Source organism: Engystomops pustulosus, chromosome 4 (genome assembly GCF_040894005.1).
Source record: "Engystomops pustulosus chromosome 4, aEngPut4.maternal, whole genome shotgun sequence".
Taxonomy (NCBI): Eukaryota; Metazoa; Chordata; class Amphibia; order Anura; family Leptodactylidae; genus Engystomops; species Engystomops pustulosus.
Genome location: NC_092414.1, coordinates 216,048,367 through 216,294,362, shown reverse-complemented (window position 1 = coordinate 216,294,362; position 245,996 = coordinate 216,048,367). Strand labels below are relative to the sequence as shown.

General features: G+C 47.0%; 9 protein-coding genes across 14 annotated transcripts in view; 4 read left to right on the top strand and 5 right to left on the bottom strand.

Annotated features, from left to right (window-relative positions):
- KDM6B (lysine demethylase 6B) overlaps nucleotides 1–63,464 on the top strand; it is a 79,519-nt gene extending 16,055 nt beyond the window's left edge. For 2 of the 4 annotated variants that reach the window (XM_072149930.1, XM_072149929.1), the window contains 22 exons: nucleotides 40,898–42,270; nucleotides 52,433–52,502; nucleotides 52,585–52,702; nucleotides 52,815–52,913; nucleotides 53,120–53,333; nucleotides 53,419–53,511; nucleotides 53,603–53,755; nucleotides 53,866–54,003; nucleotides 54,089–54,313; nucleotides 54,407–56,973; nucleotides 57,647–57,773; nucleotides 58,333–58,438; nucleotides 59,223–59,428; nucleotides 59,535–59,599; nucleotides 59,686–59,757; nucleotides 59,847–59,995; nucleotides 60,860–60,974; nucleotides 61,067–61,254; nucleotides 61,337–61,478; nucleotides 61,559–61,685; nucleotides 61,767–61,937; nucleotides 62,142–63,464. In XM_072149930.1, the coding sequence (XP_072006031.1) occupies nucleotides 52,590–52,702; nucleotides 52,815–52,913; nucleotides 53,120–53,333; nucleotides 53,419–53,511; nucleotides 53,603–53,755; nucleotides 53,866–54,003; nucleotides 54,089–54,313; nucleotides 54,407–56,973; nucleotides 57,647–57,773; nucleotides 58,333–58,438; nucleotides 59,223–59,428; nucleotides 59,535–59,599; nucleotides 59,686–59,757; nucleotides 59,847–59,995; nucleotides 60,860–60,974; nucleotides 61,067–61,254; nucleotides 61,337–61,478; nucleotides 61,559–61,685; nucleotides 61,767–61,937; nucleotides 62,142–62,165 (5,094 nt within the window). In that variant the 5' untranslated portion in view covers nucleotides 40,898–42,270; nucleotides 52,433–52,502; nucleotides 52,585–52,589 and the 3' untranslated portion in view covers nucleotides 62,166–63,464. Of the gene's footprint in view, nucleotides 1–27,745; nucleotides 27,898–40,897; nucleotides 42,271–52,432; nucleotides 52,503–52,584; nucleotides 52,703–52,814; nucleotides 52,914–53,119; nucleotides 53,334–53,418; nucleotides 53,512–53,602; nucleotides 53,756–53,865; nucleotides 54,004–54,088; nucleotides 54,314–54,406; nucleotides 56,974–57,646; nucleotides 57,774–58,332; nucleotides 58,439–59,222; nucleotides 59,429–59,534; nucleotides 59,600–59,685; nucleotides 59,758–59,846; nucleotides 59,996–60,859; nucleotides 60,975–61,066; nucleotides 61,255–61,336; nucleotides 61,479–61,558; nucleotides 61,686–61,766; nucleotides 61,938–62,141 lie in introns of those variants that run through there. The other 2 variants (XM_072149931.1, XM_072149932.1) reach the window with 2 other exon arrangements.
- A 13,025-nt stretch (nucleotides 63,465–76,489) lies between these two features.
- TMEM88 (transmembrane protein 88) lies at nucleotides 76,490–84,865 on the top strand. Its single transcript, XM_072149928.1, has 2 exons — nucleotides 76,490–76,713; nucleotides 83,306–84,865. The coding sequence occupies exons 1-2, from the start codon at nucleotides 76,501–76,503 to the stop codon at nucleotides 83,555–83,557; spliced, it is 465 nt and encodes a 154-aa protein (XP_072006029.1). The 5' UTR covers nucleotides 76,490–76,500; the 3' UTR covers nucleotides 83,558–84,865.
- Nucleotides 84,866–86,570: 1,705 nt separating this feature from the next.
- NAA38 (N-alpha-acetyltransferase 38, NatC auxiliary subunit) lies at nucleotides 86,571–89,192 on the bottom strand. The gene is made up of 3 exons (XM_072149927.1): nucleotides 89,033–89,192; nucleotides 86,844–87,015; nucleotides 86,571–86,760 (listed from the first exon to the last, which is right to left on the bottom strand). The coding sequence occupies exons 1-3, from the start codon at nucleotides 89,075–89,077 to the stop codon at nucleotides 86,648–86,650; spliced, it is 330 nt and encodes a 109-aa protein (XP_072006028.1). The 5' UTR covers nucleotides 89,078–89,192; the 3' UTR covers nucleotides 86,571–86,647.
- Nucleotides 89,193–89,202: 10 nt separating this feature from the next.
- CYB5D1 (cytochrome b5 domain containing 1) lies at nucleotides 89,203–97,418 on the top strand. The gene is made up of 4 exons (XM_072149925.1): nucleotides 89,203–89,436; nucleotides 94,685–94,761; nucleotides 95,201–95,419; nucleotides 97,048–97,418. Exons 1-4 carry the CDS (start codon nucleotides 89,310–89,312, stop codon nucleotides 97,276–97,278), a joined length of 654 nt encoding a protein of 217 aa, XP_072006026.1. The 5' UTR covers nucleotides 89,203–89,309; the 3' UTR covers nucleotides 97,279–97,418.
- Nucleotides 97,419–107,209: 9,791 nt separating this feature from the next.
- CHD3 (chromodomain helicase DNA binding protein 3) lies at nucleotides 107,210–172,126 on the top strand. 3 transcript variants are annotated; one of them, XM_072149923.1, is made up of 40 exons: nucleotides 107,210–108,004; nucleotides 118,189–118,334; nucleotides 120,356–120,520; nucleotides 120,629–120,750; nucleotides 120,979–121,217; nucleotides 121,352–121,476; nucleotides 123,748–123,886; nucleotides 123,981–124,165; nucleotides 125,246–125,476; nucleotides 125,587–125,790; nucleotides 128,064–128,269; nucleotides 128,357–128,488; nucleotides 128,610–128,709; nucleotides 128,794–128,985; nucleotides 129,084–129,284; nucleotides 129,403–129,540; nucleotides 129,632–129,753; nucleotides 130,129–130,302; nucleotides 132,502–132,643; nucleotides 132,757–132,888; nucleotides 133,007–133,124; nucleotides 133,289–133,413; nucleotides 133,612–133,843; nucleotides 139,344–139,510; nucleotides 139,592–139,769; nucleotides 141,149–141,214; nucleotides 141,293–141,378; nucleotides 141,515–141,648; nucleotides 161,901–162,045; nucleotides 162,117–162,282; nucleotides 162,373–162,521; nucleotides 163,429–163,561; nucleotides 163,827–163,916; nucleotides 164,034–164,186; nucleotides 165,747–165,855; nucleotides 166,136–166,268; nucleotides 169,322–169,517; nucleotides 169,983–170,146; nucleotides 171,346–171,469; nucleotides 171,767–172,126. In XM_072149923.1, exons 1-40 carry the CDS (start codon nucleotides 107,734–107,736, stop codon nucleotides 171,865–171,867), a joined length of 6,135 nt encoding a protein of 2,044 aa, XP_072006024.1. In that variant the 5' UTR covers nucleotides 107,210–107,733; the 3' UTR covers nucleotides 171,868–172,126. The 3 variants fall into 3 exon arrangements, with proteins under 3 accessions (XP_072006024.1, XP_072006023.1, XP_072006025.1); XM_072149922.1 differs by having other exon boundaries at nucleotides 123,748–123,901; XM_072149924.1 differs by lacking the exons at nucleotides 169,983–170,146; nucleotides 171,346–171,469 and having other exon boundaries at nucleotides 123,748–123,901.
- A 3,248-nt stretch (nucleotides 172,127–175,374) lies between these two features.
- LOC140125794 (1-phosphatidylinositol phosphodiesterase-like) lies at nucleotides 175,375–187,432 on the bottom strand. Its single transcript, XM_072144662.1, has 3 exons — nucleotides 187,387–187,432; nucleotides 177,305–177,342; nucleotides 175,375–176,275 (listed from the first exon to the last, which is right to left on the bottom strand). The coding sequence occupies exons 2-3, from the start codon at nucleotides 177,338–177,340 to the stop codon at nucleotides 175,415–175,417; spliced, it is 897 nt and encodes a 298-aa protein (XP_072000763.1). The 5' UTR covers nucleotides 177,341–177,342; nucleotides 187,387–187,432; the 3' UTR covers nucleotides 175,375–175,414.
- A 1,798-nt stretch (nucleotides 187,433–189,230) lies between these two features.
- LOC140128610 (extracellular calcium-sensing receptor-like) lies at nucleotides 189,231–195,051 on the bottom strand. The gene is made up of 6 exons (XM_072150308.1): nucleotides 194,849–195,051; nucleotides 192,382–192,676; nucleotides 190,971–191,822; nucleotides 190,654–190,881; nucleotides 190,442–190,541; nucleotides 189,231–190,361 (listed from the first exon to the last, which is right to left on the bottom strand). The coding sequence occupies exons 1-6, from the start codon at nucleotides 195,049–195,051 to the stop codon at nucleotides 189,403–189,405; spliced, it is 2,637 nt and encodes an 878-aa protein (XP_072006409.1). The 3' UTR covers nucleotides 189,231–189,402.
- Nucleotides 195,052–210,180: 15,129 nt separating this feature from the next.
- On the bottom strand, nucleotides 210,181–216,403 carry LOC140128609 (extracellular calcium-sensing receptor-like). The gene is made up of 7 exons (XM_072150307.1): nucleotides 216,378–216,403; nucleotides 215,810–216,133; nucleotides 214,901–215,198; nucleotides 212,831–213,643; nucleotides 211,891–212,118; nucleotides 211,630–211,753; nucleotides 210,181–211,097 (listed from the first exon to the last, which is right to left on the bottom strand). Exons 1-7 carry the CDS (start codon nucleotides 216,401–216,403, stop codon nucleotides 210,181–210,183), a joined length of 2,730 nt encoding a protein of 909 aa, XP_072006408.1.
- Nucleotides 216,404–231,996: 15,593 nt separating this feature from the next.
- LOC140128608 (vomeronasal type-2 receptor 1-like) lies at nucleotides 231,997–242,622 on the bottom strand. The gene is made up of 11 exons (XM_072150306.1): nucleotides 242,500–242,622; nucleotides 241,720–242,180; nucleotides 237,458–237,501; nucleotides 236,982–237,118; nucleotides 236,464–236,636; nucleotides 235,783–235,899; nucleotides 235,399–235,690; nucleotides 234,218–235,039; nucleotides 233,667–233,885; nucleotides 232,977–233,100; nucleotides 231,997–232,904 (listed from the first exon to the last, which is right to left on the bottom strand). Exons 1-11 carry the CDS (start codon nucleotides 242,620–242,622, stop codon nucleotides 232,009–232,011), a joined length of 3,408 nt encoding a protein of 1,135 aa, XP_072006407.1. The 3' UTR covers nucleotides 231,997–232,008.
- Nucleotides 242,623–245,996: the final 3,374 nt, after the last annotated feature.

Sequence of the window (245,996 nt, the reverse complement as noted above, 5' to 3'; positions counted from 1 at the left end):
ATGATGCCAAGCACCAGCCTCCTTGTAAAGTGTCCAGGGGTGTGATTGTTACTTAATCCTGACACATTGTCCCCCAGCCCTGTCCTCATCAGCACCCACACCTGTGTTACTGGAGACGCCTGCCATGAAGTTGAAATGTGTTTTGGGGGAAAAAGTTAATTTTCTAGGCAAATACCATTTACTGTTACCACTTTACCCTTTTCTTGTAAGTTTTCTGTGCCACCCATCCCCCATACACATACGCTTTGTGTTGTTTTCTGCCCCAACTCCCAACCTGTGCGCCGTTGCCTTCTCTCCATCGCGTTGTGGTCGCCCACTCGACAAGAGGCAAACCACACGAAGGGAAATGCTCTATAACGCCGTATCGCCTGGCCTCATTCTACGTCTTATCTTCTCAGTAACTGCACCATGACCTTACCCTGCTCCATCCAACTATGCCCTCTGTCCATACCAACTCACCCAATGTGGTGGTCCCCGAGAGGAATACTACATATCTAGATGCAAGTGATTTTCTTCATTCGACCAGCAGTCAACTTCGATATTGGTGCCAATTGGCTCATACCTGTCCAAAAGATAAAGTCCCAATGTACAGCTCTAATACATAACTCAAAAGCAGTGTGAATGGAGCCACATAATGAAACTCTCGAACCTCCTCTTCTGCTTTTAGCCGCCATCGACTAGCCACAAAGACGAGAACGGTATTTGGATCAGGTGTCTGTGAAACACAACGGGGGTCATTTACTAAGGGCCCGATTCGCGTTTTCCCGGCGTGTTACCCGAATATTTCCGATTTGCGCCAATTCTCCCTGGTGCACGCGATCGGATTGTGGCGCATCGGCGCTGGCATGCACGCAATGGAAATCGAGGGGCGTGGCCGAACGAAAACCCGACGGATTCGGAAAAACCGCCGCATTTAAAATAAAAAATCTGCCGGTGAACTCCAGCGCGTTCCAATGCTTTTCAGCGCAGCAGCACCACCTGGTGGACGGCGGAGGAACTACCTTAATGAATCCCGTCCGGACCCGAATCCAGCGCAGAGAACGCACCGCTGGATCGCGAATGGACCGGGTAAGTAAATCTGCCCCAACGTGTTCAGTTATAGCTAACGATCCACTTCAGAACAACGTCTTAACTCCATCTCAGTCTCCAGATCCCCAATTTTAACAAATGGTGGGGATCCTGGTGGTGAATATGCCCAGGCTATGTTCACATGTTCACAGATTTGAAATGCTGTCTGTATGGTGTAGTTACACATGGGTTAATTTTGTGCCTCATTCTGGGCACATTATAATATTTTGTTTGTGCTTTGTTGTCGGTTGCTGAATTTTTTTTTTTTTGTCATGTTTTTGCATATAGTCAAATGTCTATAATGTCGATCATGGCCCTCTGAGATTTTTTTTGCTTGTCGACACAGTAATATATTTGCTCCTCGGCTATAGGAACCCTCTCACTCTTTCCTTGAAGCCTTCCACCGCAACGTCCTCTTAAAATCTAAGATACAGTAGTCTTGTTGAGGACTGATTCTGGTCCCTCATTGGCTTTTTAGGATCTATTTCTTTCACAGATGCTATTGTAAAAGATCCAAACAGATTTGGACTGGGGTGGTGAACCGTAATGTACACATGGGGGGGGGGGGGGGGGGGCATTTATAAAGCCTTCTCCGCCAGTTTTCTATGAAATATGCAAATATGTTTTCCAGGAGGGGATAAGGAAAATATTGACGCTTAGCTACATTGTATGGCAGCTCTTATTAACATCAAGCATGACTGTCAGGAAGCCTAATGAGGTGGGATTAAAGACAAACCAGTATATCTATTCAAGAAGCAACATATTCCCAACGGTAGACAGCGCCGTTTCAATGGGGAACATTTACTTACCCATCCTGCGCCATCCCCGAAAGTGCATTGTCTGACCGGAATGCCCTGTCCCGTGATTCACTAAGCTTGTGTGCCCGATATCCTGCATGTGTCGCTTCCCCGCTCAGGTCCGCCGGAGTTCACCATCTTCTTCCTGGTGCTTGGTCTTGCAACACAATTCGAATCTTAAATCCCGCTCTCAGTCCGAATCAGTCGGATTGTCCGACGGCCCGCCCCCCGATTTCTCCCCCAAGTCGCGTCCCGACTTTCCCACACGAGTAGATTTCAGGAGAAATATTTTATGGTGCTCGTTTCAGAGGCCTAGTAATTCCTCTGTTACGGTTGATAAGACAAGAAAGATTGAACTATATATGGAAGGGGAGGGGGGGGATGATTAAATTGTCCTGGTTATTGGTTTCTTCATTGGTTGGATTTTGGAAACTTTCCTAAATTACAGTATATACTCGAGTATAAGCCGACCCGAGTATAAGCCGAAACCCCTAATTTCAACACAAAAAACTGAGAAAACCTATTGACTCGAGTATAAGCCGAGGGTGGGAAATGCATTGGTTACAGCCTCCCAGTATATAGTCTGCCAGCCCCTGTAGCATACAGCCTGCCCAGCCCCTGTAGCATACAGCCTGCCCAGCCCCTGTAGTAGGAAAAAAAATAACACTGTACTCATCTTTCCGACATCCCCCATAGGTCCTCTTCTGTCTCAGACTGTCCCAGACAGAAGAGGACCTACAGGTGATGTCAGAGAGGTGAGTTTTGACTTTATTTTTTTTAGTTGACTCGAGTATAAGCCGAGTTAGGGTTTTTGAGCACAAATTTTGTATTGAAAAACTAGGCTTATACTCGAGTATATAAGGTATATTGTATTTTTGTAGGAGTCTTCCGACATCTCGATGCCCCTTCGATGACCTTCAGTAAAGTTTTCCATCCATCTTCTTTCCTATCCAATCTCCAGAATACAATTGAACAGAATTTCCTTAAATATTTCAATTGGACGATCAAAGTTCCGAGGCCTCGATACTCTTTTTTTTACTTCTTTACTATCTAGTTTTCACATATTCGGTTTGATAGTCTTATCTTTAAACATGAAGCCCTTATTTTATCCAAGATGTACGTCTTTTGAGAATGAACATATAGGGAGAACAATAATAGCGTACCGTGTTTCTAGGATGAAACTTTTCAATGCCGCCTTTGTGTGTCCCGGCAAACTAAATATGTTAACAAGCTTCTTTTTGCTGATTTGACGTCAATGCAGCTAAGCCTTAGAAATGTAAAATCAAACTATTGTGTAAAGGGTGACTGATGTATAGTGAGTGGGGAACTCATGGGGGTGATAATTCGGTGTGTCCGGCAGTTCAAGAAGCCATTATTTCTGTAACTGAAGGAAGCCCCTCGGCAGCCGGGAGGGACACTGCAATGATCTATATTCTCAATAAAAGGTAACCAAAGGGCTTGTCTTGATACACACTATAATTTTCTTAATAGGGTTACCAATGATCTTAGAGTGTTGTACCGCAATAGTTCTGAACTCTCGTTAGATACGTTCTCTTATCTAAATGGGGCATCAATGATTTTGTAACTTAGGCGTCGCCATCACTCAGTAATTATATTGAATGTTTTCCTTTTCTTTTAAGTTTTATATTAATACACACAGTGACAAAATAGCTTAGCACTAATAGAGGTGGCATCTGGAAGTGGAAAGGTATGGTTGGTACCGGTTCGATAGGGGAGGCCTGTTCAGTAAAAGCACTATTGTACTATAGAGTGATTGACTATGCCTGAACTACAGTATATAGATGCAATACACCATGACCGAATCCTTTGAAGGCCATTGATTGAATGCTCAGCCTTGTATGACGAAGATGGCTGCCGGAGCTGGAGCCATGGACTAAGTTCTTTTACTATCAAGCTTAGTTCTGACACATGGTTGGCTCTGATTGGCCTTGTTCTTGGATATTTCCTCCAACTTGACCTTGAGAATGTTCAACTGGTATCATCTTCTGCTCCAAACACTGTTTTCATGTTTAAGATCTCTATTTCACCACACCGGTCTTCTTCTTCTTCCTCAATTACCTCCTTGATTTGGTATATATGGATGTACTGTGTATTTTTATACTGTGTCCCCAGAAATGCGAATGATTGAATGTGGCCTACATGATTTCTCCTCTCACAAGAGAGGTCCCAACTTGCACAACACCTCAAAAGATTGAAGCAAATCTATCAAATTATTTTGTCTAATATTCTTCCTATCAACATTTTATAGAGTCTTTGAGGAACCACCTCTGTGCTTCTGAGGGTAAAATAAGGGTAATGCATGGTGGTCATCAGATTCCGCACCCTGGCCCGTGAATTGCCATGAAACAATGAGGCCTTAGTAGTGTTATTTTTTAAAAGGATTGTCAAGCCACATCAAGAATGAAACGGAAGGTTGTGATGCTTCCTCATGACCAGCTAAACTTTCTTTGTCCATGTCTTGTTGATCATGCAATTCCTAGGTCGTATTCTTAGAGTAAAACCACTTGCTCTTCCAAAGAACGAGGACTTCATGCTTCTTTTCGGTCAAAAACCGATGACATGAAAAGACTTTGTACTGATCACCAAACATTATTCACTCTCAGTTATTCCATTACACTAGAGGGAAAGATTACTTGTGTCCATTAAATCTTCATCAAATGGATCAAAAGTATGAGGCGAACAGAAGACTACATCCTATACGCGACACAAGCTTTTTGAAGAACCAGTTGGCAGGGCTCCGGAGTTGTGATAAAATAGACCGAATCCAACTCCACAAACCTATAATAAATTATAAAATTTTTGAAATTTTCTTTAAATGTTTGTTCTATTTCTGATCTAAGGATTTAAGCCAGGGGTGAGCAACATTTATTGGTCCAAGGGCCATACTGTCCTACTTCTCAACTTTACCGGGCCGCATAAGTAACCAGCACCCTAAATTCACCAACAACCACAGTGCAGCACAAAATGCCAAATCAGAAATCATAAATAACACCCCGAAAAACCAAATACTACATTCAGAGCAGACAATAAAAGTGCAGATCCCAGAGTAGATAATAATAGTACTGAAGACCCCAGACCAGACAAATAATACTGGAGACCCCATAGCAGATTAAAATTCTGAAATACTTACCACGAAACATACAACCAGTGTCAGGAGTCAGGACACAGAATAGAGCTGCAGAAGAGGAACCGGGAGCAGCGAGGACACCAACATGTCCACTTGGTTTTATGCAGTTCAGAGCAGTATTTTCTGAGGAACTTTATATGGCTTCAACCCATGGCTTTCAAGACCATTCTAAGTTTTTATGACTTTCCAACCGTTGTCAGTTTATCTGGGAAACCCCTTTGTTGCTCTGATTCTCCATCCTCTGGATCCTAATGATGTCTTTGTTCCTGTAGGTCAATGTATTTTGGACCAATTGTTATGGTCAAAGTTGATGAGGACTTGAGTTGACACGAGATAGAAGTTCTTGCGAGATTTATATAAAGCTGAGAATTGGCTTGCACCTCTCTTCTAGGTTCTGTTCAGCAGATAAAGTCATTTCGAAGTATCTTCATACATATGTCCACATCCATCACTTTAACTAAACTAACCTGTTACGATGGACAGAGTTTGCCCACAATCGTGTCTCAGTTTCTATTGCTAAATCAACATTTGAGGCAGATAAAGCCCAAATCTTACACGTTGGAATAAAGTTGATGACTTTCTTTAGGGTGTGTCTGGATTCGGAATCAGTGGATCCTCTGGACCACCATGGGAGGTGGTATTAGCCGACACCTGGGACCAGAGTCTAAGTGGCATCTGGTCTTCACCAGAGCCTGCCGCAAAGCAGGATGGTCTTGCTGCGGGGGGGGGGGGGGGGTACCACAGGTGGTTCCACAGGCGCGACTAGCCCCCAGTGGCAGCCAAGGTCAAGGTACCTTTGCAGTCTCGTGGTCACGTTTCGGCACAGGGTCAGGGCAGACGGCAGAGATGCAATTCGGGGTCAGAAACGGGAGGTCCAGGCAGATGGGAAATGGGAACACAGGAACGGACTGGAACACACAGAAGCACGGGAACAGGAACACACGGGAGCACGGGAACAGGAACGCAGGAACACACGGGAGCACGGGAACAGGAACGCAGGAACACACGGGAGCACGGGAACAGGAACGCAGGAACACACGGGAGCACGGGAACAGGAACGCAGGAACACACGGGAGCACGGGAACAGGAACGCAGGAACACACGGGAGCACGGGAACAGGAACGCAGGAACACACGGGAGCACGGGAACAGGAACGCAGGAACACACGGGAGCACGGGAACAGGAACGCAGGAACACACGGGAGCACGGGAACAGGAACGCAGGAACACACGGGAGCACGGGAACAGGAACGCAGGAACACACGGGAGCACGGGAACAGGAACGCAGGACCACACAGGAGCACGGGAACAGGAACACACAGGAGCACGGGAACAGGAACGCAGGAACACACGGGAGCACGGGAACAGGAACGCAGGAACACACAGGAGCACGGGAACAGGAACGCAGGAACACACGGGAGCACGGGAACAGGAATGAGGAACACACAGGAGCACGGGAACAGGAACGCAGGAACACACGGGAGCACGGGAACAGGAATGAGGAACACACGGGAGCACGGGAACAGGAATGAGGAACACACAGGAGCACGGGAACAGGAACGCAGGAACACACGGGAGCACGGGAACAGGAACGCAGGAACACACGGGAGCACGGGAACAGGAACGCAGGAACACACGGGAGCACGGGAACAGGAACGCAGGAACACACGGGAGCACGGGAACAGGAACGCAGGAACACACGGGAGCACGGGAACAGGAACGCAGGAACACACGGGAGCACGGGAACAGGAACGCAGGAACACACGGGAGCACGGGAACAGGAACGCAGGAACACACAGGAGCACGGGAACAGGAATGCAGGAACACACAGGAGCACGGGAACAGGAATGCAGGAACACACAGGAGCAGGAACGCAGGAACACACGGGAGCACGGGAACAGGAACGCAGGAACACACAGGAGCACGGGAACAGGAACGCAGGAACACACGGGAGCACGGGAACAGGAACGCAGGAACACACGGGAACAGGAACACACGGGAGCACGGGAACAGGAACACGGGAACTCAGGAGCAGGAACACACAGGAACAGCAACACCTAGGAATGCAGGAATACTCAGGAATAACGCAGAGGAGCTTTCTATATGGCATAGGCTTAAAGATCTGTCAGGGAGTGTAGGAAGTGGCTTAAATAATTCTCTGAAAATGGCCAGCGCCAATTAGCAGCACGCTGGCCCTTTAAATTTAAAGAAGCTGTTGCCACCCTAGCAGTCGGGAACGGGCGCGGAAGGCCCGAGACAGGTAAGAAGCGCGGGTGACGCGCCAGCGGAGGGAGAGAGGCATGGGTGAGCCCACGATATGGGTTGCGGGAGCACCCGTGACAGGGTGACATTTGATGATGAACAATTGTTTTACCTGAATTGTTTAGCTAATTGTTGTAGATGAAATTTCCTGTTGCTTATGATAGGTCACATCAAGTCACCTTCTTGGGATTGTGATAACTTTTAATGAAATATAAGATGTTTCAAGCGAGCTTTCAGGACAACTTAGGTTGATGAGAAAGAACTTTACTGTATCATCTGGTGTCATTGTAGAAAGGGTTAATATGGGCTACGACTCCATCCACAAGATGACCATTCACCACATGACTGTTTATTCAACCTACATTAACATATTTTCTTCCCTTATTTTGATATTCACTTTCTATTTCTGTGGTTCAGTCCTCAGAAGATTTCGAGTTTGAGAAACTTCTAGATTGAAGAAACTCTTTTATTTTATTGATTTGAACGTGGTCTTGAGATGTTGATGTCCTAAGGACATTCCTGATCCTCAGCTCATTTAGAAATTCCACTTGAAGTATCCCCACAAGATACCCTTTTAGTAAGGGGTGTACGGTTACTTGCCTCATCTGTCCCATTGCTATATCTAGTTACTAGGCAACCAGGCGTTTTTTCTTTTTCTGCTCCTGCTTACTTGTATGATCCCTGCTCAAGGGTCTTCTCCTGGCTCTGACCATTGGCTCCATTCCTGACTAGTCTCCTGTCTTGTCTTTTAGGTGCTTTTCTAATGACAGATCTTGGCTCCATTCTTGACTATGCTATTGCTTTAACACAACTATCACCAAAAAAAAATCAATATAATGGGTATAACAACATGGAAATTTTCCTGAAGAAAAATGTATATTGTACTACATGGATTTTGGTTAAAGACCAGATGATTTCTGTGTCATAGATAAATTTAAGATTAACATGACTGTGACAGTCATGTATTATACTCCATAAACACTAAATACCACAACCCCCACCAAACCGATTATCACATCCTAAACCAAACCAATAAACAAAGACAAGCCACACCCACAAATAAACATAAATGACCATAAATAAACATAAACACACCCACACCCTCCAATAACAAACCACCTCACACAGATCACATCCCAAACCCATTTTTTTAAATAAATATATACTAACAGACACAAAAAAAACAACAAACAATACACTAAATACTACACTAAACTAACTGACTTCCTCTTACCTAATCATTTCCGTCAAAACAGCAAGAGAGGGGTCTACTCCTGGCTCAGCCGACATCACATCCCGATCTCGATCCTTCCTGCCCAAGAGGTGTGAGTAGAAGGATCTGATGACCTCCAGGATCCCTGATCTGGACCTTTCCAGGGATCCCGTACTGTCTACCAGTCCTGTGACAACTTTACCATTCACTGACATCTTGCAGTTTCTGTAAGGGTCGGGCGAGCGGTATTTCCCGTAATCCCTCTCAAAAACCAAAGATGCGTGTCTATCGTACTGACACCTCTTCAGCAAGGATTTCACTCTGGAGATGTCCTCACGACTACCTCCAGACGAGACGAGATGCTCGAGTTTCCTCCTCAGGCCCTGATACAGGCGGTACCTGTCCAGGCTCCTGAGGCTCGAGAGCTGGCGGAAGAATCTCGCCACCCTTTTCTTGAGCATCTCCCACCACTCTGACTTACTGCTACAAAGGCCCAGCAATGGTACCTGGCTCTGAAGAAAGTCCTCAAAGGATTGTCTGATCTCTGCTTCTTCCAGGAGAGATGAATTGAGCTTCCAGTAGCCTCTTCCCATCCGGGGGGTCTCTGTAACATTCAGAGAAAACAAAATTAGACAGTGGTCGGAGAACTCCACCTCAACAACGGACACTGCTGAAGAAATGGCTTCCTCCTTTAAATAAAACCTGTCTATTCTAGACCTACAGCTACCCCTATAATAGGTGAACCCCGTGTGGCCTGGGGTGTGCCGGATGTGGACATCCACCAGGCGAGCCTCACTGGCTATGCTATTAAGAGCGACGCTATCATAAGTCAGCTTGTCTCTGGAACCTCCCCTATCCTGGGACCTCGTGACAGCATTGAAGTCCCCTCCAAAGACCACCTGCCGACTTGTAAAAAGGTAGGGCTTGATCCTCATAAAGAGACACTTCCTGTCCCACTTGGACTGGGGACCATAGATGTTAATTAGACAAAGTTCTTGTCCCTTCATGAGGACATCCAGGATTAGGAACCTCCCCATTTCTAAATCCATAACCCGTTGGAATTCTACCGGTGCAGTAAAAAGGACCGCCACTCCGCTATACGGCTCGGCCAATAGGAAGGCTAGCTTATTGCTAGCTTTTGTGATTATTTGCCCCGATCCGCCCCCTTCACACCATAGTACAGACTACGCTTGTATTGATAAATGTGGGCCATTGTGTAGAAACATGACATTTATTATCATATACGGATCCTGACTTACATCCTAAGCTGCATTCATAATTCTCTTTTCAATGTTACTCATAGTTTCACTTTTTGTTGACCACAGAGACACTAGACCACACTTTGTGGTGGAGTTGATGAAATACACATAATGAGAAGCATGAATGAGTAGAAATCTGATCTCGGAGGTGAGATTCACTGATGAGAATTGGTTAAGCTGTTAAACTGCGCCTTAAAGAAAAACTCTCGTGTAAATATTCATGTTCTATTCGGTCTACGGAGAAAGCCTGGAGCACCGGAGGTGAACACTATTCTTCGCCAGGCAGTAATCTTTCTAAAAATATTTCCTACCTAGAAGTACCTTTATGAGTGCAACGCTCAGCGGCCATGTTAAAACTCATTTTTAAGACATTTTTTCCAAACACAGTTGAATAACGCCTCCTGTTTGTAGAAGGGCTTCGTACCGATTTTCCCCGATTCTCTATGGAGGGTGGCGAGGTCGGAGATGTCGTTACTACACACCCTAATGCTAGAGTCGGTTAGGAAGGAGTTGAATCCACTGACATACACCACTAGATATTTTTGGACCTTAAAGGGGTATTCTCGTCTGGGCACTCACATTCAGTTTCACTAATCTTCCATGTATAAACATTTCTTCAATTAGATGTTATTAAAAAAAATGTTCCTGTGTGAAGATAATTTCTCATAAATGTAGTCATGTTGTCCCTCAGAAACCAGATAACTTCCTAGGATACGACCACGTCACACTCTAGCAGTGGTGGCCAGACTTGCGCTGTTGAGCCCTGCCTGGCCTCCTGGATTCAACGATCATTACCACAGGACGGCTGTGGGATATGCAGTAACTCCCAGACATTTCATATACAAAACCTTTTTGTTTATTTCTGCAATCCCTCTAGCAGACGTGGCCGTATCCGAGGAAGCTATCTCGTTTCTAAGGGACAACATGACTACATTTATGAGAAATTATCTTCCCACAGTAACATTATTTTTAATAACATCTAATTGAAGAAATGTTTATATATGGAAGATTTATCAAACTGAATGTGAATGCCCAGACGAGAATACCGCTTTAATGATTCCCAAACTAGACGGTCTATGACTGGACTGTCACTCTTCAGATCCAGTCACTAAATGTGAGAAGCACTAGATGTCCCGTCGTGGATCTTGAGCGCTCAACACCAACAGATTACAGTCCCTAATTGCTGTCCGTTTTTTCCGTGACATGAAAGACTGTAAATCATTGACCGAAGACGTCGTTGCTTCCAAGTTGTTGGTCCTCATTTAGCTGCCGTCTTATGCTGTCCTCTTATGGTGCCCATTAGATTCTTAAACAAATGCCCCAATTTTGTCCGATTTATGTGACTTTTAACACTCTTATGATTGACGATGTCGGTGTAGATACAGATGCATTACAACTGCCCTATTCTTTCATTCTTGGCACTACATGTGTTTGTGGGAGCTATAAATTTGGAAAATTTTCTGTCGATGGGGGATGTGGCTGACTTTATGGCCAGTTCTGGTACCCAAATTCCATCCTCCTTCTACTATGCAATAATATGTAGAATAGGGAAACTTACGACGGTAAAGTGCTTTCTCTCTCTGTACCATGGTCCATGCTGGCACAGTCTTCTCTTCTTCTACCCTACTGATTGGCTACTCTGAGCCTCTACTATTATATTCTCCTCCCAGGAAGAAACATAGAATGGAAAATACCACAAGTAATGGTGGCAACATAGGTAGAAAATAAAGGCAACAGTGGTGGCATCAAACCAAAATCAGACTCCAAAATTAATTCAGTTCTCAGACCGGAGACAGAAATGTATATAGATCCCCTGACCACAAACCTGAACAGACCATGTATAGACTAATACAGATCCCACACCAAACCTCAATATCAATTTAGCCCCCAGACCAAAAAACTGGAACTCCGAAGATGTTCTCGAAGGGCGGTATCCAACCTTCATACTGAGTATCGGTGGTGTATCAGTTATAACAGCTCCTCAAAAGACCCTTTATCTTTTTTTAAGAAATTCTTGCCCATAAGTTTGGTTGTTTAAGGATTGGCGGCTTGACCATGTTTCGCACTAAACCTTGAAACCTACACAAAAATGTTGAAGTTTAATTCCACTGGACCTTACCACATATTCAGCATGGTATTCTCAGTCTACGAAAAGGAGTATCCACTATTATGATATACATTGACTGATCTTACACCACTTCTCCTGACCACCACTTTTTGGTGTATCTGGACTCGAAAAGGGCAATCCTGGAGATGAGGACCATGCCTTCTTCAGTCTGAGCAGATATCAGCCCTTGTCATCTCCGCCACCCTCGGAGAACATAATTCTCGTTGAAAACTGCAGAAAAAGTACGAGATCTGCAAGGTGGAAAAACATCTGCCTCGCACATGACGAATAAAAACTGCATCATGGCCCGACCTGACACAACTCCTGGTTGATGAATTTTAGTTTTCGGAGAGTTGACTTGAGGTACAGTAGAGGTACGAATGTCAGGAATAGAGTTTGTGTAGTCTTCTAGATACTCATCTTCTCACTGGATGCTTTGTCTCTGATAAACCACAGCTGCCCGGAGATTTAGAATATTTCTCTGACAGCCCCCAGAGGGGGAATGTGCTGACAACAACCTCATGTCTACTGCCGCTTGTCTGTGTTTGATGACTACTTTTTAAATACCCTCTCAGGGGATGTTTAATACGACGATTCAACCAGTTGGGGCTGAGTTTTTTTTTTTTTTTCAAGCAAGGGATCCTACGACGAGTCATGATGAATTGGTGTAACCGAGCTCTCGTTGACGATCAAGCAAGTCTTTAAAGGGAATGTGTCAGCAGATATAACCATGCAGGCAGTAAGTTGTTCTAGGTTGTTAGTAGCAGCAGGACTGTGAAAAAAAGGATTCTTATTCCAGAATTGTAGCTTCTCGAGGTGAACTGAGGGAATGACCTCACACCAAGGTGATCTTAACGCTCTGCATTTGACGTTTCCACGACCCCTCCCCTTATCTCAGGTTGTATGTTGAGGTCCAGGAATTTAGACTTTGCCATTGAAGGTCGCCTCTGCAGGCTTGTGGAGACTTACAACCATTGTTCATTGAGGCATTCACCCAGAGGCAGACTACAGCTTTACAAAATAACTTACCTTACCTCTGCCTTCCAGTCCAGAGCATCCCATCAACGTTGGCCTTTGTTCGTTTATGTTGGGTCGATAGTGAATACACACTGTAGCCTGCGGTATGTTGCCGTTTATGCACGTTTTTCATGTAATGTTGCCGCTAAACCTCTGTATATAGCCAGTAGCCGGTGGTTGTTACGCTCATCCAGAGGTGAGGAAAGTATAAGTTCTTTCATTTGGAACCACTTGGTTCCACCATCCCGGACAACCCTTGTAACACGTGTAAGAGATGTACAGGAGGACTATGTCGTTGCGACGTGATAATTTTTAGGCCTTCAACAAAACTTTCAACAACAAAAAAGCCAGAAGTTTTTCCCTAGATTGTGTTTCTACCAATGGACGATTTCTTGATATTACGATATTTTTGAAACAACTTATCGTATGAGTAAGAACAATTGAGCTGGTCCAGTGATGAGATCTAAAAACCCTCTGACTTCCCACCATAAACAGCTGACCAAAGGGTCCTGACTGAGTTTCTGGGAGGAGGACCTGACAAATAAGATGGGTTGTCCACACATTTTATGGGTCTCCTATAGCCGCTCGCTGCTTTGATCTCTGCAGTTGGCCGTTACTTATTCTTTTCATCTCATGGCCTTGCCTCTGGATGTCTAGAAATATCTGAATGTAACCCTCAATAGCTGTCAGCTATTCCGTTGGGCCCCCAGCTTAACACATGCACACTTGGATTTGCCAACAGCAATTCCTCCCCATCATATCTATGCATACTCAAGCTGACAGACCACCTCAAATACACGTTTGACTCCCCAATGATTATTTTGCCTGAAACTGACCCCCTCTGTGCACGCATGCTTAGGTCTGCTGACAGCCGTTCCTTCTTATACCACACCATGTACATGCACATTCAGACCTGCTAACAATTATAACTCCTGACACGTTGTACACGTGCACGCTCAAAGTAACTGACACTGTTATTTCTAAATCCACAACATACACATGCACGCTCATTGTAACTGACACTGTTACTTCTAAAACCACAACATACACATGCACGCTCATTGTAACTGACACTGTTACTTCTAAAACCACAACATACACATGCACGCTCATTGTAACTGACACTATTACTTCTAAAACCACAACATACACATGCACGCTCATTGTAACTGACACTGTTACTTCTAAAACAACCACATACACATGCACGCTCATTGTAACTGACACTGTTACTTCTAAAACAACCACATACACATGCACACTCATTGTAACTGACACTGTTACTTCTAAAACCACAACATACACATGCACGCTCATTGTAACTGACACTGTTACTTCTAAAACAACCACATACACATGCACGCTCATTGTAACTGACACTGTTACTTCTAAAACCACAACATACACATGCACGCTCATTGTAACTGACACTGTTACTTCTAAAACCACAACATACACATGCACGCTCAATGTAACCGACACTGTTACTTCTAAAACCACAACATACACATGCACGCTCCAACTATTTGTCCATAACCCCAACCCCGATACACATGTATGTGCACCTCTGCTGACAGCTACTCCTCAATACCCTTTAAACACATGCACTCTGAGACGTTTACAATGGTTTTCGAAACACAATACAACGACTAAGAAGAGAAGATTTGCATAATGACATTGCTGCTAACAACTGGGTTTACAAAAGTGAATGTCAATGCATTGTAAACACAAATGTTAACACAACGGAATTTGGAAAATCTCCCTTCCTCAGCTGTTGTATTGCGCTTCGAAACACAATGTAAACACAATGTAAACGCAGATTTAGGGCCAGTTCCCATCTGCGTTCAGGTTTCTGTTTAAAAATGGATGAATAACGGATCGTGTTTTTCCCCCTACGGATTTCTATGGACTTGTAATGGTGTCCGTTAGTTACATCTTCTGTTAGATGTTCCGTTATCTGAACAGATCGGGGGAATGAAAAACTGTTGACTATAAAGTAATGGAAAACGGAAAGTAACTGACACCGACAGAAAGCAAAGAAAATCCGTTTTTTAAAAAAAATGGATTAGTTACAGTATCTGTTTAAAAAACAGATACTTTTCTTTTAATGTATTCGTCCAGACATCTGTTTATGGGTGCGCTCATAAGTTACAATAGCGCTGCGTTTCCTAACGCAACCCTAGCGCACGGGGAATGGGACTCGGCCCCATCATGTATGCGTTTCCAGTGATTTGCAAGCGATTGGTAACCAGACCCCGGTGTCTTGCATTACTTCTTCTAACCAATGCACACAAGCGCACCCTCAGATACAAGTGCACCCTCACATACACGCGCACCCTCAGACACAAGCGCACCCTCAGGTACACGCGCACTCTCGGGTACACGCGCACCTAGTGTTGTGTATCCGGGAGTGTACACCTCAGTGTTGTGTATCCGGGAGTGTACACCTCAGTGCTGTGTATCTGGGAGTGTACACCTCAGTGCTGTGTATATAGGAGTGTACACCTCAGTGCTGTGTATCTGGGAGTGTACACCTCAGTGTTGTGTATATAGGAGTGTACACCTCAGTGTTGTGTATATAGGAGTGTACACCTCAGTGTTGTGTATATAGGAGTGTACACCTCAGTGTTGTGTATATAGGAGTGTACACCTCAGTGTTGTGTATATAGGAGTGTACACCTCAGTGCTGTGTATATAGGAGTGTACACCTCAGTGTTGTGTATATAGGAGTGTACACCTCAGTGCTGTGTATCTGGGAGTGTACACCTCAGTGCTGTGTATATAGGAGTGTACACCTCAGTGCTGTGTATCTGGGAGTGTACACCTCAGTGCTGTGTATATAGGAGTGTACACCTCAGTGTTGTGTATATAGGAGTGTACACCTCAGTGTTGTGTATATAGGAGTGTACACCTCAGTGTTGTGTATATAGGAGTGCACACCTCAGTGCTGTGTATCCGGGAGTGTACACCTCCGTGCTGTGTATATAGGAGTGTACACCTCAGTGTTGTGTATATAGGAGTGTACACCTCAGTGTTGTGTATATAGGAGTGTACACCTCAGTGCTGTGTATATAGGAGTGTACACCTCAGTGTTGTGTATATGGGAGTGTACACCTCAGTGTTGTGTATATAGGAGTGTACACCTCAGTGCTGTGTATATAGGAGTGTACACCTCAGTGCTGTGTATATAGGAGTGTACACCTCAGTGCTGTGTATATAGGAGTGTACACCTCAGTGCTGTGTATATAGGAGTGTACACCTCAGTGCTGTGTATATAGGAGTGTACACCTCAGTGTTGTGTATATAGGAGTGTACACCTCAGTGTTGTGTATATAGAAGTGTGTACACCTCAGTGTTGTGTATATAGGAGTGTACACCTCAGTGTTGTGTATCTGGGAGTGTACACCTCAGTGCTGTGTATATAGGAGTGTACACCTCAGTGTTGTGTATATAGGAGTGTACACCTCAGTGTTGTGTATATAGGAGTGTACACCTCAGTGCTGTGTATATAGGAGTGTACACCTCAGTGTTGTGTATATAGGAGTGTACACCTCAGTGTTGTGTATATAGGAGTGTACACCTCAGTGCTGTGTATATAGGAGTGTACACCTCAGTGTTGTGTATATAGGAGTGTACACCTCAGTGTTGTGTATATAGGAGTGCACACCTCAGTGCTGTGTATATAGGAGTGTACACCTCAGTGTTGTGTATCTGGGAGTGCACACCTCAGTGCTGTGTATATAGGAGTGTACACCTCAGTGTTGTGTATATAGGAGTGCACACCTCAGTGCTGTGTATATAGGAGTGTACACCTCAGTGTTGTGTATCTGGGAGTGTACACCTCAGTGCTGTGTATATAGGAGTGTACACCTCAGTGCTGTGTATATAGGAGTGTACACCTCAGTGCTGTGTATATAGGAGTGTACACCTCAGTGCTGTGTATATAGGAGTGTACACCTCAGTGTTGTGTATATAGGAGTGTACACCTCAGTGCTGTGTATATAGGAGTGTACACCTCAGTATTGTGTATCTGGGAGTGTACACCTCAGTGCTGTGTATCTGGGAGTGTACACCTCAGTGCTGTGTATATAGGAGTGTACATCTCAGTGCTGTGTATATAGGAGTGCACACCTCAGTGCTGTGTATATAGGAGTGTACACCTCAGTGTTGTGTATATAGGAGTGTACACCTCAGTATTGTGTATCTGGGAGTGTACACCTCAGTGCTGTGTATCTGGGAGTGTACACCTCAGTGCTGTGTATATAGGAGTGTACACCTCAGTGTTGTGTATCTGGGAGTGTACACCTCAGTGCTGTGTATATAGGAGTGTACACCTCAGTGTTGTGTATATAGGAGTGTACACCTCAGTGCTGTGTATCTGGGAGTGTACACCTCAGTGTTGTGTATATAGGAGTGTACACCTCAGTGTTGTGTATCTGGGAGTGTACACCTCAGTGCTGTGTATATAGGAGTGTACACCTCAGTGTTGTGTATATAGGAGTGTACACCTCAGTGTTGTGTATCCGGGAGTGTACACCTCAGTGATGTGTATATAGGAGTGTACACCTCAGTGCTGTGTATATAGGAGTGTACACCTCAGTGCTGTGTATATAGGAGTGTACACCTCAGTGTTGTGTATATAGGAGTGTACACCTCAGTGCTGTGTATATAGGAGTGTACACCTCAGTGTTGTGTATCTGGGAGTGTACACCTCAGTGTTGTGTATATAGGAGTGTACACCTCAGTGTTGTGTATCTGGGAGTGTACACCTCAGTGTTGTGTATATAGGAGTGTACACCTCAGTGTTGTGTATCTGGGAGTGTACACCTCAGTGTTGTGTATCTGGGAGTGTACACCTCAGTGTTGTGTATATAGGAGTGTACACCTCAGTGCTGTGTATATAGGAGTGTACACCTCAGTGCTGTGTATATAGGAGTGTACACCTCAGTGTTGTGTATATAGGAGTGTACACCTCAGTGTTGTGTATATAGGAGTGCACACCTCAGTGTTGTGTATATGGGAGTGTACACCTCAGTGTTGTGTATATAGGAGTGTACACCTCAGTGCTGTGTATATAGGAGTGTACACCTCAGTGCTGTGTATATAGGAGTGTACACCTCAGTGCTGTGTATATAGGAGTGTACACCTCAGTGCTGTGTATATAGGAGTGTACACCTCAGTGCTGTGTATATAGGAGTGTACACCTCAGTGTTGTGTATATAGGAGTGTACACCTCAGTGTTGTGTATATAGGAGTGTACACCTCAGTGTTGTGTATATAGGAGTGTACACCTCAGTGTTGTGTATATAGAAGTGTGTACACCTCAGTGTTGTGTATATAGGAGTGCACACCTCAGTGTTGTGTATATAGGAGTGTACACCTCAGTGTTGTGTATATAGGAGTGTACACCTCAGTGCTGTGTATATAGGAGTGTACACCTCAGTGCTGTGTATATAGGAGTGTACACCTCAGTGTTGTGTATATAGGAGTGTACACCTCAGTGTTGTGTATATAGGAGTGTACACCTCAGTGCTGTGTATATAGGAGTGTACACCTCAGTGTTGTGTATATAGGAGTGTACACCTCAGTGTTGTGTATATAGGAGTGTACACCTCAGTGTTGTGTATCTGGGAGTGTACACCTCAGTGCTGTGTATATAGGAGTGTACACCTCAGTGTTGTGTATATAGGAGTGTACACCTCAGTGTTGTGTATATAGGAGTGTACACCTCAGTATTGTGTATCTGGGAGTGTACACCTCAGTGCTGTGTATCTGGGAGTGTACACCTCAGTGTTGTGTATATAGGAGTGTACACCTCAGTGTTGTGTATCTGGGAGTGTACACCTCAGTGTTGTGTATCTGGGAGTGTACACCTCAGTGTTGTGTATATAGGAGTGTACACCTCAGTGTTGTGTATATAGGAGTGCACACCTCAGTGCTGTGTATATAGGAGTGTACACCTCAGTGTTGTGTATCTGGGAGTGTACACCTCAGTGCTGTGTATATAGGAGTGTACACCTCAGTGTTGTGTATATAGGAGTGCACACCTCAGTGCTGTGTATATGGGAGTGTACACCTCAGTGTTGTGTATATAGGAGTGTACACCTCAGTGTTGTGTATATAGGAGTGTACACCTCAGTGCTGTGTATATAGGAGTGTACACCTCAGTGTTGTGTATATAGGAGTGTACACCTCAGTGTTGTGTATATAGGAGTGTACACCTCAGTGCTGTGTATATAGGAGTGTACACCTCAGTGTTGTGTATATAGGAGTGTACACCTCAGTGTTGTGTATATAGGAGTGTACACCTCAGTGTTGTGTATATAGGAGTGCACACCTCAGTGCTGTGTATATAGGAGTGTACACCTCAGTGTTGTGTATCTGGGAGTGTACACCTCAGTGCTGTGTATATAGGAGTGTACACCTCAGTGTTGTGTATATAGGAGTGTACACCTCAGTGTTGTGTATATAGGAGTGTACACCTCAGTGCTGTGTATATAGGAGTGTACACCTCAGTGCTGTGTATATGGGAGTGTACACCTCAGTGTTGTGTATATAGGAGTGTACACCTCAGTGCTGTGTATATAGGAGTGTACACCTCAGTGTTGTGTATATAGGAGTGTACACCTCAGTGCTGTGTATATAGGAGTGTACACCTCAGTGCTGTGTATATAGGAGTGTACACCTCAGTGTTGTGTATCTGGGAGTGTACACCTCAGTGTTGTGTATCTGGGAGTGTACACCTCAGTGTTGTGTATCTGGGAGTGTACACCTCAGTGTTGTGTATATAGGAGTGTACACCTCAGTGCTGTGTATATAGGAGTGTACACCTCAGTGTTGTGTATATAGGAGTGTACACCTCAGTGTTGTGTATATAAAAGTGTACACCTCAGTGTTGTGTATCTGGGAGTGTACACCTCAGTGTTGTGTATATAGGAGTGTACACCTCAGTGTTGTGTATATAGGAGTGTACACCTCAGTGTTGTGTATCTGGGAGTGTACACCTCAGTGTTGTGTATATAGGAGTGTACACCTCAGTGTTGTGTATATAGGAGTGTACACCTCAGTGTTGTGTATATAGGAGTGTACACCTCAGTGTTGTGTATATAGGAGTGTACACCTCAGTGCTGTGTATACAGGAGTGTACACCTCAGTGTTGTGTATCTGGGAGTGTACACCTCAGTGTTGTGTATATAGGAGTGTACACCTCAGTGTTGTGTATATAGGAGTGTACACCTCAGTGCTGTGTATATAGGAGTGTACACCTCAGTGTTGTGTATATAGGAGTGTACACCTCAGTGCTGTGTATATAGGAGTGTACACCTCAGTGCTGTGTATATAGGAGTGTACACCTCAGTGTTGTGTATATAGGAGTGTACACCTCAGTGTTGTGTATATAGGAGTGTACACCTCAGTGTTGTGTATATAGGAGTGTACACCTCAGTGTTGTGTATATAGGAGTGTACACCTCAGTGTTGTGTATCTGGGAGTGTACACCTCAGTGTTGTGTATATAGGAGTGTACACCTCAGTGTTGTGTATATAGGAGTGTACACCTCAGTGTTGTGTATCTGGGAGTGTACACCTCAGTGCTGTGTATATAGGAGTGTACACCTCAGTGTTGTGTATATAGGAGTGTACACCTCAGTGTTGTGTATATAAAAGTGTACACCTCAGTGTTGTGTATCTGGGAGTGTACACCTCAGTGTTGTGTATATAGGAGTGTACACCTCAGTGTTGTGTATATAAAAGTGTACACCTCAGTGTTGTGTATATAGGAGTGTACACCTCAGTGCTGTGTATATAGGAGTGTACACCTCAGTGTTGTGTATATAGGAGTGTACACCTCAGTGCTGTGTATATAGGAGTGTACACCTCAGTGTTGTGTATATAGGAGTGTACACCTCAGTGTTGTGTATATAGGAGTGTACACCTCAGTGCTGTGTATATAGGAGTGTACACCTCAGTGCTGTGTATATAGGAGTGTACACCTCAGTGCTGTGTATATAGGAGTGCACACCTCAGTGTTGTGTATATAGGAGTGTACACCTCAGTGTTGTGTATATAGGAGTGTACACCTCAGTGTTGTGTATCTGGGAGTGTACACCTCAGTGTTGTGTATCTGGGAGTGTACACCTCAGTGTTGTGTATCTGGGAGTGTACACCTCAGTGTTGTGTATATAGGAGTGTACACCTCAGTGTTGTGTATCTGGGAGTGTACACCTCAGTGTTGTGTATATAGGAGTGTACACCTCAGTGTTGTGTATATGGGAGTGTACACCTCAGTGCTGTGTATATAGGAGTGTACACCTCAGTGCTGTGTATATAGGAGTGTACACCTCAGTGTTGTGTATATGGGAGTGTACACCTCAGTGCTGTGTATATAGGAGTGTACACCTCAGTGCTGTGTATATAGGAGTGTACACCTCAGTGTTGTGTATCTGGGAGTGTACACCTCAGTGTTGTGTATATAGGAGTGCACACCTCAGTGTTGTGTATCTGGGAGTGTACACCTCAGTGTTGTGTATATAGGAGTGTACACCTCAGTGCTGTGTATATAGGAGTGTACACCTCAGTGTTGCGTATATAGGAGTGTACACCTCAGTGCTGTGTATATAGGAGTGTACACCTCAGTGCTGTGTATAGGAGTGTACACCTCAGTGTTGTGTATATAGGAGTGTACACCTCAGTGTTGTGTATCTGGGAGTGTACACCTCAGTGTTGTGTATATAGGAGTGTACACCTCAGTGTTGTATATATAGGAGTGTACACCTCAGTGTTGTGTATATAGGAGTGTACACCTCAGTGTTGTGTATCTGGGAGTGTACACCTCAGTGCTGTGTATATAGGAGTGTACACCTCAGTGTTGTGTATCTGGGAGTGTACACCTCAGTGCTGTGTATATAGGAGTGTACACCTCAGTGCTGTGTATATAGGAGTGCACACCTCAGTGTTGTGTATATAGGAGTGTACACCTCAGTGCTGTGTATATAGGAGTGTACACCTCAGTGCTGTGTATATAGGAGTGTACACCTCAGTGTTGTGTATCTGGGAGTGTACACCTCAGTGTTGTGTATCTGGGAGTGTACACCTCAGTGCTGTGTATATGGGAGTGTACACCTCAGTGTTGTGTATATAGGAGTGTACACCTCAGTGCTGTGTATATAGGAGTGTACACCTCAGTGCTGTGTATATAGGAGTGTACACCTCAGTGCTGTGTATATAGGAGTGTACACCTCAGTGCTGTGTATATAGGAGTGTACACCTCAGTGTTGTGTATATAGGAGTGTACACCTCAGTGTTGTGTATATAGGAGTGTACACCTCAGTGTTGTGTATATAGGAGTGTACACCTCAGTGTTGTGTATCTGGGAGTGTACACCTCAGTGTTGTGTATATAGGAGTGTACACCTCAGTGTTGTGTATCTGGGAGTGTACACCTCAGTGTTGTGTATCTGGGAGTGTACACCTCAGTGTTGTGTATCTGGGAGTGTACACCTCAGTGTTGTGTATATAGGAGTGTACACCTCAGTGCTGTGTATATAGGAGTGTACACCTCAGTGCTGTGTATATAGGAGTGTACACCTCAGTGTTGTGTATATAGGAGTGTACACCTCAGTGTTGTGTATCTGGGAGTGTACACCTCAGTGTTGTGTATATAGGAGTGTACACCTCAGTGCTGTGTATATAGGAGTGTACACCTCAGTGTTGTGTATATAGGAGTGTACACCTCAGTGTTGTGTATATAGGAGTGTACACCTCAGTGTTGTGTATATAGGAGTGTACACCTCAGTGCTGTGTATATAGGAGTGCACACCTCAGTGTTGTGTATATAGGAGTGCACACCTCAGTGTTGTGTATATGGGAGTGTACACCTCAGTGTTGTGTATATAGGAGTGTACACCTCAGTGTTGTGTATCTGGGAGTGTACACCTCAGTGTTGTGTATATAGGAGTGTACACCTCAGTGTTGTGTATCTGGGAGTGTACACCTCAGTGTTGTGTATATAGGAGTGTACACCTCAGTGTTGTGTATATGGGAGTGTACACCTCAGTGCTGTGTATATAGGAGTGTACACCTCAGTGCTGTGTATATAGGAGTGTACACCTCAGTGTTGTGTATATGGGAGTGTACACCTCAGTGCTGTGTATATAGGAGTGTACACCTCAGTGCTGTGTATATAGGAGTGTACACCTCAGTGTTGTGTATCTGGGAGTGTACACCTCAGTGTTGTGTATCTGGGAGTGTACACCTCAGTGCTGTGTATATAGGAGTGTACACCTCAGTGCTGTGTATATAGGAGTGTACACCTCAGTGCTGTGTATATAGGAGTGCACACCTCAGTGTTGTGTATATGGGAGTGCACACCTCAGTGTTGTGTATCTGGGAGTGTACACCTCAGTGTTGTGTATATAGGAGTGTACACCTCAGTGTTGTGTATCTGGGAGTGTACACCTCAGTGTTGTGTATCTGGGAGTGTACACCTCAGTGTTGTGTATATGGGAGTGTACACCTCAGTGTTGTGTATCTGGGAGTGTACACCTCAGTGTTGTGTATCTGGGAGTGTACACCTCAGTGTTGTGTATCTGGGAGTGTACACCTCAGTGCTGTGTATATAGGAGTGCACACCTCAGTGTTGTGTATATAGGAGTGCACACCTCAGTGCTGTGTATATAGGAGTGTACACCTCAGTGTTGTGTATATGGGAGTGTACACCTCAGTGTTGTGTATATAGGAGTGTACACCTCAGTGTTGTGTATATAGGAGTGCACACCTCAGTGTTGTGTATATAGGAGTGCACACCTCAGTGTTGTGTATCTGGGAGTGTACACCTCAGTGTTGTGTATCTGGGAGTGTACACCTCAGTGTTGTGTATCTGGGAGTGTACACCTCAGTGTTGTGTATATAGGAGTGTACACCTCAGTGTTGTGTATATAGGAGTGTACACCTCAGTGTTGTGTATCTGGGAGTGTACACCTCAGTGTTGTGTATCTGGGAGTGTACACCTCAGTGTTGTGTATATAGGAGTGTACACCTCAGTGTTGTGTATATAGGAGTGTACACCTCAGTGTTGTGTATCTGGGAGTGTACACCTCAGTGTTGTGTATATAGGAGTGTACACATCTGCCCCCCCCTCGCACACCTCTGGCGCCCCCCCCCCCTCGCACACCTCTGGCGCCCCCCCCTCGCACACCTCTGGCGCCCCCCCCTCGCACACCTCTGGCGCCCCCCCCCCCCTCGCACACCTCTGGCGCCCCCCCCCTCGCACACCTCTGGCGCCCCCCCCTCGCACACCTCTGGCGCCCCCCCCCCTCGCACACCTCTGGCGCCCCCCCCCCCTCGCACACCTCTGGCGCCCCCCCCTCGCACACCTCTGGCGCCCCCCCCTCGCACACCTCTGGCGCCCCCCCCCTCGCACACCTCTGGCGCCCCTCCCCCCCCCCTCGCACACCTCTGGCGCCCCCCCTCGCACACCTCTGGCGCCCCCCCTCGCACACCTCTGGCGCCCCCCCTCGCACACCTCTGGCGCCCCCTCGCACCTCTGGCGGCTCAGGAGGGGAGGTCAGGGCGGGAGGTGCGAGGGGTGAGGTGAGGACACATTCCAGATGTTATGTAATAAGCAGGAGAGAGGGGACTGGGCCCAGCGCCAGAACCTGCACACAGCTGAACACAGGGTATACGCCCCGGGGCGAGCACGCCCATGTGTACTCCCCCTACCTGCCGCTGCTACATTGTCACAGAAAACTCTGTAATCAGCTGCGAGGTGTCACCTCCCACCCATACAGGCGTGTAACACATCACACAGGAGTCACCCTGCAGGAGGAGGGGCCACACCTTCTCTATATCAATGTCACCCTGCAGGAGGAGGGGCCACACCTTCTCTATATCAATGTCACCCTACAGGAGGAGGGGCCACACCTTCTCTATATCAATGTCACCCTGCAGGAGGAGGGGCTAGCTTCTCTCTCTCTCTGCAGGAGGAGGGGCCACACCTCCCCTTTATCAATGTCACCCTGCAGGAGGAGGGGCCACACCTTCTCTATATCAATGTCACCCTGCAGGAGGAGGGGCCACACCTTCCCTAGGTTTGTGTCACCCTGCAGGGAGCGGAGCCTATCCTTCTCTATATCAATGTCACCCTGCAGGAGGAGGGGCGGGCTCCTTGCTCTCTCTCACCCTGCAGGAGGAGGGGCGGGCTCCTCGCTCTCTCTCTCTCACCCTGCAGGAGGAGGGGCGGGCTCCTTGCTCTCTCTCTCTCACCTCTGGCGCCCCCCCCTCGCACACCTCTGGCGCCCCCCCCCCTCGCACCTCTGGCGCCCCCCCTCACACCTCTGGCGGCTCAGGAGGGGAGGTCAGGGCGGGAGGTGCGAGGGGTGAGGTGAGGACACATTCCAGATGTTATGTAATAAGCAGGAGAGAGGGGACTGGGCCCAGCGCCAGAACCTGCACACAGCTGAACACAGGGTATACGCCCCGGGGCGAGCACGCCCATGTGTACACCCCCTACCTGCCGCTGCTACATTGTCACAGAAAACTCTGTAATCAGCTGCGAGGTGTCACCTCCCACCCATACAGGCGTGTAACACATCACACAGGAGTCACCCTGCAGGAGGAGGGGCCACACCTTCTCTATATCAATGTCACCCTGCAGGAGGAGGGGCCACACCTTCTCTATATCAATGTCACCCTGCAGGAGGAGGGGCCACACCTTCTCTATATCAATGTCACCCTGCAGGAGGAGGGGCCACACCTTCTCTATATCAATGTCACCCTACAGGAGGAGGGGCCACACCTTCTCTATATCAATGTCACCCTGCAGGAGGAGGGGCCACACCTTCTCTATATCAATGTCACCCTGCAGGAGGAGGGGCTAGCTTCTCTCTCTCTCTGCAGGAGGAGGGGCCACACCTCCCCTTTATCAATGTCACCCTGCAGGAGGAGGGGCCACACCTTCTCTATATCAATGTCACCCTGCAGGAGGAGGGGCCACACCTTCCCTAGGTTTGTGTCACCCTGCAGGGAGCGGAGCCTATCCTTCTCTATATCAATGTCACCCTGCAGGAGGAGGGGCGGGCTCCTTGCTCTCTCTCTCTCACCCTGCAGGAGGAGGGGCGGGCTCCTCGCTCTCTCTCTCACCCTGCAGGAGGAGGGGCGGGCTCCTCGCTCTCTCTCTCTCACCCTGCAGGAGGAGGGGCGGGCTCCTTGCTCTCTCTCTCTCACCCTGCAGGAGGAGGGGCGGGCTCCTTGCTCTCTCTCACCCTGCAGGAGGAGGGGCCGGTCCCCTGCTCTCCCTCTCACCCTGCAGGAGGAGGGGCGGGCTCCTCGCTCTCTCTCTCACCCTGCAAGAGGAGGGACGGGCTCCTTGTTCTCTCTCTCTCACCCTGCAGGAGGAGGGGCCGGTCCCCTGCTCTCTCTCTCACCCTGCAGGAGGAGGGGCGGGCTCCTCTCTCTCTCTCACCCTGCAGGAAGAGGGGCGGGCTCCTCTCTCTCTCTCACCCTGCAGGAGGAGGGGCGGGCTCCTCTCTCTCTCTCACCCTGCAGGAGGAGGAGCGGGCTCCTCTCTCTCTCTCACCCTGCAGGAGGGGCGGGCTCCTCTCTCTCTCTCACCCTGCAGGAGGAGGGGCGGGCTCCTTGCTCTCTCTCTCTCACCCTGCAGGAGGAGGGGCGGGCTCCTCGCTCTCTCTCTCACCCTGCAGGAGGAGGGGCGGGCTCCTTGCTCTCTCTCTCTCACCCTGCAGGAGGAGGGGCGGGCTCCTTGCTCTCTCTCACCCTGCAGGAGGAGGGGCCGGTCCCCTGCTCTCCCTCTCACCCTGCAGGAGGAGGGGCGGGCTCCTCGCTCTCTCTCTCACCCTGCAAGAGGAGGGACGGGCTCCTTGTTCTCTCTCTCTCTCACCCTGCAGGAGGAGGGGCCGGTCCCCTGCTCTCTCTCTCACCCTGCAGGAGGAGGGGCGGGCTCCTCTCTCTCTCTCACCCTGCAGGAAGAGGGGCGGGCTCCTCTCTCTCTCTCACCCTGCAGGAGGAGGGGCGGGCTCCTCTCTCTCTCTCACCCTGCAGGAGGAGGGGCGGGCTCCTCTCTCTCTCTCACCCTGCAGGAGGGGCGGGCTCCTCTCTCTCTCTCACCCTGCAGGAGGAGGGGCGGGCTCCTCTCTCTCTCTCACCCTGCAGGAGGAGGGGCGGGCTCCTCTCTCTCTCTCACCCTGCAGGAGGAGGGGCGGGCTCCTCTCTCTCTCTCACCCTGCAGGAGGGGCGGGCTCCTCTCTCTCTCTCACCCTGCAGGAGGAGGGGCGGGCTCCTCTCTCTCTCTCACCCTGCAGGAGGGGCGGGCTCCTCTCTCTCTCTCACCCTGCAGGAGGAGGGGCGGGCTCCTCTCTCTTTCTCACCCTGCAGGAGGAGGGTCTGGCTCCTCGCTCTCTTTTTCTCACCCTGCAGTTGGAGGGGCGGCTCCTCGCGCTCTCTCACCCTGCAGGAGGAGGGGCTGTCACCTTGCTCTCTCTCTCTCACCCTGCGGGAGGAGGGGCGGGCTCCTCTCTCTCTCACCCTGCAGGAGGAGGGGCTGTCACCTTGCTCTTTCTCTCACCCTGCGGGAGGAGGGGCGGGCTCCTCGCTCTCTTTTTCTCACCCTGCAGTTGGAGGGTCTGGCTCCTCGCTCTCTCTCTCTCACCCTGCAGGAGGAGGGGCGGGCTTCTCGCTCTATCTCACCCTGCGGGAGGAGGGGCCGGCTCCTCGCTCTCACCCTGTGACACCCGCTGCGGGCGGTGCAGGCTCCGGGTGTCGGGCTGGGGAGGAGGGGGCTGTGCCGGCAGGAGGGGGCGGTCCGGGGCGGTGAGAGCGAGGCTGGTGTTCCGGAGGGGGAGGGGTAGGCTCAGGCTCGGGGAGGGGGAGGGTAGATTTCTTTGTTTGAATACAGACTGGAAAAAAGAGAGAAAGAGACAGAGAGTAAAGAGAGGAGAGGAGGAGACAGTCCGGCTCCGTACACCCGGGCTGATGGCAGGAGACATGGAGGCTCGGCTCTAGGAGGACACATGCAGGTACGAGCAGACAGGCGGGGACCGGCTGCAACTTTAAAGGGACAGAGGGGATTTAAATGCCGGCGTTTAAAGGGACCGGGAGGGAGCATGGGCTGGGGAGGAGGGACGAAGGGGTTAATGTCTGGCACTACAGATCCCAGCCCGGCGTGTGGTGTACGTGCACATGGGGGGAGGGGTGACATGGAGGGTGCTGGGGCAGGGTGACATGGAGGGTGCTGGGGCAGGGTGACATGCATTGGCTTGGTGCAGTGTGGGGAGGGGGCATGTAGTAAGTGGATGCAGGTGACCCCCTGCAGTGTGCAAGGGCAGAGGAACAGGGCACCTACTATTCATGGCTATGATCAGGTTGCTGGCACATACCTGGGTGCAGGTGGCAAGCATAGCTGTGAGCAGGGTGCCGGGCACATACCTGGGTGCAGGTGGCAAGCATAGCTATGAGCAGGGTGCCGGGCACATACCTGCATGCAGGTGGCATGCTTGGCTATGAGCAAGTTGCCTGGCATATACTGGCACATACCTGGGTGCAGGTGGCATGCATGTCGATGATCGATTTTCCGGGCACATGCCTGGGTGCAGGTGGCATGCATGGCTATGAGCAAAGGTGCCGGGCACCTACGTGGGTGCAGGTGGCATGCATGGCTATGCACAGGATGTCAGGCGCCTACCTGGGTGCAGGTGGCATGCATGGCTATGCACAGGATGTCAGGCGCCTACCTGGGTGCAGGTGGCATGCATGGCTATGAGCAGGGCACCGGGCGCATACCTGGGTGCAGGTGGCATGCATGGCTATGAGCAGGGCACCGGGCGCATACCTGGGTGCAGGTGGCATGCATGGCTATGAGCAGGGCACCGGGCGCATACCTGGGTGCAGGTGGCATGCATGGCTATGAGCAGGGCACCGGGCGCATACCTGGGTGCAGGTGGCATGCATGGCTATGAGCAGGGCATCGGGCGCATTCCTGGGTGCAGGCGGCATGCGTGGCTATGAACAGGGTGCCGGGAACATACCTGGATGCAGGCGGCATGCATGGCTATGAGCAGGGTGCTGGGTACATGCAGTGTATGTGTGGACGTGCAGATTTCGGCATACTCTGGGATTGGTGGGGAGGGGGGTGAGCTGCACAGCTGTGGCTTGTATACAGTCGGGCACATGCGGTGGGCACTGGGTTACCCCTGGCTGTCATTTCTTCGTCCTCTAGGTCACTCACCTATAACGACGGCTGCACTCGTAGTGTCGGGATAGGGTTAATATGTAGTCTGACAGGTCGGGTGACTTTGCTCTTTGCGAAGCTTGTGCTGAAACTATAATAAGAGATGCCGGCTTGTATGTTTACATGCTGTGGCAAGGTGTACATACCTGGGTGCAGGCGGCATGTACACTGCCTGGCGGAAAAGTTCCCATCGCTGACTCTTTGGTGAATAAAAGTTTGCTATAGGAATGATCCGCTTTGTGTGCGCCATTATATACTGTGGCAGGTGTAGCTGGTATACCGGTAACTGCATGAAGGGTTAATGTGCAGTGTAAATTGCTCCTCTTGTCCTATTAACTGTCAATTATCAATGTAATAAGTGTAATGGCGCATAAACGGTTAATGTTGTAATGGGTGTCTTGCACCTCATCTTGGCACATGAATGGTTAATACACGGTGTAATGGGTGCTGAGCACCTCGTCTTGGTGCATGAAGGGTTACTACAGTGTAATGGGTGCTGAGCACCTCGTCTTGGTGCATGAAGGGTTACTACAGTGTAATGGGTGCTGAGCACCTCGTCTTGGTGCATGAAGGGCTACTACAGTGTAATGGGTGCTGAGCACCTCGTCTTGGTGCATGAAGGGTTACTACAGTGTAATGGGTGCTGAGCACCTCGTCTTGGTGCATGAAGGGTTACTACAGTGTAATGGGTGCTGAGCACCTCGTCTTGGTGCATGAAGGGTTACTACAGTGTAATGGGTGCTGAGCACCTCGTCTTGGTGCATGAAGGGTTACTACAGTGTAATGGGTGCTGAGCACCTCGTCTTGGTGCATGAAGGGTTACCACAGTGTAATGGGTGCTGAGCACCTCGTCTTGGTGCATGAAGGGTTACTACAGTGTAATGGGTGCTGAGCACCTCGTCTTGGTGCATGAAGGGTTACTACAGTGTAATGGGTGCTGAGCACCTCGTCTTGGTGCATGAAGGGTTACTACAGTGTAATGGGTGCTGAGCACCTTGTCTTGGTGCATGAAGGGTTACTACAGTGTAATGGGTGCTGAGCACCTTGTCTTGGTGCATGAAGGGTTACTACAGTGTAACGGGTGCTGAGCACCTTGTCTTGGTGCATGAAGGGTTACTACAGTGTAATGGGTGCTGAGCACCTTGTCTTGGTGCATGAAGGGTTACTACAGTGTAATGGGTGCTGAGCACCTTGTCTTGGTGCATGAAGGGTTACTACAGTGTAATGGGTGCTGAGCACCTTGTCTTGGTGCATGAAGGGTTACTACAGTGTAACGGGTGCTGAGCACCTTGTCTTGGTGCATGAAGGGTTACTACAGTGTAACGGGTGCTGAGCACCTCGTCTTGGTGCATGAAGGGTTACTACAGTGTAACGGGTGCTGAGCACCTCGTCTTGGTGCATGAAGGGTTACTACAGTGTAGCGGGTGCTGAGCACCTCGTCTTGGTGCATGAAGGGTTACTACAGTGTAACGGGTGCTGAGCACCTCGTCTTGGTGCATGAAGGGTTACTACAGTGTAATGGGTGCTGAGCACCTTGTCTTGGTGCATGAAGGGTTACTACAGTGTAATGGGTGCTGAGCACCTTGTCTTGGTGCATGAAGGGTTACTACAGTGTAACGGGTGCTGAGCACCTCGTCTTGGTGCATGAAGGGTTACTACAGTGTAATGGGTGCTGAGCACCTCGTCTTGGTGCATGAAGGGTTACTACAGTGTAATGGGTGCTGAGCACCTCGTCTTGGTGCATGAAGAGTTACTACAGTGTAATGGGTGCCGTGCACCTTGTCTCGTTGTGGCACCTGAAGGGTTAATACTCCGGCTAGTGACTCTCCTTGTGCTACTATAAAAGATTAATATGCAGCGTTACGGTGACAGTCAGGATCCCCGGCTCTTCTGAACAGCTGGGATACACAATTGCTGGATCTGTCACATGATGATGTCCTGTGAAGGGTTAATCCTCGGAGCAGCTCCAGATTGGATACGTCATGTGGTAGGAAGGGTTAAACAATGATATTCGGCTCAGTATTTGGGGGGGGGGGGGGTTGTACTGAGGTTATTTTTAGGGCCGGGTTGCACAGGGTATTTAAAGGGGAAGGTGCGCTGTAGTATTAAAGGATTAGCGCACTAATCAGATTTGGGTATTTTTCGTGGTAACGTGTCATTGTCTCTTGGAGGAACCTGTTATCCGTTCTGTGGGACGCCGGGACGCGTGTTGGTAGCTTTGCGTGTTTCACGTATGATGTAGCTGTGCATTCACGGGGTTAAGTGAGTGCACACAATCCCCGGGGTGAGGTTGTGTAACTTTTAGGGTTAATGATTAGCGCACACATTTATAACGAGATTAGTGCTGGTTATTCCTACACTCCAGCACTGACAGGGTTAATATTTGGTGTTGCCCCCTCCGTCAGGGGTTAATATATTAGTATTTCACCAGTTGCGTTGCCGCCGACTATGTAATAAGTAGTAAAACTCTGGCGGCGGCCATTGGCGGAGCTGATGTTTGGGATGATTTCCGGTTCATGGGTCGCCTCATTAGCATATACTATCAGCGCTCCAGGATCGGGCTTGGAAGGGTTAAGATGATACCTGGAAACAGTGCGCCAAGTCTGTAGCTGAGACTATGACAACCACCTGCTGCGCCATCAGAGACATTGGGAGATGAGAGCAAAGGAGCCCGATCCGTCCCGTCCCAACTGGGTCGGCCACAGTCCAACATGTACCAAGCCGGTGCCTGCTGTATTATACCTCGCACATCTGTTTATTCCTCCTCTTCCATGTCCTGCAGTCTCTTCCTTCCTGCACTCTTCTTTAACCCCTGACCATTACTTCCCCTGCTCTGTCCTTCATGATCCTCCATGTATTGGTCTGTGATCCGGCTCCCTGCTCCATCATGGCTTCCTCCTCCTCCTCCTTCTGCTCTCCAGGCTTCCTGTGCTCTGCACTCTCTCTCTCATTACATTTCCCATGACATTCATTTACAGCTTCCTGCGCTCCTCGTTTTCTGGCCCTCTGTGCGCTTCATTCTCTTGCTCTTTTGGCCTCTATTTTCATTAATTGCTATTTTTTTTAATCTTTGGGCTTTTTATGTTTTGGCCTTGCACCCTCTTCTCTGCCACTGTTGCCTTTCTCTGCACCCTTTTGCACTTGTCTGCTGGACTCCCCTGCTGCCTCTCTTCCCGCTTGGCTCCTCTGCTCCCTCTTCCCGCTTGGCTCCTCTGCTCCCTCTTCCCGCTTGGCTCCTCTGCTCCCTCTTCCCGCTTGGCTCCTCTGCTCCCTCTTCCCGCTTGGCTCCTCTGCTCCCTCTTCCCGCTTGGCTCCTCTGCTCCCTCTTCCCGCTTGGCTCCTCTGCTCCCTCTTCCCGCTTGGCTCCTCTGCTCCCTCTTCCCGCTTGGCTCCTCTGCTCCCTCTTCCCGCATCCCTATCTATACAGTTTCCTCTCCGTGCCGGCCTCCTTCAGCTCTATCTTGCCTTTCAGCTGCCCGGCTAGCCTTATCCAGCACCTTTCTTTATTTATACAGTTTCCTCTCCATGGTGGCTGTTCTCTTCCGGCGCCCTCTTTCCTTTTGGCCGCCCTGCTGGTCTCTTCTTACAGATTCCTTACTTTTCCTCTTCTTGCAGCCTCTGGCATGAAGCTTTTCTTTATCTCTTCTTCCCTCCAACTTTCTATAGTGATCTTTGTACTTTCTTCTTGTGTCCTATTCTCCTCCTGGCTTCTTTTTTTCATTGTGCTTCCCTTTTTTCTGACTTCCCACACTCTTCCTCTCTTGGTTTCCTTTGCTCTTTCTTCCTGTCAGGCCTCACATGCCCCTCTCTTCTTCCTGTTTGGCTTCCTGCTTTTTTTCTTTTTTTTTTTAAAGCCTAACCCAATATTTTTTCTTCTCGGCTCTGACGCTCATTTATTTCACTATCCTCAAAAAGGTGCATACAGGAACGAGTGTATAGGGATGATTTAGTATATCTGGAGCTCTGGTTCTATGTACAGGGATAATACAGTACATCTGACGCTTTGTTTCTGTGTACATGGGTGATTTAGTATATCTGGAGCTTTGTTTCTGTGTACAGGAATGATAGTGTGACCAGACCGCAGTTTCTTGTGCACCGGTTATACTTTCTCGTAGATACTTTTGCTATGTACCGGTCTTCTCCTTGTTTGTTGGCGTTGCACCATGCCGCTGCACCGGTCTTCACCTTGTTTGTTGGCGTTGAACCGAGCCGCTGTACCGGTCTTCTCCTTGTTTGTTGGCGTTGCAATGAGCCGCTGCACCGGTCTTCTCCTTGTTTGTTGGCGTTGCACCGAGCCGCTGCACCGGTCTTCTCCTTGTTTGTTGGCGTTGCACCGAGCCGCTGCACCGGTCTTCTCCTTGTTTGTTGGCGTTGCAATGAGCCGCTGCACCGGTCTTCTCCTTGTTTGTTGGCGTCGCACCGAGCCGCTGCACCGGTCTTCTCCTTGTTTGTTGGCGTCGCACCGAGCCGCTGTACCGGTCTTCTCCTTGTTTGTTGGCGTCGCACCGAGCCGCTGTACCGGTCTTCTCCTTGTTTGTTGGCGTTGCAATGAGCCGCTGCACCGGTCTTCTCCTTGTTTGTTGGCGTCGCACCGAGCCGCTGCACCGGTCTTCTCCTTGTTTGTTGGCGTCGCACCGAGCCGCTGCACCGGTCTTCTCCTTGTTTGTTGGCGTTGCACCGAGCCGCTGTACCGGTCTTCTCCTTGTTTGTGGGCATTGCACCGAACCGCTGTAGCGGTCTTCTCCTTGTTTGTGGGCATTGCACCGAACCGCTGTAGCGGTCTTCTCCTTGTTTGTTGGCGTTGCACCGAGCCGCTGTTCTTGGTTATACATCGGTGGTGATGTCACTGCTTATAACCTTTTGAATGGCACTGATGGATTTCGAGGAGAGGTTTTTGGTACACAGATGGGAATATAAGCGGTGCTGGAGTAAGGATATTCCATGGTAGGGGCGAGGACGAGAGAGTCGGTGGGGTGAGGTAGGGCAAATTGCCAGCAGATGGGGGACTGTCGGTGTGGTGTTGGGTCTGCTCTTCATGAATTGCTAAGGAGAGCGTGTGTAATGTGAACATCTGCATCCTCTGCCTACAGATTGGAGCTAGACTTTCTCAACGCTCCCTAAGAGGTTTTCTTTGTCTCCTCGCCCTTACCCCAGCTGACACGGAGTCCTCGCCTCCCCCCTCTGTCTCCGCCCCTCCAGCCCCTTTCCCAGCCTCCACCCCCCCCCTCTCTTCTATCAGCTGTTCATAAATCATTCATACATCCTGGCCACCATCCAGCCTCCTCTGGCCCTTTAAACGGCACGCGGCTGTCACTATTGCATCTGGTGAATATTTAACTTGCTGCTTTCGTGTCAGGCGCAGAAAATAGAGGGATTAATTCCAGAGCTGAATGTTACCTTCTACATTTATATAGCGGAGGACAAAGGAGAAGCCGCTCTCTCCACCAGCTATTGTACAGAGAATCAACCACAGCTCTCTGTCCTGCAGAATGAGTCTGCCCCGCCTCCTGCAGGGTGATACAGACAGAAGTAACAGCTGTGTAACACCCTGCAGGAGGAGGAGGGTGGTGGACTCATAGCCCCTGCTTCTGTCTGTATCCCCCTGCAGGAGGAGGAGGGTGGAGTATTGCTCCTCCTGTCTGTGTTGTCCTGCAGAAGGAGGGGCAGTCATGGCTCCTCCACCTTTCTCATTCACCCTGCAGAAGGAGGGGCAGTCATGGCTCCTCCTCCTTTCTCATTCACCCTGCAGAAGGAGGGGCAGAGTCATGGCTCCTCCTTCTGTCTGTATCACCCTGCATCAGGAGGAGGATGGACCATAGATCCTTCTGTCTGTGTCGCCCTGTAGGAGGAGGAGCAATCATTGCACATCCTCCTCCTTTCTCAATCGCCCTGCAGAAGGAGGGGCACAGTCATGGCTCCTCCTCTTTTCTTCATCACCCTGCAGGTGGGGAGGGGGGGTGCAGAATCATGGCTCCTCCTTCTTTCTGTATAACCCTGCAGGGGGAGTGGCAGACTCATAGCTCCTCCTTCTGTCTATATTACCCTGCAGGAGGAGGAGGAGAAACGGGCTCATAGCTCCTTCTGTCTGTATCACGCTGTAAGAGGGGGGGGGGGCAACTCCTACCTATAAATCTTCTCCTCTGCGACCCATAAGCTTACATCTTCTTTCTCTGCCCACTTTATGATCATAACATGTTGCTTGTCCCTTGGGAGGGGACACATTAGTAATAAACATCCCCTCACACCTGTCTAGTGCCCGGTGGGATCTGGTTACATCATGGCAGTGGGCAGGTTGCGGTGTGTTGCATCACGAGCAGTCTGTGTGTGTATTGTTGTGTAGTGGCAAGGTTAGGCGGTGTTGAGTCATGTGTATGTTGCAGGTGTGTCTCGCCCGCCGGTAATTGTAGTAAATGCTGTTCTGCTCTGGGGCAGACGTTGTGACCGTTGACGTCGGGCCGCGGACTACTCCCTTGATAGGCAATGCCTGGGGGTGTTGCACACGTTGTCTGGAGATGAGGCTGCACAGTTATATACACAGGTTTTATACAGTTATTTGTGTGTGTTGCATATTTGTGAGGTATTATCATTTTGAGGTCGTTTGTGGACACGTCCGGTGTGATAAGGACGGTCATCAGTCAGATTGTGAATACGCATGCAACGTCGGGAGGTAGAAAATGAGATTTATAGCACAAGTAATAGACATGTCTTTGAGCCGTATCCGGTATACAGCTCCAATAAATCATCTCCCAGTCCAATAAGGCAGAGTATGCGGATCGGTAGGATGGTACGATCGGAGCGGGGAAGGATCAAGGTCCAGAACTCGAGAGAAGATAAATAGTCGGAGAGAGAAATGAGACTAGACAAAGATGAACGTGAAAATGGGAGTTTTTGGTGAATTAAAAACCATTAAAATATTTCCTAATAAAAGTTTTTAGTCCTGTAGAATCAAAAGTTTAGGTAATGGTGCACAGAGTCGTGAGCGTTTACACCCGACAAAGCATGTTTGTGCGTTTCTGACGAAAAACTTGTCTGTCATGAGGTAAAATTGTCTAGAACTAGAGAACCGAAGGGGTCCATTTTAGGGGCCAACTTTTTTTTTGTCTATTTTGGGGGTCTATTTGCTTTTTGGGTGTGGTCAAGTGAGTGGTTAGAATCTTGTATAATTATTTTTTTTCTCACTTGTAATAATACAGACGACACAATTTAAGGCTACATTCACACTAACGTGTGGTTGTCGTCCCGTAGCACGGAGCGCAAACGTCAGTGCATGGGAAAGGAGGAGGGGTGAGCGCTGCTTGTCTCCTCCCCTTTCCATAGAGATACATGGCGCACTGCACAGTGATACAGGGAAAGATAGGACACGTCCTATATTTTCCCAGTGTACGGAACAGTACGGTGCCAAGCGTGTTCTGCACTGTATCGCTCCGTGCACGCATTGGTGGCCGTATGTGCGTCCCTTAACGGTCGTGTGAATGTAGCCTAAAGCTTCTTGCACACAAACGTATTCTCACCCGCTGCTCACCCCTCCCGTTCCCATAGAGAAGCGTGTACCCATCTCGTAGTATTGCAAAGGTCACAGGTCACAGTGCAGTGAGACAGCAAGTGCTCAACTCGCTGTGCCCGGGTGTCAATGGCGACTGATATCCATTGGGGGCCGGTTATCAGCCTCCCACACATTTTGCATGAGGCAAGGATGTACATTTTTATTATCTTTTCACTCAAAATGTTTACATTGCTAACCCGACTGCATGAATGCTGTGGTGGATCTGCGGCAGAATTTCAGTACCCATGTGTTCCCCAGCTGAAAAGGGGCATATACATGAATGGAGGATTGGGAAATATGCACTTATATATTTTCCAGGATGGGATAAGGAAAACATTGCCTCTTAGCTACCTTGTAAGGCAACCCCCTTAAAATCAAGCATGACTTTCAGGAAGTCTAATAACAACATGATGTAGGATTAAAGCCAAAGCAGTTTATCTATTCCCATAGGAACAGATTCACAACTGTAGACAGCGGTGTTTCGATGTACAGGCAGTCCCCCAGTTACGTACAAGTTAGGGTCCGGAGGTTTGTTCTAAAGTTTAATTTGTATGTAAGTCGAAACTGTACATTTAATCTTTGTAGATCCAGACAAAAAAATTTTTGGCCCCAGTGACAATTGGAGTTAAAACATTTTTTTGCTGTAATGGGACCAAGGATTATCAATAAAGCTTCATTACAGACACCTTACAGCTGATCATTGCTATAGCGAAGCATTCAGAAAGCTTCACCAGAGGTCAGAGGGGTCTGTCTGTAACTATGGGTTGTCTGTAAGTTGGGTGTCCTTCAGTAGCCACCTGCATTTGCAACTCTTAAGTACAGTGTAGGAAACATTAAGATGAGGACTTACCGTCTGCCGTTTCGTGATGTGGTTGGTAAATGGCAGGTAGCTGTGGAGTTGTGTCTCCGGAGCACCAAGGGATTTTATCGATGGTTATTTTATTTTAAAGCCGGCCGTGTTATGAAGGACAATGTTATACATCTGTGTCACATTCATGGCGGATCCCACAAACCCCCTATCCAAACCAGAACCATAGCAAACTGGACTCTGGCGGCGCCTAATGGACCATGGTGACTTATAAAGGAGTCAGTCCATCTTTTGGGATGTCCATTTTGTTGAAGAAAATATTGTTACTGCCTGTGAAGATATTTTTCCAGTCAAATCTGCCTTTCAGGTGTGAACAGAGCCTCAAAGAGAGAGAACTCTTCTGGTTTATATTTACACACTGATTATTTGTCTTTCCTAATGCAACATAATATTAATGGGACCGTGTGCTCACCTTTGTCATGTTTCACAAAGATGGAGGCTTCTTAATTCTGTGAGGTAAAAATCCTTTAATACCCAAAGGAAGGATTGGATATGGCAACCAATCACCTTGCAGGATTCATCTTTACTTCAGTACATGGCAAGATGAGAGCTGTAATCTGATTGGTCTGTTTTGGGTAATATTTTTCTTTGTGACCATTGGCTTTATTAAATCATCTCCTCCCCTGTAAATTATGTTGGAACGTTCCGGTAACATAAAGATCATTGGTTCATACAACAAAATGGCTTCTTCACTGTTTTATTCTACTCCTACATAAGTGTATAACACAGTAGAGTACAACTTTTGGGATGCTGGTTGCATTTTCTACTTAGCTTTAATAGTATAGCAGATGGATTATGGTTGTGAAAGGGGTGAAAGCACCATTTTTACATGAACTGAATTAATGAATTCTCCCCCACTGTGCACCAACTTGGAACAGTCCAGTCATATACTAGTGTTGGGAGCAATTAACAAAATGGCGGACCAAATTCTATTTAGTGAATAAAAATTGGGGAAAAAAAATTCGGAATAAAAGTATAAACTGGTCCTGTAAAATATAAATGTAGGAACAAGCTTTAACATAGTTGTGCAGTGACATTTCCCTCCCTCCCCTCCACAATTGTAATGGTAACCTGTGTTTCTGAGGTAAAATTTACGTGTGCGGATTTAAAATAGTGCCCGGTTATAAAACATGATAATTGGAGGATATAGATGTATAATTAAAAGTTGTAATACCTAAATATAATCTTCACCATACACCATTTAACAAAAAAAAACAAAAACACACAATCGGGATTAAAATCTAGGATGTCCAAGTGTCCTTTGCCAACTTGTCATATGCAAACGTTGGGCCTGTTTCCCATGGTAGACAGATGACACCCACAGGTGTCTTGTATTCTTGCAGTCGGTCGCATTTGCTTCTATGTCCCCACCTCCCTCAGTCTACCAGCTGCCTCCGATTTGGCTGGTAAACAAAAAAACGTTGGCGTGTTGCTGCCACAGGTGTCCGTGACCGGACCCTTGTGGACAGGATAAAGGGTATCCCACCAGGGTGTTCTTGATGAATGCGTCTTGCGGCATACGGTGACATCCTTGTAAAACGGATGACTATCTATGTCCACCACTAATGGGGAATATTGTATTTTTATAATGTATTTCCCCCTCCCCATTTTGTATTGTATCGCTCTCATAAATTTTTATGTTTTCCTTCCGAACGTAAATGTTAACACGCCGAACGGCATCGTATGCATTTTTTTTTAAAGAGATGGCGGTTTAGCGCCTAATGCGTAAATTGTCGCTCGTATGTTATTGCCGAATTTCACAAGCTCCAACTGACAAGGTGAAATGTAAAATCTATTTATCCAGATGACATGCTCCTTTTGGTATATCAGTGTATGTGTATATATGGTATATATGTACATACGGTAATAATTTATTGTGCATTTACAATATTCTTACAGTGGTCGGATGATACAAAAACCAGAATAAAGGAAATTTTAAGGTCTTGTCTTAGCACTTGACGGCATCATCAGTCAATGTCCCGACGGTGGCATCATCTGGAGGTGCCATTGTTTGGGGCAATAAAAAAAAAAACCCTGTGACAACAGGTAGATTTTTCTTTTTTCCGTCACCCACAAATCTTGGCCTGTCTGGTAAAATGTCTTGCAATTCGTAACAACCATCTGGGTCATACGACCAACCTAAAGGCCTTTTTACAAAGCCCGACGAGGGGGCAGTGATTGGAACACAAGAGCCTTGGAATATTCGTTCCTCAGGCAGTGTATTGCGCCATTTACATGGGCTGATTTGATGCTAACTTGGGACAATGTGGATCCTCTTGCAAATCCTTGTGAAAAAATTCTGAAATCCAAACCAACTTGTGTGGTTTTCATCCCAAATTTTATATTTCACTTACTTTTATGGCCCAAGTAAGAGCGCCACAACTGTGAGAATTCATCTGTGTACTTACCAGACCTGAATTGGACTACTGAATGCAGCTTGGTTCAGATGACCAGGATTCTGCTCTGTGAATTTGGACAAGACATTTTGGTCCAAATACTGGGCAAACTTGTCGGTGCAAAAGCCAGCCTAACCATAAAGGGAAAGAAAAAAAAAAATTTCCCTTCAACGCAAAAAGTGTCATTCATAGTTCCAAGTTATTGGGGGATATTTTATCAAATTTACAAGCCCTGAAATAATAGCCATTGCCAGGGGTTGAAATTATTTCCCCCTTTACGCAGCCTCCACGGTGCAGGACAAGAAGGGGGCGCAGTCGGCGGAGTGGAACGCACCGCGCAATTGTACCTGCTGTGGTTTGTGGCTGTTCAAGCCTGAACGGTCGCTGCTTATGGCTGGAGCCTCCTGATGCATTGTGGGTGGGGGCTTCCATCATATGGCGGCGTGCTGTGCGCTGACATGTGATATATGGTCCCCATTACTTTCGAGTGGATATCGAATTTTTTCTTCTTCGCACGATGGTCAGTTTCATGCAAAACATCCACATAAAAGTCCACGTTGAATTTACGCATTTTCTTCCCCATTTGTGTAGAAAAGTTTTGCAAAATCTTATTGACATGGCAGGCGATGTATATTAAAAAACACAATTTTTTTTTTTGTGCAAATCTGAGTAAAATGGGCCGACTGTGTCCATTCTCAATTGTCTACTTAGCAGAATGCTGCGTAATGTGCTGGTGTGTCTTGCCCAATTTTTGGTGCAAGTTACCGTCTACTTGCAGCCTAATTTCCCACTATATAAATTCCCCATGAGAAAAGTGATATCATCTTTGTGTTGGCCAAAGTCTCAAAGTGAGATTTAAAAAAAAAAAAAAATTCTGATCCCAACAAGGAGCAAAAAAAATAATTAAATACTCTTCTTGACAGTTGGAGCTTTGGGAATTTTCACATGCGGTATTCCCTCTTAACGTAGTATCGCTCAACAGGTTCCTTATGGAAAAGGGGCAACGAATGCCATATACAGCATCTCAACCCAGCCCTGAGGAAAAGACCCGATCATCTGCAGGTCTCTTCCTGGGACCTGGCAGCACCTGCCACCAACATCTGAGCTGAGAACTTTATATTACTACTCCCTGCGCATGCCCCTGCTTTACCCTCTCCTGCCATCTTGTGCAGCAAACGTACCCAAGGGCACGAGTATTCGACGTGATAACGTAAAACTAAATTGGTTGTAGGCTAATAATTGCTCCTCAATAGGTAATATGTCTAGAATTTAAGGTTTTCAGGAGATTCATGGGAGGGTGGATAGGGAGGCTAGGGGTCGGTTTAACTTTGATGGGTAATGGGTTTCGCTGGAGGGACCGGGTGGCCATATTTATGAGTTGTTAAGCTGCCTGTAGACATTAGAACATTTTGCTGTTCCATCTGCAACTTTTTTGTTTTTTAGCTGAAACTTCCTAGAAAAAGCCAGGTTGTGGTTTTTGTGGTAATTGGCTAAATCTACAAAATGGCTGAAGTCGCTGATCTACGGTCAAAAACATTCCTGAAGGTTGATGTAGACTGTGATAAATGAAATGGGCTATATTGGCTGCGGGCAGCTTTGCAAACTCTTTGGTACAATTTTTTTCCTTTTTTTAATGGCGGAAATATTAACGACTGTTCATGTGAATAAAGTTTATTGAAAAGGACAATGTGGACCTTGCACCGCCAAGCTGTCTCGTGTTTCCCTCTGGCATCCAATCAGAGTTCAGTTGGCCTCTGGTCGCTATGTGTGTCCTGATGTCTGCTAAAGTCTTTTGAACTAACTTTATTTACACCCAAAGAAATCATGGGAACTGGGATTATTTATTTTTGGGTGGGGGTGTACAGGATATTTATTTTTTGTCGCTTTTTTTCAACAAAGTGGACAAATACTGCGATAGTCTTTGTCGTTTTAGAACCTTAAGGCCCAAGATTTTAGTTTTAGCCAGTTTTTTGTTTTCTGTTAGGTTCAAATCGTCGGTGGCCGTATTTGTCCACCTTGTTGAAACTGATAAAATGTTCTGCTTTTGTCTCATTTTTCTAGCAGGAGAAAGTCTGGAAGCATCTTGTTGACACTGGCCCTTGTGGCTTTCCGTTGTCGTAGAACTACTAGTCAAAACACGTTCTATATATTGTGTTTTTTTTTCTATGTCCAGTTTTTTATCCTGTCTTCTACTGCTGACCCTCACGCACAGTATTGATCAGTCAGGACTGTTGTTCAGACACTCACTCACTTCGCTTGCATTTTTTCCCCCACTAATCCTGTTTGTGTTGTCCACAGGGTCCATCGTACACTCCACTTTGACATCAAATCTGGCCCACTGCCTACGACGACACGGTAAGGTTGATGGATTTACCTTGGCTCTTGATTGATGTGATGAAATATATTAAAGGGGTTGGCTACTTTACCTCATGTTTTTGTAATGTGTGTGTGTGGGGGGGGGGGTAACATATTGGCTATCTTCTATTAGAAGATCTACTCCACTTTCTTGTCCTTTATCTCATTAGTCTGAGATTCATGTCCATAAAATGGCCACATAAGGAGGGATATGTGATCTCCATCTGTCCATGAGCAATTACCCTGCCAGGACCTTGATCTTATATTCATGAATACTTTCATAAGTTCCTGTCAGGGCAATTGTTCATAGGTGTATAGAGATTACCCTCCTTACCTCATCGCCCAGACATTCTTGACCATAAAATGGCCACAGATGACCCTTCATTTTATGGTCCAGAATGTCTGGGTGATGAGGTAAAAGACAGACGTCAATGTACCTATCTAAAAAGTGGGGCAGAACTTGTGATAGATGTATATATCCTATCCCCCACGCTTACTCACACATTACAATAAACATGAGGTAAAAGCGAATTGTCCTAATCAAAAAAATGCCCACAGGACATGGTGATAGAAGTCTGAGACCACACTTCTCACCATTGGTGAGAAACTTCAATTTCCCCCAATTTAAGTAAAGTGGTGATCGAACATGTATACGGCCTCTCCATTCAGTCTCTATAGGACTGCCTGAAACGGCCACATATCCAAGTTCGACGGCCTGTATGCAAATTGGTAGCCCTCCCTTAATTTCTGTGCTAAGTAGGGTCTCTATGAATATCTGATTTTGTTGCGATCATGGGAAAGTCCATATAAAGTGTTAAACAATTACTCCCCCGCCTTCCTTTATTTCTGGCTGCCATCTTAGTATCTGTGGGAACCCGGCAGCGTAAGCGCTCCTGGCTGTGTGTATGGTTACTCTACTATGAGCTGTGGTGAACGCTTGCCAACTTTTTTAGAAAGGAACGTAAGGAAGACTCGGGAACAAAGAGAATGGGAACAAAGCGTGCATCAGGAACAGAGCAGAATATTTTGCCATAGGCACGGGACAGGCCCATGTCCTGCGTCGTTTGTATGCAATATTGACAGATGGTGCTCCCACCGCTCTATATGGGTCTTAAAGTGAACCGCCACTCCATTATTAGATGGATCACCCTCAGCCCTCACCACTTTCATCCCAACTAGCAGTAAAATCCAGATTGTTCTTCACCATTTTGTTTGCCTGCAGGAGAGAATGTTGCATAGAGTTGGTTTCTGTAGAACATCACCACCATTGATGGTCTGGGAAAGGGATCGGAGTCTTGTAGACTTGTCTCGTTCATAGATAAGCAAATTTATACAGACCTTGTTCAAGATCCTCACACCAAGCCACTTATTTATATGAACTCCTGACTAGATCCTCCTGTGTATGTAGACATGACTCCAGGCACAAAATTCCTTAAGTCCACGTAAGATCCTCCCATCTACATAGACCTCAGTTTAGACCCTCGACCAGATCAGTCTGTCCAGACCTTCTCCCACCATATAGATCTCCATCCTTTTTCACCGTACCCCAGATCTTTTTCCTACAGACCCCCAGACCAGATCCTCCTATCTATGTAGACCTTGGCCCAGACCATAGACTTGCACCTTCCGTTTAGCAATGTGTTGAAGGGGGCATAGTTAAAAATTCCTGGCCCTTCTAATTCTGAGACTCCTGAAGTCCTCCCCTTTTCTCCGTCGTCTCGCTAGGCATTGGGGATAGTTGGCAAGTATTGTGTGGAGTTGTCATTCATCTCTTAAAGGAAATCTGCCACTAGCATCGGTGATTGTTAACCAAGTACACTTACATGCTGGTGTGTGCCCCCTCTGGTAGTATCTGCTCTTCTTTTAGCTTCTTAAACCCTTGTTTCACATTAAATAGGCTTTAAAAATTATGTAAATGAACAAGAGAGTTCAATGAACAGCAATTTGCATAATTTTTAAAGCCTTTTTTTGTAAAAAGGGCTAAAATTAGAGCAGACCCTAGCGGTCGGGGCACACACCAGCATGTAAGTGTGCTTGGTTTACAATCCTTGACCCTGATGGTAATGTCATTTAACAATAATCTGGTGACCCTGTCATCGTTGCTGCACATATGGATAGGTAGAAATTAAAAACCTGGAAATCCGAGAAGGTGAGGAGCTCTTTTGATCAATGGTTTCCTTGTATTTTAATGTGGGTATTTGTATATAGACAGTGGTTATGACATTGAATCGGGAGAGTATAAATTGTAAGAAATGTAGGTTTGGCTCAAGGTATAAAGTTCATTAATTGAGGTGCTTGAAATTATGTATTTTAAGCGGATAAAGGAGTTGTCGAAAAGAGAAACTGCGCCACCCCTGCCTAATGGTTTAGTCGTGTATTACAGCTCCAGTGTAGGAAATGGGGCTGCACTACTACACTGGGTACAAAGCTCGCTACTTGGATGGTTTCCCAGATATTGTATCTATAAGACAGTATTGATCATGTCTGTTTTTGGGTCCATTTTCCTCAATTTAAACCTGTGATTATGTGCTTCATGTCTGTGGTACATTTCCACTTGTGTAACGCCAGCATTGCCGCCATGTCCTGGCGGATTCCCATTTACCTGTGTGGTTCCAGGCTCTCCTCCAGCATGTTGTTTGGTTTTCTTTCCAGGGCTTATGTCATAGGGATATGGACCCTTAAAGGGAACAATTTATTAATGTAATCCGTACAGAAATAAGCAACTTAAAGTCGGTGAGAGGAGAGCTGAACACTTAAGTCAAGCTCTCCCTGCTGCAGCACACCCCTAACCACTTTGATTGACGTCTGCGATGTAACTGCCTGGCTCTCCTAAACGTTCATACGTGTGCCTACCCGGTACAGGCTTCCTTTTTGGACCGCGCAGGCGCTGGGTATACAAAACTGCATCACGTGCCAAAGAAAGAGGTCACAATGCCTCCCAAAACAAGCATGTGCCGATAGCAACTTTCACGACGCATGAGCAAGTCTTCAGGAAAAAACCATCGATCACCTTAGAAGGGGCTTTCCAAGGTGGGGAGAAACCTTTTTTTTTAGGTCCATGTTGGAACCAGGTTGGGCAATAATTACAAGATAGATGGAAAGCTGATTATGTGCTATACAAGATACCGGTGATGGTCTACTGAGGTAGTCCCTTCTGACTGGCTTTCGTTAAATGTTGTCATCTACAGCTTCAGCTGGAAGTGTTGAACTCCTGGGAAAGTGGTGGTTGGGTTGTGTGTCCGAACGTGTTACTTGGACACTGTTAGACTCTGTCACCTGTTCTGCAGGATCCTCTTTACCTCAAGTTTTTCCTCCGGACCACAAACACCCTTTAGTCCATCTTAAACTGGTCTCTAAAACCATGCACAATGGTCTTGCACCAATGAGTGCGCCTTGTTTGAAGTTGCTCTGACCTCTCCAATCTTCCATCTAATTTTGAAGCTTTTCCACAGAAAACTTGCTCACTAGATGTTAAAGCTATGCTCTGGAGGTCATGGACTGAACTTAAAGCCATGAAAGGGAGTTTTTGGTGAGATGTTCGTTCGGTGCGACTTTTTAGGAGGCCTCTTTAGGAGCTTTGATTATATTCAACCACCATTGACCACTATCTCCTCCAAATCGGCACCAACCTTTTGGGTGAGGTTGTCTATGGCTTAACGTAAGGGAGAATGGTCCACGAGTGTGGCTATGCCGAAAGAGAGAGATCCTTTGTTCTCGGCTACTCTTGATGTTGGTACCAATTTGACAGGCCGCCTCCTGTTTATGAGGATAACAATACTTGTTATGGTTAGAATAGAGGTAAGTGATGGACAAATTTGCCAAAAAATTAGTTGTATTTAACTTTTAAGCTCCACCCACCCTAAATGCTTCGGATATGTTTAGAAACGGGCAAATCAACGCAGATCTTGGCAAAAATAATTATAAAAATAAGCTTTGTGTTTACATCTATTTGATCATTGCAGAAGAAAAAACAACCAGAGAGCGGTTGAGCAGGACTGGCATATACTGTCCTATAGTAATATCTGCCATGTGAACATGCCCTTAAGAGACAGAACTTTTTCGAGGAAATGTGTCATGTGACCTTCCCTAGCTGTGCTAAATGGCTGATATAGAGGGGAGGAGGGGCAAGCTGATATCCAGCCCTCTCATTGGTGGTTTGAGGATGTTTACAAATAGAACAATGGGCAGTCCTCAAGGTTTAGGTACCACTAATGACCCCTAAAAGTTTAGAAACTCCTTTTGTTGGGGTCCTACAAATGAATGTTTCTGTCGTTTGTGATGAGTTGATGTGTCCTCTATATAAAGGGTCTACCCTTTAGCTTCTACCTCCACCAGCCTTTAGAAACGACAGTTGTCACCTACGCGTCTGAGTTATGTCACACATCCGCGCGACACTTCCCGGACACTTGTGAAATTTTTGATGTAAAGGAGAAGTGTTTCGTAACGTCGGTTTCTAAGAAGAGACGAGCGCAAAGCTCTTATGGGAAAAGGGTCAACGCTCTGCGGCAAAGCCACGAATGTTCTGCCGGTTTTATGGAAAATTAGATGTAAAAAACTGTAAATGATGATGTGAAACTATTGTATTAAAGGCTGTTCCCCTGATCTCTTAACCCAATCACATGGGGGCTACAAAAACTCCCCATTTAGTCACAGTTTTCCCTCTGATATTTATAGGTCCTACGAGTTCCTTGGACTATTTATAGTTGTAGATATTTCGACCCGTGCCAAAAGCGTTTTATTTTGGGAATGGTGATCGTTGGTAATGGGTTAAAGACGTGACGACTTGTAGCGTCTGGATGACGGTTTAGCCCTCGAACGCCCCCATCTTCGTGGGGGAACAGAATGTCTCGCCCCTCATGGTGCGTGCAGTACTCCGTGACTTCATCCGTCTCCGTCTGTACTCCGGGTGTCATAAATAGATAATCCCGTCCTGGGGTTTATCTCCACGTAACACGTGTTTGTGAAATACACCCCAGAGCCCCCACTTTCAAAACTTAAACCACTCGGCTGCCGAGTCTTTGTCTGGCCCCACAAAGTCCTGTTCTCCCCCTTAACTCTGCATCTATCATCCCCTGCCTCTCGTCTTACTCTTTTTCACCGTGTTTCGAGGCTCCATTGCTGCCGTCTTGTTTTTATTTTATAAACTTCTTTCTGCTGCTCTTTCACTTCCCACACGTCTCTTTCCACGCTCTCCTCCTCCTCCATTCTTTCTTCTCTCTTTTTTTCTTCCCCGTACTCCTTTGTGTCTCTCTCTCCCCCCTCTCGTCCCTTCCTCTGTGTTTCTCTGATGTCACTTCCTTCCCCCTCTCCTGACTCCCGAGTCTTCTGTTGTCACACTGTATTTATGGAGGCGACATCCTTCCCATATCACAAGCCCCAACGTCGTCATCCAGACACCTGCCCACACTGGTGCTGGGGTTGCTATACGCCCTCTGTCTTATTTGTTCCTTAGAAACCAACTCACATTGTCCGTGTCATCCAACTTCCGACCCCAGTCCTTCGATCCCTCACGATTGTTAAATGCATAACGTCTTTACCCCTTCGTGTCCTGCATGGCATCTACTGGCAACCATTCACGGGACTTCATAGATTGTAACAATATACATTCCAGCTCCGCCATTCCGTCGGTTGACTATCGCCTTCAATTGTCAATGTAATTCACGAGCCAGGTGAACGGTCTTGCCGAACAAGAAAAAGTTAATCAAATCGTACACGTTGTAATCTTACCGTCATATCATTTTTGAAGCTGCCAATATTTTTTCGGAATAACGTGAGCATTTCTTCAAGCTTGAAGACAGATCTTCTGCGTTGGTGCATTTGTTGGCACGCTGTTGTATCGTGTTCAGTCGGATTAGGTCTGCACTGCCGGCTTTGTCTGAGTCAGTCCACCTTAAGTTTGAAGGCACACTCTGTTCCACCTTACGTGAAGAGTGGGCTGGGTGTAGGAGTGGTTGTGTGGTCAGGGAATCCCAAGGTGGGTGTGTTCAGGGGCTGCAGTGACATCATCAATGTCCCTTTAAACTTGGCTCGGGGAGAGATGGCGGAGGTGAGGGAGGGCGGAGCTTGGTGGGGGAAGAAGAGGAGCGTGAGAGAACATCCGATAAACTCATACAAGAGCGAGCTCATAGTCTGGAACGGAGAGGACCGTGCTGGAACACGTCCATGCTGCTGTGAAGTCTATCGACCCGTCTTTCCGGGAGCTGTCTGTCACGTAGAACTTGACTGGGGTTGGATTGTGGGGAAGGGGGTACAAAGTGCTTTGAAGACCCTCCCATGGCAGCTGTCTCTTTGTCCTGGAGGTGAGTGACAGCTGGGACTCTGTTTATGTTCACAGAGTTCTCGACTCTTGGTTTATGCGGTCACTCTGTTGGAGTGGTGACTTGAGGTCTTGCGTCTATGACCTGCACAACGCTGTCAGGTCTGATATTTTCATTCTGTCTCTATCTTACTCTGCCGTCTCGCACTTTTTCTTTTCGAGTCTCTAGCACCTGCTTTCTATCGTTTTCATGTGTTGTGGTGAGGTCTCTATCGTCTTGTAGCTCCTTGATGAGCCTTGTGCTGTCTAACTCTTTGTCTCGAGTCTTCTGATCGCTGTCTCTTTGTCTCTCTCAGCCGGTCATGTGGCTGTCTCGCGAGTTCATCCGGTTTTGTCCCTGTAGTTGGGCTGTCTGTGTTGGTCTCTGTGTCTCGCTCCCCCCCTTTGCCGTTGTCTTGAGCACGCTCTCGCACACAATGTCGCTCTTCTGTGTCGTTGCTCGGTCATGTGACATTCTCTCTGTTTTTCCTAACCCCTTGTCCGCCGGGCCCCATTCATTCCATTGTCTGGACTTCTGCCTGATTTTAACCATTTCCCCGTAAAAGTTACTGAGGGCACATCTGAGAAATATACCAGGGTGACGCATTGGGGAAGCCCCGGGTGAACGTTATCTGTGGGCGGAGGGAACTGTACAGGGGAAATTAAGGGGAAGGTAGATATTTACTAGGCTGTGTGTGTATATACAGGTCACGGTGTAGTAGTGTATGTACTGGATCTGGGCTGTGTGTGTATATACAGGTCACGGTGTAGTAGTGGATCTGGGCTGTGTGTGTATACAGGTCACGGTGTAGTAGTGTATGTAGTGGATCTGGGCTGTGTGTGTATATACAGGTCACGGTGTAGTAGTGTATGTAGTGGATCTGGGCTGTGTGTGTATATACAGGTCACCGTGTAGTAGTGTATGTAGTGGATCTGGGCTGTGTGTGTATATACAGATCACGGTGTAGTAGTGTATGTACTGGATCTGGGCTGTGTGTATATACAGGTCACGGTGTAGTAGTGTATGTAGTAGATCTGGGCTGTGTGTGTATATACAGGTCACGGTGTAGTAGTGTATGTACTGGATCTGGGCTGTGTGTGTATATACAGGTCACGGTGTAGTAGTGTATGTACTGGATCTGGGCTGTGTGTATATACAGGTCACGGTGTAGTAGTGTATGTAGTGGATCTGGGCTGTGTGTGTATATACACGTCACGGTGTAGTAGTGTATGTACTGGATCTGGGCTGTGTGTATATATACAGGTCATGGTGTAGTAGTGTATGTACTGGATCTGGGCTGCGTGTGTATATACAGGTCACGGTGTAGTAGTGTATGTACTGGATCTGGGCTGTGTGTGTATATACACGTCACGGTGTAGTAGTGTATGTACTGGATCTGGGCTGTGTGTATATATACAGGTCATGGTGTAGTAGTGTATGTACTGGATCTGGGCTGCGTGTGTATATACAGGTCACGGTGTAGTAGTGTATGTACTGGATCTGGGCTGTGTGTGTATATACAGGTCACGGTGTAGTAGTGTATGTACTGGATCTGGGCTGTGTGTATATACAGGTCACGGTGTAGTAGTGTATGTACTGGATCTGGGCTGTGTGTATATACAGGTCACGGTGTAGTAGTGTATGTACTGGATCTGGGCTGTGTGTGTATATACAGGTCACGGTGTAGTAGTGTATGTACTGGAGCTGGGCTGTGTATATACAGGTTGTAAGGTGCAGTATATTACTCTCCAGTAGTCGCGGTGTTGTAGTGGGCGTTGGTAACATCAAAGCTTTTCTGTGATTGGGTGCCAGGAGTTACACCTTTTCGGTGTGTATCGTCCTCTCTTTCGGGGTTGTGGTTATGAAGAGCATCTGGCTGGAAGACCTGTCCCTCTGATCACAGCTGGGGTCACTAGTGGTGGATCTGTTTGTGTTGGTAGTACCAGCACAAGGGTTGGAGCAGGACCCCTTTAAGAGGCGTCACCTAGAAGCCCCCGGGGTCTGGGAGTCACACGTTCGTTCCTCGGTTTGTCTTGGTGTGTAGTCATCGTGTTGTCTAGTCTGTACCTGTCAGAGACTAGTCATCTTCCCCCCTTGTCTCCAGTGTCGGCTCCTTCCAGTCACCACTGTTGTCCTCCTCTCTTCTTTGACACAGGGAAGGGTTAATGTTGTGACACGGGTGTATGTGTAGTGGGTGAGTGGTGGGTGACACATGGGAGGTGTGTCTGTACGTGGTCTGCTGAGTAACACCACTGTGTGAGGGGCGCTGACTCAGCCGAGTGTAGGCCGGGAGGAATGTCATCATCACATACCCCCAACACCCGCTCTGTCACCATCTAGCCCCATATCTATCACCCTGCAAGGGGAGGGGCCACCACCTGCAGAGGGTGGGACTGACTTATAGCTCTTCCTTCCATCAACCCTGCAAGGGGAAGGTCAGACTCCTAGCTCCTCCTTCTATCGCCCTGTGGAGGTAGGGGCATAATTGTCTCCTCCGACTGCATCGCCTGACAGGGGGAGGGACAGACTCTCTCCGCCTCCTATCTGTATTACTCTGCGGTGGGAGAGGTAATCTCTCATCCCCCTTCTTCTGTCACCCTACTTGGGGAGGAGCAGACTCTCATCCCCTCCTTCTATTACCCTACTGGGGGAGGAGCAGACTCTCATCCCCCTCCTTCTATTACCCTACTGGGGGAGGAGCAGACTCTCATCCCCCTCCTACTATTACCCTACTGGGGGAGGAGCAGACTCACATCCCCTCCTTGTGTTACCCTACTGGGGGAGGAGCAGACTCACATCCCCTCCTTGTGTTACCCTACTGGGGGAGGAGCAGACTCACATCCCCTCCTTGTGTTACCCTACTGGGGGAGGGGCAGACTCGCATCCCCTCCTTCTATGACCCTGCTGGGGGAGGGGCAGACTCTCATCCCCTCCTTCTATTACCCTACTGTGGGAGGAGCAGACTCTCATCCCCCTCCTTCTATTACCCTACTGGGGGAGGAGCAGACTCTCATCCCCCTCCTACTATTACCCTACTGGGGGAGGAGCAGACTCACATCCCCTCCTTGTGTTACCCTACTGGGGGAGGAGCAGACTCACATCCCCTCCTTGTGTTACCCTACTGGGGGAGGAGCAGACTATCATCCCCTCCTTGTGTTACCCTACTGGGGGAGGAGCAGACTCTCATCCCCCTCCTTCTATGACCCTGCTGGGGGAGGGGCAGACTCGCATCCCCTCCTTCTATGACCCTGCTGGGGGAGGGGCAGACTCTCATCCCCTCCTTCTATTACCCTACTGGGGGGAGCAGATTCTCATCCCCCTCCTACTATTACCCTACTGGGGGAGGAGCAGACTCTCATCCCCCTCCTTGTGTTACCCTACTGGGGGAGGAGCAGACTCTCATCCCCCTCCTTGTATTACCCTACTGGGGGAGGAGCAGACTCGCATCCCCTCCTTCTATGACCCTGCTGGGGGAGGGGCAGACTCTCATCCCCTCCTTCTGTCAGGGGGGAGGGGTAGGGTTATGTTTAACAATATAATATTGTTTTTGGTGTCCTTTTTATAGTTTTCTATCACCTTGTTCTGACGCGCCGTGGACCCGATGTATTTAATCTGTTCTCCCCCAAGTTGACCTATAAAGGGTGTATTGTCGGGTGTGTCGGCGCCCACTCTTTCTGTCTCGGTAGACGTCTATGAAGCGGCGCATTGTCCTCGTAGTTCGCATTGTAGTAATAAGCTGCTGACATAGGAGGACAATGTGCTTTACCGCCCCCTAGTGTCTATGCTGGGAATCTACACACTGCCCCCTGGTGTCTGGTTATGGGATCACACGTCACTCATCTGCTCTTTTTATCTGTCTCTTCCAGATTTTATTGGTGATCAAGTAAATCATGCTGCCCCTGCTCCTTGGCCTGTGAAACCCCACGGATTGAATCGGTAGGAGTCTATTACCCATGTGAATGTCTGAGCTGCGGCGCCTCCTCTGGTTGTAACCTGCTGCTTCTCCCTCTTCCTGCAGTCTGGATGTATCGCTCACAGGAACAGTTCGGATCCCGCTTTCCCCGTGACCCCTTCATCAGTGGAATCAACTCCTCGTGGAACCCTGCTCACCCCCGAGCATGGCTCCCCTCCGGAAGGTAAGGGCACGTTCCTCGATGGTATGATAAATTAGCAATGTTATACTCGGTGACTTGTACCTCATGCTCTGCCATTGCTTTCCCACTCTCTCTCCATCTGTCTCGCTCTTAGATGCTCTACCAACCTTAACCAACCTCCACTGCCCCCCCACTTAGCGTCCAGTCATGTGACAAACATTGGCCACCCCAGCAAACCTTATTACCCACTTGGGTAAGTGCCTGGGTGCAAGTTCTTTTGTAATATTGCATTTTGGGATTGGTCCATAGGATCTTCAGGGGCGGTTCCCTAGAATCTTCAGGGGTGGTTCCTTTGTATCAACTTGGACCACCCCCTAGGATTGGGTGGGTCCTGTACACTAGGTTTACTTTGTGAATGTGGAAGTAGTGCCGTTGTTGATCTCCGTTTCTGTCTTTCAGCTCTCCTCCGGGCCATCGCTATGGGAAGTTAGAACGGGTCCACTCCTGCGTTCAGCTCCTCTTGCGCGATGAGCAGCAGCCGCAGATCTGGGAACAGCTGGGTCAGATCTATGAGTCTGAGCAGGAGCTGGAGGACGCAGTGCGCTGCTACCAGGCTGCCGCCCGCTACCATGGAGGCTACGAGCTCAACGCTCACATCTCCCGGCTGCAGCAGGTATGGATCTCCCTGACCTCCTCTTATCCCCCTATCCCGTGCCCCCCACCACTAACTCCTCTTTATCCTTTACTATGATTGTTAGACTCATCTATGGAACCTGCACTCGGCGCCTCCACACCACCGACCCAAATCTCTGCCTCGCTTACAGCAGGTGTGGGACCTGATGCAACATGAGGTGAGCACCAGAGGATCGGCTAGGTTTGTTCACGTTGCTTTTACTTGTTTTTTTTCTTGTATTTATCTCTCTGGTTCCTTTTTTTTATTAGCAAAAGAGGCATTTTGGTGGCAAAAGAGGCCCCCCGCCATTGAAGCGCCCCGTACCCAGTGCCGACCCATCGGGGCTCCAGTCACCACCACACAACCAGCTCGGAGGAGATGAGCAACCAATGAAACGGCGACGGAGTGGAAGTCCTGAACAGGTGAGAGCGGCGGCAGAGCCTGATGGATCTTGTCTATCAGGAAGCAGAATGTTCTGCTCTGGATGTGACTTCTGCATTAAGGTTGACAGTCATATTCTTCTTCCATCCAGCAAAGAAGGGGTAACCCTGGTCTTCATTCACCTCCCGTCCCAGTGGGTCCTGGAAATGCTTACCATCAAGCTCCCGCAAAACCGAATGTCTGGAACCCACTCAATCACGAGCCCTGGGGGGAGCGGCGGGATAGGCAGGTGAGATGAGGTGGAGGGTGGTCATGATGAAGAGGAAGGCCTTCGACAGAGAACCAGTCTCTCACTTTTCACTGTTTTCCTGCAGGATTCCCGCATCCCAAACCACGTTCCCTCTTATTCTTCATACTGCCCCCCACGCCCACCACCACCACTACACCAGCAGCCCCGCCCTCCAAGTGACCTTAGTGAGGCTCGGTGTCAGAGGTCACCTGCGGAGGTCATTCCAGCACCACCTCCTCTCCACGTGCCTTACGACCAGAGAAGACCCCGCATCCCAACACAAAAGACCTCGAGGACTGATGTGCCCCCTGTAAGTGTTTTCTCCACAAGGCCACAATATCTTCTCCCGGTCTTTTCTTTATTCAAATAAAGTTATTTTGGTCTTTTTTTTTCCTATTTCCAGCCTCCTGATCGCTATCCGACCCCAGTGGACACCACGGTCAGTATCTGCCCACCACCACAAGAACCAGAACCCCCCAAAACAATATGCCCACCACTCCAAGCCCAGCCACCTTCCACTCCATCGCTCCAGCAGAGTTGGGTGCCAGCCCCGGTCAAGGAGGAGGCGAAGAGTGAAGATGAACTGGAGGAGATACTATATGGGGAGAGTCGCAGCACCATTGTCAAACAAGAGAGTTTCTATCCAACTTGCGATACCGCAGTGGGGGGCAACGTCTTTGATCATCAAACTCAGGGCATCACCACCAGCAAAGTCAGGCCAAGGTCTGAGGCCTTCCAGGATGCCAACCTGGATCAAGTACTCAAGAGCCTGCAAAAAATGGATGAATCTGGGTTATTTGCCCCAAAGAAAGAGGAGGTAATAGAACAAGAAATTCAGAAGAGCCCTCCGACTCCAGAGCTGGACGTGAAAGGCAAACACTTAAGCCATGGACTTTCTGTGTCCGAGGGCAGCTATTCAGGAGGAAAGAGGTCACCAGCTCAAGAGGACAATGCCTCATTCTGTTCCTCTTCTACAACCTACCACAAAGATACCTCAGGAAACCTTCAGGTGCTGACTTTAGCTGCTCCGCCATCCGCACCTGCTTCAGTCTTGACTCGGAAGAGTCCAAGTCCAGCCTTGTCCGATAGCAAAGAGCAGGAGCAAGTGAAAGAACAGCCCTCCGGATGCAATCAACTCTTTGACTTTCCTGCCGGACAGCTGGCCGAACCCTTTGAGGAAGCCACAGAGTTTGCAAAGATTTTACCTGACGGGCTGGACGACATTATGAAGATGCTGGACGAGTCGATAGAAAAGGAGGAAAGAAGCAGCAGCTCTAGTGATGAGGACTTTAATTCCCAAGCTCCTACCACCTGCCCACCAGCAGAGACCATAGCAGCGCCCCACCTCAAAGGTCCATCCCAACCCACTTCTGGTGTTAAGCCACCGGAGCCAAAAACTGGGGAGGTGTATACATACTATGGACCGAAGAAAGCAATACTGGGGCAAGAAGTTGTTAGTGAAGCCAAGCCTGCCCAGCATGGAGCCAATAGCGTGCTTAAATCCCTAGCAAGTGTCCTGGAGGGGCAGAAGTATTCTTACCGCGGAGGACACAGCCTCAAACCTGGTGGGGGCTCGTCCTATTTTTCTGGTGCTACTATGGTGAGCAAGCGTATTGTTGACCCATACACTGCTCAATCTACCTCACACCGGGCCTGGGACTCGAAGATTGGAGCCGTGTCTACCTCAGATGTGACAAGACACGAAGGTGTGGTGGCAGCTAGGCCTGAAGTCCGTACTGAGACTGATATTTTGGAAGATATAGCACGTGCTTGTGAGACATTGGTGGAAGGCACAATAGGGTCAAGGAGCGGTCGTTCCAGGGAGGAAGATGAAGATGAGGTGAAAGGAGCACAAAGACCCGATAACACAGTTGAAAAAAAACTTGACCATGTTTGGAGAGCTGAAAAAGAAAAAGACTCCACTACTAAAGCTAAACCAGAGACTGTCTGGGGTGCCGAGAAGGCAGATTGTGCAACTGGGAGAAAACTTGAATCCTTCAGCTTGAAGGAGAAATCAAAGAACGTGGTCGAGGAGAGTCGGGAACCTCAATGGGAAGTAGAGGTGAAGAAAGTAAAAGAGAAACCCAAGCGCGAAACGACGCCCGAACCAGCACCAAGACATGGCAAGACTGTGGAGGGGGAGTTGAAGAAAATATTTAAGGTCAAGTCTTCGCCTGAGAAGACTGAAGGAACTCTGGCTGCATCAGTTGGAGAATGTATCTTGAAGGTGCAGATGTCATCGGTCAAGGATGTTGTAAAGACTGACACCTCTCCTGAGAAACACCACAGAGGCGCAGAACGGGAATCGCCCAAAAAATGTACAGAAACTCAGAAAACCTATGAAAGTACCTCTTCTGAAATGCCAAGGGTAGAGAGTGATGTCAAACAGCCCCCGAGTGACCAACCCACTGCTCCAGCAGAGCCGCAAGGGGAGAGCGTAAAAGTCGTGGAAGCCGAGAGACCTCAGGAACGGATAACCCTCTCTCTGCCTGCCCCGACCCGAAGCAAAGACGAGAGCAGAAGGAAAGACAGGAGGCATCGTAAGACGAAGAGGGACAGAAGCAGGCGCTCGAAGGAACGACGCTCACAGAAGGACAAGGAGAGACAAATCCTTGGCAACCTGGACCTTCAAAGTCAGTGTAGAGATGCCCCTAAATCTTCAAAGCAAGCAGGAGACCGAAGAAAGGCCGACGGTGCGAGAAGGTGTGAGGACGGCCACCACAACCAGTCCTCCGCGCCCTCCGCTCCGGTCTCTACACCGACTCCTGCTTCCCATGGAACGCCAAGTTCTGATCTTCTCAAGATGAGACCCTTCACTGAGGGCCCACCTAAGGAGCTGAAGATACGGCTGATAAAAGTGGAAAGCGGGGACCGTGAGACCTTCATTGCTTCAGAGGTGGAGGAGAAGAGGTTGCAGGCTAGTGAGCTGACTATAAACCATACGGCTGCTGAAATCATCAAAGCCACCAAGTGAGTGCACTATAGAGAGGCTACTAGGTGCTATCAGGGCTGTGACTGGAGTGTAGGACAAGTCATGTCTGATGTCTGCAGACCTCTACACTGGTTGCCAGGCAGATAGGATCTCCAGCTTTGACGCAGGCAGCCCCCTCCTCGAGAACTTTATTGGGGGAGGGAGTTGGGTGACCCTGAATTTGCAGTTAAGAATTGACACAAAGTATCGGAGAGAACATTCTGTCCTCCGGATTGTGAGACTTCAGGATCCATCACAGCAACAGGTCCTAAGCTCGGAGAGGGAGAGGAAGCTGTCATGTAGATGTGTGACGGCTGGAGCGGCCATAGCTTCAGAAATCTAAGCAATTGCCATCATTCCAACCATTTACAGGCAGTAGTGGTTACTTAAAGGCAAATCAGTTTGTTGTACCTATAATTAGTATAGGTGATGAGTATTAGATTGGCAGAGTACGGTGCTCGGCTGTTTGAAGAGACCACAGTTATAGGAAGACAGCATCAGCTTCTTCAGTGTGTGAACAGCGCCACATGCTGTATAGTGGTTGTGCCTGGTATTGCAGCTCAGACACCTACACATGAATTATATTGAGCAGGACAGGTATTTACTAGAAAGAAGGTAATTAAGAAATATATTCCTGGGCTCCTTCCTCATTAATCCTCTCTTTACTTATAGGAACATGGTGCTAAAGGGGAAATATAAGGAGTCTTACGTCTTGCCCTCAATGTCTGTGAAGCCTCCCTTGGGAACTGAGAGGAACCTTCCCAGAGAGAAGCTGAACCCCCCAACGCCCAGCATTTATGTAAGTTGTGTCATGTGTCTTCCCTTCCCCCTGCAGGGTAATACATAGAGCAAACCTTTTAGACACTGAGTGCCCAAACTACATCCAAATCTCACATATTTTTTCGCAAAGTGCCGACACGACAATTTAAGCAGTTACTTATTACTCCCTGCTCTGTCACATGTTTAGATTGTATAGGCACCTGAGGTCACCAATACAGTAAAATAAGGAGAAAAAGCTTTGGTTATCATTGAAGCTCCCTTCTAGGGTCGTGGGCTGCCTGGGACTGCAAGAGGCCTTGATCTGAGTGCCACCTCTGGCACCCGTGCCAAAGGTTCGCCACCACTGACATAGAGGAAAAGCTATGGGTCTACACCTCCTCCTGCACGGTGATAGACAGAAGGAGGAGGAGCTATGAGTCTGTCCCTCCTCCTGCAGGGTGATAGAATCAGTAGGAGGAGCTATGAGTCTTCCCCTCCTCCTGCAGGGTGATAGAATCAGTAGGAGGAGCTATGAGTCTTCCCCTCCTCCTGCAGGGTGATATGTCTTGTATTTAATAACTATTCTTTTACATTTCCAGCTGGAGAGTAAGCGAGACGCCTTTTCCCCAGTTCTGCTTCAGTTCTGCACTGACCCCAAGAATCCGATCACCGTGATTCGTGGGTTGGCTGGATCCCTGAGACTAAGTGAGTTCCATAGATGACACATTAGCTGTTGTTTTTAAGACCTATATAAACGAGAAGAAAATGTTTGAACATGAATCTTATTCTTATGGAAACCCCTTTTTAAAAAAAAAAAAATATATATATTTAGTATCTTACCTCTTACATGGTTTTCTTCCCCCAGCAAGCCCGCACTGCCCCTGAGATGCCACCAAACTGTTAAGACTGTATAAAATGTCTCCTGGTACCAAAGGCACGGAATAATTAGTACACACATTAGAGCGAGCAATGCTGGCTACGGACCCCGGGCCGAGCAAAAAAAAACTTCAAAAGAATAAAACTCGACCAGTCTTTACCAGCCGGGTTCAGATTGATGGACTTCCAATGCTCGAGACCTGGATTGCAAATGTGAAAACTTGTATGAGGACAACCGTTCCAGCACCGAAAAATAATGACTTCTTTAATGGTTATACCTTAAAAGGTGTGATTAAGGGCATATAATGTGTGAGCCGCTTGGTGTGGCAGGACCCTTTGTCTGTCATTTAAGCTTTAACCAATATTTTGCGGTTCTGGAATCATTTTTTCCTATCCTCAACCAAACAATAATACAGATCCTACAGCAAACACAGACCCCAGACTAAACAATAAATACAGATCATAGACCGGTCACATAATAATAATGATGCAGACCCCAGACCGGACCCTTAATGCTTTTTTCAGGAGCAGTGTGAGAGCAGCGAGGTCTCCTGACATGGTGATGCTGAGGAATACTACTCCCATTATCTTACATTTTTCTATCTATCCCCAGATCTCGGGCTCTTCTCTACAAAGACCCTGGTGGAGGCGAATGGAGAGCACACAGTGGAGGTCCGCACACAGGTGCAGCAGCCATCCGACGAGAACTGGGACCCCTCCGGGACCCGGCAAATCTGGCACTGTGAGAGCAGCCGTTCCCATACAACCATCTCCAAATATGCCCAGTACCAGGCCTCCTCCTTCCAGGAGTCTCTGCAGGTAATGTAGCGCAGCTGAGGTGTCGTTACTACAGCAGCCTTCACAATGAAGATCAAAATCTACAGAATGGTCTTGATTTTTTTGTCACTTCATTCTCACCCTACAGGAAGAGAAGGACAGCGATGAGGAGAGTAACGAGCCGGACAGTACCACAGAAAACCCTCCCCCGAGGTAAGTGGTCCTAAAGGAAGACGCCTAAAAAAATCATCTGATCATGTAAATCCTTGTCCGTAATGGCAATTATCTCTTTCCTCCAGCACAAACCCAGAGCACAAGACCCCCCATATTATTAAATTTGGAACCAACATCGACCTCTCTGATCCTAAAAGGTGAGACGGGAAGAGTAACCCCGGCGCGGGCTGCTTTGTATTGTCCCCGGGTCCTGCAGCCCTTACATCTCTTGTGTCTTGTTCTGCAGGTGGAAGCCTCAGTTGCAGGAGTTGCTGAAGTTACCGTCCTTCATGCGTGTCACCTCTAACGCCAACATGTTAAGCCACGTCGGTCATAAAATCCTTGGAATGAACACTGTGCAGCTCTACATGAAAGTGCCAGGGAGTCGTACGCCAGGTACTAGAGAGACACTGGCCACATGTCCAAGCTCTCTCCGGCCCGGCCCTCCCCTGCCTTGCCTTCCCACTTCTGGCCTGGCCCTCCCCTGCCTTGCCTTCCCACTTCTGGCCCTCCCCTGCCTTGCCTTCCCACTTCTGGCCCTCCCCTGCCTTGCCTTCCCACTTCTGGCCCTCCCCTGCCTTGCCTTCCCACTTCTGGCCCTCCCCTGCCTTGCCTTCCCACTTCTGGCCCTCCCCTGCCTTGCCTTTCCACTTCTGGCCCTCCCCTGCCCTGCCTTGCCTTCCCACCTCCGGTCCTCCCCTGCCCTGCCTTGCCTTCCCACCTCCGGTCCTCCCCTGCCCTGCCTTGCCTTCCCACCTCCGGTCCTCCCCTGCCCTGCCTTGCCTTCCCACCTCCGGTCCTCCCCTGCCCTGCCTTGCCTTCCCACCTCCGGTCCTCCCCTGCCCTGCCTTGCCTTCCCACCTCCGGTCCTCCCCTGCCCTGCCTTGCCTTCCCACCTCCGGTCCTCCCCTGCCCTGCCTTGCCTTCCCACCTCCGGTCCTCCCCTGCCCTGCCTTGCCTTCCCACCTCCGGCCCTCCCCTGCCCTGCCTTGCCTTCCCACCTCCGGCCCTCCCCTGCCCTGCCTTGCCTTCCCACCTCCGGCCCTCCCCTGCCCTGCCTTGCCTTCCCACCTCCGGCCCTCCCCTGCCCTGCCTTGCCTTCCCACCTCCGGCCCTCCCCTGCCCTGCCTTGCCTTCCCACCTCCGGCCCTCCCTTGCCCTGCCTTGCCTTCCCACCTCCGGCCCTCCCCTGCCCTGCCTTGGCTTCCCACCTCCGGCCGTCTCGCTCCCAGTTACAAATTTCTCTCTTTTCATATCCAGGGCATCAGGAGAACAATAACTTCTGCTCTGTGAATATAAACATTGGTCCCGGGGACTGTGAGTGGTTCGCTGTACATGAGAATTACTGGGAGATGATCAGCGCCTTCTGTGACAGGTAAGAATCCTGCCCTACCAGACACTCCTTATGAGGGCGCCCTCTAGTGGTAATGTTATTTTATTGCCTCTAAACATGGCTTCCCTTCCCAGGCATAACTTGGATTACCTGACGGGCTCCTGGTGGCCGGTCCTAGAGGATCTTTACAGAGCTGATATCCCGGTCTACCGGTTTGTGCAGCGGCCCGGAGATCTGGTCTGGATAAACGCAGGGACTGTGCACTGGGTGCAGGCCACGGGATGGTGTAACAACATTGCCTGGAACGTCGGGCCCTTGACACGTAAGTCATCTTTTGTCAGGTTTGATGGTATTATATGGATTATGTCCAGTCCTCCTCACGTGACTTGTCCTGCACCCCTCAGCTTACCAGTACCAGCTGGCTCTGGAGCGCTTCGAGTGGAACGAGGTCAAGAACGTGAAATCCATCGTGCCCATGATCCACGTGTCGTGGAACGTGGCCAAAACAGTGAAGATCACAGACCAGGACCTGTACGGCATGATAAAGTGAGGGGCTGACCTTTCTACTTCCTGTTCCTGACCCCTGCTCCTCCCCCAATACTCATTATACTCTCCTCCTCCTGCAGATATTGTCTCCTGCAGTCAATGAAGCGGTGTCAGGTCCAGCGGGACAGCCTCATCCGCAGCGGGAAGAAGATTGCCTACCAAGCTAGAGTCAAAGATGAACCGGCCTACTACTGCAACGAGTGTGACGTAAGTCCTGGCTCCTCGGGGGTTGGGCCTAGAGAGGGGAGATGTCAAGCTCCTCCCCCTGATCGTTTTTTTTCTTTTCAGGTGGAGGTTTTTAACATCCTGTTTGTCACCAGTGAGAGCGGGGGTAAGAACACTTACCTGGTGCACTGTGAGTCGTGTGCTCGGACAGCCAGCATCTCCTCGAGCAGCGTGGTCATTCTGGAGCAGTACAGAATGGAGGAACTTATGCAGATGTATGACAGCTTTCACCTGGTAAGAAGGGCGGGCCCTAACGAAGGTGACCGGGATGACTATTGGGGTGTTCTTCAAATTTTGTGCATATTCATGACCGGTAGGGGGTGCCAGTAGTTGGCTTTCCACTAATTAAATTATGGAAAATCCTTTAAAGTTCTCCTTTTGACAGTTAATCGATTTGTAGGTAATTTAGTAATTTTAATTTTTTTTTCCATTCTTTAGTCCCCGCCTCCAAGCACACGGTGAGCCTTCACTCCCGCTATGTCTTCTGCTCCTGCAACAGTCTCCTCCCACATCCTCCTTCTCCTCTGCCGAGCCAGCCAATCAAAACTCTTCCCCTCTTCCCAACACCAGGGACCAGAGGGGGCGGTGCTAATTAACCAGCCAATCGCAATTTGAGAGAGCCACGAAAATGCAAGAGGGAGGGTAGGAGGGAAGAGAGAAGCCAGTTATGGATCGGCAGCTCATATTTCACTCTCTCTCCAGCCAATCACAGGCCTCGTTTACACAGATTCCGTTCTCCTTTTGCGGGAACAGCCAATCAGGATGCAGGATTCTATACATGTCTTTGTTGATAATTTTATTTCTTTTTTTTGTAATTTTATCAGGAATATTTATTCTGAAATCTTGAATTTGTGACTGAAGGGGAGGGTGGGGGGCGTTCGTATTACTTTGGGATTTTTTTATTTTTTTTTTGCAGGTGGGGCACTGAGTGCATTTTTAATTTTTTTAATTGAATAAGTTGAGAGAGTTTCTCTGCTTTTGGACATAGTGTGTGTGGGTGCTCTCTGTGTGACAGAGGGGCACTGACCAGGCTAATGCTGTATTATTGAATGGGTATATTGGGGGGAGGGAGTGCAAGGGTGGGGGGAGGATGAACCTCATGCAAGTGATTGTGATTCTTGAACGTAAAGTCTTCATTAAAAAGCTGTGGTAGATGCTCAGACGGGGCGCCCCGATGGCGCCTGGTATACGGATGAGTTCATCGCTTAAAAGTCCCCAGGGGGGAGGGGAGAGAATTCGAGTTGGGTTTTGAGGGTAACAAGACACAACACTGTCGGGCGGAGATCGTGGCGCAGTTCACTTATTAAAGCTCCGCTGAGATGGGTGGGTGGACACGACTATGGGCACGATCTCCGGGTGGACACGACTATGGGCACGATTTCCGGGTCTGAGTTACCCTGCGAGTATGACGCCACCCTTACCACTGCGACCGAAAATTAACCTCTCTCCGGGTTGTGTTTGACGAGAAGAGATTACGGGTTTTTATAAATATTATATAAAGAGAGAGAGAGAGATAAATATCTATTCAGCGCGGACTCCTCCCCTTTTAACCGTTTCCCTTTGGATTTTTTTTTCACCCGTTTTCCTGTTCTCTGTAATATAGAAATTTATAAATAAATATATATATAGAGAGATTTGGTTTAACTTACCTATGGAACGTTTCCCCATCTGCTGGTTACTTCCTTTTTTTTTTTTTTTATTTTGCTTGTAGCGTCTGTTTTTATAAAAAGAAAAAAAAGAGAAAAAATGTTTTTTTGTCAATTCCTGTCTTTCTTGAATATTTTATTATAATTTTTGTTGTTTTTAATGCTTCGATTTTGGTTTTCAATGTAAATCTTTATGCCTCTTGCTTCACAAAATCACAGGCCAGTCCCCACCCCCACCCCTCCTCAATCTTTGTATGGTCTCTCTGCTGCAATAGGCCCTTCCTGCTCACAGGCTCCTCCTACTTGCATCAGGCCATACCTATCCACAAACCCCTCCTCTAATTTAGGCCCTGCCTACTCACAGGCTCCTCCTCACATCATGCTCTGCCTACTCACAGGCTCCTCCTTCTCACATCATGCTCTGTCTACTCTCAGGCTCCTCCTTCTCACATCATACTCTGTCTACTCTCAGGCTCCTCCTCACATTAGGTCACACCCTTCCGTTTCAGAGTTGACATATTCGTAAATAAAGGGCTGCCATTTTATGCAAGACATCTCCCCTCCACATAAATGTCTGACTGTACATATATCTCCTGTGTGAGTTCTGGACAGAGACTTCTATGGTTATTGGTCATGGTACTGGTGTCTGATTGGTCGCCCTGTGGACTATGTACGATGTCGGCCTCCATTTTCTGAACCTCCTGGTAGATTCTTGGGACCTTCACAAAATGGCTGCCTCCACCGATCACAGACCTGTAGTTTTCCTTCAAAGGCATCTCCAAAGTATAACCGAAGAGTCCAGTGTTTTATCCGTAGAACTAAAAAATAAGTATTGGTAAGGAAAAAGCATACGGGTCACAATGTAACCCAAAAAAATGTAGATTGTGACAGAAAATGACTGAAAAAAATTATGAAAAATTAAAAATTTTCACAGTATATTTGTATTCTCTAATAAAACATTTTGTATAGGTCGGGTTTGGTAACGATAAATGCACCAATTTCCAATAATTGAGGCATCTGTAGAAATAGTTGCTGGTCGTTACGGCTTGGTCATCTTTGTTGTCGGGATTGGCTACGTTTGGACCACCAGAAGGTGGGGCATTCAAGATGATTTAATGTTTTTAGCTTAAAATTTATGAAGGGAAAAGGACCCACCGGTCGGGAAGAATCTTGGCCTTACGTTGGTCAGTCTTGTGTATTTGGACCAGACGGATGGGAATGATCTACCACCTGGGCTGCCTTTGGGTGGCCACACGTGCACAGATCTTATATCGATGAGCATCTCCTTGTTTGTAGGTTTTGCTCCGTATTCTAGAAGATAGACCAAAGATTGTGGTGACCTGGAAAGCCCTTTCGCATTTCATGGTCCAATTTATAAAAAAAAGTTGTGTAAAATTAGGTAAATAATTTTCAGTAGTAAAGCATGATGGGACTATTCTCCATCATGGGTGGTCCATGGGTGGTTCCAGAACTTTTTAGACAGAAGAAACCTCCTAAAGTCTTAGAGACTCGTACCATAGTTGTGTCTTGTGTCATATGGATCTCCAGCTGGATCTTCAGAGATTATAGATCAGGCCAAAGATGCCATGAAATGTAAGATATCGGTAACTTGGCCCCCACCAGAGTATAGGCACAATGAGGTGGCTAGGTGGACCTTATATAACGTTCTCATGTGATAGGTGGACCTTATATGACGTTCTCATGTGATAGATGGAAGTCTACCTTGAGTTAATGGTAGGGGAGATAGCTCCATAATCCCCAGCAGTGTATCAGGAGCACAAGGAGAACTTTTTGACTCTGTCCTGTCTAATATTCTAGTATTGAGGACAACTTGGTTCCGTTAACAAATACTCGGAAAAAACCTGGATTCTTCTTTTATTTTCCTTTTGTGTCTTAGACCTCCAGACGAATGACCACTCAGATACCAGTTACCCCTGATATGATGCCATGGTTGAGACTTCAATGTGAGGAACCCAATATGGCCACCATCACAGGTCACATTGTGTTTCCAGTTTTCCACAAGTGTTCCATTACTTGCCAACAGTTTACATGGGGTAGAGGTTACCATGAAGGGTCAAGTGTCAAACATGACCAACTCTTAAGTTGTTACATCTCCAGATGCACCACAACCTGGTTCTTCATGTATGCAGAACCTTCAACCCCACCACTATATTACAGTGTAGAGTTTCTCGACATTCAAAGTTGACCAACCAACTACACCTGTCGTTGCTACCCCCCACCCTTCCAACCCTACACCAGTCCTTTCCCCACCACCTTTCTATATTGTGTAATGGACACCCATAATCCCTGAGTGTAACATGGAGCATGAAGGTCTACACCTATTAACCAAATCCAACCCTCTATAGAGTGTTGAGGATACCCGGTATGATCGTGGGTCCACCTCTTATCCACAGGGTGTAGAGGACACCCATGATGGCCAAGTAGACCCACTACTACATCTACCACCAGCTTTCTATAGAATTTAGAGGACACCCTGTATGATGGACATGTACATGTTGAACATAAAGGTCCGCAGCTACACCAAGTCTACCACAGTAGACTTTTAGAGGGCACCCCTAGTGGTGGGGTTATGTATGGAGAACCTGTAGGTCCTCTACTTCATCTCCTCTCCAAGCTTCTCCTCTAGGGTCCATCACTACACCTCTCTTCATACCATCACTGTTCCATAGGGGGCGATGCCTAATGGAAGGGGGTATCCATTCAGCGGCCATCTTGCCCATCCGCTTTATTTATTAACCCTTGCAGCTCCTTCTTTTACGTTTTTTGAATAAGCTTTTTGCCGATTTTTTATTGGTGCTTTTATTGTCTGTTCTACAAATGGTGCTAAGGTTTATTGTACATTTTTGTTTTTCTCGGCGGTGGGGTATCTGGTGATTACATGGGGGGGGGGGGAGTTGGCTCTGGATTTGCTTTCATTTCTGAACCCCTTCCTTTGGTGTAAAGGTAGGGGGCTGCTGGCAGTGGTGGGATCGGGGGGGCTCTGTATTTGGGTACAATGATATTCGGAGAGGGGTTAACAATATCATTCCACAGTGATGGAAGGGGAGGGGGGGCAGTGAATTAGTTGCAACTGTCTGGCAGGAGAAGGGTTAAAGGGTCAGTGCTTTGCAGATCTTTGGTGCTATTGAAAACTCCCCGTGTTTTACCCCAAATCTGCAGAGCGTTGCACCTGCCCACTACTTTTTTGTTTCACCTGGTGCTAAATAACTTATCCTGTGTGTTTTTTTTCTTTTTCTTAAATATGATTTACTATTTGTGTTTTGTTATTGAGGTCGGGGCCTCGGGGTTCGGGTGCCCGGAGGGTCTGTGAGTGCATTGCGCCCCTCCCTCCTTTCATATGTGTGACACCACTTATAAAGCACAGCATGACTAGATGGGGGTCCAGTCGACCATTACACGCATCCAAAACGCTGTTAACCTCTTCCTAATCACTCTGCTTCAAGGTCCGTTCCACAGGCAATGCACTTACACCCCACCGGAGGGCAGCACAACAAGGAGGCCCCCATAGACCCTAAAGTTCTCCATTACTGTCTGTATCCCCTTTCCCTCAACTTAAGAACATCACTCAAACTCAAGACTTATTATTTTTAACTGAGCCAGCAACTTTTTTTTTTTTGCCTTTTTTGTGAATTTGTGATATTAATAAATCTGAAAAAAATAAAGATTTTGATAAAAAAAATTCTCTCTTGTTCTTTGTCTTGGTCTCTCAAGCTATGAATGGGACATAAGTAGAGATGAGCGAGTATACTCGTCCGAGCTTGATGCTAGTTCTAGTATTAAGGTACTCGAAACGGCTCGTTGCTCGGACGAGTATTTCCCCTGCTCGAGATCGAGCATTTAGTTAAAAAAACAAGTTAAAAAAAGTGAAGAACAGTGAAGAATAGAATAAAAACAGTGAACACAGGATCATTTAAGTGCAGAATAGATTACAGATGTTCGGCACATCTGCTTACTTGTCGGGAGATACTTGCGGAACGGTGCGAACAAAATACTATGTGAAGAACACGGTGAGCAGGACAGAGACATCGGGGAAGTGGCAGCACGGAGACCTCGGGGAGCAGCACAGAGACATCGGGGCAGGGGCAGAACGGAGACACTGGGGTAGCACGGAGACATCGGGCAGCAGCAGCACGGATCCGGGACTGCGTATCTCCCGACAAGTAAGCAGATGTGCCGAACATCTGCAATCTATTCTTCACTGTGTTTTTCACTTAAATCAGGGGTCTCAAACTCAATTTACCTGGGGGCCGCTGGAGGTAGATTCTGGGTAAGGCTGGGCCGCATCAAGTTTTCCACACAAAATGCGCTTACAAAATATCATTATTCAGATTCAAATGTCATGGCGTCTCCCAGCGCAAGGAAAGCCCCGAGCGGGGAGACGTGTTTTCTCTATGAACGCGTCCTGTGCACCGAGGGGTCCCAAGCTCCTACCGCACTGAGCCCAGGACACTCCATCCCCCCCTCCCCCCCCGGTACTTGCCTCCCCGTGTCCCTCCCATCGAAGAAGATGAAGTCGCCGCTCTGACCTGCACCAAGGGCGTTCAGAGCGGCGACTTCATCTTTTTCAAGTACCGGAGGGAAGGGGATTAACCGGTTACGGGTCCTTTCCTGTTTTTTCATGTCCATTTTTCACTCCCCACCTTCAAAAATCTATAACTTTTTTATTTTTACACGTAAAGAGCTGTGTGATGGATTGTTTTCTGCGTAACAAATTGCACTTCATAGTGATGGTATTAAATATTCCATGCCATGTACTCGGAAGCGGGAAAAAAATTCCAAATGCAATGAAAATGCATTTGCGCCATTTTCTTGTGGGCTTGGATATTACGTCTTTCACTGAGCGCCCCAAATGACATGTCTACTTTATTCTTTGGGTCGGTGCGATTAAGGGGATACCAAATTTGTATAGGTTTTATAATGTTTTCATACATTTACAAAAATTAAAACCTGTACAAAAATTATTTTTTTGATTTTGCCAACTTCTGGCGCTAATAACTTTTTTATACTTTGGTGTACGGAGCTGTGGGTGGTGTCATTTTTTGTGAAATATGACAATATTTTCAATTATATCATTTTTAGGACTGTACGACCTTTTTATCACTTTTTATAGATTTTTTTATATTTTTCAAAATGGCAAAAAAGTGCCATTTTCGACTTTGGGCGCTATTTTCCGTAACGGGGTTAAACGCATTGTAAAAAACGTTATCATATTTTGATAGATCGGGCATTTTCGGACGCGTCGATACCTGATGTGTTTATGATTTTTACTGTTTATTTATATTTATGTCAGTTCTAGGGAAAGGGGGGTGATTTGAAATTTAATGTTTTTTTATTATAATTTTTTTTTAAAAAACTTTTTTTTATTTTTATTTATACTATTTTTCAGACTCCCTAGGGTACTTTAACCCTAGGTTGTCTGATCGATCCTATCATATATTGCCATACTACAGTATGGCAGTATATGGGGATTTTCCTCCTCATTCATTACAATGTGCTATCAGCACATTGTAATGAAGGGGTTAAAACGAAATAGCCTCGGGTCTTCGGAAGACCCGAGGCTACCATGGAGACGGATCGCTGCCCCCGGGGGAGCGGCGATCCCAGGTAAGATGGTGGTGCCCATGCGCCGCTATCTTTTTGAGGCTGCCGGCAGCTTTGCCGGCAGCCATCGCTGTGAAAGCACCCTCGATCGGTGCTAGCACCGATCGCGGGTGTTACCGGTAAGCCTTTGCTGCAATATGCAGCAAAGACTTACCGGCTATGGAGAGGGCTCAGCCCGTGAGCCCTCTCCATGCAGCGCGACCCGACCGCCGCCGTGAATACACGGCGGGCGGTGCTTTTCCAGGTGGGGGCCGCAAAATGTTGGCCCGCGGGCCGTGAGTTTGAGACCCCTGACTTAAATGATCCTGTGTTCACTGTTTTTATTCTATTCTTCACTGTTCTTCACATCTGCTAACTGGTCGGGAGATAATATACGCACGGAACAGTGAAGAATAGATTGCAGATGTTTGTATACATCTGCTAACTTATCAGAAGACATTCTTTTTCAATTAACCTCTTAACGCTCAGCGTCCGATATATCGGACGCTGAGCGCAGTGACTTAGCGCTCAGCGTCCGATATATCGGACGCTGAGCTGATGCCGGTTCAGCTCAAAATCTGAGCCGAACCGGCATCGGGAAAGACGGGGTGCCGGCTGTGACTGATAGCCGGCACCCCAGTGTAACACCCGCGATCGGAGTTGTCTCCGATCGCGGGTGCTTAACCCGTTAAATGCCGCGGTCAGCGCGACCGCGGCATCTAACATGTATCTGGGGGATCTTTCCCCCACGATCGGCCCCCCCGAACCGTTTTCGGGGTGCGCCGATCGTTGCTATAGTAACTCTGGGGTCGGATCTGGACCCCAGAGTTACCTGCAAGAATTGCCAGTAAGATGGCGTCTGTGACGTCATCTTACTGGCACAGTGCCAGCCTATGCAAGTGCATAGGCTGACACTGATAATACTCTGCAATACATGAGTATTGCAGAATATTATCATGAAGAAGCAATCAGATGATTGCTTCTTCATGTCCCATGGTATAAAAGTGAAAAAGTAAAAAAAAAAGTTATTCAATAAAAAAATAAAGTCATAAATCACTAAAAATGCCCCAAACCCCCAAAACATATAAAGAGACATATAACTCAAAAAAAAGTCTAAATCATAACACAAACCCCACATATATAGTATCACCGCGTCCGTAACAACCCGTAGAATAAAAGTAAATCATTATTGAACCCGCACGATAAACGCCGTAAAAAAAAACTGTTATAAACCCTCCAAAAATTATGATTTTTACCTTTTCAATCCCACAAAAAATGCTATAAAATGTGATCAAAAAACCATATGTACTGCGACATGATACTGGTGCAATGTACAACATGTCCCGCAAAAAACAAGCCATCAACCAGCTCCGTAGCCAAAAAAGTAACAAAGTTATGCCACTTGGAAGACGGCAATACATAAATGATAGATTTTTCCCCACATTAGGGTTTTGTTTGACAAATTTAGTAAAACGTAAGAAAATATATTCATGTTTGGTATCCCCGTAATCGTATCAACCCATAGAATAAAGATAACATGATTATTAGTCTATACGGTGAACACCAAAAAAAAAAGAAGTAAAAAATCCAGTACAGAATTGATGCTTTTCTACTCCTGTCCTCAAAAAACGTTCCTAAATTTTCAACAATAGGTGATACAAACCCCAAAATGGTAACATTGGAAAAAGCATCTCATCCCGCAAAAAAAATGGCATCACATGGCCCCAATAACGAAAAAGCGAAAATTTTATAGCCTTCAAAAGGGGCCAATGAGGAAACTAAAATCCTGGCAGCTGCAGGGTGCTCCTTCCCTTCTGCGCCTTGCTGTGCCCCCATAACACAAGTCACAGCCACATGTGGGGGGTCTTTGTACTCAGGAGAAATTGCAGAACAAATTGTATGGTGGGTTTTCTCTTTTTATCTTTTGGAAATGTGTAAATTTTAGGGCTAAATGAACGTATAAGGGAACAATATGACCATTCTAAATTTCACCTCCATTTTGATTCAATTACTATGAAGATCTCAAGGGGTTAGCAATCTTTGTAAAAGCTGTTTCTGATAGCTTGAGGGGTGCAGATTTGAAAATGGGTTGGTTATATAGGGGGTTTTGATGCTAAATATGTAAAATTTCATTCCAAACTGTATTTATCCCCAAAATAGTCAATTCTGAAAATCCGGAAAAGCGATATTCTATTTGCAAGCCGCGTGACATCAAAATAAATTATCCAGACATTTCAGAAATTATGAAAATGTAAAGTAGACAAATGGGAAATGTTATTCAGCAACTTATTTAGGTGGTAAATTTATCTGCCTGAAAACGCAATGATTTTGAATTTCGAAAATGGCAAATTTTTCCAAAAATTTATCATATTTTCTTTTTTTTTGTAAATAAATGCAAAACTTATCTGCCAAAATTTACCACTAAAATGAAGTACAACATGTGGGGAAAAAACAATCTCAGAATCGCTTTGATAAGTAACAGTGTTCAAAAGTTATAACCGTATAAAGAGACGCAAGTCAGAATCCAAAAAATCGGGCTGAGCCTTAAGCTACAAAATGGCTGCGTCCTTAAGGGGTTAAATAACACATTTTATTCCCGAACCATGGTCCCTTTGAAAAAGCATCAGGAAAAGTTCGTCTCGAATAACGAGCACCCGAGCATTTTAGTGCTCGCTCATCTCTAGTCCTGAGGTGTGGGAGAAATGAAGTGAGTTGTGACCAGGCTTGAGCCTTTGACAGGGTTGACCATGATTATTTCTTGGCCACTTTATCAAACTGCAATATTCCGGGAAAATTTAAGATTGTATGAGAACTTTGATTGATGGGGAAGGATCTTTGCTTCTCTATACAATCGATGGTTGGCCGGTTAATACTTTTGAAGTAGAGGTGAGACAGGGCTGCCCCCTGGATCCATTGATCGAGGTGCTTGCCATGGACTGGTTTCTGTGAGGGGTGTGATCTTCAGGGGGTGCCGGTCTCCCATTGCTTTCCTTTGAAGATAATTGCCTACGCAGAGGATGTAAGTGTGGTGATCTCTGAACCTCAGGAGGTGGAGACGTTACCTGTGGCCTCTGGGTCTTTGGTCACCCTTGAGAAGAGTCAAGCTCTCTGGACATTGGGTACTGTTCTTGGCTTTGATTTCCCATAATTCACCAAAGGCCTCCGCCCATATCAAGATACTCGGGCTCAAATTCAGAAGGGAAGATAATGCCAAGCTAAATTGGGAAGAGAAGTTGGAAACCGGAAATGTAAAGGTTCAGCGATGGAAGAACTGGAGGCTGACCTATAGAGAAAGGGTTACTCTGCTGAAGACTTACCTGGTCCCTGTCTTCCTCTACGTCTCTGTCGTTTTTCCTTTGCCAGAATCTTTCTCCGCTAGGCTCTTTAGCCTGTTCTTCCAACTTTCATGGGGGAACAGGTTGAGCCCAGTCAAAAGATGAATCACCTACCTGCAGAGGAGAGAGGGTGGACTGGATATGGGCTGCGTTTTCTTTGATTCCACGTTTCTGAAAGTCAATTTTTGTTTCCCAGACTCAAAAAATGGTCAAACGTTTCTATTACGGGGAGATGTTTCTAGAACCCCCTAAAGATACAAGAGGGGAAACAACAGGGAAAAGATGATTCTACTGCCAGGTCACTGAGGATGACGTCTTCCCTATTCACTGGTCCTGTCTATGGTGGGACCAGACCTTCTAATAGTGTCCCCATCAGTGTTCCCAGTGCTGGATGGGAAACCCTAACATCGATTGTCTGTCTTTTATATAGCGTCTATAGCGTCTAAAGCCTTTCCCCTGGAAAATATGATGCCTCTACCAGTCTCGGAGAACGGAAGGCCGGGGATTTCTGAAGCATCTTTCACCATTGCCTCCTCCAGTGAAGTCTCTCTCCTCAGTCCCAGAGACCAAGGGATGAAATCCTACAGCAGTGATGGTGAACCTTCTGGAGACCGAGTGCCCAAACTACAACCAAAACCCAATTATATGTCGCAAAGTGCCAACATGACAATTTAAGCGGTAACTTATTGATCCCTGCTGTAGCACAGGTTTTAATCGTATTGGCGTCCTGAGTTCACCAATACAATAGAAAGATGATGGAGAAATTTGGATTGAAGCTTCCCTCCAGGGTCACCTGAGAGGAAGAATCAGGGGACCCAGAGCAGGAGCTCCTATGACGATCCATCTCTATCCACACCTTCTCACTCCTCCTGTAGTCCTGGCAGTGAAGGATGTCGCTTTAAAATGGCGCTGAGCATGGCACGTCTTGGGCTGTATTGGACCGCAGGGGGAAGCCTTGAGTCCTAGCTGGCAAACTCTTGGGTTGAAGGCCTGGGTGCCCACAGAAAGGGCTCTGAGTGCCACCTCTGGCACCCGTGCCATGGGTTTGCCACCACTGTCCTACAGTCTTCATACATTACGTGGCCAGTAGTAGGATCAACCTCTATGCTGCCTGAGACGAACTACAGAAAGACCCCCCCTCCCCTAAGGTCAGATGGTTATATACTATGCCTAATGCAAATAATGAATTGGGGTACCCACCGATCATGAGAAGGGGGTCCATTGTACCGCAAATGATCAGATCAAATCAACATGGTCCCTGCTGCTGTAATAATCTCTAAGGTGCTGACGGAGATAGTTCTGCTCTGGGTAGGCTATCTCCATCAGTTCCATAGATGGACCTGCCGCTTGAGTCCGCCCTGCCGCTCCATTCATTTGGGATACAACGGACCACAGTTCTCGTGCCCATTTAATACTGAAGCACCTCCATGTTCTTGACTCCTCACCTTCCAATGGCCATAACTTTCTTATTTTGCCATTTCCAGAGCTGTATGAGGCTTGTTATATTCCGGACAGGCCGTGCTCTCTCGTGGCACCATGTAATATTCAATGCCATGTACTAGAAAGCTGGAAAAAAAAATCCAAATGCAGAAGAAAAAAAACCCCACAAAAAACAAGAATTCTCATGCACTTTGTTTTTAGCTTTTCTTACGTGTGTAACCTCATCGCTGCTACATCTGCCCCCCCCCCCCCATGTTTCAGAATCTCTCCACACAACCCCCATGTAATATTCAATGCCATGTACTAGGAAGCTGGAAAAAAAAATCCAAATGCAGAAGAAAAAAAACCCACAAAAAACAAGAATTCTCATGCACTTTGTTTTTAGCTTTCAAATGAAAACAAAATCTTTTGATAAAAATGAATATTGCTGCTTGGCCGTTTTCTGACATATTTGTTATGTTATGTGGGACGAGTTGACGTTGTTATTTGCTACCATTCCGGGGGCTGTGCGACCTTCTCATCACTTTTCATCCAATTTTTTTTATTAGTGACGAAAGGCTGGAAAATCGAATCAGATGTTTTTTCTTTTACAAAATTCACTGTGTGGTATAATTATTAAAATATGTCACTAGATCAGGCATTTGGGAGACGGGGACAACTAACAAGTAGTCATGTGGTGCAAAGTAACATGAGGTAATACATTTAGGTTTACCCTCATCTCTGCTACATCTGCCCCCCCCCCATGTTCCCGAATCTCTTCACACATCCCCCCCCCCCCCCCCCCCCGTGTGTCCCCTCTCTTATCACATGTACCCCCCTCCTCACACAGACCCCATACTCATACATTTAGGCTCCTCAGGTTTTCCCGCCTTTTTTATTCAGTGAGCCCCCTCATGTTCTTCTCTTCATTAAGTAAGCCCCACTGTTAATTCACTTAGCACCTCTCATGCCCCCATATTCTCTTCATTCCTTGAACACCCCCTTATGCCATACATCTGCCCCCCCATGTTTCCAACTCTCCTCACACAGCCCCCCACATGTCCCCTTTATCATCACATGATGTACCCCCCTCCGGTCCCCCATACTCATTCAATGAGGCTCCTCAGGTTTTCCCGCCTTTTTTATTCAGTGAGCCGCCACATGTACTCCGCTTCATTAAGTAAGCCCCCTGTTAATTCGCTTAGCACCTCTCATGCCCCCCATGTTCTCCTCTTCATTAAGTAAGTCCCCCTGTTAATTCACTTAGCACCTCTCATGCCCCCCATGTGTTCCTCTTCATTCCTTGAACACCCCCTTATGAGGTACATCTGCCCCCACACAGTCCCTCCCTATGTTCCCTCTCTCATGACATGTAACCTCTCTCCTCACACAGACCCCATACGCATTATTAATTTAATTAATAATTCCTTTATTAATATAGCGCATGCAGATTACGCAGCGCTGCCAGATCGGTCCCTGTCCCCAATGGGGCTCACAATCTAATTAACCTATCAGTATGTTTTGGAGTGTGGGAGGAAACCGGAGGACCCGGGGGAAACCCATGCAAACAAAGAGAGAACATGCAAACTCTTTTCAAATGTTGACCCTGGGACTTGAACCCTGGTGCCCAGGTTGTAATGCTGACCACTGAGCCACCGTGCTGCCCAACTCATTCACTTAGGCTCCTCGGGTTTTCCCGCCTTTTTATTCAGTGAGCCCCCTCATGTTCTCCTCTTCATTAAGTAAGCCCCTTGTTGATTCACTTAACACCCCTCATGCCCACCATATTCTCCTCTTCCTAACAATGAGAAGACTTCTCTTCAGATTGGCCAAAGTCTTCACGAAATGTCAGGTTCCTCAAAAATACACCGAGTCTTCACATCTGTGACCTTCCCACCAGACAGGTCCTGGCCAGCGATCTGCTCGGTGTATATCTGTGCCTCAGAGGTGTCACTGCGCGGCATCAATTGTCCCATCAGATCTTCATATTCCCCTCCTGCCCCCACATCGGGAGAACGTCGGGATAGCGCTTCAGACTCAGGCGCACCACAATCTGCTGGTTACCTGGTCTCTTCTCGTTGGTACCTCGTTGGAGAACAATCCCATATTTGTGCTGCCTCTCGGGCCATAAGGAAATTCATAATTCGTCCCCCTATGTAGAAGAATTAAAGTACTATAATAGCCCCCGCACCCCCCTGTGACCCCTTCATCCTCTGTGGTGCAGGGTTATCTCCCTGGTGTGGTCACAGGTCAGGCTCCTCTAGGGGTCTGTTCTCCATCACCTCTGGGGGACTCTGGTACCTGACACTTCCCCCTCCATCCATCACTATTATGTCTCAGGTCACTTACAGGCGATGTCCCAGGATGCTTTGTGTTCCCCATCTATCTGCTGTGGTAGGGGATGTGGATCACTGGATCCATACTATGAACCATCACTGATCTGGATGTTGTGGTGGTGGGTGGGGAGGTCCTCTGTGATCCTTGGGTCTCCGTGACCCTGTTGCAGGTTCTCCTTCCTTGGACCTCTTTTGGTAGGTTATGACCACTGCCCATGTGGTGTGGCGGAGGATGGGAGGTGTCTGGGCCGCAGAGCTTGCACTCCGTAGTGTAGATGTTTGGGTTGGGGGAGGTGGAGTCCTGGCATTCCTGAGACATTATACAGGGTATTAGGGGAGTGAAGCTTCTGCATTCCTAGATAAGGGGGTTGGGGGTGGAGATGGAGGGGGTCTTGAAATTTGGATTTGTTGGAAGATTAGAAGGACACACAAAGAGAGGTCCATGCCAGGATCAGACGTGATGGGTGAAGATACTTCCACTCTGCCCCCACCGTATACCCCGGTTCCCCCTGTACCCCGAGACCCCCTGGACTGCTGGGCATGTGCCGTGCTCATCACCGCCCATAACCTTCTGATCGGAGCCGCCAACCTGGGCATCTTCATCGTGATGTGTGGAGGAGCCCTGGTGCCATCTGCTGTCATGCTTCTCTACGGGTTCCTGTGCCACCCTCGGGTCAGTACCATTCACTTGGAGGGTGGGGTGGGGGAGGGAGGGTTAGGGGGGCATCAGTACTGTGCCAAAACCTGAAGACCCCAATGTAACCTCCAATCCATGGACTGGGCTCCACCACCTCCTCCTCAGCCATGGTCCAGGCTGACCTCAAAGCCTCCTTAGAAACTTAGGTGCTGGGATCATAGTCATCATTGCCCTCACACATGGTCAGATGTTGCCCATTAGATGCCCTCAACTTTTGGGGCTTGAACACTTTTTCGGAAACCCGGCACTAAAAGATGTGACCGTCCTACTGACAGATCTCGTACAGGACACATCTGGAGAGCTCCAGGAAGAAGACTGGCATTGAGGGGCACACGCTAGGGGCACTTACCCCCACTAGATGCCATGTCTGTACTGATACCTGACCCTGGCATAACCTACCTGCTGCAGAGGGTGGACATCCCCTAATATCTGCCCCAGAAGTCTATGACACCCCCAACCCCTCCATGACCAATAGATCATATGTAACGTTGTATCAGACTGTATCACACAGGATAGGATTAGATACACAGCTCAGCAGGCAGTATCACACAGGATAGGATTAGATACACAGCTCAGCACACAGTATCACACAGGATAGGATTAGATACACAGATCAGCAGACAGTATCACACAGGATAGGATTAGATACACAGCTCAGCAGACAGTATCACACAGGATAGGATTAGATACACAGCTCAGCACCCAGTATCACACAGGATAGGATTAGATACACAGATCAGCACCCAGTATCACACAGGATAGGATTAGATACACAGCTCAGGAGACAGTATCACACAGGATAGGATTAGATACACAGCTCAGCAGACAGTATCTCACAGGATAGGATTAGATACACAGATCAGCACCCAGTATCACACAGGATAGGATTAGATACACAGCTCAGCAGACAGTATCACACAGGATGGGATTAGATACACAGCTCAGCAAACAGTATCACACAGGATAGGATTAGATACACAGCTCAGCAGTATCACACAGGAGAGGATTAGATACACAGCTCAGCAGGCAGTATCACACAGGTTGGGATTAGATACACAGCTCAGCAGACAGTATCACACAGGATAAGATTAGATACACAGATCAGCACCCAGTATCACACAGGATAGGATTAGATACACAGCTCAGCAGACAGTATCACACAGGATGGGATTAGATACACAGCTCAGCAGACAGTATCACACAGGATAGGATTAGATACACAGCTCAGCAGACAGTATCACACAGGAGAGGATTAGATACACAGCTCAGCAGACAGTATCACACAGGATAGGATTAGATACACAGCTCAGCACACAGTATCACACAGGATAGGATTAGATACACAGCTCAGCAGGCGGTATCACACAGGATAGGATTAGATACACAGCTCAGCAGGCAGTATCACACAGGATAGGATTAGATACACAGCTCAGCAGACAGTATCACACAGGATAGGATTAGATACAGCAGTGGGTATCACACAGGATTAGATACACACAGATGACAGGATTAGATACAGCAGTGGGTATCACACAGGATTAGATACACACACAGGACAGGATTAGATACGGCAGTGGGCATCACACAGGAATAGATACAGAAGTGGGTATCACACAGGATTAGATACACACACAGGACAGGATTAGATACAGCAGTGGGTATCACACAGGATTAGATACAGCAGTGGGTATCACACAGGATTAGATACGGCAGTGGGTATCACACAGGATTAGATACACACACAGGACAGGATTAGATACAGCAGTGGGTATCACACAGGATTAGATACAGCAGTGGGTATCACACAGGATTAGATACACACACAGGACAGGATTAGATACGGAAGTGGGTATCACACAGGATTAGATACACACACAGGACAGGATTAGATACGGCAGTGGGTATCACACAAGATTAGATACACACACAGGACAGGATTAGATACGGCAGTGGGTATCACACAGGATTAGATACGGCAGTGGGTATCACACAGGATTAGATACAGCAGTGGGTATCACACAGGATTAGATACAGCAGTGGGTATCACACAGGATTAGATACGGCAGTGGGTATCACACAGGATTAGATACAGCAGTGGGTATCACACAGGATTAGATACACACACAGGACAGGATTAGATACGGAAGTGGGTATCACACAGGATTAGATACACACACAGGACAGGATTAGATACGGCAGTGGGTATCACACAGGATTAGATACACACACAGGACAGGATTAGATACGGCAGTGGGTATCACACAGGATTAGATACAGCGGTGGGTATCACACAGGATTAGATACAGCAGTGGGTATCACACAGGATTAGATACGGCAGTGGGTATCACACAGGATTAGATACAGCAGTGGGTATCACACAGGATTAGATACACACACAGGACAGGATTAGATACGGAAGTGGGTATCACACAGGATTAGATACACACACAGGACAGGATTAGATACAGCAGTGGGTATCACACAGGATTAGATACACACACAGGACAGGATTAGATACAGCAGTGGGTATCACACAGGATTAGATACAGCGGTGGGTATCACACAGGATTAGATACAGCAGTGGGTATCACACAGGATTAGATACACACACAGGACAGGATTAGATACGGCAGTGGGTATCACACAGGATTAGATACACACACAGGACAGGATTAGATACGGCAGTGGGTATCACACAGGATTAGATACACACACAGGACAGGAGTAGATACGGCAGTGGGTATCACACAGGATTAGATACACACACAGGAGAGGATTAGATACGGCAGTGGGTATCACACAGGAGAGGATTAGATACGGCAGTGGGTATCACACAGGATTAGATACGGCAGTGGGTATCACACAGGATTAGATACGGCAGTGGGTATCACACAGGATTAGATACAGCAGTGGGTATCACACAGGATTAGATACGGCAGTGGGTATCACACAGGATTAGATACGGCAGTGGGTATCACACAGGATTAGATACACACACAGGACAGGATTAGATACGGCAGTGGGTATCACACAGGAATAGATACAGAAGTGGGTATCACACAGGATTAGATACACACACAGGACAGGATTAGATACAGCAGTGGGTATCACACAGGATTAGATACAGCAGTGGGTATCACACAGGATTAGATACGGCAGTGGGTATCACACAGGATTAGATACACACACAGGACAGGATTAGATACAGCAGTGGGTATCACACAGGATTAGATACAGCAGTGGGTATCACACATGATTATATACACACACAGGACAGGATTAGATACGGAAGTGGGTATCACACAGGATTAGATACACACACAGGACAGGATTAGATACGGCAGTGGGTATCACACAAGATTAGATACACACACAGGACAGGATTAGATACGGCAGTGGGTATCACACAGGATTAGATACGGCAGTGGGTATCACACAGGATTAGATACAGCAGTGGGTATCACACAGGATTAGATACAGCAGTGGGTATCACACAGGATTAGATACAGCAGTGGGTATCACACAGGATTAGATACGGCAGTGGGTATCACACAGGATTAGATACAGCAGTGGGTATCACACAGGATTAGATACACACACAGGACAGGATTAGATACGGAAGTGGGTATCACACAGGATTAGATACACACACAGGACAGGATTAGATACGGCAGTGGGTATCACACAGGATTAGATACACACACAGGACAGGATTAGATACGGCAGTGGGTATCACACAGGATTAGATACAGCGGTGGGTATCACACAGGATTAGATACAGCAGTGGGTATCACACAGGATTAGATACGGCAGTGGGTATCACACAGGATTAGATACAGCAGTGGGTATCACACAGGATTAGATACACACACAGGACAGGATTAGATACGGAAGTGGGTATCACACAGGATTAGATACACACACAGGACAGGATTAGATACAGCAGTGGGTATCACACAGGATTAGATACACACACAGGACAGGATTAGATACAGCAGTGGGTATCACACAGGATTAGATACAGCGGTGGGTATCACACAGGATTAGATACAGCAGTGGGTATCACACAGGATTAGATACACACACAGGACAGGATTAGATACGGCAGTGGGTATCACACAGGATTAGATACACACACAGGACAGGATTAGATACGGCAGTGGGTATCACACAGGATTAGATACACACACAGGACAGGAGTAGATACGGCAGTGGGTATCACACAGGATTAGATACACACACAGGAGAGGATTAGATACGGCAGTGGGTATCACACAGGAGAGGATTAGATACGGCAGTGGGTATCACACAGGATTAGATACGGCAGTGGGTATCACACAGGATTAGATACGGCAGTGGGTATCACACAGGATTAGATACAGCAGTGGGTATCACACAGGATTAGATATGGCAGTGGGTATCACACAGGATTAGATACGGCAGTGGGTATCACACAGGATTAGATACACACACAGGACAGGATTAGATACGGCAGTGGGTATCACACAGGAATAGATACAGAAGTGGGTATCACACAGGATTAGATACACACACAGGACAGGATTAGATACAGCAGTGGGTATCACACAGGATTAGATACAGCAGTGGGTATCACACAGGATTAGATACGGCAGTGGGTATCACACAGGATTAGATACACACACAGGACAGGATTAGATACAGCAGTGGGTATCACACAGGATTAGATACAGCAGTGGGTATCACACATGATTATATACACACACAGGACAGGATTAGATACGGAAGTGGGTATCACACAGGATTAGATACACACACAGGACAGGATTAGATACGGCAGTGGGTATCACACAAGATTAGATACACACACAGGACAGGATTAGATACGGCAGTGGGTATCACACAGGATTAGATACGGCAGTGGGTATCACACAGGATTAGATACAGCAGTGGGTATCACACAGGATTAGATACAGCAGTGGGTATCACACAGGATTAGATACAGCAGTGGGTATCACACAGGATTAGATACGGCAGTGGGTATCACACAGGATTAGATACAGCAGTGGGTATCACACAGGATTAGATACACACACAGGACAGGATTAGATACGGAAGTGGGTATCACACAGGATTAGATACACACACAGGACAGGATTAGATACGGCAGTGGGTATCACACAGGATTAGATACACACACAGGACAGGATTAGATACGGCAGTGGGTATCACACAGGATTAGATACAGCGGTGGGTATCACACAGGATTAGATACAGCAGTGGGTATCACACAGGATTAGATACGGCAGTGGGTATCACACAGGATTAGATACAGCAGTGGGTATCACACAGGATTAGATACACACACAGGACAGGATTAGATACGGAAGTGGGTATCACACAGGATTAGATACACACACAGGACAGGATTAGATACAGCAGTGGGTATCACACAGGATTAGATACACACACAGGACAGGATTAGATACAGCAGTGGGTATCACACAGGATTAGATACAGCGGTGGGTATCACACAGGATTAGATACAGCAGTGGGTATCACACAGGATTAGATACACACACAGGACAGGATTAGATACGGCAGTGGGTATCACACAGGATTAGATACACACACAGGACAGGATTAGATACGGCAGTGGGTATCACACAGGATTAGATACACACACAGGACAGGAGTAGATACGGCAGTGGGTATCACACAGGATTAGATACACACACAGGACAGGAGTAGATACGGCAGTGGGTATCACACAGGAGAGGATTAGATACGGCAGTGGGTATCACACAGGATTAGATACGGCAGTGGGTATCACACAGGATTAGATACGGCAGTGGGTATCACACAGGATTAGATACAGCAGTGGGTATCACACAGGATTAGATACGGCAGTGGGTATCACACAGGATTAGATACGGCAGTGGGTATCACACAGGATTAGATACACACACAGGACAGGATTAGATACGGCAGTGGGTATCACACAGGATTAGATACGGCAGTGGGTATCAGGGTGTGATGTCTCTATACATTATGTATATACAGGAGGCGCCTCCCGCACATTCCTGCCTCAGGGAAGAGGCACATCATTAACCCTTCCCTTTCCATGAGATGTGATGATTAACCCTTCCACTTCCAGGTGACATGATTAACCCTTCCCCTTCCATTTGGCATTATTAACCCTTCCCCTTGCATGAGACAGGATAACATGTGATGTGATGATTAACCCTTCCCCTTCCAGGTGACGTGGTGATTAACCCTTCCCCTTCCATGTTATGTGGTGATTAACCCTTCCCCTTCTATGTGATGATTAACCCTTCCATGTGACATGATGATTAACCCTTCCCCTTCCATGTAAAGTGGTGATTAACCCTTCCCATTCAATGTGACCTGATTAACCCTTCCTCTTCCATGTGACGTGGTGATTAGCCCTTCCCCTTCCATGATGATTAACCTTCCCCTTCCATGTGACATGATGATTAACCCTTCCCCTTCCAGGTGACATGATGATTAACCCTCCCCCTTCCAGGTGACCTGATGATTAACCCTTCCGTGGCTTTGTGTCCCGCAGTTCCGCCGGCCTAAGGAGACGCTGTGCCCTGCAGTGCTGACCCCCGGCCCCTGTGTGGCGCTGCTGGTGTTCGGGGCGCTGCTGCTCCTTCCCTTCCTCATCCTCAGTCTCGCCGCTTACGCCCGGATCGTCCGCAGCTTCCAGCTGAGCTCGTGCTTCCTGCCCTACAGCCGCGCCATGTACGGGGGAGCCCCAGCCGCCAGGAGGCGCCCCGCCAAGGACAGCCCCAAGGACGGCAAGGCCTGGGTGTGACCCGCGCTGCTGGGACCTGTAGTACCTCCACGGACTGGACCATGTCACCTCCAGAGCGGCACCATGTCTCTAGTCACCTCCAGAGCTGCACCATGTCTCTAGTCACCTCCAGAGCGGCACCATGTCTCTAGTTACCTCCAGAGCTGCACCATGTCTCTAGTTACCTCCAGAGCTGCACCATGTCTCTAGTTACCTCCAGAGCTGCACCATGTCTCCAGTCGCCTCCAGAGCGGCACCATGTCTCCAGTCGCCTCCAGAGCGGCACCATGTCTCCAGTCGCCTCCAGAGCGGCACCATGTCTCTAGTCGCCTCCGGAGCGGCACCATGTCTCTAGTCGCCTCCGGAGCGGCACCATGTCTCTAGTCGCCTCCGGAGCGGCACCATGTCTCTAGTCACCTCCGGAGCGGCACCATGTCTCTAGTCACCTCCGGAGCGGCACCATGTCTCTAGTCACCTCCGGAGCGGCACCATGTCTCTAGTCACCTCCGGAGCGGCACCATGTCTCTAGTCACCTCCGGAGCGGCACCATGTCTCTAGTCACCTCCGGAGCGGCACCATGTCTCTAGTCACCTCCGGAGCGGCACCATGTCTCTAGTCACCTCCGGAGCGGCACCATGTCTCTAGTCACCTCCGGAGCGGCACCATGTCTCTAGTCACCTCCGGAGCGGCACCATGTCTCTAGTCACCTCCGGAGCGGCACCATGTCTCTAGTCACCTCCGGAGCTGCACCACGTCTCTAGTCCCCTCCAGAGCTGCACCACGTCTCTAGTCCCCTCCAGAGCTGCACCATGTCTCTAGTCACCTCCGGAGCTGCACCACGTCTCTAGTCCCCTCCAGAGCTGCTCTCACACATCTGCTGCATGGTGTCTGTATTCACCTCCAGAGCGGCACCATGTCTCTAGTCCCCTCCAGAGCTGCTCTCACACATCTGCTGCATGGTGTCTGTATTCACCTCCAGAGCTGCACCATGTCTCTAGTTACCTCCGGAGCTGCTCTCACACATCTGCTGCATGGTGTCTGTATTCACCTCCAGAGCTGCACCATGTCTCTAGTCACCTCCAGAGCTGCACCATGTCTCTAGTCACCTCCAGAGCTGCACCATGTCTCTAGTCCCCTCCAGAGCTGCACCATGTCTCTAGTCCCCTCCAGAGCTGCGCTCACACATCTGCTGCATTGTGTCTTTGTATTTGTGTATATATTTTATATAAGGTGATGTAGCAGTGCTGGGCCCCACCTACACGTGGGAGCCATGTAATACCGCCATATACCTAATAAACCTGCGGCTGCATCCGCCTTCTGTGACCACAACTCCCAATATCCTCCCTGATGTGTAATCAGTGTGTAACTTCTGTATGGCGGCACTATATGGAGATTTTATGTTGTAATGTGTGTGTGAGTACAGTATGGCGGCACTATATGGAGATTTTATGTTGTAATGTGTGTGTGAGTACAGTATGGCGGCACTATATGGAGATTTTATGTTGTAATGTATGTGTAAGTACAGTATGGCGGCACTATATGGAGATTTTATGTTGTAATGTGTGTGTGAGTACAGTATGGCGGCACTATATGGAGATTTTATGTTGTAATGTGTGTGTGAGTACAGTATGGCGGCACTATATGGAGATTTTATGTTGTAATGTGTGTGTGAGTACAGTATGGCGGCACTATTAAGTCATGAAACAACATGTGGCATAAAAGTCATAATACGTGGATACTATATGTGCCGCATACTGTGTTATAGAAACATGAGCTGAGCACTATATGGCGGCATGTGCTGCACACTGTGTAATATAGGCATGAGCTGAGCACTATATGGCGGCATGTGCTGCACACTGTGTAATAGAAGCATGAGCTGAGCACTATATGGCGGCATGTGCTGCACACTGTAATAGAAGCATGAGCTAAGCACTATATGGCGGCATGTGCTGCACACTGTGTAATATAGGCATGAGCTGAGCACTATATGGCGGCATGTGCTGCACACTGTAATAGAAGCATGAGCTGAGCACTATATGGCGGCATGTGCTGCACACTGTAATAGAAGCATGAGCTAAGCACTATATGGCGGCATGTGCTGCACACTGTAATATAGGCATGAGCTGAGCACTATATGGCAGCATGTGCTGCACACTGTGTAATAGAAGCATGAGCTGAGCACTATATGGCGGCATGTGCTGCACTGTGTAATAGAAGCATGAGCTGAGCACTATATGGCGGCATGTGCCACACACTGTGTAATAGAAGCATGAGCTGAGCACTATATGGCGGCATGTGCCACACACTGTGTAATAGAAGCATGAGCTGAGCACTATATGGCGGCATGTGCCACACACTGTGTAATAGAAGCATGAGCTGAGCACTATATGGCGGCATGTGCTGCACTGTGTAATAGAAGCATGAGCTGAGCACTATATGGTGGCATGTGCTGCACACTGTGTAATAGAAGCATGAGCTGAGCACTATATGGCGGCATGTGCCACACACTGTGTAATAGAAGCATGAGCTGAGCACTATATGGCGGCATGTGCCACACACTGTGTAATAGAAGCATGAGCTGAGCACTATATGGCGGCATGTGACTTATACGTGGAGACCCCTGAATGAGGAGACAGACCCTCACCCTGTCCGGGGCTGGGACCATCTCATTTGCATATTATTCTGAGCTTTTGGATATTTACAATGTATCCGCGTCCTATCATTGTATCTGCAGTGCATGTACCGGTATTACAGCGCCCTCTGCAGCACCACAGCGGTATCACCTGTGTATTGTGTGGGAGCCGGGCGCCCTCTAGTGGGCACAGCTGCACACTGCACTCCCTCCGCATCTGATCCAACCTAGGGAAAGCTGGGTGACTACCGCCATCAATAAGAGAGGACCCTCAATATAGCGCCCCCCTACACAGAGAGCGGCCACCCATCTTTCCCGGGATGAGACAATTGTAGCTATTTTGGGTCCTGGTCTTGTATGCGTGAATCAGGCAGCTCAGGATGAACAGATATCACAATAAAGTTGGTGATAAAAATAATTTAATGATAGAAAAGTGAGGTGGTGGTGGGAGGAGTCACCGGTGGTGGTGGTGGGCGGGGTCACAGGTAGTGGGGGGAGGCGAGGTTCTCCAGCTCCACCTGGATGGACACGATGTGGTGTCCGGGGACCATGGCCAGTCCTAGGACCCGCGGCTCTCGCACCGGGAACGAGTCTGCAGGATGGGAGGGAAAGGGTTAGTAGTCAGTGGGTGGAGCCTGGTGGATGTCCCACCCCCGAGGAGTAAAGGGGCCTCACCTGAGGATCGGAGGAACTCCTGCGCGGAGCCCAGGATGACGTTACAGTCGCGGTCGGTGCAGAGGAAGCAGCCAATCAGGGAGCGGCCGTCCGTCATCTCGATGCGCATGTTACGGTTCAGCAGAGACTCCAACTTGTGCCGCGCCCCCTCACCCGCCTCCACATCCGAGTCCTGGGGGAGGAGCAACAACAAGTCACATTCAGCTTTCCCAGAACCCTGAATGCCACCTCCACTGAGATAAAGTGATTGGGAAAGCTGGGTGACCAGTATGGCCGCTCTCTGACCTCTCATAAAACTGTCACCCAGCTTTCCCAGAACTCCAAGTTATTGGGAAAGCTGGGTGACCAACATGGCCGCCCTCTAACTTCCTACTCCACCAGCTCCTGAAGAGCAGATTAGACATAGAGTCTGTCACCCAACTGTCCCAAAATCCTGCAGGTCCAAAGTCACCGTTCTGGTTACCACCCAGCTTTCCCAGAACCCTGAGTGTCACATCTTCTAAGATAAGGTTGTTGGGAAAGCTGAATAACAAGTGACCATTATGCCTGCCCTCTAACTGCAAGACTATCTTACAAGACTGCCACCCAGCTTTCCCAGAACCCTGAATACCACCTCCGTTGAAATAAAGTAGTCGGAAAAGCTTGGTGACCAATATGGCCGCCATCTGAGCACCTACACCACCAGCTCCTCAAGAGCAAATTATCCCGATTATACAGTCTGTCACTCAACTTGACCAAGATCCTGCACGTCTGTCGTGACCAACCAGCTTTCCCGGGACACAATGTCACATCCAGGAGGTTGAGAGAAACTGGGCAACCAATAACTCCCACTGTCACCCAGCTTTCCCATGTTCCTTTGCCACATGTATTCTGTCCCCTGCCCCAGGAAAGCTGTGTAACAATCTCTAATCACAGTGATAGCAGCCAGATAATCTGTCATCCAGCTTTCCCAACATCCTGCTCTGAATCATATAACGACGACCCAGCTTTCCCGGTCCACTGATTGTCAGAAGTTTGATGAAGCGAGGTACTACTTAGCCTAAGGTGCTGATCACCCAGCTTTACAAGAATTCGACAATTGGGGGTAGCAGATAGAAAGCTGGCTCATGGCAGCTGTATAGTTAGCCACCTTACTTTTCAAGCTCCTGAATGGCAGAGCTGCTTATTCAATGACTCCTCTCACATTCTAGAATTAGCCTGCAGGATTCTTGGAAATCTGGGTAATAACTATAGGTTGCATTTGAGGTGGCTTATCCAGACCTCTTGCGGGATACCTGGAAAGCTGGGTGATCCCCATAGTCCAGCTTCTGCATGAAGACCTCTGGGAGACTGGGAAAGCAAAAACTTTGCTTCAAGATTGGTTGCTATTACGAATCAAAGCAGACATTCAGGGTGACAGGAAAGCTGTGTGATGGGAATTACTCATGCCTTCACTGGGAGATGATAGATTTCACAAACTCTATTTCAGAACCTGGGAAAGCTGGGTGGCCACGTTTCTGGCTTTCATGACAGCTCCTTCACCTGCCATTCAGGATCCTGGGAAAGTAGACTGGTAGAAAACATCCAGCGTTATCACCCAGCTTTCTACAGCCCGAGTCTCACAGATCAGTTCCTGGGAAAGCTGGGTGTCCATTTTGATCACACTACAAATCAAGTGACAACTTCCCCCACTCCAGACATGCAGGATTCCGGGAAAGATGGGTGATCAGTACTGCCAGCTTCTTCAGACTTTTATGCAGCTCTGTCATTCAGGAGGTTTGCATGATCCCATAAGCACAGACGACAGGGAAAGCTGGGTTACCCTCAGGATGGCAGTCATGTTGGTTGTCACACATCTTTCCCAGATTCCTGCTTGTCAGTAATACAAGGATGATGCAGGAAAGACACAACCTGTCACTAAGGAGCCCAGGAAAGCTGAGTAGCATCCAACACGGCGGCTAGGACCAATCAGGATCCAGGGAAAGCTGGGTGCAGAGAATAATATCGCCATTACACACAGACCACCCAGCTTTTCCAGGACTCTGAGCGGCAACTCCAGTTAAATACCTCCTGGTACCTGCCGTTCAAGAGTCCGGGAAAGCTGAGTGATAGTCATGTGGGAGTGGAGATGGCGGCCATATTGGTTATCACCCAGCTTTTCCTACCAGGCCCCGGCGCTGATGTATGAGCCGCCATGACACAGCACTCACCCCGGCCGGAGGGCTGCAGCCATTCTCCTCCAGCACTGCGGCCATAGCTCCACTACCCGCCCGCACTGCCTGATGGGAAGGAAGAAACTACAGCTCCCAGCATGCACCGGGCCAAGGCAGGAAGCGCACGATACAGCCGGTCACGCCCACACAGGAAGTGACTGCACAGCTGCAGATGGAACGCGGAAACCGAGAGAGAGGGCGGAAGTGACGTAGGAGATGGCCGCGAGAGCGTCCTGTTACCTGGGAAACGCCAGGGAGCAGCTGAGAGTCAGTGATGAGACCGGCCAGAGCCCCGCACTACACCCCCCGGGAGGTCTCCCGCCACTGCACCCTGACCGACCTGTGGGTGTCCTACCGGGGCCGGGTGTACGACCTCACCCCCCTGGCCAAGAAACACAGAGGTGATAAGAGAGCTGACACTGCCCCAGACCCTCTCTCCTACTCTGTCCCCCCTTCCTCTGTCTTTCTCCTGCTCCTCTCTCTCTCGTCTCCCCCCGGTCCCCCTCCCACTCTCTCTCTCGTCTCCCCCGGTCCCCCCTCCCTCTCTCGTCTCCCCCGGTCCCCCCTCCCTCTCTCGTCTCCCCCGGTCCCCCCTCCCTCTCTCGTCTCCCCCGGTCCCCCCTCCCTCTCTCGTCTCCCCCGTTCCCCCCTCCCTCTCTCGTCTCCCCCGGCCCCCCCTCCCTCTCTCGTCTCCCCCGGTCCCCCCTCCCTCTCTCGTCTCCCCCGTTCCCCCCTCCCTCTCTCGTCTCCCCCGGCCCCCCCTCCCTCTCTCTCTCGTCTCCCCCGGTCCCCCCCGCCTCCCACTCTCTCTCTCGTCTCCCCCGGTCCCCCCTCCCTCTCTCTCTCTCTCTCGTCTCCCCCCGGTCTCCCTCCCACTCTCTCTCTCGTCTCCCTCCCACTCTCTCTCTCGTCTCCCCCCGGTCTCCCTCCCACGCTCTCTCTCGTCTCCCCCCGGTCTCCCCCCGGTCTCCCTCCCACCCTCTCTCTCGTCTCCCCCGGTCCCCCCTCCCTCTCTCTCGTCTCCCCCGGTCCCCCCTCCCTCTCTCTCTCGTCTCCCCCCGGTCTCCCTCCCACCCTCTCTCTCGTCTCCCCCGGTCCCCCCTCCCTCTCTCTCGTCTCCCCCGGTCCCCCCTCCCTCTCTCTCGTCTCCCCCGGTCCCCCCTCCCTCTCTCTCGTCTCCCCCGGTCCCCCCTCCCTCTCTCTCGTCTCCCCCGGTCCCCCCTCCCTCTCTCTCGTCTCCCCCGGTCCCCCCTCCCTCTCTCTCGTCTCCCCCGGTCCCCCCTCCCTCTCTCTCTCGTCTCCCCCGGTCCCCCCTCCCTCTCTCTCTCGTCTCCCCCGGTCCCCCCTCCCTCTCTCTCTCGTCTCCCCCGGTCCCCCCTCCCTCTCTCTCTCGTCTCCCCCCGGTCTCCCTCCCACCCTCTCTCTCGTCTCCCCCCGGTCTCCCTCCCACCCTCTCTCTCGTCTCCCCCGGTCCCCCCTCCCTCTCTCTCGTCTCCCCCGGTCCCCCCTCCCTCTCTCTCGTCTCCCCCGGTCCCCCCTCCCTCTCTCTCGTCTCCCCCGGTCCCCCCTCCCTCTCTCTCGTCTCCCCCGGTCCCCCCTCCCTCTCTCTCGTCTCCCCCGGTCCCCCCTCCCTCTCTCTCGTCTCCCCCGGTCCCCCCTCCCTCTCTCTCGTCTCCCCCGGTCCCCCCTCCCTCTCTCTCGTCTCCCCAGGTCCCCCCTCCCTCTCGTGTCTCCCCTGGTGCCCCTCTCTCTCGTGTCTCCCCTGGTGCCCCTCTCTCTCGTGTCTCCCCCGGTCCCCCCTCCCTCTCGTCTCCCCCGGTCCCCCCTCCCTCTCTCGTCTCCCCCGGTCCCCCCTCCCTCTCTCGTCTCCCCCGGTCCCCCCTCCCTCTCTCTCGTCTCCCCCGGTCCCCCCTCCCTCTCTCTCTCGTCCCCCCCTCTCTCTCGTGTCTCCCCGGTCCCCCCTCTCTCTCGTCTCCCCCAAATCCCCCTCCCTCTCTCTCGTGTCTCCCCCGGTCCCCCCTCCCTCTCTCTCTCTCGTGTCTCCTCCGTTCCCCCCTCCCTCTCTCTCTCTCGTGTCTCCTCCGTTCCCCCCTCCCTCTCTCTCTCTCGTGTCTCCTCCGTTCCCCCCTCCCTCTCTCTCTCTCGCGTCTCCCCCGGTCCCCCCTCCCTCTCTCTCTCTCGTCTCCCCCGGTCCTCCCTCTCTCTCTCTCGTCTCCCCCGGTCCCCCCTCCCTCTCTCTCGTCTCCCCCGGTCCCCCCTCCCTCTCTCTCTCGTCTCCCCCGGTCCCCCCTCCCTCTCTCTCTCGTGTCTCCCCCGGTCCCCCTCCCTCTCTCGTGTCTCCCCCGGTCCCCCTCCCTCTCTCGTGTCTCCCCCGGTCCCCCCTCCCTCTCTCGTGTCTCCCCCGGTCCCCCCTCCCTCTCTCGTGTCTCCCCCGGTCCCCCCTCCCTCTCTCGTGTCTCCCCCGGTCCCCCCTCCCTCTCTCGTGTCTCCCACGGTCCCCCCTCCCTCTCTCGTGTCTCCCACGGTCCCCCCTCCCTCTCTCGTGTCTCCCACGGTCCCCCCTCCCTCTCTCGTGTCTCCCCTGGTGCCCCTCTCTCTCGTGTCTCCCCCGTTCCCCCCTCCCTCTCGTCTCCCCCGGTCCCCCCTCCCTCTCTCGTCTCCCCCGGTCCCCCCTCCCTCTCTCGTCTCCCCCTCCCTCTCTCTCTCGTCTCCCCCGGTCCCCCCTCCCTCTCTCGTCTCCCCCGGTCCCCCCTCCCTCTCTCGTCTCCCCCGTTCCCCCCTCCCTCTCTCGTTTCCCCCGGTCCCCCCTCCCTCTCTCTCTCGTGTCTCCCCCGGTCCCCCCTCCCTCTCTCTCTCGTGTCTCCCCCGGTCCCCCCTCCCTCTCTCTCTCGTCTCCCCCGGTCCCCCCTCCCTCTCTCTCTCTCTCGTCTCCCCCGGTCCCCCCTCCCTCTCTCTCTCTCTCGTCTCCCCCGGTCCCCCCTCCCTCTCTCTCTCGTCCCCCCCCTCTCTCTCGTGTCTCCCCGGTCCCCCCTCTCTCTCGTCTCCCCCGGACCCCCCTCCCTCTCTCTCTCGTCTCCCCCGGTCCCCCCTCCCTCTCTCGTCTCCCCCGGTCCCCCCTCCCTCTCTCGTCTCCCCCGGTCCCCCCTCCCTCTCTCGTCTCCCCCGGTCCCCCCTCCCTCTCTCGTCTCCCCCGGTCCCCCCTCCCTCTCTCGTCTCCCCCGGTCCCCCCTCCCTCTCTCGTCTCCCCCGGTCCCCCCTCCCTCTCTCGTCTCCCCCGGTCCCCCCTCCCTCTCTCGTCTCCCCCGGTCCCCCCTCCCTCTCTCGTCTCCCCCGGTCCCCCCTCTCTCTCTCGTCTCCCCCGGTCCCCCCTCCCTCTCCCTCTCTCTCGTCTCCCCCGGACCCCCCTCCCTCTCTCTCGTCTCCCCCGGACCCCCCTCCCTCTCTCTCTCGTCTCCCCCGGTCCCCCCTCCCTCTCTCTCTCGTCTCCCCCGGACCCCCCTCTCCCTCTCTCGTCTCCCCCGGTCCCCCCTCTCTCTCTCTCGCCTCCCCCGGTCCCCCCTCTCTCTCTCTCGTCTCCCCCGGTCCCCCCTCCCTCTCTCTCGTCTCCCCTGGTCCCCCCTCCCTCTCTCTCGTCTCCCCCGGTCCCCCCTCCCTCTCTCTCTCGTGTCTCCCCCGGTCCCCCTCCCTCTCTCGTGTCTCCCCCGGTCCCCCCTCCCTCTCCCTCTCTCGTGTCTCCCCCGGTCCCCCCTCCCTCTCTCTCTCTCGTGTCTCCCCCGGTCCCCCCTCCCTCTCTCGTGTCTCCCCCGGTCCCCCCTCCCTCTCTCGTGTCTCCCCCGGTCCCCCCTCCCTCTCTCGTGTCTCCCACGGTCCCCCCTCCCTCTCTCGTGTCTCCCACGGTCCCCCCTCCCTCTCTTGTGTCTCCCACGGTCCCCCCTCCCTCTCTCGTGTCTCCCACGGTCCCCCCTCCCTCTCTTGTGTCTCCCACGGTCCCCCCTCCCTCTCTCGTGTCTCCCACGGTCCCCCCTCCCTCTCTCGTGTCTCCCACGGTCCCCCCTCCCTCTGTCGTGTCTCCCCCGGTCCCCCCTCCCTCTCTCGTGTCTCCCCCGGTCCCCCCTCCCTCTCTCGTGTCTCCCCCGGTCCCCCCTCTCTCTCTCTCGTCCCCCCCCTCTCTCTCGTGTCTCCCCGGTCCCCCCTCTCTCTCGTCTCCCCCGGACCCCCCTCCCTCTCTCTCTCGTCTCCCCCGGACCCCCCTCCCTCTCTCTCTCGTCTCCCCCGGTCCCCCCTCCCTCTCTCGTCTCCCCCGGTCCCCCCTCCCTCTCTCGTCTCCCCCGTTCCCCCCTCTCTCGTCTCCCCCGGTCCCCCCTCCCTCTCTCGTCTCCCCCGGTCCCCCCTCCCTCTCTCGTCTCCCCCGGTCCCCCCTCCCTCTCTCGTCTCCCCCGGTCCCCCCCCTCTCTCTCTCGTCTCCCCCGGTCCCCCCCCTCTCTCTCTCGTCTCCCCCGGTCCCCCCTCTCTCTCTCTCGCCTCCCCCGGTCCCCCCTCTCTCTCTCTTGTGTCTCCTCCGTTCCCCCCTCCCTCTCTCTCTCTTGTGTCTCCTCCGTTCCCCCCTCCCTCTCTCTCTCTCGTCTCCCCCGGTCCCCCCTCCCTCTCTCTCGTCTCCCCCGGTCCCCCCTCCCTCTCGTCTCCCCTGGTCCCCCCTCCCTCTCTCGTGTCTCCCACGGTCCCCCCTCCCTCTCTCGTGTCTCCCCCGGTCCCCCCTCCCTCTCTCTCGTGTCTCCCCCGGTCCCCCCTCCCTCTCTCTCGTGTCTCCCCCGGTCCCCCCTCCCTCTCTCTCTCGTCTCCCCCGGTCCCCCCTCCCTCTCTCGTCTCCCCCGGTCCCCCCTCCCTCTCTCGTCTCCCCCGTTCCCCCCTCCCTCTCTCGTCTCCCCCGGTCCCCCCTCCCTCTCTCTCTCGTGTCTACCCCGGTCCCCCCTCCCTCTCTCTCTCTCTCGTCTACCCCGGTCCCCCCTCCCTCTCTCTCTCTCTCGTCTCCCCCGGTCCCCCCTCCCTCTCTCTCTCGTCCCCCCCCTCTCTCTCGTGTCTCCCCGGTCCCCCCTCTCTCTCGTCTCCCCCGGACCCCCCTCCCTCTCTCTCTCGTCTCCCCCGGTCCCCCCTCCCTCTCTCGTCTCCCCCGGTCCCCCCTCCCTCTCTCGTCTCCCCCGGTCCCCCCTCCCTCTCTCGTCTCCCCCGGTCCCCCCTCCCTCTCTCGTCTCCCCCGGTCCCCCCTCCCTCTCTCGTCTCCCCCGGTCCCCCCTCCCTCTCTCGTCTCCCCCGGTCCCCCCTCCCTCTCTCGTGTCTCCCCCGGTCCTCCCTCCCTCTCTCTCTCTCTCGTCTCCCCCGGTCCCCCCTCCCTCTCTCTCTCTCTCGTCTCCCCCGGTCCCCCCTCTCTCTCTCTCGTCTCCCCCGGTCCCCCCTCCCTCTCTCTCTCGTCTCCCCCGGTCCCCCCTCCCTCTCTCTCTCGTCTCCCCCGGTCCCCCCTCCCTCTCTCTCTCGTCTCCCCCGGTTCCCCCTCCCTCTCTCTCTCGTCCCCCCCCCCCCCGGCTCTTCTAGCGTGACCCCACCTTCCTTATCTATTTGTGTCTTTGCTCCACTGATATTAACGTCTTCCCTCAGGTGACATTTTATTGAAGCCGATCATTGAGGCGGCAGGGAAGGACATTAGTCACTGGTTCAATCTGAAGACTGGAGACGTAAGTGTCTATCACCGTGTGACACCCCCAGAGGTTATGTGTTAGGAGCCCAGACCCCTAAATCATAGGAGGTCACTAAGTATTCTGTATTATGTTCTCTCTCTATTTGCTGGAGACATATGGATATGTGATTATATAGGACTCGCAGCTCAGTGCTGGTATAAAGAGGTTATTTGTCTATAACATTAAAAGTGACAGGACATCCAGGACGCATCACAGCAGTTATCTCAATACCTTTATATACCTTTGGTCTTCTCCGTGATCCTCTGTCACCACTAGGGGGAGCTCACTGAATACAGAGTCATCACTGAGTTCCATGACGCCTATATTTATTTCTGTTTGCAGTGGGTGAATGGGTCTTGATGGAGGAGACAATGTTAGGGCCGTCACCCCCTTCCTGACCGGGTTATGTTCCTCATTTCTGCATTTGTCTCCACAGATCAAGACCTACATAGATCCGCAGACTGGCTGCCTGAAATACTACACGCCCCAGGGACGCTTCCTCCACGTGCCACCGTCCTATCCCAGCTCAGATTGGGACACAGACTTCGGACGTCCCTGGTGGAAAGATCCATCCTATGAGGTCGGAATCTTGTCTTCCAAAACCAGGATAATCCGAATCATCAACACATTAACATCTCAAGAGCAAATTCTAGAGGTAAATATGCGATGCTAACCTGAAGGACAGACAGAAGGAGGAGCTAAGCCTGCCACTCCCCCCGCAGGGTGATACAGATAGAAGGAGGAGCAATGAATCTGCCCCTCCTCCTACAGGGCGACACAGACAGGAGGAGGAGCTATGAGTCTGCTCCTTCCGCTGCAGGGTGGTACAAACAGGAGGAGAAGCTATGAGTTTGCCACTCCCCCTGCAGAGTGATACAGACAGAAGGAGGAGGAGATATATATCTGTCCCTCCCCCTGCAGGGTAATGCAACAGGAGGAAGAGCTATTAGTCTGCCTCTCCCCCTACAGGGTGATACAGAAAGGAGGAGGAGCTATTATTTTGCCCCTCCCCCTGCAGGGTGACCCAGAAAGGAGGAGGAGCTACTAATTTGCCCCTCCCCCTGTAGGGTAAAACAGGAGGAGGGGCTATGAGTCTGCCCCTCCCCCTACAGGGTGATAAAGAAAGGAGGGGATATGTATCTGGCCCCCACCCCCCACTTTGCAGGGTGATGCAGACAAAGGGCGGAGCTATGAGCCTGTCCTGCAGGGTGATACACACAGGAGGAGCTATGAGTTTGCCCCTCCCCCTGCAGGTTGATACAGGCAGGAAGAGGAACTATAGGTCTGCCCCTCCTCTTGCAGGGTGATACAGACAGTAGGTGTAGCTATGAGTTTGCCCCTCCCCCTGCATCGTAATACAGACAGGAGGAGGAGCTATGAGTTTGCCCCTCCCCCTGCAGTGTTACAGACAGGAGGAGGAGGAGCTATGAGTCTACCCCTCCCCCTGCAGGGTGTTACAAACAAGAGGAGGAGCTATGAGTTTGCCCCTCCCCTTGCAGGGTGATACAGACAGGAGGAGGAGCTATGAGTCTGCCCCTTGTAGGGTGATACAGGAGGAGGAGCTATGAGTTTGCCCCTCCCCTTGCAGGATGTTATAGACAGGAGGAGGAGCTATGAGTCTGCCCCCCCCTGCATTGTGCTACAGACAGGAGGAGGAGCTATGAGTCTGCCCCTCCCCCTGCATTGTGTTACAGACAGGAGGAGGAGCTATGAGTTTGCCCCTCCCCCTGCAGTGTTACAGACAGGAGGAGGAGCTATGAGTCTGCCCCTCCCCCTGCAGGGTGATACAGACAGGAGGAGGAGCTATGAGTTTGCCCCTTCCCTTGCAGGGTGATACAGACAGGAGGAGGAGCTATGAGTCTGCCCCTTGTAGGGTGATACAGGAGGAGGAGCTATGAGTCTGCCCCTTGTAGGGTGATACAGGAGGAGGAGCTATGAGTTTGCCCCTCCCCTTGCAGGGTGTTATAGACAGGAGGAGGAGCTATGAGTCTGCCCCTCCCCCTGCATTGTGTTACAGACAGGAGGAGGAGCTATGAGTCTGCCCCTCCCCCTGCAGTGTGTTGCAGACAGGAGGAGGAGCTATGAGTCTGCCCCTCCCCCTGCAGTGTGTTACAGACAGGAGGAGGAGCTATGAGTCTGCCCCTCCCCCTGCAGTGTGTTACAGACAGGAGGAGGAGCTATGAGTCTGCCCCCCCCCCCCCTGCAGTGATAGAGGACTGATCTGGTGAGCTGTGTGCATTATATAACTGGAGTAATTATTATTATGTGGCGTTGCTGCTGCAGGTGTGCTCGGAGGAGACGGTGTGGGAGATCCTGGCTCGGTATTTGCCATACAACGCCCATGCCGGGAGCTACACCTGGAAGTATTGCGGGGCGCCCCTGAATATGGAGCTGACGCTGGAGGATAACGGGGTGCGCGATGAGGACGAGGAGTTTGATGAGCTGAGGATGGATTGTGATTCGTTCACGGCCAGCATACACCTGTACTTCAACGACGACCTGACAGAACTGTGATGATGGTGGTGGTAGTAGTAGTGCCTGTTATGTGCAGTAGCCAATCTATAGTGAGTCCCGCTGCCTGAAGTACCCGCCCTGCACGGGCCACGTGCCATCTTATTACTTGCCGAATAAAATCTCTGTTTTTACATTATAAACTGCAGGAGAACTACGAGGAAATTCCAGTTATTTCTTATATATGTATCAACGGTTTTAGTGAATTCTCTCCCTTATATTCTCACTGCATTGGAACCATAGAGATCTACACACAAGTATATACACCTATAACCTTTGTGTATGTTAGTAGCAGCAGGACTGTGAAATATGGATTTATATTCCAGGGTTGTATTAGTGGTTGTCCTCACACTGCTGTGCTCTTTGCTCTCTGCAGCCAGTGTTATGTATTGTCCCTGGAGAGATGTGTAATCAGACCTCACACTGCTGTGCTCTGTGCTCTCTGCAGCCAGTGTTATGTATTGTCCCTGGAGAGATGTGTAATCAGACCTTGTCTTTTTTTGTCACTAACAGCAGGACTGTGAGATATGGATTCATATTCCAGGATTGTAGCTTCTCCAAGTGCATAAGGGGCACTTGTACTCACACTGCTGTGCTCTGTGCATAATGTAATGAGGTAATCTACCTGGAGATGTGTGCATTCAGACTTTTTTGTATGTTGTTAGTAGCAGGAGGACTGTGAAATATGGATTTATATCCATGGGCATCCTTCCTTCTAAAATTAAGTTTTAAAAATATGTTAATGAACCTGAGGGTCTCTGGGGGGGGGGGGGGGGGTTTCCAGAGCCCCTCTCTGATATCTTTTCACTTGCGGTTACTCTATTAGATTCCACAGGCAGATGGAGGCGAGGGGGGGGGGGGGAGCAGGGGCAAGGGAGACAGGTTTTGCTCAGTGTAACAGCCTGTGACCCTACAGCACAGAGGGGCTCTGAAAATGCCCACCAGAGCCCCTCTGCCTCATTAGCATAATTGTAACCCCTTGATGCACCGCGCAGTATTGCAACAACGCCCACCAATAATACCTGCAGCCGGTGCTTGCACCAATCGCGGGTATTAACCCTTCCAATGCCGCCGCCAGCATTTACAAGACGATCGTCGCTACCTCGGGGGTTGCCATGTTGTAATGAATACTGTGCAGCAATGCCGTATACTGCAGTACAGAGCAGCTTTCCTTTAACATCACATAAACCTCTTGTTTGCATTTTGAAATGCATTAGGTAAAACATGTCCAAAAATCGGCAGTTGTTTCACGGCCCCCATCGACTGTGAGCGAGCGACTACTAATTATAGAGCCGGTCCTATGTCTGGTCACCTGCACAAAGTGCGCCACAAACAGGGTAACAGGGGGTCCCTTACTTCTTACAGCCACATCTGCCATCTACCAGCAGATTTAATGATGGGGAGGCTGCTGCAAACATTTCCTTAGTGAGGGGAGGCTGCTGGACAGTTTATAGAAGAGAAGTAGATGGATTTCCCACCCTGGGCTTATACTCGAGGCTAAAATTAGGTACTTGCAGAACAGAGGGCATTTTAGACCAGGGACTGCCCGGAAATGGGACATTATATAGATGGACTTACGGACTGGGGGGCACACAATATATATTTGTTTTTAGGTGCAGCCGAGTGCATACAAAAAGCTTTGAACGCTGCTTTAGAAGCTCCGTGATCCTGAGATTTATAAATTAAAGTTTATAAAAATATAAATTATGCAGTTACCTGTGTATAGTGCAGGGGGCGCCAGATTCATCATTTCTGGCGCCCGTTCTTCATGAATCTGGCGCCCCCTGCACTGCCCCGACAGAGTGCACCAACTTTTATTTGGTGCACCTTTAACATGGGGCGTGCGAGACACATTTTTGTCGTATTCTGCATGATAATTGTTGCGCACGGTCTGACTGAGCACCGGAGCGCCCCCTACAGTGCACAATTTTGTTTTGCACCAGGAATAGTACACGCGCGACACCAAAGAGGCACGGACACTTCTTAAATACCTGTGCAATCAGTTTGCACCTAAAAGAACGTGCAAAGTCCGACAGAAAACTGGTGCCGTGGCTTTAGTAAATCTGGGCCAATCTCTTTTGCCACCAAACTGTCCAGTCTTATTTGGGTCTGGGTTATACGGTGTTCCTGTAATTCTTGTGTACACAATGTATATATATATACACACACCTTCTCTCATGTGGAACCCTAGACGCTGCTTTTTTTCATATTGTATCATGAGATTAATTGAATATTTATAATTTTTAAAAATTAATAATAAATAATTTCCCTCGGCTCGCCGTGCACGATGAACGCGCTTTCAACCAGAACACCGCGTCTTCCGATGTCTGTCATTGTCTCCAATCATCTTGTTGCTGCTTTTCGCCTCCCCGTTTTTCCCCTCCGCTCTTCTGCCTGTTTCCCGTCTCTCTTGTTTTCATAAATTATCGAGGCTTTTTTTTTTTAAAGCATAAATTATACATCTGTTCGACGTGTCACGTGACGTCTGATGTTGCTCTCCTTTTATATTTTTCCGCGATGGGTAAGGGTCTGCAATGTGTGTTTTGCCGATCGCTCGCGTAACGATGCAAGGAAGATCAAAATGTTCTTCTTGGTGCACATGTGAAAATTGGGTGCCTTCCCCCCACCCCTCTTGTATCTTGCTGTAGATTCAGACTTGTGACACTTTCTGAACTGCATTGTGACTGAAGCCCCATCCATTTTAACCTATAACGGGGGGGGGGTAACGTCCTAACGATGACCGGTTGATGGATCGTTATTAAATCTTATAATTAAGTTTTTTTTTTCCCTCTTTCTCGCTGTCATCCGTTTCCAGACGAGGCATCCGGCTTTGCACGCAGAGTTAAATCTTAATGTGAGTCTGATGTCAGACTGAGCATGACTGCTGAATGCCTCACCCCTCCCTCGGCTCACAAAAGAAATATATATTTATTGTCTTTCTTCTTCTTGGCTGAAAGGAAGAAAAGAAAAAAAAAAAAATAAACAAATGAGCAGCGTGCTGCAGGAAGCCATTTTGAGTTCTGCAAAAAAATATATAAATTTCTTTTTTATTTTATAGAACAAAAGAACAAAATCTATTCATCTGCACAACAAAAGATGTTGGGGATTAAAAATAAAAAAAAAACATTTGCAGGGGGAAGGGTAATTGCGTTATTACACTGTATTCTCCCCCCCCCCTCCCGATGGCTTGTCGGGAAAAAAAATTGCTATTTAGCTGGAATAATGTCCTTTCTTCGTGTGATTCTCAGAGCTGTCAGGTCACTGGGGTAATGACATAATCTTGTCGACTCCGATTCTGAGGTGACTCCACGTCCCTACTTGACACCTTAAGTCGTGCATCAGCTTTTAATTAACGGAGAAATTATCAAGAAGAGGGGCAGCCTAGATCTTTCCACCTAACCTAATCTTTTGCTTCCGACCACATATGGCCCACTTTCCCGGAGCAGACACTGAACCCCGATTATTGCGTATATTTTCCCATAAAGTTGTGAATCCCGGAGACCCTGCTGAGTCGCTGTCTGCCGAGACGCCTAGCAGCCTAAAACAACAGATTTTCCAAAAGTGTGACTCTTCACGGTGGAGATACAGCGCAACCTCCTTGTGTGCAAGGGGTTATGGGAAACCGAATGAAAATCTCTGTGAGGCTATTTATTCGCCTAACCAAAGGAAGATAGCTTGTCGTTGATCAAAAAATTGATATTGCTTCTTGTAATCTGGAGTCCGCAAATGCTTGTAATATTATCCATTGCCACACGTGGTATCATCGCCTGTAAACGGACCTTGTGCTGTGTCATTGGTTCGGAGGGAAATTTACAGGATCTCCATAGCATTTCAGTTAGGGCTCATGCAAAGGACTGTGCCGATTGTGGGAAAAGTGTCCGGTGTGTTGGCTTTTTGCGCTCCCCAGACTGAAAATAGTTCTCCAACCCGATGCAGCATTGTAGCTTCCGATGATTCTGTGGGTAGCAGCTTCACGGCGGGAGTAATGGCCCCCTGCACTGAGAACGTCAGTGTTGTGCCGAGGCTGGAGCTAATTGCATCGTAGAAAACTGTGATCTTCGGTCCATGGACCATGTCTCCTCGGCTGAACGCAGTAGTGTGCAAGAGACCTTACTTGTGGTTTATAACAATTTGCCAAGATGTTCGAGATAATCATCTCTCCGTGCACTACTGCTGAGCTCATCTAAGGTGGCAATGGATGGGTTAAGCCGCTACCAGGGCTTTTGATAACACACAAAGTGAATTTCGGGCTACTTCAGGATGGTCAAATATAACTCAAGAGCACCTAAGCACCAAAAACTTTTAAATAAATGGCGCAATTTTACTTGCCTCGTATCTAAAAACATAATTTTATTCCCTATATTACCCACTGAACCATGTTCACGCTCAGACTGCTGTCAGCTAAACAACTGTTCTCCGAGCCAGCTGTCTGCTTCATCTCCCACTGGGAAAGAAGTGGCTGGCAGACACCGAAGCTGCTGGCCAGGTTAAAATCCAACCTGTTGCTTTCCTTGTTTCTTTTGAAAAATGGGACGTCAAGGGACTATCGGACAGTCCATGCAGACATGACACCATTGATTGTAACATCTAATCCCACCGTTGCATATACACTGACTAGGACGCACATAAAGGATGCCTTTGCGGGGCTTCAACGGCGAGTGCAGATAAATGGCACCCGACCAAGTGCTTTCCAGACCTGGCACAACTACTGTAGGCTTGGGATTCCTACCTTAGCTCCAAATGAGAAATGCTCTTTAATGATTTACCCGTATACATTCAATTTCTACAAGTAAAAGCCTTCGAAGCAATCAAAAGAAAGACTTAGGCCCGTTGCCCACAAAGTTTTCCTCAGACAAACATGGTCCGTGGGTGTCCAGGTAAACTACAACTGCCGAAGGGAACTCTGCGTAATAACCTAACAGTTATAGGCTCGGCATTCGCATGCGAACGGGGCAAGTTTGTCAGAACAAATTCGCTCATGGGCAACAGGCCGTAGACGCATCAGCGATGACCATCTACAACTAACAGTGGGTTGTGTCTTGAGTTTAATCATGCAAAGCTCAGCTAGTAAAGTTTCTTGGGTTAATAATTAACCATTGGTCTGTATTTAAGAGGGCAGGATTGCAAGTTACAAGTTTTTCTTTTTGGCACAAGAAAACTGAACTGGTATTACTACATAAAATGCAACCTGTGTTTTCTTTGCATCTATGCTAAAGGCTAAACTTGTGGTGGGCAGGAGGGAGTACATTTCTCGCCTATATCACGTCTGTAAAATCAAGTTCACACAAAGGCTACATTCACACACATGTATGGGGGACGTATATACGGCCGACGTATGTACGGCCGATATACCTCCCCCATACACTTTTATGGGCTCACGGTCCTTTACGGGAGCAGTACGGTGCAGCACATGTGCAGCACCATACCGCTCCGTAGCCCGGAAAAAGATAGGACATGTCCTATCTTTTCCCGTGATACGGCGCTGTGCGCTGTATCTTCCTATGGAGAGGGGCGGGGGTGAGCAGCGTAATACGATACGGCGGGCATACATCGTGTGAATGTAGCCAAAGGATTAAGTGGAAAATTCCTCCTCAAAATCCATCCCCAATTCATGTCGATGGGAGGATTTGTAGACTTTTTCTTTAGCAAAGAGATTTTTCCACTTCAGAAAAGTGTTAAAAGGACAAAATCCATGACTGGAGTTGTGAACTAGTCAGTTAAACAAGACTAAGGTGAGATCAGGGGAGGTCCCACCATTGGGACATAACCGAGTTCTATTGTAGCCTTCTCCATAGAGATGATTAAACTCCTCTTGGCTGCTGTCTTCCTGATGATATAATTGAAATACTTCTTTAAGGCTGGGTACACATCACATTGTGTGCCATACGTTGTAAGGACACATTGGGCACATTCCCAATCTGGGGGTAGGAGTGTACAACTGCAGCAGCTGGTGATTGGCTGCTGCCGATGTTTGCCAGGTCCCCCCTCCTGCTGATTGAAGTAACCACTCAGCGAGCCTGGAGGATGGATACATTGGGGGTCATTTACTAAGGGCTCGAATCGCTACCTGGCGTCGCATTACCCGAAAATCACAGTTTTGCGCCGAGTTGCCCCGGGTTTTTAGCGCACGCGATTGGATTGTGGCGCATAGGTGCTGGCATGCCCATGACGAAAATCGGGGGGGCGCAGCCATCGGAAAACCCAATGGATTCGGAAAAACTGCCAATTTATTTTTTTCTAAAATGTGTCGCTTGACACGCGCTTACCTGCACCCAGCAACGGATGGTGAACTCCAGCGGACTCCGGAGGACTTCAGCGCAGCAGCGACACCTGGTGGACATGGGGCGCACTACCTTAGTGAATCGCCAGAAGACCCGAATCCTCGACAGAGAACGCGCCGCTGGATCATGACAGGACCGGGTAAGTAAATCTGCCCCAATATGTTGCATACACTCCCCATAGGCTTTTATTACCTACGCTGGGTGTATACACTCAGTCAGCAGGATGGAAAGAAGTAACTTTCCACGTCTTTTCATCCAGCCTTTTTCGCCGGATGCGACGTGTACTGGTCAGACGAAGGCAACAACTATGCCTCCGTCTGCCAGCATATGTCAATGGATACGTTCACCGTATGTGTCGGGAGCTTTCCCAACACATATGCTGAGCTTATACAGAAAATGTAATGTGAACCCAGCCTAAGGCCCCTTCCACACTTGCGATTGTGATGTGCTGAAGTCGCATCACACTCGCAACGAGTGCTGCCTGGACCGCCCGGCCCCAACGCTGCAAACCGGAACTGAACTCAGCATGTCAGTTCAGTTCCGGTTTGCAGCGTTCGGGCCGGGAAATCCAGGCAGCACTCGCTGCGAGTGTGATGCGACTTCAACTTATCACACTCGCAAGTGTTAAATGGGCCTAACTGTGACAATATGTCACCATGGACAAGACATCACAGAAAATCAAGGGCAAGGCCACGTAACTTTACGTTACTATCTATGGACACAATTTCATAATCAACAAGTCTGAGACGTAGCCATCAGACGGGCATCAGAAGAATTCATACGTCTGATATCCTATATTTTTATTATCTTTTATGCTATTATTCTTCACACTCACTCCCCTTAAAATGTTTTTAAAAAGCAATGCTAGGAAATCTGGGGCCTCCCAACGGATTCGGTTGCATGAGGCTTACAAAATGTGCCGCATTATTGCTAATATAATATTGCATTAATGACAAATAACTACATTGTCCAAAACTGCTCTTCCATTTAGGAGCTCAAATACAATTTCCCCGGCTTCTGATAAAGCCCTGCCGTTATCCTCGGTTTGCTCTGCACTGCCAGCTATGCTGCGCTCTAGGATAGCCTTCCTACTGACAAGGTCTCCCCTGCACAGCGGACTCCCCCTCCTCTCTGACATGACCCCTCTGCCTGGTACGCTCTGCTCTGAAGAAGCTTCTGCTTCCGTACAGCAGCTGCTGAATTATGTTTTAACCCTGGAGCCATTGATCTGCCACAAGTAATTAATAATAATTTAAGGCAAACCACATAGACTCTCTAAGAACCTGAGATATCTTCTAGGTGCCCTTAGGTATAAAACTGGTGTCATATATGGCTAATAAAATCCTACAAAAGCGCAGGTTGGCGAAGGCGCAGAAGGTCTTGAATGAGAATAACCCTGTGGCCTAATCGACAAATGGGGCCAATAAATACTGTAGGACAGAAACACTAAAATACGTAAAGCTTTATCTGGACCTTGTCATGGTATGGGACACTGTATTCATCCATGATACGATTGTGCCGCATCCTCCACAGTATGGATGACGGTTCTCTGCTCTGGGTACGGCTACATTCACACGATGTATGCCCGCCGTACCCTAGTATCGGTCGTATATACGTCCCCCATACATGTGTGTGAATGTAGCCTAATAGTGAAAATTATTCAGGTTGAGACATTATGGATTAATCGTGATGAACAACTTTTATCTTGACAATTCCGCTCAGACACTGGAGATGTCTCCGCTGTCCTGTCTAGTGCCTGACCCCGTAAAAATCCGAACGTGACCTCACATTAAACTCTAGGCATCATTAGGTTACATATGGGGGCATCTGGTGTCAGGCACTGAATAATGTCCTAGTAGTTGCACGACAGACACTAACAGTGTTCATCACTCTCCGAGGCTCTGATATGTCAGAAGATGGTAGGCCGAGCCGAGCCGATCTACTGCTAACTTTTCCATCCAAACGACAGACCGTTTTAATCGCTGACTATGTTAATATCAATGTACACTGCTAGCCTTCCTGTCGACAAAGGCACCCCTCTGATTGGTCCTCATTAGTTGTGGGATCAGGGCGAGTTTCCCCTTCAAAGTCCCAGGTTTGGTTTCACATGGGTACCCACTTCTTGCCCTGATCCCACAACTAATGAGGACCAATCAGAGGGGTGCCTTTTCAACATGCAATATCGTAGTACAGCTTTGGCTCACTCGATACAGTAGGTACTAATAGGACCCTGCTCCAATCAAGTTGAGCGGAGTTAAAAGAGACTTGAATCAGAGTGGGTACTCACTTATTACTCTGATGCCAATCAGAGGGGTGGCTTTTCAACAAGTGGCATCATAGTATGGCTTTAGCTCACTTAGTACAGGCAGTCCCCGGGTTACATACAAGATCGGTTCTGTAGGTTTGTTCTTAAGTTGAATTTGTATGTAAGTCGGAACTGTATATTTTATCATTGTAATCCCAGACAGAATTTTTTTTGGTCTCTGTGACAATTGGGTTTTAAAAATGTTGGGTTGTCATAAGAACCAGGAGTAACAATAAAGCTGTAACTGTTACAGCTGTTTATTGGAGCCAAGGGCTAAAGTACAGTCACTTACTAACAAACAGAGGTCTGTTTGTAACTAGGGGTCGTCTGTAAGTCGGGTGTTCTTAAGTAGGGACCGCCTGTACCGGGTCTACAGTAGGTAATAAAAAGACCCTTTTCCCGTCATATTGAGTCTCTGTTAACCCTGTACCTATGCAGTGGTAATTTTTTTTTTTGTAGTGGAATTACAAATCCGGAGGGTGGTCCGTCGCAACAAACACCAACGTTGACACTGTCGGATATTTTTATATATAAGAAGGCAGCTACCTGGAAAAAAAAAACATGCAGCACAGAGAGCTAATTTTCCTGCCACAACAAAGGACTATACTATCGGTCAACAGTGTCTGCCGATGCAACTAGTGTCACCCCATCTATTTCGTGACAGACCCCCACGATCACAATAATTTTTTTCATTTTTATTGTCTTTGCTATCAATCCATACAAACCACCTGTACAACCGTATAATTTTCCTGACAAAACAACAGACCCCCGCAAAGTATCACAATTACGTGTCAAGGGGGTCCTTCATCGGACGCCCCCCCGACTCTGTAACGACGGTCAAGCTTTGTGCAGAATCACCAGAAATTTTTTTTTTAATCTATATGTAGAAAGGAAAACATGCAAGAAGAAAAATCGTCTCCACCTTTGTCTGTAACTATATATTACAAAAAAAAAAAAAAAGCTTTCTTTTTGCATTTCAGTCATATGTTTTTTTGTCGACACTTCTTGCCTCCCCCCCCCCCTCCCCTTCTTCTTCTTCTCAGCCAGATCCTATTTGACTGCACATTTACATCTGTCTGGCCTTGCTCTGACATAGCCACACCCATGTATTATTATATGCCTATCATATCCTATATCTATATATTTTTTATACTTTTTTTTTTTTTTTTCGTGCCAGCTGTCCCCCCCCCCCCAGCCATTTTGTGCAGCTCTTTCACCAGAGAGAGGCTGCTGTGTATAATAGAAATGGTCTTAATAAAAAAGGGGGAGTAGCTGCTGTGTGATTCAGGTGGGGGAGGGATGAGGAAGGTTTATAAATATCTCACACAGCCTCATTTTATTATTTTTTTTTTTAACTTTACATATAATAATTGAAGGGGCGGCCATCTTGGTTCCCTGTCAACTTTCCTATTTGATCTGAATAAAAATAAATCCCTGATTCTTTTTTACTACAGATTTTTTTTTTCCTCTTCCTTCACCCCCCTTTTAAGACTTTTCTTCCTGGATATTTTTTAACCCCCCTTTTAAGTTTCCTTTCTTAAAGGGGAGGGATTTTTTGGGGGCTAATTTTTTTTTCTGTGCTGGTTCACAAATAAAACACGACAAAGAATGAAAATCTGATTTTTGATCCTCCACCCCCCCCCCCTTCTCTTTTTTTGTGTTGATGTTTTTAACCCCCCCTTTTAAGCGATTTTTTTATGATTTGTGAGCATTTTCTGAGGAGAATTTTCGTCAATACCGTTGGATGAAGTCGACTTTAAGGTTATTTTTGCATTTTCCGGGCGTTTTGTGCATTTTTTCCTGTCAGGAAACTTTGCCGTGAGGAGCCGGGCAGGGCAAGCCGGCGAGCGGGAGGCAGAGAGCGGACGGCCGATGTCCTCCTCCCCGCTGAGGGACGAAGAAGAAGAGGAGGAAGAGGAGATGGCCGTGTCCGAAGAAGGGGACGGCGAGAAGGAGGAGGAAGAGGATGATGAAGAAGAAGAGGACGAAGAGGAGGAGGAAAGAGAGGACGACGACAACGAAGACGAGGAGCCTGAGGCGACACCGAGGCGCCATAGCCCCAGCCTTCTCTTCCCGCCAACGTCCTCTGGGGAGCCGGGGAGTGTTGAAACCGACGACGCGCCAACCGTCGCCGCTGCCGCAGGTAAACAGGGAGCGACTGGCGGGGGGCGAAGGGGACCTGAAAGCGGGGGCGGCTTCAAGTCCCCCCTCTGTAGTAACCCACCGCATTAACCGTTGGACGGTCTCACTGCAACCAGCGAGGGAGGGGTGGGGGGACGAGGGGACTAGAGCCGAGTGTCCCCCTATTGTTTGATTTGGTGACGGCAGCCCCCACTGTGTCCACCTCAACCCCCCCTCCTCCTCTCAGTGGTGTGGTCTGTCCCTTCACCTTTAAATAGAGTGACACCACAGAGTGTTCCCGCCATTTACTTAGCATGTCCTACATATGTCTGTGTGTGTGTGGTGGCTTTTATTGCCTCTCTGAGGGGCTTGACACTTATTTCATGGCTCCCTGGTGGGCTAGGAAGTGTGTGAGGGGCGTTATCTAAAACTTGTGATTATAATTATTGTCGTCATGTCTGGTAAAAGGCATCACTACCTGTCTGTTTATATAGTCTGGGGGCTGTGGGGCTATTTTGGCCACAACGCGTGTCACGTGACGAGAAATTGGCACCTGAAGTGCTGTTTGATTTTTTTTTTTTTTTTTTGCTTCCTTTGACTCAGTCGAAGTTGTGGTGACCTCCGGGTCGCGTTGTGGCCTCATTCACTTGTGTTATGTCAGGTGTCGGCGCGATATTTGGTATTGTGGCCGGAGTTGCTGCCAAAATTGCCCTGCGGCCTCATCCTTAGGTAGGCGTAACTAAACCGAAGCAAACTGCACATCCAAGAAATTTGGCAATTTCTTGACTGAACTATATTTTACTTATGTCCAGTAATAGAGACTCGTAAACGCACCTATTATCTCATTATGATACGAGCCAACGAGAAGAATTTTTGCCAATTTCAGTAGTCATCATTTGTGACGTTTAGGATTTAGTTTACGGTATCCCTACTTGTAGTTATAATATTGTTTTCGCATTAACTTTTTGCGTTGTATTATAATGTAGGTTTTTTACCCAGTTTTGGTAAAATCTTGAATACCACCCTCAACCCAAAATATAGTCTCGCGTATTTGGTGAAAGGTATCACCTCGTACTACTCTTATCCGGGATCATTATTGTAAGGTTTGTAAACTTACATTGAGACTTTTCTGCATTTTGTAATGAAACACAAAGGGTGCTTGGGTTATAGGTCTGTTCGTGGTGTGTTTCTTTAAACGCACTGAAATCGCATGCAAAAACACGTGTGCCGTGTGTGAACGTGGCCTCGTGGTCGTAATGTGACGTGACCTTGATGTGTGTTGACTGTGTGTATTGACCAAGACTTGGTCATCTTTGGAGGTGCGAAGCCTGTCTAAGTCACACTTGCTGTGTAAAACTAATGTAATTCCACACTTGCGAGTGTGATGCGATGAACGCATGCTGCTCGGATCGCCCGGCCCGAACGCTGCACCGCAGGAGTGAACTCAGCATGTCAGTTCAGTCCCTGTGTGCAGCATTGGGGCCGTGCGATCCAGGCAGCATGCGTTGCGAGTGTGATGCGAGTTTATCGCATCACACTCGCAAGTGTGGAACCGGCCTAAGCTCACACTTTCACCATATTGAGGCATAATGAAAGCCAACAGGGTTACATCTCGCAGCAGCAGGTTTAAAGGGATTATTAATATAACTGGTTCTCTGGAACTGCTAGGCCGGAAGTGTCATTGGTCATGTGACTACTGGGGCAGCAGTGGTGCCAGCCTCGACTGCTTACAAGGTTTATTGGTGGACAAGTCTACTTGGGATAATTTTCTTGTCATTATAAATAAAATCTTTATTTATATAGCGCCATTATATTTCTTAAATGGGGTAAAACTACCAATGGAGGGTCCACATGGAGCCAATGTGAACATAGCTACCTTGTAAATTTTTGGAAAATATTTTTGCACGTTTTTCATTGTCTGTATGGACACATACAAGGAAATCGGCAAAAGATTTGAGCGGCTATCAGTACAGAGTTAAGGCTGTGTTTACACCTTCCAATTGGATCGCGTGGTGCTGATTCCCAATCGCATGCGATCGGGACAGGCCATTGCCCTTTGCGGTGGGATTGCAATCCAACCGGAAGTTGTTATTGCAGCTTAATGGTGTCATATTCATTGTGCACCCAACCACAGGCCTCATCGGTCTCGTGTGTTAACAGCGTGTGGCTGCTGAGGCCAATACATTGACCTAGCGCTCAGGTGCACAATGCACATGACAATATCACTTCAGGTGAATGAGGACCGGGAAGCCCTAGGGACCACAACGGGCACAACAGAACTGAGGGATCTGTTCAAAGATCTTGATGTGCGTTGACTGTGTGTTGGCCGAGACTTGGCCATCTTTGGAGGCGCTTAGCCAGTTTGAGTCACACTTAAGCTATATTCACACCCATAACCTGCCAAAAATTTTTACCCTGTACCCAGATTTTTGTTGAATGTTTTACCCCGTTTCATAGCATTTTTGGTTTATTCAGTAGGATACCTGCTTACCAAATGTTTAAACATAGAAATAATTTTACAACCCTCCCCCCCCCCCCCCAAAAAAAAATCCAACCATAAAAAAATCTAAAAGATATAAAATATATTTAGTAACAACCGTCTGTCCAATAATATCCCACAGTTCTATTTTTAAATACAATGCGACGACGCTCCCCGAGCATCAGGTTGCTTTTCCTCTCTCTCTCGGTAACCATTTTGCAGAATATTTGGGCGTGTTCCTACAATATTGTCAGCACATCGGAAGGTATCGCTGTATCAGATAATTGCCTCCAGCCTTGATTTGCCTAGAACATTAGTAATGGCCTGACTGCAGTATCTTTCTGTTATTCCCAGTCATGTCACACCACCCGGTGGCAGACAATGCTTCTCGATGGCCTTGAAGAGGCTTGACAGCAGAAGCTGTTAACCTCTTGTCATCTGTAGATCTCTAGATTACGTCTGAATATTTTTTCTTTCTGTATGGTATCTCAGCCAATACTCCCCCCCCCCCCCCCTCCCCTCCTCCTTCTTCTCCTCCTCCTCCTCCTTAGTTTTATTACAGGCCCCCAATTTTTTTTCTGTCTGGATTATTCTTCTCCCTTAGGGTTTCCACCAGAATTTTGTAATCGCTGCCAGACCTTTTTTTTTTTTTTATTTTATTGCAAGCCTCAGATTTATACATTCCTCAGGAGCACGTAAATATCTGTGCGTTACGGGGGAATTTATCGGGCGGGAGATTTAAAACGTGTATAAAGAAAAAAAAAAAGCATTAAAATTCTATAGAAAATTATAGTGAGCAATGGGAGGGTCTTATAAGTGAAAACAAATTCTGGTGTCGCAACATCTGAAACATTGGGGGTCATTTATCTTATTTTCCCCTTCCCTGAGCTCTTTTAGTGCTTTTTGAGAGTTTAATTTTTTTGCACCTGATTTGTCTTTGTTAAATAAAGTTTTTTAAAAAAAAAAAAAGGTGCAATTTTGTTGCGCAAATCACTCCATTGCTTGTCCGGACTGGTGGGTTATTGGACAATTATTTGCGCCCATATAGGTGTAAATCAATGTTAAATAAGCGCAAACATCTGGAAGCAGGAGAAATACAAAGACAAATTAGGCGCAAGCTGCTACACAGCTAACTGGTAGAAAAAGGTGCAAGAAATTGTGCAAATACCCCAATGCGCTCAAAAAGTCTACAAAATACAACCAAAAAAGGCGCATCAGACTAAGATAAATGACCCCCCATTGTGCCCACTTGGTTACTGATCCCTTCATTGTTTTGTACCATTATGGTTTGGTATGACAATGCTCACTTCTGCTCGTGGTGCCTTGGGGGGGGGGGGGGGTGGCCTGTCCGAATTGCATTGGGTTATCGGTGTAAAACTTGGCAACGCTGATGTACAGTTGAAACTTTATGTGGGAGATCCATTTGATTTTTGCAGCAGTGACTTTTTGTTTTTATACATAAGTCTTTGGTGGTTTTGTGATAATCTTGGGACCCCACCCCGTGGGAAGAAGTAGCAAAAGAAATTAAAAGGTTATTAAGCATAATTCTGCTGACACTTCTGACCACACTAGGCCCCATGACCACTAATTAAGGTCACATGTACACGAACATGCTCATTACCAGGCCAGATTTGAGGCCTGTTTTCTGCCGGATGGAGATATGGGGGGTTGGTCTGAGCACTCTTTAACCCTCCCATCAGCATAGGAAGCTGAGCGGCCACACCGCATAAATGGGCCGGAATAGGTCCTGCTTTTGCAACGTTTTTGCGACTAACTCACATATATATGGTCGTGTGCATGAGGCTTAAGTCCTTGTACAAATTTGAAAGTGTGAGGTGTCCAACACGCAACGTATGCTGGCTGGAACATGAGGCCCGAACACTGAGTAACCGGAACTAAACTCCGGCATGTCAATTCAGTTTGTTTTGGTTGTCGGCGTTCGGGCTGGACGTTCCAGGCAGCACTCCGGTGCAACTGGTAAGGCCCCTTTCACTCACATGTTCAGGGATGAATATGCAGAATTTGCAGGGGGGATATCCCTCCCCATATATGGCTATGTCATCTGGCCACGGCCATTATGGGATAGGGCCTAACTTGCTGATCAGTGGGGGTCTCAGCACTGAGACCCCCCACAGATCATGAAAACGAGGGGTCAGATGGGGTCCCACGTACATCCGTCGGACCCCTCGCCACTCCGTCTGACTAATGGAGCAGACGGCCGCGCATGACCGTTCAGCTCCGTTAATCTCTATAGAGCGACGAGGGTTACAACGTCGGTACGTGGAGCACTGAGACCCCCACTAATCAATCCATGGAATAGGGCCTTACTTTAGTTTGTGGACAAACCCCTTTAACATCGGCTGTAAGATCAGTACACCGACATGCTCAGTATTTGCTTAGGGTGTGTTCACACATTCAGTTTTTCAGTCAAAAGCAGGTGTGGATCTTAATGGGTGAGAACAGATCATTGTGAGAATCTGCTCCTCCTCTTTTTGTCTTTTTTTTTTTTTTTTACTTGTGATTTGGAAACTGCATTTGAAAAACTGAACATGGGAACGCACGCTCAGACCGTCCCTCCGACATCCACAGGCTTGGCCAACGGTGTGGTCACCTTGACGTAACCTTACAGAAAATTTGGACATCTTTGTACTTTAGTTAAATAAAAAAAAAAAAAAAAATTCTAATCCATCCAATCTCTGTAAAGCCGGTCATATGATTTTTTTGGCGGGGCTACAACACTCTGAGAAAGAGATGATGCCTCAGAAACCAACCATGTAATCAACTTCCAAGCATAACGTATCTGTAGAACATATGACGAAGCCTCGTGTAGCCAATTATCAGACTCCCCTTCAGTACCCTACGCTACTAAACCAAAATTGCGAATAGGTGCCCAGTATTGTGTCACGACACCCATGGTGCTTCAATGCTTGAGGGCGGTAACTTCAGTAGGGATAACAATCACACCTCCCACATTTTTCTTTGGGAGTTATGTTCCTGAGTCGTTCTGTCCAGTATCGCTTTGGTCCCCAACCTTTTTGTATTTGTAGGACCAGCTCCACCCAAATTCTTATTCCAGGGATTGGAACCATGGTCCCTGGAAAAAGCAGCTTCCCTATAGGTCTCCTGCCCAGCCACCATACTAAGTCCCCCTGTGCAGCACTCATAGGAATGTCCCCTGCCCTGCCCCCAATAGTAATGTCCCCTGCCCTGCCCCCAATAGTAATGTCCCCTGACCGGTCGCCAATAGTAATGTCCGCTGCCCAGCCCCCAATAGTAAGGTCCACTGCCCAGCCCCCAACAGTAATGTCCCCTGACCAACCTCCAATAGTAATGTCCCCTGCCCAGCCCCCAATAGTAATGTCCCCTGACCGGTCGCCAACAGTAATGTCCCCTGCCCAGCCCCCAAAAGTAATGTCCGCTGCCAAGCCCCCAATAGTAATGTCCGCTGCCCAGCCCCCAATAGTAATGTCCGCTGCCCAGCCCCCAATAGTATTGTCCCCTGCCCAGCCTGCAATAGCAATGTCCCCTGCCCAGCCTCCAATAGCAATATCCCCTGCCCAGCCTCCAATAGAAATGTCCTCTGCCCAGCCCCCAATAGTAATGTCCCCTGCCCAGCCCTCAATAGCAATGTCCCCTGCCCAGCCTCCAATAGAAATATCCCCTGCCCAGCCTCCAATAGAAATATCCCCTGCACAGCCCCCAATAGCAATGTCCCCTGCCCAGCCTCCAATAGTAATGTCCCCTGCCCAGCCTCCAATAGAAATGTCCCCTGCCCAGCCCCCAATAGTAATGTCCCCTGCCCAGCCCTCAATAGCAATGTCCCCTGCCCAGCCCTCAATAGCAATGTCCCCTGCCCAGCCTCCAATAGAAATATCCCCTGCCCAGCCTCCAATAGAAATATCCCCTGCCCAGCCTCCAATAGAAATATCCCCTGCCCAGCCTCCAATAGCAATGTCCCCTGCCCAGCCTCCAATAGTAATGTCCCCTGCCCAGCCTCCAATAGTAATGTCCCCTGCCCTGCCCCCAATAGTAATGTCCCCTGCCCAGCCCTCAATAGCAATGTCCCCTGCCCAGCCCTCAATAGCAATGTCCCCTGCCCAGCCTTCAATAGTAATGTCCCCTGCCCAGCCCCCAATAGTAATGTCCCCTGCCCAGCCTCCAATAGTAATGTCTCCTGCCCAGCCTCCAATAGTAATGTCCCCTGCCCAGCCTCCAATAGTAATGTCCCCTGCCCAGCCCCCAATAGTAATGTCCCCTGCCCAGCCCCCAATAGTAATGTCTCCTGCCCAGCCTCCAATAGTAATGTCCCCTGCCCAGCCTTCAATAGTAATGTCCCCTGCCCAGCCCCCAATAGTAATGTCCCCTGCCCAGTCCCCAATAGTAATAATGTCCCCTGCCCAGTCCCCAATAGTAATAATGTCCCCTGCCCAGTCCCCAATAGTAATAATGTCCCCTGCCCAGTCCCCAATAGTAATAATGTCCCCTGCCCAGCCCCCAATAGTAATGTCCGCTGCCCAGCCCCCAATAGTAATGTCCCCTGCCCAGCCCCCAATAGTAATGTCCCCTGCCCAGCCCCCAATAGTAATGTCCCCTGCCCAGCCCCTAATAGTAATGTCCGCTGCCCAGCCTCCAATAGTAATGTCCCCTGCCCAGCCTCCAATAGTAATGTCCCCTGCCCAGCCTCCAATAGTAATGTCCCCTGCCCTGCCCCCAATAGTAATGTCCCCTGCCCAGCCTCCAATAGTAATGTCCCCTGCCCTGCCCCCAATAGTAATGTCCCCTGCCCAGCCTTTTCTTATTAAGTTCTTTTGGCTACGGCCCGTGACCTGGTGTGCCACAGCTCGGTGGTTGGGGACCACTGCAGTACGGGTTTGTTCCCTATAGGACACCCATTCCTGAAGTGAGGTAGATTCCAGTTATTAACATTTTTACCTCCGTCCACAACATCCGATGACCTGTACATGCCAGTAATATTCACGATGATTGTACTGGACGTTATGGGTGGATGGGTTACGTGTCATCCGCTTGTGTATTTCTCGGTAAGACACTTGGTCTGTGCTGATTGGCAGCCATTATCAAGAAGAAAATCACTCAGACTTTCCTTATACATTAAGAAGCCTGCCCGGAAAATTAAAAAGCAATTATCATACCGACAGATGGAGGACAGCAGCCGCAGCGCTCCGTGGAGAGTTTTTTTTTTTGAGTTTTTTCTTTCTTTCTTTGAGTTTTTTTTTCTTGTAGATGATGTTTTTCAGCATTTTTGAGCTTGTTGACAATTTAATTGATATTCACGGAGAAAGATTCAAGGAAGAAAGAGGGAACTAAACAGGTCACCAATAGGACTAGGTCTGTGGGTCGTAACGTTTCTTTCAGTTGTGTTGGTGAAAGATTATGTACTCCAAGGTCACCAATCGCTTGATGAGAAGGGTACTGTGTCTGAAATTTTAGGGTACTGCTGTTCACACCCAGTGATGGCTCAGTCCCTCCAAAATCTGTGGAGCCAAGTCTCAATGAAGAGAATATGGCACATAGCGAGGGCCATGACCCTACTTACTGAGAGAAAGACCACAGTTGACCTGTTCTTGAGGGCCATCGTTATCGAAGTATCAGAGATCCTCCTCGAAGGAAATCTACCATCAAAATCAGGCACATTTAGACTCGTAGATCCAGGCACTGGGACTTTTAAGTATTCCAAAATTAAAAATCGGGGTTTGAACCCTGAAAAGCTGTATCCATCATCAGAGGGAGCTCATGGTTGGATGCACCATGTCGATGTAACGACTCGGTGACCGATGACATATGTGGTCAGCTCTGCCCGTAGGAATGTAACTTGTGCGACTTGCCAGACAATGGGCTTAAAGGAAAACCATGGCGATAAACCAGGGTCACTTGCTCGTAGATCCAGGCACCGTGACCGTGGTAAGCTTCATATATTTGTTATCCATGGCCTCATTATGCTAATGAGCCCGACAGACTGTGATCTGGTTTGCCCCCCTTCATTAGCATAATTCGAAAGTTGATTTTAGAAGAATGGAGACCATGGATAACAAATATAAGAGGACAGTCCACAGTGAGTACCATATTTTTCGGATGATAAGGCGCATTATCAATAAAGGCCTGCTAAGATGTCTAGGCGCACCGGATTATAAGGTGCAGGCAGTTTCTTGGTGGCTGCTTGGGTTAGAAGGGGTTCCATGTGTGCGGCAGATGAAGAAGCCCCGTGGTTGGCACTATGGTGCCTGTTGTTCGCGCCCCGCGTGGTCTTCAGTTCCCGTTGGAGATTTGCTGTGAAGGGGCCGTCTCCAGTAGCGGGGACCCATGTAAGTAGAGTCCGCTGCCCTGCTCCGACTTGCCTCCTCCAGTCACTGGCGAGTCTCTCTCTTGTACTGCCGGCCATGCAGGGTCGCGGCCGCGTTCTCTCCATGCTACTTCCCTGCTCCGATGCACGGAGGGCACAATGTTGTTATCGCGGTGCCAGGGCACCGGTGTGGGGTTTTGTGCACGGCTACAGTGTGTGCAGGATGTTGGCAGGATATTGCTGGTGTGGCCCGTAGCACTTATTCAACACGACCGTTTCATATATAAGGCGCACTTTTAATTGCTAAGAAAATCATAGTATTTTTTAATGCGCCTTACCGCCCGAAAAATACTGTATGTGTTTCTGATGTTCGGGTTTAGCCGCGCGACCCGGACTTACTGTAGACCGAACAGCTTATCCGGCAAATTGTCTTGGCTATGGTTGACTAGGGGGCTAGTTGTTAGGGGCGTCAATTTGCCCGATCGGCCATGGCCATACGGCCGAACATAGCCGAACTGGCAGTTCCCAACGGGAACGTCAGGTCCACTCATTTCTACTTGATACTTGATTTTGATGGGTGCAGTACTTCTTAACCAAGCACACTTACATGCTGTACCTACCTCCCGCAACAGGATCCGTTCTTCTTTTTTGTTCCAATAGCTTATTATTTATTTTTTTAAAAACTTTACAATTATAAAAATGATCCTCCGGTGCTCCGGCCTATGTTACAGGAGCCCCTTTCCGGCTCCATTGTCTCAAAGTTATTCACTCCTCCATTTAGCGTTTCTACCGACCACCTTCCCAGAAAGCTGGTGTGAATAATTATCAGCCAGAAGAGGTTCCTGTGACGTAGACAGGAACCCTTGAGGCTCATTTGCATAATTTTAAAAGACAGTTTCCTCAGAAACGAATCTATTAGATGCAAAAAGTGGAACGGATCATGTTTCTGGAGGCACGCGCCGGCATGTGCTGCATCTGTGTGGTAGATTTCCTTTGCCTCCATCGTCTGGCAGGTCGCACAAGTTACATTCCTATGGGCATAACAGCTGCTCGGACCCATATGTCGTTACATTGACGACGTACATCCAACCGCGTACGCCCTATGCAGATAGAAACATCTTTTCAAGGTTCAAACCACAATTCCCAATTTTGGAATACTGACTCGAGATCTCCTCAACTTCTAAAATTAATTTTATCTCGGTCCTCCTCATTTCTTATTGAATCGGCTACGGCAAATGTTGTCATCGAGGTGTGTGTATAAGTAGATTTGCTGGTCAGGACTGTAGGGTGTTAGGTTGACAATTTCTTTTTTTGGGGGGGGGGGGGGGATAATAGGTTGCAAATCACCTTCTCAGAAACGAGAATACGTTTTTTAGAATCAGTACCACGTGGTCAATGTAAATTATCCTCCAATCTCTCACTACACCAGAAGATGAAGAGCTGTCTCCAGTTCCTTCTCCAGTCCCTTCCCCTGAGATCATCATCAAGAAGAAGAGGGGACCCAAGAAGAAAGACAGAGACAAAGAGAGAGCACCCAAAGAGAGAGTCGTAAAAGAGCGGAAACGCAAAAAGGCGGTGAGTGATTTGAGTCTTGTTTCCAAGTTTCATTCATGGGGTTGGGGATAAGGGTCAGGGAGTAAGAGTTCTCCTTATGAAGACTTTGCCATTTAAGGCCGCCTTGTAGACAAGTGCAGAATTATAGCCATTGATGCTCCACTAGGGGATTTTGGGACGTATGAAAATAAAAACACTGCCTCTTTTTGCTACCTCGTAAAACAGCCCCCTTAAAGGACTTATATCATCAGAATTTCTGATGGTAAACTGCCTAAACTTAACCAAAATTAGGAATAGAGCAAAATTTGCTAGACCCAAAAGGTGCAAAGTGGTATATAGGAAGGGAATTTTATTTCATATTTCCATTATACTCATTGTTGCACCGCACAACAACCCAAAAAAATACCTTAATTCCTACCACATTAGGATGTGCCCAAAAAAGAACTTCTAAAAATTTGTTCTGGATGTAGGCCGCAGCACCTCTTGGCTATGAAGACTAATTATATATGCATAGCCCCATTTTTTGAAGTTGGGTCGTCTGTCTCTGGATCAGGGGATGGGACCAGGCTCAATCTCAGAGAGTGGGTGCATGCATATATAATTAGTCTCCGGAGCCAAGAGGTGCTCTGGTGATGTAGGCCAAAGTGCCTCCCTTCCATCAGCATATTTTGATAAGTTCTTTTTAGGCACAACCTGCAGTTCCTGAAGTTCGGAAGACCTGTTCCTCATACTAGAAGATGCACCGGCCAAGTAAGTTTGGGCAGTCTGTCATCAGAAATTCTGATGGTAGATGTCCTTCAACATCAAGCATGACTTAATCAGTGACTGACAAAGTGGACAATCTCACGTAGAATCACCTTAAACCCCCCCCCCCCATATATTTTTGTAAGTTTGTAAAGGACTGGTTTCTCAAAAAAAAAAATTTTTTTGGGGGGGGGGGGTGGGGGGTTGGCTTGGTAGGCGGTGTTGTTAAAGTTACAAAAAGGGTAAAAAAAAAAAGGCTTTTTGTTATTAATCCCCTAGTGTTTTCTTTATTGGGATCAGACCCAACAGCTCTGCTTAAGCCTTGAAGACCTCGCGATCACGTATAGATCACTGGGGGTCCAACACTGGAGACCCAACAAACCCCAGGATGGTGGACCAAAAGTTAGCCAGACTCACACCATACCAGAGGAGCTTCTGGGTTGCAAAAGTCCTTCCAGATTGCCCAAAATCTGATATGGATCAGGTCAGGGGGACTTGCGGTTGGTTACCTGTTCTGCAAATTTCGGAGATCATAGCTTTCACTGATGTCCTATCCCGTGGATGCATACATACAGAACAAATATTTAGGGTATATTCACATCATGCGGGAGGAGAGGGAAAGCTGGAGATTTGGAAGGCCAGACTTTCTGCCTATGTAGATGCTCCAGTCCGTGGGGGTCGTTTCCTCGCCTCAGAGTCTTGGAGCCACGTAAACTAATAAAGCTATTTCTGGTTGCAACCTCTGACGTACCATCAGCTACTAAAAAAAGCTCCTCAAACGCTGTTTAATATCAATAAAATGTGTAAGGAGATATGTTAGTCCCAGCACGTGCAACCCTGTAGAGGAGAAAAGTATCATGCGTGCTAATACGCATAATACTTTTTTTTCGAAAGGACATTTGTCAAAGGCATTATTGTGACCCACGGTGGAGCCCTACTTATTGTTAGAAGATAGAAACTATGGAGGCTGATTACGAGAATGGAGTTATGTTTCACCAGTAGGTTAGTGGAGCACCCCGCTGCTCCATTTATTCTCGGTATGACTGCTGGAGATAGCTGAGCACTGAACTAGGCTGACTATAAGTCCATGAAGTGGCATTGTGCCTGCTTCACTTGCTTCTCCATTCTTGTTCTTGAGACCCCAATAAACACCAAGTTACTTCTTTCCCTGTGCATTAGGTATAATAAAGTCACGATGTACCTACTTCTTGGGTAGTGAGAGGCCGAATCCATATGAAATTTTATAAAACCGATGCCATATAATTGTCCTCAACATATTAATCGTCCCCATGTTTTAGGAAAGTGATGACGACCTTAACTGGGATGAGGGGATCGGAGATCACGCCTCCCAGGATAGCGACGCCGAAGCCGGGGGCAAGAAGAGAAAAAAGAAACACAAAGAGAAGAAAGAGAAGAAAACCAAGAAGAGGAAGAAAGATGAGGTGGTGGTGGAAGAGCGCAAGGTAGGTCGGTTATCGGCACCACCCTACTGTCACAGTAGGACCAGCGGGGGTGCTGGGTGGTATCTGTGCTGCACCCTGATATGTGTCCCGGTTGTCCTCTTGGCACAGGTGGAGCAGAAGTCCTCGGCGGTGCTGCTGGCCAGCTGGGGCTTGGAGGACGTCGATCATGTTTTCACCAATGACGACTATCACACACTGACAAACTACAAAGCCTTCAGCCAGTTCATGAGGTAGGTCCGGTCAACTGTCTTGGGTGACTTGGGCGGCGGGAGGATCCTATCCTATAAGACTCTAGCTTTCCGCCATCTTGTCCTGCATCTTGCTTCCGTCTGTCGCTTTTCCGCAGGAGCTTAAAATTTTCGCTTGCATCATGTGATGGGTGTCTATCCCCGTGCATTGTGTTCCCCTATAACTGAAGGGATATAGACCCATTGCTCTTTGTCACTGTGTACCCCTAGGCCTCTCATTGCCAAGAAGAACCCCAAAATTCCCATGTCCAAGATGATGACCATTCTGGGTGCCAAGTGGCGGGAATTCAGTGCCAACAACCCATTCAAGTCATCACCGGCGGCAGTGGCAGCGGCGGCGGCAGCAGCTGCGGCGGCAGTAGCCGAACAAGTGACTGTTACCCTCCCCGCTACCGCCAGCGTTCCCCAAGCAATGCCAATCCGCCGAGCCAAGACCAAGGAGGGCAAGGGTGAGCCTTGAGGAGCAGCTGTTCCCTGGCATAAGCACGACAAGCACCATCGATGCATAATTAATCTCTACCTGTCACCTCATCCCCATCTTTCCTCCGTCTACAACATCCGCTCACTTTTACTTCCTTCTCAGGTCCCGGTCACAAGAAGCCAACCAAAAGCACCCGTATGTCCGAGCCCAAGAGAAAGCCGGGCAAAAAGAAGATGACCCTGCTGAAGATCAAGTTGGGTGGAGTCAAGCGCAAAGCTGGAAGTTCGGTGAGTGGAGAAACCAGAAGGGTTAAAAAAAAAATAAAATTAGGCTAATTGTGGTGGTCGTTGTGGAGTCTCATCTATTCTGTATGGTAGTGACAACCATAGAGTAATGAAATAATCCTAAATACTGTTATTTAGACTCCAAACTGACACCTTAAAATAAATTCAGACCCAAGCCATAAAGTGAATTGGACCCCAGACCAAACCTTAACATTAAATCAGACCCCAGACCAGAACCCTAAAAATAGTTCAGAACCCAGACCGGACTCTGAAATGTATTCAAACTGGAGATTGGAAATTTATAAAACCCAGCAGGACCCCTAAAATTAATTTAGATCCTACAATGAAGCTCCAAAATCAGGTCAAACCCGGGGGCCTTTCATAACACCCATTACTAGCCGATATAGAGTTTCTGAAGATTAGCCCCTTTCCACACCAGGACATATGTGTACATCTCAGGCTGAGCACTCTTCATACACACTGGGTATTTGCTGCATAATGCAGGGAACACTCATCGAGATTCTGCTCATCGAGATCTTGGGTCGGATCATCACCCCGTGACGTCATCTAGGGTAGACAGCTGGAATCTGTGAGACTCCCAAGTCATTCAGCAAGATCTATAACAGTGTGGCGCTGCAGTAAATGTTAGGGTCGATCAGGTCCCCTAGTGTTCAAGTACCCTAGTGGGTCTAAAAATACAGTGAAATAATTCTAAAAAATTATAATTATAAAAATGTAATAAAAACCTAAAATATCAACCCCCTTTTCTTAGAATTTATATAAAAATAAAAAAATTAAACGATACACGATACACGATTAGGTATCATCGCGCCCCAATATGCCCGATCTATCATAGTATAGAAAGGATTGTTCTCGCCGTTTGAACCCTGTAATGGAAAATAGCACCAAAATGTCCGAATTGCCACTTTTTGCCATTTTGCAACACATAAACCCTCGCATATTTGTTGCTGCTGCGTCCGTTACAACCTTTAGACTAAAATAGGATCATTATTGGACCCGCGCTGTGAACGCTGTAAACAAAAAAAATATATTTTTTTAAAACATTCAGAAAAAAGATCATTTTTTTATTACGGTAATACTTAAAAAAAAAAAAGCTCTACAAAGTGATAAAAAATGTTACGCCCGCTAAAAAGAACAGCTCTTCTCGCAAAAAATAAACCCTTAACCAATTTGTCAGCCGAAAAAAAATTACGCCTATGAAAAGACGGAGACGTTAAAACGAAAGATTTTTGCCAAATTATTTTTTATTCAGTAAAATTGGGGGGGGGGGGGGTGAGACCAAAGCCTTAAGATTAATTCAGACCCCAGACAAAAGCATAACTGTAAAAGTTACTGACAAAAAATAGCTGGACAGCTGGAGAGAAACTTTGACAACAATTCCAACAATACCTGTATCATGCTGCTGGCTTCTTCCTAGCCTGAGATATATCTGGTATAGTTAACATTAGTTCTTGTTAAATCAGATTCCGCTATTTCTAATGTGGGCGGGCACATCAGCTCAGGGCACTGAAGCCAGAACAGGACAGCATGTTTGTAATTGGCCGATATAAAGCATGTGATGAGTCACATGCTTGTCACATCACTACAGGTCCTACAGCCCCTCTCAACAAGCCTCTTGTCGTCTCTAGCGGTTCTATACGGTTTCCTGTGGTTACCAGAAAGCTTGGCAAATGGAGATTAGCCTGGGGGGCAAGGTAAAACCACTACTAGATGCTAAACAGCTGCGGATAGCTAATTAAAGTGAATTAGAGAATTGCTTAATTTTGCTTAGTGCAGAGTTAGGCAAAAGTTCTTACACTTTACAGTTGTAGTTTAAAGCTGTAAAACCAATACAGACCCCCGGCTGAGACACTTAATGAATGCTTTTACCCCATATTAAAATTATTAAAGTGAGTTCATATCCCAGAACCGAACCCTAAAATGAATAAAACCCCAGACCCTTAAGCCCGGGCCACCGATGCCCTTTAATTTTGTTTTTCCTTTCTGCTCCCCTTCTTTGAAAATCCCAAACTTTTTTATATTTCTAAGCGTTTTAAGGGCTTGTTTTCTGCATAGCAAAAAGCAGGAAAAAACCTGCTTTTTTTTGCCTTTTTCTTGTGGACTCTTGTGGTCTTTACAGGTATTGGTACAGGTTGGTTCTGTAGCACTTCATGTGTAAGGTGCGTCTTGGTTTGTTGAAGGATTCACTGGTTGGTTCTTCATCTTCAGCCTGGTTGTTAGCGCTTCAGTAAAGCTGTGACTGTTGTCCCATAGAGCGAGGACATGGAGCACCCCGAAGTGTCTGACATGGAGAACTCCTTGGAGAGCATCCACAGCTCCTCCGTCCCCTCAGACAGTTCCGGAAAAGTAAAGCGGAAGAGAGGGAGACCGGCCGGAAAGAAGAAGAAGAAAGGTAAAGTGTGGAGAGGTGAGAGAGCTCGGAGGATAGCTGCGGCTCATTGGTAGAGCAGCTTGGAAACTTCTCACTTTGTCTTTTTCTGATTTAGTTGTGGTGGAGGAGGGGATCTCTGCGGGGGAGGGTTACGAAACAGACCACCAGGACTACTGTGAGGTCTGCCAGCAAGGTGGCGAGATCATCCTGTGTGACACCTGTCCCCGGGCGTATCACCTGGTGTGCCTAGAACCAGAATTGGAGCGAGCCCCTCAGGGCAAGTGGAGTTGCCCCCATTGTGTAAGTAATTGGCTGAGGAATGTGTCCTTCTGAAAGGGGAACCTCTTAACACATTTTTCACAGTGACAGGTTCCCATAGAGCCCCATTGACTAAATACCACCCGTCTTTTATCTAAACATTACTTCCCTCACATCCCCATAAAATCAACTTTGTTATCTTACCTGCTTTCCGGTCAGATCTGGCATAAGACATAGGGGGGGGGGGGAAGTGTCTTGCTCGGCCGATTGCCCCATGTCTCCTTGCACTTCATGTCATGTGGCCAAGGTGATGTCATCTAAGGTCCTTTATCAACTAACAGTTGCAAAATCTTCCCCCATGTATGTATCTGATCACATTAAATCACAGCAGTCTCCATGGGGGATGGGGAAAAGTAGAAGTTCATGGAGGCATGCTGTGATTTCATGTGATCAGATACATACATGGGGTAGATTTTGCAACTGTTGGTGGATAAAGGAACTGAATGGGGAGGAGCCGCTGGACTCAGCTGAGAAGGACAGGCTCCCTCGGACTCCTGCTAGATCTGGCTGTGTGCCAGGTAAGATAAAAAAGTTGATTGGATGGGAAGCAACGTTTAGCTAAAAAGAGGGTTGCATTTAGTTATGGGAACCTGTCACTAGATGTATTTGTGAAGGTTCCCTTTAAATATTCTCATACGTGTTGGACATCAGCAGTCGTTTGGTGTTGAGGCCAACACTCGGGCTTGCACCAATAAGATTTCCAGTGTTGCTTGAGCGGAGCCTGTGCAACCAGAAACAGTTGACATTGCAACATTCTCATTTGCATGTCTTCAGTGAGCGCCCCCTTGTGGGGGGTATTGTGCTGTGTGATTCAGAACTTTGCATTAGAAAATTTTGATGGAGCACAAACTTTATCCCAAACGAAATTATTAAATTTGTTGAAAGTCGTAACATTTTGTTGCGTGTTTCAGCAGTCCCAATGGTCGATAGCTGAACGGCTAGCATCACCATCATCTAAGCACCTACCCGAGAAGAAGAGGCATCTGTTCTTATGATATGTTGTGCCTTCACAGCATGTAAATGTCTAACATTCGTACATATTATGTCTCTACCTGGCGTCAGGAGAAAGAGGGAGTCCAATGGGAAGCAAAGGAGCTGGAGGAAGAAGAGCTGGAGGAGCGTCGTCGTGACCGGCGGGAGGAGGAGGACGACCACATGGAGTTCTGTCGGGTGTGTAAGGATGGAGGAGAGCTGCTGTGCTGCGACGCATGCGTATCCTCCTACCACATTCACTGCCTCAACCCCCCGCTGCCCGACATCCCACATGGAGAATGGCTGTGCCCACGATGCACGGTGAGAACTTAGTGCCTACTAATGTCATTGGGATGTCCTACATGACACCACGACCACCATACTGTATTAATTTGCATTGGACTAATATGTTTTTTTCAATCGTTCCCTAGTGCCCAAGGCTAAAAGGTCGGGTCCAGAAGATCTTGCATTGGCGGTGGGGGGTTCCTCCTGAAGCGGTCTCGCTTCCTCATTTACCCAATGTTGCTCCAGATCAGGAGCCTCCGCGGGGCCTGCAAGGGAGGTCGGAGAGAGAGTTCTTTGTCAAGTGGGCGGGAATGTCATACTGGCATTGTAGCTGGATAACTGAGCTTCAGGTCAGTGGGATCACGTGAGGTGTTTGAGGTGCACCCCCCTCTTCCTCCATCATATACAGAGAGAAGCTGCAGCTGTATCCCTCTCCACACATACAGAGAGAAGCTGCAGCTTCATCCCCCTTCTCCTCCATCACATACAGAGAGAAGCTGCAGCTGCATCCCCCTCCTTCATCACATACAGAGAGAAGCTGCAGCTTCACCCCCCTCCTTCATCACATACAGAGAGAAGCTGCAGCTGCATCCCCCTCCTTCATCACATACAGAGAGAAGCTGCAGCTGTATCCCCCTATTCCATCACATACAGAGAGAAGCTGCAGCTGTATCCCCCTATTCCATCACATACAGAGAGAAGCTGCAGCTGCATCCCCCTCCTCCATCACATACAGAGAGAAGCTGCAGCTTTATCCCCCTCCTCCATCACATACAGAGAGAAGCTGCAGCTGTATCCCCCTATTCCATCACATACAGAGAGAAGCTGCAGCTGTATCCCCCTCCTCCATCACATACAGTGAGAAGCTGCAGCTGCATCCCCCTCCTCCATCACATACAGAGAGAATCTGCAGCTGTATCCCCCTCCTCCATCACATACAGAGAGAAGCTGCAGCTGTACCCCCCTCCTCCTCCATCATATACAGAGAGAAGCTGCAGCTGTATCCCCCTCCTTCATCACACACAGAGAGAAGCTGCAGCTGCATCCCCCTCCTCCATCACATACAGAGAGAAGCTGCAGCTGTATCCCCCTCCTTCATCACACACAGAGAGAAGCTGCAGCTGTATCCCCCTCCTTCATCACATACAGAGAGAAGCTGCAGCTGTATCCCCCTCCTTCATCACACACAGAGAGAAGCTGCAGCTGCATCCCCCTCCTCCATCACATACAGAGAGAATCTGCAGCTGTGCCCCTCTCCACACATACAGAGAGACGCTGCAGCTGCACCCCCCTCCTCCATCACATACAGAGAGAAGCTGCAGCTGTACCCCCCTCCTCCTCCATCATATACAGAGAGAAGCTGCAGCTGCATCCCCCTCCTTCATCACACACAGAGAGAAGCTGCAGCTGCATCCCCCTCCTTCATCACACACAGAGAGAAGCTGCAGCTGCATCCCCCTCCTTCATCACACACAGAGAGAAGCTGCAGCTGTATCCCCCTATTCCATCACATACAGAGAGAAGCTGCAGCTGTATCCCCCTATTCCATCACATACAGAGAGAAGCTGCAGCTGCATCCCCCTCCTCCATTACATACAGAGAGAAGCTGCAGCTGCATCCCCCTCCTCCATCACATACAGAGAGAAGCTGCAACTGTATCCCCCTCCTCCATCATATACAGAGAGAAGCTGCAGCTGCATCCCCCTCCTCACACACAGAGAAGCTGCAACTGCATCCCCCTCCTTCATCACACACAGAGAGAAGCTGCAGCTGCATCCCCCTCCTCCATCACATACAGAGAGAAGCTGCAGCTGTATCCCCCTCCTTCATCACATACAGAGAGAAGCTGCAGCTGCATCCCACTCCTTCATCACGTACATAGAGAAGCTGCAGCTGTATCCCCCTATTCCATCACATACAGAGAGAAGCTGCAGCTGTATCCCCCTCCTCCTTCACATACATAGAGAAGCTGCAGCTGCATCCCCCTCCTTCATCACATACAGAGAGAAGCTGCAGCTGCATCCCCCTCCTTCATCACATACAGAGAGAAGCTGCAGCTGCATCCCCCTCCTTCATCACATACAGAGAGAAGCTGCAGCTGCATCCCCCTCCTCCATCACATACAGAGAGAAGCTGCAGCTGCATCCCCCTCCTCCATCACATACATAGAGAAGCTGCAGCTGTATCCCCCTCCTTCATCACACACAGAGAGAAGCTGCAGCTGTATCCCCCTCCTCCATCACATACATAGAGAAGCTGCAGCTGTATCCCCCTCCTCCATCACATACAGAGAGAAGCTGCAGCTGCATCCCCCTCCTCCATCACATACAGAGAGAAGCTGCAGCTGCATCCCCCTCCTTCATCACATACAGAGAGAAGCTGCAGCTGTATCCCCCTCCTCCATCACATACAGAGAGAAGCTGCAGCTGCATCCCCCTCCTCCATCACATACAGAGAGAAGCTGCAGCTGCATCCCCCTCCTTCATCACATACAGAGAGAAGCTGCAGCTGTATCCCCCTCCTCCAGCTGTATCCCTCCATTGTATCCTACGTAGATTTCTTAGTTTTGTGTCTTTACTCCGTGCTGGTGTTTCTCACTGCCCGTTCACCTCTCTCCTCTCAGCTGGAGATATTCCACACTGTCATGTACCGCAACTTTCAGAGGAAAAACGATATGGACGAGCCGCCGCCTTTTGATTACGGCTCTGGAGAAGATGAGGGAAAGAGCGAGAAGAACAAGGATGCGGAATACTCCGACATGGAGGAAAGGTTTTACAGATACGGGATCAAACCTGAGTGGATGTCTCTACATAGGGTCATCAACCACAGGTGTGCGGGGGGCGTGAAGGGTTACATTGATGGGGGGAGGGGGTTGCACCTCTGAACTGAGTAAAATAATTTGATTATCTGTTGTAGTGTGGATAGGAAGGGAACATACCGCTACCTGGTCAAGTGGAGAGACCTTTCCTATGATCAGTCCACGTGGGAAGAGGACTTCATGAAGCTCCCAGACTACGACTACCACAAGCAGATGTATTGGAGACACAGGTAACGTTCAGCCCAAGGCGTTCAGCCTAAAGACACACTCCTCTCTAAATGCTAAATTTGGACTCGTACTGTTGAATAAATAAATTACGATCTGTCTTGATGTCCTCTTCTCCTCCCAAAGAGAGCTGATCATGGGCGAGAGTAACTCCTGTCCTCCAAAATTCAAGAGGAACCACAAAGAATTGTATAGGGAAGACGTCCCGAGATCCCCCACCAATGACGTGAGTATATGAACGGCAGAAGACTGGATGTCCAGGCCGACCATCTTACCATCATGTATGATTCCTCTCCTCTTGTCCACACAGCCCACGGTGAAGTATGATAATCAGCCGCCATTCGTCTCGTCCACCGGGGGCACTCTTCATATGTACCAGCTGGAGGGGTTGAACTGGTTGCGCTTCTCCTGGGCACAAGGCACCGATACCATCTTGGCCGACGAGATGGGTCTGGGGAAAACCATACAGACCATAGTGTTTTTGTATTCTCTCTATAAGGAGGTAAGATGTCCTCCTCCCGGAGGCCATATCAGCCTCTACTACAGGTGAGGGAATTCTGCTTCTCCTACAGAAGATACAGATGTATCTTCTCTCTCCAGGGACATACGAGGGGCCCGTTCCTTGTTAGCGCCCCGCTCTCTACAATCATTAACTGGGAGCGTGAGTTCCAGATGTGGGCGCCAGACTTCTACGTGGTGACGTACACAGGAGACAAGGACAGCCGCGCCGTCATCCGAGAGAACGAGTTCTCCTACCAGGACAACGTGATGAAGGGAGGGAAGAAGGCCTTCAAGATGAAGGTGAGGACGGCGTTCATGAAGAGGATGACGATGGTGTATGGTCTAGGGTTAGTAACCCTTGATTTTCTCTCCTCCTTTCCTTGGTTTTATTACTCATCTCTTGGCAAAACCCTTCAAGGCTCAAGCTCAAGTGAAGTTTCACGTTCTCCTCACCTCCTACGAGCTGATCACTATCGACCAGGCAGCTCTCGGATCCATACGTTGGGCCTGCCTGGTGGTGGACGAGGCTCATCGTCTCAAGAACAACCAGTCTAAGGTGTGTATGATTGGAGTCTTTACGATGGGTGAGCTATGACTCGGCACAGACCTGAGTTTGGATACATTACTTTGCTATTATGTATCCACAGTTTTTCCGGGTGCTAAATGGATATCAGATCGATTACAAGCTGCTCCTCACCGGAACCCCCCTACAGAACAACCTGGAGGAGCTGTTCCATCTTCTCAACTTCCTCACCCCAGAACGGTTCAAGTACGTTCAGACTGAAGACACACGGCTCCCTCTTAAAGGGGTCGATGGATATTCTTGCATATAGTAATTATAAAATATGCATTGACAGATGTTGTCCTACCTCTGGGACCCGTCTCAAAAACAGGGGTCCACTCCCTTCTTAGTCTATGGGAGCAATGAAAAATCGCCTATTTTCTGGCTGAGCGTGTGCAGCTGACTCTCCATTTGGCCCGGCTGCGGGAAGAGGATCTGCAGACCCCTGTTTTTGGTATAGGTCCAGGTGGATACGTCATAAATCCTATACATGAGAGTACCCCTTTAATGCTAAACATCGCAGTCCTATATCTACATATGCAAATACTTGCGAATACCCCGTGTTCTGCCTCTCTCTTGTAGTAATCTGGAAGGATTCTTAGAAGAGTTTGCCGATATTTCCAAAGAAGATCAAATCAAGAAGCTGCACGACCTGCTGGGCCCTCACATGCTGCGGCGTCTTAAGGCCGATGTGTTTAAGAATATGCCGGCCAAGACGGAGCTGATTGTCCGCGTGGAGCTCAGTCAGATGCAGAAGTAAGTGAGACGGTAGATGGGTCAGTAATAGACCACATTGACCATACTACGTCCTAGATACATCCTAATATGTCCTAGATACATACTACATCCTACGTACATACAGTATACTACATCCTATGTACATACCTCATACTACATCCTACATACACACATCATACTACATCCTACATACACACTTCATACATACCTCGTACTACATCCTACATACACACTTCCTACTTCATACATACCTCATACTACATCCTACATACACACATCATACTACATCCTACATACACACTTCATACATACCTCGTACTACATCCTACATACACACTTCCTACTTCATACATACCTCATACTACATCCTACATACACACTTCCTACTTCATACATACCTCATACTACATCCTACATACACACATCATACTACATCCTACATACACACTTCATACTACATCCTACATACACACATCATACTACATCCTACATACACACATCATACTACATCCTACATACACACATCATACTACATCCTACATACACACTTCCTACTTCATACATACCTCATACCACATCCTACATACACACTTCATACTACATCCTACATACACACTTCATACTACATCCTACATACACACTTCATACTACATCCTACATACACACTTCATACTACATCCTACATACACACATCATACTACATCCTACATACACACATCATACTACATCCTACATACACACTTCATACTACATCCTACATACACACTTCATACTACATCCTACATACACACTTCATACTACATCCTACATACACACATCATACTACATCCTACATACACACTTCATACTACATCCTACATACACACTTCATTCTACATCCTACATACACACTTCATACTACATCCTACATACACACTTCATACTACATCCTACATACACACATCATACTACATCCTACATACACACATCATACTACATCCTACATACACACATCATACTACATCCTACATACACACTTCCTACTTCATACATACCTCATACCACATCCTACATACACACTTCATACTACATCCTACATACACACTTCATACTACATCCTACATACACACTTCATACTACATCCTACATACACACTTCATACTACATCCTACATACACACATCATACTACATCCTACATACACACATCATACTACATCCTACATAAACACTTCATACTACATCCTACATACACACTTCATACTACATCCTACATACACACTTCATACTACATCCTACATACACACATCATACTACATCCTACATACACACTTCATACTACATCCTACATATACACATCATACTACATCCTACATACACACTTCATACTACATCCTACATACACACTTCATTCTACATCCTACATACACACTTCATACTACATCCTACATACACACATCATACTACATCCTACATACACACTTCATACTACATCCTACATACACACTTCATACTACATCCTACATACACACATCATACTACATCCTACATACACACATCATACTACATCCTACATACACACTTCATACTACATCCTATATACACACTTCATACTACATCCTACATACACACTTCATACATACCTTATCCCACATCCTAATATGTCCTAGATACATATCTCATACTACTTCCTACATACATACATCATACTACATCCTACATAGACACTTCATCCTACATACACACATCATAGTGCTTCCTACAAACATATATCATACTACGTACACACATCCTAATGCGTCTTACATACATATATCATACTATGTCCTACATAAATGCATCATATTACATCCTACACACATACATCATACTACATGCTACATACATAAATCATACCACATACATCCTAATGCGTCTTACATACATATATCATACTATGTCCTACATAAATGCATCATATTACATCCTACACACATACATCATACTACATGCTACATACATAAATCATACCACATACATCCTAATACGTCCTACATACAAAAATCATACTACATCCCACATACATACATCATACTACGTCCCACATCATACATACATCAAACTAGATCCTCCATCATACCTCTATCATATGTATGTCCCACATTATATATACATCATACTAGATCCTCCATCATACCTCTATCATATGTACGGGATATGAGCCGCCTCCTATAGGGAATGACTTGCACTCTGCTCCACAGGAAATATTACAAGTTCATCCTGACCCGTAACTTCGAGGCTCTCAACTCGCGAGGAGGAGGGAACCAAGTGTCTCTACTGAACATAATGATGGACCTGAAGAAGTGCTGCAACCACCCGTACCTCTTCCCTGTGGCTGCCATGGTGAGTGATAATGTCTAGTGGCTACACTGAGGTACTGCAGCCACATGTCACTATTATGTCCTCGCAGTTTCAGGTCATGTTATATACTGTGATATTTTGTGTTTTCTATCCAGGAGTCTCCCAAACTTCCGACTGGTGCCTATGAGGGCGGCTCACTCATCAAGTCCTCGGGGAAACTTCTGCTTTTACAGAAGATGCTCCGGAAGCTGCACGAGCAGGGACATCGCGTCCTCATCTTCTCCCAGGTCCTAGTCCTTCCCTTTAAGTCTCTTCCTCTCCCAGAACTGATGCTGAGGAGTCCCACCACATGCAGGACTCTCTCACTGGGGTCTGGGTTATCATCCGCCTTTCCTTTTTTTGCAGATGACCAAGATGCTGGACCTACTAGAAGATTTCCTGGACTTCGAGGGGTATAAGTATGAGAGGATCGATGGCGGGATCACCGGCGCATTGAGACAGGAAGCCATCGACAGATTTAATGGTGAGGATCTATGGATCTATAGACCTGACTGAATGGCCTGCCACCTATACCAGGACTACTGATGACCCAGTCACAGAAGGGTCCACATTCCTGTATAGGGGGTTAGAGGGCAAAACCCAAGAAGAGCCCCCCTTTATAATCTTCTCCCATCCTTTATTTTTCAGCTCCCGGTGCTCAGCAGTTCTGCTTCTTACTATCGACCCGCGCCGGAGGTTTAGGCATCAACCTGGCGACTGCAGACACTGTCATAATCTACGACTCCGACTGGAACCCCCACAACGACATCCAGGTGCTGACACAACCCGGGCAGACTCCCTATTATGATACAGGAACGATACATGAAGCATCTTAGTCTTCAAAAGCTCCAAATCCCCTGTATCAAACTCCACCACTAGATGGAGCACCAGAGCTTGCTGCATACATCATCACCATAGATGCCCAGGGGCACCTATCAGCCCTATAATGACTCTATACTCCTCTCCTCCAGGCGTTCAGCAGGGCTCACCGCATCGGCCAGGCCAACAAAGTGATGATCTACAGATTTGTGACGCGGGCGTCCGTCGAGGAACGTATAACACAGGTGGCCAAGAGGAAGATGATGTTGACTCATCTAGTGGTCAGACCGGGGCTGGGGTCCAAGGCCGGATCCATGTCCAAGCAGGAGCTCGATGACATCCTCAAGTTCGGGACTGAAGAGCTTTTCAAGGATGAGATAGAAGGTAAGAGGAGTCGCACCTCTGTGTAACAGGTGATGAATCTGGCTGTGGTTACAGATATAAATCTGCATAGAAAATTTCAGAATTCTGTTTATAGAGAGGGATATAACTCCCAGTGACTCCTCCTCCCCCCTGAATGCCAATCACCAGCTGCTCCCGATGTACGGGGTGTCTCCCCAGTGATGTCACAGTCCTTATATGGACAGTGACATCGCTGGCGTCCTCCCTCCTGCTGAGCAGAGTCTGGGGGAAGTTGCATCCACTCCATAAAGGCTACTATTGCCTCCGCTCAGCACAAAACACAATACACGGGCAATTCGGGACCACGGCCTGAACACAGATGTGAACTGGCCCTGAGGGCATTGATGCATTCTGACTGCATCGGAAAACGCAATGCGGAGGGACGATGCCGGAACGCATATTCCAGAACTCTGGAATGAGCACCATGGAGGTCATTTATCTTCAGTCTAGAAACGTTTGTCGTAACTCGGGCGAGCACACGGCCGGAAGGAGGAGGTTTGAGGGGTAAGGGCCCACACCCCTCACCTCTTCATAGAAAGCTGAGCGGATGGTTCAAAGTTTGGTGAGACGCCGTGTGCTCACCATGACCAGGCGACAAAACAAACTGGCTCTAGTTTTTTTGCGTTTCGCTTTTTTTGTTGCATTTTTGACGCATTCCAAAGTCTTGAATCGCGATCACATGCTGAGGTAACACCCTGAGGGCGCGTTCACACGTTGCGTTTTGACCTGCGTTTTCATTGTGTTTGAAACGTATATACAACAGCTGAGGAGAGGTGATTTGCCTGATTACATCACTGTAAATGTTTCCGTTTACAAAACGCACCGTAAACGCAATGTTAACGCATGCGTTAACATAGCGTTTACAAACGTAAACGGTAATGTAATTAGGCAAATTACCTCACATCAGCTGTTTCAAACGCAATGAAAACGCAACCAAAACGCAACGTGTGAACGCGCCCTGAGGCCGGCGCCACACGTGGCGCTTTGTCTGCGCTTGCAAACGCAGACAAAGTCGCGCCCACCGGGGCGGTCCTCGGCCCGATCGCATCAGCGTTTCTATGGAAACGCCTGCGATCGGGAACGAGCCGTCGGTGTTTCGCGTTAAATTAACGCAAAACACCGGCGGCTCGTTTCCATAGCAAAAGCTGATGCGATCGGCCCGAGGCCCGCCCCGGTGGGTGCGACTTTGTCTGCGTTTGCAAGCGCAGACAAAGCGCCATGTGTGGCGCCGGCCTGAGGGTGATGCCACACGTTGCGTTTTTGGCCCGTTTTTAAGCACGTGTTTTCAGTCCATTTAAAAACGCATGCTTTTTTTTTACTGTTCACCATGCGTTTGGCTGCTTTGAACCAGTTTATCTAACGCATGTATTTTTTAACGGACTGCTTAAAAACAGACCAAAAACGGGTCCAAAACGCCACGTGTGGCATCACCCTGAGGGCGTGATCCAGGCTGAAGCCAGTGGAATGGGTCAAAAACGCAACGCATCGTGTGAATGCGCTCTCGGGTTTGTCCCAGTTGTAATGAATGGAAATGAGGAGGAGGTGAACTCACAACCTGCCAGACAATGAGGAAAGGACATTACAGGTGGGCTACACCCCCTCCCCCCAGCACACCTCCCCCTCCCCCCAGCACACCATCCCCTCCCCCCAGCACACCTCCCCCTCCCCCCAGCACACCATCCCCTCCCCCCAGCACACCTCCCCCTCCCCCCAGCACACCATCCCCTCCCCCCAGCACACCATCCCCTCCCCCCAGCACACCATCCCCTCCCCCCAGCACACCTCCCCCTCCCGCCCAGCACTCCTCCCCCTCACCCAGCACACCATCCCCTCCCCTCCCCCCCAGCACTCCTCCCCCTCACCCAGCACACCATCCCCTCCCCCCAGCACACCTCCCCCTCCCGCCCAGCACTCCTCCCCCTCCCGCCCAGCACTCCTCCCCCTCCCGCCCAGCACTCCTCCCCCTCCCCCAGCACACCTCCCCCTCCCCCCAGCACACCATCCCCTCCCCCCAGCACACCATCCCCTCCCCCCAGCACACCTCCCCCTCCCGCCCAGCACACCTCCCCCTCCCGCCCAGCACACCTCCCCCTCCCGCCCAGCACTCCTCCCCCTCCCGCCCAGCACTCCTCCCCCTCCCCCAGCACACCTCCCCCTCCCCCCAGCACACCATCCCCTCCCCCCAGCACACCATCCCCTCCCCCCAGCACACCTCCCCCTCCCGTCCAGCACTCCTCCCCCTCCCGCCCAGCACTCCTCCCCCTCCCGCCCAGCATTCCTCCCCCTCACCCAGCACACCATCCCCTCCCCCCAGCACACCATCCCCTCCCCCCAGCACACCATCCCCTCCCCCCAGCACACCTCCCCCCAGCACACCATCCCCTCCCCCCAGCACACCTCCCCCTCCCGCCCAGCACTCCTCCCCCTCCCGCCCAGCATTCCTCCCCCTCACCCAGCACACCATCCCCTCCCCCCAGCACACCATCCCCTCCCCCCAGCACACCTCCCCCTCCCGTCCAGCACTCCTCCCCCTCCCGCCCAGCACTCCTCCCCCTCCCGCCCAGCATTCCTCCCCCTCACCCAGCACACCATCCCCTCCCCCCAGCACACCATCCCCTCCCCCCAGCACACCATCCCCTCCCCCCAGCACACCTCCCCCCAGCACACCATCCCCTCCCCCCAGCACACCATCCCCTCCCCCCAGCACTCCTCCCCCTCCCGCCCAGCACTCCTCCCCCTCCCGCCCAGCATTCCTCCCCCTCACCCAGCACACCATCCCCTCCCCCCAGCACACCTCCCCCTCCCGCCCAGCACTCCTCCCCCTCCCCCCAGCACACCTCCCGCCCAGCATTCCTCCCCCTCACCCAGCACACCATCCCCTCCCCCCAGCACTCCTCCCCCTCCCGCCCAGCACTCCTCCCCCTCCCGCCCAGCATTCCTCCCCCTCACCCAGCACACCATCCCCTACCCCCAGCACACCTCCCCCTCCCGCCCAGCACTCCTCCCCCTCCCCCCAGCACACCTCCCGCCCAGCATTCCTCCCCCTCACCCAGCACACCATCCCCTCCCCCCAGCAGACCTCCTGGGGAGGAAGGAGAGAGCGGCCATGCCTCTCTCATTGTCGGCACAGTCTTGAGCGATGGACACTCCTGGACTCTTTGTAGTCATCATTCACAGGTAAGCTCCACCCACCGCGTATCTCATCATGGCCGGCGTCCTCGCAATCAGACATATTGATCCCAACCCAAACGCAAGCCACGTGAATCGGGCTGCGACCCCCCCCCCCCCCCCCCCATCACCTCTTCTCCTTTGCATTGATTTTGATACGTGATTAGTAATCGCTATTCGTTCTGACTTGGGTTTTGTATTTTCTGTTTAAAAACAGATAATTAAGGTGTCAGGTTTTTTTTTTCCGCTTTGCTTTCCGTAGACTTCCTGAGGCGTCCGTTAGTACAGTACCCGTTGTTACATCTCCCGTTAGACCTGTGATTTGCGCGGAGAGTTGGAATAAATAAAACGTACGGCAGTAACATAACAAAAAATTTTTTTAAACTAACGGACATTAACAGAAAGAAGCAAAGTAACACTTTTTTTTTTTAAAACGGATCAGTTAAGGGTATTCGTTAAAAAAAAAACAACAAACTGATACTTTGCTATTAACCCTTTTTTTCCCTGCAAATTGCACTTCATAGTGACGGTACTTAATATTTCGTGCCGTGCACAGGCAGTCCCCGGGTTACGTACAAGATAGGTTCTGCAGGTTTGTTCTTAAGTTGAATTTGTATGTAAGTCGGAACTGTATACTTTATAATTGTAGCCCCAGTCAAAATTTTTTTGGTCTCTGTGACAATTGGATTTTAAAAATGTTGGGTTGTCATTAGAATTAGGAGTAACAATAAATCTTCATTACAGACGCCTGTGATATCTGTTACAGCTGATTATTGTAGCCTGAGGGTGAAGACACCCGTGGCGTTTTTAGGCCGTTTTTAGTTAGTGCGTTTTCACATGCGTTTTTAGAAAAAAAAAAAAAATAATTAAAACCTCCTGTACGAAAAAAAAAATAATCTACATGTTGCAATCTTTTTTTTTTTTTTTTTTTTGCAACTTTTGATGATGTTTTCATTGCTTCCATTGTGGGTACTGTACGACCTTTAGATCACATACATATACATTTTTTTTTTCCTTTGGACTTTCGGCTATTTTCCATTACGGAATAACCGCTATTATATTTAGGTTTGTTTTATTTTTATCAGTTATATGGAAAGGGGATGATTTAATTATATAATATTATACAGGCGGTCCCCTACTTAAGAACACTCGACTTACATACGACCCATAGTTACAAACGGACCTCTGGATATTGGTAATTTATTGTACTTTAGTCCTAGGCTACAATAATCAGCTGTAACAGTTATCACACAGGTGTCTGTAATGAAGCTTTAGTGTTAATATTCATTCTTATGACAACCCAACATTTTTAAAATCCAATTGTCACAGAGACCAAAAAAGTTCTGGCTGGGATTACAATGATAAAATATACAGTTCCGACTTACATACAAATTCAACTTAAAAACAAACCTTCAGACCCTATCTTGTATGTAACCCCGGGGACTGCCTGTATATATTTTTTACTATTTTCCGGACCCCCTAGGCTACTTCATCCCTATGTTGTCTGATTGATCCTACTATATACTGCCATACTGCAGTATATGGGGATTTTACTGATCATCTACTACAATGTGCCACTGGCACAGCTAGTGACCCGAGGCTATCCGACGTAGCAGGAAGCGAAGATCTAAGGCAAGATGGTGGCACTGATCAAAGGGTTAACAATTAACAACAACGCACAATTGGTGTTACTGGTGGGTGTTTGCTGCAATATGCAACAAACACCCACCTTGTATGGAGAGGGCTCAGCCCGAAAGCCCCCTCCATACACCCTTAGCCGACATGTGACGTCCTAATAAGTCACATCCCCGTAACGGGTTAATGTATCCATTTGTTTTATTGCTCCGATGATTCCCCTTCTATGTGACGTGTACAGATCATGTACAGCAAATGTGTCTCTGTAGTCACTTGTTGTGTTTCTCCCTCTCATCCGCCCCTTCTTCTTGTTTTATTAAAGGGGTTGGCACCAGGTTTTGTGTAATGGAGTGGCAGTGCCTCACTGGGTCACAAACCATCTGTACAGGTGCCAGGTCCGGTCCGCCCCCTGCACGTCCTGGACGTATGGCTGGATTTGTGGCCTAACAGTCAATCCGGCATATTAACGGCCAATGATTGGCCCAATCATAGCCGTCGCTTGGGGCAATAGTGGATAGGAACCATGGAATAACCCCTTTAAATTTCATAACCGGGTTAAAAACATGACTTCAGTATCAGACTACACAGGGCTTATCTGTAGTCTGTAACCATGGAGACAGAGAGGTCTGCACAGGACCTGTGTACGCCGGAGCAGTAGCTTCATGACTCTTCCTTCCAGGTGATAACAAAGAGGAGGACAGCAGTGTCATCCACTACGACAATGGCGCCATCGCCAGGCTTCTGGACCGCAACCAGGATGAGACGGAGGACACGGAAGTGCAGAACATGAACGAGTACCTCAGCTCCTTCAAAGTGGCGCAGTACGTGGTGCGGGAGGAGGAGAAGGTGAGGAGCGGCCCCCGGGTCTGCACCCGCTCTCCGCCCCCCCGACGCACATTTTCCTGAGGTTTTTGCTTTGTATTTTAGTTGGAAGAGTTGGAGCGGGAAGTGATCAAACAGGAGGAGAACGTGGATCCCGACTACTGGGAGAAGCTGCTCCGCCACCACTACGAGCAGCAGCAGGAGGACCTGGCGCGTAACCTGGGCAAGGGCAAGAGGGTGCGCAAGCAGGTCAACTACAATGACGCCGCCCAGGAGGATCAGGGTAAGGACCCCTCCCATGGTCACCTCTCTGCCCCCTCTCCTGCTGTTCTGCAATGTGCATCCATTTCACTGACTACCGGAACCAGTGATAGAAAAGGTAGCGGTGACATGCGGGACAAGTACTGGCTGCAACCCAATGCTTGTATGGTCTGGGGTCTGCATTGTACATTACTGTCTGGTTTGGGGTCTTCCTTAGTCACTGTTTGGTCTGGGGTCTTCCTTAGTCACTGTTTGGCCTGGGGTCTTCCTTAGTCACTGTTTGGCCTGTGGGTCTGCCTTAGTCGTTGTCTGGCCCGGGGTCTGCCTTAGTCGTTGTCTGGCCTGGGGTCTGCCTTAGTCGTTGTCTGGCCTGGGGTCTGCCTTAGTCGTTGTCTGGCCTGGGGTCTGCCTTGGTCGTTGCCTGGCCCGGGGTCTGCCTTGGTCGTTGCCTGGCCCGGGGTCTGCCTTGGTCGTTGCTCGGCCCGGGGTCTGCCTTGGTCGTTGCCCGGCCCGGGGTCTGCCTTGGTCGTTGTCTGGCCCGGGCTCTGCCTTGGTCGTTGCCCGGCCCGGGGTCTGCCTTGGTCGTTGCCTGGCCCGGGGTCTGCCTTGGTCGTTGTCTGGCCCGGGGTCTGCCTTGGTCGTTGTCTGGCCTGGGGTCTGCCTTGGTCGTTGTCTGGCCCGGGCTCTGCCTTGGTCGTTGCCCGGCCCGGGGTCTGCCTTGGTCGTTGCCCGGCCCGGGGTCTGCCTTGGTCGTTGTCTGGCCCGGGGTCTGCCTTGGTCGTTGTCTGGCCCGGGGTCTGCCTTGGTCGTTGTCTGGCCCGGGGTCTGCCTTGGTCGTTGCCTGGCCCGGGGTCTGCCTTGGTCGTTGCCTGGCCCGGGGTCTGCCTTGGTCGTTGCCTGGCCCGGGGTCTGCCTTGGTCGTTGCCTGGCCCGGGGTCTGCCTTGGTCGTTGTCTGGCCCGGGCTCTGCCTTGGTCGTTGCCTGGCCCGGGGTCTGCCTTGGTCGTTGCCTGGCCCGGGGTCTGCCTTGGTCGTTGCCTGGCCCGGGGTCTGCCTTGGTCGTTGCCTGGCCCGGGGTCTGCCTTGGTCGTTGCCTGGCCCGGGGTCTGCCTTGGTCGTTGCCTGGCCCGGGCTCTGCCTTGGTCGTTGCCTGGCCCGGGCTCTGCCTTGGTCGTTGCCTGGCCCGGGCTCTGCCTTGGTCGTTGCCTGGCCCGGGCTCTGCCTTGGTCGTTGCCTGGCCCGGGCTCTGCCTTGGAAGTCTGACATTATGACCTTCAGACAAGAACAGACTGTACATCCCCGCTCTAGGGGAACCGACCAGATGATACTGTATGACGGGAGCCCCGGTCCATTTGTACTTCCCCCGGACCTCTGTCATCACTGACCCGCTCCTTCCTTCCAGATAACCAGTCCGAATACTCTGTGGGATCCGAAGAAGAGGATGAAGACTTTGATGAGAGGACAGAAGGTAAAGGCAGCCAAGTGACAGACCCCCGGAGGCCATATCTGCTGGTGACTCTGGTGACATCTTCCTCCTCTGTTACAGGCCGCAGGCAGTCGCGCCGACAGATGCGCAATGAGAAGGACAAGCCGCTGCCGCCCCTGCTGGCTCGCGTCGGTGGGAATATCGAGGTAAGGTCTCTGCCGGAAATAAGCAAGGGGGGGGGGGGGGGTAATGCGTGACTGTAAGATCAGACTACGTGTCAGGTTTGTTTGTAGTCTGTAACCATGGAGACGCATGGATTTACATAAGATCTGTTGTTCACAGGTTCTGGGTTTCAACACGCGGCAGCGGAAAGCCTTCCTGAACGCGGTCATGCGATGGGGGATGCCGCCCCAGGACGCCTTCAGCACACAGTGGCTGGTCAGAGACTTGCGGGGCAAGTCAGAGAAGGAGTTTAAGTAAGTGACCCCCAGATCTGCCGCCCCCCTACTACTGTATATGGGTGAACTCGGTATATACATGTATATACACCGTACACCTCATACATACAGCTACACATCTGTACTCGCTATATACATGTATATACACCGTACACCTCATACATACAGCTACACGTCTGTACTCGCTATATACATGTATATACACCGTACACCTCATACATACAGCTACACGTCTGTACTCGCTATATACATGTATATACACCGTACACCTCATACATACAGCTACACGTCTGTACTCGCTATATACATGTATATACACCGTACACCTCATACATACAGCTACACGTCTGTACTCACTATATACATGTATATACACCGTACACCTCATACATACAGCTACACGTCTGTACTCGCTATATACATGTATATACACCGTACACCTCATACATACAGCTACACGTCTGTACTCGCTATATACATGTATATACACCGTACACCTCATACATACAGCTACACGTCTGTACTCACTATATACATGTATATACACTGTACACCTCATACATACAGCTACACGTCTGTACTCGCTATATACATGTATATACACCGTACACCTCATACATACAGCTACACATCTGTACTCGCTATATACATGTATATACACCGTACACCTCATATATACACCGTACACCTCATACATACAGCTACACGTCTGTACTCGCTATATACATGTATATACACCGTACACCTCATATATACACCGTACACCTCATACATACAGCTACACGTCTGTACTCGCTATATACATGTATATACACCGTACACCTCATACATACAGCTACACGTCTGTACTCGCTATATACATGTATATACACTGTACACCTCATACATACAGCTACACGTCTGTACTCGCTATATACATGTATATACACCGTACACCTCATACATACAGCTACACGTCTGTCCTCACTATATACATGTATATACACCGTACACCTCATACATACAGCTACACATCTGTACTCGCTATATACATGTATATACACTGTACACCTCATACATACAGCTACACGTCTGTACTCGCTATATACATGTATATACACCGTACACCTCATACATACAGCTACACGTCTGTACTCGCTATATACATGTATATACACCGTACACCTCATACATACAGCTACACGTCTGTACTCGCTATATACATGTATATACACCGTACACCTCATACATACAGCTACACGTCTGTACTCGCTATATACATGTATATACACCGTACACCTCATACATACAGCTACACGTCTGTACGCGCTATATACATGTATATACACCGTACACCTCATACATACAGCTACACGTCTGTACTCGCTATATACATGTATATACACCGTACACCTCATACATACAGCTACACGTCTGTACTCGCTATATACATGTATATACACCGTACACCTCATACATACAGCTACACGTCTGTACTCGCTATATACATGTATATACACCGTACACCTCATACATACAGCTACACGTCTGTACTCGCTATATACATGTATATACACCGTACACCTCATACATACAGCTACACGTCTGTACTCGCTATATACATGTATATACACCGTACACCTCATACATACAGCTACACGTCTGTACTCGCTATATACATGTATATACACCGTACACCTCATACATACAGCTACACGTCTGTACTCGCTATATACATGTATATACACCGTACACCTCATACATACAGCTACACGTCTGTACTCGCTATATACATGTATATACACCGTACACCTCATACATACAGCTACACGTCTGTACTCGCTATATACATGTATATACACCGTACACCTCATACATACAGCTACACGTCTGTACTCGCTATATACATGTATATACACCGTACACCTCATACATACAGCTACACGTCTGTACTCGCTATATACATGTATATACACCGTACACCTCATACATACAGCTACACGTCTGTACTCGCTATATACATGTATATACACCGTACACCTCATACATACAGCTACACGTCTGTACGTGCTATATACATGTATATACACCGTACACCTCATACATACAGCTACACGTCTGTACGCGCTATATACATGTATATACACCGTACACCTCATACATACAGCTACACGTCTGTACTCGCTATATACATGTATATACACCGTACACCTCATACATACAGCTACACGTCTGTACGCGCTATATACATGTATATACACTGTACACCTCATACATACAGCTACACGTCTGTACTCGCTATATACATGTATATACACCGTACACCTCATACATACAGCTACACGTCTGTACTCGCTATATACATGTATATACACCGTACACCTCATACATACAGCTACACGTCTGTACTCGCTATATACATGTATATACACCGTACACCTCATACATACAGCTACACGTCTGTACTCGCTATATACATGTATATACACCGTACACCTCATACATACAGCTACACGTCTGTACTCGCTATATACATGTATATACACCGTACACCTCATACATACAGCTACACGTCTGTACTCGCTATATACATGTATATACACCGTACACCTCATACATACAGCTACACATCTGTACTCGCTATATACATGTATATACACCGTACACCTCATACATACAGCTACACGTCTGTACTCGCTATATACATGTATATACACCGTACACCTCATACATACAGCTACACGTCTGTACGCGCTATATACATGTATATACACCGTACACCTCATACATACAGCTACACGTCTGTACTCGCTATATACATGTATATACACCGTACACCTCATACATACAGCTACACGTCTGTACTCGCTATATACATGTATATACACCGTACACCTCATACATACAGCTACACGTCTGTACTCGCTATATACATGTATATACACCGTACACCTCATACATACAGCTACACGTCTGTACTCGCTATATACATGTATATACACCGTACACCTCATACATACAGCTACACGTCTGTACTCGCTATATACATGTATATACACCGTACACCTCATACATACAGCTACACATCTGTACTCACTATATACATGTATATACACCCTATACATACAGCTACACGTCTGTACTCGCTATATACATGTATATACACTGTACACCTCATACATACAGCTACACGTCTGTACTCACTATATACATGTATATACACCGTACACCTCATACATACAGCTATACGTCTATACTCGCTATATACATGTATATACACCGTACACCTCATACATACAGCTACACATCTGTACTCACTATATACATGTATATACACCGTACACCTCATACATACAGCTACACGTCTGTACTCGCTATATACATGTATATACACCGTACACCTCATACATACAGCTACACATCTGTACTCACTATATACATGTATATACACCGTACACCTCATACATACAGCTACACGTCTGTACTCGCTATATACATGTATATACACCGTACACCTCATACATACAGCTACACATCTGTACTCACTATATACATGTATATACACTGTACACCTCATACATACAGCTACACGTCTGTACTCGCTATATACATGTATATACACCGTACACCTCATACATACAGCTACACGTCTGTACTCGCTATATACATGTATATACACCCTATACATACAGCTACACGTCTGTACTCACTATATACATGTATATACACCGTACACCTCATACATACAGCTATACGTCTATACTCGCTATATACATGTATATACACCGTACACCTCATACATACAGCTACACGTCTGTACTCGCTATATACATGTATATACACCGTACACCTCATACATACAGCTACACGTCTGTACTCGCTATATACATGTATATACACTGTACACCTCATACATACAGCTACACGTCTGTACTCGCTATATACATGTATATACACCGTACACCTCATACATACAGCTACACATCTGTACTCACTATATACATGTATATACACCGTACACCTCATACATACAGCTACACGTCTGTACTCACTATATACATGTATATACACCGTACACCTCATACATACAGCTACACATCTGTACTCACTATATACATGTATATACACCGTACACCTCATACATACAGCTACACATCTGTACTCACTATATACATGTATATACACCGTACACCTCATACATACAGCTACACATCTGTACTCACTATATACATGTATATACACCGTACACCTCATACATACAGCTACACATCTGTACTCGCTATATACATGTATATACACTGTACACCTCATACATACAGCTACACGTCTGTACTCGCTATATACATGTATATACACCGTACACCTCATACATACAGCTACACATCTGTACTCACTATATACATGTATATACACTGTACACCTCATACATACAGCTACACATCTGTACTCACTATATACATGTATATACACCGTACACCTCATACATACAGCTACACGTCTGTACTCGCTATATACATGTATATACACCGTACACCTCATACATACAGCTACACATCTGTACTCGCTATATACATGTATATACACCGTACACCTCATACATACAGCTACACGTCTGTACTCGCTATATACATGTATATACACTGTACACCTCATACATACAGCTACACGTCTGTACTCACTATATACATGTATATACACCGTACACCTCATACATACAGCTACACATCTGTACTCGCTATATACATGTATATACACTGTACACCTCATACATACAGCTACACATCTGTACTCACTATATACATGTATATACACTGTACACCTCATACATACAGCTACACGTCTGTACTCGCTATATACATGTATATACACCCTATACATACAGCTACACGTCTGTACGTGCTATATACATGTATATACACTGTACACCTCATACATACAGCTACACATCTGTACTCACTATATACATGTATATACACTGTACACCTTATACATACAGCTACACGTCTGTACTCGCTATATACATGTATATACACTGTACACCTCATACATACAGCTACACGTCTGTACTCGCTATATACATGTATATACACCGTACACCTCATACATACAGCTACACATCTGTACTCACTATATACATGTATATACACTGTACACCTCATACATACAGCTACACATCTGTACTCGCTATATACATGTATATACACTGTACACCTCATACATACAGCTATACGTCTATACTCGCTATATACATGTATATACACCGTACACCTCATACATACAGCTACACGTCTGTACTCACTATATACATGTATATACACTGTACACCTCATACATACAGCTACACGTCTGTACTCACTATATACATGTATATACACCGTACACCTCATACATACAGCTACACGTCTGTACTCACTATATACATGTATATACACCGTACACCTCATACATACAGCTACACGTCTGTACTCACTATATACATGTATATACACCGTACACCTCATACATACAGCTACACGTCTGTACTCACTATATACATGTATATACACCGTACACCTCATACATACAGCTACACGTCTGTACTCGCTATATACATGTATATACACTGTACACCTCATACATACAGCTACACATCTGTACTCGCTATATACATGTATATACACCGTACACCTCATACATACAGCTACACGTCTGTACTCGCTATATACATGTATATACACTGTACACCTCATACATACAGCTATACGTCTGTACTCGCTATATACATGTATATACACTGTACACCTCATACATACAGCTACACGTCTGTACTCACTATATACATGTATATACACCGTACACCTCATACATACAGCTACACGTCTGTACTCGCTATATACATGTATATACACTGTACACCTCATACATACAGCTACACGTCTGTACTCACTATATACATGTATATACACTGTACACCTCATACATACAGCTACACGTCTGTACTCGCTATATACATGTATATACACTGTACACCTCATACATACAGCTACACGTCTGTACTCACTATATACATGTATATACACCCTATACATACAGCTACACATCTGTACTCGCTATATACATGTATATACACCGTACACCTCATACATACAGCTACACGTCTGTACTCGCTATATACATGTATATACACCCTATACATACAGCTACACGTCTGTACTCGCTATATACATGTATATACACCGTACACCTCATACATACAGCTACACGTCTGTACTCACTATATACATGTATATACACTGTACACCTCATACATACAGCTACACGTCTGTACTCACTATATACATGTATATACACTGTACACCTCATACATACAGCTACACGTCTGTACTCGCTATATACATGTATATACACCCTATACATACAGCTACACGTCTGTACGTGCTATATACATGTATATACACTGTACACCTCATACATACAGCTACACATCTGTACTCACTATATACATGTATATACACTGTACACCTCATACATACAGCTACACATCTGTACTCACTATATACATGTATATACACTGTACACCTCATACATACAGCTACACGTCTGTACTCGCTATATACATGTATATACACCCTATACATACAGCTACACGTCTGTACGTGCTATATACATGTATATACACTGTACACCTCATACATACAGCTACACATCTGTACTCACTATATACATGTATATACACTGTACACCTCATACATACAGCTACACATCTGTACTCACTATATACATGTATATACACCGTACACCTCATACATACAGCTACACGTCTGTACGTGCTATATACATGTATATACACTGTACACCTCATACATACAGCTACACGTCTGTACTCGCTATATACATGTATATACACCGTACACCTCATACATACAGCTACACATCTGTACTCGCTATATACATGTATATACACCGTACACCTCATACATACAGCTACACGTCTGTACGTGCTATATACATGTATATACACTGTACACCTCATACATACAGCTACACGTCTGTACTCGCTATATACATGTATATACACCGTACACCTCATACATACAGCTACACGTCTGTACTCGCTATATACATGTATATACACCCTATACATACAGCTACACGTCTGTACTCGCTATATACATGTATATACACCGTACACCTCATACATACAGCTACACGTCTGTACTCGCTATATACATGTATATACACCCTATACATACAGCTACACGTCTGTACTCGCTATATACATGTATATACACCGTACACCTCATACATACAGCTACACGTCTGTACTCGCTATATACATGTATATACACCGTACACCTCATACATACAGCTACACGTCTGTACTCGCTATATACATGTATATACACCGTACACCTCATACATACAGCTACACGTCTGTACTCGCTATATACATGTATATACACCGTACACCTCATACATACAGCTACACGTCTGTACTCGCTATATACATGTATATACACCGTACACCTCATACATACAGCTACACATCTGTACTCACTATATACATGTATATACACCCTATACATACAGCTACACGTCTGTACGTGCTATATACATGTATATACACCGTACACCTCATACATACAGCTACACGTCTGTACTCACTATATACATGTATATACACCGTACACCTCATACATACAGCTACACATCTGTACTCACTATATACATGTATATACACTGTACACCTCATACATACAGCTACACGTCTGTACTCACTATATACATGTATATACACCGTACACCTCATACATACAGCTACATGTCTGTACTCACTATATACATGTATATACACCGTACACCTCATACATACAGCTACACGTCTGTACTCGCTATATACATGTATATACACTGTACACCTCATACATACAGCTACACATCTGTACTCACTATATACATGTATATACACCCTATACATACAGCTACACATCTGTACTCACTATATACATGTATATACACCGTACACCTCATACATACAGCTACACGTCTGTACTCGCTATATACATGTATATACACCGTACACCTCATACATACAGCTACATGTCTGTACTCACTATATACATGTATATACACCGTACACCTCATACATACAGCTACACGTCTGTACTCGCTATATACATGTATATACACTGTACACCTCATACATACAGCTACACGTCTGTACTCGCTATATACATGTATATACACCGTACACCTCATACATACAGCTACACGTCTGTACTCGCTATATACATGTATATACACCGTACACCTCATACATACAGCTACACGTCTGTACTCACTATATACATGTATATACACTGTACACCTCATACATACAGCTACACGTCTGTACTCGCTATATACATGTATATACACTGTACACCTCATACATACAGCTACACATCTGTACTCGCTATATACATGTATATACACCGTACACCTCATACATACAGCTACACATCTGTACTCACTATATACATGTATATACACCGTACACCTCATACATACAGCTACACGTCTGTACTCGCTATATACATGTATATACACCGTACACCTCATACATACAGCTACACGTCTGTACTCGCTATATACATGTATATACACCGTACACCTCATACATACAGCTACACGTCTGTACTCGCTATGTACATGTATATACACCGTACACCTCATACATACAGCTACATGTCTGTACTCGGTATATACATGTATATACACCTCATACATACAGCTACACGTCTGTACTCGCTATATACATGTATATACACTGTACACCTCATACATACAGCTACATGTCTGTACACACTATATACATGTATATACACCGTACACCTCATACATACAGCTACACGTCTGTACTCGCTATATACATGTATATACACCGTACACCTCATACATACAGCTACACGTCTGTACTCGCTATATACATGTATATACACCGTACACCTCATACATACAGCTACACGTCTGTACTCACTATATACATGTATATACACCGTACACCTCATACATACAGCTACACGTCTGTACTCGCTATATACATGTATATACACCTCATACATACAGCTACACGTCTGTCCTCACTATATACATGTATATACACCGTACACCTCATACATACAGCTACACGTCTGTACTCGCTATATACATGTATATACACCCTATACATACAGCTACACGTCTGTACTCGCTATATACATGTATATACACCGTACACCTCATACATACAGCTACACGTCTGTACTCGCTATATACATGTATATACACCGTACACCTCATACATACAGCTACATGTCTGTACCCACTATATACATGTATATACACCCTATACATACAGCTACACGTCTGTACTCGCTATATACATGTATATACACTGTACACCTCATACATACAGCTACACGTCTGTACTCACTATATACATGTATATACACTGTACACCTCATACATACAGCTACACGTCTGTACTCGCTATATACATGTATATACACCGTACACCTCATACATACAGCTACACGTCTGTACTCACTATATACATGTATATACACCGTACACCTCATACATACAGCTACACATCTGTACTCGCTATATACATGTATATACACCGTACACCTCATACATACAGCTACACGTCTGTACTCACTATATACATGTATATACACCGTACACCTCATACATACAGCTACACATCTGTACTCGCTATATACATGTATATACACTGTACACCTCATACATACAGCTACACGTCTGTACTCACTATATACATGTATATACACCGTACACCTCATACATACAGCTACACGTCTGTACTCGCTATATACATGTATATACACCGTACACCTCATACATACAGCTACACCTCTGTACTCGCTATATACATGTATATACACCGTACACCTCATACATACAGCTACACGTCTGTACTCGCTATATACATGTATATACACCGTACACCTCATACATACAGCTACACGTCTGTACTCGCTATATACATGTATATACACCGTACACCTCATACATACAGCTACACGTCTGTACTCGCTATATACATGTATATACACCGTACACCTCATACATACAGCTACACGTCTGTACTCGCTATATACATGTATATACACCGTACACCTCATACATACAGCTACACGTCTGTACTCGCTATATACATGTATATACACCGTACACCTCATACATACAGCTACACGTCTGTACTCGCTATATACATGTATATACACCGTACACCTCATACATACAGCTACACATCTGTACTCGCTATATACATGTATATACACTGTACACCTCATACATACAGCTACACGTCTGTACTCACTATATACATGTATATACGCCGTACACCTCATACATACAGCTACACGTCTGTACTCGCTATATACATGTATATACACTGTACACCTCATACATACAGCTACACGTCTGTACTCACTATATACATGTATATACACCGTACACCTCATACATACAGCTACACATCTGTACTCACTATATACATGTATATACACTGTACACCTCATACATACAGCTACACGTCTGTACTCGCTATATACATGTATATACACCGTACACCTCATACATACAGCTACACCTCTGTACTCGCTATATACATGTATATACACCGTACACCTCATACATACAGCTACACATCTGTACTCGCTATATACATGTATATACACCGTACACCTCATACATACAGCTACACGTCTGTACTCGCTATATACATGTATATACACCGTACACCTCATACATACAGCTACACATCTGTACTCACTATATACATGTATATACACTGTACACCTCATACATACAGCTACACATCTGTACTCACTATATACATGTATATACACCGTACACCTCATACATACAGCTACACGTCTGTACTCGCTATATACATGTATATACACCGTACACCTCGTACATACAGCTACACGTCTGTACGTGCTATATACATGTATATACACTGTACACCTCATACATACAGCTACACGTCTGTACTCGCTATATACATGTATATACACCGTACACCTCATACATACAGCTACACGTCTGTACTCGCTATATACATGTATATACACTGTACACCTCATACATACAGCTACACGTCTGTACTCACTATATACATGTATATACACCGTACACCTCATACATACAGCTACACATCTGTACTCGCTATATACATGTATATACACTGTACACCTCATACATACAGCTACACATCTGTACTCGCTATATACATGTATATACACCGTACACCTCATACATACAGCTACAGGTCTGTACTCGCTATATACATGTATATACACCGTACACCTCATACATACAGCTACACATCTGTACGTGCTATATACATGTATATACACCGTACACCTCATACATACAGCTACACGTCTGTACTCGCTATATACATGTATATACACCGTACACCTCATACATACAGCTACACGTCTGTACTCGCTATATACATGTATATACACCGTACACCTCATACATACAGCTACACATCTGTACTCACTATATACATGTATATACACCGTACACCTCATACATACAGCTACACGTCTGTACTCGCTATATACATGTATATACACCGTACACCTCATACATACAGCTACACATCTGTACTCACTATATACATGTATATACACTGTACACCTCATACATACAGCTACATGTCTGTACTCGCTATATACATGTATATACACCGTACACCTCATACATACAGCTACACGTCTGTACTCGCTATATACATGTATATACACCGTACACCTCATACATACAGCTACACATCTGTACTCACTATATACATGTATATACACCGTACACCTCATACATACAGCTACACGTCTGTACTCGCTATATACATGTATATACACCGTACACCTCATACATACAGCTACACATCTGTACTCACTATATACATGTATATACACTGTACACCTCATACATACAGCTACACGTCTGTACTCGCTATATACATGTATATACACTGTACACCTCATACATACAGCTACACGTCTGTACTCGCTATATACATGTATATACACTGTACACCTCATACATACAGCTACACGTCTGTACTCACTATATACATGTATATACACTGTACACCTCATACATACAGCTACACATCTGTACTCACTATATACATGTATATACACCCTATACATACAGCTACACGTCTGTACTCGCTATATACATGTATATACACCCTATACATACAGCTACACGTCTGTACTCGCTATATACATGTATATACACCGTACACCTCATACATACAGTTACACATCTGTACTCGCTATATACATGTATATACACCGTACACCTCATACATACAGCTACACGTCTGTACTCGCTATATACATGTATATACACCGTACACCTCATACATACAGCTACACGTCTGTACTCGCTATATACATGTATAAACACCCTATACATACAGCTACACATCTGTACTCACTATATACATGTATATACACCCTATACATACAGCTACACGTCTGTACTCACTATATACATGTATATACACCCTATACATACAGCTACACATCTGTACTCACTATATACATGTATATACACCCTATACATACAGCTACACGTCTGTACTCACTATATACATGTATATACACTGTACACCTCATACATACAGCTACACGTCTGTACTCGCTATATACATGTATATACACTGTACACCTCATACATACAGCTACACGTCTGTACTCGCTATATACATGTATATACACTGTACACCTCATACATACAGCTACACATCTGTACTCACTATATACATGTATATACACCCTATACATACAGCTACACGTCTGTACTCGCTATATACATGTATATACACCGTACACCTCATACATACAGTTACACATCTGTACTCACTATATACATGTATATACACCGTACACCTCATACATACAGCTACACGTCTGTACTCGCTATATACATGTATATACACCGTACACCTCATACATACAGCTACACATCTGTACTCACTATATACATGTATATACACTGTACACCTCATACATACAGCTACACGTCTGTACTCGCTATATACATGTATATACACCGTACACCTCATACATACAGCTACACGTCTGTACTCGCTATATACATGTATATACACTGTACACCTCATACATACAGCTACACGTCTGTACTCGCTATATACATGTATATACACTGTACACCTCATACATACAGCTACACGTCTGTACTCGCTATATACATGTATATACACCGTACACCTCATACATACAGCTACACATCTGTACTCGCTATATACATGTATATACACCGTACACCTCATACATACAGCTACACATCTGTACTCACTATATACATGTATATACACCCTATACATACAGCTACACGTCTGTACTCGCTATATACATGTATATACACCGTACACCTCATACATACAGCTACACGTCTGTACTCACTATATACATGTATATACACTGTACACCTCATACATACAGCTACACATCTGTACTCACTATATACATGTATATACACTGTACACCTCATACATACAGCTACACGTCTGTACTCGCTATATACATGTATATACACCGTACACCTCATACATACAGCTACACGTCTGTACTCGCTATATACATGTATATACACCGTACACCTCATACATACAGCTACACGTCTGTACTCGCTATATACATGTATATACACCGTACACCTCATACATACAGCTACACGTCTGTACTCGCTATATACATGTATATACACCGTACACCTCATACATACAGCTACACGTCTGTACTCGCTATATACATGTATATACACCGTACACCTCATACATACAGCTACACGTCTGTACTCACTATATACATGTATATACACCGTACACCTCATACATACAGCTACACGTCTGTACTCGCTATATACATGTATATACACCGTACACCTCATACATACAGCTACACGTCTGTACTCGCTATATACATGTATATACACTGTACACCTCATACATACAGCTACACATCTGTACTCGCTATATACATGTATATACACCGTACACCTCATACATACAGCTACACGTCTGTACTCGCTATATACATGTATATACACTGTACACCTCATACATACAGCTACACGTCTGTACTCGCTATATACATGTATATACACCGTACACCTCATACATACAGCTACACGTCTGTACTCACTATATACATGTATATACACCGTACACCTCATACATACAGCTACACGTCTGTACTCGCTATATACATGTATATACACCGTACACCTCATACATACAGCTACACGTCTGTACTCGCTATATACATGTATATACACCGTACACCTCATACATACAGCTACACGTCTGTACTCGCTATATACATGTATATACACCGTACACCTCATACATACAGCTATACGTCTATACTCGCTATATACATGTATATACACCGTACACCTCATACATACAGCTACACGTCTGTACTCGCTATATACATGTATATACACCGTACACCTCATACATACAGCTACACGTCTGTACTCGCTATATACATGTATATACACTGTACACCTCATACATACAGCTACACGTCTGTACTCGCTATATACATGTATATACACTGTACACCTCATACATACAGCTACACATCTGTACTCACTATATACATGTATATACACTGTACACCTCATACATACAGCTACACGTCTGTACTCGCTATATACATGTATATACACTGTACACCTCATACATACAGCTACATGTCTGTACGCACTATATACATGTATATACACCGTACACCTCATACATACAGCTACACGTCTGTACTCGCTATATACATGTATATACACTGTACACCTCATACATACAGCTACACGTCTGTACTCGCTATATACATGTATATACACCGTACACCTCATACATACAGCTACACGTCTGTACTCGCTATATACATGTATATACACTGTACACCTCATACATACAGCTACACATCTGTACTCACTATATACATGTATATACACCGTACACCTCATACATACAGCTACACGTCTGTACTCGCTATATACATGTATATACACCGTACACCTCATACATACAGCTACACGTCTGTACTCGCTATATACATGTATATACACCGTACACCTCATACATACAGCTACACGTCTGTACTCACTATATACATGTATATACACCCTATACATACAGCTACACGTCTGTACTCGCTATATACATGTATATACACTGTACACCTCATACATACAGCTATACGTCTGTACTCGCTATATACATGTACATACACTGTACACCTCATACATACAGCTACACATCTGTACTCGCTATATACATGTATATACACTGTACACCTCATACATACAGCTACACATCTGTACTCACTATATACATGTATATACACTGTACACCTCATACATACAGCTACACATCTGTACTCGCTATATACATGTATATACACTGTACACCTCATACATACAGCTACACATCTGTACTCGCTATATACATGTATATACACCGTACACCTCATACATACAGCTACACGTCTGTACTCGCTATATACATGTATATACACCGTACACCCTATACATACAGCTACACGTCTGTACTCGCTATATACATGTATATACACTGTACACCTCATACATACAGCTACACATCTGTACTCACTATATACATGTATATACACCGTACACCTCATACATACAGCTACACATCTGTACTCGCTATATACATGTATATACACTGTACACCTCATACATACAGCTACACATCTGTACTCGCTATATACATGTATATACACCGTACACCTCATACATACAGCTACACGTCTGTACTCGCTATATACATGTATATACACCCTATACATACAGCTACACGTCTGTACTCACTATATACATGTATATACACTGTACACCTCATACATACAGCTACACATCTGTACTCACTATATACATGTATATACACTGTACACCTCATACATACAGCTACACGTCTGTACTCACTATATACATGTATATACACTGTACACCTCATACATACAGCTACACGTCTGTACTCACTATATACATGTATATACACCGTACACCTCATACATACATCTACACGTCTGTACGCACTATATACATGTATATACACTGTACACCTCATACATACAGCTACACGTCTGTACTCACTATATACATGTATATACACCGTACACCTCATACATACAGCTACACGTCTGTACTCGCTATATACATGTATATACACCGTACACCTCATACATACAGCTACACGTCTGTACTCGCTATATACATGTATATACACCGTACACCTCATACATACAGCTACACGTCTGTACTCACTATATACATGTATATACACCGTACACCTCATACATACAGCTACACGTCTGTACTCGCTATATACATGTATATACACTGTACACCTCATACATACAGCTACACGTCTGTACTCGCTATATACATGTATATACACCGTACACCTCATACATACAGCTACACATCTGTACTCACTATATACATGTATATACACTGTACACCTCATACATACAGCTACACGTCTGTACTCGCTATATACATGTATATACACCGTACACCTCATACATACAGCTACACGTCTGTACTCGCTATATACATGTATATACACCGTACACCTCATACATACAGCTACACGTCTGTACTCACTATATACATGTATATACACTGTACACCTCATACATACAGCTACACGTCTGTACTCACTATATACATGTATATACACTGTACACCTCATACATACAGCTACACGTCTGTACTCACTATATACATGTATATACACCGTACACCTCATACATACAGCTACACGTCTGTACTCGCTATATACATGTATATACACCGTACACCTCATACATACAGCTACACATCTGTACTCGCTATATACATGTATATACACCGTACACCTCATACATACAGCTACACATCTGTACTCGCTATATACATGTATATACACCGTACACCTCATACATACAGCTACACCTCTGTACTCGCTATATACATGTATATACACTGTACACCTCATACATACAGCTACACGTCTGTACTCACTATATACATGTATATACACCCTATACATACAGCTACACGTCTGTACTCGCTATATACATGTATATACACTGTACACCTCATACATACAGCTACACGTCTGTACTCGCTATATACATGTATATACACTGTACACCTCATACATACAGCTACACATCTGTACTCACTATATACATGTATATACACCGTACACCTCATACATACAGCTACACATCTGTACTCGCTATATACATGTATATACACTGTACACCTCATACATACAGCTACACGTCTGTACTCACTATATACATGTATATACACTGTACACCTCATACATACAGCTACACGTCTGTACTCGCTATATACATGTATATACACCGTACACCTCATACATACAGCTACACATCTGTACTCGCTATATACATGTATATACACCGTACACCTCATACATACAGCTACACGTCTGTACTCGCTATATACATGTATATACACTGTACACCTCATACATACAGCTACACGTCTGTACTCACTATATACATGTATATACACTGTACACCTCATACATACAGCTATACGTCTGTACTCGCTATATACATGTATATACACTGTACACCTCATACATACAGCTACACATCTGTACTCGCTATATACATGTATATACACCGTACACCTCATACATACAGCTACACGTCTGTACTCGCTATATACATGTATATACACCCTATACATACAGCTACACATCTGTACTCGCTATATACATGTATATACACCGTACACCTCATACATACAGCTACACATCTGTACTCGCTATATACATGTATATACACCGTACACCTCATACATACAGCTACACGTCTGTACTCACTATATACATGTATATACACCCTATACATACAGCTACACGTCTGTACTCGCTATATACATGTATATACACCGTACACCTCATACATACAGTTACACATCTGTACTCGCTATATACATGTATATACACCGTACACCTCATACATACAGCTACACGTCTGTACTCGCTATATACATGTATATACACCGTACACCTCATACATACAGCTACACGTCTGTACTCGCTATATACATGTATATACACCGTACACCTCATACATACAGCTACACATCTGTACTCACTATATACATGTATATACACTGTACACCTCATACATACAGCTACACATCTGTACTCACTATATACATGTATATACACCGTACACCTCATACATACAGCTACACGTCTGTACTCGCTATATACATGTATATACACTGTACACCTCATACATACAGCTACACGTCTGTACTCGCTATATACATGTATATACACTGTACGCCTCATACATACAGCTACACGTCTGTACTCGCTATATACATGTATATACACCGTACACCTCATACATACAGCTACACGTCTGTACTCGCTATGTACATGTATATACACCGTACACCTCATACATACAGCTACACATCTGTACTCGCTATATACATGTATATACACTGTACACCTCATACATACAGCTATACGTCTGTACTCGCTATATACATGTACATACACTGTACACCTCATACATACAGCTACACATCTGTACTCGCTATATACATGTATATACACTGTACACCTCATACATACAGCTACACGTCTGTACTCGCTATATACATGTATATACACCCTATACATACAGCTACACGTCTGTACTCGCTATATACATGTATATACACCGTACACCTCATACATACAGCTACACGTCTGTACTCGCTATATACATGTATATACACCGTACACCTCATACATACAGCTACACATCTGTACTCACTATATACATGTATATACACTGTACACCTCATACATACAGCTACACATCTGTACTCACTATATACATGTATATACACCGTACACCTCATACATACAGCTACACGTCTGTACTCGCTATATACATGTATATACACCGTACACCTCATACATACAGCTACACATCTGTACTCGCTATATACATGTATATACACTGTACACCTCATACATACAGCTACACGTCTGTACTCGCTATATACATGTATATACACCGTACACCTCATACATACAGCTACACGTCTGTACTCGCTATATACATGTATATACACCGTACACCTCATACATACAGCTACACATCTGTACTCGCTATATACATGTATATACACCGTACACCTCATACATACAGCTACACGTCTGTACTCGCTATATACATGTATATACACTGTACACCTCATACATACAGCTACACATCTGTACTCACTATATACATGTATATACACTGTACACCTCATACATACAGCTACACATCTGTACTCACTATATACATGTATATACACCGTACACCTCATACATACAGCTACACATCTGTACTCACTATATACATGTATATACACCGTACACCTCATACATACAGCTACACGTCTGTACTCGCTATATACATGTATATACACCGTACACCTCATACATACAGCTACACGTCTGTACTCGCTATATACATGTATATACACCGTACACCTCATACATACAGCTACACATCTGTACTCACTATATACATGTATATACACTGTACACCTCATACATACAGCTACACATCTGTACTCGCTATATACATGTATATACACCGTACACCTCATACATACAGCTACACGTCTGTCCTCACTATATACATGTATATACACCGTACACCTCATACATACAGCTACACGTCTGTACTCGCTATATACATGTATATACACTGTACACCTCATACATACAGCTACACGTCTGTACTCGCTATATACATGTATATACACTCCTTGCATGTGTAGCCGCTTTCCATGTGATGATGTCCTTACTCATCTGATGCCGCTCAGTAACATTCGGTCTGTTTCCTGGTGGTGGTGAATGAGCCCCTCGCCTCTTCCCTCGCACAGACCGACACCATTATCTGCACCGGGTGACACCGGGGGGAGCGGAGATGTGGCTTCACACCCGCAGCCCGGTGCAGGACACATATACCATCATGTCATGTCAGACTCTGAGCCGGTCAGGATGCTGTGGCATGTCTGATGGGAACATACTATACAATTCTAGCACAATATTGCAGTGTAATTCTATCCATGCCCAGCAGGGGGCAGGACTGTATCACGAATACTACACATGACACCTATAGAAGGTTATATATATCATTATATTCGTCTCCTAGAGCCTACGTGTCTCTCTTCATGAGACATCTATGTGAACCGGGCGCAGACGGCTCTGAGACCTTCGCCGATGGCGTCCCCCGAGAAGGGCTGTCCCGCCAGCAGGTGTTGACCCGTATCGGTGTCATGTCACTGGTGAAGAAGAAGGTAAGCTTATAAGATGGAAGTCCACAGCATTAGGATCCTGGTCACACACTCACCTCTGCATTTAATCTCAGGTGCAGGAGTTTGAACACATTAATGGGCGCTGGAGCATGCCGGAGCTGATGCCTGACCCCAGCCTGGACTCCAAGCTGTCATCCCGGGCCTCCTCACCCACTATAAAGACCAGCACCACTACACCGGAGCCAAGCCTCACCAACACACCCTGCACCTCTAAACCTGGTATGAAGGGGCCTCTAAGGAGAAGGGTGCCCCTCTCCCCGAGTACTGAGCCTCCTCGGGGGTGTAACACTTCTAATATTTGTACGGCAGCCACTCCAGCACCCAATGAACGAGCAGAAAATGGGGGAACCCCAGTGGATCGAGAGAGAGAAGATACAGAAAACAAAGAACAGAAAGAAAAAGATGTGAAGGGGACAGAGAAGAGAGAGATGGAAGGGGAGCAGACTGTCAGTGCACGGGTAAGAGCCACAATATAGGGCTAGGGATATTTAATGTGATACTCGGGGGAGGGTCTATCGAACACAGCAATGATAGTGATCTAAGAGGATGAACAGACCTCGCTCCAATAGTGATGGCATAGACTGCAATAATGGGATAGATGGACACACAATATGTGAGTAAGAGCCACAGTACAGGACTAAGAATGTGTAACCTGATCCTCGGGGTTGGGACTAGCAAACACAGTGCTGATGGAGGATGAAGAAACTTCCCTCCTGGAAAACATCAGATACTACCATAATGTGATAGATGAATGTGAAATGTGCAGGTAAGAGCCACAGTAAAGGACTAGGGATGTGTAACGTGATCCTCGGGGGAGGGACTAACAAATACAGCACTCATAGTGGTGGATGAACAGACCTCCCTCCAGGAGCACACTGCAGATACTACCATGTGATACATGGACACACAATATGTGAGTAAGAGCCACAGTACAGGACTAGGGATGTTTAACTTGATCCTCAGGGGAAGGACTGACAAATACACCACTGATAGTGGCGGATGAAGAGATTTACTTCCAGGATCACACAGCAGATCCGACCATAATGTGATAGATGGATGCACAATATGCGCGTTAAGAGCCACAGTACAGGATTAGGGATGTTTAATATGATCCTCAGGGGAGGTGCTAATGAACACAGCACTAGTGGTCTGAGAGGATAAAGAGACCTCCCTCCTGGAGCGTGTTGGCAGATTTTGCCGTAACTTGATAGATTGATGCACAATATGCCGGTAAGACCCACGGTACGGGATAAGGGATGTGTAGCATGATCCTTGGGAGGAGAGACTTACAAACACAGCGCCTCTTAGTGATCTACGAGGATGGACGGCATATACTGGCATTATACTACCATATTCGTTTTGTAGACCCCCACCCCTCAGGATACGGTGAGTCCTTCCTCCAACGTCGCTGCGGAGAAGAGCGATGAGAAACAGATGCCGGAAACATCGGAGCAGACCCAGGAGAGGCAGGAGACCCCCACAGTGGAGGATCGGAATGGTGTGTATATAGGGGACGTGTAAATGGGGAATAACTTGCTGATTGCTGAGCACCACAATGGGGATCCTGAGCCCCTGCATGAATGGAGCAGGAGGTGGAGCATGGATCTTGGGACTTCACGAACTGCCCATGGAACCTAGAGAATGGATGGAATAGCAGAGTGCATGCTTGGGCTGCCCATCCACCATTGATCACCATGTTATCATCTTGTGCGTTGGACTTAACCTTTGGGACATCCAATTAACGCGTCACTTCCATCCTTTAGCCCCTCCTCCCGAGAAACCACAAGACGCCGTGACGGAGAAGGATCTTACAGCTGAAAGACCGGACTCCGGACAGGGAGAGATGCCAAAGGGTGTGTCTTAAAGGAGCCTTGTGTTTGTACACACTCTGAGCCAGAGGCTGCACTACTGAGGGGCTCCGGCTCGGGCTTTGGGATGCCACATCTGGTGACCATTGCTTGATCTTTCAGGACCCGAAGACGGTAAATTTGAGAGGGAGACACTGAAAGAGCTGAAGGCCGGCAATCCGCGGGAAGAGACAAGGAACGGTAACGGGAGGAAGGAGGAGGGCCGCCCCGAGAGGCCTCGCTTCATGTTCAATATTGCGGATGGGGGCTTCACAGGTACCAGAGGGGGAGACACTTAGAGGGCGTGCAACCTACACAGTCTATTCATCTAATGCACCCAGAATCATTTGTATGTCGTTTTGTGTATGCAGCTCCCCTGCAGAGCATCATTACATATGTCATACACTATATACAGTCGCCTGCTGCGCCCTTACATCATCTCCTCCTGGTGCCCGTAGGTTAGGAAGTAATGCACACAGACAAGAATCCCAGTATTATGGTTTGTTTGTAGTCTGTAACCGTGGAGACGCGTGAGAACTGTCGACACAAAGTAGGAAGACAAGCAATTCTGGCCATCCAGTGCTATATAGTGTTGGGTATTGACTAATACTTTTATGTATGTTGGGTCCTCACACTGCTGTGTTCTGTGGTATCTGCAGAGAGACGGAGCGACCACAGAACACAGCAGTGTGAGGACACAACTACAATGCAATCCCTGAATATGAATCCATAATTCACAGTCCTGCTGCTACTGACATCGTACACAAGGGTCTGATTACACATCTCTCCAGGGACAATACATAACACTGGCTGCAGAGAGCACAGAGCACAGCAGTGTGAGGTCTGATTACAAATCTCTCCAGGGACTATACATAACACTGGCTGCAGAGAGCACAGAGCACAGCAGTGTGAGGTCTGATTACACATCTCTCCAAATACAATACATAACACTGGCTGCAGAGAGCACAGAGCACAGCAGTGTGAGGTCTGATTACACATCTCTTCAGGGACAATACATAACACTGGCTGCAGAGAGCACAGAGCACAGCAGTGTGAGGTCTGATTACACATCTCTCCAGGGACAATACATAACACTGGCTGCAGAGAGCACAGAGCACAGCAGTGTGAGGTCTGATTACACATCTCTCCAGGGACAATACATAACACTGGCTGCAGAGAGCACAGAGCACAGCAGTGTGAGGTCTGATCACACATCTCTCCAGGGACAATACATAACACTGGCTGCAGAGAGCACAGAGCACAGCAGTGTGAGGTCTGATCACACATCTCTCCAGGGACAATACATAACACTGGCTGCAGAGAGCACAGAGCACAGCAGTGTGAGGTCTGATTACACATCTCTCCAGGGACAGTACATAACACTGGCTGCAGAGAGCACAGAGCACAGCAGTGTGAGGTCTGATTACACATCTCTCCAGGGACAATACATAACACTGGCTGCAGAGAGCCTAGAGCACAGCAGTGCGAGCTTTGATTACACATCTCTTCAGGGACAATACATAACACTGGCTGCAGAGAGCACAGAGCACAGCAGTGTGAGGTCTGATTACACATCTCTCCAGGGACAATACATAACACTGTCTGCAGAGAGCACAGAGCACAGCAGTGTGAGGACACACCTGCATTGCAATCCTTGAGTAAGAAATCCATGTATCACAGACCTGCTGTTACTAAGATCTTACACAAAGGTCTGATTACACATCTCTCCAGGGACAATACATAACTCTGGCTGCAGACTGCATGGTGACGCCTGCTGACGAGATCCCTTTAAATTAAAAGGAGAAGTGTAATGAACATGTTTTCTGTTTCTCACAGAACTTCACACCTTGTGGCAGAACGAGGAGCGGGCAGCCATCTGCTCGGGCAGGCTGAACGAGATCTGGCACCGCCGCCAGGATTACTGGCTCCTGGCCGGGGTTGTGATGTATCCTTCACCACAATGTAATAAAACCGGGGCAATTATATAATACATATTCCCAGAACTAGTGCTGACTATAGATGACTAGTGCAGGGAATACGGCCTACCCGTACGGCTATGCTCAGACCGGGTGAGAGAATAGCAACGCAAGAAAGTGTTATCATGGGAACATGGATGGAGAAAATCTATTGGACTGGAAGTTCTCTCTTAATTCTTTGTCGTCTTTTAAGCCATGGTCATATGTAAAACCAAAACAATAAAAAAAACTTCCTTAACCCTTGCTCAGCCATGGCTATGCCCGATGGCAGGACCTCCAGAACGACCCTCCCTATGCCATTATTAATGAACCGTTCAAATCCGAAACCAACAAAGGGAACTTCTTGGAAATGAAGAACAAGTTCCTGGCCAGACGCTTTAAGGTACGAGCTAGGAGGTGTCCACCATGGGGCAGGTGCTCATTAGACCAACTGGATGGCCTCCAGGAACAAAGTGCATCTTGCACAACTCTGTGGAGGCCACCAAGGTCAAAGGGCGTCTCACAGACCTTTCTGGTGGCCTCCAGGGACAGAGTGCTTCTTACAGACCTTTCTGGTGGCCTCCAGGGACAGAGTGCGTCTCACAGACCTTTCTGGTGGCCTCCAGGGACAGAGTGCTTCTTACAGACCTTTCTGGTGGCCTCCAGGGACAGAGTGCGTCTCACAGACCTTTCTGGTGGCCTCCAGGGACAGAGTGCTTCTTACAGACCTTTCTGGTGGCCTCCAGGGACAGAGTGCAACTCACAGACCTTTCTGGTGGCCTCCAGGGACAGAGTGCATCTTACAGACCTTTCTGGTGGGCTCCAGGGACAAAGTGCGTCTCACAGACCTTTCTGGTGGCCTCCAGGGACAGAGTGCATCTTACAGACCTTTCTGGTGGGCTCCAGGGACAAAGTGCGTCTCACAGACCTTTCTGGTGGGCTCCAGGGACAAAGTGCGTCTCGCAGACCTTTCTGGTGGCCTCCAGGGACAGAGTGCGTCTCGCAGACCTTTCTGGTGGCCTCCAAGGACAGAGTGCCTCTTACAGACCTTTCTGGTGGCCTCCAGGGACAGAGTGCATCTTACAGACCTTTCTGGTGGCCTCCAGGGACAGAGTGCATCTTACAGACCTTTCTGGTGGCCTCCAGGGACAGAGTGCATCTTACAGACCTTTCTGGTGGCCTCCAGGGACAGAGTGCGTCTCGCAGACCTTTCTGGTGGCCTCCAGGGACAAAGTGCATCTTACAGACCTTTCTGGTGGCCTCCAGGGACAGAGTGCATCTTACAGACCTTTCTGGTGGCCTCCAGGGACAAAGTGCATCTTACAGACCTTTCTGGTGGCCTCCAGGGACAGAGTGCGTCTCGCAGATCTTTCTGGTGGCCTCCAGGGACAGAGTGCGTCTCACAGACCTTTCTGGTGGCCTCCAGGGACAGAGTGCTTCTCACAGACCTTTCTGGTGGCCTCCAGGGACAGAGTGCGTCTCACAGACCTTTCTGGTGGCCTCCAGGGACAGAGTGCATCTTACAGACCTTTCTGGTGGCCTCCAGGGACAGAGTGCATCTTACAGACCTTTCTGGTGGGCTCCAGGGACAAAGTGCGTCTCACAGACCTTTCTGGTGGCCTCCAGGGACAGAGTGCATCTTACAGACCTTTCTGGTGGGCTCCAGGGACAAAGTGCGTCTCACAGACCTTTCTGGTGGCCTCCAGGGACAGAGTGCATCTTACAGACCTTTCTGGTGGGCTCCAGGGACAAAGTGCGTCTCACAGACCTTTCTGGTGGGCTCCAGGGACAAAGTGCGTCTCACAGACCTTTCTGGTGGCCTCCAGGGACAGAGTGCATCTTGCAGACCTTTCTGGTGGGCTCCAGGGACAAAGTGCGTCTCACAGACCTTTCTGGTGGGCTCCAGGGACAAAGTGCGTCTCACAGACCTTTCTGGTGGCCTCCAGGGACAGAGTGCATCTTGCAGACCTTTCTGGTGGGCTCCAGGGACAAAGTGCGTCTCACAGACCTTTCTGGTGGCCTCCAGGGACAAAGTGCGTCTCGCAGACCTTTCTGGTGGCCTCCAGGGACAAAGTGCATCTTGCAGTCATTTCTGGTGGCCTCCAGGGACAAAGTGGAAGTGCAAAGTACAAGTTAGTATCCATTAAAATAAATGTAGTAACCTACGCGTTTCGGACATCATACATCAGGGTTTAACTTACACGTTTACGGAAGCTCATATAAATGCCTGAAAGGAAGGACCCAATGCGTGAGAAGGGGACAGAACCCATAAACCTCGGAATCGGGACGTATATTGGATTTTGCTGTTAGATCCTGAAGGTTTTAGCAACCGCAATGATACAATGTATTTATACTGAGATATTGTTATAATGTACACACTTGGAGGTTTCCGAGAAGAATTGGGTCCTTCCTTTCAGGCATTTATATGAGCTTCCGTAAACGTGTAAGTTCAACCATGACTAAGGACGCCAATGTATGATGTCCGAAACGCGTAGGTTACTACATTTCTTTTAATGGATACCAACTTGTACTCTGCACGTTATATTCCTTTGTCTCCAAAGAATATGAGATAAATAATGAAATCAAATTACTTTATTTTTCATACTACAAGGGCTTGATCCATCACCATTTTTTGCATAATTTTAAGGTCGCATCGCTGAATTTTTCTGGTGCACCAGATACATTTTCTGGCTTCTGGACTAGGCCATACCTCCGTTTCCAAATTCGACCCCTCTTTTTGGACAAGTTGGAAAATTGTCTGAAAATGGTATAAGACCAGTAGTTAATGTGGCGCTCTAGTGACCAGCAGGGACAGAGTGCGTCACACAGACCTTTCGGGTGGCCTCCAGGGACACACTGGGTCTCGCAGACCTTTCGGGTGGCCTCCAGGGACACAATGGGTCTCACAGACCTTTCGGGTGGCCTCCAGGGACACACTGGGTCTCGCAGACCTTTCGGGTGGCCTCCAGGGACACACTGGGTCTCGCAGACCTTTCGGGTGGCCTCCAGGGACACAATGGGTCTCGCAGACCTTTCGGGTGGCCTCCAGGGACACAATGGGTCTCGCAGACCTTTCGGGTGGCCTCCAGGGACACACTGGGTCTCGCAGACCTTTCGGGTGGCCTCCAGGGACACACTGGGTCTCGCAGACCTTTCAGGTGGCCTCCAGGGACACACTGGGTCTCGCAGACCTTTCGGGTGGCCTCCAGGGACACAATGGGTCTCGCAGACCTTTCGGGTGGCCTCCAGGAACAAAGTGCATCTTACAGACCTTTCTGGTGGCCTCCATGTAGAGACATGTCACAGTATTTATGTTTTTCCATAATCTTGGGGATACGTGTTGAGACATTGGGGGTCCATTTTATGGGACAGCCATCGGAACAGCCCAGAACTAATCCAAATTTTTAGCTGTTTCCTTTGAGAAAATTTAAGCCACACCCCTCGCTCTTTTCACAGCTTCTGGAACAAGCGCTGGTGATTGAGGAGCAGCTACGCCGCGCCGCTTATCTGAACATGACACAGGACCCGTCCCATCCGGCTATGGCCCTAAACGCCCGCTTCTCCGAGGTGGAGTGCCTGGCGGAGAGCCACCAACACCTGTCCAAAGAGTCCCTGGCAGGGAACAAGCCGGCCAATGCCGTCCTCCATAAAGGTAACCGGGACATGGGAGGTGGAGAGAGGAAAGGAGAGAAGGAAGAGAGGAGCCGGGTGGTGGTGGTGGTGGGGGGCGCGGGACCCATGGACACATTGCATCCTCTATAGGCCTGTAATGAGTACGCGGCATCAGAGGGGTCACATCATCCAGCAAGCTCTTCCTGTTTGCCTGCCCTGTGCCTTCTTCTGAATGGGAGAGTCTTGTGGAGAGCGTGATCTGTCTATACACATGGGATTGAAGCAAAGGGCTGGTGAAGACATGAAACCATCATAGACCAGTGATCTCCTGACCTGTGGCTCTCCAGAGGCTAAGGAACTACAAATCCCAGCACACACAGCACCTGATTGCTATCATGCTGTGAGTTGTAGTTCTCCAGCAGATGTAGGTTCAGAGGCGGGAGAGGCTGAGGGAGGGTGCGGGGTTGTAGTGTGGTACCAGTGTCTGAGCTCTCCCTCTATTCAGTGTTGAACCAGCTGGAGGAGCTGTTGAGCGATATGAAGGCGGATGTAACGCGCCTGCCTGCCTCCCTCGCCCGCATCCCACCCATCGCGGCCAGACTGCAGATGTCCGAGCGCAGTATCCTGAGCCGACTCGCGAGCAAAGGGAGCGAGAGCACAGCTCCTCCGGTGAGAGACCAGGGTTATATGTTCACCGTGACTGCACCACCAGCAGAATAGTGAGTGCAGCTCTGGAGTATAATACAGGATGTAACTCAGGATCAGTACAGGATAAATAATGTCATGTATGTACACAGTGACTGCACCAGCAGCAGAATAGTGAGTGCAGCTCTGGGGTATAATACAGGATGTAACTCAGGATCAGTACAGGATAAGTAATGTCATGTATGTACACAGTGACTGCACCAGCAGCAGAATAGTGAGTGCAGCTCTGGAGTATAATACAGGATGTAACTCAGGATCAGTACAGGATAAGTAATGTCATGTATGTACACAGTGACTGCACCAGCAGCAGAATAGTGAGTGCAGCTCTGGGGTATAATACAGGATGTAACTCAGGATCAGTACAGGATAAGTAATGTCATGTATGTACACAGTGACTGCACCAGCAGCAGAATAGTGAGTGCAGCTCTGGAGTATAATACAGGATGTAACTCAGGATCAGTACAGGATAAGTAATGTCGTGTATGTACACAGTGACTGCACCAGCAGCAGAATAGTGAGTGCAGCTCTGGGGTATAATACAGGATGTAACTCAGGATCAGTACAGGATAAGTAATGTCATGTATGTACACAGTGACTGCACTAGCAGCAGAATAGTGAGTGCAGCTCTGGAGTATAATACAGGATGTAACTCAGGATCAGTACAGGATAAGTAATGTCATGTATGTACACAGTGACTGCACCAGCAGCAGAATAGTGAGTGCAGCTCTGGGGTATAATACAGGATGTAACTCAGGATCAGTACAGGATAAGTAATGTCATGTATGTACACAGTGACTGCACCAGCAGCAGAATAGTGAGTGCAGCTCTGGAGTATAATACAGGATGTAACTCAGGATCAGTACAGGATAAGTAATGTCATGTATGTACAGTGACTGCACCAGCAGCAGAATAGTGAGTGCAGCTCTGGGGTATAATACAGGATGTAACTCAGGATCAGTACAGGATAAGTAATGTCATGTATGTACACAGTGACTGCACCAGCAGCAGAATAGTGAGTGCAGCTCTGGGGTATAACACAGGATGTAACTCTGGGTATAAGTTTCCCTTTAGGGGCATTAGTCCTATATTATAGGAGACCTGTAGGGTCAGGATATTATCGGTGTTTATGAAACAATCAGAATGAATTCTCTCTGCCCTCTCAGGTCTTCCCCCCTGGTCCTTACACTACGCCTCCTCTCTTCGGGGGGCATTTTCCAAGCAACCCACCCACCGCACCACATACTGGGGCAAATTATAATCAAATGCCCCTGGGGTCGTTCTTGTCAGGTAAGAAGACTGTGATCTTCATTCTCTCCTTTCAGTCTCTTCTCTTCTCTCCATTTCCATCCTTCTACTACGTCTGGTATGTTGTCACCTACATAAAAGACGTCTTGTCTTTACTATTACATAGTTGTTGTTGTGGCCATTGGATGTGAGATTCCATGTTGTCTGTGACTAATCACGTGATCGCTGGGGGTTATATTATAAACCTATACCCAGGATAGCCTGGACATTGAGGTTGTAAATACCTCGATTCCTCCAGCTCTGGAGGTTTGATCTGTATTCTCACTTCTACATCTCCAGCTTCTAATGGTCCTCCGATACTGGTAAAGAAAGAGCGGGAGATGGATCTAATGGAACGGAAAGACGGCCGATCCGGTGAGGTGATCTGTATCGATGACTGACCGCTTCCCCTCCCTGCCTGGTGTTTGCTATTGAATGGGAAAGCCTTGTGCCACTCCGAGGGGAAGCAGTGACAGATATGACCGGCCGGGAATGAGGTCTCCACTCCGCTGCTGCCGTAGGGTGGTTGCCCATGTGTCCACCACGGCCCGGGAAAGTATGAAGCCTTCAGCGAAATCCTTTCTCGACTCTGTGGGTTTACATGGACGATGTGAGCAAATGGGTTTCGGAGCACCCCCCACCCCCCCGAGGGGTCACCCCCCCGAGGGGTCACCCCAAAAAAAGCAAAAAAAATGAGCACTTCAAGCCTCTGGTCAGTCTCTCTGGCCCTGTGTCCTCTTGCCAATGTCCTCTGTTTTTTTTCGCTACTATTGTATACCATGTATATATCCAAACATACACACATTGCTTTCAGTATACCTCTGCCTGGCCTCGCAACGCCACATGTGGTTGTTTTTATTTCATGGTCCGCTTTTGTCTCCTGATGTACATATAAATTATACTTTTTATTTCAGCCCGTGAGCGTACACAGGGTGTTTTTTTTTAAATTTTTGTTTCCTCTTGGACATGTATGTGCATCGTGTGTGTACAGGGACAATATAGAATAGTTTTTCAACACCCAAAAACATTGACAGTGTTGCAGGTAACCTTAGTGTGTGTCATCTAACGGGTAGTAATGAGCAGACTCGATGGTTGGGTTTTACTTTCGGGTTCGGTAGCCTGACTCGGACTGGTGGCCTCAATTTGCCGGAACGGCTGTTAAACCACCAATTCGGCAATATGTCCATGTCAGGTGGCCGAACCCAACCATTGGGACCGCTCATGTCCACTGGTTAGTTCCTAAGGGCTTTGTCTAAGTGGTCTCCTTGGTTTCCACTCTTTAATCCCTGTGCCTAATTGTGAGGACACCTCCAAGTGGTCCTGCTGTAGGTAATTGATGGCTTAAGGTGGTGAAGCACAAATGGTTCAGGCAAGGTAAGTTTGGTTATAGTGAGGGCTATCCCCATGTTTTGTGAACAGGCAGTCACTTGAGACTTGTCAATGGAGTTCAGCAGGACAATGTAGAAAACGGTATGAAGTCGGGTACACTACTGCTCAAAAGCTTGGGGTCACTTAGAAATTTCCTTATTTTTGAAAGAAAAGTGCATTTCTTTTCAATGACGCCAACATGAAATGAATCGTAAATACCCTCTGTACGTTGCTAATCTGGTAAATTACTCTTCTAGCTCCAAACGTCTGGTTTTTAGTGCAATATCTATATAGGTGCATATAGGCCCCGACAAGAGGCTAATGGATGTTTAGAAAACGCTTGGAAACCCTTGTTCAAGTATGCTAGAACAGCTGAAAAAAGTTTGGCTGATTAGAGAAGCCATAAAACTGACCTTCCTTTAAGCTGGTTGAGAATCTGGAGCATCACATTGCTTTGTTCGATGAAACTCTCACAATGACCAGAAAAAAAGAACTTTCATGTGAAACTCGACAATCTATTCATGCTCTTAAAAATGAAGGCCATTCCATTCATTACATAGCCCCCACCAAACGCCAGTGTCACCCTCTACAGTGAAGAGGCGACTCCAGGATGCGGCCTTCCGGGCAGAGTGGCAAAGAAAAAGCCATATCTGAGACTGGCTAATAAAAAGAAAAGATTAATATGGGCAAAAGAACAGACATCGGACAAAGGAAGACTGGAAAAAAGTGTTATGGACAGACAAATCTGTTTGAGGTGTTTGGATCACAGAGAAGAACATTTGTGAGACGCAGAACAACTGAAAAGATGCTGGAAGATGCCATCAGTCACATGGCTGGGGTCGTGTGATGGCGGAGGTCGTGTTATGGGGGGGTCGTGTGATGGCGGGGGTCGTGTGATGGCGGGGGTCGTGTGATGGCGGGGGTCGTGTGATGGCGGGGGTCGTGTGATGGCGGGGGTCGTGTGATGGTCTGGGGGTAAAGGAGGAGATTTGTACAAGGTCAATAGGGATTTAGAATAAGGAAGGCTGTCGCTCCATTTTGCAGCACCATGCCAGACCCTGTGGACAGCTCTTGATTGGAGCCAATTTCATCCTACAACAGGTCAATGACCCAAATCGCCTCCAAATTCTGCAGGAACTATTTAGGGAAGAAGAGGCAGCTGGTATCTACCTGTGATGGAGCGGCTGCCCAGTCACCAGATCTCACCCCCATTGAGCTGTTGTGAGGCAGCTTGACAATGTGGTACGCAAAAAGTGGTCATCAAGCCGATCCAACTTGTGGGAGGGGCTTTTAGAAGCAATGGGGAAAAATGTCTCCAGATTACCTCAGCAAATTAACATCTAGAGGCCAAAGGTCTACAATGGTGGACCTGCAGCAAAGGAGCATTGTGTGATGAAAGCTAGGTTTGAACTATGAGTTTTCATGTAAAACACAAAATTGTCTGGGTGACCCCAAACTTTTTATCATTAGTGTATGTGGAACTTCTACTATAGGGACCTACAATACTCAGGAGGGTGTGCTAAGTATGGGGCAAGGATTGGCTGGGAACAGAGTAATGAGTGTATAGTGTCCTTTAAAGAAATAGTAAAGGTGGACCCACGCACCCTGGAGATAAAGAAGCAGTGTGGTCAACTGTGAGGTGGGTGACGTGGCTGATCCATGAGAAGGATAAGCAGCCATAAACCAGCATTACCTCAAGGAATGTCTAAGAACCAGGACATTAGGCTAAAGCAAGGGAAACCAAAACAAAACCATGCAAGTCAAACCTCAGCGGGAGCCATGCTTTCAGTATTTTTGGAAATTTGACTATTAATTTCCCGTGGTGGCCTCTTAGTGAAGCGTTGTAGTCCTTATCTTATATAACCTACAACATTGTGTCCACTAGTCTGATGTTTAAGGACTTGTCTTCCAGCGGTTGAAATTGGAAAAGTTTTAATGGCCCGATCTCCGTTCTGAGGAACTAGTGCCAGAAACCTACAATAATGGTTCCCTGGCTGAACCAATTCGGCAGATGGCTGTTGGACTAACAATGTGCTTGAGGAGGTTTGAGTGGTCATACGCTTGGACGTTTTGGACATTCGAATTATGGCTGTAATATGTGTCTTTTGGGTTTCACCACCACACACCTCTGTGTCCCAGCAAATATGGAGACCATGTGTGACGGTATATAGATCCTTAGGAAATCTGCCCTACCAGATACAGTACGTGGAGCTGTAAAGGCATTGATCTACCCTTTCGGAGAGTTTAGATGGTGGCAAATAATGTTCCTACCAATCCCTGTAGACTTGAATTTATATTGAGTTGGAGAATGGATAATCAGGTGACCGTAAGCCGTAATGTGTTTAAACTAGAAGAATCTTTGGACTCAAAAGGTAAGAAATTGGTAAACAGGTCCCCAAATTAGTGTCATGTTAGATATGTAGAATACGAACCACCATGGCCAATTGGCCTCCACCCAAGATGCTCAAAAATATCACATTATAGGATGAACGCCCAGTCTAGTAGACCCACCACTGCCGGGTTAGAGTTGATCCTTTATTAAGCCATACTTTGGAAAAACTTGATCCGTCTCTGTATATGTCAAACCCAATTATCCAAAATAATTTCTTTCACAAGTTCTGCCCCGGGAAAGTCCATTATTACTACACCAACTGATCTCCTCCGGCTTCCCACTGACGTGTTATGTTGAAGATAGTTGAGAACCCTTGGATTGATCTTTCGAGCCAGAGACTCCGGTGTGTAGAGAAGCCAGTGGGTTCCTGAGCAGTATGTCAGGTAAGCTCTGGAGGGATCTCCATTTTGAGCCACATTGAGATGCCTCTCCACCTCGGCCCATTTCACAGAGTCATCACTGACTTGATAAGCATCAGAAATACTCATGGGGCCAGGGTATGGAGGACCGAAATCTGGGCCTTCACCCTTTGAGGAAAAGTCTTGTAGGATCACCACTTTACCTCTGGCTTCTCCTAGAGTTGGTAAACTGTTTGATCGGAGGAACCAGTGCCTTCCTATCAGGTTGAGAACCTCGGTCACACTCTGGTAGAAGGTTCTGGTGTTCTGATATGGTTCATACTCCTCCTTAACTCTCATCAGAATTATTTCGCTTGGGTGTTCAGTTAGAAATGTCACTGTATCGGTGAGAACCTGGATGAAATCGGTACGCTGATAAGAAACGCCATGGAAGATGGGCAACCGGTCCTGGTAATGACGACACCTAATATCCAAGAATCTTACTCCAGCGTTGTATTGATCTATCAGCCTCCAACTTTGGCATTCAGCAAGAGAACCTCCGAAAAAAGCCATCGTGTCGTGAGTTCCTGGTATCGCTAAGGTCGAGAGTGGTAGGGAGTCAGGAAGGTAGGACATCCAGTCCGGCCAGGTCACCGATGGCACTTCTGTACGGTCAAATGCAGGTGTCTGGTCTCCCAACACCCCAGTAACCTGAAGACAATGTAATAATCCAAACATTGGCTACATTAAGAAACAATAAGAGGAGCGCTCTTCTTCATTATAGTAAGATTTTTATTCTCAGGGGCAGTATAATTGTATTCCTGTACATAGGGGGCAGTATTATAGTAGTTATATTCTTGTATATAGGGGCAGTATTATAGTAGTTATATTCCTGTACATAGGGGGCAGTATTATAGTAGTTATATTCCTGTACATAGGGGGCAGTATTATAGTAGTTATATTCTTGTATATAGGGGCAGTATTATAGTAGTTATATTCCTGTACATAGGGGGCAGTATTATAGTAGTTATATTCCTGTACATAGGGGGCAGTATTATAGTAGTTATATTCTTGTACATAGGGGGCAGTATTATAGTAGTTATATTCCTGTACATAGGGGGCAGTATTATAGTAGTTATATTCCTGTACATAGGGGGCAGTATTATAGTAGTTATATTCCTGTACATAGGGGGCGGTATTATAGTAGTTATATTCTTGTATATAGGGGGCGGTATTATAGTAGTTATATTCTTGTACATAGGGGGCGGTATTATAGTAGTTATATTCCTGTACATAGGGGGCGGTATTATAGTAGTTATATTCCTGTACATAGGGGGCGGTATTATAGTAGTTATATTCCTGTACATAGGGGGCGGTATTATAGTAGTTATATTCCTGTACATAGGGGGCAGTATTATAGTAGTTATATTCCTGTACATAGGGGGCAGTATTATAGTAGTTATATTCTTGTACATAGGGGGCAGTATTATAGTAGTTATATTCCTGTACATAGGGGGCAGTATTATAGTAGTTATATTCCTGTACATAGGAGGCAGTATTATAGTAGTTATATTCCTGTACATAGGGGGCAGTATTATAGTAGTTATATTCCTATACATAAGGGGCAGTATTATAGTAGTTATATTCTTGTACATAGGGGGTAGTATTATAGTAGGTATATTCATGTACATAGGGGGGCAGTATTTTAGTAGGTATATATTTGCAAATAGGGAAACTCACCAGGACATAGAGCATCAACATCACAGTTCGATACATGACTGCAAAAAAGAATCAGAAATCATGAAAGAATTAGAAAGAAAGTACACTTTTTTACTGGATCTGGGTTATTTGTATATTTACAGGTCACGGTGTAGTAGTGTATGTAGTGGATCTGGGCTGTGTGTGTATACAGGTCACGGTGTAGTAGTGTATGTACTGGATCTGGGCTGTGTGTATATACAGGTCACGGTGTAGTAGTGTATGTACTGGATCTGGGCTGTGTGTGTATATACAGGTCACGGTGTAGTAGTGTATGTAGTGGATCTGGACTGTGTGTATATACAGGTCACGGTGTAGTAGTGTATGTAGTGGGTCTGGGCTGTGTGTATATACAGGTCACGGTGTAGTAGTGTATGTACTGGATCTGGGCTGTGTGTATATACAGGTCACGGTATAGTAGTGTATGTACTGGATCTGGGCTGTGTGTATATATACAGGTCACGGTGTAGTAGTGTATGTACTGGATCTGGGCTGTGTGTATATACAGGTCACGGTGTAGTAGTGTATGTACTGGATCTGGGCTGTGTGTATATACAGGTCACTGTGTAGTAGTGTATGTACTGGATCTGCGCTGTGTGTATATATACAGATCACGGTGTACTAGTGTATGTAGTGGATCTGGGCTGTGTGTGTATATACAGGTCACGGTGTATTAGTGTATGTACTGGATCTGGGCTGTGTGTGTATACAGGTCACGGTGTAGTAGTGTATGTACTGGATCTGGGCTGTGTGTATATACAGGTCACGGTGTAGTAGTGTATGTACTGGATCTGGGCTGTGTGTATATACAGGTCACGGTGTAGTAGTGTATGTACTGGATCTGGGCTGTGTGTGTATATACAGGTCACGGTGTAGTAGTGTATGTACTGGATCTGGGCTGTGTGTATATACAGGTCACGGTGTAGTAGTGTATGTACTGGATCTGGGCTGTGTGTATACAGGTCACGGTGTAGTAGTGTATGTACTGGATCTGGGCTGTGTGTATATACAGGTCACGGTGTATTAGTGTATGTAGTGGATCTGGGCTGTGTGTGTATATACAGGTCACGGTGTAGTAGTGTATGTAGTGGATCTGGGCTGTGTGTGTATATACAGGTCACGGTGTAGTAGTGTATGTACTGGATCTGGGCTGTGTGTATATAGAGGTCACGGTGTAGTAGTGTATGTAATGGATCTGGGCTGTGTGTGTATATACAGGTCACAGTGTAGTAGTGTATATACTGGATCTGGGCTGTGTGTGTGTGTATATACAGGTCACGGTGTAGTAGTGTATGTATTGGATCTGGGCTGTGTGTGTATATACAGGTCACGGTGTAATAGTGTATGTACTGGATCTGGGCTGTGTGTATATACAGGTCACGGTGTAGTAGTGTATGCACTGGATCTGGGCTGTGTGTATATACAGGTCACGGTGTAGTAGTGTATGTAGTGGATCTGGGCTGTGTGTGTATATACAGGTCACGGTGTAGTAGTGTATGTACTGGATCTGGGCTGTGTGTATATACAGATCACGGTGTAGTAGTGTATGTACTGGATCTGGGCTGTGTGTGTATATACAGGTCACGGTGTAGTAGTGTATATACTGGATCTGGGCTGTGTGTGTATATACAGGTCACGCTGTAGTAGTGTATGTACTGGATCCGCGCTGTGTGTATATACAGATCACGGTGTAGTAGTGTATGTAGTGGATCTGTGCTGTGTATATACAGGTCACGGTGTAGTAGTGTATATACTGGATCTGGGCTGTGTGTGTATATACAGGTCACGGTGTAGTAGTGTATGTAGTGGATCTGGGCTGTGTGTGTATATACAGGTCACGGTGTAGTAGTGTATGTAGTGGATCTGGGCTGTGTGTATATATACAGGTCACGGTGTAGTAGTGTATGTAGTGGATCTGGACTGTGTGTGTATACAGCTCACGATGTAGTAGTGTATGTAGTGGATCTGGGCTGTGTGTGTATATACAGGTCACGGTGTAGTAGTGCATGTAGTGGATCTGGGCTGCATACCTCCCAACATTTGTGAAAAGGAAAGAGGGATAAAATGGCGATCCCCCTAAGCCACACCCCTAATGACTCCCTGGCCACGCTCCAAATTTTAGCCATATTAAAATAATAAAAATCATCTCAATAAAATAAAAAATTATCCTCATTGGGATTTGAACCCAGAACCTGCAGTGTCCATGTACAATAATAACACAGCGCCTCAACCAACTGAGCTATAATCTCTGTGATTAACAAGGTAGAGAATTTTGGTAACTAAGAACTATGACTATATACTGCCTTGGTATATAGGGAGGGATCTTCTCAGATTATTGTAATTATTGAGACTATTATTATTATTATTATTATTATTATTATTATTATTATTATTATTGAGATGATTATTATTATTTTTACCATTATTAATATTCATCTCAATAATAATAAAAATAATAAAATTTATAATAATAATAATAATAATAATAGTCTCAATAATTACAATAATAATCTCTGAGAAGATCCCTCTCTATATATCAGTGCATTAGTCTGTGTCACAGTGTAAATGGCAGATAACACTTCTTAGTTACCAGAAATCCTCAGCTCTGTATCACTGGGCTTATAGCTCAGTTAGTTAAGCTCCTGTCTATGGTGCAGAGGGTTCCAGGTTCGAATCTCAGCCTGGCCAAAACTTTATTTAATTTAATTATATAAAGAGCTTGTGTCTGGGGAAGCCCTGGAGACCATATATGGACAGATGCTGATCAGACCTGATGACGTGGTCCCTGCTCTCTCTGCCAAGCTGACACTTCTCTGAAAAGGGTTCCCTGCCCGATGTCTGCTCTGGGGAACCCTAGGAGATGCAGTGACCATATATGGACAGATACTGATCTGAGCTGATGACGTGGTCTCTGCTCTCCGGCTAAGCCCGACACTTCTCTGAAAAGGATTCCCTCCCGATGTCTGTAGAAGCCATTCTGTACTATGAGTTAAGACTTTCAAAGTATTTACTATGCGGACACAGCGGGACCTGGGGGGAGAATCCGTGACAATCTAATAGCTGCCTGTGACGCGGGGCAGAGGTACGAAAAACGGGAAAGTCCCGTCAAAATAGGGACGGTTGGGAGCTATGGGGCTGTGTGTATATACAGGTCACGGTGTAGTAGTATATGTAGTGGATCTGGGCTGTGTGTGTATATACAGGTCACGGTGTAGTAGTGTATGTACTGGATCTGGGCTGTGTATATATACAGGTCACGGTGTAGTAGTGTATGTAGTGGATCTGGGCTGTGTGTGTGTATATACAGGTCCCGGTGTAGTAGTGTATGTACTGGATCTGGGCTGTGTGTATATACAGGTCACGGTGTAGTAGTGTATGTACTGGATCTGGGCTGTGTGTATATACAGGTCACGGTGTAGTAGTGTATGTAGTGGATCTGGGCTGTGTGTATATATACAGGTCACGGTGTAGTAGTGTATGTAGTGGATCTGGGCTGTGTATATACAGGTCACGGTGTAGTAGTGTATGTACTGGATCTGGGCTGTGTGTATATACAGGTCACGGTGTAGTAGTGTATGTACTGGATCTGGGCTGTGTGTGTATATACAGGTCACGGTGTAGTAGTGTATGTAGTGGATCTGGGCTGTGTGTGTATATACAGGTCACGGTGTAGTAGTGTATGTACTGGATCTGGGCTGTGTGTGTATATACAGGTCACGGTGTAGTAGTGTATGTACTGGATCTGAGCTGTGTGTGTATATACAGGTCACGGTGTAGTAGTGTATGTACTGGATCTGGGCTGTGTGTGTATATACAGGTCACGGTGTAGTAGTGTATGTACTGGATCTGGGCTGTGTGTGTATATACAGGTCACGGTGTAGTAGTGTATGTAGTGGATCTGGGCTGTGTGTATATACAGGTCACGGTGTAGTAGTGTATGTAGTGGATCTGGGCTGTGTGTGTATATACAGGTCACGGTGTAGTAGTGTATGTAGTGGATCTGGGCTGTGTATATACAGGTCACGGTGTAGTAGTGTATGTACTGGATCTGGGCTGTGTGTATATACAGGTCACGGTGTAGTAGTGTATGTAGTGGATCTGGGCTGTGTGTGTATATACAGGTCACGGTGTAGTAGTGTATGTAGTGGATCTGGGCTGTGTATATACAGGTTACGGTGTAGTAGTGTATGTACTGGATCTGGGCTGTGTGTGTATATACAGGTCACGGTGTAGTAGTGTATGTACTGGATCTGAGCTGTGTGTGTATATACAGGTCACGGTGTAGTAGTGTATGTACTGGATCTGGGCTGTGTATATACAGGTCACGGTGTAGTAGTGTATGTACTGGATCTGGGCTGTGTGTGTATATACAGGTCACGGTGTAGTAGTGTATGTACTGGATCTGGGCTGTGTGTGTATATACAGGTCACGGTGTAGTAGTGTATGTACTGGATCTGGGCTGTGTGTATATATACAGGTCACGGTGTAGTAGTGTATGTAGTGGATCTGGGCTGTGTGTATATACAGGTCACGGTGTAGTAGTGTATGTAGTGGATCTGGGCTGTGTGTGTATATACAGGTCACGGTGTAGTAGTGTATGTACTGGATCTGGGCTGTGTGTATATACAGGTCACGGTGTAGTAGTGTATGTAGTGGATCTGGGCTGTGTGTGTATATACAGGTCACGGTGTAGTAGTGTATGTAGTGGATCTGGGCTGTGTATATACAGGTTACGGTGTAGTAGTGTATGTACTGGATCTGGGCTGTGTGTGTATATACAGGTCACGGTGTAGTAGTGTATGTACTGGATCTGAGCTGTGTGTGTATATACAGGTCACGGTGTAGTAGTGTATGTACTGGATCTGGGCTGTGTATATACAGGTCACGGTGTAGTAGTGTATGTACTGGATCTGAGCTGTGTGTGTATATACAGGTCACGGTGTAGTAGTGTATGTACTGGATCTGGGCTGTGTATATACAGGTCACGGTGTAGTAGTGTATGTACTGGATCTGGGCTGTGTGTGTATATACAGGTCACGGTGTAGTAGTGTATGTACTGGATCTGGGCTGTGTGTGTATATACAGGTCACGGTGTAGTAGTGTATGTACTGGATCTGGGCTGTGTGTATATATACAGGTCACGGTGTAGTAGTGTATGTAGTGGATCTGGGCTGTGTGTATATACAGGTCACGGTGTAGTAGTGTATGTAGTGGATCTGGGCTGTGTGTGTATATACAGGTCACGGTGTAGTAGTGTATGTAGTGGATCTGGGCTGTGTGTATATACAGGTCACGGTGTAGTAGTGTATGTACTGGATCTGGGCTGTGTGTGTATATACAGGTCACGGTGTAGTAGTGTATGTAGTGGATCTGGGCTGTGTGTGTATATACAGGTCACGGTGTAGTAGTGTATGTACTGGATCTGGGCTGTGTGTGTATATACAGGTCACGGTGTATGTAATAGGAGGCTGGTAGTTCTATAAATTGTTATGCAATATAACGATTAATATCACTACCTTCCTTGTACTGTTTACTATATTTTATATCTTCTGTTTCTAGTCTCTGTATTGTACACTATAATTTACCACACTCAGGGTTAATACCAATAATATTTATTAACACACTAGAAGTATACAATGTCAATCACAATACCCACAAAACCCACAGAATCCAACCCACCACAATGCATATAAACACACACACACTATATAATAATCCTCACACCTAACTATCCCTATTATTACAGAGAACGAAGGGGGACAGGGAGATTGACAGGAAAGCAGGGGTATAGAGGTAGGTTAATAGATAGGTTAATAGATGGAAGCGGGGAAGCAGGGGTACAGAGATACAGGTACTCAGCCCAATCCGGGAAGGTGCTATAGTGTCTTCTCTATGGTGATCCTCTTAGCTCGTGGTGATGGCAGATTCCTTCTCCTTTCCTAGTTGGTCTGTAGGGAAGATTTTTCTCCCTCCTTTCCTAGCTGGTCTCCATGGAAGATTTCTTTCCCCTCTCCTCCACACTCATGCCCTTATAAGTCTGCCCCTTGTCCCTTCCCCCCAGAATGGTGAACAACAGATGTTTACCTTCATATCTTGTATATCCATTTGGTCACCCATTCAGCCACCCTCAGGTGGGAAATGACAAAAGACCCTAGATTCCCATCCAGACATATAGTCTCCGAATAACTGACCCTGGGTAGTTAAACAACTTTAGAGACAAAAGGGCCTGGATTCCCATCCAGATATAGAGATATAAATTGTCTCCGAATAACTGACCCTGAGGAGATTGAATGACTTTCCCATAATAAAGGGGGTTGACATCCTGTTGCCAAAGGCCCTCAGTACATCCTGAGTAAGACAGCAGGTGTGCTCTTTCCCAGGGGATAGGAATATGACAGAGGGATATTTTATATATCTATATATATTACAAATATCTATATACACTTCCTTTACAGTGTAGTAGTGTATGTACTGGATCTGGGCTGTGTATATACAGGTCACGGTGTAGTAGTGTATGTAGTGGATCTGGGCTGTGTGTATATACAGGTCACGGTGTAGTAGTGTATGTAGTGGATCTGGGCTGTGTATATACAGGTCACGGTGTAGTAGTGTATGTACTGGATCTGGGCTGTGTGTGTATATACAGGTCACGGTGTAGTAGTGTATGTACTGGATCTGGGCTGTGTGTATATACAAGTCACGGTGTAGTAGTGTATGTACTGGATCTGGGCTGTGTGTATATACAGGTCACGGTGTAGTAGTGTATGTACTGGATCTGGGCTGTGTGTATATACAGGTCACGGTGTAGTAGTGTATGTACTGGATCTGGGCTGTGTGTGTATATACAGATCACGGTGTAGTAGTGTATGTACTGGATCTGGGCTGTGTGTGTATATACAGGTCACGGTGTAGTAGTGTATGTACTGGATCTGGGCTGTGTGTATATACAGGTCACGGTGTAGTAGTGTATGTAGTGGATCTGGGCTGTGTGTATATATACAGGTCACGGTGTAGTAGTGTATGTAGTGGATCTGGGCTGTGTGTATATATACAGGTCACGGTGTAGTAGTGGATCTGGGCTGTGTGTATATACAGGTCACGGTGTAGTAGTGTATGTAGTGGACCTGGGCTGTGTGTATATACAGGTCACGGTGTAGTAGTGTATGTACTGGATCTGGGCTGTGTGTATATACAGGTCACGGTGTAGTAGTGTATGTAGTGGACCTGGGCTGTGTGTATATACAGGTCACGGTGTAGTAGTGTATGTACTGGATCTGGGCTGTGTGTATACAGGTCACGGTGTAGTAGTGTATGTACTGGATCTGGGCTGTGTGTATATACAGGTCACGGTGTAGTAGTGTATGTACTGGATCTGGGCTGTGTGTATATACAGGTCACGGTGTAGTAGTGTATGTAGTGGATCTGGGCTGTGTGTATATATACAGGTCACGGTGTAGTAGTGTATGTAGTGGATCTGGGCTGTGTGTATATATACAGGTCACGGTGTAGTAGTGTATGTACTGGATCTGGGCTGTGTGTATATATACAGGTCACGGTGTAGTAGTGTATGTACTGGATCTGGGCTGTGTGTATATACAGGTCACGGTGTAGTAGTGTATGTAGTGGATCTGGGCTGTGTGTGTATACAGGTCACGGTGTAGTAGTGTATGTAGTGGATCTGGGCTGTGTGTATATATACAGGTCACGGTGTAGTAGTGTATGTAGTGGATCTGGGCTGTGTGTATATATACAGGTCACGGTGTAGTAGTGTATGTAGTGGATCTGGGCTGTGTGTGTATATACAGGTCACGGTGTAGTAGTGTATGTACTGGATCTGGGCTGTGTGTATATATACAGGTCACGGTGTAGTAGTGTATGTACTGGATCTGGGCTGTGTGTATATACAGGTCACGGTGTAGTAGTGTATGTAGTGGATCTGGGCTGTGTGTATATATACAGGTCACGGTGTAGTAGTGTATGTACTGGATCTGGGCTGTGTGTATATATACAGGTCACGGTGTAGTAGTGTATGTAGTGGATCTGGGCTGTGTGTGTATATACAGGTCACGGTGTAGTAGTGTATGTAGTGGATCTGGGCTGTGTATATACAGGTCACGGTGTAGTAGTGTATGTACTGGATCTGGGCTGTGTGTGTATATACAGGTCACGGTGTAGTAGTGTATGTACTGGATCTGGGCTGTGTGTATATACAAGTCACGGTGTAGTAGTGTATGTACTGGATCTGGGCTGTGTGTATATACAGGTCACGGTGTAGTAGTGTATGTACTGGATCTGGGCTGTGTGTATATACAGGTCACGGTGTAGTAGTGTATGTACTGGATCTGGGCTGTGTGTGTATATACAGATCACGATGTAGTAGTGTATGTACTGGATCTGGGCTGTGTGTGTATATACAGGTCACGGTGTAGTAGTGTATGTACTGGATCTGGGCTGTGTGTATATACAGGTCACGGTGTAGTAGTGTATGTAGTGGATCTGGGCTGTGTGTATATATACAGGTCACGGTGTAGTAGTGTATGTAGTGGATCTGGGCTGTGTGTATATATACAGGTCACGGTGTAGTAGTGGATCTGGGCTGTGTGTATATACAGGTCACGGTGTAGTAGTGTATGTAGTGGACCTGGGCTGTGTGTATATACAGGTCACGGTGTAGTAGTGTATGTACTGGATCTGGGCTTTGTGTATATACAGGTCACGGTGTAGTAGTGTATGTAGTGGACCTGGGCTGTGTGTATATACAGGTCACGGTGTAGTAGTGTATGTACTGGATCTGGGCTGTGTGTATACAGGTCACGGTGTAGTAGTGTATGTAGTGGATCTGGGCTGTGTGTATATATACAGGTCACGGTGTAGTAGTGTATGTAGTGGATCTGGGCTGTGTGTATATATACAGGTCACGGTGTAGTAGTGTATGTACTGGATCTGGGCTGTGTGTATATATACAGGTCACGGTGTAGTAGTGTATGTACTGGATCTGGGCTGTGTGTATATACAGGTCACGGTGTAGTAGTGTATGTAGTGGATCTGGGCTGTGTGTGTATACAGGTCACGGTGTAGTAGTGTATGTAGTGGATCTGGGCTGTGTGTATATATACAGGTCACGGTGTAGTAGTGTATGTACTGGATCTGGGCTGTGTGTATATATACAGGTCACGGTGTAGTAGTGTATGTAGTGGATCTGGGCTGTGTGTGTATATACAGGTCACGGTGTAGTAGTGTATGTACTGGATCTGGGCTGTGTGTATATATACAGGTCACGGTGTAGTAGTGTATGTACTGGATCTGGGCTGTGTGTATATACAGGTCACGGTGTAGTAGTGTATGTAGTGGATCTGGGCTGTGTGTATATATACAGGTCACGGTGTAGTAGTGTATGTACTGGATCTGGGCTGTGTGTATATATACAGGTCACGGTGTAGTAGTGTATGTAGTGGATCTGGGCTGTGTGTGTATATACAGGTCACGGTGTAGTAGTGTATGTAGTGGATCTGGGCTGTGTGTGTATATACAGGTCACGGTGTAGTAGTGTATGTACTGGATCTGGGCTGTGTGTATATATACAGGTCACGGTGTAGTAGTGTATGTAGTGGATCTGGGCTGTGTGTGTATATACAGGTCACGGTGTAGTAGTGTATGTAGTGGATCTGGGCTGTGTGTGTATATACAGGTCACGGTGTAGTAGTATATGTACTGGATCTGGGCTGTGTGTATATACAGGTTACGGTGTAGTAGTGTATGTAGTGGATCTGGGCTGTGTGTGTATATACAGGTCACGGTGTAGTAGTGCATGTACTGGATCTGGGCTGTGTGTATATATACAGGTCACGGTGTAGTAGTGTATGTACTGATCTGGGCTGTGTGTATATACAGGTCACGGTGTAGTAGTGTATGTACTGGATCTGGGCTGTGTGTATATACAGGTCACGGTGTAGTAGTGTATGTACTGGATCTGGGCTGTGTGTATATACAGGTCATGATGTAGTAGTGGATCTGTGCTACATGCAGGTTACAATGCAGTTAGGGTTAGTGATCTGGCACTGTACCTGCTGCCTGGTTCCTCCTCTGTTGTGGTCACTCGTCTGCTTTGTAGGTAAACCAGCTGCTATCAGCAATATGTTGCTTGGGAGGGATCAGGGAATTTAGACGTGAAGGGAGGGGGGGGGGGCTAGTTGAAATGTGACGGACAGGTGTGCAGTGAGATACTAGGGAATTCTAGAATAATTTATTTATGGGTCTAGATGCAGAGAACTAGATGTGTCATAAATCTGGTCATATTGAAATTTTGTGAATAGTGTCCATACGTATACAAACTGCTCTGAAACCTAAATAACGAAACAGCTTTTACTAATGTTCCCCTTAAAGGGATTGCTTACTGATGGCCTAGATTTACTCATTTTAATGTTGGAGTGGACCCTGACCTCACATTGGGCTGTTCTGACTTTCTCTTCCTCTTTTTGTGGTGGTTATTGGTGTTCTCCCTTTTACTAACCATAAAGTTAACAAGTTTCCTATAGCAGAATCTGGAAGACATGGAACCTCTTGTCGTTTCTGAAGTTGGAGAGCTGTCACTCCCTTCAAGAGTCTCAAGTTTGAAGACTCTACTGCCTTTCCAGAGAATTCCTCCAAATTTGGATAATTTAATACACTTTTAATTATGTTGTTTGATATTAGTGAGAACTACGCATGGGCGGGATATGACAGAGGCGGGGCTTCGCATGAGGAAGTGGATAGGAGGAGCAACCACAGAAGGGAAGTCAAGTAATGGTAGAGCAGGAAGTTGTGAAGACCAATATGCAAGGTCCTCACTGATGACCTCATGTTACACAGCAGCTCGCAGAGGCATCTGATGATGTCATCCGGTGATTTTAATGTTTTTCCTTAGTTTTTGGAATGTTTTGTTCTTTACGTCACTAAGTCTATGTGTAAGTGCCTTGTTGTAGACCTAAAGGTTCCTTTAAATGTTAGAATGCGGAACGTAGAAACTTAGAACGTAGAAACTAATAAACATTAACTTATTTTTGTCTTCTCAAAGAAGCACAAGAAATGGAAAAACCGATACGTGTCCTGTGGACGAAGGTAAAATTAGAAGCCTAATCAGATGCTGCACACCTGGCAGGAGTCCCATAGAGAGAGACATCAGACTAATTATACTAGAAGTGGATCCACATCAGGTGGTGCGGCCATCAACATGGAGTGGTGCGCAGCAGATCCTGGTGGTGGAACCTACCAACAATCTCAATATCCAAGGAGAGATACAAGTTATCACTAGTTCCTCACGGGGTTGGGCAGGTTGAAGTTTATATATCCAATGTACCATATCTCCAAAGCTAAGCAGCACCGTAGTTGTCAGCTTCTTCATTCGTGTGGTGGTGGATCCACTCATAGATTAAGGGACTTTCTGGGATTTTTGTAGGCCAGGGATGTATCTGGTCGGCTTAAGGAACCCCACTCAGACACTGCTTCTTATACTCTCTCTACACTACACTTCACCCCATAACTGGTACCTAGGTGTCCACACTGCTGCCTTAAATATGCATTGTCCCCACTAGCACCATGCTTGCTGCTATAGGACCTAGGGGTTAAGCTGGATGTCCCCTGTATGACTCGGTGGTAAGTATATTGTAAGAGCATCGTTGATGAATATGCAATGTTAAGAGGGGTCAAGAACTAGCAGGCCACTTCCTTGTGTTGCCGTGGGGGGACATCTACCAATCTTTGAAGGTTTTATGAATGGTAAATCCTGGCCAATCCTTAAAATTCACCAATTATGTGTGAAAAAAGCTAAAACCTAAAAGAACCTGGGAGAACATACAGATGTTGCCATTAGAAAACTCCTGGGTCTTAAACAAGTTTATTTGCTCAACAATCTTATATTGTATTGTCACGTATACAACATATTTCATCATTGTGACCTACTGTTACAGATTTTTAAAATCCATAGTCGTGGTCATTTTGTATTTTATGTTTCTTACTATATAGCATCACAAGAGTGAACAGGAAAGATTGACGTAGTGTATAAATGGCCAACTTTACTAGATAAGTTGATGGTTTGGTTGATCTTAGTGTCCTCCAGGATATCTTCTTCTGTCAGGTAGTTGTACGCTTTGGTTGATGGGGGTGTGTGTTCTCTGGTGACCTGACACCATTGCTCGGGTGTTGAGTTGGGGTTTTATGAGTATGATGTAGACCTTGGGTGTGAAGATGCAGAAGAGAAGGCCGGCACTGGAGGACAAAATTGCAAAGATTTCAGTTGCCACTGCCAATTTTCCCTGGGTGCTAAGGTAGGTTGGGACAAAACTTATCCAAACAATGAGGAAAACCAACATGCTAAAAGTTATGTGAGTCGCCTCATTAAAAGCTCCGGGAAGCTTTCTGGCTAAGAATGCAACCACAAAACAGATGGTAGACAGAAGTCCAAGGTAACCAAGCATGACCCAGAAACCGAGACCGTAGTTACATCTGATAACAATTTTTCCTAATTGAGTCTTCGTATCATGTTCTGGAAACGGTGGGTCTAATGAGAACCAGGAGCCACATAGCACAAACTGGGCAGATGTACAAAACATGGCAAAAAAGACAGGCCACCGTGGTCCCATCGGGACTTTAAAGCAACCACCAGGTTGGTTAGCTCGGAAAGCCAGGACAACAATAATAGTCTTGGCCAATAGGCAGGAGATGCAGAGGGTGAACAAGATGCCAAAAGCAACTTGTCGAATAAGGCAGGTCTGGTATCCAGGTGGAGCAAGAAGGAGGAGTGGGCAAAGGAAAGAGAATGTGAGGGCCACTAGAAGAATGAAACTAAGAGTGCAGTTATTAGCTCGGACCAAAGGAGTCTCTCTGTTCTTTATGAAAAGAAAAAGTACAAGGGCAGGAAAAAAGGAGGACAAGATGGATGTGCTTCCTAGAGAGATTCCAAGAGGTTCATCCAAGGATAGTAATTCCACCTCACGAGGAAGGCATCGATCATGGTCAGAATTTGGCCACTCTTCTTCTGGACAAAGGAAGCAGTCTATAGCATCTGCAAGCAAAATATTGGGGTCAAATGAAGTCATCTACTATGGACAATGATGTGAGATGTTATTTATAGTTTATCCTTACTAGTTTGGTTAGAAATTTCTCCAACCGCACATGGAACACAATCGAAGCAGCAATGTGGTTGGCCAAGAAGTGGAACCTTCCAAAATCCAGGAGAACATTCCTTAGAACATACAGAAATGGGTATCTAAAAGTACAGATGTCACATTTTTGATTACCTATTGTTGTCGGTTTGATTTTTGATGGCTACGTTGGGCATTGAGGGCATCTCTTACCTTGTCAAACTTCCCTCCCCATTGAATTGCACTGTGGTTAATGAAGAGGTCTCGACCTAACTGGCCACCACTTTCGTAGCTTCCTACTCTTAGCCAGTAGGTTCCTTCTAATAGTCCCTCGTGCCAGTTTATTATATCATAAATAGCTGGAGCATTTCCAAGAGAGTCAAAATATAAGTCATCATCAATGTTTCCTTTCAACCTCACTCTACGAAGGTAAAAGAAAAACTGTAGGAACATGACAAGTGTAAATGGGTAAATAAACAGTTGGCCAAAATCTTAATTTATACAAATTCTTATGTGCTTCCTGCACTTACCTGCCAGGGGTTAAAATTGTGTGTTCCAACACAATTGCTTCCAACCAAGTTACTTTTGGTTAGTCTACAAGCAGCCATGTCTTTCAGAGTTTTGGCCACCATAATCACCGCCTTATAGACATTATATGTTACTCGAAGGTCCCCAATGTCTGAAAATATCTGTAGAGCAGCAGGTTCTTCCAGTCCTGTGCACAAAGGCCTCGTTGAAGATGGTGGAGTTAAAGTTGTACAATGAGAGTATTTTGTCTGGTTCATTTCAGTAGGCAACTTACAACGAAACGCTTCTTCCCAGAATTCCGTAAAAAATGGATGATTATTAAAGTGACTTGGATGTAATCCAAAGACAAACTCTTTGAATCCAGGAGCAGCCCCATTACGAAGAACAAGTCCAAGACTCCCTCTCAAGAATTTCGAGAGCTGGGAAGATACTAGTCTTGGAGAAGTAGACCATGCATCAGTGGTCAGCCAAATTCTATCTCTAGTATCCCCATTATGGGCCAGGTGCAACAAAACAGGATTCAGATATGCTTCCATCGAGAAGACAACCACCACGTTGGCTATTGACTGTCTGATAACCGCTGATATCTGTCTCACATCTTTTGCTGAGGCTTCTGAAGGAAGATTCTCCCAGAAGGCTATACAAGTTTGTGATGCTTCCATCTCTTCAAGAAATGCTTGACCCAATGTGGAGGAACTGGTCGCCTGGTAGAGAACACCCACCCAAGACCAGCCAAACTCCTGAAGCAGTCTAACGATACCTTTCACCTGTGAAGATAACGTAGGAGCAACGCTAAGTGCTGTAGGGTAGAAGAACCTATTACTGAGTTTGGCCGGAGGTGTGAAATAAGTAATCTGCAAGAAAAGTAAGAATAATGATTAGATCATAATTAAGGTTATAACCATTTCATTGAGGAATACTAATGATCAGGTATATTAATCATTGCTTAGACTCGGTAGTCTTCTAAGGATTTGGTGCACTTAATGGGATTCTATGCCGACGTCCTCAGGCTTTATTGGATGTTTGGAGCATTGTGGATCTTTGAGAATATTCGGATCACAATATTTTTGGACTTGGTTCACTAATGGGTCTTCGGTACTCATTGATGTCCTCTGGTTTAAACTAGGTAGATGGCAGCAGAACATGTCCATGTTTGATGATCACTGACCTGTCTAGTCATGTTCTTAGGTTTATATGAATGAGACTTCTCAGAGAATGCATATTAAAGAGTAAACAATATGTTTGAAGGAGACCCTACATTGGATAGATTTTGTTTTTGAAGACTTAACAAAGTGTGGACCATAAAGGGAAAGATGATATGAAGAACAATCTCCTCCTGGACTTCATAGCTTTAAAAACTATCAAAACTGAACGTGTAAATCCATCCTTAGTCCCTGACTTTTATTTCCTCACCTGTGGGTAATGGTAGAGTCCTAAAAGGTTAGCCACACTCACAGCTGCTTCTCCATCTGCATCTCCCAGCACCGCGGCCAGTCTTGATGAAGAACTGAGGCAATGATAATTCGGTGGGCCTCCAGGACCTCCAGAGAGGAGCCATGATACTCCCTCCAGTGCTCCTTTAGCCTTGCTACATGAATCCATTATTGCTGCTCCCAGTGTCAAATTGGGCAACATCCCAGGAGTTCTGTTCACTTCCTCCACTGCAAAGAGAAAGGCGAGAATCCATCGAAAGACTCGAAAGCTGAACCTGGGAGGGAGGTGAGAATTTAGAATATGAAATCATGAAATCTTCACATGAAATTTTCAAGTAAGGACTCATGCACACAACCATATTTGGGGTTCGGTGCACCTTCCTTAATTTGGGAGACAGGACAGGGACACGCTGACACTTGCGGGGACAGGACAGGGACAAGCTGACACTTGGGGGACAGGATAGGGACACGCTGACACTTGGGGGACAGGACAGGGACACACTGACAGTTGGGGGGGGGCAGGACGGGGACACGCTGACACTTGGGGGGACAGGACAGGGACACGCTGACACTTGGGGGGACAGGACAGGGACACGCTGACACTTGCGGGGACAGGACAGGGACACGCTGACACTTGCGGGGACAGGACAGGGACATGCTGACACTTGCGGGGACAGGACAGGGACACGCTGACACTTGGGGGAACACGCTGACACTTGGGGGACAGGACAGGGACACACTGACAGTTGGGGGGGCAGGACGGGGACACGCTGACACTTGGGGGGACAGGATAGGGACATGCTGACACTTGGGGGACAGGACAAGAACACGCTGACATTTGGGGGGGACAGGACAGGGACACGCTGACACTTGGGGGGACAGGACAGGGACACAGTGACACTTGGGTGACAGGACAGGGACACGCTGACACTTGGGGCGACAGGACAGGGACACGCTGACACTTGGGGGGACAGGACAGGGACACGCTGACACTTGGGAGACAGGACAGGGACACGCTGATACTTGGGGGACAGGACAGGGACACAGTGACACTTGGGGGACAGGACGGGGACACGCTGACACTTGGGGGGACAGGACAGGGACACAGTGACACTTGGGGGACAGGACAGGGACACGCTGACACTTGGGGCGACAGGACAGGGACACGCTGACACTTGGGGGGACAGGACAGGGACACGCTGACACTTGGGAGACAGGACAGGGACACGCTGATACTTGGGGGACAGGACAGGGATGCGCTGACACTTGGGGGACAGGACAGGGACACGCTGACACTTGGGGAGACAGGACAGGGACACGCTGATACTTGGGGGACAGGACAGGGACACGCTGACACTTGGACAGGACAGGGACACGCTGACACTTTGGGTACAGGACAGGGACACGCTGACACTTTGGGTACAGGACAGGGACACGCTGACACTTGGGGGGACAGGATAGGGACACGCTGACACTTGGGGGGACAGGACAGGAACACGCTGACACTTGGGGGACAGGATAGGGACACGCTGACACTTGGGGGACAGGACAGGGACACGCTGACACTTGGGGGGACAGGACAGGAACACGCTGACACTTGGGGGACAGGATAGGGACACGCTGACACTTGGGGGACAGGACAGGAACACGCTGACACTTGGGGGACAGGACAGGAACATGCTGACACTTGGGGGACAGGACAGGGACATGCTGACACTTGGGGGACAGGACAGGGACACGCTGACACTTGGGGGGACAGGACAGGGATATGCTGACACTTGGGGGGACAGGACAGGGACATGATGACACTTGGGGGGACATGACAGGGACACGCTGACACTTGGGGGGACAGGACAGGGACACGCTGACACTTGGGGGGACAGGACAGGGACAAGCTGACACTTGGGGGGGACAGGACAGGGACACGCTGACACTTGGGGGGACAGGGACACGCTGATACTAGGGGGACAGGACAGGGACACGCTGACACTTGGGGGACAGGACAGGGACACGCTGACACTTGGGGGGACAGGACAGGGACACGCTGACACTTGGGGGGACAGGACAGGGACACGCTGACACTTGGGGGACGGGACAGGGACACGCTGACACTTGGGGGACGGGACAGGGACACGCCGACACTTGGGGGAGAAGACAGGGACACGCTGACACTTGGGGGGACAGGACAGGGACACGCTGACACTTGGGGGACAGGACAGGGACACGCTGACACTTGGGGGACAGGACAGGGACACGCTGACATTTGGAGACAAGACAGTTACATGCCTACACTTGGGGGGGACAGTAAGGCAATGACACTTGTGGGACAGGGCTGTCACATGCTGACACTTGGGGAATACACTGATAATTTGTGTACAGGACAATGACACAAAGTCACAAAGAACCCGAAGTTGAGGTGTCCAGCCCAGGGACCATGTTGTCCTCACCCTTGGCAAAAAAGAAACTCTGGTGGACTGGTGAAGGTCTCTGGTTGTGTTCCTGGACTGAGATGCAGGGGGAATATTGCACCCAGGAGAACATCTCCCTCCTGAGTGTATCCAGTCACCTCCTGTTGATGTAGGACACCATCTGATCTTAACGGCAGAGGTTGGGAGAGAACCAGACACAGGATGAGAGAAGTGGTCTTCATGGTCCTAATATGCATAATAAGATGGTCCTGTCCGATTTGGAGGCAGCAGGTTATGAAGACTGGTTCATAGGCAAAGTTATGATTTCGATTTTCTCGAGGAGATCTGTAAAGTTAAGGTCCACACTCACAACACTGGGTACAAGCATCTGGAGAGGAGCACTGATGGGAGTGACTGACCCCGGATATATATACGCTGGTGATGATAGATTGTGTGTGATCTCAGATTTTCAACCCCAGGGGATTGTGGGTACTCAAGAGACCTTCTGTCAGGAAAGTCTGTGATAAATGCATGGAGGCACAATTATTTCATCTGCCTCAAAATAGCAGTAACACAAATTACATGAATATAAATATTGCTCAACTCTGGAAATCTGCGGGAAACAGGTGGACAACATCCATAGTCCTTGTAGATGTTCTCCTTCGTTGGAGTTGACTCAAGCTCGTACATTGTGTATAATTTATAATGGAACTGAAAATCGGGATTATGCAAAGTAGATAAGGAAGCAATGCCAGTGGGGGGGTTGTTGGTGTTGGGGACAGCTCATCAAGGTTGCCATAAGTTGGTCTAGAATACGCGGAGACGGTTAATAGGCCAGATAGACGAATGCTACTTCTACCCTGACAACCCCCACAAAATACGACCTGGGATATCCTGGGATAGAATCACCAGAGCCAGACAGGGGGGGCCAGGGAAATTCATTCTGTGGGCCCACCTGCTGCCCGCATGGAAATATTGGGGGATATTGCGCCAGCGTATGATAGCCCCGCCGCTGCAAATTCGCAGCCCGATACTTCAAGAGGCTTACGCCAGGCAGGGCCACGTATGAAAAGTCGCCGGCAGCAGCTGGCCCACTCCCGGCCGGCCGTGCCCTCCGCTCGGCCGGCTGCGCCCCCCCCTTCATGCCCCTTCACGCCCCACTGACGTGAAGGTGGCGGATTGGGGAAAATAATCGCAAAAGCTAGCATTTGCGATTATTTCAGGGCCTCTGCGCCACTGGCAGTGCACAGAGGTCCTGATAAATATCCCCCAATACTTGTATGTTCTAAACTCATTTTTTTACAGAATGGGGCACATTTACTAAGGGTCCGAGTCGCGGTTTTCCGCCAGTTTTCCTGAATATTTCCAATTTGCGGCGAATTGCCCCAGGATTTTTGGTGCATGTGATCGGCTTTCACGCGACAGAAATTGGGGGCGGGGGGGGGCCTGGCCATCGGAAAACATGACGGATTCGGAAAAAACGTGGAATTTAAAAAAGAATTTGTGTCGCAAGAATAGCACTTACATGCACCGAGACGGAGGAGGTGAACTCCGGTGGACTTCAGTACAGCAGCGACACCTAGTGGATAGTGGGCGCACGACCTTAGTGACACGACCTTAGTGAATCTCGGCAGAACCCGAATCAGTGTCGGAGAACGCACCACTGGATCGCGACTGGACTGGGTAAGTAAATGTGCCCCAATGTGTTTTCATTACGTTTTGAAAGCCTGCCTCCATGCGGCACAGATTAGGGGGGGAGGGGGTGACGTCGGACGACCCGAACAGATTCGGAACCGAGCGCCTTTTTTAAATTTAAAATTGTGTTGCATGCCCTATGTTAAAGGTGCACCACTAAAAAGATGGTGAACTCTGTCGGACCAGTGCGGGGAAGTGGCACGATCTTAGTGAACAATGACAGACAATGCACTTTCTGTGAACTCGAGCGGCAATGTAAGAAAATGGGGCAGATTTACTTACCCGGCCCATTCGCGATCCAGCGGCGCGTTCTCTGCGGTGGATTCGGGTCCGGCCGGGATTTATGAAGGTAGTTCCTCCGCCGTCCACCAGGTGGCGCTGTTGCGCTGAAAAGTATCTCAACGCGCCGGAATGCACCACCTCGGACCAGGTGAAGGTAAGCGCTCCCCAAGCGACACTTTTTCGGTTTTTAAATGCGGCGGTTTTTCCGAATCCGTCGGGTTTTTGTTCGGCCACGCCCCCCGATTTCCGTTGCGCGCATGCCGGCGCCGATGCGCCACAATCCGATCGCGTGCGCCAAAATCCCGGGGTAATTCAGGTACAATCGGCGCAAATCGGAAATATTCTGGTAACACGTCGGGAAAACGCGAATCGGGCCCTTAGTAAATGACCCCCAATGTGTCCCATAATGTGAACGCAGCTTAAGACCATGGGGCACATTTACTTACCTGTCCGCAGAGTTCCCCGAAAGTGCATTGTCCTACGATAATGCACTGTGCTGCTAAGATCGTGCGCCAGATATCCTGCATGTGTCACTTCCCCGCTCAGGTCCCCGGAGTTCACCTTCTTCTTCCTGGTGCATGTAAGTGCATTGGATGCGACACAATTTGAAAGTTAAATCCCGCGCTCAGTCCGAATCAGTCGGATCGTGCGACTGCCCGCCCCCTGATTTCTGTTGAATGCAAGTTGTGCAGCTGCATCAAAATCCTATTGCTTGAGACACAATCCCAGTGCAGTCCCCTGTTAAATGTGTCAATCCCTGAAAAATGCCCACTTGAAGAATCTCCTCCTGAAATGTCTGCATTCAGACATCAGGGAGAAGATTTCACAGATTTGCGGCGGGGGCGGTGTCAGTACACAGCAGGGGCGGAGCTAATAGGCATCAGGGCCCACTGGTGTTTTCACCGGCACACCAGTGGGCCAGTCCAACCCTGACAATGACTAACTGTTCCAGTGCAAATGCTCTACGAGCAGCTACGTGGACAAGACGTGCTCATTTCAAGGATACTCAACATCAGATTTAGGCTGATGTACGCCCTCCCGGTTGTAGACGGTCGGGCATGCGTCCGGCGCGCTGGAGAGGAGAAGGGGTGACCCCTCTGATATTTATGAAAGAGGTTTTGGGCTCTTGCATAGTGGTCATTTGTTAGGCCAACAAAAGTTTGGCAAAAAACTTTTGCCTATGGTCAATGCACCAGTGTGCGAATATAACAGCATCCACGACGTACAGGTACCCCTCCATTAAAATCGGTGCCATAATGCACACATTGGTGAGCCCATATAATGTTACACTCATCTTTGGTGCCCCCAATCATTGTATAGTTTGCCCTCACCTTTAGCTTTGACTTGTAATTTCCCTCCCACCTCTGTATATAATAATACTTGGTGGTAAATCTGTATATAGTGGCCGGACTTTTAAAAAAACTATGGGTGCTGTTTAAAATTTGGAGGGGGGGGGGGTAAGTATATTGAGATAATTTAAAAAAGTTAGTGGGGTGTTGTATATCATTAAATTAGCAGCCAGCGGTATTTAAATATTTTAGGTGGGGGCTGTATATAAGTAAATTAGCGGCTAGTGCAACAACCCTGCCGGTGCATAGGGTAGGTAGGTGTTGTGAAAGTGTCTCTCTCCTTGTCAGGAGCTGTCTGGTGAGCCTAGGAAAATTTTCCAGGGGCTCTAACATGGTGAACTTAGTAACTGCTTAGTAACTATCCAATTGTATGCTCTGTAATTGCTGTGAAGGAAGGAGTGTGCTGGTTGGACAAGTGCTCACTACCTCACAAGGGGAAGTTTATGAAACCCCTTGTGGGTGGGAGCACATGGGTCTGAATTGTGCAGCTCAGTCTTCAGAGAGCCAGCGTTCCACAGATCAGACACACAGATCAGGAAGCAGAGGTGTCTGTACCTTGGCCAGTCAGGAGAGGACAGAGATCCACCATCAGGACTATGTTCCATCTTTACCAGCCCAGCCTGAAGCTATTAACCAGGCTGTAAACAACCACCTTCCTGTGGACCTGCACTCCGACCAGCTAAGTCCTTCCACCTGAAGTTCTGCTGATGTTCAAGGCCATTGCCTGCTATTTTCTCTTCCAATAAAGAACTGTAAGTCTGCACCAACGTGCCTTCGAGTGATCCCTGGATTAGGCCGTTCACATCACGGGCTCCCCATCCTCCATCACCTATCTACAAATCGGGGTTGCCCCAGGGAGAAAACTATTTTAGAAGCCTCTCCCTCCATTTTCTTGCCCACACCACCTGCTGGAGACCTGCCAGGTTCTGGACAAGGAGTCCGTTCCTGTATACCAAGCACCACGACCATCGCGTGCCTAAGGCCACCAGGTATCCCAGGCCCGACTTCCTCCAGGCTACAAGAAAGGCCCGGCCCCCGGTGGGGGATGTTGCAGTAGCAGTGTATAAATTAAAAGGTTGCTGTATATCAATACGTTAGAGGGGGTCTATATATAAATAAATAGGGGGGGGGGGCGGGGCGGTATACAACACGTTAGCGACTGAGGAGGAACTATATAGTCCTTGTGACACGATGGGAGTATGGAGAGAGCTCATGAGCTGAGCTTTCTCCGTACACAGCAGGTGACGGCTGTATAATAGAGCCAACACCTGCCTGTTACTGCCGCAGTTGGTGTTGGCACCGATCGCGGCAGTTAACCTGTTAAGTGCCGCGGTCGACCTTGACCGCGGCACCTAACTAACCGTTAAATGCCTGCCGCCATCTTGGATGGCCGATCGCCGCCACCTGCAGCCTAGTCTCATTGAGACTCTTAGGCTTGCCATGTGTAATGATTTCTAATAGCCAGCAGAGGGCAGGCTATTAGAAATCATTGTAATATTGGTATATACTGCAATACTACTGTATAGTATATATACTGTATAGTATATAGTATTAGCAATCAGACCCTGCAGGGTTAAATTACCCTGGAGGATCTAAAATAATGGTTAAAAAAAAAAAAATTTTAAATGTAAAAAAAAATTACAAAATAGTAAAAAAAGTAAAAGTTTAAATCACCTCCTTTTCCTAGATTTACTGATATAAATATAAATAAACAGTAAAAATCATAAACACATTAGGTATCGTCGCGTCCCAAAATGTCCAATCTGTCAAAATATAATAACTATTTTTAGCGGTGTTTAACCCCGTAACGTAAATTGGCGCCCCAAGTCGAAAATGCCGCTTTTTTGCCATTTTGAAAAATATAAAAAAATTCTATAAAAAGTGATCAAAAGCCCATACAGTCTTCAAAATGATGGCATTAAAAACGTCATCAAAAGTCGCAAAAAATGACACCCCCCCACAGCTCCGTGCACTGAAGTATGGAAAAGTTATTAGTGCCAGAACATGGCAAAATGAAGAATATTTTTTTGTACAGCAGGTTTTAATGTTTTTAAATGTATAAAAACATTATAAAACCTGTACAAATTTGGTATCCCCGTAATCGTACTGAACCAAAGAATAAAATAGACATGTGATTTGTGGCACACAGTGAAAGCTGTAAAATCCAAGCCCACAAGAAATGGCACAAATGCGTTTTTTCATCATTTTCACTGCATTCTCAATTTTTTTCCCGCTTCCCAGTACACGGCATGGAATGATAAATACCGTCACTATGAAGTGCAATTTGTTACGCAGAAAACAAGCCCAAACAGAGCTCTTTAATGGAAAAATAAAAAAGTTACAGATTTTTGGGTGGGGAGAAAAATTAAAATGCAAAAACGAAAAAGGGCCACGTCCCTAAGGGGTTAAATAAATTTAGACTAGGACTGTATACAAATAAAATAGATGAGGATGTATATAAATACATTAGAAGTGTATAAATAAATCACACAGGGGATGTACGGTATATAAATACTCTAGGGGACTGTATACTGGGTCTTGGACGCAGCATTATACCTAAGGGCTGCAGAACTGGCCATTGGGGCAGCATTGGCTACTGGGGGCAGCACTGTGACTACTAGGACCAGGGCGCAGCACTGTGCCTATGGGGGTAGGAAAAACTGGCCAGTGGGGGCAGCATTGGCTACTGGGGACAGCACTGCAAATAATGGGAACGGGGGGCAGCACTGTGCCTATGGGGGGCAGAACTGGCCATTGGGAGCAGCAGTGGCTACTGGGGTCAGCACTGTGACTACTGAAGCAGTGAAACACCCCCCAACGGGGCTTGACCTTTTTAGGTGTCTAGAGGAAGCCAGGGTCCCGAATAGCGGAGTGGCTGGAAATGCGGCCTTGTGGGCATCGATGATCACGGGGCTTGGGATCAGGAGCAGTTAGGGATACCTGGGGATGAAGGATTGGGGTGCCTGTGTTGGTGTACAGCCGGATCCAGGGATCACTCAGAGGCTCGTTGGTGAAGAATAACTTAGAGTTCTTTATTGGAACAGGCAAAGGCCTTAACAGCAGTAAACCTTCAGCTGGGGGGAGGTAGCTGGTTGGAGCAGGTCCTCAGAAAGTTGTCTTCAGGCTGGGCTGGTTGTGTAGGGATGGAGTCCTGGTGGTTGAGCTCTGTTCTGGGCTGGCGTCAGGGCAGCTTGCCTAAGATACTGCTTCTTCCTAGACTGACCTCTCAGACTGACCCCTAAGCCTGGCCCATGTACTCCCACCCACAAGTGGTTTTATAACCTCCCCTTGTGGGGTAGCAGCAGTGATGGGAATTACGGCTCTTCTTAGTGAGCTGGCTCATTAGGCTTTGCTCACTAAGAAGAGCCGGCTCTTCTGGCTCCTGAACGGCTCCCTATTAAATATATAATAGGGATCCGCAGGCCAGTCAGTCACCGGACACCACTCCACTTTTAACCCGACCGTATCAGGTTAAAGGGGGCGTGGTGAGCCGGTTAGAGGCGGGGTAAAGGGAGCCATCGGTTCACTGAGGGGAGCGGGCTCCCATCGTTTGCGAACAAGTGCTGGCTTTTCGTGCCGGCTCGTTCCTGAACGACACATCACTAGGTAGCAGGCACTTGTCAACCCAGTTTAAACTTTCATTATAGCAAGTACAGGGCATATAATTGGATAAGGCATTTAACACTTAGCCTCCCAGACCGAGACTTACAGCTGCATTTCTAAGTTTCCCATGCTAGAGACCTCCTAGTGAGGTGATCAGTCTCACCAGACAGCTCTTGATAACGGCATTGGCAGGGGTGTTGCAGCAGCACTATCTACTGGGGCAGCAGTGTGACTACTGGAACATGAGGGCAGCACTGGCTCCTGAGGGTAGCACTGTGTTTACTGGAAGCAGCACTGGCTACGGGGGGCAGCACTGTGACAAGGGGGGCATCACTGTGACTATTGGGGAGTAGCACTGGCTACTGGGGGTTGTCCTGTACCTACTGAGGGCAACTCTGTGGACACTGAGGGCAGCACTGGCTATTGGGAGTATCCCTGTAAGTACTGGGTGCAGCACTGGCAAATGGGGGCAGCACTGTGACTACTTGGGGCAACTCTGTGGCTACTGGAGGCAGCAGTTTGACTACTGTGACATGGTGGCAGAACTGGCTACTGGGGCAGCACTGGCTAATGGCAGAAGCCCTGTGGCTACTGGGGAGTAGCACTGGCTACTGGCGGCTTCACTGTGGCTACTGGGGACAGCCCTGTTACAACTGGGGGAAACCCTATGGCTGCTGGGGGCTGCACTGTTGCTATTGGGGGTCGGACTGACTTCTGAGGGCAGCCCTGTGACCACTGGGGGCTGTCCTATGGCTACCAGGGGCAGCACTGTGACTACTGGGGGCAGCGCTATGACTACTGTGGCCTGCACTGTGACTACTGCGAGCAGCCCTGTGACTACTGGGGTTGGACTGTGACTACTACGAGCAGCCCTGTGACCACTGAGGGCAGTTCTGGTTACTGTTGGCAACTCTGTGGCTACTGGGGGCAGCCCTGTGACCACTGGGGGCTCCAATGGGTACTGGGGGCAGTCCTGTGAACAGTGGGGGGCAGCAATGGCTACTGAGGGAAGCCCTGTGACTACTGGGGGCAGCACTGGCTACTGCAGGCTGCTTTGTGACTACTGGAGGCTGCACTGTGACTACTACGGGAAGCCCTGGGACCACTGGGGGCAACACTGTGACTTCTTCGGGCAGCACTGGCTAATGGTGACAGCAATGTGACTACTGGGGGCAGCATTGGCTACTGAGGGTAGCACTGCCTACTGGGAACAGGACAGTGTATACTGGGGCAGCACTGGCTATTGGAAGCAAAATTGTGACTATTGTAGCTTGGGGGCAGCACTGTAACTACTATGGGCAGCACTGTGATTACTGGGGGCAGCACTGTGATTACTGGGGTCAGCTCTGGCTAATGGGGACAGCACTGTGACTACTGGGGAGAGGCCTGTGACTACTGGGGGCAGCACTGACTACTTGAGGGTAGCACTGGCTACTGGGGAAAGTACAGTGTATAATGGGGGCAGCGCTGACTATTGGAGGCTAAAGTGTGACTATTGTGGCCACTAATGGGGGGCAGCACTGGCTACTGGGGAGGCCCTTTGACTACTGGGGGCAGTCCTGTGACTTCTTGGGGGCAGCACTGTGACTACTGGGGGCAGCACTCGCTACTGGGGGCAGCTCTGACTATTGGAGGCTAAAGTGTGACTATTGTGGCCTGAGGGCAGCACTGTGACTAATGGGGGCAGCACTGGCTACTGGGGCAGCCCTTTGACTACTGGGGGCAGTCCTGTGACTACTTGGGGGCAGCACTGTGACTACTGGGGGCAGCACTCGCTACTGGGGGCAGCACTCGCTACTATTGGCAACTCTATGACCACTGAGGCAGCCCTCTGACCACTGGGGGCAGCACTGGCTACTGAGAGCCACCCTGTGACCACTGGGCGCATCACTGGCTACTGGGGGCAGCACTGCGACTATATGGGCAGCACTGGCTACTGCAGACTGCCATGTGACTACTGGGGGCTGCACTGTGACTACTGGGGGCAGCACTGGCTATTGCGGGCAACACTGTGACTACTTCAGGCAGCACTGTGCGTTGGTGGAGCACCTCTGTGCAAGGTTGGACCTGCCATGGAATTGCACCATAGACTTCACCTAAACAGGTGCTGGTTAAAGGCAGTGCACAGGTGCAGGGTAGGAACGCCGCACACCAAAACCCTGCACATATTTTAGGCTTTGTACAACTGAGGCGCATAAACCCTGATACATCCCCACATTGTTTGTACAGTGTAAAAGTTTTCAGCATGTATCTATGGTCTATCCTATCTATCTATCTATCTATCTATCTATCTATCTATCTATCTCATATCCATCTATCTATCTATCTATCTATCTATCTATCTATCTATCTATCTATCTCCTATCTATCTATCTATCTATCTATCTATCTCATATCTATCTATCTCCTATCTATCTATCTATCTATCTATCTATCTATCTATCTATCTATCTATCTATATCTATCTATCTATCTATCTATCTATCTCATATCCATCTATCTATCTATCTATCTATCTATCTATCTATCTATCGCCTATCTATCTCCTATCTATCTCCTATCTATCTATCTATCTATCTATCTATCTATCTATCTATCTATCTATCTATCTATCTATTTATTATCTATCTCCTATCAATCTATCTCCTATCTATCTATCTATCTATCTATCTATCTATCTATCTATCTATCTATCTCATATCTATCTATCTATCTATCTATCTATCTATCTATCTATCTATCACCTATCTATCACCTATCTATCTATCTATCTATCTATCTATCTATCTCCTATCTATCTCCTATCTATCTATCTATCTATCTATCTATCTATCTATCTATCTCCTATCTATCTTATATCTATCTATCCATCTATCTATCTATCTATCTATCTATCTCATATCTATCTATCTATCTATCTATCTATTTATTATATATCTATCTATCTATCTATCTATCTATCTCCTATCTATCTATCTATCTATCTATCTCATATCTATCTATCTATCTATCTATCTATTTATTATATATCTATCTATCTATCTATCTATCTATCTCCTATCTATCTATCTATCTATCTATCTATCTCCTATCTATCTATCTATCTATCTATCTATCTATCTATCTCCTATCTATCTATCTATCTATCTATCTCCTATCTATCTATCTATCTATCTATCTATCTATCTATCTCCTATCTATCTATCTATCTATCTATCTATCTATCTATTTATTATATATCTATCTATCTATCTATCTTCTATCTATCTATCTATCTATCTATCTATCTCCTATCTATCTATCTATCTATCTATCTATCTATCTATCTATCTCTCCTATCTATCTCCTATATATCTATCTCTATCTCCTATCTATCTATCTATCTATCTATCTATCTATCTATCTATCTATCTATCTATCTCCTATCTATCTATCTATCTATCTATTATCTATCTATCTATCTCCTATCTATCTATCTATCTATCTATCTATCTATCTATCTATCTCCTATCTATCTCCTATATATCTATCTCTATCTCCTATCTATCTATCTATCTATCTATCTATCTATCTATCTATCTCTTCCTATATCTATAATAACTATATACCATTACATATCCATCCTCTATCAGTGGCTATGTGTTATTTCTATACATGTATAATCCTTGGAATAATTGTATGTTTCTATACGATGTCTCTATATTCATATAATAATAACCATGAAAATAGCAATTTTCCTGTGATAAACAGTAATCTGCGCGCGGCGGCCCCTCGGGGGAGGCTGTCATTGGATATAATGGCGGCTGTGGGGCTCTCCTCTCCTGGGGGGATACACATCAATCTGGCGCTCTTCAGTGGCTCTCACTACCCCAGGACTATTACCCCGGGGCCCCCAGTGATGCTGTGTGAAGCAGCTGGTGAGGGAGGGGTAATTATCCGTCATTACCGATCCTGGCAGACATCTGCCTCCCCTGATGGCGCCTCCTGGGAGAGTGTTGTGTACAGTGATATCTCACACACCATTACCTCCTTCTCCTCTGTGATGATTGTGTTATATCATATGGCAGACATCAGTATACAGCAACTAATCAAGAGACATGTATAACACTGACTCCCCAAATATAAGAGACAAACCGGACGTCAAATGTCCGTCTAGGGGCCCCACTAGCACTGTACCACCCCAACGGGCCACAGAATAACGTCAAAATATCATCTGGCATATGCTAGATGTGTAATTGGGATAACGAGGGTTCCCGGATTATAGTCTACTATAGGGCACTAACTATAGGGTAGTGATGTAGCCTAAAACCTATGGCCACAGGTTTTGTGAAAAAACAGTGCCCCATACAAGTTGGAGACTATTGGTTTAGTCCTGGTCATGAGTATAATTGTTGGAGACCATTACAATACATATGATGTTTGGAGACCACTAGTTTAGTCCTGATCATATGAGTACAATTGTTGGAGACCATTATATTATGTACTATGACCACCGGTATTATGACCACCGGTTCAGTCCTGGTTATGAGTACAATGGTTGGAGACCATTACAATAAGTACAATGGTTGGAGACACTGGTTTAGTCCTGGTCATGAGTACAATGGTTGGAGACACTGGTTTAGTCCTGGTCATGAGTACAATGGTTGGAGACACTGGTTTAGTCCTGGTCATGAGTACAATGGTTGGAGACACTGGTTTAGTCCTGGTCATGAGTACAATGGTTGGAGACACTGGTTTAGTCCTGGTCATGAGTACAATGGTTGGAGACCACTGGTTTAGTCCTGGTCATGAGTACAATGGTTGGAGACCACTGGTTTAGTCCTGGTCATGAGTACAATGGTTGGAGACCACTGGTTTAGTCCTGGTCATGAGTACAATGGTTGGAGACCACTGGTTTAGTCCTGGTCATGAGTACAATGGTTGGAGACCACTGGTTTAGTCCTGGTCATGAGTACAATGGTTGGAGACCACTGGTTTAGTCCTGGTCATGAGTACAATGGTTGGAGACCACTGGTTTAGTCCTGGTCATGAGTACAATTGTTGGAGACCATTACATTATTTATGGTGATTGGAGACCTCTAGTGTAGTCCTGAATGTGAGCACAATGGTTGGAGACACTGGTTTAGTCCTGGACATGAGCACAATGGTTGGAGACACTGGTTTAGTCCTGGACATGGGTACAATTGTTGGAGACCAGTACATTATTTATGGTGATTGGAGACCTCTAGTGTAGTCCTGAATGTGAGCACAATGGTTGGAGACACTGGTTTAGTCTGGACATGGGTACAATCTGTCCTACATAATGTATATGTCAGAAATGACGCAGATTGTATTTCTCCACAGAGATGAAGTTGCAGTTAAATATTGATGTTCACAAATTTATGATTCCACCCCCACACACTCACTTAAAAAGTATTGACTGTTCCTGGTGCCTGGAGGACTATGTGCCACTCCATAGATCCTCCTAGAGGTCAGGATGGATCCAGTAATCTCTTTCCTGATCTATCTCTGGTTCTTTTCGTTATAGGGCATAGTTCAGGAGTTTTGAATGTGGATTGGGGTCCTGGTGACTTTTAGGACACAGAATATCTCAGGATTACCATCAGGACCACCAATGGTTGTATAAGTACAGTGTGTATGGTGTCCAAGAGCAGTAGGGAGTAGCAGTCACTATAAGAGTTTGTGGAGGCCCAACAGCCTCTCATAAATATACTCTAGTCTTACACATAGCACATAGTAGGATGAGGTTCTCTTACACATTTAACATGTGGGTTGGCCATGACCAATCATGATCAACATCTTTATGAGGAGCCCTCCGCTTTAACCTGAAGAGACAGATCATTGGTACCCCTTTTACAGAGGTTCACCTCGTATTGGTCAAATTTGGATATAACAAAGTGGTTAAACACATCAAACAAGATTAGACTAGACTCTATCTGTGGTCTACATTGTAGTAGTTCTAGATGATTTGACCCATGTGCGCAATGATCAATGGATATGGGTGGAGGGTGGACCATCACAGTCCACTCCTCTATTACTTCTGGTGGGCCAAATGGTTAAGTCTCTTAATATCCCAAGGCTGAATGACTTTTATTGAAGAGGTTCTAGAAGGGCTAGAGTGAAGGGGCAGCTTTTTGAGGTTGAACTCCATTGAACTTCATTGGAGAGGGACACTATATACAAACCTGTAAGGGACCTTCTTTCATCAAAGACCTTCCCTTGTTTTGCTCACATTACCAATGATCCAATGATTTACCAGAAACTAGGTTGACTAAAAATGTATATGTATTTTAGATGTAGGCCTCACGCAATCATTTGGGAAATACATCACCACACGGTACTCAGGTGAGAACATTTAACCACTGCACCACAGCTTAAATGAGCACTCAAGTCAGAGATAATCAATTGTATAATACATGGTGCTGGGTGACTGGCAATGACACAGACTTCAAGATTTTCGGTCCAAATGTTGAGTTTTATTCACTTTAACAACTTTCACTTTATTAAAATGCAGCACAGGAACAAAACATAAAATAAACACCTGCACATCCGGGCGCTAACGAAACTGGTTCTTCACCTAATAACAGATTGTCTTGGTCTATGTGAACAATCTCCAGCTGGGGCAAACAAGTTCTAGCCAAGTTCTGCCACTGTCTGCTCTCCTAGCAGACTTCTTATGCTTCTCTGATGAGGACAATCCCAGTCACCTGAGTTTCCCCAAGTGCGTCCAGGTGGAGGGGATGACAAGTCCCACTACCAGCCTACCTGCCATTCCCTAAAAATCCAGCCCAGTGCACAGCACTTCCAGTATCTGACTGGCCATTGGTTTACAATATGTTGTATAAGTTACATATGACCACAGTATGCGTTCCACATTAGTGATATATGAGCTCCACACAATGGCCGATCCTCATTGGTCCATTTTCGGGGGCTGCCCAGGACCTCAAGCTCCAGCGGGGCCCATGACCATCCAGAAACCACAAGGCAATCACCGGTAAAATTTTGTAATTCTTTATTCTACACACATGGAAGGCATGCACACCGGGGTGATCCACTGAGGCTCTTGTATAGTCATTGGGGCTCATTTACTAATGACGATTCCGTCAGGTTTCCCGAATATTTCCATTTTGCCCTGAATTGCCCCAGGTCTTGGCGCATGCAATTAGATTTTGTCGACTTGCACCCAATGGATTCGGACAAACTGCAGAATTTAAAAACGGAATTGTGTCGCAAGATCAAGCACTCACATGCACCGAGAAGAAGAAGATGAACTCCAGTGGATCTCAATGCAGAAGCGACACATGCAGGATATTGGATGCACGACCTTAGTGAATCGCGGCAGACCCGAATCCTCGTCGAACAATGCGCCGCGGGGATCGCAAAAAGACCGGGTAAGTAAATCTGCCCCATTATGGTGTTGTCTGCATGCGGACCCTGGACGGTGCTGGTATTTTACTTGTGTTTCTTTATCTCTACTATCGGCATTCATTTGTGTGAGTATGTATGTGTGTTGTTTATAGATAGGTGTATGTATATATATATACGGTATATATATATATATGTGTATGTAAGTGCACGATGTGTGTGAGCATGGTAGTACATGCATATGTGTATATATGTAAGTGGTAGTATGTGTATGTAAATAAATGTTGTATATATGTGGTAGAAAATGCATCTGTGTATGTGTATTGGTATGTTTATGTATATGTATATAGTTTGTGTGTAAGTCGATATTTCAAGTTGGTATGATACTGTAGTTACTGTAGTACATGGCTTTGTTTACACTGATGGTTACTAAAACCATGGCGGCAATGAGGACCCTCACATAATGGGCATCAGACGTATTTAGCAGGCCCCATTGACTTATAATGGACCATGTTGTCCATCGTTTGGAGGATGATGAAAAACTCTATTTATGCAAATTTTTTTGCGCAAATGGAGACTCTGGGATGTTGGGGACTCTTACACTTCATACAGTACAGGGATCATGGTACCCTTAATCCACCACTGGCTCCACATGAGTTCTGTATGAGCTCCAGATGAGAGAAGTTTTCTGTAGATGTTTAGGAGGACAGAAGTAGCTAAAGGCCAAAGTGGCCACCATTGAGCTACCACACAATTTACACTTTGCCTTTAAAGTGCCCATATAATTTCAATATCTGTTGTCTAAAATACTTGGCAGACTCCTCTAGTGGCAGTGACATATCTACCTACATTAGGATGGGGCACCAAAATCCAACCTCCTTCTCCAAACATCATTTATCTTACGAGAGTTGGCCAATTCTGTGAGAATTAGAAGGCCTGGTTCACCTTCCTTTGTTGTGTATGGGGACCATTTTTTTTATAGAGGCCATTTTTTTCATAGTCCATCTGTCCTAGATGGTGGGGAAGGTCATTTCCACACGTCCACTATGTAGCCAAGTTTGTCCTTTATTTTTTTTATTATTTTTGGTTGTTTATTTTGGCTTTTCCCATCAGGTTGTCTTTTGTGTTCAGCTCTGGTCTAAAGAGAATAATAAAGACCTTAGGCATGAAGATACATATAACCAATGCCCAACTTGATGTTAGGATGGCAAAAATCTCCATGGCTGAGGTATACTTGCCTCGGGCACTAAGGTAAGCTGGTATAAAGGACAACCAGACGCTAAGAAAGGCCAACATGCTGAATGTAATGAACTTGGCCTCGTTGAAACTATCAGGAAGCCTTCTGGCAAGAAAGGCAATAACAAAGCTGATGGTAGCCAAGAAACCTAAATATCCAAGCATGCACCAAAAAGCTATTGGAGATCCTTCATTACAATTCGCTATGACTACTCCAGGTTGGCTGAAAACTTCATGATCTGGAAATGGTGGGGAAAGGGACAACCACATCACACAAACACAAAGTTGAATAAAGACACCAAGGCCTATGACAAAGTAAGACGGTTTTGCCCCAGTCCATTTTCTCAAACTGCTGTCCGGCTTGGTGGCTTTGAAGGCTATGACAACTATTAGGGTTTTAGCCAAGACACAAGAGACGCATAGAGAAAAGACTAAGCCAAAGGCCACTTGGCGAAGAAGACATTTTTTGGGTTCTGGATAACCAATAAACATCAATGAGCACAAAAAGCAGAGAGAGATGGACAAGAGTAGAAGACAACTTATGGAATAGTTATTGGCTCTGACGATGGGAGTAGTCTTGTAATGGATATAGAGTCCCAACAAGGCAACGGGGACTGCAGATGATGTAATACTTGTGACCACCAAAGTTGTTCCTAATGGTTCTTCAAAAGAAAGGAACTCAATATCCTTCGGAAGGCATTGGTCCTGCAAAACATTTGGCCACTGGTCCAATGGACATCTCATACAGTCGATGGAATCTACAAGAGAGAAGATAGAGTCACAAATGAGAGTGTGAATTGTTATCACATACTCACAACGTGCAATGGGATGAACAATAGTTAAAGGGGTTTTCCTCCTACGAAGACAATATTTTTATATGTACTTATTTGGGAATGGATTTATTTTTCCTGATCCCCTACTGGACTTTTCTTGACGCTCTTAGCAGAGTTGATGCCACAAGTTAAGTTGAGTTAGACATCATGCAGACTAAACAGAAAGAAGCCCGTTGCAGTTCCTTGAAGACAGTGAAGGTTTTATGAGCCTTCATTGGGTCATCTTGTGTTTTAGAAGATGCATTATTAGCTTCGTGACTTTGGTTGCCTTATTTGGAGCCTGTCTTAGAGGGATTGTTTGGGATTCAAAAAAACATGGTTGCTTGTTTCCAAAAACAGAGCCCCACCTGTGTACAGGCTGTGTTTGGTTTGCTAACTTAGACACAACCCATGAACAGAAGTAGGCATCCATTAATTGATGTTGGCCAAACAAATGTCAGAGGTCCATTTAACATACCTGTCTTATTGGAAATGTCTCCTAGAGGACACTGCACACACTGGTAGCAGCACACAGGCTTTCCAGGTAACGTGACTTTTCGGAAACCTGGTGGACAACTGTGACTGCAGGTAGAGGCTGGGATCTGGAGAAGAAAATGCATTTACATGTTGGCCCTATAGACAAGGCCAGAAAATTATACTTTTTGGAACTTAAATTTAGTATAAAGTACATAAAGCAAGTTTTAGGAGATCTGCCACTCAAGTTCAGAATCAGCAATACCTGCTTTTGCTTCTGTGTCCATTGGATGGCGCTGGTGTTCACCATGAATTGGTTCCCGTGCTTAGCGCTGCCATCATAACTGCCCACTTTGACCTGCTGAACACCTCCCTGGGGTCGGGGTTGCCAATTTACAATATCATACAGTGCCGGGAAATCTCCATTGGAATCAAAGTAAATCTCTCTGTCATCAGTAGTGGTGAAATGGACAGATCTCGTGGAACGGAGTATCTATAAAAGAATTCAAAGCATCTTTTTGAAAAAAAGGTAAAACATAAATAAAAAAAATCCCACCAGAAAAAATACTGCATCCATAACAACCCATACACTAAAGAAGGAATAAAAGTTAATCATAAAGAGATTTTAAAATTGTACAAATAGAAATTATGACCGGTCTCATAAAAAATAAGGCTCCATCTATGCTAGGAAAAAGTTACGGCTCAGAACCTGGTGCTAAAATAACCAATATTTTTATAGAAATATTTTTCAAAAAACAAGAACCAAAAAATAATTGATTTTTTCCCACTCCCTATAAGATAATTAAAGGTTAAAAATATGACTTATCTTGCAAAAAAAAAAAAACAGGCCCCCTTACAGCTAAGAGTTATGACCCCTAAGATTTGGAGGTGAAAAAACTAAAAAAAAAACCCATGAGAATGAAGTTGACTTGTCTCAAGTTAGGTCCAACCCCTCCTCCCTCATAGGCGGTATCAAATTCTGCAGGGTGCACTTTTCCCATTAGTCCCAAGTTTAGCAATGAAGGTTAAAGGGCCCGTAGGGCATCTCCATAGGGCTCTGGTTGGGCTCTGCTGGTGTCAATTAGTCTCCCTAGAGTGGTTCTGTTTGGATTTTTGTTCTGGGTTCCTCTCTCAACAACTTGTTCTAACAGGAAAACACTTATCCCCCAAGTGAAGAATGATAATAATTCAAGCTATGAAGATACCTCCCATGGATGATAAGTCAAGGGCTTCTTGCATTTTTCTGGTGTAGCTAAACAATCTTTCAGTCTCTGGTTGATGATATCATCCAATGCCCATGCCAAAGTATATACTGCAATGTAGACACTGTATATGACCCGCAGGACTGAGATACCACTCAAGGTGCTTGCAAGGCTTTCCTGACCTGTGCATCTTCTGGTGTCATTGGACAAAACAACTCCTGTTTTTTCCCATTTGCAGCCAAAATTTATTTCCCAAAATTCCTTTAAGTAGATATCATCTGGGGTCTTCGAAGGGTTACAAGCAGCTAGGAACTCTTGGAAACCAGCAATCTTTCCACTGTGTAGTGCAAAACCAATAGTTCCCTGAAGTATTCCCCAATACTTCTCTTTGGCGACCAGTCCTGATGTTGACCATGACTCACTTGCTATCCAGATCTTCCCTGTAATGTTCCCTCTCAGAAGTTCCTCCACTACTGGTAGAAGATTGGACCCACTAGAGAAGACAACGATAGCCGTAGCATTTGAGTCTGCAATGACTTTCGAAAGGTGTGGAGCATTTCGGTCCAGTCTGCTAGTCAAGATGTACTCTGTAAAGGCAACACAGGCACCAGACTTGAGAATCTCTTTCTTGGTGGCCCTGATACCCTCAAGTCCATAGTCAGTGTCTTCGGCCATCAGTCCTACCCAAGTCCAGCCAAAAAAGGCCACAAGCTGTGCAAGCCCACGTGATTGAAAAGTATCACTAGGAACTGTCCTGAAGAAGGATGGAAACTGTGTCTTATCACTTAAGACTGAACTTGTAGAAAAATAACTTATCTGCAAAGAAATTGAGATGGCAAAAGAAGATATTATTGACTTTAGACGTGACCTTCACTTGTTATCCATTACCGCACCTCAAAACTTGTCTGTGTACCCTTAATAATAATCTTAGCTCTTACCGAACACAAATGGCTATGACAAATATTTCAAGCATGGAGAGGCCTACATTAGTAGGCTCAAGGCCAGTTGTGATCTCCAAGGCTTGGGTTGGCTTCTCACTGGTCATAGATCTAACGACGGTAGATTTTTTTTATTTGCTAAAGTTGCTGATGGCCTATCACATATTTTGAAGGTTTTTAGTACAGTCAATTGCACATGATAAAAGTTATAGAAAGAGTTATAGAAAGTTCCATTCTGAAGGTATCGTGCAACCTTGGAAGGTGCCAACATCTAACTTGTGGAGATCTAGCAAGTAGGGAGTCTTCAATAACAATGCTCTCTTGGAAGTAACATGCTTAGTATCTGTAGTCTACAAGGAAGAAGCCTACACGTTCTAGTGCCACTTATAGGTGACTACACTGAAAGTCAACATCTGACCCCTTTTCTGGCTCAGAACCAGTCAAATCAAGGGATTCTCATCTATAGACAGAACATTTTCCTTCTTTTTGTAAAACAATTTTTACAAAAAGTTCCACAAGGATACCATTGCTCTACGATCTTATGCAATCTTTTCCCAAATACATTGGGGGTCATTTACTAAGGGCCCGATTTGCGGTTTCCCGACGTGTTACCCGAATATTTACGATTTGCGCCGATTGTACCTGAATTGCCCCGGGATTTTGGCGCACGCGATCGGATTGTGGCGCATCGACTGGCATGCACGCGACGGAAATCGGGGGGCGTGGCCGAACGAAAAAACCCGACGTATTCAGAAAAACCGCAGCATTTAAAAACCAAAAATCTGTCGCTTGGGAAGCGCTTACCTTCACCTGGTCCAGCTCGGTGTATTCCGGTGCGTTCAGATGATTTTCAGCGCAGCAGCGCCACCTGGTGGACAGCGGAGGAAATACCTTCATAAATCCCGTCCGGACCCGAATCCTGTGCAGAGAACGCGCCGCTGGATCGCCAATGGGCCGGGTGAGTAAATCTGCCCCTCTATGTCTGAAGGCCCTGCAATCTTCCGTGAAGCTTAGTGAGAACACATGTGGCCTGGCCATCAAACCCTTGTCCAACTCTTATGGCACATACTTGAGTTATTCTACTGCTTGTCCCGGTACAAAAATAGAATAAACAAAAAGGATGTGCCCTATTTACCTGTGGGTAATGGAACACTCCTAAAAGACTGGCCAATGATAGTGAGCTAGCAGAGCTGGAGTCTCCAATCACTCCCCCAAGTGGTGTAGATTTGCGGTGACATCGGAAGTTAGGTATGGTACTTTGGACACTTCCAGTAAGAAGCCAGTTTGCCCCATCCAGGGCTTTTCCTGGCGATGCACAGGAGTCAGACAGGTGGACTCCTAAGGTCAGGTTGGGGAGAAGATTGGGAGAATTATTGATCTCTGTGATTGCCAGGAGCAGTGATTGGAGCCATTGAAAAGTGAGGTAGACAAACCTGCAGCAAAAAAAAAAAAAAATTCAAGATGGATTAACAGTGACGTGGACCTCTGCTTTACTGGCATGTATTTAGATATGGAGGCGGAGTTATGTTTTTAAATTAGACATTAAAACTTGGTACAGTGGTTCCCTTATTTGCATATCAACGAAAGGGCCCCAATGAGTATTTGTAGTATTACTTGGAGTTGGTTCTTCATAGTCTTGGTCATAGGCTAAAACATGGGAACTAAAGTGCAGGTCATTCACACAGAGGGTCCTGGGGACCCAAAAAGATCCAATGTTAGAGTGATATCCTGGTAATTAGTTGTATTTGTGTTTAGTTGGGAGCTGGATGGTCTAATTGTAGATTGTTCCCCTGTTTTTGTTCTCAAACAGACCCCAATATCCAAACTCGGTGGACATCAAAGAGTCCAGGATGTAATTTGAAGCACATGAACTTCAGATCAAAATATCTATCTAGGCCTACAACTTTTTACACTTTTTAGACCATTTTAGAGCACCAGGGCCAGGTGGGACTTCTACTTCTACTTCTACCTGATCCTACCAGAAGTTTTCAGATTAGGAATGGATGTAAACATAAAGGACTGTGTGAAATGATGTTCAACTCACGTGTTGCAGGTCACAGGTGGTGGTGGATTCTTAAAACTCAACTCATGGTAGGTCCTATATACATGGACAGGGAATATACCACCAATTACAATGTCTCCATCTCGATAGAAGCCAGAACTATTAGTCTCCTGGATCTTGCACCCTTGGTCTACGACTACTCCTCCAGCACCTTGAATCAAAAGACAAACTAACACCAACAAGCCTTGGGTCAACCTCTGGTAGAAAATGGCACCACACAATAATTTGACTGGTTTCAGGAGAATTGGAACCAGCATAGCTTTCCAAGGCCGGTGATGAGATGGAGAATCCAATGTATTGAGATACCTGGAGTGGAGACCAAAGAATATGTTAGAGAAAGTAAGAAATTTAGAAGAAAAGAGTAGAACGGACAAAGACAGCGAGTGGGGTTTGAGGAGACTAGAAGCAGAGTGTCCCCACTCTTGGTCCGTCACTGTTGAGTGTGAGCTTACATTGACTATTTTTATATGAAGAGCCGTCCAGAGGGATAAAATATTATATTAATTATGTATAAGCGCTTTCCGATGCCAGCTCAGCCATGGAATACTACGGGGACTGGAGATGTCTCGGGACCATGGTCACCAGCTGGGCAGTCAGATGGGATTTCTGTAGTTATTATCTTAGACATAGAAGTGGAATAAGAGGGTCACAATCAATTGTCACTATGTCAAGATGACCCAATCGGTGGAGAACATCTGTGAAAGGTCCTTGCTGGATCCAAGGTTAAGACTCCAATGTCATTGTGGTAGAATTGGGTCAACTTCCTTCCATTTCTCGAAATACTGGCCCAGCAGTATTTGTTTCAATCCCTTGTCAGGATAATAACAAGAAAACCTGCGACTACTGAGGCCAAAGTAAAAAATTGTATCTAATAAAAGTTGAAGGTCCACCCTTTCCACAATCTCTAGAACATCCACTGCTTAGCAGGTTGTTTACTATCCTGTGAATATTGCATCATTCTTTTTATTCACTTAGTTTTGGTTTTATGATTTTTTGCCACTAAGTTTGCTCTTTATGATAATGGTGGACGGCCATATATAGAGGTCATTGTACAGGGAGAAGGAGGAGATAAGCTGTGACATCATCTATTGTCAGTAGTGATGTAATGGTAGGTCAGTGATATCTATATAGAGGCCATTGTACAGGGAGGAGGAGGAGATAAGCTGTGACATCATCTATTGTCAGTAGTGATGTAATGATGGGTCAGTGTTATCTATATAGAGGTCATTGTACAGGGAGGAGGAGGAGATAAGCTGTGACATCATCTATTGTCAGTAGTGATGTAATGATGGGTCAGTGTTATCTATATAGAGGTCATTGTACAGGGAGGAGGAGGAGATAAGCTGTGACATCATCTATTGTCAGTAGTGATGTAATGATGGGTCAGTGTTATCTATATAGAGGTCATTGTACAGGGAGGAGGAGGAGATAAGCTGTGACATCATCTATTGTCAGTAGTGATGTAATGATGGGTCAGTGTTATCTATATAGAGGTCATTGTACAGGGAGGGGGAGGGGATAAGATGTGACATCATCTATTGTCAGTAGTGATGTAATGATGGGTCAGTGTTATCTATATAGAGGTCATTGTACAGGGAGGGGATAAGCTGTGACATCATCTATTGTCAGTAGTGATGTAATGATGGGTCAGTGTTATCTATATAGAGGTCATTGTACAGGGAGGAGGAGATAAGCTGTGACATCATCTATTGTCAGTAGTGATGTAATGATGGATCGGTGTTATCTATATAGAGGTCATTATACAGGGAGGGGGAGGGGATAAGCTGTGACATCATCTATTGTCAGTAGTGATGTAATGATGGGTCAGTGTTATCTATATAGAGGTCATTGTACAGGGAGGGGGAGGAGATAAGCTGTGACATCATCTATTGTCAGTAGTGATGTAATGATGGGTCAGTGTTATCTATATAGAGGTCATTGTACAGGGAGGGGGAGGAGATAAGCTGTGACATCATCTATTGTCAGTAGTGATGTAATGATGGGTCAGTGTTATCTATATAAAGTTCATTGTACAGGGAGGAGGGGGAAGTTAAGCTGTGACATCATCTATTGTCAGTAGTGATGTAATGATGGGTCAGTGTTATCTATATAGAGGACATTGTACAGGGAGGGGGAGGAGATAAGCTGTGAAATCATCTATTGTCAGTAGTGATGTAAAGATGGGTCAGTGTTATCTATATAGAGGTCATTGTACAGGGAGGGGGAGGAGATAAGCTGTGACATCATCTATTGTCAGTAGTGATGTAATGATGGGTCAGTGTTATCTATATAGAGGTCATTGTACAGGGAGGGGGAGGAGATAAGCTGTGACATCATCTATTGTCATTAGTGATGTAATGATGGGTCAGTGTTATCTATATAGAGGTCATTGTACAGTGAGGGGGAGGAGATAAGCTGTGACATCATCTATTGTCAGTAGTGATGTAATGATGGGTCAGTGTTATCTATATAGAGGTCATTGTACAGGGAGGAGGAGGAGATAAGCTGTGACATCATCTATTGTCAGTAGTGATGTAATGATGTGTCAGTGTTATCTATATAGAGGTCATTGTACAGGGAGGGGGAGGAGATAAGCTGTGACATCATCTATTGTCAGTAGTGATGAAATGATGGGTCAGTGTTATCTATATTGAGGTCATTGTACAGGAGGAGGTGAGGATAAGCTGTGACATCATCTATTGTCAGTAGTGATGTAATGATGGGTCAGTGTTATCTCTATAGAGGTCATTGTAGAGGGACGGGGAGGAGATAAGCTGTGACATCATCTATTGTCAGTAGTGATGTAATGATGGGTCAGTGTTATCTATATATATGTCATTGTACAGGGAGGGGGAAGGGATAAGCTGTGACATCATCTATTGTCAGTAGTGACATAATGATGGGTCAGTGTTATCTATATAGAGGTCATTGTACAGGGAGGGGGAGGAGATAAGCTGTGCCATCATCTATTGTCAGTAGTGATGTAATGATGTGTCAGTGTTATCTATATAGAGGTCATTGTACAGGGACGGGGAGGAGATAAGCTGTGACATCATCTATTGTCAGTAGTGATGTAATGATGGGTCAGTGTTATCTATATAGAGGTCATTGTACAGGGAGGGGAGGAGATAAGCTGTGACATCATCTATTGTCAGTAGTGATGTAATGATGGGTCAGTGTTATCTATATAGAGGTCATTGTACAGGGAGGGGAGGAGATAAGCTGTGACATCATCTATTGTCAGTAGTGATGTTATGAGTGGTCAGTGTTATCTATATAGAGGTCATTGTACAGGGAGGGGGAGGAGATAAGCGGTGACATCATCTATTGTCAGTAGTGATGTAATGATGGGTCAGTGTTATCTATATAAAGGTCATTGTACAGGGAGGGGGAGGAGATAAGCTGTGACATCATCTATTGTCAGTAGTGATGTAATGATGGGTCAGTGTTATCTATATAGAGGTCATTGTACAGGGAGGGGGAGGGGATAAGATGTGACATCATCTATTGTCAGTAGTGATGTAATGATGGGTCAGTGTTATCTATATAGAGGTCATTGTACAGGGAGGGGATAAGCTGTGACATCATCTATTGTCAGTAGTGATGTAATGATGGGTCAGTGTTATCTATATAGAGGTCATTGTACAGGGAGGAGGAGATAAGCTGTGACATCATCTATTGTCAGTAGTGATGTAATGATGGATCGGTGTTATCTATATAGAGGTCATTATACAGGGAGGGGGAGGGGATAAGCTGTGACATCATCTATTGTCAGTAGTGATGTAATGATGGGTCAGTGTTATCTATATAGAGGTCATTGTACAGGGAGGGGGAGGAGATAAGCTGTGACATCATCTATTGTCAGTAGTGATGTAATGATGGGTCAGTGTTATCTATATAGAGGTCATTGTACAGGGAGGGGGAGGAGATAAGCTGTGACATCATCTATTGTCAGTAGTGATGTAATGATGGGTCAGTGTTATCTATATAAAGTTCATTGTACAGGGAGGAGGGGGAAGTTAAGCTGTGACATCATCTATTGTCAGTAGTGATGTAATGATGGGTCAGTGTTATCTATATAGAGGACATTGTACAGGGAGGGGGAGGAGATAAGCTGTGAAATCATCTATTGTCAGTAGTGATGTAAAGATGGGTCAGTGTTATCTATATAGAGGTTATTGTACAGGGAGGGGGAGGGGATAAGCTGTGACATCATCTATTGTCAGTAGTGATGTAATGATGGGTCAGTGTTATCTATATAGAGGTCATTGTACAGGGAGGGGGAGGAGATAAGCTGTGACATCATCTATTGTCAGTAGTGATGTAATGATGGGTCAGTGTTACCTATATAGAGGTCATTGTACAGGAAGGGGGGAGGAGATAAGCTGTGACATCATCTATTGTCAGTAGTGATGTAATGATGGGTCAGTGTTATCTATATAGAGGTCATTGTACAGTGAGGGGGAGGAGATAAGCTGTGACATCATCTATTGTCAGTAGTGATGTAATGATGGGTCAGTGTTATCTATATAGAGGTCATTGTACAGGGAGGAGGAGGAGATAAGCTGTGACATCATCTATTGTCAGTAGTGATGTAATGATGTGTCAGTGTTATCTATATAGAGGTCATTGTACAGGGAGGGGGAGGAGATAAGCTGTGACATCATCTATTGTCAGTAGTGATGAAATGATGGGTCAGTGTTATCTATATTGAGGTCATTGTACAGGAGGAGGTGAGGATAAGCTGTGACATCATCTATTGTCAGTAGTGATGTAATGATGGGTCAGTGTTATCTCTATAGAGGTCATTGTAGAGGGACGGGGAGGAGATAAGCTGTGACATCATCTATTGTCAGTAGTGATGTAATGATGGGTCAGTGTTATCTATATATATGTCATTGTACAGGGAGGGGGAAGGGATAAGCTGTGACATCATCTATTGTCAGTAGTGACATAATGATGGGTCAGTGTTATCTATATAGAGGTCATTGTACAGGGAGGGGGAGGAGATAAGCTGTGCCATCATCTATTGTCAGTAGTGATGTAATGATGTGTCAGTGTTATCTATATAGAGGTCATTGTACAGGGAGGGGGAGGAGATAAGCTGTGACATCATCTATTGTCAGTAGTGATGAAATGATGGGTCAGTGTTATCTATATTGAGGTCATTGTACAGGAGGAGGTGGGGATAAGCTGTGACATCATCTATTGTCAGTAGTGATGTAATGATGGGTCAGTGTTATCTCTATAGAGGTCATTGTAGAGGGACGGGGAGGAGATAAGCTGTGACATCATCTATTGTCAGTAGTGATGTAATGATGGGTCAGTGTTATCTATATATATGTCATTGTACAGGGAGGGGGAGGGGATAAGCTGTGACATCATCTATTGTCAGTAGTGACATAATGATGGGTCAGTGTTATCTATATAGAGGTCATTGTACAGGGAGGGGGAGGAGATAAGCTGTGACATCATCTATTGTCAGTAGTGATGTAATGATGGGTCAGTGTTATCTATATAGAGGTCATTGTACCGGGAGGGAGAGGAGATAAGCTATGACATCATATATTGTCAGTAGTGATGTAATGATGGGTCAGTGTTATCTATATAGAGGACATTCTACAGGGAGGAGGAGGAGAGCCCCCTCTGGACCCAAAGCCTCTCTTTATTCCCCTTTTCGTTGGCCCCACCCACTTATATTGCCCTACTTTTTGTACTCCTGCTCCCCTTCGCCTCAAATTGTGGTCTCCTGTCCTCCATTCCCCAAATTTTCTGGCCCCTATCCTCCACCAACCCCCTCATATTGTGGCCTCCTGTCCTCCATCCATCCTCCTGAATGTTACAGAGACCCCCCGGATGGGAAGAGGCTACTGGAAGCTCAATTCGTCTCTCCTGGAAGAAGCGGAGATCAGACAATCCTTTGAGGACTTTCTTCAGAGCCAGGTACCTTTGCTGGGCCTTTGTAGCAGTAAGTCAGAGTGGTGGGAGATGCTCAAGAAAAGGGTGGCGAAATTCTTCCGCCAGCTCTCGAGCCTCAGGAGCCTGGACAGGTACCGCCTGTATCAGGGCCTGAGGAGGAAACTTGAGTATCTCGTCTCGACTGGAGGTAGTCGTGAGGACATCTCCAGAGTGAAATCCTTGCTGAAGAGGTGTCAGTACGATAGACACGCATCTTTGGTTTTTGAGAGGGATTACGGGAAGTACCGCTCGCCCGACCCTTACAGAAACTGCAAGATGTCAGTGAATGGTAAAGTTGTCACAGGACTGGTTGACAGTACGGGGTCCCTGAAAAGGTCCAGATCAGGGATTCTGGAGGTCGTCAGATCCTTCTACTCACACCTCTTGGGCAGGAAGGATCTAGATTGGGATGTGATGTCGAATTTCCTGGACAATTGAATAAATATATGGATTTCCTTGCTGAAACTGTCCCTGAGCCAGGAGTAGACCCCTCTCTTGATGTTTTGACAGAGATGATCAGGGAAGAGGAAGTCAGCCGGGCGATTGAAGGGCTCGCCCTCAAGAAATCGCCAGGTCCGGACGACTTAACATCTGAGTTTTATAAGACCTTTAAGGACGCCTTGGTTCCCCTCTTGACTGAGGTATTCAATGGGTGTCTTTCCTCGGGCGCTCTGCCGAAGTCAATGAGGAGGTCTGCCCTGATCATCCTGTCAAAGGGTAAGGACCGATCTCGTATTGAGAACTGGCATCCTATGGCTCTTCTCAATACGGACAGAAAGGTTTTGGCAAAGGTGCTGTTTAATCGTCTGGTGCAGTTTGCGCCCCGGCTCCTTTCGGGGACCCAGCACTGCTCTGTCCCAGGCCGCAGTACATTTAGTGCTGTGCTTTGTGTCCGGGAGGCAGTGGAGCAGGGCATGGCTGGTAACTGGAAGGGGTACTTGCTGTCCTTGGATCAGGCAAAAGTCGAGATGGGCCGGGGGGCACCGAAAGCCACTCTAAGGGTTGTAGCATACGCTGATGATGTCACCGTTTTTGTGTCCTTGCGAGGGGAGGCGCAATGGGTGATGTCGGAGTTTGAACGCTACCCAGAGGCTTCTGGGTCCAAGATCAACCGGGATAAGTGTGAGAGTCTCTGGCTGGGAGTGGGAGGGCCAGGCTTTGATCTCCCAGACACTCTTCTAGGGCCAGTGGGATTAACATATGCAAAACTGGAATGGCAGGTTTATGATTGCTGCTCAGAAGGTGGACCAGTGGAAGGATTGGTCTTTGAACCTCAGAGAAAGGGTAAACCTGATCAAAACCTTCCTGCTCCCGTAACTGATTTATCTGGGCAGTGTATGCATGTTGCCACTACCTGGGCTTGGGTCTACGGTCTGTTCTTCCAGCTGTAATAGGGGAATAGGCTGAACCTGGTCAAGAGGGAGGTTACTTACTGCACAAGGAGACAAGGAGGGTTGTGTATGGTCAACCTTATGGTTGACCCTATTTAGCAAACCTCTGGAAAGAGAGGGCTCCTCCGTGGGTTTACTCCTGTAGGGGATGGTTTAGGCCTTTGTTCCAGGAATGGGAGACAGGAGGGCAAGTGAAGGATCATGTGGGAGATCAAGATCATGTCGAGGAAACTCCTCAACCATAGGGTTTTGTTGACCCATTTCCAGAAGCCCCTGGCCCTCAGGGATTGCCCAAGTCTGGCGGTGGGTTTGAGACTTTTGAATTCCATCAGGATTCCCTTGAAGTTTTGGGACTTGGCTTGGCGCTGCTTCCATGGAAAGCTGTGTGTGAGGGACAATCTGAAGTGTAGGAGCTCTGAGGAAAGGGGTTGTCCCCGGGAGGAGTGCGGTGGCCTGCTGGAGAGCATGGACCACTTCCTGCTTCAGTGCCCCTTTAACACAGAAATGTACAACCGGGTGGGCGCTTCCATCCATTGGCCCGGGTTGGCCGGTCTCTCCTATGCGGAGTGGGCCTATGGAGCATTCAGAGGCCTGGGTGGCCGGGACCGCTGCACGTTATTTCTAGTTAGTCTAGTGGTCAGGCCTCTCTCCTTAGTGTCCCTTAGTCTGTCCTCTCCCCCTGGTGAAGGTGCGCTCTCTGGAGTATGAGAGGCTGGGCACGGGGAGGGCCTCTCTCCTTAGTGTTCCTTAGTCTGTCCTCTCCCCTCCAGGTGAAGGTGCGCTCTCTGGAGTATGAGAGGCTGGGCACGGGGAGGGCCTCTCTCCTTAGTGTCCCTTAGTCTGTCCTCTCCCTCCTGGTGAAGGTGCGCTCTCTGGAGTATGAGAGGCAGGGCACGGGGAGGGCCTCTCTCCTTAGTGTCCCTTAGTCTGTCCTCTCCCCCCCTGGTGAAGGTGCGCTCTCTGGAGTATGAGAGGCAGGGCACGGGGAGGGCCTCTCTCCTTAGTGCCCCTTAGTCTGTCCTCTCCCTCCTAGTGAAGGTGCGCTCTCTGGAGTATGAGGGGCTGGGCACGGGGAGGGCCTCTCTCCTTAGTGTCCCTTAGTCTGTCCTCTCCCCTCCTGGTGAAGGTGCGCTCTCTGGAGTATGAGGGGCTGGGCACGGGGAGGGCCTCTCTCCTTTGGAGGGACTTCTCCTTAGTGTCCCTTAGTCTGTCCTCTCCCCTCCTGGTGAAGGTGCGCTCTCTGGAGTATGAGGGGCTGGGCACGGGGAGGGCCTCTCTCCTTTGGAGGGGCTTCTCCTTAGTGTCCCTTAGTCTGTCCTCTCCCCTCCTGGTGAAGGTGCGCTCTCTGGAGTATGAGGGGCTGGGCACGGGGAGGACCTCTCTCCTTAGTGTCCCTTAGTCTGTCCTCTCCCTCCTGGTGAAGGTGCGCTCTCTGGAGTATGAGGGGCTGGGCACGGGGAGGGCCTCTCTCCTTTGGAGGGGGTTCTCCTTTAGTGTTTCTTAGTCTGTCTTCTCCTCTCCTGGTGTTGGGCTGATGAAGATTTTTTTATTTTGTTTTGAGGATCCGGTAGATGTGGGGCATGTGGGCGCCGAACTTGGGCTTTGTGGGAATAATAATTTGTGTACAGTAGTTATTGAATTGTTGTGTTTCATATTATTATTATTATTATTTTGTTTGTGGTAGTTGTGTGATTGTAGGGGGTTAGGTGTGGTGGGGGTGAATATGTAGGTCATTATGGACTATGGACAATGGGCACTTGGACTTGGGACTTGGGGGGTGGAGGGGGGTTATGCTGGGGAGAAAAAGAGAAAAAAATTAAAATAATAATTAAAAAAAAATCATTGTTGATTTTTGTTATTGTTATTGTATTTATCATATTTCTTATTGGTTTATTTGTGTTGCATTTTCCTGGCAATTGGACCGGCAGGGTGCTTTTTAGTTCCTTTTATGATCCCAGTCAGGGCCATTTTCTGTTCTTATTACGTGTATTGTGTCAGTGCGAGGTGCGAGGTGTCCGCTGGACCAGCGATTATTTCTGTTGGTTTTGGTGATTTATGTTAAGTTTTATACTTTCATATTAAATAAAAGAGTTACAGGATAGGAGTAGTAGTACTGTGCTGTGCCCATATATACAGGATAGGAGTAGTAGTACTGTGCTGTACCCATATATACAGGATAGGAGTAGTAGTACTGTGATGTGCCCATATATACAGGATAGGAGTAGTAATACTGTGCTGTGTCCATATATACATGATAGGAGTAGTAGTACTGTGCTGCACCCATAAATACAGGATAGGAGTAGTAGGACTGTGCTGTGCCCATATATACAGGATAGGAGGAGTAGTACTGTGCTGTGCCCATATATACAGGATAGGAGTAGTAGTACTGTGCTGTGCCCATATATACAGGATAGGAGTAGTAGTACTGTGCTGTGCCCATATATACAGGATAGTAGTAGTAGTACTGTGCTGTGCCCATATATACAGGATAGGAGTAGTAGTACTGCGCTGTGCCCATATATACAGGATAGGAGCAGTAGTACTGTGCTGTGCCCATATATACAGGATAAGAGTAGTAGTACTAGGCTGTGCCCATATATACAGGATAGGAGTAGTAGTATTGTGCTGTGCCCATATGTACAGGATAGGAGGAGTAGTACCGTGCTGTACCCACATATACAGGATAGGAGTAGTAGTATTGAGCTGTGCCCATATATACAGGATAGAAGTAGTAGTACTGTGCTGTATCCATATATACAGGATAGGAGTAGTAGTACTGTGCTGTTCCCATATATACAGGATAGGAGTAGTAGTACTGTGCTGCACCCATAAATACAGGATAGGAGTAGTAGTACTGTGCGGTATCCATATATACAGGATAGGAGTAGTAGTACTGTGCTGTGTCCATATGTAAAGGATAGGAGTAGTAGTACTGTGCTGTGCCCATAAATACAGGATAGGAGTAGTAGTACTGTGCTGTGCTCATATATACAGGATAGGAGTAGTAGTACTGTGCTGTGTCCATATGTAAAGGATAGGAGTAGTAGTACTGTGCTGTGCCCATAAATACAGGATAGGAGTAGTAGTACTGTGCTGTGCTCATATATACAGGATAGGAGTAGTAGTACTGTGCTGTGCCCATATATACAGGATAGGAGAAGTAGTACTGTGCTGTGCCCATATATACAGGATAGGAGAAGTAGTACTGTGCTGTGCCCATATATACAGAATAGGAGTAGTACTGCTGTGCTTATATATCCAGGATAGGAGTAGTAGTACTGTGCTGTGCCCATATATACAGGATAGGAGTAGTAGTACTGTGCTGTGTCCATATGTAAAGGATAGGAGTAGTAGTACTGTGCTGTGCCCATAAATACAGGATAGGAGTAGTAGTACTGTGCTGTGCCCATAAATACAGGATAGGAGTAGTAGTACTGTGCTGTGCCCATATATACAGGATAGGAGTAGTAGTACTGTGCTGTGCCCATATATACAGGATAGGAGTAGTAGTACTGTGCCCATATATACAGGATAGGAGCGGTAGTACTGTGCTGTGCCCATATATACAGGATAGGAGTAGTAGTACTGTGCTGTGCCCATATATACAGGATAGGAGTAGTAGTACTGTGCTGTGCCCATATATACAGGATAGGAGTAGTAGTACTGTGCTGTACCCATATATACAGGATAGGAGTAGTAGTACTGTGCTGTGCCCATATATACAGGATAGGAGTAGTAGTACTGTGCTGTGCCCATATATACAGGATAGGAGTAGTAGTACTGTGCTGTGCCCATATACACAGGATAGTAGTAGTAGTACTGTGCTGTGCCCATATATACAGGATAGGAGTAGTAGTACTGTGCTGTGCCCATATATACAGGATAGGAGTAGTAGTACTGTGCTGTGCCCATATATACAGGATAGGAGTAGTAGTATTGTGCTGTGCCCATATGTACAGGATAGGAGGAGTAGTACTGTGCTGTGCTCATATATACAGGATAGGAGTAGTAGTACTGTGCTGTGTCCATATATACAGGATAGGAGTAGTAGTACTGTGCTGTGACCATATATACAGGATAGGAGTAGTAGTTCTGTGCTGTGCCCATATATACAGGATAGGAGTAGTAGCACTGTGCTGTGCCCATATATACAGGATAGGAGTAGTAGTACTGTGCTGTGCTCATATATACAGGATAGGAGTAGTAGTACTGTGCTGTGCCCATATGTACAGGATAGGAGGAGTAGTACTGTGCTGTACCCATATATATAGGATAGGAGTAGTAGTATTGAGCTGTATCCATATATACAGGATAGAAGTAGTAGTACTGTGCTGTATCCATATATACAGGATAGGAGTAGTAGTACTGTGCTGTATCCATATATACAGGATAGGAGTAGTAGTACTGTGCTGTGCCCATATATACAGGATAGGAGTAGTAGTACTGTGCTGCACCCATAAATACAGGATAGGAGTAGTAGTACTGTGCTGGGCCCATATATACAGGATAGGAGGAGTAGTATTGTGCTGTGCCCATATGTACAGGATAGGAGGAGTAGTACTGTGCTGTGCTCATATATACAGGATAGGAGTAGTAGTACTGTGCTGTGTCCATATATACAGGATAGGAGTAGTAGTACTGTGCTGTGACCATATATACAGGATAGGAGTAGTAGTTCTGTGCTGTGCCCATATATACAGGATAGGAGTAGTAGTTCTGTGCTGTGCCCATATATACAGGATAGGAGTAGTAGTACTGTGCTGTGCCCATATATACAGGATAGGAGTAGTAGTATTGTGCTGTGCCCATATGTACAGGATAGGAGGAGTAGTACTGTGCTGTGCTCATATATACAGGATAGGAGTAGTAGTACTGTGCTGTGTCCATATATACAGGATAGGAGTAGTAGTACTGTGCTGTGACCATATATACAGGATAGGAGTAGTAGTTCTGTGCTGTGCCCATATATACAGGATAGGAGTAGTAGTTCTGTGCTGTGCCCATATGTACAGGATAGGAGGAGTAGTACTGTGCTGTACCCATATATATAGGATAGGAGTAGTAGTATTGAGCTGTATCCATATATACAGGATAGAAGTAGTAGTACTGTGCTGTATCCATATATACAGGATAGGAGTAGTAGTACTGTGCTGTATCCATATATACAGGATAGGAGTAGTAGTACTGTGCTGTGCCCATATATACAGGATAGGAGTAGTAGTACTGTGCTGCACCCATAAATACAGGATAGGAGTAGTAGTACAGTGCTGTGTCCATATATACAGGATAGGAGTAGTAGTACTGTGCTGTGTCCATATGTAAAGGATAGGAGTAGTAGTATTGTGCTGTTCCTATATATACAGGATAGGAGTAGTAGTGCTGAGCTGTGCCCATATATACAGGATAGGAGTAGTAATACTGCGCTGTGCCCATAAATACAGGATAGGAGTAGTAGTACTGTGCTGTGCCCATAAATACAGGATAGGAGTAGTAGTACTGTGCTGTGCCCATATATACAGGATAGGAGTAGTAGTACTGTGCTGTGCCCATATATACAGGATAGGAGTAGTAGTACTGTGCTGTGCCCAGATATACAGGATAGGAGTAGTAATTCTGTGCTGTGCCCATATATACAGGATAGGAGTAGTAGTACTGTGCTGTGTCCATATATACAGGATAGGAGTAGTAGTACTGTGCTGTGCTCATATATACAGGATAGGAGTAGTAATACTGTGCTGTGCCCATATATACAGGATAGGAGTAGTAGTACTGTACTGTGCCCATATATACAGGATAGGAGTAGTAGTGCTGTACTGTGCCCATATATACAAGATAGGAGTAGTAGTACTGTGCAGTGCCCATATATACAGGATAGGAGTAGTAGTACTGTGCTGTGCCCAGATATACAGGATAGGAGTAGTAGAACTGTGCTGTGCTCATATATACAGGATAGGAGTAGTAGTACTGTGCTGTGCCCATATATACAGGATAGGAGTAGTAGTACTGTACTGTGCCCATATATACAGGATAGGAGAAGTAGTACTGTGCTGTACCCATATATACAGGATAGGAGTAGTAGTACTGTGCTGTGCTCATATATACAGGATAGGAGTAGTAGTACTGTGCTGTGCCCAGATATACAGGATAGGAGTAGTATTACTCTGCTGTGCCAATATATACAGGATAGGAGTAGTAGTACTAGGCTGTGCCCATATATACAGGATAGGAGCAGTAGTACTGTGCTGTGCCCATATATACAGGATAGGAGTAGTAGTGCTGTGCTGTGCCCATATATACAGGATAGGAGTAGTAGTATTGAGCTGTGCCCATATATACAGGATAGGAGTAGTAGTACTGTGCTGTATCCATATATACAGGATAGGAGTAGTAGTACTGTGCTGTTCCCATATATACAGGATAGGAGTATTAGTACTGTGCTGCACCCATAAATACAGGATAGGAGTAGTAGTACTGTGCTGCACCCATAAATACAGGATAGGAGTAGTAGTACTGTGCGGTATCCATATATACAGGATAGGAGTAGTAGTACTGTGCAGTACCCATATATACAGGATAGGAGTAGTAGTACTGTGCTGTGCCCATATATACAGGATAGGAGTAGTAGTACTGTGCTATTCCCATATATACAGGATAGGAGTAGTAGTACTGTGCTGCACCCATAAATACAGGATAGGAGTAGTAGTACTGTGCGGTATCCATATATACAGGATAGGAGTAGTAGTACAGTGCTGTGTCCATATATACAGGATAGGAGTAGTAGTACAGTGCTGTGTCCATAAATACAGGATAGGAGTAGTAGTACTGTGCTGTGCCCATATATACAGGATAGGAGTAGTAGTACTGCGCTGTGCCCATAAATACAGGATAGGAGTAGTAGTACTGTGCTGTGCCCATATATACAGGATAGGAGTAGTAGTACTGTGCAGTGCCCATATATACAGGATAGGAGTAGTAGTACTGTGCAGTACCCATATATACAGGATAGGAGTAGTAGTACTGTGCTGTGCCCATATATACAGGATAGGAGTAGTAGTACTGTGCTATTCCCATATATACAGGATAGGAGTAGTAGTACTGTGCTGCACCCATAAATACAGGATAGGAGTAGTAGTACTGTGCGGTATCCATATATACAGGATAGGAGTAGTAGTACAGTGCTGTGTCCATATATACAGGATAGGAGTAGTAGTACAGTGCTGTGTCCATAAATACAGGATAGGAGTAGTAGTACTGTGCTGTGCCCATATATACAGGATAGGAGTAGTAGTACTGCGCTGTGCCCATAAATACAGGATAGGAGTAGTAGTACTGTGCTGTGCCCATATATACAGGATAGGAGTAGTAGTACTGTGCAGTGCCCATATATACAGGATAGGAGTAGTAGTACTGTGCTGTGCCCATATATACAGGATAGGAGTAGTAGTACTGTGCAGTGCCCATATATACAGGATAGGAGTAGTAGTACTGTGCAGTGCCCATATATCCAGGATAGGAGTAGTAGTACGGTGCTGTGCCCATATATACAGGATAGGAGTAGTAGTACGGTGCTGTGCCCATATATACAGGATAGGAGTAGTAGTACTGTGCTGTGTCCATATATACAGGATAGGAGTAGTAGTACTGTGCTGTGCCCATATATACAGGATAGGAGTAGTAGTACTGTGCTGTGTCCATATATACAGGATAGGAGTAGTAGTACTGTGCTGTGCCCATATATACAGGATAGGAGTAGTAGTACTGTGCTGTGCCCATATATACAGGATAGGAGTAGTAGTACTGTGCTGTGTCCATATATACAGGATAGGAGTAGTAGTACTGTGCTGTGCCCACATATACAGGATAGGAGTAGTAGTACTGTGCTGTGCCCATATATACAGGATAGGAGTAGTAGTACTGTGCTGTGTCCATATATACAGGATAGGAGTAGTAGTACTGTGCTGTGCTCATATATACAAGATAGGAGTAGTAGCACTGTGCTGTGCCCATATATACAGGATAGGAGTAGTAGTACTGTGCTGTGCCCATATATACAGGATAGGAGTAGTAGTACTGTGCTGTGCCCATATATACAGGATAGGAGATTTTCCATACATGCTGTGTATTTTACCCTGAATCACTAAATCCTTTTTTAATCTCTAGACTAAGAATCCATAACAGGGAACACAAAACATAAACTGAATGCTACCCTGGAATGAACCACACACTTTGCTTACTCTTGGATCTGGACTGGGAAATCTTTGTTTCCAACCCTACGTCTCAGAGACTTTCCCTGAACATGGACAATTTATTATATTGCATTAGGAATTTAGGACCCTCCTAGGCACTGGTGCGTCTGCTACCCCCGCTGTAGCATACAGGCCCGGTAATGGCTGACGTGAGTGATTGGCACCCAGCATGTGATGGTTATAGGACTCAATGGAACAAAGAATAGTCATAGTGGATTTTATTAGCCAAATGATTGTCCAAAAATTTACAATAATGGCTCATACACAAATAAACATCATTTGACAACATTTCCTAGACTGAACAGTGGAATGAAGTCTTATCACATGGATATTGTGTAGACCCAAGTCACTGTCCTTATTCACAATGAAATCTATGATGACGTGAAAATTGTTGATGGCTTTGACCAAGACATTGAACTCGTTGTCATTGGGTTTGCTGGAATAGTCTTGAATATAGTTTTGTTAATTGTCCCATTTTCACAATATTTTTTGTTTCTGGTATGGAAAAGTCTATCAAGGTGTTTTTGCAGAAGTAAAGTGACCACATATGGTGGCTGTCATGGATGAGGCCTGGTTAGTGATGATGTTATTTTCTCATAAGATTTTGTCTCACATTCAAGTGTGGTCGAAACAATATAATGAAACATTTGGGTAAGAATATACAGACAGTGACAGCCCAACTGGAGGACAAGATGGCGAAGATCTCCATGGCCACCGTGTACTTCCCACGAGAACTCAGAGATGCCGGGATGAAAGATATCCAGACACTGAGGAAAGCCAACATGCTGAAGGTGATGTACTTGGCCTCATTAAAGCTGTCAGGAAGTCTTCTAGCCAAGAAGGCCACAATGAAGCTGATAGTGGCCAGGAGACCTAGAAAACCCAACATAACCCAAAAGGCAAAAGGAGATCCCTCGTTACAATTAAGAATGATGACCCTGGATTGAGTCTGAATGTCATACTGGGGAAATGGAGGAGCATAAGAAAGCCAAGTCACACAGATTGAGATCTGTATGAGGACACAAATCACGATGACTGAGTAGGACACCTTTACCCCAGTCCACTGTCTCAAGCTTGTCCCGGGCTTGGTGGCTTTAAAAGCAATAACCACTGTTATGGTCTTGGCCAAGACACAAGAGATGCAGAGAGAAAAAGCCAAACCAAATGCCACCTGACGCAAAAGGCACTTCTCAGGTTGTGGATATCCGAGGAAAGCTAATGAACTGAGGAAGCATAAAAACAAGGAGACCAGGAGAAGACAACTAAGAGACCAATTATTGGCTCGGACTATTGGGGTTGTCTTGTACCGAATAAAAACTCCTAGAAATCCAATAGGCACCAGAGAAGAAATAATAGACAACGTTGCCAAATTTATACCCATGGCTTCATCATAGGAAAGATATTCAATGGTTCTTGGTAAGCATAAGTCCTGCTGAATATTGGGCCAAGTGTCCCATGAACATTTTTGACATTGCACTGCATCTAGGGAAAAACAAATTAGGAGTCAAATTGTTGGTAGATTCCACAAATATGAGGTGTTGGTGTTCACAATACCTGTCTCATTGGCAATCTCTCCCAGTGCACACTGGACACACTCGAAGCAGCAGGTGGGCTTTCCTGGAATCGTTGCCTTTCGAAATCCTAGAGGACAACTTGGACTGCACTTTGACTGAGGGGTCTAAATGAAAGAATTTACCAAAGGGACAATTACAGAAAAAAAACGAAAACTTTACAGATATTAGTGGAAGAGTTAAACAGAGTTAAAAAGTTATGTGAAGGATATAGGGGCACATTTACTAAGGGTCCGTCGGACGCATTTCTGTTGGGTTTCCCGAATATTTCCAATTTGCCCTGAATTGCACAGGGGTTTTTGGCGCACCGCAGAATTTAAAATTCAAATTGTGTCCAAAGATCAGCACTTACATACACCGGAAAAAGATTGTGATATCCGGCAGACCTGAGCGGGGAAGCAACACTTTCAAGAAATCGGGCAGCAGCTCTGAATCCTCGTCAGACATACCGGATGCAACGGGACGAGTAAGTAAATGTGCCCCATAGTCTGTTATCTGTGATCTAAGGCTTTAGCAATGGCGCCCATGCCCATTTGGGTCATCCATGTGACTGGTAGGCAAAGGAACAACCAAAATACTTCACAGATTGAAAACAACAACCATAGACTTCACCACACCATGAATCCTAAACTACTTGGGTTCGGGATGAAAAACATATTGGTAAATGTCTTACCTCTGATCCCCATAAAATGGCTGCATTGTTTATTTTCATTCGGATTCCATCCGGAGAACTGGAATCGTAACTTCCCACGATCACCTGCTCCAGGGAACCAGTGGAGCTTAGTTGCCAATTTACAATGTCATAGAGGGCAGGAGGATCTCCTTTATCATCAAAAAATATGTAGGTTTTGTCTTTGGTTTGGAAGTGTACATTCTTAATATAATGAAGCAGCTGAAGAAATACAAAGAGGACGTTTATTATAAAATTCCCAAAAATGTAATTTTGTTGAAAATCATGTTTTAAAAAACAAATACGGTGTTCACTCGGAAAGCCCTTTTTGAAAGTCCAACAACTTTCTCTCAAGTTTCTGAGCCAAAAGACCCATGAGTAGTCAAGCAATAAAACCTCAGAGGGGCAGCTTACACCAATGTATTACTAGGAGAAATCCCAATTACCATTTAGGCCCCATTGACCACCAGGACATAGATGCAACTGCTTCCTATCTTCCTTCTAGAGCTACACATTGGGGAGAACTCACAAATGTCAACACATTACTTCTTTACCTGCCATGGACGTATAGAGAAGATATCGGCACAGCTGCCATTGCGGAATGGGCCATCGCCAGGTTTACACCGAAGTAAGTTTTGAATGGCCCACGCAAAGGTGTATACCGAGGTGTAGACATTAAATGTTATTCTGAGGTCCACATTAGCCATAGCGCTTTCTAAATTTTCATCTCCGCTACATTCATGGATGGTTTGGTTGAGTCGACTGTCACTTCTAGTATGAAGGTTGGCCCACTTGCAAGAAAATGTCTCCTCCCAAAACTCAAGCAAAAAGTGGTTACCGGAAGACTTTGTTGGGTGTACGTCTTTTAAATATTCCATAAATCCCGCCATCTGCCCACCATGCACAGCAAAACCTACAGTGCCCATCAAGACTGCTTGGAACTTTTCTTTGTTAAGAAGGGTAGAGGTTGACCAAGACTCACTGGCTATCCAGATTTTCTCTGTTATGTTTTCTTTGGACAACTCTTCCACCACTGGCATAAAATCTGAATCTGAAGATAAGACCAGCACCACCTTGGCTGATGAGGCCTTGATAACTTTGACTATATGTGGAGCACCTCTGTTGGGTTGACCTGTCATAATATTTTCCATGAAGGCCACACAAGCTCCAGCTTGGACTAATTCCTGCTTTACTACTTGGAGGCCAAGTTGCCCATAATCATTATCTGTGGCCAACAACCCGACCCATGTCCAACCAAAGTATAGGATCAGTTCAGCTAGACCTTGAGATTGAAATCTGTCACTTGGTATGGTGCGGAAGAACGAAGGAAACACATTTCGGTCGCTGAGGAATGGACTGGTGGAGAAATAACTTATCTGTAGAGAAAGTAGACAAATATGACGTAATATAATTGGTCTTCTACATGAGGCCCACCAGGATTTACAATAAGTCTGTCTTATCTTATCTCTAATGACCGTTTTGACTGTGTAGGACGGGGGATTGGTTGTGTCCAGCCAACTAAATCTAGACAGCCAGGAAGTATTTTACATGTTATGCCTATTGGTATATTATAGCCCTAATTCTACAAATAGAAACAATCCTAAAGGACAGTGGTAGTAACATACATAAGGCATGTAGTGAGGCAGATGTACCTAGGACTGTGGGACAAGGAGGATCAATGTCATAATTCTAAAATCTAAGTTGTACCCAAACAGGGAAACAGTATTCACCTTACCTGTGGATATCTGTATAGACCTAAGATTTGTGCCATGAGAATTGACCTTGTAGACCCAGAGTCGCCAATAATCCCAGCAAGTGTTTCTTCTTCATTGCATTGATAGTTGGGGACACTTTGTTCTCCTCCAGACAACATCCACAAGGTGCCTTCTGCTGCTCTCCTCAAGACTTGACAAGTATCAAAGATCTTGAATCCAAGGGTGACATTGGACAGAAGATCTGGATTCTTATTGATCTCTTCAATGGTGAATATCAGGGCTTCCATGCTCTGGTAGTTTTGAACTTCAAACCTAATAGAGAAAACATGTATAAGATGAAGTATTTTGTGTCCATGTAGAAGAAGATGCAAGACTCAGCTCTGATAGACAATGTAATTATATACCATCCTTCCAAAAGGCTCACTTCATTATCAATGGCGGACTCCATAACTTCTCCAGCAGTTGAGTTCTCCTGCCTCACACATATGATATTAGACATGACATTGATACCATGGTCACTACTATAAGAAATATATTAAGGTTATGGCCAGGGATAGCTTTGACAGGGTAACTAGGACAATTAGTGGTGGGGCTTTAAGCTGTTAACCGATTTGGTGGCCAAATCTGGAAGAAGGCCATCATAAGCTTTAGCTAAACTCAGTCTCATCTCAACACATCTCATTCGATTTACTCTAGAAAAAAAGTTTCCAAGAGGATCATAGTGATCTAGCCAATGGTTTAGTCTATAAACCTTGCTATGCTTGGAATATCTATATGTGTAGGTTCAGATATGAATTATTCCGATGGACCAGAAATCCTTTTCTTGCACATTGATCCCAAAACTTAAGACCTAATTTGCTGTTGTCCATCAGCAATACCAATTATTGGCCATCAGTAGGAGGACCCTTGTTCCTCCCATATCATCATCATAGTGTTTTGGTTCTGACATTTTATTGGATATTTGATATTGATGAACCCTCCCACAAGACTAGACCTGGATAACCACATAGTTCATTGGAACTTAAAACCACCTACTGCTTGTTACAAGACAGTCGTAACGCCTGAACATTTCCCCATAAACTTACAGTTGGCACTTTAGATCTTCCGGTTGGCTTGTAAAATGTGTTTTTGTGTAGATCCTGTCCACGTGAATAGGGAAAGTACCTCCTATGATCAGGTCTCCGGGCTGACTCAGATACCCACTAATATTGCCCCGGGGTAACTGGCAGCCTGGACTGAATTTCACACCTTCACACACCTGCACAGCACACACATACAGAAGCCAAACTTCACCAAGCAACAGGTAAGTGATCTTATACAGCCACTGCATGTGTCCTAGGGTTACAAGAAGAACTAGTGCGTCAAACATGAGGTGTAACGTCATCATACAGACATGGGGTCGGCCTGTTTAATACTCAAGTCTCGACTGTCGAATGGGACAAAAAGAAGAAGATCTTCACAAACCGTAAAATACCTAAGTCTGTCCGAAAAATAGTCGTAAATATTCAGAATGTAAATGTCAAGCTACAGCAACTTTCTCCCTTCCCCTCCTTCCCTTCTTCTTCTCTCGTCCTTCTTCTCTTGTCCTCCCTTCCCTTCTTACCTTCTCCTCTCTAACTCTTTCCCTTCCTTTTCTACCTTCACCCTCTCCTTTCCACTTCTGGATCTTCTGATAATTGGGGACACTTTGTTCTCCTCCAGACAACATCCACAAGGTGCCTTCTGCTGCTCTTCTCAAGACTTCTCAAGACTTGACAAGTATCAAAGATCTTGAATCCAATGGTGATATTGGAGAGATCTTCACGACCAGTGTTACGTGTAAGAGGATCTCATAGATCATCCCCATAAATAAGTGCCAGATATTTACTTATCTAGATCTTACCTAGAACACATCCAGTCCTAGACACACATGCAAAAGCAACATCTCAGTCACGTGTGTACAAGCATGTCCCATCCACACACACGTCACACGCACTCAATCTGAGGATGAGTGTGAACGGGGGTTTATATATGAATACTGTACCCTGCTGTAAGGATCATCTCGGTGACAATTGGCCTCCTCGTGGGACCTGTCATTACCTTTACACTCTTCTCTAATACATGTCAGGTTATCCATTAAGCAGCTGGATAATGAAAAATTATGAAAAAAAATTATGTCCAGTTAATTGGATATTTCAAAAGAAAATATTCCCCATAGAAAAAGAGGGAAGACGATAATTTATTGAGATTAAAATAAGGTTTCGGAACATTTGTTACTTTATATATTATATTACATTGTTAGCTAAATTTTGATTATGTTTATTTTCTTTAATAAATGGAGGGTCAGACCTGGCAGCATTGATACCACCAGAGAAGGTGGGACTTGGGGGTCCACTATCCAGCTATACAGGATGAGGGCTTGTTCCTTTTAGTTACATAACACACTCCTTTGAACCTTATACGTCCATTAGGGTCTCATTCTAGGACCACCATACCCTGTGGTTAATCCGTCTAATCCTAATCAAATTCTCAAATAACTAATGTTATTGACAACATTTCTTGCTACTGGTGGAACCTGGTTACTGTCCCCAATACCCAATTCGGCTCCTGTGGGGCGTCTATCGTTAGCCTTCTGGTGATCCTTTTCACCTCTACTTGCTGCTCTCCAAGCTCTTGCATCATGGCTTCCTGACCATTGTCCTCCTCTAGTCACTGGCCATGACTTGCAGTCCTATTGGTCATGGTGGCAGAGGCTCCACCACTCAGGCACCCTTGACTCTAGCTTGTCTCTACAGCTTGAAGTTAAGCTCTCCTGTCCACAGTGATGACTCCCTCTCTAAATCTTTGGCATCTCCTCTCCTGCTGACATTGGTCAGGGCTAGATGTCACAAGAGAAACAAGGTTCTTCAACTTCCAACTTTATTGGTGTCACCACCTGTAACCTACTGTCATATGATAGTACCCAACCCATTTGGCTCTGGTTCTTTCCACTTTCTCCGGCATCAGCTATACTCCTCACACCTTAATTGACCTCAATGAGTCCCAGATATATACTACTCAAACCACAACTGAACACACTGTGGCCCCACATATATTATATATACCCTTACACCACAACTGACCACACTGTACCCCCACATATGTCATATATACCCCTCACACCACAACTGACCACACTGTGCCCCCACATATATCATATATACCCCTCACACCACAACTGACCACACTGTGCCCCCACATATATCATATATACCCCTCACACCACAACTGACCACACTGTGCCCCCACATATATCATATATACCCCTCACACCACAACTGACCACACTGTGCCTCCACATATATCATATATACCCCTCACACCACAACTGACCACACTGTGCCCCACATATATCATATGTACCCCTCACACCACAACTGACCACACTGTGCCCCACATATATCATATATACCCCTCACACCACAACTGACCACACTGTGCCCCCACATAAATCATATATACCCCTCACACCACAAATGACCACACTGTGCCCCCACATATATCATATATACCCCTCACACCACAACTGACCACACTGTGCCCCTACATATATCATATATACCCTTACACCACAACTGACCACACTGTGCCCCCACATATATCATATATACCCCTCACACCACAACTGACCACACTATGCCCCTACATATATCATATATACCCCTCACACCACAACTGACCACACTATGCCCCTACATATATCATATATACCCCTCACACCACAAATGACCACACTGTGCCCCCACATATATCATATATACCCCTCACACCACAACTGACCACACTGTGCCCCTACATATATCATATATACCCTCACACCACAACTGACCACACTGTGCCCCCACATATATCATATATACCCCTCACACCACAACTGACCACACTATGCCCCTACATATATCATATATACCCCTCACACCACAACTGACCACACTGTGCCTCCACATATATCATACATTCCCCCTTACACCACAACTGACCACACTGTGCCCCACATATATCATATATACCCCGCACACCACAACTGACCACACTGTGCCCCCACATATATCATATATACCCCTCACACTACTGACCACACTGTACCCCCACATATATCATATATACCCCTCATGCCACAACGGACCACACTGTAACCCACATATATCATATATACCCCTCACACCACAAATGACCACACTGTGCCTCCACATATATCATATATACCCCTCACACTACTGACCACACTGTACCCCCACATATATCATATATACCCCTCACACCACAACTGACCACACTGGGGGTCATTTACTAAGGGCCCGATTCACGTTTTCCCGATGTGTTACCCGAATATTTCTGATTTGCGGCGATTTTCCCTGAATTGCCCCGGGATTTTGGTGCACGCGATCGGATTGTCGCATCGGCGCCGGCATGCACGCGACAGTAAAATGGGGGCGTGGCAGAACGAAAACCCGAAGGATTCGGAAAAACCGCCGCATTTAAAAAAAAAAAAGTCTCGCTGGATTCGCGCTTTCCTTCATCAGGAATAGGCCGGTGAACTTCAGTGCATTCCGGCGGGCCTCGAGGAACTGCAGCGCAGCAGCGCCACCTGGTGGACGTCGGAGGAACTACCTTAGTGAATCCCGGCCGGACCCGAATCCACCACAGAGAGCGCACTCGGTGTAGAGTATGAAGGGCAGATTGTAATCTGGGTATCCTAACACCGGAGGCTCAGTTAGCCTTTGCTTCAGCATTTGGAAGGCTGCTTCTTACTTGGGATCGTTGGCCCTCTTTCAGCAGTCCCCTTAGGAGTTCTTGCAGGGGAGCCGCCAGCTGGGAAAACTTCGGGATAAATTGCCTGTAGTAGCTGGCAAATCCCAGGAAGCTTTTGATGTCCCGGATAGTAGATGGGGTAGGCCAGTCATGGACAGCTGCAATTTTATCTGGGTCTGCCTCGATTCCATCAGCACTCACCACATGTCCTAAGTACTTTACGCTAGGCTGTAATAGGTGGCACTTGTATGGCTTAACCTTCAACCCATGCTGGGTCAGGATTTGGAAGACTTCAGCCAGACGTTGGAGGTGCTCTTCGTAGGTCTTGGAGTAGATGATGATATCATCCAAGTACAGGAGGACGGTCTCGAAGTTCTGATGACCCAAACATCTCTCCATTAACTGCTGAAACATGCCCGGGGCATTGCATAGGCCGAAAGGCATGTTGTTGAACTCGAACAAGCCCATTGGGGTGGTGAAAGCCGTCATCTCCCTATCTTCAGGCGCCATGGCCACCTGCCAGTAGCCACTGGTCAGATCCAGGGTAGAGAATTGCAGCTGACCCTAGGGCTGTGAGGGATTCTTCAATTCGAGGCAGTGGATAGGCATCCTTGTGGGTGATATTGTTGATCTTCCTATAGTCAACACAGAAGCGAAGGGACCAGCGGGGCAGCCCATGGGCTGTGACTCTCCCGGATAACATTGGCTGTCTTCATCTCTTGCACCAGCTTCTTCACCTCTTGGTAACGGGCTGGAGGAATGGGCCGATACCTCTCCTTGGTAGGAGTCTGAGAGCCAGTAGGGATGGTATGTTGAATCAGGGTAGTCTGCCCAAAATCCAGCGGGTGTTTTCTGAAGGCCTGGTGGTGCATTATGACGACATTTCCAGGAATCCTTGTACTTGGTCTGCAGGAGTAATATGGTATATATATGAGTTCAAGCCACCAGGATTGCTCGGCAGGCTCACCCTCAGCAATTTGTTTCACCTCCAGCTGTTGGGAGGCAGACAGAGAGGTTTCCACTAAGTCTTCAGGGTGGACGCAGAAAGGAAGTGGCTACAGCTTGGTATCTTCTCAGATCCACTGGGGAGTCTCCCACGTTTAGCAGTCTGATGGGTACTTGTCCTCTAGATACTGTGACTAGGCTCCTGGCGGCTAGAATGAGCAGGTCTTCGTCAGCTGGTAGGGGTTTTACCATAGCCTGGTAGTCTTGACCTTGGACGCCCATGCAGGCTCGGCACCATCCTAATGTCTCAGTCCCAGGTTAAAGGCGGACAGGCTGTGGATCCTTGATCTGGACTCTGCAGATTTCTCCATTGGGGCCAGCAAACTAGGACTTGCATGGTTTCCTGAATTACCTTCCAAAAATCACTGGGCACTGTTGGTAGAGAGTTGTGGAGAGTCTTCAGCACTTCAGGGTAGCAGTTGCGGAGGACATTGGTACCCAGTACCAGGGAGAAGTTACCGTCTTCGGGCATTTGTGTCACCACTATGCCCTGTCTGGTTAACTGTGTAGCTCCAAGGGTTTTTCGTTTAACCAACGACATCCCTCTTCTTCATGCCCGTACTTACGGCAGTAACTGCACCGCAGTCTTGGTTCTGTCTGATTCCAGGTCACAGGGAGTAACTGGCTGTAAAGAGTTGTCTGGAGGCTTCTTCCTCTGGGAGGGAGCAGTTATCTCCAGCTTAGTCAGTCGCTCAAGCATTTTGCTCATGGTATCTGCCAGTGCAGCGACTTCCAAAGACGCTGGAGGCGATGTCGCTGATTGTGCTGGATGAAAAGCTAGAGCAGTATCTTCCATATCCACAGGTTCAAATTCCTTCTGTGGTCCAGCAGGCAGGCGTTCTCTGAGTATGTCAATGGCAATCTCCTTGAACTCAAGAAAAGAGACCTGGACATGTTGAAGAGACAGCATTTTTAACTGACATTTGTGATGCCTATCCAAAAGTCCATTAATGAATTGCTCCCGCAGGGTTTGGTCAGAATTCTCAGCCTCTTTGGGATCAAGGCGGATGATAGCCTTCCATGTCTCCTGTAGGGAGAGGGCAAAATCCCTGAGGGATTCGTAAGGTTTCTGTCTTGCCCCAAAGAACTTCTGCTTCAATTCAGAGACAGTACATTTTTCAAAGGTGTTGCGCAGCCTATTGAGGATTTGGACCACATTCTGGCGCTCTTCTCAGGGCCAGGACTTGACTTCCCAGAGAGCGGGTCCCTTTAACTGCCCGGTTAGAATGCCCACCTTCTGTTCTTCTGTGAGCGGATACAGAGTGTAGGTAGCTAGCATTTTGGCTCTAAATTCAGAGAGGGTGTCCAATTGTCCTTCATAGTGGGGTAAACCAGGGAGCCCCCACGCATAATGGTGGTGCAATAGGGCTGGACAGGCTCTCTGGAGGGTTAAACATGCTCTTAGATCCTGAGGAGGCACCGGGGGACAGGAATTGCCCTGGTTCAGTGTCTTCATCTTGGGCTGACATGATTGGGGCTGGATTTTGTGGAGTTGCAGGGGTAAACAATGTCCATTGCTATGGGTGATGGCCAGTAATGGGGACGTGGGCACTTTAAGGCACAGTCACTATTCTCTGGGAGGTGAGCCAATTAACCTAACGTCTGAAACAATCTCAACCCCCGTTAACTTCCCCAGCGGTACTCACTCAGGATCAGTCGTGATGACAGTACAGCTCTGGTGCACGAAGAACTCCGTTCCCGATGTCCGGCAGGCAGCAGAGGCTCTGCGGTGATCAGCGGTGATGGTGGAACAGCTGCGAGGATCTCCTTTCCTGTTGTCCGGCACAGCGCAAGGACTCGGCGATGATCAGCGGTGCTCTCCTTCAGTCGCAGGACACGTGTGATGGCCCTTCTGGATGATGCACACACTGTTGGTAGATTCAGGCTGCGGTCTGCGCCAGAATCCAAGATCGCCGATTAACCCTCTTCGTTGCTGGACCGCTCCGGCTCTTCCTTCACGCTGCGTCACAATCTCCTGGGGTAAACACCTCAGGCGCTGCTGTACCAGAGGTAGCAGAGCCGACAAAGTCCGTTGCAGGGATTAACCTCTTGAGTGCTGGAGTGGAGCTCTACAGCACGCACCAGCAATATAACACAGTCAATGTTGAATAAGTACAAAAATCCCTTGGGCCTAAACCCGGATGGCAGCAGGGTTAGGCAGCACAGTAGTTTTTCAATAGAGGACAGTCTATAGTGCCAGAATAAGGCACAGAAGTAGAAATCCTGTTCGTGACGCCACTTGCAACATCCCCCACCGGGGCCTAGCCTTTTCGCTTGGGGCCTGGAGGCAGCTGCGAGCTAGGCACACTAGTGTCACGGTGCTTGGTATGGGGACCGGAGGGCTGTCCTACAGCCTGGCAGGTCTCCAGCGGGTGGTGTGTGCAAGAAATTAGATGAGGGAGAGGCTGTGGTACTGGTTCTCCCTGGGGCATCCCTTGGAGTCTGTAGTATGTATCCCTGGTAGGCAGAGGGGGCGCCCTTGATGGTGATACAGCCGTAGCAGGGACCAGATTGAGTTCTTTATTTGAACCAACAGCAGGCAACGTGTCAAACGATTCTGTACAAAGGCAGATTACTGGAGTGATCTTGGAGAGGGAACTTCAGGAGTTGTGTCACCAGCCTGGATGCAGGTGCAGGCTGGGATGTAGCTATGTCCAATGCTGGAAGCTGCAGCTTTATCCTGGTTGTCCTGTGTTGCTCGGTGTAGAGCTGATAAACTGAGGCCTAGTAGGCCTGTAGCAAGAGCTTGAGCTCTGAGGTGATGCTCAGCACTAACTCCCTGTCAGCGCTCACTCCTCTAACTGACTGTCCTGACTGTTGGCACTTCCAGTCGTCACTTCTCCTCAGCTCCTGGTCATGTGGTCTCACTCTCCAATCACACTCCAGTTACAAAGGTGAAACATCATTGGATGACATCAGTAAACAGGTTAACCCTTGCCTATCCCCTTTAACTGAATGGTACAAGGGGCTTATTCGCAACTACTCCTCTGCCATGCGCATTGGCAGGGATATTGCACTAGTTATCACATTATTAATGGTACTTGCATTATATGCTTGCTTAATACCCTTTTTCCTAATTCTCTTTCCTAAGTATTTTCTTAAATGGCTGACATCCTTTCCCATTTATTGTTTAGTTCTAACTAGAGATGAGCGAGCACTAAAATGCTTGAGTGCTCGTTATTCGAGACGAACTTTTCCCGATGCTGAAAGAACAGATTGAAAGAACGCTAAAGAAGATGTTTTCACTGAAAGAACACATTGAAAGAACACAGTGAAGAACACATTACGGATGTTCCGTACATATGCGAACTGATCGGAAGATGTTCTTCACAATAGTATATGAAGAACAATATGTTTGAAGAACACATTGCAGATGTTTCCATACATCTGCAATGTGTTCTTCACACATAATGTTCTTCATATACTATTGTGAAGAACACCGTTGGCACGCGTGTCTTCAGATAAGTTAGCAGATGTTCGGAACATCTGCAATCTGTTCTTCACTGTGTTCTTTCTGTGGTGTTGGTCCTGCTCCAGCCCCGCTCCAGCCCCGCTCCGCTCCAGCCTTCAGCCCCCGCTGCGATCCTCCATGCCCGCTCCAGCGCCACTCCGCCCTCCCCATGATGCCCGCTCCGATCCTCCATGCCCGCTCCAGCCCCGCTCTGCTCCGATCCTACATGCCCGCTCCAGCCCGCTCCGCTCTGTGATGCCTGCTCCTCCATGCCTGCTCCGATCCTCCATGCCCGCTCCAGACTCGCTCTGCTCTATGCCCGCTCAAGCCCCGCTCCGATCCTCCATCCCCGCTCGAGCCCCGCTCCGCTCCGTGATGCCCGCTCCTCCATGCCTGCTCCGATCCTCCATGCCCGCTCCAGCCCCGCTCCGTGATGCCTGCTCCGATCCTCCATGCCTGCTCCAGCCCTCTCCATGATGCCAGCTCCTCAATGCCCGCTCCGATCCTCCATGCCCACTCCAGCCCCGCTCCACTCCAGCCCCGCTCCACTCCGTGATGCCCGCTCCAGCCCCGCTCTGTTCTGTGATGCCCACTCTGTTCCATGATGCCCGCTCCTCCATGCCCACTCCGATCCTCCATGCCCACTCCAGCCCCACTCTGCTCCATGCCCGCTCAAGCCCCGCTACGATCCACCATCCCCGCTCGAGCCCCGCTCCGCTCCGTGATGCCTGCTCCTCCATGCCTGCTCCGATCCTCCATGCCAGCTACAGCCCCGCTCCGCTCTGTGATGCCAGCTCCTTCATGCCCGCTCCGATCCTCCATGCCCGCTACAGCCCCGCTCCGCTCCACTCCATGATGCCCGCTCCAGCCCCGCTCCGTTCCATGATGCCCGCTCCGCTCCGTGATGCCCGCTCCTCCATGCCCGCTCGGATCCTCCATGGCCGCTCCAGCCCCCGCTCCGCTCTTCCATACCTGCTCGGTGATGCCCGCTCCGCTCCTCCATGCCCGCTTCAGCCCCACTCTGCTCCACTTCAGCCTCCGCTCCTGCATGCCTGATCCAGCATCTGCGCTCGTGTCTTCGGCTAAGTGAGCAGATGTTCGGAACATCTGCAATCTGTTCTTCACTGTGTTCTTCACTGTGTTCTTCACTTAAATGATCCTGTGTTCAATGTGTTTACTGTTTTAATTGTATTCTTCACTGTTCTTCTCTGTCTTTTCTTAATTAAATGCTCGATCTCAAGCAGGGGAAATACTCGTCCGAGCAACGAGCCGTTCCGAGTGCTCTAATACTCGAACGAGCATCAAGCTCGGACGAGTATACTCGCTCATCTCTAGTTCTAACAGTAGTGCTGCAATACGATCCCCCGTTTTCACATGCAATATGATAAGAGG

Coding starts and splice junctions, on each gene's coding strand:
- TMEM88 (XM_072149928.1), top strand. CDS start 76,501: ATGGGTGAAGATACTTCCACTCTGCCCCCACCGTATACCCCGGTTCCC. Junction 76,714..83,305: donor GGTTCCTGTGCCACCCTCGG/GTCAGTACCATT, acceptor TGTGTCCCGCAG/TTCCGCCGGCCTAAGGAGAC.
- LOC140128609 (XM_072150307.1), bottom strand. CDS start 216,403: ATGGTCCCGAGACATCTCCAGTCCCC. Junction 215,199..215,809: donor CCACCTGTGACCTGCAACAC/GTGAGTTGAACA, acceptor TTTTTGCTGCAG/GTTTGTCTACCTCACTTTTC. Junction 213,644..214,900: donor GAGTGTTCCATTACCCACAG/GTAAATAGGGCA, acceptor ATTTCTTTGCAG/ATAAGTTATTTTTCTACAAG.
- CHD3 (XM_072149922.1), top strand. CDS start 107,734: ATGTCCTCCTCCCCGCTGAGGGACGAAGAAGAAGAGGAGGAAGAGGAG. Junction 129,541..129,631: donor TCAAGAACAACCAGTCTAAG/GTGTGTATGATT, acceptor ATGTATCCACAG/TTTTTCCGGGTGCTAAATGG. Junction 165,856..166,135: donor CTCCTGGCCGGGGTTGTGAT/GTATCCTTCACC, acceptor ACCCTTGCTCAG/CCATGGCTATGCCCGATGGC.
- LOC140125794 (XM_072144662.1), bottom strand. CDS start 177,340: ATGTATCGAACTGTGATGTTGATGCTCTATGTCCTG. Junction 176,276..177,304: donor TGTTGATGCTCTATGTCCTG/GTGAGTTTCCCT, acceptor CATTGTCTTCAG/GTTACTGGGGTGTTGGGAGA.
- CYB5D1 (XM_072149925.1), top strand. CDS start 89,310: ATGAGACCGGCCAGAGCCCCGCACTACACCCCCCGGGAGGTCTCCCGC. Junction 89,437..94,684: donor CCTGGCCAAGAAACACAGAG/GTGATAAGAGAG, acceptor GTCTTCCCTCAG/GTGACATTTTATTGAAGCCG. Junction 95,420..97,047: donor CTCAAGAGCAAATTCTAGAG/GTAAATATGCGA, acceptor TTGCTGCTGCAG/GTGTGCTCGGAGGAGACGGT.
- LOC140128610 (XM_072150308.1), bottom strand. CDS start 195,051: ATGAAGACCACTTCTCTCATCCTGTGTCTGGTTCTCTCCCAACCTCTG. Junction 191,823..192,381: donor GACTCTACCATTACCCACAG/GTGAGGAAATAA, acceptor CTTTTCTTGCAG/ATTACTTATTTCACACCTCC. Junction 190,362..190,441: donor AGAAATTTCTAACCAAACTA/GTAAGGATAAAC, acceptor TTTTGCTTGCAG/ATGCTATAGACTGCTTCCTT.
- LOC140128608 (XM_072150306.1), bottom strand. CDS start 242,622: ATGTCAGCCCAAGATGAAGACACTGAACCAGGGCAATTCCTGTCCCCC. Junction 236,637..236,981: donor AAAGAGTTAGAGAGGAGAAG/GTAAGAAGGGAA, acceptor TGTGCTGTGCAG/GTGTGTGAAGGTGTGAAATT. Junction 235,900..236,463: donor GAAGATCTAAAGTGCCAACT/GTAAGTTTATGG, acceptor TATTTCTTATAG/TAGTGACCATGGTATCAATG.
- NAA38 (XM_072149927.1), bottom strand. CDS start 89,077: ATGGCCGCAGTGCTGGAGGAGAATGGCTGCAGCCCTCCGGCCGGG. Junction 87,016..89,032: donor GCTGCAGCCCTCCGGCCGGG/GTGAGTGCTGTG, acceptor CTCCTCCCCCAG/GACTCGGATGTGGAGGCGGG. Junction 86,761..86,843: donor GGAGTTCCTCCGATCCTCAG/GTGAGGCCCCTT, acceptor CCCATCCTGCAG/ACTCGTTCCCGGTGCGAGAG.